At 39.3% G+C, this 254,514-nt stretch overlaps 12 protein-coding genes, 2 long non-coding RNA genes and 1 pseudogene across 16 annotated transcripts; 8 read left to right on the forward strand and 7 right to left on the reverse strand.

Annotated features, from left to right (window-relative positions):
* Positions 1–3,721: 3,721 nt before the first annotated feature.
* gigyf1 (GRB10 interacting GYF protein 1) lies at positions 3,722–29,974 on the reverse strand. Its single transcript, XM_023345967.1, has 25 exons — positions 29,805–29,974; positions 22,145–22,792; positions 21,998–22,061; positions 19,478–19,607; positions 19,255–19,350; positions 18,974–19,091; positions 16,443–16,551; positions 15,972–16,171; positions 14,826–15,055; positions 13,427–13,547; positions 13,139–13,333; positions 12,630–12,799; positions 10,909–11,074; positions 10,607–10,830; positions 9,502–9,602; positions 9,297–9,397; positions 9,143–9,216; positions 8,870–9,007; positions 7,864–8,061; positions 7,567–7,778; positions 7,284–7,441; positions 6,501–6,664; positions 6,049–6,093; positions 5,573–5,717; positions 3,722–4,058 (listed from the first exon to the last, which is right to left on the reverse strand). Exons 3-25 carry the CDS (start codon positions 22,030–22,032, stop codon positions 3,991–3,993), a joined length of 3,198 nt encoding a protein of 1,065 aa, XP_023201735.1. The 5' UTR covers positions 22,033–22,061; positions 22,145–22,792; positions 29,805–29,974; the 3' UTR covers positions 3,722–3,990.
* Positions 29,975–31,688: 1,714 nt separating this feature from the next.
* On the reverse strand, positions 31,689–39,394 carry LOC102223549 (annotated as a pseudogene).
* Positions 35,194–36,954, forward strand: LOC102223802 (endonuclease domain-containing 1 protein-like). Its single transcript, XM_005800460.3, has 2 exons — positions 35,194–35,545; positions 36,070–36,954. The coding sequence occupies exons 1-2, from the start codon at positions 35,213–35,215 to the stop codon at positions 36,691–36,693; spliced, it is 957 nt and encodes a 318-aa protein (XP_005800517.3). The 5' UTR covers positions 35,194–35,212; the 3' UTR covers positions 36,694–36,954.
* On the forward strand, positions 37,445–39,206 carry LOC102224059 (endonuclease domain-containing 1 protein-like). The gene is made up of 2 exons (XM_005800461.2): positions 37,445–37,950; positions 38,088–39,206. Exons 1-2 carry the CDS (start codon positions 37,657–37,659, stop codon positions 38,676–38,678), a joined length of 885 nt encoding a protein of 294 aa, XP_005800518.1. The 5' UTR covers positions 37,445–37,656; the 3' UTR covers positions 38,679–39,206.
* A 1,479-nt stretch (positions 39,395–40,873) lies between the features above and the next one.
* Positions 40,874–42,406, forward strand: LOC102224315 (endonuclease domain-containing 1 protein-like). The gene is made up of 2 exons (XM_005800462.3): positions 40,874–41,315; positions 41,583–42,406. Exons 1-2 carry the CDS (start codon positions 40,992–40,994, stop codon positions 42,162–42,164), a joined length of 906 nt encoding a protein of 301 aa, XP_005800519.3. The 5' UTR covers positions 40,874–40,991; the 3' UTR covers positions 42,165–42,406.
* A 74-nt stretch (positions 42,407–42,480) lies between these two features.
* On the reverse strand, positions 42,481–43,567 carry ufsp1 (UFM1 specific peptidase 1 (inactive)). Its single transcript, XM_005800463.2, has one exon. The coding sequence runs from the start codon at positions 43,468–43,470 to the stop codon at positions 42,745–42,747; it is 726 nt and encodes a 241-aa protein (XP_005800520.1). The 5' UTR covers positions 43,471–43,567; the 3' UTR covers positions 42,481–42,744.
* On the forward strand, positions 43,565–45,679 carry pop7 (POP7 homolog, ribonuclease P/MRP subunit). 2 transcript variants are annotated; one of them, XM_005800419.2, is made up of 2 exons: positions 43,565–43,650; positions 44,664–45,679. In XM_005800419.2, the coding sequence occupies exon 2, from the start codon at positions 44,701–44,703 to the stop codon at positions 45,154–45,156; it is 456 nt and encodes a 151-aa protein (XP_005800476.1). In that variant the 5' UTR covers positions 43,565–43,650; positions 44,664–44,700; the 3' UTR covers positions 45,157–45,679. The 2 variants fall into 2 exon arrangements, with proteins under 2 accessions (XP_005800476.1, XP_023202904.1); XM_023347136.1 differs by having other exon boundaries at positions 43,576–43,650; positions 44,697–45,679.
* Positions 45,680–45,762: 83 nt separating this feature from the next.
* Positions 45,763–56,610, reverse strand: epo (erythropoietin). 2 transcript variants are annotated; one of them, XM_023347135.1, is made up of 5 exons: positions 56,532–56,610; positions 49,837–49,967; positions 49,589–49,675; positions 49,148–49,312; positions 45,763–47,259 (listed from the first exon to the last, which is right to left on the reverse strand). In XM_023347135.1, exons 1-5 carry the CDS (start codon positions 56,608–56,610, stop codon positions 47,107–47,109), a joined length of 615 nt encoding a protein of 204 aa, XP_023202903.1. In that variant the 3' UTR covers positions 45,763–47,106. The 2 variants fall into 2 exon arrangements, with proteins under 2 accessions (XP_023202903.1, XP_014324781.1); XM_014469295.2 differs by lacking the exon at positions 56,532–56,610 and adding an exon at positions 56,122–56,465.
* A 5,804-nt stretch (positions 56,611–62,414) lies between these two features.
* LOC111611086 (zona pellucida sperm-binding protein 3-like) lies at positions 62,415–69,168 on the reverse strand. Its single transcript, XM_023346715.1, has 9 exons — positions 69,165–69,168; positions 68,506–68,551; positions 68,320–68,423; positions 68,018–68,195; positions 67,257–67,374; positions 67,097–67,188; positions 66,869–66,966; positions 66,648–66,769; positions 62,415–62,503 (listed from the first exon to the last, which is right to left on the reverse strand). The coding sequence occupies exons 1-8, from the start codon at positions 69,166–69,168 to the stop codon at positions 66,684–66,686; spliced, it is 726 nt and encodes a 241-aa protein (XP_023202483.1). The 3' UTR covers positions 62,415–62,503; positions 66,648–66,683.
* Positions 69,169–84,098: 14,930 nt separating this feature from the next.
* LOC106700388 (up-regulator of cell proliferation-like) lies at positions 84,099–88,861 on the forward strand (the record flags this gene model as incomplete). Its single annotated transcript, XM_014475795.2, has 1 exon — positions 84,099–88,861. A coding segment is annotated over one exon (4,680 nt), but the record flags the coding sequence as incomplete, so codon positions are not given.
* A 7,197-nt stretch (positions 88,862–96,058) lies between these two features.
* Positions 96,059–100,412, reverse strand: LOC111610856. The gene is made up of 3 exons (XR_002753796.1): positions 100,320–100,412; positions 99,305–100,118; positions 96,059–96,094 (listed from the first exon to the last, which is right to left on the reverse strand). It is a non-coding gene; the product is annotated as an uncharacterized LOC111610856 (long non-coding RNA).
* Positions 100,413–107,472: 7,060 nt separating this feature from the next.
* On the forward strand, positions 107,473–203,277 carry LOC106700238 (interferon-induced very large GTPase 1-like). Its single transcript, XM_023346717.1, has 15 exons — positions 107,473–107,560; positions 179,857–179,909; positions 180,012–180,123; positions 185,215–185,298; positions 185,870–185,922; positions 186,025–186,136; positions 190,500–190,561; positions 190,663–190,777; positions 191,125–191,177; positions 191,281–191,392; positions 192,047–192,099; positions 192,203–192,314; positions 196,878–196,939; positions 197,035–197,149; positions 198,521–203,277. Exons 4-15 carry the CDS (start codon positions 185,223–185,225, stop codon positions 203,194–203,196), a joined length of 5,601 nt encoding a protein of 1,866 aa, XP_023202485.1. The 5' UTR covers positions 107,473–107,560; positions 179,857–179,909; positions 180,012–180,123; positions 185,215–185,222; the 3' UTR covers positions 203,197–203,277.
* Positions 122,661–123,323, reverse strand: LOC111611140. Its single transcript, XR_002753903.1, has 3 exons — positions 123,271–123,323; positions 122,828–123,185; positions 122,661–122,748 (listed from the first exon to the last, which is right to left on the reverse strand). It is a non-coding gene; the product is annotated as an uncharacterized LOC111611140 (long non-coding RNA).
* A 17,371-nt stretch (positions 203,278–220,648) lies between the features above and the next one.
* On the forward strand, positions 220,649–229,639 carry LOC111611089. Its single transcript, XM_023346718.1, has 14 exons — positions 220,649–220,667; positions 222,428–222,536; positions 222,669–222,772; positions 222,849–223,121; positions 223,325–223,418; positions 223,502–223,569; positions 223,665–223,889; positions 223,986–224,051; positions 224,133–224,264; positions 224,354–224,416; positions 224,503–224,541; positions 224,685–224,804; positions 225,667–227,789; positions 229,621–229,639. The coding sequence occupies exons 2-14, from the start codon at positions 222,428–222,430 to the stop codon at positions 229,637–229,639; spliced, it is 3,435 nt and encodes a 1,144-aa protein (XP_023202486.1). The 5' UTR covers positions 220,649–220,667.
* Positions 229,640–229,758: 119 nt separating this feature from the next.
* Positions 229,759–234,322, forward strand: LOC111611090. The gene has a single exon (XM_023346719.1). The coding sequence runs from the start codon at positions 229,759–229,761 to the stop codon at positions 234,268–234,270; it is 4,512 nt and encodes a 1,503-aa protein (XP_023202487.1). The 3' UTR covers positions 234,271–234,322.
* The last annotated feature ends 20,192 nt before the right edge of the window (positions 234,323–254,514 follow it).

A 254,514-nucleotide genomic window follows, 5' to 3' on the forward strand; every position in this document is an offset into this window, starting at 1 on the left:
GGAGAACAACTCAACTGTCACCCTCTAAAGAAAGGAAACTGGCTTGGATGTTAGGAATATCTTAATTTTCACTCTAAAATAAACCAGACCTAGTGTCGTTTCGCCAAGATTGGACTCGCATGTAAAAACTTGGAGGATTTTGACACCAGGGAGCAGCATTTTTAACAACATGCAACTGTTCTGAGGTTTTACATACAATGAACTGGTCGATGAAACAAAATCATGTATAATTATTTCCTGTTCAGTACGTAAAACAACAGCATTTTCTCAGATGATAAATACAGGAACAAATCAGAGACTTGAAACGTGAATTCAAAGTCAAACTGGGATCAAAAGTTATGCCAAAGTGTTTGCTTTATCTTAGACATGCTTTTCATGGTGTAAAGAAAAATATTTCAGTTTGTCTTTATTGAAGTAAACTGAACAGCCATCCACTATTCAAATTCAGTCAAATTCAGAGATTTTGGGTGAACTGAGTTGTACAACTGAATATCATCCGCTTCATAACGATAAAAGACATCTTTAAAGGTTGACAGGATGTGGCCAAGAACAATAAAAACCAGAAGAGGAGCCAAAAGCAAACAATTTCTAAGTTTAACTCTACATGATATACGTCCAAAAAAGTTAAAGATTTTGGGTAAAACTTGTTGCTTCTGTTTGTAGACAATGAATTGAAAATGACAAATCCAATATTGGCTTCTTGATGAAGTGTCAGATGTCCAAGTGAGATATTTTAAAAGAACTTACCACGCAGCTCTCCTCCTGCAGGACTCCATCATTCTGAAGGCCGTCGTCAGGTTGGGAAAACCAAGTGGAAGCGTCCTTGGCGACGGCTCTTCAGAACGGCGTCCGGCTCTCGACTGTGCGAGTTGATCAAACTCTTGTGGCCACTCCAATCTCTGCTTTGACAAGCAGCCACCAGTAGGCATATCCAACGCCTCAGTCCGCGCTCGTTTCCCTTCCATCCCCCAATTATTTCAAGGTTAGTGGCATATAAAGGGAAACTCGCAGCGAGTCCACTTAAAACTATTGAAAACTATTGGTTTCTTTTCCATGAGGAACATTCAGTCCAACGTCTCATGAAATTTTTTCCTTCATCCATTTGCAATTTTTTTTTTTCTCTCGTTCTACTTTGAAAGGTAATACAAAAATATGCTTATATACAGGAGGTGGGAGAAGACGGGGCTTCTCGAAGTCTCTCGTTTTTAGTTTGGGAATATCTTTTTCGGCGACTTTTGTTTTTTTCCTTTTCTTGAATCAAAAGTCGTAGCAATCCTCCTGTTGTAAATTGTGCTCCCATCCCCAGAATTGTACCTCACAGCTTGAATGAACAAAAGTGCATAGGTGAGCCGGTGAGGGCAGGGTGCGAGTGCGTGGGAGGGTTGAGGTGAAGACGAGCGCGCAGATCAGGTGTCCTCCTCTTTTTTTATTCATTTATTTTTTTTGGCCTCTCAGTTCCCTCAAGGCTCTTTTAGCCCTGCAATCCAGAAAACAAAGTCCATCCTCGAGGTTTCTTTTTTTTTATATATGTGTATATATATATAAACAAGGCCGACTTAGAGGAGTTTGTCCATGCTGTTCAGATTCCTGCCACTCGTCCTCAAGCAAAAAAAGAAAAAAAAAAAAAAAGAAAAAACAAAACAAAAAGAAAAAAGACCCCAACACCACTCATTGTCCATATGGCAGAAGCGCACTTGCAAACCCCACCCGCCTCATGTGGGAACAAAAACTAAAACAAAAAACTTTTAAAAATTAAAACAAAACTGCACCCACAGTTATCCATGTGGCTTGTAAACAACCAAAGCTCCAGTATGGAATAGAAAATAAGTCCTTTCTTTTTAATTCTGAGTCACTACGACCAGGATTGTTAGAGGCAGTGTGTTCAACTGTATCCATCCAGAGTTTTTATTTTCCATTTCTTCTTCTTCTTCTTCCCCACTGTGTAAATGAAAACCTCTTAGAAGCTATTTTTTCTGTTTTGTTTCCATTTTTTGAAATCTTCTGAGGAAAAACAAAATCTGTTATCAGCACGGGTTTGTAATTTTTTTTGGAATACATTCAATGTTTTAAGAAAAAAAAAAAAAAAAAGTAATACACACTTCACATGGCAAGGAAACAAAAAAAAAATTAGGGAAACAAAATAAAAAAATTAACACACAACAAAAATAGCAGCCCCAAGTGCTCATTATCTTAGTCCAAATACTTTTTAAACTTTGTATATAATGTATATATTCCATATATATTTTTATTAAAAAAAACAACTCGTCATTATCAAATTGCAACAACGAGTAAGTAACACAATATGCTAACATTTCTCGCACCGTTTCTGTGCAGTCGCACATTAAAAGATGCTGTATTTTTTTTTCCAGAGTCAGAAACTCGACACCTTTCATTCACAAGATCGAGAGCTGACAAAAGGCAACGTGATCACACCCCAGGAAAAAAAAATGAACTGGACTAACCTTTCTGATGGATCACCACCCCCAAAAAAACCCCGAACACCCCCACCCACCCCCAAAAGACAACTAGAAATATTTACGATATAAACTTACAAACTTTACATACAATGTGCTGAGCACCGACACACATCACATCCGCTCTCGAAAAGAGTTAATGTCTCAATGGCCATGCACCCTATATCAAAGTTCTTAGGCACAAATGTGCATTCATACACGTAGAAAAAAAAAAGCACATACAAAATGAGTACCTGTAGTCTTAACTCACTTCTATGAACAGTAAATGAACACATCCTCTGAACCACACACACACACTCTCATTCATACTTAGAAAATCTCACTCAGATGCACTCGCGCCAACTCCCCCCTCATGATCCGCTGCGTCCGCCGGCCCTTTAAGGGCCGCAGAGAGGCAGAGGGAAATAAACCAGCGGTGAGCCATCATGTCATGAGAACAAAGCTAACATTTACAAAATGTATGCATCTTTTTTTCTTTTTTTTTTGAATCTATCTGAAGATGAAGAGCTGGTGAGAGAAAGGATGTTTGTGCAGTTTGCCCTCTCTCTCTGGTTCAGTCACACTCTCGGAACAAACAGATGAAATCCCCCGTTTGGAAAAAAAAAAAAAGAAGGGGGTGTACACACTCACACTCTGAACATGAGGAGAAATTACTGAACAAAATAAGACAAAAACAAAAATGGCCTCTTTTATGTTTCATACATCTCGGTAAGCAACAGGAAAAAAAAGAACATTGTGCAGACTGGATCACACTCGCTCGCACACATTCACAAAAATATTCACTGCTAGAAACTAACCCCATTTGTTGGATTTTTTTGTTGTTTTTTTTTGTCATTTCTTTTTTTAGGCAAGTGCAAATCTTCAAGTTTTTTATACTCCATTTTTTTTTCAATAGCTTTACTTTTCATATAAATGTAAAAAAAAATGCTCAACAAGAGAAATATCAACAGTGTTTGTCTTTTGAGAAAGGATTTGCTTTCTGATACGGTTCAAACTAAAAAAGGTCCCCCTGACTTTTCTAAACCTAACTTCGTCCCGTCGACTCCCCCCCCCCACCCCTTCCAGTTCAGATGCGCGCCGGCGATGTGTGCGAAAACGCATCGTCGGACGCGCATCGATTTCAAACACAAATGTACACATGAAATTAAACAACTAGTCAAATCCCATCTCAATAAAGTGCATTAGTTCAGAATAAGGTGCTTAAAACTTTTGAGTGCCAGAGGAAACCCCCTCCTCACCTCCCCCCGGCTCACCCCCCCCTCTCCCCTGCTCTAGTGATCAACTGGTGCAGCAGGGAGCCCTGTTTTTCTTTTTTTAAATAACAAGAGCGAGATAAAGGGATTAACCCTTCACCGTCTCTCATGCTTTGCTCCCTTACCTTCCAGAACCCGACCCAAACCGATTCCCCCCACCCTTCCCTACCCCGGTTCCCCAGCAGTGCACATTCGTCATCAGGTTTGTCTGATTAAAAGACAGAAAAGGCCTCAGGTAGCTATTGCTGCTGCGCTGCGTCACATCAGTAATCCTCCACCATCTCCATCTCATTCATGCTCAGACATTCGCCTGTGTTGTGGAATGAGTACCCTGCAGGAGGGACACACACAACGCAACGCTTAGATCACACAGTTTCTACAAAATGAACGCACACCTGACATTTATCGTTCTACATTGCTTAATTTTGACACTTTTTTGCATTGAATTTGGGCATGGACTGATTTTATTACGCATTGGATTCATTTTCTACTCATCATAACCAGGAAGTTAAAGTTCAGGCTTCCCTGCTCACTTTAACTGACAAAAATGTCACAATACAATGAGTAAATAATGACATTTGCACACATCACAATAAAAACAAAACTATGTATCCACAATTCTAAACAGATGTTAACTTAGTAGGTGTAAATTTCATTAAATAAAAACGTCAAGTTTCTGTATGTTCAATTCCTAATTATTTCAGTATTTATTTTGCTAATAGCTACATTTTGTAAAAACGTGAGACCTCTAAAAAGGCTTATAACTGCCTATTTTAGTAGCTTAACACCAAATATACACTAAAATGCATTAACACTGAAAATCATCTTGTTTTTACTGCGGAAGCTAACATCCACAGTCTTCCTCATCTCCATCTCACACCCACACCCACTTGTGTTTTCAGCCAATCAGAGCCAAGGAAAACACATGGTGCTCCTGGATTGGCTGTTTCGCAATAGTGTGTCAAGAAGCAATGGACCTACATGTTTCAAATTCTCATGTTGCTTAACATAAAAAGTCTGCAAATACTAAACCACAAATGGGCTAATAGGGATCCAGTATAGTCAGAAATAAAAAAAAATAAAATACTTTTTGATGAATTTTGACTGAATTGATTAGTTTTTAAAGGAGATGCAATAGTGATGTCACCCATGCACCAAAAAGAACATAAAATGAAATAAAAAAAACCTTCTGACTTCATGAGGCTAATATGCTTATATATTAACAAAGACAACATGTAGAACCGTTTCTTAGAGTAATCTTCTTTTTATCTGTTGGTTAATTCTCTATGTTTTAATCTTTAAAGGCAGTAAAAAATCAACTGGATTTCCTGTGGTAATCATAAAGAACCACAAACCTCTCTAGGCAGATGGAAATATTACACATATTAAGATGCAAAATCTAGTCCTGTTGCACAGAGAAGGCAGAAGTGAATATAAATAGAAAAAATTGCTGCCCTTTGTGCGACATTTTCAAGCCTCTGTTTACATGTGTTAGAAAAATATGCTTGGGTTTTGTAACAGGCTGCTGGTCTTTGTGTTAATGCTCCCGGTGTTGCAGGGAGAGAAAACACAAGTGTGTGTGGGTGTGTAAAATAAACAAATCCCACTTGTGTGCAGCCTTTTGAGCAAGAATCAACTTTGAAATTATTAAATTAGCATACTATCATGTAATTCTTCATTAAAGTGATAGAATTTTTTTTTCCAACTTTACATTTATGGAAACAAAATGTTTGAGTTTATCTCAAACTGTCACTGCAGCACAATCAAACAAATTTCTCATCCAGTTAAAATTCAGCCCATGCCCAATTCAGTCTGAATCAAATCAAAGTGGCTGGTGTCGCTTACCTAAGATGCTGGGATCAGAGTGCAGCATCATGGGTGGCTTCTTCTTCATCTTTCCTCCCTGGTTGTCATAGAGACCAGCTTTGCCCATGTGGTTGGCCTGAAACATGGACTGCAGAGTGCTTGGATTCATTCCTCGCATTGAGTCCTTAAAGTGAAACAAAAAACAGACGTTACCCACATGACCTCACCTCTTATCAGTTAGAACAACTCATTTGTATCAAATAATATATATATTTATATATATTTCTAAAAGAACATTTTTGTCTTTCTAATAACCTTCATTTACTGATGTTTCTTTAAAAACTAAAGTATCTGATGTGACCTTTGTGTTTTTGTTTGTTGATGAGCGATATCAGTTAAATATGCAGCAGCCTTGAGAAAACTCGGCAATAAAAGATTCCACCAAACCACTGAGTCATTAACATCTATTACTGTGAGCACGTAGAAATAAAGAAGGCAGGTTTAATTGTATTTACCTGCAGAGGGAAGTTCATGTTCAACCCACCCACTTCTTTTGATAGCTGGAAAACGAACAACCAGAAAGGACATAAAACATTTAATTACAAGCTTTGATAAATTCAATACAACAACATGATAAATTACTATATCCAAGAAAATAATTAGAATAGATTTTTTAACCTAGACATTATCCTTTCATATATCACACCTTCACACCTTTGTGAAAATCATCAATTATCAAAATTAATGCAGAAGATATACATCAACAACATATTTTTACATGCAAGACTGGATATTATTAAAATATGTGTTCCTCTGTCCAGCTACTAGAAATAAAATCTAATATTTCTACCTCAACAAGCTTATTGTGAAAAAAACAAAACAAAACCATGATATCTCCCTTTATTGTGCATCATATTTCTGAAATGCATCGTTTATAAAAGCAGTTCGGGGCCGAGGAGAGGCGTACCTGTTGCTGCTGTCTCTGTTGGTTGGCTTTCTGTTTGGCACGTCGCTCCAGAAACTGTTTGGCGAACTCTTTGGCTTCCACTGTGTCCCCAAGGTAGGACCGGATGAAATCCAGCACTGCATAGGGAGACTCCACCTCCTTCAGGTACGCCACGATGGTGGCGACTGAACAGACACACAAGGTTACCATGGTTACTAGAGGCAGCAGAACCAGTCTATTCTGCAGTCAAACTGTTTTTGTTTCAGACATTCATAGCCATCAACTCTGACTGTATAAAACAGAGTAGAGTGCCGGATTGTTACACCTCCAAGCTACAGATTGCAGATGTCTTGATTTCCTCCTATGGATCACATTCACTAATGGAATGATGTTATTGGAGTTTAGACAATAAAATGTTTATTTTCTGATTTATAAAAGGAATTGGATTATGTGTTTATTTCCATCTTTTAATGTATTTCCGATTGTCAGAATAATTGAGGAATTAATAGATTACTAAAATAGTCGTTAGTTGCAGCCCTATATGTAAAGTTATCACTTTTCTTCAGCTCAGTTTCTTTCAAACTTTTAAATGTTCACATCATTCATTTTTGGCAGATGACTCTACATCCACAAAATGTCAGAGCCGGGCTAAGAAAATAACCTGAAATGCAAGATTGCAGGGCTGCAATCAATAGCAGCAACAGTGTAGATAATAATGATGTCTTCAATGCGCTGAACTAAATTTAGGTTGAACTCTCCCCGCCTCTTGGCAAAGCTTAATGGGTAAAATGGTGGCGTTCCTACCATCCAGAGAGGAAGAGGAGTTGTTGGCAGAGGTGTTGAGAGCGTGCAGCATCTGTTCACACCAGGTGGTGAAGCCGTCCTGAGGCTTCATGCCCTGCAGCAGCTTCAGCAGCTTCTCCTCGTCCTCCGTTCTCTTACGACGCATCATGTACTGGTCGCTATGAGAGAAAACAAAAGGCGCATCATGTACTGATCGCAATGAGAGAAAACAAAAGGATCTGTGATGAAGAAGTGGATGAGTGGGTTTCATTTGGTGCCGAGTGGACTGTTTAGTGTGGCGTACGTCAGAGAGGGGCTGCTGCGGCTGTTCTTCAGGCCCAGGTTGTTGTTGGTGTTCCCCCGCAGGCCGGCCTGGTTCTTCACCGCCTCATCCCACATCCCCATGCTGCTGGAGGAGCTGCCGCTTCCTCCCTTTCCCTCCAGACCGCCCCACATGCCCACGCCGTCGGCCCACTGCCCACCCATGGAGGAACTCCCCATGGACAGCCCTGGATGCTGCGAGGCGAATATTAAACAAGATGTGTCGGTGTGTGTTCTGTTTCCAACAACGTCCCACATTCATGCCAAAAAAGGTACTCACTCTCTGCTGCTGCACTCGCTGCTGCTGCTGCTTTAAGATGCGCTCAGCCTCCTGCATCTCCAGCATGGTCAGAGACTTCCCTGCCTTAGAGAGGCCAGAAGAGGGCGCACTGCTCCACCCTGAGCCCCCCATTGCAGATCCCTGCTGCTGGGGCGACTGCTGCTGCAGCAGCTTCATGAGCAGTTCCTGCTGCTGACGCTACCAGCAGAAAACACACAAAACATTTTTTTTTTACTGTTTTTAAACAGCAGAACTGCTATTTTATTATATAATGTTTTTAAACTGAGAAATAGTTTAATTTAATCAGTGTTACTGCAAGACAAATTCAAGACTTTTAAATATGAACTAAATTTATAATCTACATAAATGATAAATAAGTTCTCTAAAATGAGAATTTATAAGCTCCAGTAAGTTGATCTGTGTGATTTTTAAAAAAAAATTTACAACTGAGGAATGCGTCAATGTTGAAGGAATTTTAAAAAGTAGCTTCCATGTAAAGCAAGGCTGTTCAAAGTAGGGACAGGAGGCCATTTGTAACCATTGGACTGATTTTATGTGACCCACTGACTACAAAAATTAAATAAATTAGAAAAAAAAGTTTTAAATTAAAATCAAATCTACTAAAAAAATGTTAGATGCAGCAGAAAGTGACCATCCTTTCTGTTATTCTGTTGTCGTGGCAACTAGTCATTGACTCTAAAGAACACCCTGTTGTAATTGCGGTCTTTAAACTTGGCTAAACACAACAAGTGTTTCCAAATGGAGACTGACCTAGATTCTGTTTTTACTGCTGAGAAATTACAAAATATTTTTTCAGTTTTCTTCAATCGAGCCCAAAATAATAAGCAAACTGGTTGCCTTTCATTTAACACAAAAAAAAAAAATTCTGATTACTTTGTTTTATTAAAATAGTTCTTGCTTAGTTAGTTGCTGAGCTGTAGCTATGTTACATGAGATCAGACTGTATTTCGCCACCTTTGTTATTTTTAAAGCTGTTCTTTCTCACCTGCTTGCGTCTGTAGAGCTCCTCCTCCTCCCTCCGTTTCTGCTCCTCCTGCTGCTGCCTCCTCTTCTCCTCCCTCCTCTTGCGCTGCTCCTCCTCCTCGCGCTTCGCCCTGAGTTCGGCGTCTCGCCTCTCCTGGAGCTGACGGGCAAACGTCAAAATAAAGAGAAACATTTTAACATGTCTGGACAAAAACTATGGCTGGGCGATACGACAACAGCCACTCTCTGTATGTCAACACCAACACAATCACAGCACAGTTTGAGTGGAACTGACCTTCTGAAGCTGTTCAAGAGTTGGACCCTGAGTATTAGGATTCATTGTTAAGTCCCAAAGACTGGCTTCACCGCCTGCGTGGGAATAAAAGCAGTTATGTATATTTTTATCCGATGTTTTGTTTGCATCGTAAAGCAAAGGGTCCCAACTGTACCTGACGACTGTGAAGCTGAGGTATGCATGTCCCACAAGGGCCCTGTATCTGGCACTGACATCGACCGGTTCATCGAAGGCATCATACCCTGCTCACTGCACCTGCAACACACAAACAGGTCCATATGGCTCAGTAATCGGCAGCATTAAACATGCAATTCAATCAATAAAACTTGATTTATTCCAAAGGGAAACTGAGAGGAAACCTGTTAATGAGCTGGAATAGCTGCTGCTGCTGGAGCTGCTGATAGAGAGCTGCCGTCGCCAGCTCCTGTTGCTTCTTTAGCCGCTCCTGGTCCAGGTTCCCCTGAAAGATCCAACATGGAAACTCAGCTGTCATGACGACGCATCTTCAGCTTCATCACACAAAAAATGAAACAAATGCCACCATAAAAGATCCTACAGTTTAGCATTAGGGTAAGGCTGGAAGTTTTTTTTTTCTTCACTTTCTTTTCTAAAAAAAGAAATTAATGAAAATATTTTCAAAAAGTGGCTTTTATTCAAATCTTCCCCTCTGGGAGTTGTATGGCAGAGTTTTAGGGCCCAACTATGAGAATTTTTGTTTAATTACCAGAATATAGTCATAATATTAGCAGAAAAAAGATGCAATTTGCAAAACATCTTTAAATTTTAAGAAAATTTCGATGAGAAAAAAAACATCTACAGTTATTTATCATCTGACATTTCCAGCTCAGTTTGTGCAGAGCTTTCTTCAAAACAGACTCATTTACACAATCAGTTCAAATTACTGTTACTGATAATACCGAATACAAATACTTAATCCTTTAACACATCAGTATTAAACTATTATCAGAAAAACGTATACCAAACTTCACATGATGAATAACATTCCTCTTTTTAATGTTTTGTACTTTTTTTGTGTTGGTTTTTTTTTTTTTGTCAAAGTGAGACTTAATTCTGGTATAATTACAACAATATTCTGATGAGTAAATAAGAAAATAAAGTAAGAAAATAAAACTTATTGCCTGTATTCTGTAGTAGAGCTGATCTGAATTCAAAGTCCAAATAAATAGAAGCTGTAAAACGCGCTTGTTAAACAAGATGGCCGGCCTGAGTGTGCTGAAATCACTCTGAACTTTGAAAACCTAAAGAGTGCATTGGTGGGGGAAAAGATATAGATTTTCCCAGAATTTAATCTTCAAAAATAAAAAAATCAGAGAATCAAAATAATTTTACTGCCCAGCATCAGGATGACTAGCTGCAGTTAAACACGAAGCTGGTGAGAAAAACGTCCTGCTCTGTTTCTAAGCTGAAGAGGAAAGAAACCCTGCAGTCTGAGGTGGAACCCACCGTCCCAGAGGACCCCCGGCTGGTCTGCGAGCGCTGCGTTGGCGGGAGCTGCCTCACCAGCAGCGGCGGCGGCGAGGGCCCGGGGGCAAAGGGCACGCGGCCCCACATCTTGATGACGTCCCCCAGGGGCTGGAAGCCCTCGTCGCAGCCCCGCTTCACCAGCAGCGTCATGGTGAAGTAGCCGGCCTGGAACCACTCGCACATCTCCACCGTGGTGAACGGCCCTGCAGAGCAGAGGAAACCCGCAGGTTAAGCTCCGGGTTGGTTAGTAATGTTCACAGGTCGCAGTGATGAAACCATACCCTGGATCTCTCCCTGCGGGTCTTTGTAGAACCACTTCATGGCGGCTTCGTGAGACAGCGGCAGAGCAGCCGCTGTGTTCCGGCTCTCCTGCTGCTGCAGAGAATGCGTGAAGCATTCCTCCTCCATGGACGTGTCCTGCAGCGACGCCACCATCTTCTCTGCCTCCTGCACAAAGGTCAGAACATGGCCAGTACTTAATATTCGCTTCCACCGGGCAACCCTCAAACCAATCTTCCAGACCTTTCTATTTCCAACAGCTCTGTGTAATTAGGTACAAAAATCACTCTTTATGAAAATGGCATATACTACTGCTGAAATGTTGCAGCTTTTTAACCTGCTTTTAATATTCTAGCTGAATAGAGGAAATCTTTTATAACAAACCACTTTTAGACTTTATGAGGCAGCAGTAATCTCAGGAGGATGATTGCTGCCCACCGAAGTATTGTCCAGAACAAACTAAAAGAAAATAATCTAAGATTGCTTCATGGTGGTTAAAATTTAAAAGCATAGTAAAGTCACCTCAAAATTCAAACAACTGTGGAGCTAAAATTAATTTTAAACAAAGTGTATCCATTAAGATATCTTGTTGTCTTGGCAGGGGCGCCGTATAGGGGGAAATGTTAGGACAATTCCAAAGACTCTTGACTGACAGAAATAGTCAGTCAAGACTATTTCTGACTGAAACAGTCCGAAATAATTTTATTTTTCTTATAAAAATAGAACAAAAATGGGGGCCCTGTCAATTAGAAAATTAATTGTAGTGTTTTTAAAATAGTTTTATCAGTAAAAGTTAAATGTTACCCAATCATTAACAAAACCATAACCAATAACTTTGTCAGTAATTCCACTAACTAAATTAAAACCTTGCGAATTTAAAACAGGTTAATCAACCACAATTCTGACATAAAATCTGAAGTTGATAAATATCAGGAGCAACATGCTGCACAGAGATGGATTAAATATGACAACATTACTGTGGGATGTAAAGGTGGATGGACATAAGGAGGGCGCGAGAAAGGAAGTAGGACTCAAGGAAGGAACAGAAAGGAAGTAAAGACAAAGCTTGAGTAGATAAAAATAAATAAATGGAAGGAAACAAACAATGACAAAGAGAACGGAAGGAAGAAAGGAAATAAGGAAGGATGGACAGAAAAGCAAAGGTGCAAGGAAGAAAGGAACATAAGACAAGGAAGAAGAAAAAAGAAAGAAGGATACAAAGCCAGGGTAGACAAAAATAAAGACATGAGAGGACACAAGGACAAAGGAAGAAAAGAAGGAAGAACAAAAAATTTAAGAAAAACAAAGCCAGGATAGAAAAGGACAGAAAAAAGGAATGATTAGAGGAACTACATGACAGATCAAGTCAGAAAGAAACAGTCTTGCTTCTTCTTATTTGCATTTTCTATACTTTTTACTTTAAATAGATGATCTACACATTTCTAGAAGCTTTGAGACGACTGGGCTCTTAAACCAAAACAGCTTCCAAACAGTCTGGGAATGGAGCCGGGTTGTTTTCATTTCACTCTTTTTAAACGCATTCCTGACGCTGCCGATGTGTGGGACTGTGTGTTCCTTCTGAAGCTGGAAGCAACAACAAGGACCCTCCTGTTTACACAAACAGCCCGGCTCTCAGTGCCCACAGTCAAACTGCACACACCTGTCAGGCTGGCTGCAACGTCAATGCTGGAAATACTCAAATTATTTATTTTAGTATCCAAACCTGTTGCAAGTGTTTCAGGCCTTCATCGTCCTCGGGGTCTCCTCCAGAAGGAGGGAGGAGCGGAGCAGCAGAGGAGGAGGGTGGGGGAGGTAGGTTGGAGGAGGTGGAGGCATTGCCGATGGCGACGCTGGGGCTGAGCTGGGACTTGGAGCCCCCCACCGAGGCCAGGTCTGACACAGAAAAACAACAAGCAGTTCAACAATGGCGGCTATTTTTAGCTTGTCTGATGAGCAGCAGAGCCGCCTGCCGGCTCCGGGGCCCATCCAGCAAAAACAATAAACAGTTAGATGACCGGGGATAAAAATATACCAAATCCTCGACGACAAAAATATGTTGGACCAGAGACACAAATCAGAACCTGTCCTTTGTTTGGAAACTTAATAAAAACATCTGGTTTCAGATTAAATTCAAGTAGAAGTTACTTCAGATTAAACAAACTAATAATAATAATAATAATAATAATAATAACAATAAAAAACATCTAGAAGTTTCTGTCTTTGGAAACCCACCATCAGCAGAGGCGCTGCCGGCCTTGACAGAGTGGCTGTTGTTCATCTGAGAGTTCTCCATCAACTGACCAGCACTTCCTGGTTGGAGCTCCAGTGATGGCGGGGCACAGTGGGCTGGGGGGGAGGAGGAGGAAGAGGAGGGTGGTGCTGGCTTCATCTTTTCTTCCCCTGCAGCAGGAAGGAGGTCTTTAATCTCTAAATGAGCAAAAAGAAAAGAGTTTGAATAAGGATTCCTGTTTTTTTTTTCTCTCTCTGGGTTATGAGGCATTCTGTTTTATTTTTGCTCACCCTTGTCTTTATCTCCGTCTCCATTGTTCCTCTCTGCATCAAGGAAGCCGTCGTCCTCATCCTCGTCCTCGATGCCCTTAAAGTCCAAATCTTCCTCCAGGATTGTCTCCTTACCACCCTTCTAATGGAATAAGAGAAAAAAATACTAAGTAGGTCACAAACTTTAACAACAAATCTCAGCCTCACAGATCTAAATATTGGAGACGGCCCAATCAGTGTCTTTAACAAAAACCGTTTTGCAAAATATTCCGACTTCAATACATTAAAATGACAGCATAACAGCGTTAAAGTACACTAAAATCACTGAACTCACTTCAGAGAACAAACAGCTTTTCAAATGTTACGGTTTTTCTGGACAGAACCAATAAACTCGTGTCTTGGTTCTGCTGCCTTTATGATTGGTTAAGGCTAGCATGTTTACTCTTCATGTTGATGCAACTTGTTCATATTTACGTATTTGCAATCTGTGAAAACAGAAAAAGTTGTTTGTTTCAAAAATTCAAAAGGTTAAATTTAACTCAGGGTGCGACGATAAATTGGTGCAGATTTTCTTAATTTTGGGAGATCAGTGATCAACTGATGCTTAAATGTGAAGCCGATCTCATCCGCCTCTGCAAAAGTTACTGTCCTCTTTTGCTTTGCTGTGAGAAGGTTTTTACTGACAGTTAACAATAGTCACTCCTCTGTTGCCAACTCAGAAACTTTAAGAAAAAAAAAAAAAAGATCCACATCAACCAAAATCGGAATTGGCAGGTCAGGATGCAATTGGTGCACCCATAATTTGAACGTCATAAAATTTTACGACTTGTGTTTCGGCTGCTCTCTGTCTGGGCACAGCACACGTCACGTGATACGGGAAGGAGGTTAGTGTTGTAAAAAGTAAAAAATGTCAAGGAGAAAACCCAGATTTATTGGATTAATAAAAAAATGTGCACAGAGTGTTGTAGCTTTGCAAGGAAAATAAAAACAGGCTGAGATTTTTTTAAAACTGGCTTCGGAAATTGCAGTCGCATGATTCACTAGGGGAACATTTGCACAGCAACAGCACAATCAATCAAAACCTCCTCCTACCAAAAGAATTAGAAATACTTGAGGAGAGGACCTGTATTATTACAGATCTGAAGTAGGTTTGTTTTAAATGAAGAGACACTTCTATCTGAAGATTTGTCCCTGTAGAAGACTCTCTGAATGAATCATGAAATGTCACAAGAAGCTTTTCATTCTCATTTCATAATTTCATCCCGAGTGGGTGGCATTAAAAGCAGCACTGCCGACCTTTACAAATTACCTTGTAAAGGCCAGCAAAGCATTGATTCAACATCACTGAAAAAAAACTTCCAGGTTTGAAAAACTTGAGTAGTTGAATCAAGAAAGTCTTTTTTCTCCCCCCTACACGTACCTTTAAGGGCATGAACGCTCCGGAGGAGTCGAACGTCCCCATCTCTCCGTCCTCCTCATCCGTGCACCACTCCGGCAGGCCGTCCCGGTCGTCCTCCAATCCCTCGCTTCCTGCGCGACGGCGGCCAGCGCCGTGACCCTCCGAGTCCCGGAAGTCGAAATCAAACTTTCTTCGCCGACCTTCACCTGGACCGCTGTGGTCCCGCCAGCCCGCTGAGCGAGGACCACCATCTGAGAAACCACAAAACTGTACGATTAGTCTGATGCGGTAATAAGAAACGGTAGTTTAGTTCAGAATTTAAATCTGAGACGAGTGTCTGAGATGCATTTAGCCTAGAAACGTCTACAGGTGCAGGAGTCAACTTGTCAGTACTAAAGAAGTGCCACTTCCTGAAAATGCTGTCATGGCAACGCTCTACATGATGCAAGTAAATGTCTATGACTGTCTGTGGCTGCACAAGCAATTTCCTGCTTAAAACTCCCAACTTTTCCAAAATTTCATTTTTTAAAATAACTGAACAGAATCTTGCATGTTGACAATCCTTGACTAAACCAGATCTGGAAAATACTTAAATATATACACATTTTTAAAATATATATTTTTCCATCCTGGTACCAAACTGTTTTGGTTGTTCATTTGTATCTGGAAAACACTGACTTTAATTTCAATACTTGAAAACTCCTAAATGTAACGGTTTTCAACTTGTCCTGTGAAAATCTCTTTACGACCTCTAGGTGTCAGTATAGACTCCTTAATGTGCAGGCCTGCCACGCAGCAAAACAAACAAAAAATATTCACTGTAGGCACATCAAGTTAACTTATAAATAAATAAATAAAAGCACTCACAGCGCGTATGTTTAATCAGCCTGCTCTTATCAGTTCTTATTAAAAAAAGAGTTTAAAATTTTTGTGCATTAGGTGATGATTCTAATAAATATATGCATTAAAATACATAAAAGAGTGCTTACACTTCTTAGGCTTTTGTATCAATTAACTGTACCAGAAATCAGTTACTATGGCAACACAATAATCTAAAGTTTTTTGGTCAATAAAGCTTCTTTCATTTGTGTCTGAAAGCAAAAACTGCAGTTTAATTTTTTTTCCCCTCCTAATAAAACGTTGAGGTTTCACTGAATGTCTCCCCACCGTCCCTGCGGGATCCAGACAGCCTCCAGTTGGTTCCCGGCTCGCCCTCGTCCTCTTCCTGCTCCTCACGGAGCGTGCGCCAGTTGTCGCTGTCAGCCCTTGTGTACTCCTTCCTCACGGGACCCACGGGACCGCTGCTTTCTTCGAAACTGGGCCGCCCCACCTCCCGCCGCAGCGGCTTCTCAAACCGTCGCTCGCCCCTGAGGAAAGGCGGGAAATGGGAGGAAAATTGCACCGGTTATGGAGCAAACAGGAGATAAAGGCCACAACATTATTCGCTTTTTATGCCGGAGGAGAACATTTGGATCAAAGCAGCAACCTGACTCTTTTGTACTCATGAGCGAAGGAAATATATAATTTCAGTAAAGGTAGATGGGAAATTATCCCTGTGAATGTGAGATAACCACATGAGCCAAGACATTCCAAGGACAAAAAAAAGCTTTATTTTAACTATTTCCAGTTTCCTCTTACCGGTCGTCCCAGCTCTGGCTGCGGTGAATCTCTCGGACGTTGCGACCAAATCCCACCTCGGTGTCCTCAATACTTCTTTGGTAGAATCCCCCTTCGCCGCGGCCTCGGCCTGCGTTTCATAACAAACAGCAGTACGGTTACCGGCCGGACGGAAACACAACAGCACACATGAAAAACAGTCGGGGTTGGAACAAAACGAAGTCGCTCTGGCTCAGATTAAAGCTCTGGATGCAAACAAGCTGTTTGGGTCAAAATGTGATAGCTTGATATTTTAAGAGCTCTGCATTTCGCTCTGGAAGCAAATGATGCCTTCCTCACAAGGTGGTAGAGACATAAAAGATGAAAATGTGGTTCATCTCTTTGTGACCACACTGAAATACCACAGAGGGTTTCTGCAGATTTCAACAACACAAATTTAACTTTAAGATCTTTTAAGACCATTAACAAGGAAATTTAAACCCTGCAGAGCAACAGAAATGTACAAAAGGTAACTGCACATTTTACATAGTAGTAGTGTCAGTGATAAATTTACATTAAATGGAAAAGCTAGCCAGCTAGAGAGATTTAAGACATTTGAGTAAAGTATTTAAAGGTAACTTACATTTTGTAAATCAACTTAAGACATTTTAATCTGACAAACTATACATCTATTTTTTTTAAATCTTAAATAGCTTGGCTTTCCTTTTGTGAATTTCCCAGGCTGACAGAGAAAAAAAAAACATACAGATGACTCATCTCTGTACTTAAAACTCATCTTAAGTACATGTGGGAGTTTATTTTCGATATTTTTCTGCCCAAAAATGAAGATGACATGGAATTTCTCCCTCCCTGTTCCTCAGAACCATTTAGTCTTTAAGAATGAACTTAGCTTTGTCTGTCGCTGCAAAGCCACAAATATTTCCTTATATAAACAGTGAGACTTTGTTATTTTAAATCCTTGGATCGGTTAAAGCAAACTCAATTCGGTTCGTCTGGTTAGCGTAAATAATTGGTGTTCTGAAAGCAGTTACCATACATTGTTGCTCTTTGTCTCCCCCTCAACAGATTTTAATCCTTTTGGTATGAAATAAACTCTCAAACGGAGCCAAACCAAACATTTGACATTAGTTCGGCTTTGAGAAGGTTGTTTGTGGTTTAACCAGCAGCTCGTCTCACACGCCGCTGGAGCAGAGGCCGAGTGTTTACGCTGCGTGGAGAAGGTGAGTTCCTGAAGCTCAGAGGTTTCACGCAGGTGTGGCGAGACTAAAGGACGTTTATTTACACAGGCAGAGAGGAAGCGTGCAGCTTCAAGATGGCGGATGAAAGAGGAAACAAACACTTGAGGAGCTGCCTTAAATAACTGGTTTACTTTTCTCAAATAATGGCTATTGTAGTTTCAGCCAGGCGTTTCACACTGTTGATGTTGGAAGCTTTGGCTGATTTATCCTGAGTGCTCTGAAGCTAAGATGCTTCGTTTTTATTCCTAATCTGGTACAGGGCTTCTGCATGTTTCAGTGCGGTTATATTAAAACTAATTTAAGACAATTATTTACACTTAAAACCCAACATGTACTATGAAATAATACCTTTAATAAGATAATTTAACAATTTTATAAATATGTCTAACTTACTGTGTCAACTGATGTGGATATTTCTTAACTCTTGCATGCGATTAGTATCATCTTTAGGCTGTATGCAGAAAGCTTTATAATAATAGAAATCAGGTTTCATATACACTGGATTTAGTTGTAGACAATGAAACAACACCACAGAAATAAAAAACACTTTCAGCAAAAACTGGATCATTGTGAGAAAAGAAGATTTAAGCGAACAAATGTACAAATATAAAAAGCATAAAAACCGCTTCATTTTTTCTGTTATCTTCCAACTACAAACAACATATTTTATTGAGATGTGACAGAACCTTTACAATCACAAGAGCCATATTTGCCTTCAGTCCTGCTGAATGAGACTTGTTTAAAGCCACATATGTTAAACCTTTTTTTTTTAGTATTTTTATATACTACTTCAGGAAATTTGTTATTTTTAAAGAAACTGCTTTTAGATTTTAAAATACAGAAAAACATAAGCTTTTTCATAAAAGAAGATGGATGCAGGTTTTATTCCAGCTGCATCAATTTCCTTATCAATTCTGACCAGCTTCCCACCATGAGTTTGGTGTCTTCACTGAGTTCCTTCATTTGTCCACTAATGTCCTCTAACAAGCCTCTAAGGCCTTTACCAAGCAGCTGCATTTACGCAGATTAAATTACACTCAGATCGAATCAGTTTACCTAATTATGTCACTTCTAAACATGGTTTGTTGAGCTGGAAAACATTTTCTACTCCTACTTTACAACCATTTCATGTTGGTCCATCATGAAAAATGCCAGTGGGAATAACCCCCACCCAAAGCCCAACCCTTTTAATGTCACAAAACCTGGAAAACATCTGAAATTCAGTAAGTTCAGACCTAATTTGGATAAAGTACGGAAAGCTGTGAGGCCTAAAACTTCTTAGCTTGAAGAGCCGGGCTTTAGGTTTGACCTCACCTCGCCCACCTCGAGCGGCCCCTCGTCCACGGACGACTCCGGCGGGTGCTGGCCCTCCAACTCCCTTTCCCATGAGCCTCAGCACTGCCGCGCTGTTCACGGACATGGAGAAGTTCCTCTGCAGACAGAGCGGAAGAAGAAAGGCGAAAGAATGTCAGAAATGTGAACTCTCTCTGTAGATTAGCGGCTCTAGTGGATAAAACAAGGTTTGGAACGTGCCAACATTAGATTATCAGTGAGCGAGAGAGAGTGTGTGTGTGTGTGTGTGTGAGGAGGCAGACCTGCTCCTCCTCGGTGAGAGGCACCAGTGCCAGAGGCTGCATGGGCTCATCTTGCAAAATAGCAGCAAACTCCTTATCCTGCATGTCCTCTGGGACCTGCAGAGACACAAAAATAAAAATAAAAATAGAAGCAGCCTTTCTATGCTGCAGAGCAGTTTGTAGGTGTCTGGGTCTCTTGCACAGTTTTTCAAAGAAACATAGACCTGATGTACAATGTTCTGACCTTGTTGTCTTTGATATAAAGTGCTAACATCTCCTCTCGGCCGTAGCGATACTCGGCCAGCTTGTACTTTGGCATGGCGGGGGAAGGAGGGGGAGACGTCACACTCCCCCCACTGGACAGTGCACGAAGCCTGGAGAAAGAAAAACACACACAGATCATTTTTCTAATAATAATGCGAGCCAAAGATATGAAACAAGTTGTATTCCTCTGTCGTTTATTTTAGTCTTTATTTTCCCATCCATCCATCCTGTGCTAATTTGTCAGATTCTAGCGACACACTGGGCTCTGCTCTGAAGATATAGCGGCTTTCCAAGCTGAGGATTTCATTTTAATAAGCCATTACAAGTGGGCCGCTTTCCAAGGGCTCAACAATGGCTCCATTCACAGCCGGCACAGAGGCTGGCATTGATTAGCAGGCTCATATCAGAACCAGATGCGGCTCAGAGGTGGAGAGGAATGGAAAAGGTAAAGAGAGCTTCAGGAGAGGCTGGATGGAGGCGACCAGCATCATGAGGGGAGAGGCAGCATTCCTACACATTATTATTGAGAAAATCCAGATTTATCTGCAGCTGTTCAGGTTTATTATGAGGAAAGAGGTAATGACACAAAGAGAGGAGGAAGAAAAGGAAGGACAAAGGGCAGCAGAAGAAAGGAGGAAGGACACAAAATGAAGGACTGACACAAAAAGGTGGAAGGAAGACAGATAGACAGAAGGAAATGAAAGAAAGGAAGAAAGATAGAAGGAAAGCAGAAAAGAAATGAAAGAAAGGAAGAAAATTCTAAAAAAGAAGAACAGTAAAGAAAGGATCAGACAGAAGGAAAGAAGAAAGGAAGTGAAAGCAAGAATAGAAATGAAAGGAAGAAGGAAGCAAGGAAAGAAGGGAGAAAATAAAAATGAAAAGAAGAAAGGAGGGAAAGAAGGCAGGAGATGAAAGAAGAAAGAAAAGAAAATGAAGAGAAGGAAGAAATGCACAAACAGGCAGAAGGAAGAGAAAAAAGAAAAGACAGAAGGTACTAATATCTTTCTATACTCTTCTTTTATTTGGAAGTAAACTAAATTCCAGGCTTTCCCAGGCTGCATGGGAATCCTGGAGCGGTTCCAAACACTTCCAGGTGACTTCAGGCTCTCCACTTGTGTTTACTCTAATGAAAGGGAAACGACTGGAATGCTTTCCACATATTTTAATCTCAACATCATCTTCTTTGTAATAGTTGCTCCAGTAAACCATAAATCCTCGCAGGCGGGTCGTTTTCACTTTGAGTTCAGCCGCAGTGACAGACATGTCGCCCGACCCGCTGCCAGGCAGCACAACCTCAAACGATGTGAATAGTTCTGGAAAGCCAACAGGCATAAGAAGCCTTGTAAACATTCGGGCTGGGCAGCTGTTAGCGGCGAGCGCCGCGCACTGATCCGGCTCCGTCGCTGGATTAAAACGAGGAGAGCTGATGCAGATGTGTGAGGAGGGGAATATCCTGCGAGGCTGGCGGGGAGTCAGGAACGCACACAGAAGTCCCAGAGCGATGGAGATGGAGGGATAACCCCCACCCAAACCCCAACCGACCCGCTCAGAACGGCTACACACACAGCCAGAGCAGCGACACAAAGACCTACCTCCATTTTAACTTAAATAAGATTTTAACTAAAAATCGACCGTTACTGTAAATAAACCTGTTCACTGCTGCAGAAAAAGGTTTCTACACATTTTAGTTCGTCTTTTAAACAGATTCTGTTGAACTACATTTCAAAGTCAATGTCTGATTTTCATTGATTCATTCTGAGTAAATTTTTATAATTTATTTTGTCAGTTTCAAGTTAATTCAGGGGCCAGTGTGGGTTTTTCACTCATTAAAGAGGGGTAAAAACAATTCTGTTCATGTAAATATGGAGTCAGGAAAATACAAGAAAGAAGGAGGACTAAGAGAGGGGAGGAAATGAAGAAATGATGAAAGGGTGAAAGGAGGAAACGAGGGAGGAAGGAAAGGAGGATGCAAGAAAGGACATAGGATGGGAAAGGAAGGACAAAGAGGGATGTAGGACAACAAATGATGGAAAGAAGAAAAGTGGAAAAAGGGATAAAAAGAGCAGGATGGATGGATGAAGCCAGGACAGACAAAAAAAAAGAAGAAAATGAAGGAAGGAAGCGTTTTACATTACTTTACATACCGTAAATAACTAAAGTGTTATTTTGTCTTTTGAATTGTTTTTTTTTTTTTTTCAATGTTTTGGCTTAGTGATTTTTATAACAAAATGTTATTTTTTTGGGTGGGGAGGAGGTTATATATAATTAAATGATTATGAGGGGCAGTTTGGTTCGCTTTCATGTGTAGGACTGGCATGAATATAAACCTAATGCTTCTGCCTCAACCTTTGCAGTCAAGATGTTTAAGCTGTTGTGCTTCGAAATGTTGATGAATTGAGTAAAAACATTAAAAAATAAAGTCTTGAAGTAAACTAAAAAAAAGGAGAAACCTACAGTAATGATGTGAGAACATGGACATGAACTGTGAACCAGTAGTTACCATTCTGGGCCGAAGTTTAGAGTCTCAGCAGTCATATTCCTCACGTCCACACAGAACTGAGTATCTGAGGAGGAAAATATTTACATTTTAAGACATATCTAGGACAAATAAAACCAGGAAAATGATGAGTTGTTTAGGTTTTCTTACCCTGTCCAAATAATCGGAGCAGGCTGGACTGGGCTGGACCAGGCTAGAGCTGGCTGGATTTAGTTAGGCTTAGGTGACTAGAAGGCTGAGTGGTGCTTAAGCTGTGGTCACAGAACAACTCCCCAAACACACAAAGACCAAGAGAATAGCTGCCAGTTTCAGGTGCTTGAGGAATACCAGGTTATCAGGTCCTAACTAAGGAAGGAAGGGCTTTTGATGATCGTTTGGAGAATGGAAGCTCCTGCTACTCACAGCTGAAAACAGTTGTAAAACATAAGAAAAAAAAACAAAAAGAACCTCGGAAATCGACAATGGAACAAAAATAAAACTCTCTTGAAGATATAATGTTTCCGTTCTTTCGTTTTACAGCAGTTGTATCTCACATTAAAGTTAAAAATATGAACCGGTTCATCAAAAAAAGAAAGGGAAACGCAAGGTGGAGGAAAAATAGAGAAAAAAAAAACCCGAACAGCCGAAAAACAACACAAGCGGCTGCTGGAACAGCTGCCAAAAGCAGGCACGACTCGCGCTCCTCGTCGGCCTTCTCTCCTCCTCTGCGCCTCCTCTCCTCTCGCTCCAGCTGAAATGTGGATTGACGGAGACCTTCGAGGTAGCTCCTTAATTTCCTGTCCTCCTCCCTTTGCACGCCTGGAAAGAAAAAAAGCAGAGATTCAGAGACGGGATCGGAGAAATTTAAAAAGAAAATCCCAGGATATAAAATGCACACTTGGACGTATTCACACCAGATGAGACGAAAACTGCTATTTTTAGTTTCTTCCGAGGCAAAAAGCCTCGACATGCTATCATTACCGGCGCGGCCGGGACGCTCGGAAGCACCGACATAGCGTGATCCACCAGCAACGGCGAGATGAGCAGAGAGGAAGACACCGTGGCATTTCTCCACAGAACAAATTAAAAACTGCATTTGTCAACCGCTCGGTCAAAGCACCGTGTTTTTTCATGTGCAAAGGGAGATTTTCCATCCAGAAATGCAAGCGGCCTATTTCAGTAGCGCCGTGAGCCAGCTGCTGCTTAAGCCAGGCAGCTGGACGGGGGATAATTCCTGAGAAATGTCATGGAAACAAAAACATCTAGGCAACTTATTTTCAATAAGTCATGCCACTGGGTCCGAGCATCACATCCTCATGTTTAAGCTATTCGGTTCGTCTACTTTCCTTCATCTTGAATCCCGTTTACGTTCAGGGTAACTTAGCAGAAAAATAAACAAAACACATGTTTGGACTTTCAGCTGGACTCCAGGTTGACATTTTGGTCCCTCATTTTTACTGGCTTGTAAGAATGCGTCTCGGTATTTTCCGTTGCCAGGTTCAATGCCAGCGCTGTGGTTTTTTGACGCTTTAGCGCCCAACTTTCCAGCATAGGTAGGACTTTATTAACACCTCTTTTTTTTTTGAAACACTAAAGCCCAGTGATTGTGGTCCAGATGACTGTATATTTACTGCTTCACACACACCAACACACTTCCTTATTTTATGGTGCCATTTTAAAAATTTTCTGTCCGAGCTACAATTCAATAACAGTGGTTCTGGATAACCTTTCGTTGCTTACAAACCTCAAAAAAAAATGTGTGCCATTTCCTGAAAGAGTGGTCAGCAACTCTAATTGTACAAAGAGACGATTGAAGTAGGGAAAACATTAAACTTATGAAAAACAACAACAAAAAACTTTTTTGGATTCACTTGAATTGGCGTGTCTGCTGTCTTTAATACCAGAAAATAATATCTGACGATCAAAGACGACCAAATTAAACAACCAAGTTCATAAAATATTTAACTCTTCAAAAGGTAGTTTGTGAAACTGCACTTTAATTTGTTTTTTAAGATATACATATTCGTGCATAGAAAGCAGCAACAGAAACTTAAAGACTGCAAATACTAGCAGTAATGTGAACACTTTGTTGGGAGCAGTGAAGGAAGGATCTGTGCTAACGCTCCTTTCTGGACCGAGGATGCAGTAGGGGCTCTCCAGTTCTGCAACAGCAAATATATAGTTGGGATTTTGCCTCTTCTGCATTTCATTCTTTCACAATTTTGGTTATTTCAAGTATGAATCATTCTTATGTTAAATATCAACAGGGTCAAGCTGTGATTAGGAAACTAATATGAAACTTACTTGTATGTCAGAGAGTTAAACACTTACGTCCTCTAACACAATTAGAATGCAAGGGCTAATTTTATAAGTGTTTAGTGATATGAAATAGAGGTTGGTTGAGACAAAATGGTGGTAAATGAGGAGAAAAATAGAGTCAGAAAATTATAGAGAAAAAAATTACTGATTGAGATTTTACTGATTTACAGTTTTGTTTTAAGGTCTGTTTTTTTGTGATTCAAACTTTTTTTAAAAGCTGTGACATCTCAACTCATTTGTGTAAAAAACATTTTTGATTCAATTAAACATAACCAACCTAAAACTATAAAAACAAAATTAAATAAATTGGGTCACAAGATGATGGTTTTGTACCAAACAGATAAGAGATTACAAGACTTCCCCCATTTATGCATCAAACGGAAAGTGACAACACTGAGGCTTTTCATCAGTTTTGATTCATTTCATGGTGGTTTTTTCAATGCAGATTTGACCTACTGTTCACCAGTTGAGCTCATTAAGAAAACAGAAGTGGCTTCTTCACCCCTGACTGGTGGATCACCATCTTTAAATCCACAATCTAGTGTTTTAAATACAAAATACCCACGTTGTGACATCGGTTTGGACGGTAGTGCGCAGCAAGCAACAACAACCCATATTTAAGTAACACTGAAAAAAAATGTACAACCCACATCTGTTATCTGGGTTAATAACAGAAGGCTGACCTTCTGCAACCCTGAGAAAATAGCACCATCATTCCATCAATAATCAATAAAGAATAAGTTTTAAAATTATCAGCGTTGCTCATATCTAAACAATAACATGGCATCAACTTACATAAAGCCAGAAACATTTAAAGTTTTTCCTTCTGAAGATATGTAAAATAAAGCAAAACCGAAGAATCAGGTAAAAAGCTGCTGTGACTAATGCTGGTAGTATTTTGTGCCTTTTCTCCCCCCCCCCTCATCTACTGCTGTTGGGTCTTGTGCAATGTGAGGCGCCTTGTTGGAATAGTTGGGTAACACTTATTTCAGGAAGTTCAGTAAAATATGATTGCAGACGTGGGTTAAGCAAACCTTTTAAGTCATAAAGAACTAATTTAGTGAACCTAAACACATCTGAGTCTGTGTTTGATGGAAAATGTTGATACGGACGACCACACATTACATTTCAGCAGATGTCTGAACTCAAAAAACATTAACTTGGAAAGTGGCTGAAAGGGGTGATTATGGGATGATTGTGCTTGTACCACATTCCCCCAGAAAAGTACAAGTAGAAGTTTCCAGAGAGCAAATAAAAGTTTTGCCTAAAGCAATAACTATAAACAAGGGCTGGATCAATAAGTGCCAGAGAAAATATATGTTCCTACTGTGACTAGTAATGTCACCAATCGGCAAGATGTACGGTTACATTAAAAACAGGCTGGAGCTTAAAGACGGTGAAAACCAACCTTTAAAATCAAACCACTGGGCAACAAAATGCTCTTTTTTTTTTCCTTTGGAAGCTAACCAACCAGGTATTTTAATACATCGATATAACTGTCAGTGATCAAAACAGATCAATGTTCCCTGGATCTGCGCTAACTGATCATTAGCAGGTCAAATACAGTTAACAAATATCAGATGTTCCAATTTGATCTGACATAAGTTAGGGAATCTTGCAAGTCAAACCTGCAGTGTAGTTTTTTTATTTTCTAGTGAATGTTTAGTACATCTCAAAGTTTAAAAAATGAGGATTTGCATTTGATATAAACCTCAAAACAAAGATGGAAAGAAGTCCAAACCTAAATCGGCAGATCAGACCACAAAGACAAAAAATAGACCATTAACTAGTATAATACTAATCTGTGCGTATTTATCACTGTGTGTACAATTATTAGGCAAGTCTTACTTTTGAGGGTTATTTTTATTAATCCCCAAATATAGTGCTCTCGGTTAATCCAACATATTAATAAACCTCAGGCATGAATGTTTTGGAAAGTAAAAGTGAGGTTCGTGTGTCTTAGGAGATTCTGCACAATTATTGAGCAACTATTAATGTGAAGAAATATTATGCAACTAAATGAATAACACACTTTGCCCATCTAAAAAAAACTCCCCACAAGTTTTCAATTGAGTTCAGGTCAGGTTTGGAAGAGGGACATGTTTTAAGTTTCTCATCTTTAATGCAAAAAGAGTATTTAGATGTATGTGATGGAGCGTCATCCAGGATAAAAATCATTATTTTATTGAAAAATCCAGACTTCTTCCTGTTCCACTGCTTGAAGAAAGCGTGTTCTACAATCTGGCAGCATGTTTGGAAGTTAATATCAACCTCAGAAGGTAAAACCACCAGCCCATACCAGGAGCCTGCCTCCACCTTGCTGGTGTCTGACTACAGGTGGCGCTCTGTGCCTGTTACTGATCCATACATCTGGTCCAACAAGTCGCTCAATTCTTCCATAAAACTTCTGAAAAATATCCATCTTCAGATATCACAGTTCTACTTTAGTCAAAACTGTACAGAGATCTTAAATACACATTTCTCACATTCAGAGAAATAAGGGGGTGGACTGAATGAGCTGACCTACTCCTCCAAAACAAACTGACATTGAGAGAGTTAAAAATGGAGCTAAAATGCTTTTAGACTCTTGTAATGACCTTAAATTAGGCAAACAGAACTATGATGCAACTTTAAAGTTTATCCTTTTAATATCAGAATATTTCAAATGTCTTGGGAGATTTTCCCAAAACACACATTTTTCCATTGATTTTGTGAAGAATTCCCTGGATGTTTTACTTCTCATTCCAAATAATTCCATTCCACTGATCACATTGTGCTGCATTTTAGCTTTGCTGACTTCAGTCGCGTCATTGACCTGATCCGAAATAATGCAAGGTTGGCAATGATTTTTTTATTTTTTTGCATTTCAACAGCCTGACCTGTATTAAGATAAGGATATCTTAGCTGGCTGAAAGAATCACATAACTTTATTCCCAAGTGTCTGATTAGAAAACCTCTTAGCTCTGGATCAGTTTGCTCCTTTCCAATTCAAACAATCTCTGCTTTCATTTGTCCCCATTATATTTTTAAAAAAGAATGTATGAAACTATTTACTGTTTTTTTGTTGTTGCTCTCCACTGCTAGTAGGTATTTTGGATGAATTTAGGACATAAATGATCATAAAAATGGTAAAACCTCACCTTTGACCATAGTATTTAAATCCCCAGTTGTACTAGTTGGCTCAATAAATATATGCAAGACTATTATCACTGCTGTTCAAATTTTAAATATCATTGAGCAACTTTAAGACATAACCAAATTCCATAACAGCAAAATAAAGATAAACTACAGAAAAAAGTAACTCTTGTCAACATTGGAACAAAACGTTCCGGACCCGAGGAAGTCAGATGCTAAACAAACAAACAAAGAAAAAAAAACATAAAAGCACAAAATCACCAGCACCTTTCATTAAATGCATGGAAATTTGAAACTGTGTCTAATAGTTGACTCAAAACTCAGAGATAAAGTGTGTGATTTATGCTGGTTCCAAGTTGAAGGTTGAAAAACTCATACCATGGGTGAGATTTGCTTGTTGTCACAGTGCTAACTACCAGGGTTTCCCCCAGAGTATTATAAACACGGCGGCTCGCGAGGCTCCACCTTTCCCCCCTGCAAGGTTAAGTATTGTTTATTTACTTTAAATAGGTTTTGGATGCACCAGCAACAGTGATAGCAAAGATGAGTCAAGAGCATTTCCATAGTCTCACCGCTTGCTCAGCTCACCCGTGATCAACGCAAACCTCTAAAAGCACAACCACAAAGCCGAGTTATAGTCACACTTTCAGAGGTTTGTGTGTCCATCTTTGTGAACAAAGAATGTGTGGCGAGTGCGTTTACGTTTTACGTATGATGGCTCAAAACGTGTTCTGGCACTCCTTTGCGTCTGCACTGCAACTTGACAAAGTTTGTGTAAATGAACGACACCATCAGTAAATCACAGACAGGTCTTTTTCATTCAGAGTATTCCTTGAAAATACTGCAGCAGCTTGAGTGAACAACCAATCAGAACCAGCAAAGCAAAACATCACTAAACAAAATGGGAGAATTCAGGAAAACACAAGAAAACTTACTATAGTAAACACTTGAATTTTGTTCATAATGTATATACACTATATACCACCAACTGTCACATTGTTTGATATGTGTGGCAGTTTCCACCAAGCGGTACAATATGGGTCGATGCAATTCAGAAGACTATTTTTTCAGTTTCCACTGTAAATCTGGCCCAAATAACTGAGCCGTACCACACCATTCCTTCAATAATAGACCCATAGGACAATGGTAGGGTTAGGCTGGAGATACTGGTGCCACACTACAGTCCATTGATTAGCATGACGCAACATTAGGTGGGTTTAATCCCACCTGCCCATTGACAATCCAACTGATGGTCTCTCTTGAATACACTGGATGATAAAATAACATATTGAACCGCACCGCTTGGAAACAAAGCATTGGAGATCTCCAACCTGAGGGAACATTCTTGTTGTGTTTTCAATTAGAAACTCAGCAAACTTACTTCTATGTACAAAAAAGGCACTGCCAATCAAAATCAGTTCAAAGAATTGATCACAAATTGAACAGTTTGCATTGATATGAAAAAAAAGTGTTAAATCCTGCATAACTTTGTTTTTGTGCCAATTAAATGAAGCAGATATCATTGCTATTTTAAGTGGTACCATTCATTTAAATGTTGAATAACTTACATTATCATACGAGGCCCAGGTAACACTATTTTCAAACATTGTCACTTCTTTTATTACCATATAAAACTAAGCAAAAGGGTATAAAACAATTATATTTGTGACTACAGTGAGGTTAGCGCGTATCTACAGCGATAAAGTTTTTAACAATAAAGCCAAAGCAAGGTCACTGAGCCAGAGGCGTTACTGGTAGAATATGATTTGAATGTCTGAACTATGCTCTGATAACTGACTGTATAAATCTTACTAGCAAATATTACTCAATTAAGACGGCTTAAAAACAAAACAGTGGCGTAAAACGCGTCCCAACGACGGCTAGCGCCGAAATAACTCATGTTGACATTAGCTACCGAGCTAAGTTAACGTTTACACTCAACCTATAAGAAGCTAATTACGGTGGATTCAAACAAAGCGACAGTAAAAGTAATGGTTTCAAGCAACAAACGTCCGAAAATATCCAATTTCGGCAGCACATCAGATTCAACTGGCCACCTAAACTCGCTAAGGTATGCGGTGGATCGCAAAGGCCTTGGCGTGTCGGTTCAAATGACACCAGATATGATGGCGGAGGGGGCGGACTGTTGGGAATCCGACTCCTCGGCCTGCTCCGCCGAGCTGCCCAACACCACCTTCCGCTGGCATATCGCTGTTCATTTTTGCAGTAATGCATTGCGAACCCCCAAAATAAGCAATGCTACAAGTTAAAAGCTGTAAAAGCGGCGTAGTGGAAATGCAGGCCTCATGGCAGAGGCACCGAGAGGAGGGGTTAGCTGCTGTTAGCTGCAAAGAGGAACGAACAAGCGGCTGCTTACCTTCAGACTGCTGCTCTGCACGGCGCTTCTATAGCCAATATATCGTATGCATTGGTCTTTTTAAACACTGTAAACGTATTCATTCGACAGAATAGTACTCTGAGGAAAAAAAAATCGTGCTCCGTGTTTTTATTTATTAATCTATTGTTGGGTTTTTTTGTTTTTTTTGCTTTCCCTCTCCTCCAACGGTCGCTCAGTGTGTGTGTCTGCTGGCTCCGAGTCGCTGCTGCTGCTGCTGCTTTTCTCTTGTTGTTTGTGTTTCAGAAAACATGGCCGCCTGTGTGACACCACGTGACTGCACATTGACAAGCGGGGAGCCAATGTCGGCGCAGCGCAAACACACCCCTGTTTACCAGCCTGGCCACTAACTGGTGTGGACGGCTCTAAACGGCTTTCTTTTTTTTAAATTTATTTTCTAACGGGATTTGATGAATTAGCATGTAAAGCTTACAGAGAGTCCAGTTTATGCGGGTTGCGTATGAAAACAAGGCGATGAACGTCTGGTTCGCGAGGTAGAAACGGGTTTCAACACGAGGGGAAAACAAAGATGTTCCCTTAAAGATAAGGCTAAATTATCATGTCAAAAATAATGACTTATAGGGATACTTGTAGGAATATTTAGGCAATTAGTACAATTATAAGTTAGAGTGACTGCATGTGTGTATAGTGAACACTAGAGGGCGCCATTAAACGTTTAAGAGCAACATAAATAGATCGTAAACCACTGACACACAGGTGCATCCCAAGAAATCCCAGAAATTTCTCGCACCCCTGTTTGCAATCACCCCTGTTGTTTGCAAAAAAAAAAATGAAAAAAATCAGGTTTTGTATGTTGTTTTTAATGCAGGGAGACCACATGCACATTTAGTCATTTCTTTGGATGTAAGCATGCCGTTTTCAGTAACTGCCCATTATGTTTTGTATTGTAAATTTGCCTTTTGCTCTACAGAATATTTGTTTTATTTTCAGTTATTTATATTTTCATTAATGTGCAAATCTACATGTTTCAACTTGAATAGCCCTGGTAAATTGTAGGAAGACTTTTCTGACATTGTTTTTGGATGGTTTCTGAAACACTGATGCCTTCTTCAGTACAGTTTTACTCTTCATCTAGGCTGTTTAAGTTGACTAGTTTAAATCTTGATTATATACAGTGAACGACCAGCTTCTTTAGCAATAACTCATTGTGGCTTACCTTGATTGTTGAGGATGTCATTGACTCCTAGACAACTGTCAAGTCATTACACCATTATGTGTATCATTAAAAATATTTTTTATTGGCTCTGTGAAATATTCTAATATTCTAATAAATTTAATGTTTTCTTTTAGCTCCAACTCTACCATCCCCACAGTCATTGTCTCTCCTCTGAAAATGTCCAAACCATCTCAAACAGCAGTGACTGTATAAAAGGTCTGAGTTTCACCTTTTCTACTGACATACAGAAATAAATAAATTTTTCAATGCTATTCTAAATGTCTGAGCATGTGCAGGGTTCATGCTAAGGGCGCTCTTAAACTACTAAGTGAACACAACAGAATTTTATCTTTTATTATTCTACTGGTTTTGTTGTCATTGAAGAAGATAAACGAAGATAAAAGTCCAAACATATTCACTGATGTGCATAATGACCTTGTTATACGTTCACATCCAGAAATGGTTTAAAATGGTACAGAACATGTTTGTCTATGATTCAGTATGAATCAGAGATACAGGGACAACCTTGAAACTGTTTACTGAAACAAACTCACAGAACTCTGACAAAGTTTTATTAGAGTAATTAATTTAAATAAAGTAGAACAGAATAACAGTTTGATACATGCATAACAACTTAAGAGGAGAAATTTATAAAGAAAAAAAATGCTAATATATATACGGTCAATTGTCATTCATTCCTTAAAACTTTGCCTGCTAACTGAAACAGCTCAGTCTTAAAGATGTTTCTAGCTAAAGCCATATATACCTTTCAGCCCTGTGTTGTTTGAATTGCTTAGAATATGATGCACATTTACCTGAACAATGCAAAGAGAAAAAGAGAAACAAAATGTCATTAAAGTTTCAACAGACCAGTTTGGGTCTAAAGTCATTCAGCCATTTTGGTCTTGATGTTGTTTATCCCATCTGCTGAAAATGTTTACATGAAAATTAAATAGTTTAATAATACGGGAATAGTTCTAACTGAAAGCTCAATTTTACTGATTTCTGCACAGTTTTACTTTTCATCTAGGCTGTAACTCTGATCAGAAACACTTTGATGTTCTTGCTTTGTAGTACATCTTTCACATGTTAAGATCACTGGTGGCAGATGGCTACTAATCTCCTTTTTCTGTGCAAACTACGATTCACTTCCAGATTGTCATCCATACAAACTGGATGACGATCTGAAATAGAGTTTGCCTCAATCGTCATGAGGTTTTGATATTCTTTTTAAATATTAAATTATCTTTATCCTTTTTGCCCAACTAACTTGGGCTTGACTACTGCTAAATAAGGTCACCAAGGGTTACCTACTTTCTAGCATAAACACACTTCTAAAATGTTTAACTACCCAGAATTTTATTTCCAGTTAAAAACACTTTTACGTCTTTATGCCGTATTTTAATTTACTTGTTGACTGGATCTCCCTTCCTCTGTGATTCATGAAGAATCACTTCCATCCATTCCTTATAGGTGGCTGTACTCAGAACATGTTGTTCCTCTCAGCCCTGGGGCACATTCAGCTGCATAAGAGATGTAAAAGTAACCATGATTCATCTCACACATGGAGGTAACTGACCCCGCCTGGACTGTGGTGGCGCAGGACCCCAGGAGGTCGTTCTGTCGGTCCAAAAAGTGATAGTCTTCGTCCCAAACCTCAAACTTTCTGCAACAGCTCCACTGTTCCCGAGGGGAACTCCTCGTTCCACTGTGGGCTGTCGTCGTCGGATATGACTGAGGTCTGGAACGTCTGGTTTCCCAGGAAAACTTTCATGAAGGAGTCAGTTTTTGTGAACACGTCTCCCCACAGGCCGCTGGCAGACTTGACCGTGTCGGTGAGGTGGGCCAGCCTTCGCTGCAGTGATGTGACTGGTGGTGCACACAGATCGTAGGAGCTGGGTGTGGAACCTTGAAAGCACTTGTTAGAGCAGATTTTCTTCACGCCGTTTTGTCTCTCGCTCGCCTCTTTTACTCCAGTTTTTTTTCGCCGGTTCGGTGACCAGCTGGTAGAGAGGGACCAGGCTGTGGTTGATGATACCTGGTTTCATTTTCAAGCCTTTCTTCCACTTTTCAAAGCCGGTGAAAGAGAAGAGAGGGTCAGTTTTATTATCTGTGCTGCCTCCGACCATTTTAGTGACTCTGTGGTTGAACTTCCTTTTAAAACTTCTCAGGTTTGGGTGCTTTTTGGCAGCCTTGTGGCAGCAAGTCACTTGGGCTTTTATTTCAGGGCTGTTGACAGCTACTGGTGCAGCCGCCTCAACATTCAGACAGTTTCTCACCTCCATTTGAAGCCAGAAACCTCATGTAGCTCATCTCACTCGTGTTGTTGTACTGTGATGTTAGGCTCAAAACAGACCGGAGAAACTTTGCATTGAGTGGAGGGTTTTTTTCTCACATTGAAACTGAAGTGGAAAGAAAACAGTTTATTAGATAAATCCTTAAATGTGCTATTATATATAATATGTCTGTTAAGTTAAGATATTGGCTAGAGTTACACTGTGAATAAATTTAAAATCTTTCTTTAATCATGTAAATTCAAGATTTATTGTGCAAAATCTTCTTAGAATTAAAAAACAGCTAAAGATAGAACGTTTAGTTTTGGATTATTTTTACCCTAAAGATTAAGTTTAACCTTGTTGCAGTACAACTTAAAGTTTAAACCTACATTAAAAGATATTTCAAACGATTTTCAAATCTACTGCTTGTTTTTCACAGCAGTTTACTCTAGTTTAAACTCACATTGGGTCCCTGACAAAACTCATCAGCCTAAACCAGTAAAAAAAAAAAAAAAGTTTCAGCTGGACACCGAGCAAGTCATGCAACGTTTGAATGAGTCATTTTAAAAGACTTTGGCCTGTTGTTGTTTGGAGTCTGTAAGGGTTTCAATGGAAAATATCAAACAGATGTAGACCCAAAACAACTAATTAGATGAAAAACAGATTTAAAATTCTAAAGAAAGGTATTATCAGGTAAGATCACCAGTTAAGTAAGTTACTCAACTGCTTTAATCTAGTTTAACTTTAGACATGTCTGTCTTTACTCTGAACTTTGTTATGAGGCAACTGAAAGTGTTTGTAGCTGCACATAAAGTCTCTCTGGTGAAAATCAAAGAGGAGTGAGAAATTATAATATTCTCCCAATATGGTATTATTTCTGTTTTTTGATGTTTCCCTCATGTGCCAACTATATACACACCATATGTTTTGCTTAAAGACTAAGTTTTTCAGTATCTGGTTGGACACATAAACCAACATCTTCAGCAGAGGAACTCTGTTATCAATTTCTCTGTAAGAAGAAACCAACTGGGGAAAACATCATGGAGCTCAAGCATCACAACACAGGAACTGTCTGGTTAGGTTTTGTTTTATGCGGAAGGTGTGATCAGCTCAGGCTTTTGCAGAACTTCTTATCACAGTAAACGATTCCTCACCCTGATAGCAAGAGGAAGTCTTTTGGTGTCTGACTGGACGTAAACAGAACCAACATCTTCAGCAGAGGAGACGTTTGATCACAGTTTTGTCTGTCAGAGGAAAGTCATGGGGAAGAACATTATGGAGCTCAGGCATCACAGCAGGGGAACCGTCTGGTTAGATTTTAAATAGTGCATGCTAAAGGTGTGATCGGCTCGTGTTTTTGCACGACTTCTTAGCAAAGCTTAGCAGATTCATTCATAGAGCATCTTAAACACCCACAAGACCAAAGTGTTGTCAACAGAACAGCCGTCACATGATGCACATAACAAAATCAGAAGGACCTAAAAATAAGTTAAAACAGCCCTGTCAAAAAATAATAATAATAATAATAAAATAAAACAGCTAGTAAGGTAAAAATACAATAATTACAAATGTTTCTTAACAGTTTCTGCTCAGAGGAGACTTCTGAAGGCAATTGGCTGAACTGAATTGTTAATCAATCACGAAAAAAACCACCAAAAAATACTTCTACATTGAATGTTAAGTTTAAAATATAAAGTTGTATAAAGGATGTCCATGAGTGCACAGTTTTATTGCCTTACAGTGAGCTCAGTGATGCTTGGCTGCACTGTTATTGTTGGACCAGATAAGTTCTAACCAGCCAATAAACCAGCTCTAAAGCTCCAGGGATTTGCATACCATGTCTGCGTCTAACTTCCATTACATTCCACTAGACTGAGAGCAGCAGTAAACGCAGGAAAAATCATTAAACTGAGCGGCGGTCATGGTGGAATTTATTAATGGAAGACATTCCAAGCCCCGTTTGCTCCAGTTTCTACTCCGGTGTGAGGATGCGTTTGTTTTGTGCCTACATCCTGTCCTGCTCTGTTTTGATGGTGAGCTCTGCCGTGTCCAACAGCTTCAGAGACTGCAGCCATTTTTTCTACATGCAAACGCCTCCAGCAGGGATCCGAGGGACGAGCCTGAAGAAGATCTGCCAGAAGTACGCCGACAAACTGCGCTACGCCACCCTGTACGACAGCAGTCGGCGTCTCCCACTGTATTCAGCTTACATTTTTAAGAAGTCTGATGGGAAGGGGAGGGCAGACACACCGTGGATGTACGAGCCTCAGGTAGAGTAAGCAGAACAATGTGGGATTCATTTGAAAAGTTTTGAAAAAACCTCTTAAGTCATAAAATAATGACTTCTCCCACCCTGACAGTGATCATGTTTTTGTTATTGGTGGAAATTGTTGTAAAGATTATTCAGAGTTTTTATTGCATAAGATCCAACGGATAAAGTAGTAGCTATGATGACACGCAATCTTGACCTACACAATTCCTGTACCCAAATGATTACCTATTTGACCAATGTCAGTAACTAATTGATCAAAATTAAATCTAATTCTTGAAAATAAGAAATAATAAATTATCTTAGATAAAACTGTCTAAATTAGTGCTTTATAAAGTTGGGGAAAGGACCCTGATTGTGACTGCAAATCAACAAGTATGATGTTTGTGTTACATAGTGTGTTTATGAAACAGTAGCATAGTATTTATTCACTCCAAAAATAATCAACTGGATTAAAATTGAGAAGAAAATAAATTTTTTAATTATGTTTCACTTGGGACTATGTTTTCTCTCTCTAACCTACAGCTGGTGTCTGAATCAGAGAGCAGCAACATGAAGGTGCTTCCTCTGACTGCAGACATTTCTCCTCTCATTGAGGAGAGCCAGATCGTTTTGGAGGACTACGTCGATGCTGTAGAATACAGACGAGGCACGCTGAACCCTGACCAGCACCAAGCAGATCCAGACGACAAATCCTCTACCTACACCCTCACCAACGTCGTTCCTCTGATCACTGATTTCCTGGGAACCTCCTGGAGTTCTTACCTAGACACCGTCCGCCGCCGCCTAAACAACTTCTGCCATGGTAAGTCTTACATCGTGACTGGAGTAACTTTTTCAGGAGGCACCATCAAGCGTGACAACAAGGACCGTCTTTCAATACCAAAACACGTATGGATGGGATACTGCTGCCCAAAGTTTGACCGTAACTCACCCTACGAGGTGAGGTTCATGTTCCCCAGTTATGGCGGCTACGCCCTGAATGAACAGACGGGCAACAATGTGGTGGAGGTGCCATTAAAGAAACTGGAGAGTTTCCTGAAGAGCCAAACAGACTTTGAAAAAGACATGGCTATTTTCTACAAGGGCTGTGTGTCAGAAAACACCATCAAAAAGAAGCGAAGAGACCTGCAGAGGCTGAATAACTGAGAATGTTTCAAATATACTTGAACCAGAACAGTGTTAAAATATAAGGCTAACGTACTTTGATTAATGTTATGGTTTTATCAATGTTAGAAAAAGAAGACTGTTTAAAAGTTAAATTCTTTCCCAACTTGGCCTTAGAGGCTGTATTTAGATTGTGTCTGCATTAAGTACTGTCTGTGGGATGTCTTGTGCTTTGTATGCAATGACTCTTAAAAAAAAACAAGAGGGAAAAGAATAAACAATAAAATCAATGTTAAAAGGATAGATTCTCCAACTTTTATTGTCACTCCCTGCAGTTTAACAAAACTGAAAGTAACAATTGTTTTTCCACTTTTCACATAGAATCCACCAGGTTCTGTGATGTGATTACAGAACCTGATCCCAATGCTTCAGATGCAACATTACTGTTAATTCCTGTATAGCTGATGTAACATACAACTGACATTAGGACACTTCTGTGCATTAAAGTGGAAGATTATATTCTACTTTTTTATTTTTTGGTGAGTTATGGTGGGCTAGGACTTTATCAATTAGACAATTATTTTCTACCCATGTTTTCTCCAAAAAATCCTATTATTTTATATATTACTGGATTGCGTATAACTACAGCCTATTGCTTGAAATATCAAGCTTGATTAAACTTGCGTCTTTAAAAGAAAGCTTGACTGCATCACTAGATAGACTTTAGGTCTTTCTATCGTCCTTTCCCACCAGTAGAAGATAAACGTGAACACTGGCTGTTGAATGTTTGACTTTAGTGGGTGGAACTGCAGCACTGCAAGTACAGCATTGCTTTGCATACTGTCTCCAGATTACACAGAAGACTTCACACCAGGTGTGAAACCTGCGTTAGCTTTTCCACTGAACACCACAGGACACACTGAGACACATTCAGCTATTGACTGAAACACTGAACATTCAGCAGCTTTTGGACTTGGATTAGAACCTTCGGATCACATTTGGACGATGGCGTTTTGGCTACAGATGGGTTTCCTGATGGCCAGCCTAACGTCTTCAGTGGTGAGAGGGCGAGTAGAAAATGAGCTGTCTCCAGAGTGCAGAGAATTCCTCTTCATGAGAACCCCACCGAAAGGCCTGGAGCTCCCCTCCGTCAAGTACATCTGTCAGTTTCACAACAAGAAGCCGCGCTACGTGACTCTGTACAGCACGGAGGATCACATTCCCATCTACTCCGCCTACACCTTTAAGCACTCGGATGGGGAGACGTGTGTGGATGTTCCCTGGATGTATGAGCCACAGGTAAGAAAACTAAAACACTGAATCAAGAAGCCACTATTTTGCTTTTTGAAAATGTTTAAAACATGCCACTTGACATGTATTCATTTTAAGCTTACTGTCTTCTTTGCTTATTCTTCTTTTTTTTTTTTTTTACACAGTTGTCCACTTCTTTTGACACAGACGAGATGCAGCCCTTTCCACGCGGTTACATGCACATGAACTTTGAAGACGCCCAAGCGATTCTGGACGACTACACCAACGCCATACACTACGAGCGAGGGACCCTGAACCCGGACGAGCATCAGAACGAACTCGACGACAAGGCCTCCACTTACACCCTCACCAACGTCGTCCCCTTGGTGCCCGACTTCAACGACAGGATCTGGAATAAACAGGAGCACATCGTCCGCAAACGGCTTAACAACTACTGCCGCGGGAAGGCCTACATAGTGACCGGGATCACCAAGTCAGGGAAGATGATCCGCAGGGAAAACATGAACCGTATCGCAGTCCCCAACTACCTGTGGTCGGCTTACTGCTGCGTGGACTATGACCACAACACTCCTTATACGGAGCGATACAAGTTCCCGTCTTTTGCTCACTACGCCCTCAATGAGGACGAGAACAACGAGATAGTAGAGACCTCCGTCCCAAAGCTCCAGGAGTTTCTCAAAAAGACGTTTGCGAACCAGAACTTTCAGATTTTTGAAGGAGACTGCAATCCCCAGTCCTCCATGAAAAGTGATTAAGAAAAATATTTTGAAATGATTGTAAATTTGAATAAATAAAGCTCCACTGTATCCAAATCTCTTAATATACTTTGACAGCTTACCAGACTAAAATATAAGCAAATAAACAGAATTTAATCATGAACTACATCAATATGTGTGTTTGTTCTACACACATATTAATTCTTGATATAATATGTGAAAGTGGTTGCAGAACTTTCATTTTCTAATTAAAGTTCCTCAAGAAAAAACAAGGAAGAAAATGACCGACAAGACAAGTTAGGAGTTATGTTCATGGAGTAGATCAAACCATTCTGAATCATAACTCAATAAGGTTCCTCAAATTCTCACTTAATAAAAACAGAGCATAAAAGTGAAGTATGAGATCTGTTCTACTTTTACACTTCTACAGCTCATTAATCAGCAAAATGACACCTACCAGAGAAGGATAATAAAAAGAAATATTTAAGCATGCATCATAAAAGAAGAGCAAACCTCTCTGACCTATAAAGAAAACTTTACTAAGCATTTGTCTTACCTGTTTGAGTGTCTACCTGTTTTCAAAGGTTATTTTCTTGTCATGTTCAGAACTTAGAATTTTTTAGCATGATTTTATCTAATTAACAATATACAGTAACTGCATCGGTACGTTACGTTGTAATAAACCGTTCAATCAGCCTGTCTGTCTTTCTTTTCAAACATGAAGTAAAACAAAACCACTGTCAGTTGTCCCTGCTGGATGTGGATTTGTGTGAATAGATGTCGGTAGCTTGTATTGGAAAAACACTTTTCCATTACAGCAGGTTTGTCGCTTTTGAAAACCAGTTTGATAAAAGCTAGTTCCGTAAACGTTTTCTACCTTTCAAGAGCAAAGGTCAACAGTTTGGTTGCGAAAGCTCAAGGAGTTCTGATTTATTGATCTCATCTCATTCATGCTGGTAATATTGAAATATTGGATCAGGAAATAATGTTTTCAACTGCAGACAACATTGGTCAAAGACGCTGCATAGAACTCGGAGCAATATATAACTCCACGATGAGGCATATGAACAATAAACCAACAAAAATTTAATAAATAAAATAGAAAAACAGCTAGAAGCTGAGAAACCTTTTGTTTTTTCAGTGCTAATTAAATCTCTCATGAATATTAAAGTTTTTCAACCATTATTTTAAAATTTAATTAAAATAAACCTGGTTGTAAACATGGCTTTTTCAGAATTTTGAAAAATGTCTATTTTATTTACAAAATTTATGGTTCTACATAAAGTTCCTGTTATGCCATTTAGATCATTAATCCATCATCAATACAGATGAATGAATCTTAAACACATCACAATGTTCATGTTGTAAGACTAGAAATATTGCATAATAAGGTCTTATCAAAAAGGTTACAACTATAGATATGAGATTAAACCTGTGAAATGTTGGAAATTCAATACACTTAACCTTAAAAAAAGACATCTACTCTAAACACAGGTATCCTTAGGTCAACATTATGACTTAGTTGTGTTGTTGCTGTTTTTATCCATTGATTTTTGTTGAACCTCTTGATAAAGTGTTATATGAAATTTGAGTGAAGGTCTTAAAAGGAGTTAATACAGATTGGAGAGTGAAAGTCATCAAGCTGCTGAACAGTAAAGTCAGAAGTATATGAAACCTATAATTTGTAAAAGCATTAGCAGAATTTCCAGCTCAGTCAAATGGCTGTTCAATTCCAGCATAAAATGGAAGAAGACGTTTGTCCATTTAGGTGAAGTCTTGCTAATCATGTGATGTAACAAGAAATACCTATTTTGAGCAATGGTTTTATATTCTCACAACTAGCTTTCCTTCTTTTAAACAGGTCTTCATCTATAAAAACTATTCAGAAAGGTTACATATTTTTGTGCACTGGTTGCATTTTTTCCAGTTTGTCAGTATTAATTTTCTCTGAGGATGTTGTTCCATCGCTCACGTGAAGATCGATTACACTTTAATTCCATTTAGGTTTCTAGTGAAATTCAACTCAAATGCAAATGCTGGACTGAACCCATTATTACACTTCTATGCATGCTACTATGTCATGTCAGCAATGTGGAAAAGAGGCATGATAAAACGCTCTCCGTGTCTGATAACATTCATTGCCTTTATACAGCTACACTTGTGGCAATTTGAATATATGGAAAGACTTCACAATGGGAGATCAGTTGAAAGCACAGATGAGCCAGGAAGGGAAATGTTGAGTTTGATAGAGCTGAAACCGAGGCTGTACCTTTTAGACGTAGATGACTTGCAGCCTTTTTCACCAGGAGGATCACAAAGATCTACAGGAGCAGAGAAAAACAAGCTGCAGAGATGAGAGCGACATCTGCAAACCGTGCCGTTTCCCTGACAGCTGTTGTGATGGTGCTAACCTCGGTGGTGCTGCAGGGAGTCCAAGCAGGAGTAGTAAGTGACTTCAGCCATGCAGAGCGCTGCAAGGACTCCCTGTATATGGGAACCCCACCGAGAGGTTATCTCAGCAACGCCTTTAAGAAGATCTGCCAGAGGTACGAGGATAAACCTCGCTACGCCACAGTGTATGACCCCCGCAGACACATCCCCATCTTCTCTGCGTACACGTTCAAGAAGTCAGACGGGGAGAAGAAGGTGGACTTCCCCTGGATGTTTGAGCCTCAGGTGAGTTTAATTCATTCTACAACAAACTGCTGTTTTAGTACTTAAATTTGAGATAGTTTTTAATTTAAATGTGATTGTAGATCCTTTAGCAGGGTATCGTTTGCATTTTGTAGACACTTAATGGTCATGAAGAACTATTACTTAGGCCAGCTTGAAATAAGCTGCCTTGCTGAGTACAGGATAAGTCTCAATGACAGAGTGTGACTAATACCACATCTACAAATCTATCTTTCTGAGTTTGTGGTTTAATTTTTCTTGTGTCAACAGTTGGCATCAGAGAAGAGTAGCAGCAACATGGAGCCTTTCCCCCAGTCTACAAGTATGCACATGAACTTCGAGGACACCCAAGCTGTCCTCGAAGATTACGCCGACGTTGTTCAGTACGAACGCGGACAACTAAACCCCGACGAGCACCAAGCAGACCCTCTGGACAAAGCCTCCACCTACAGCTTGACAAACGTGGTTCCTCAGATAAGGGAGTTCAACCTGGGCCCTTGGGCCGAACACCAGGACATCATCCGCAAACGACTCAATAACTACTGCAGAGGAAAGGCCTACGTTATCACCGGGGTCACCACCTCTGGACACACGATCCGCCGCAACAACATGGACCGGGTGGCCGTGCCGGAGTACATGTGGTCGGCTTACTGCTGCACGGAGTTTGACCAGAACGCACCGTACTTTGTGCGCTACAAGTTCCCTGTGTTTGGGGCATACGGGCTGAACGACCGCGTCAACAACCAGATGGTGGAGGTTCCCCTGAAGAACCTGGAGAAGTTCCTCAAAGGGAGGATGGACGTGGACAAGAACTTCCAGATATTCTATAACGACTGTGTTCCAGATAACTAAGGAAGTTGATGTAATAGTAGATTTTAAGTGTATTAATTTAAAAGTTCATTTTAAGAATAAGTCAGAGACAGATATACCTGGAATTTAACGGTTTGAGAAACTCTATCCCATATTAGAGATATTTTAATTTGATGTTTTGCCCCATTGTTTTACTTGGTAATATATATTCGGTTTATCCTAATTCTTTGATCAAATAAATGATAGAAATGTGTAAAAGTTGTCAAAGACAAGTCTTTATATTTGAGAACAGTATAAAAACAAAGAATTGTCATACTTTTAATTCAAAAATATTTATTTCAATTCTAATAAAGATCCAATGTCTACCCAAAATGTTGGATATTATTATTGGGCCTATGATTACAATGTGTAATGTAAATGAATTCACATGATACAGACAGTTTTGATTTTGAAGAAGGAAATTAACTTCTTAAATAATTGTCTGTAGATGGTGTGTGACAGGAACGTATTGGACTTATCAGATACTTTCACACTTCAACCACTAGATGGCACTCATGTTACAACATTCTGCCCACTGGAACAATATCAGTTTATTGGTACAAAGGCATTTGCACTTGAGGTCTCATATTCCCTTCGTAGCAGTCTGAGGCAAGCAGAGGTTATAAAACGAGGACTGATCTAGAGATGAGACTCGTTTCCAAGCCACCCACCCTCTCTTCTGCAGCTCTGTCTTCTCCAGTTGTCTCCCATAGTAGTGAGGATCAACAACAAGCAAATAGCTCCCTTTGTCCCCAGTACAAACTCCTAATATGCCTTTAGAGGAATTGTCCCTGTCTCCTCCCATCATGACAGGAGAACCGTGCTTCTCAAAGTGTTGATGAAGCTCCTCTGCTGCAACCTGCTCCAGCTCTGCCCCTCCACCTCTAACATGCACCACCTTACAGGGAACATCACAGAAGTAGTCCAGCACCAGGGAGGCTTCAAATGTCCCTATCCACTCCTTGGAGCCTGAGAAGGAGCCTGGCTTGTCCCCCATTGTCACCAAGGCTTGCTGGATCTGTGGTAGGCTTGGAGCGATTCTGTTCTGGTTTTGAACTGGGGACCTGTTCAGGTAAATCCACGAAGCCATGGTTTGAATGGTACGGTATCCACAGCCCCAGCCTCTGTCATCCTGTCCATCACAGCCATAATGGAAGTACAGATAGTCTCCTTTAACCAGGGAACATTTCGCAGGGTCCGTCAGTGGATCAGGGAGCTCAGTGTGTACATTCTTTAATAAAGTTTCTATCTTCTGACAAATCTCCTCCTTTTCACAGGCACCCCAATCTATATTTTCGTCAGAAGCCATTGATATTGTCTCTGAGTCAAATATAAAAAAAATGTAGTCGAAAGACAAGCAAATAAAAACACTCACCGGTCCAAACAGTTTTACTTCCGGGTTAGGATGGAACACTTCCTGTTGTGTACAGGAAAAAATATGATGGCGGCCACATAAAGCAACGTTTTAGCTTGATTCTGTTCTCTGAAGGTAATTATGCTCTTACTATTGACAATTTATCGGTACGAAACTCAAAAATACAACGCTTAGGTAGTGAGTCAATGTGGTTTAATTTAATTTGAGCCGTTAGTTCATCTCGATTGAGATATTTTGTATTTTCAGTTGGACGCTGGTTTCTTTTCTAACAGAAATTATACAATTAACGAGATAATATAAGACCTCCATTAACTGAACATGCAACTATCAGATAGGTGAAAAACAAGCAAAACGTAGCGCTTTTGCTGCTTCTCTTCTCCTATGTATACGGGTAAAGTGGGTACGCATTATTCTCATCCGGCCAAATTATTCTAGCTGTTTGAAATAATCTGTTCAACCTCCATAACTCACGAACAAATTAATTTTCCAGCAAGCCTTTAACTGTGTTTATGCTTCACATCAAGGATAACAGATTCTGTAGATTTGGGAACATTTGATTTTTATTTGCCAAAGTTACGTGGGGGGAACCAAATATTTCAGCTGCTTGAGATAATCTGTTCCCCCTCCATGAACAGATTCATCTCCCAGCTAGTCTTTAACTAGGTTTATTCCTCTCCTCGGTTCCCCTTACATAGTTTATATATGTAATAAAAAATTAGGAAAAAAAAGATTTATTTTTTAGCGTTTGACATCCTGATCTAGAGGAAAATTGGATCATTTAAATTTTTGTATTTTATATTCAGTATTCACTGTTTTGTTTGCTTGTTGGTGTTTCAGTTGCTTCAATTTTATACTTTATTTTAAAATAGTTGCCTCCAAATTTTATCAATAAGTATACTCTTACTGCAAAATCTTAAATACTAACCACAGTTTTGTGTCATTATAACAGATGTATGTGAAATTGTAGCAGATACTTTAGTTTGGCAACTGTTACTAGTTTCCTTCTTACTCAAGGTTTATTTTTGTATTTTAAATGACACCCACTTTTCAAATAAGTTTTTTTGAACTAATTTGTTTTGATAATTGGTTTATGTTTTAATTAGCTTGCCACATGTTCTTTCCATTAGCCTTCTTCTTCTGGATCTTCACTGTTCATTCAGAAACATGACTGAACCACGCAACCCCGGGATGTCCTCCGTCCCCCAGAGTAACCCCTCCCACACGGAGTCCAGCTCCCAAGCCGTAGAGATGGATCCAGTGGAGTACACCCTGAGGAAGCGTCTCCCCCGGAAACTTCCCAAGAGGCGGAACGACGTCTACGTTAACATGAAGACCGACTTCCGGGCTCAGCTGGCGCGCTGTCAGAAGCTGCTGGACGGTGGCGGTCACAGGGAGATCTGCGTCCACGGGTTGGGCCTCGCCATCAACAGAGCCATCAACATCGCCCTGCAGCTGCAGGCCAGCAGTCAGGGCGCTCTGCAGCTGGCGGCCAACACCTCCACAGTGGAGCTCATCGACGACCTGGAGCCGGAAGATCCCGACGAGGCGGGGGAGCCCATGACACGTACACGCAATAACTCAGCCATTCATATCAAAGTTTTCTATCCTGATCCCCAGTGACCTGAAGGTACTACCTGATGTATTTCTCTTGTTGGACATTTTTTTGTTTGGACTCATGGTTTTAAGTGCAGGAGGGCATGCATGTGTTTACAAGTGAATCATATTGAAATCCTCCTATTTTCTACTTGTTTAATGTATATTTGCCTGATGAGGAGCAGAGGAAACACATGTAAACATGTACAGCTACTGATATATTTCATTGTCCACTGGTTTGCATGTCTTTAAAAATTCATAGAAAAAAAAATTAATCTTTCAAATGTTAAAGTGAGTGCTGTTACTGTTAATGTCCACTAGATGTCAGTGTTCAGCTCCAGTGAGTCTTTCAGCAGCTAAACGTCAATGAATCTAATTGGCAAAATGATCATTGTTTACATTATAGAGTTCAGCGAAGGGTCAGCGAGACTTGAACTGAATTTATTTGTTGCTTCTCCTTTAAAACAGATTTCTGTTGTTTCCATGATCAAAACTGAACCACTTAAGATTCTGTATTTGGTTTAATAAAATAAAAGTTGCTTGAAACTTCTTCAAATTCTATTCCTACATCATTGGCAGAAAAGAAAAATACAGGATATATGTAAGATGTCCAATTCAAGGCAGAAGCATCATGAACTCGGTGTGTGCAATGTAAGGTGTTTGGATTTTAGCAGCAGGCCTCCACAGATAAATGAACAGACTTCCTGTTGTCGTATTTTCATCTGCCCTCTCTTTACCCAAGAACAATATTTTGCATTTAAATAGTGGATTTTGCAGCGATGGGACAAAACAATACAAAAAAACAGGAAAGGAAATAGACATGCATCCTCAAAAACAGCTTCCATTTGCACAGCAACATATAAAAATACAGGAAAATAAACAAGGAAGAATACTTAATTATTGTGAAACAGCTGAGCATCCCTTCAAGAGAGAAACCTACAATTCCCAGGGTTAGAAGATTGCATGTTTGAGGACATACGACAAGAGAAAGGGGAAAAAACAAGTGTTAGCGTCAGTTTCTGGAAAAATGTTTGCAAATACAGCTCTACAGGATGTTAATTGTAAAATTTTCCAGGCAGTCTGGCTATCAGCGTATGGAGCCAGGATGAGTGTTGGGGTTAGACAGAAACTGAAACACAGATAACGGTCCACAGTTCCCATGTAACCCACCCCAGTGACCTCTGGCTCTCACTCCACAACTATCAGCTTTGCATACCTCCAACAGGCCTGTGAGAGAAAACCCTGCAGTGTGACACAGATGTTCAGATACAAACTTTAAAAAAAAAGAGGAAGAGCAGCTTTATATGGCAAATCAAGAGTAAGTCTTTGCACGTGTGCAAAATTTCCAGTGTACAAAAAGTGAGCATGACAACGCGCTTGTTTAAACCTGTAAGAACCTGTTACACAAAGACAGTAGCCTAAAAATAGAAAATCTGTATAAATAGTTTCTACACAATAAAAATATTTACTGACCAATTCCAACAGACAAGACTAATATATATCTCTGAGGCATAGTTAAATAACAGTTGAAGGCATGTTGGTGAAGTCCCAATGTTGCTTCTTTGCAACCTAACAGTCCTATCAATATTTCCAGGGTGTTTCACTCTATTTTTCCAGTATGAACAGACAAACACACCAAAAAGTTCAGTCTCAACTCACACAACATTAACATCCACTAAAAAAGTGCAAGAGCGTGCCTGTAGAACAGCGATTGGAGCAGCGCTTTCCAAAGGCGTCTTCTTGGTAAAGGTTTGCTTCAACACGTCCACGAGACACATTTACATTCCATTGCGCAGTCGTCTCCAGTCCGTCCAAACCCTTGCTGGGTCTGTCCTTTCCCTCCAGATTCCTCCTTATAGTCGAGGACCCATCCCATGCTGCATCCAGCTGCCATTGCGCAGGTTAACACAGTCAAGTTTCTCCACTTGCCTTTGGAAACACAAAGTACTTTTGTCTTGGAGTGAGCCTGTCTCCTGATCAGCTGGCTTCTTGCTGACAAGCCTGTGCGTCCAAAAGAAGAAGGCGTACTTTGCCTCGCAGGAAATTGAGGTGAACTTGAAGCAGTTCTGTAGCTGTGGACACCCGCCATGTTCCCTCCGGTCCCACAGTACTAGCAGGTGGGGTATATTCCTGGAAACGAATACAAAGAAACATGATGCAACCCAAATACAGACAGCTCTTTCAGCTTACTCAGGCCAAAGAGTCATTTTCAAAGGCACTATTGTTTCTGCAGCAATCTAAAAACTGGCTGGCAGAGTTTTGTACGTCATCTTTTTAAAAGATGACCTGTTGTCTCATGATGTACTTCAAGTTATCCATTGCATTTGTTTTTACTTTTGACAAAACTTTCTTCATTACATCAATTAAAATAATAGGTCATGGTGGACCATGCTTATTGGGTTCTACATCTATTTAAATCTAATTAATCTAATTAATTAATGTATTGTATGTACAACTGAACCATGAGTTAAACTTTTTTCCAAAAACTATGTTGACAGTTATGGGGGGACAAAACCCTGTTGCACAGATACACTAAGGACAAACCATCACGTGCAAACACACACACACATCCGCAACCCAGAAAGACCAACTGACCTAACACACACTTTTTGGAACTGTGGAGAAAACTCATGCATGCACAGGAAGAAGATGCAAGCCTAAGGGCCAGGATTCAAACCCAAGACCTCCTTCATGAAAAGCAACAACACTAACAACTGCTCCACTGTGCAGCCTCATTTTTGTTCTCATGTATGAAATATAGAAACTTTATTTTTTTCTCTGGAAGAAACTGGCATTCCAAATATCTGCCAAGGATAAAAATGTTAAATGCAAATAAATTTTTCTCACAGTCCACTAATGTGTTAAGAACCTTAAGAATTTATATACTTAAACCTAAATAATTGCTATACCACTCAGTGCCATTTAATAGCAGACATGTACTCTGTTGACCTTCATTTGGAAAAATTACATCAAAGTACAAATGTCTGGACATGATGTACAGCATCAGATTTGGTGAAAACCAAAGAGTGCATGTTACTGGGGGTGGATGACTGACTCACTTTGCAGCTACATGACTTGCACACCTTGCAGGCAGTGAGTCAACAAACAACTTGATCATGTACCAAAGTATTTTAACATCAAATATGAGCCCATCTGTCAGACAGCCGAAGCTTGGACCAAACTGTGTCAACAGGACAATGATCTCAAACACTGCAGCAAATCTACAACAGAATGGCTATAAATGAAAAGAGTCAAGGTGTTGCAATGGTCCAGTCAAAGTTCAAATTCTCAAATCGACAGAAGTACTTTCCTGGGACCCATGCATTTCCTAACTCCTCAAATCTTCAGTGACAAAGATCCACTAGAGAAAAACCTTACTACTGAATCTTGGTCAGTTTTCTTTAATAAAAGTATTTCCTTTCTATCTCAACTCCCTTATATATGTTAAGGGGTTACTGCCCCCCCTTCAGGCAAAAAGTAAGCAAGAGCATTTGAGTTCTTAAACAGGGGCTTTAGCTGTTTTTTATTTTAAAAAAATGTTATTTTAAGAGCAGGGGAATTGAGGCTGTGATACTTCTTAATGTCTTTCCACTGATAATTATTAGGTCAGGCCAACAAGGGCCACAGCAGATTCATTCTGAATAGATAGTAAAGAAGATAAGTCACTATTTTTTTAATTTTAAGGATACCCCTTTAGATGTAAGATAAAAAGAACACTGCTAATTCCTAGAATGATGAATCTATTGATGTGTTTACCAGCTGGAAAAGTTTTTACTCCTTGGAAGTTCAAATCTGAGAAAACAAACATCTATGTATCCTTAGCTTTATCCGTTAAAGATGCAAACTCCTCAAAAGAAAGAGCCCAGTTGGGCTCTGAAGCCATTGCCTCTTTGCTGTAGCGTAGAGTACCACCTACACCACTCTGCAGCCCATATTTTTATTCTGTCAGTTTTTAAAAAAAGGTTTTAAGAAATGTAGGATACATTCTTGTTTAAGTTTCAATCGCATGATGACTCACTTGAAAGTTGAGGCTTCGTAGTACAGCGGTGATGCTGTGTAGGTTTCTGATGACGTTGTCTATGTGGCTATTAAGTTCTGAGTTCGTCATCGATGTCCGTAGTAAGCTGAGGGCCTGTTGTAAAAGCCACAATCCGGTCTGCACTTCCTGAGCTTGCTCCATTGCCTTCCCAAAAAACAAACAGAGCCAAGGAGTTAGAGTCGTCTTTTGGAGGCGATAAAGATCGTAGGATGTAGGAAGTAATCAGCTCTTCCGTAAGTAATTAACTGGAGTCACGGGTCTTCCCAACCAAAAGGAAAAAAAGACACTTAAGCAATAAAATGACCTCTAGGAAGAATTATGGTATAATTCTTCCATAATAAACACTACAGGCTACAAGGGGAAAAGTTCTGCAGTCTTTCATGACAGATTTTACTTAATCTAATCTCAATGGTTACTTACATTTTTCTTTTCCCAGTCATCAAAGTTGACCGTAGTTTGGGGAACAGAGACAGCCTCTGTCAGACCACATCCTTCTCTGCATGATTTCTAAGAAAAGAGAAAATAAAAATTTCTTTTAGAGCTGTCGTGGAAAAAAAATATCTTACTTAACTATATCTAAACTGAGTTTATACCATGAACGCAGTAGCTGTGCACCAATTCTCTTTCATTGAGTTTGCGTCTTACTGCATTTATACGTCTTTTCTCACCATAGTGACTTCTGCGTCTCGTGCTTCCTGAATGAAATGGTTCAGGACCCTGAGGTCACAGATTGGCCTTAGTGGGGACGGTAGGCCTGGACGGGTCCACTCCAACACTAATAGCAGCAAGGCGAACAGTCCTGCATACAAACAGGCAAACAGCCATGAAGCTTTCAAAACTAATGACCACATGCAAACATCAAAGATGATTTAGATTCCCTCTGAATGGCGTAAGACATATGTCCAACATAGCCAATGATGTGATTACAAAAAGACATATAAAACATTTTCTCTCTGCTCCATGTCTTAGGACTGGGGTGTACGTTGATGCTAGGTGGTCATATGCAGGCTTGTGTATAATTCACATTAACATTTCTGTGTATAATTTTTCAGTCTTGTAGGAAATAAGCTACAGCTGAGCTTAATTTTGCATTTAGATCTACATAAAGTTGAAACTAGATTTGTATATATCTATCTATATATAAAGACAGATAACCTCTTTCCTTTAAATTTAATGAATAAGGATAAGACACACTACAGTTCAATGGCCAAATGGCCGAAAGAGATTAACCACTCAATGAATGCCTCCTGCATCAGAAACCCTATGTAAGAAAGGGAACAGCAGAAAATCATTATGGAAGGACATCAGTGGAAAAGATGATGCCTGATCACACAAAGCTATAAGGTTTGGACCAATAGGCACTATAGGGCAGGACAGAGGTCTGAAACTGCATCCCTTGAGGGCCAGAGTCCTGTCTGTGTCTCTTGTCCTACACTCTTGAATTACAAAGTGAAACTGCCTCATTAGCATACAGTCAAGCTCTACAGACCTCAGCTAATGAGTTCATATTGGAGCCAGGTGTGCTGAAGCAAATTCATATAAAAGTTGCAGGATTCTAGTCCTGTAGGAATGCAGTTTGAGACCACTGGTATATACTGTAGGTACTAATTAAGGCAGCACAAGTACAGACACTTAAAAGTCCAATTCACATCAGAAAGGACCCAGGATGTAGGGTGTGGAAAGATGTCCAAGTGATAATCCAGCACATAAACTGAAACTGCAAAATTCAGACAAAATGTCCACAAAACTTTATACCTAAACAAGTTACAGTGAAGTTCCGAAGCAGAAGTTGGAGGCCTATCTAGCCTGAGAGACAAAGATCTATGACCTATAATTATGTAAGTGACAAACACGGTATGGGTAATTACCCATATCGTGTTTGTATGGGTAACATAACATCATTGCAACATAACATCATTGCAATTGACAAAGTCAAAAAGTCGACAAGAAGGCAGAAGATGTAGACGTGGTGATCACAAGAGATGACATCAAAAAGACGGACTCCAGGAAACTTTAAAAATGCCAAGAACTCAAAGGAAATAAAGTATTTGTGGAAAGTTTTAAAGTTTTCTGTCCATCAGAAGACAGTTCAAGGAACAGCTAAGGTACTGTCTGAAGCTGTCAAGCTCCAAAGACCTGAGCTTGAAAGTGAAACTGACCAAGTAGAAAGGGAAAGTGACAAATTGAAATATGTTATGTCACGTTATTAGTTACGGTAACTGATGACCATTAAAGAATCCCATAAAATCGGTTATCTCATGAAACGTAACTGGCACAGATGTTAGCTCATGAGGCTAGCATTTTTAGCCTCTGGTGCCCATACTTTACAAATTATGTAACTTGTAAACCAATAGCTGCAATCTATATGTACCAAATTAGGACAAAGTTGACCCATTAAGTTTTCCATGAGTCTTTGTTTATGACTTGTACCTTTTGCAAGAGATACTTGCAGATGTCACTCCTGTATAACTGATCATTTGTCCTACAAAGCTAAACGCTTGCATTGCCCTGCTTCAAGTCGTCCACCTCTCTAGACAATATTTCCTGTCCTTGTATAATCTAGTTCAAATAAATTATTTTATGAACATACACAGAAAATATTAACCCATTTATTTAAGCTGTTACCCTGCTTTGATTAGTTGCTAGCTTGACTCTCCAATGAGAATCCCCCAAAACAGAGATCACTGTGACTGCTGAGTGCTCAAAGTAAGAATTGACTAAACATATCTACTACACATATCACTTAAATTTATATAAAAGTAATATATATACTTTTACCAATACTGACAGAGCTGCTGAAGGAGCAGGCTTTCACAAACAGAAGCAAAAGGATTTTTGTAGGTGTCAGAATTTTCCCCAGAAATGCAAATACTGCATACCAGAAGGGAATTTCTAAGGCGGCAACCTGTAAAGTCAGCATGAAGGAATGACTCAGCATGATATGGCAATTCCTTAAAAAAAAAAAAACATGTGATGCCTTAGATTATGAACAGAAACATAAATACAAAGACACTGGAGGAAGAGCCTTGTTTAGGTCTCATTTCCCTCCAGACTCATTAGTCAGACTGACATGCTTCTTCAAACTAACTAAAGATAAAAGTAAATTGTAACATCCACTCATGTCTGACCACATTTTGATGAATTTATGATAAAGACTTAAGTCTGTCCAGTGGGCTCACAGCCTTGGTCCCCTGTGCCACATCCTGAATGAACTTAGTCACAGGAGCAAGGACATATGACGCAAAAAGCATAATAAAAAGAACAAACTATTTTTCCAAGCCATAACAAGTCAAAATAAGTTCCCAGGCTGTTGAGCATCTGACAGGAAAGAACTAAAATTTAAAGTTAGATATGTGTTATACATTGGGCTATGAAAAAATGCTTCCCTACTCATATTACTCCTGTTTTTGCTTTTTTATTTTGTTGCATCTAAGTGTTTCAGACAATCAAATCCTTTTTTACCAATCAGACCATCAAGTAAATCTTATTATCAGTCAATATAACCTGACTACGCAGTTTTCAAATTAGGTTTTCATTGCCCTAAACCAACCTGACTTTATGTGGAAAGGTAATCGTGTTCTTATTAAATTATGAATTAGCTATGATTCACCACATCCTGGTTACTGCCAGCAATGTAGAACGAAGAAATCACTAAGAAGAGAGCTTGTCTGACAATATGAATTAGTCTAAAAGAACAAATAAAGCAACAACCTAAAGAAATTCCTGAACAGATGAAAATCAAAGTCACTGACGCCTATCAGTCTGGAAAGGATAACAAAACCGTTTCTGAGGCAATCACATCACAGTGAGAGCCAATATCAGCGGTGAAGCTTTGCAGTAGTGGCTGGTTGACCAAAATTACTGCAAGAGTACTTCAGTGATTCACCAAAGTCGTTACTAAAAAGTTCACAACAACATTTAAAGCACCAAAATTCAACAACTAGAGGGTGATTTGGAAAAAGTAGCCTGAATCGAAGGGTTCCCAGGTGAAAACCACAATGGCCAAAAACATCCCAATACACTATATTGAACCCCAAGACTTTTGTAAAAATATTCTGTGGACGGTCGAGATAAAAGTGAATCTTTTTAGAAGCTGTGTGTCCTTTAACATCTATCACCAACTGGAAACAGTGAACGGCTCCAAGACTACAGCATAAAGCAGATTTTAGTGACCTATGTCTGTGTAAAATGCAGCTACATTATTTTAAACTTGCTAAAAGTTCCAAAGATTTGTCCATTGACAGTCTTCCATACCAGTCCTGTTTTTATTTTTACCCAACCGTGGTACCAAAAAATAGTTTCAAAGGTATTCTTTAAATTGTAATAAAAATCTTTACCTCTCTTGCTAACTAAATATCCAAGGATGAAGTTATTGCTATGATCTACATGCAAAGCATTGTCTTTGCAGGCTAATGACTGGCCTCTTTTCCACGTGTTCTGACTCTGCTAAGTTGCGTGACTCAGCTCGAGGGTTATCGGTGACCTTTCCACCAACACCACTGCCTACGTGCAAATGCATCAATGCATTCACACATACACTTTGTCGAGACTTTCTCACCACGGTGGTGGAATTTGCAGGACGGTGGCCAGACTACAAGCCAACAGCTTAGTGTGCCAATATCAGCTGCCTGAAAACAGTGTTCCTTTTTCAGATAAGCATAATAAGTCTTCCAGTAGTGGCACTTTGGATGGTGGAAAGCTTCCCTGAAGGTATGTTGCACATGTGTTGGAAAAGACTGATGTTGACACGTGCAACTACATTTCCGATATGTGCTATTTTAACTTATGTCTGTTAAGCATGATCCAGTTTAAAGGATGGGTGAGAAGCAGTTAAAAGAGGCAAAGGGCCAATAACTACATGTCTTTTGTGAAATAGAAGGGCTTTAACATGTTACGGTTCAGAATTTTAAATACGTAGCCAGCAGATGAGCGACATAATTTCCTGCTCTGCTGGAATCCCTTACGACAGTCGGCTTCTGATAACCTCTTGCCCCGACTGCTGACAGAAGTATGTGCTGAAACCTGCACAATCAGCTTTATCATTGAGTGGCCCTCTTTCTCCGTCTGCTGGGTCATGCTTGAGAAGCAAACTTTTAAGGTGACTTCCCTTGGGAATGAAACTGATTAACACAGTGGTCATCAATACTCAATGTCTCTCCAGGAGGCTGGGTCATCTGCGGGAACTTCGAGTTGCTGAAAATAAAGCATCTTCAGCCGAAGTCGGAATTAAAACTTGCACGTCGCAACAATTTCGTCCAAAGCTTCAACAATGCTTACATCAGTGTCTTCAAATAGATTTTTCTTAAGATGAATCATCTTGATGCAATTAGTGCTGGGAGGAGTAAAGCATGGAAGCATCACCAAAGTTTTCACAGCATCTTTGCAAGTCGTAGATGAAGAAGATCCTACCGGGTGGTTTTGGGGGGCCACTGTCTCCTCCTGTTCCCCAGCTCTTGTCTCGCATTCTCATTCCTTTTATTCAACATAATGAGGATTTTATCTATTATCTTTATAATCCTTTTGCATCTTCCTTCCATCGTCCTGCCTGTAACTTTGGTGTAAAGAGATATCTTTCTAATGTCTCATTGAGCTACAAACAAGAAGTTAATGAGCATTTATCAATGCATCAGTCAGATAACCAACCTCACTGCTTGGATCAAGAAGGTGAGGTTTCATTTCATCCCATCATCAAAGTACATAAAGACAAAGTCACTTTCATGCACTATATGCAAAGTTTCTTTCTGATAGCTGAAGCAATGTCAGTGGGGAGAATGATCTATTCCCTTAATTCTCCATTTTGCAAATGCAACAGTTCAGCTCTCAAAAAAATGCTAAAAATCCTATTTTAATCCCAAGACGATGCCATACCTCAGTGTAACTGATCAGGAACTTACTTTGTTTAGGAAGTTCTTTCCAAGAGCCCCAAAACCAACCTCTGCATTTTATCTATGCACTATTGAATGAGCAGCATGTTAAGATGTTGCAAATATGGTGGACAAAGATTAACACCACATTGTAAGTCATGTGATCCTGTTGTCAAATATTTAATTTCATTCTAGGATTACACTACAGAATGAGATCATTCAAAACGCACAGACACTGTCTGAGTCATCTATTGACTGCATTTATACTGCAATGGTCACATACCCAAAACGATGTAGTTTACTAATTAACAGTCGAATGTCTTATCAAGAAGATTAAACCAAATCACACAATGCATAAACATAATTCCTGTCAAATATCGAAACTTGTCTGCATATAGAAAAACTTAGATCAGTGTCACTGCACATCATTGATAATACTAGCAATCTTTCTTCAGAAACGAATGTATTATTGGATTATTAAATGGATTATTACAAATAGCAACATTGAGCACCAATAACTTTACCATCACAGAAAGCTCATTCTGCTCACTTTGCATTGTCATTTTCACACTTTACCAACATATCTCACAAGTTACAGGCTTTTTTCATGCAATGCAAGACTTTCCTCTAAGTTACCCAGAAGGCGCCATAACAGCAATCAGAGTTATGCGTCAATTAAAACAATACTGTGTCCCTCTAATTAGTCAACTTACAATGTTTTCTGATTTCTTCAGACAAAAACATTTAAAGTAAAAAAAGGCATAATACAAAAAAGTTTATTGCCGGGCCATTTGCTCCCATTAATCACCAAATTTATATATATCAAAAAATGAAATTAATTTGTCAGAAAAATAGGTTTTTCATTCAAATATATAAAGTTATTTATTCGGGAAAATATGAATGAAAAATTACACGAAAATCTAGAAACGATGTTGTGTTAGTAAAAGTAGTTACTATCTACATATTTCATTCATGCGCCACTGGCTAATAAAGGACGCTCAAATAACCTGAACTCGCAGAGCTGCGCTGCGCTGCAGACAAGGTCATGCCCACATGGCCAACTGCGCGGCTGGACGCTTTCGCTCTTACCTCTACAAGTTTTCCGCAACATTCGCGACAAGCAGCGGCATCTTTCAAACACATTGTGAGATCATTGGACGTGTGCACCGCAGGCAGCGTCTGAGGCACCGGTCAAATGTCCAAAAGGTCCAAGACGCGACCAGCAGCGTCATGCAGCTCCGTCCTGCTGCACAGAGCATTCACCTAGCAGACTTCATCACTGGGGAGCTTTGGGGAAACCTTTTTATTTACCTCCCCTGAGGAGACGAGACAGTGATAACGCGAGCACGCGCCTTTTTTTTTTTCGTACCACACACAGAGATTAAACATCAACCCATACTGCAGCCCCCTCAGTGCGTAAAGCATGAAAAAAGACCAACAACCAAAGCCAGTGTTGCTACAGAGGGGGGAAAAAATATTAAGACATGCCCATAACTCACTGGGAAATTCCATAGCGGTGTCCGCATAGCCCCTCACAGGCTCCGCGTGGTTTGACCAATAGGTCCGTCTATTGGCCATTAATTGGAAACGAAGCTCTTTTGTGGATCTCATGTGCACTTATCCGGTAGGTGTTTCTAAAAACTGATGCCGTTTGATTTTTTCTTCTTATTAATGACTTTGAAAATAAGATGTCATTGTTTCCATGATGACAAGATGAGCTACTCCTCCCTTGAGGAAAAACTGCTGTCTGTTATTGCTTTATAAATAGAGTGGGGGGACTGTTGATTAATATTAAGGTGATTAAAACCACAACAAGAAAGCAGCAGAAAAAACGTGCCATTCAAATCTATTATTGTTGGAAATGTTTCCAGAAACAGCAAATCACAATATTTAATATTTCAGAAATTGTATTTTTGTTAATAAACTACTTTCTCTGAATGTAAACACGTTAACATAAATTTAATTTAGCTTAATTTGACTTCCTTTATTTAATTAGGTTAAAACCCCATTGAGATCAAAATCTCATTTGCTGGCCAGAATATCTGCTTCACATATCAAAAGGATTCCACACATCAAAGACATTAAAGGACCATTTAAAACAATAAAAGTGAAAAAAAAGAATAAAATATGTAGATTTTCATTCAGAAGTTTGAGTTATTAGAGGACATTATTTAAAACTACTTCTCGTTTATTGGCTATAAAAAGTTACATTTGGTCTGAGGTTTGATGCTGATCTTTCAAATATTAAATATTACACAAATAAACCTTTAACCAAAGCCTACCTTTCTGATTCCATTGTAAAGATTGTTGTTTCCAAACATGTCCTGCTTATTAATGATCTTCATTGTCAGATTCAGGTTATCCAGTTTGCTGTTGTCCTCTACTCCTTTTCATTTGGACTCTCTGACATTTACCCGGGATTGTCATCTTCCTGAAAAGCCAGATGGTAATCGAGTTTAAAGTTAAGTACTTAAGTCATTAATTTTTTTTTTCTCAAAACAAGCTGGTGCTTCCAAGAATCCAAGATGTGAGTCACATGTTCAAGTTTATCCAGTCCTGCAGCAAAACAGTCGCCACACTAAATATTTCTCTGTGATGAGCAATGGGAATGACTTCTATTAATGTTTTTCTCAGGAAATAGATTTCTAATAGGACTGTTGACATGAAATCCACACCAGACTCAAGTAATTCACACATGAAAGGAAATACAAACTAAATTTGACATAAATACACAAATGTGTAAAATCAGTGGAATGACACAGGGAATAAAGAACCAAAATGGCTCAAAAAATCAAAAACATTTTGACAGAAAGTCAACCGACTCAGTGCAAATTGATATAAGCTGGTTTATTCCTAAATGATGGCTTGAAAGCAGAACTAGCAAGAAGTTTTTTTCAGTAGAAAAAAAACCACAAAAAAGAAATACAGATGTATTTCTAAACCTCTTAATGTTAAAGTTACCCACACTGGGACTATAAACCAAAAGAAGAAAAACGATAACTTCAGCGTTAAATGGCTGCGAACAGGTGCTAATAACATGATTTCTGACAAAGAAGTCAAAAATAATAATCAAATGAGTGATACAGAGGCTAGAACAACATGAGCATAGCTTTAGAAATCACCGGATTTTCCACAGATACAAAAACTGTACCTGTAACAGGCACAGTTTTTGTATAAAAACAATAATTAGTACAATCATTGCACAACACTCCAAATAGTACTTTGGTAAAATCTTAATTACCAAAGTACTATGGATTCATTTATTTAGTAACATTTGTTTACTGCAGCAAACAAAGTTTTATTAGGTGATAAGAAAACAAAGTTATCAAGAAACTACAGCAGAGCTGCTTCAATCACCAGGCAAACATCTGAGGCAACTTTTTCATCAAATCCTTAAAGTTTAAATTCCTGTGGATCAATAACTCATTATTTGTGATCTATAAACCAAAGCAGAAAGACACTAGCACTGTTTATTTATCACATTTTGCAGATATTTTTTCTATCCAGCACCCTTCATAGTTACTGGGGGGCGCTGTTTAATAAATTTTAAATGAAATTCATCTTTTTGCATTAGTAAAGCTCTCACTCCCTCTAGGCCAGTGGTTCCCTGGTCTTCAAAGATTTATGTCTGACTGAGATCATCATGGAAGGATGATTTTGTGTCCAATTTCTGAATTGATTTTGGTCATTAAGCTGCTGAAAACCTTGTCAGTAGATTTTATTTATAATGTTCTGATATTTAAAACAATCCATAAAGACACATAACCTAACAAGTTTAGCTTGGGAAGAGCTGAAATTGCTGATGCTTCAGTTAAATACTTAATCCTGCGGAGCATCACTATCACTCTCACAAAACCCTCTGTGCTCCTGAAATACAAGTGGCAACAAAAAGAAAAAAAGCAATGATTATTAATATAAGCCCAGTTTAATTATCACATTGACATTTCTTAAAAAATGACTAACTTTGTTACTGTAGATATACTGTATCTTGTATCTCTAGTTTCTATAAATCTTTACCAGGATTGACAGTAAGTGGGGAGGTGATGTCAAGAAGTTTGACAAATTAAACTGAGTCGACCAAAAGTATTTCATAAATTTAAAAATGTCAAATTACCTAATCTCCACTGCCAGACTCAGATAAGGTCTATAAATAAATAAGCCCATAATTTAATATAATTTATGAATGCATATTAGACTTTTACTTCATATTCTTATAGTTCTGGCACTTTCTTCATCAGTAGCTAAACAGGAAGTAGGCCAGAGAGAGTAGGGGAAGACATGCTGCAAGCAGCCGGGGGCCAGAAACCCAACACAGAACATCTTCATCAAGGAAAACAATCTCTGTACTGGTGAGTATTTTATACTGGGTGGTTCGTTCTGTTGAAGAAAATGATGACGCAGCGGAAAACCTGATAAATAAAGTAAAAAGCATTGTTCTTCCTTGTGTTCTCACTGTTTATACCAGCATTATCAAAACAGGCGGCATCGTCCTTTGAAACTGCTGGTGGTCGAACATCTTTCCAAAATTTCTAAAGAAAATCTTGTGACAGAGAAAAATTAAAGGAAAGACAAACCCAGGGGGTCAGAAAATGAGACCACCTCAGATTCAAAGTTTTTTTTCCTCTAATTACCAACCAAGAAGATTATAAATTTGTAAATTATGATCTTGTTTATGGTAAATTAAACTAAGTGGGTGGGCTAACTTCAAGGTGATACCAAACATTGATAACTTCAAATGTGTAAAATCCAACCGACTGATGAATCAGAAGCTCTTCCACGACTATTATTCATAAAGACTAGATAGAAAATATAAGACATGTAGTTTTGGATAATATTTTAATGCTGCTACAGTTTAATCTGAAAACTAAATTGTCTTCAGTCTAGTGAATTAGCAAAAATTAGCAAAACAATATGATCAACTCTCCAGTTTAATGGGGTAATTTGAAAACAGTTTAAGAAAATCTGTAACCAGATCACAAAACATTATTGTTTGTAATTAAAATTTCACTTTTAATGTTGAGATAAATGTGGATATTAAACAATGCACTTGGTCAGAGCTCCTGTTGAAGAAGTTTGTCCTGTAATCACTGGGTTGCCAGTTCAAGCTTTGTCCTTCTCCATTGTCGTGTCCTTGGGTAAGGCACTAAACTTGTCTTTTTTGGTGCTACCAAGTGTCAGACTGCTGCAGGGCAGCTATGGCTACAATGTAGCATTGAGGAAAAAAAATGCTTGCTGGGCGTGTGGACTCTGTTGAAGTTTTAAATTTTGCCCTATTGTTCACATTTACCCATAATCTACGTAATGTGCCAGTTCTATGAAGCTCACCTAAAACTTCTCTCTGTAGACAAACCATCCCTCAATACAGAGTCGAACAAGATGGCTGTTAATGTTAATTCAATATAAAGTGCGACCATTGCTAACTGAATGCCTTTTGGTCACTTCCTCCGCTTCCATTGCTACAACTACAGGCAGACTACAACTCAAACAGCACAGAAAATCAATGTCATCGATCACAACTTCTCCTGTTTGCTGATTGGCCTGGTAGAAAATCTACCAGCAGAATCAAAGTGAATGGGAGAAAGCCCAGCTAGATCACTGGAGGGAGATGAGAATCAAGCAGAATTGTGTCAGAAGGCAGTAGCCAGGCTGGTAAATGAATGTAATGTGAAGCGCTTCAGAGTCCTCTGGACTTGATGAAGCATGGTACAAATACATTTACTATTTACAACAAATATTTTCATCCACACAGAAACATAGAATGGCTGAAAACTCCATCTTTACTCCTGACCTTTGAGTGTCATGGAGTAAGTTACATGCACTTAAAATCTCCAATGGATGTAAGTGGTAAACACAACAAGAAGACAAAAAAGGCAAACAACAGAGTGTGAGTGGAGTCTTTATGTGCAACTTTTTGCAGCTGCAGCACAATCACAAACATGTAATCAGCCATTGGATGATGCCTTTTGGGTTATAGATCACATTAGAGGTTGGACAAACACATCAGCATTTTTACAAAATTGTTTTTTTGTTTGTTTTTTTTTGCTTTCTACATAAATAGATGATTTGAATTTCCCAAACACTTTTTAGTGAGGATGGTTGCTACTACCAGTTAAAAATTATAACTCCTATTATCCTTGTTGATCGTGCACTGTTTTCTTCCACACTTTTTCCTTCCTCTCAACTTTCCATAAACATACATAGATTCAGATCAAATGTTTAGCAATGATCTCTTGTGGTGTACAGTAATTGTGGAGGGAATCAATGAGTCTGGTTTTAACATAGCCAGAGCATAAAAGTTATGAGTAAAACTTTTTCCTGCTCTTAAAATTTTTATTTTTTTTAAGTGACGTAAATAGAAATAGACCAACCCTGGCACAATATTACACATATATATTGAGATACACCTCTGTTTCAAGGCTAATAAAAGCTACATTAACATGACATGTAATTAAGAAACATAAAATATCTTTGGGCTAACTGGCCTCTGCGGCTGTGAAATGATAACGACACTTGTGGAAATCATGTAATCTCATTTTCTATTTAAACCAAAGTGTCTATAATAGGAAGAAACAAAATAAATACATTTTTCTCAATGGTACAGTTTTACAAAATCCAAGAAAGTCTTACTTTTCTGCATAACAATTAGACTTGATTTTTTAAAATTCTAATATTTAACAAAAAAATATTGATTAAAACAAGCAAACTTGTTCTAATCATTAAAAAGCAACAAATACCAAATTAGGAGTGTCCATTACGTCAGCGCTGATGTAGAAAATAAAGTTACGGTTTAATTGTCTTCTGCACATCAAAGGGTAGCATTTATATCACATGACCTCACTTTGACCCCGACAGTCAGTGCGGAGCCAGAAAAATGGAAATGTATCGAAATTTCCTGGAAGTCTCCTGAGTGTGCCACAGGACAGGGGGTCTTCCGAAGAGCTTTGCAGCAATAGTAGCAGAAGTAAATGTTTGCATATAAACACACAACTGTGTTTATATGCACAGTTGTGCATATACACAGAAATACTTGGAAAACTTGAAAGCCACCAAGCTAACTTGTTCATATAGGAACGTATAGGTGATTGGATGCATGTGTCTGTACAGCACAGATATTGATGACGTCACTGAAGCACAGACACAAAAATTAATTAAACGCATATAAAAAAGTGTGTTTTTATTAAAAGTATCTCTGAAGCTGTCTGATCAGCCCAAGATAGCTTTGTCACTTGAGAGAAAATGAAGAGAGTGTTGACAGCTTTGTTGCACTGTTTGCTCAAAGGACTGTTTGCTTATCTCTGAGCCAACATGAGAGAGAGAGAGAGAGAGAGGGAGACAAGGTACGTGCTTTCAGCCATGCTTCACGACCAGAGCAGAGGTTCAGGGTGGGAGGTGAGGGATGCGGGGGCTGGGGGTGTCCAGTCTCACTGACTCCTGGTTGGGAATGAGGGAAGGTTGTTCAATCTGGGATCCTCTGAAAGCAATAAAGGAAGCAGGAATTTGAGATAGGTCCCCATGCCCTTTGGGAATTAAAGATCAGAAGTTGGGGGGGAAAAGATCCTATTCAAGGGGCAGATATATCACAAACTGGAGACAGTGAAAGTAAATACATTTGTGTTTTGGTCTCTCATCCAGGTTTTGGGCTTGCAGCCAGCTAGATCTCCTCCTCTGGCGCGACTCAAGACAGGAAGCCGATATGAAAGAATAGGGGGACCCACTAGGAGCCGATGCAGGAGCCGAGACAGAAGCTACTGAAGACGTTAGAAGTTATTGTTCCTGATTACGAGAGTCCCCACCGGCAACAATTATATCGTTAATTGTGACGTCACAGAGCAGGTAGGGGATCTCGACTACATACTCTTGTGGCCAGTAAACAATAAAACAATGTGGTTGGAAACCTTTTTGCAAAAGTATCCTATAATCTCCTTCTACAGTCAAGAAAAGAAAAAACAATGGCTTCGGGAAGATAGCGGATCATGGCTATAAAAACAAGGTGACATAAAACATCCAGTAAGAGAATAAGCTTTTAGAAATAGAACTTGCTGTCAGGCACTTCATGAAAGACTCTACCCACATTAATTTCCAGTGAAAAGTTAATATTCACTCACCACACCAATCCAAAATTATGATGAGTTAATATCAGGGTATTAATCATGTATTTCAATGCACATTCATGGTTTAAAAATATTTTGTAAGCATGTACAAATCTTGTTGCAACTATAGACCTGTGTTCTTTGTCAAAAGGGCCGATGGCGCAAAATGGCAGCTTCGCTTCTGTCTGTCAATAGAAATGACTGATTTCATTGTAAAGCATCTCTGAGAACCCTTAGAGCAGGAGTGTCAAACTCCAGTCCTCAAGGGCCTGCAGTTTTTAGATGTGCCAGAGGTACAAAACACTGGAATGAAATGGCTTAATGACCTCCTTCTTGTGTAGATCAGTTCCCCAGAGCCTTGCTAATGACCTAATTACTCTATTCAGGTGTGGTGCAGCAGAGACACATCTAAACGTTGCAGGACTGCGGCCCTTGAGGACTGGAGTTTGACACCTGTGCCCTAAAGGGTTAAGAAGCGTGAAAAAAGTCTGACATTTACTTTTCAAAAGCTCTTTAGTACCTTCAGCCCTCCTGAGTCAACACTTTCTAGAACCATCTTCCACTGCAATTACAGCTGAGGGACAAATTTATATCCTTTTTTTCCCCAAAATAGCTCAAGCTCAGGCAGTTTGCAAAGGGAGTGTCTGAGTAGCTCTTTTGACAGGTTTCGATTGGATTTAGACTTTGAATGTGTCTTTGCTTTTATTTAAATCGCTCCATTGCAGCTCTGAGTGGATGTTTAGTATAATTTTCCTGCTGAAAGGTGAACATTCAACCCAGCATTTTTTGATGGCAGCTTCTTGCAGGTTTTTCTTCCAAGATTCTCCTATATTTAACTCAACCCATTTCATCCACAAAATAATTAACCAACCGCCAACATGTGATGCAGTTATGTAACTAGAAGAGTCAATCTGCAGGTTTTTACTTTTCTAAGCTTGATGTATAATAATTTCTGCCAAAATACCGATGCTCTAGCCAGAAAGGATACGACATTATGGAGTGGAAAGGGACTATTTTAAAAAAACTTCCAGTTTTTGGCATTTTATTGTTGACATCCAAGAAGATAGCTGATCATTGCTAGTCAGACTACATACATAAGGCGATATATTGACCTTTGACCTTCTAAATAACTAAACCTTTCTGCATGTTGCATTTACATCAAGAATATATTTTAAATGAGTATATGAATATATTTACGCGTTTTCCATAACACATAAACCTATAATATCATACCTTTAGATTTTATCTTAATGTAAATTTGATTTGATCTGCAAATCACAAGTAACCGGACACCCCAGCCTTTCCTCCAGTTCTGACGTTCCCCTCATTGCCATGCAGCTATCTGTGGTATTCTCTCTGCCTGCTGCCTCCAACCTTACACCCGTTATCTCTTCAACCCCTTGTCACTTGTAGATTCCACTTCATAATCTTTGCACTGCTGCAAGCATGACTTGCGGGCCCTCGTCAGACTCCCTGCATGGTTTGGAAAATCCAACCAACTCTTCAGGTTTACTCCCTGTCTGGCGTCGCCAACAGTAAAGGAGGAAGACTTATCTTTATTGACGTGGATCAGGCCAATAAAACTAGAGTCATCAGAAAACTTCAAGAGTTTCACTGTTGGGTCTGCCAAGGTGCAAACATTTGAAATATTTGCTGTCATTTCAAATGTTAACATTTTGTTTTCTCTCAGTTTTTTTCTCTGATAGTTCTTGTTTTTTTATAAAGTTGTTCAGCAGAATGAAGTGTTCTAAAAGTAATTTGAGCTTTTTGTAACTTCAGATTTTGTTTGAGAGAAAAGAAAACTGTCCAAACAAACTTGAATAAGTTAAAAAGTAGTTGTTTCTCTTGTTTAATCATAGATAAACTGTGGTTAATCAGATTATGTGGTTCAATTCCCCCCTTGCCACACAAAACCTTGATCACTGCCAGGAGAAACTGCTAGTAATCAATCTGAAATCATGAAAGAGACTAAAATCTCAAAGACTATAACATCATACATAAATTCAAGAACCATACTGCTTTATTGCACCTCTGTAATTTGTAGAAAAAAAGGGCAGAAGCAAACATGGTAGAAGTGCTTACCTAAAGCATATTAAAGCATTTATTCAACATTTCCCATCTGGTCTCTGATGTTTCCTCTTATAGATCAGCAGAAGCGTTTAAACTGAACCAAGATGACAGAAAGCCCAAACATCACCACACAGCTGTACCAGTTTTTTCTAGTAAACTTTACAACATTTTCAGGATCCATTATAGTTTATTTCCCTTCTTTTTGATATATTTGAAGGTTTGTTTTCAGCTCTTCGTGCCTGAGTGACTAATGACCTTTTCTTTAGTTAACATAATTAGCTGCTCCGTCTATTGATGCTGTATTGCACCAAGTAATAGTTCATCACCACTAAATTCATTGTCACGTTGGTTGAAACGTCACAAATGTATGAATGAAGTTGGATTTGTACACAAAAACATAAAATGTGAAGATTATTGTAAAAAAAAAAAGTTTAACCAAACATTTTATGATTTATCTGCAAAAGTGTTTCAACAATAGTCTTTACATTATACATTTTTAATAAATGTACTATCTTAATGTGGAAAGAGGAAAAAATTAATCATGAATCCAGAAAAATATACCGTACTACCTCAAGTTTGAAATTGTTTTGCATGTTACTAAATGAAATGTGCATTTGATTATCTGCAATTTGTCAAGTGTTATAGATATTCCTGCTGTTTTGTGAAACATTTACAACTTTTCCACAACCATGAGAAAGACCAAAGAGTTTTTAAAATACACCAAAGAGAGGAAGAGGCCGATCCAGAAAATTAAGTGAGAAGATGACATAATCACTTTTCTAAATTAATGGCCAAGAGTGATTTATTTATTCATTTATTTATTTACTTTTTGCCCAAGTCATCTTTTGGTAAAAAATAACTTATGCCATCATTTTGGGAAGGTTATGATTTGGAAAGGAGATACTTGCTCCATACACATCTTCACTTAGAAAATCATGTGGAAGGTGAGGGATTAGTCCACAACTACACAGCCAGATCCTGTTAATGATTTGGAAGCAGAGAAGACCACAGTTACCATAGAAACGGTCCATTTTAAATTGGCCAATGAACATCTACATTCAGAGACGGCTTGAAGAAGTTAATTTGATTATGTAGTGGATATGTAATCGATATTATCTCCCACTATGTTAAAATGAAACGACCATATTAAACGGTTAATTTATTTTTAAGTGAACAAAATCAGAAAGAGTCAATTATTCAACCTCACTGAACCAACAATTTTATTTTACAAGATTATTCAAAATTCTTACTGAATGATTCAATAGTTGATATTTTTTAGTGTAAAGTTCAGTTTATCAGCGCATCTCTTAGTGAGAAATTATAGCTTCACAGGCTTTGAGAGGTGAAAAGAAATCCTACTGGTAGAGACTTTATATTTATATAAGTGATTCAGTCTTTTAGCTACAGACAAAATCCGTCCACTTGAAGACTTCAGAAGAAAGAATAAAGTCTTACCAAAACCAACCAAACTCTGGATCTGGAGTAGTTTTTTCAACTGACTGAAAGCTCTCCGGTCCAGTAGGCTTGATGCACAACATGAAGAGGTCCAGCTGTCCTGCGGGCCTCAAACGTCTCATCTGTCAAGAAATCAACAGAACCAGCTGGTTGAAATGGAACTGCTCTAATGCATTAATCATAAAGTTTTTGATGTATTATTTTATGAAGCGTTCAGTAACCTGTCTCTGGATGGCCGTGGTTCTTCACTCCAGCCAGTCCTGAGCAGTCAGTGTTGCAGCATTCACACAGAGCGCTGTCTCCCTCTATGGACCGCCATCTGAATAACAGAAAAAAAATTCTCCAAAAGCATCTTTCAACAAAATAAATATACACTGGTAGATTTTAGGCTGAACTGAGAAAGAATAAAGAAGTTAGACTAAACTAAATATTATAAACAGTTCAGTGACCTGAATTTGGGTTTGTGGAAGAAACAGGCTTTATTATGACGGCTTGGAGACTTTTGTTTCAAAGTGGCTCTAAGATGGCAGCTTATGAACATCTAGGGAAAAAAAAGATATGTTTACTATATATGTTCATATTATAATTACAACAGCAAATTTTATCTACCTGCTCTGGAGATGTTTGGTTGAAATTAAACATTTTGAAGCTGAAGCAAAGTCTGTTAGCTTGATCCCGAAGCAGGAATCTGGAGGAAGAATCTGGCAGTAAACTGTCCATCATGCATCTGTAGCAGAGCAGCTCACATTACAGAAACATACCAGCTTACAAGAATGATCAAGTCCTCCTCTAAAATTTCAAAATTGTTTGTTGGAAAATACTTTCTTTGTAGTACTGTGTAACGGAAAACAAGCAGCTACACAGTAACTTTATCCTACATATAGAGCAAAGGTGTTAAAATGTATTTGGTTTATAAAGTTCTAGCAAAAAGTACAAATATCCTCATTAGAGTGAATGTCAAAGTTTGGAGTTTTAATGATTTAATCTATTTCATGGAACATTAAACCCAAAAACAAGTTTAGACTTCAAAAGAATATCATAAAAAGATTTGGGTCCACATATGGGATTTAAATATCCATCCACATTAATATCTGGTTAAATTATTAAGCTAACTAATTGGTTAACTCTACGAAGCTAAGAACATAAAGATTAAGCCTGTATGTCCCTTGTTTTTGTTAGTTTTCATTATAAAATGAAAACCACAACAAACAGAATAAATTCAAATGCAATATGTTACATAAAAGACAATCATTTCACATTCAGAGAGTAGAAATAACCTTCATTGTCCCTCAGTGGGATATAGCTGGCAAGCTTAGATTTTTAAATTTAGCTACTATCTTGTAATGTTGCTTTGATTCATGCAAACTGACCCATGGTTGGAGATAAACTTGTATCTCGGCCGTGAGAGAAGGTCTGGCTTCAGTGTAGCAACACAGGAGTCAACATAAAGAGTGAGGGAAGGATGCAGCGGCACCTCTACACGGGCCTCCAAAAACCCTGCTTCCCCCTGCTGGTAAACTGAGGAACTGCGATGAGAGGTGCAGCTTTCTGTCAGAACAAAAACATTTTATTTCAGCCGCAGGTTCAGGTTGTGAAGATGCAACAATCATAGATATCAATGTCAGAGTGTATATACAACATATGGAGTCTAAATTCAATAAAATAATTGTACTTGTCATTATGGAAAGGGAGAAATGTAGAAGGTCAAAAGCCCCAATGGTAGAAGTCATTGGAACCCAGGTTGGTGCTATTGGTTCTCCATGGACTCTCTGCTTCCTGTTTTCAAAAAGATTATTCCCCCCCATCCCCATCAACAATAATAAAATCTACATAAACAACATAAAGCCATCCATCTCACCTTTTATAATGGCATTCTACAGGTATGACAATGGTTTGCCCTCGAACTATAAATAAATAAATAAACTCGCTCAAAGATCAGAATGTTTCCTCGTATGTTGCACAGATGGCCAGAGATGATGAATATTATGGAATTCTCAAGAACTGTAATTTAATAGTAAAACAATCAATGCTGTTTAGATCATTATTAGTCTACTAATAAATAAGATCTCAATCTGTATCCGACTGTTGGGGATTAAAACAAAGTTGATGCACTGGAATGAGTTAAAATAAAAATACAAATAAAAATAATAGTTTTAGTGTAGCTGGTTGGATTCGGACCAAGTATATTTTAATAATCATATGATTGCCTTTTTATCAGCAGCATACAAACAGAGCTCTTCTGTAAATTACTCAAGTTTGCCTTTTTCAGTTATAAATTACCTTGATGATAGTTAAAGAGTCAACCTCAAACAGAAAAACTAAAGCTAAAGTTGATGTTATTGAACTGATGCAGGTTTCCTCAAGCTTATAGTTCAATCTGCCAAGTACTTTTATGCAGAGTTACAAATTAGAATAATTTCAATGAGGAAGTTAAATATCAAGCTTTCATTCTCAAGTTAGGAAACCTGTTAAGAAGGAAGATCATACCATTGATTGTGTTGGGGATTTACCCCAGACCCATGGAGGAAAAGGACTGAACTGCAAACAGAACAAGGAACTGCTAAATAACTCAATTAAAACATTTTACTAATTAAAATAAAACAATGCTAACCTCGCTAAAGCTGCTATAAACAGTATCATGTGATTTTTCATGTTTGCTGGAGAGACCAGACATAGAATCAGAGGAAGGACCATTAATCAAGTCAGACAATTTTACATTTGTTTCTGCTCTTTCCTGGAGATTTTTCTGTTTTATCTCTCAGTTTTTCAGCTCCACCTTTTGGTTTAGAAGTTTACTTTTGCCGCTCCATCTTCACTACTAATTAATGTCTGTGGTTGGTAGGTAATTTCACAGGAATTACATGATGACATTCTTGTGTGTAATTACATGAGTGAGCAAACACCTTATTTGTAACACTCAAACGTGTCAAACCCAAAAAGGGTTTAACCAGCAGAACAAATAAAAAAATATTTAGCAGTCAAGCAACTAAAAATTCAATGCACAATTGTTCCATGATTAATTTATTCTGTTGTTTGGCATTATCTGTGTTCTTTGATTATTGAGCATTGTTTCCCAATTCCACTGCACATTTGAAATTTAAATTAGGTCAGTAATAAACCAAATAACATTCAAATACTCCTGTTCATCTGTGCAATTTAAGACAAAACAAGTCTAATTAATATTATTTCTTCATTTGACATTTTGTTGCAATAATGATTTTTTTTTGTTGCTTTCTTTAGTTAGATAAAATTTTTACAATTATGTTGAATCTATTCACGGTTTTTGTTCTATTTGTTTTTTTTTTGTTGTTTTTTTTTACCTTTGATTCCCTGAAAAACTGTCATCAGATTTCAACATGATTAAACAACTCTGTGCTATAAGTGAGAATAATGTTCTTAACTTAACAGCTTGGATCCAGTTGAATCCAAAAGTGAAAGAAGAATCAAGAATAAAACAGAAGTCGGCTGCTGATCAGATCTCAGACAGAACTGCTGCTCTACAGAATCACAACGCTACACAACTTCCTTCAAGGTTGGTGTTTAGATTATGTTAATAAAGCATCTCTTTATGAAGTCAATTTTGTACAATTTATTATTAAATGGTGGAAAAGTAGATTATACTGATTACATACAGTAATTAAATTATATGTTTTGTTTGTTTTTTTACAATCTGGAAGCAGAAAATATATCGGTTTTCTTACATTTACTACGTATAATACAAATATTTCTTATGACTTGCTTCAATAGTGAAATTTTGTTTTCTCTTTAATTTTAAGGTAAATTATTTTCAGTCTTGGAGGATTTTCTCTGTTAGGATTTTTGCTCTGTCTTTGTCAGATATTGATGTTTTTGTATAATTGACAGTCTTCACCATCATATATTTAACTGCTTCATCCTAAATTCTTTCATTTTATTAAATTATTATTTTAAAATTCACTATATAACTAAAATCATACAACATTACATTTCATGGATCATATTGGAAACTATTTGCTTCATCCAGTGATCAGAGGTTTAACTGCAGCTGGTTCTACAAACATGTAATTCAGTCTCAAATCTGTTTCAGCAATAGCTGCATCAATAAAATAACATAAATACTTGATCATTTCTTTCAAATCTACTTTAGCTTTAAGGGCTTTATAGGTTTGCTACAGGCAGTCATGCTTGAAAAACATTCATCTGGTCATCTATAAATATTAAGGAAGTTAGTATTAATATTGTTTTGTTTTTTTCACACAGGCTGATGCCATCATGTGGAGACAGTAGAGCAAAAATAATCTACACTAAACTTGCGTGTCCATCACACTCCTGATGGTAAAATGGAGGTCTTGACTCTGATCTCTATCTATATATATTTATACACCGCAGTGCTGCTGTTGAGCCTCTTCGACTCACATAAACCCCAGAATCAAACCTGTCAGAGTCCAAAAGGAAGCCCAAGAAGAAGAAAAAGTAAGCCTAGTGCAACACCTAAACACACTTGTGAATACAAAAGTCTGCAACGCATTTAGTTTCACTCAATACAAAAAGAAAAAACAACAATAAATAGACGTACATTAAAATGGAAGCAAATTAACTTTTTAAAATGAAGATTAGCTGAATGAAAGTCAAACTATAAATGCAGAGGAAACTGGAAGTAATAAATTAGATCAGATATTTTGCATTGATGGCTCACTATTGACAATGCTCTACTGATTATAAATATGTTAAAACACATCAGTTCAAAAATGATGAAGAATTCATGGACATGCAAAACTGGAAAGACAGAAATGTGGAGAGTCATATATATATATATATATATATACTGTAAGTGCATTCTTTTATCATTAAATAATTAATAAATTTTACCTTATTTGTTTATTTTTATGCAGTTCAGAATTTATTAATTACATTTATTTCTTTAATGTAATTAAATAATTATATATATAATTTAATTATATATATATATAATTAAATTATATATTTTGTTTGTTTTTTACAATCTGGAAGCAGAAAATATATCGGTTTTCTTACATTTACTACGTATAACATAAATATTTCTTATGACTTGCTTCAATAGAGAAATTTTGTTTTCTCTTTAATTTTAAGGTAAATTATTTTCAGTCTTGGAGGATTTTCTCTGTTAGGATTTTTCCTCTGTCTTTGTCAGATATTGATGTTTTTGTATAATTGACGGTCGTCACCATCATATATTTAACTGCTTCATCCTTACAGGAATTACACAGGAATTCTTGCATTTTATTAAATTATTATTTTAAATTTCACTATATAACTAAAATCATACAACATTACATTTCATGGATCATATTGGAAACTATTTGCTTTCATCCAGTGATCAGAGGATTAACTGCAGCTGGTTCTACAAACATGTAATTCAGTCTCAAATCTGTTTCAGCAATAGCTGCATCAATAAAATAACATAAATACTTGATCATTTCTTTCAAATCTACTTTAGCTTTAAGGGCTTTATAGGTTTGCTACAGGCAGTCATGCTTGAAAAACATTCATCTGGTCATCTATAAATACTAAGGAAGTTAGTATTAATATTGTTTTGTTTTTTTTCACACAGGCTGATGCCATCATGTGGAGACAGTAGAGCAAAAATAATCTACACTAAACTTGCGTGTCCATCACACTCCTGATGGTAAAATGGAGGTCTTGACTCTGATCTCTATCTATATATATTTATACACCGCAGTGCTGCTGTTGAGCCTCTTCGACTCACATAAACCCCAGAATCAAACCTGTCAGAGTCCAAAAGGAAGCCCAAGAAGAAGAAAAAGTAAGCCTGCTGCAACACCTGCACACACTTGTGAATACAAAAGACTGCAACGTATTTAGTTTCACTCAATACAAAAAGAAAAAAAAACAACAATAAATAGACGTACATTAAATTGGAAGCAATTTAACTTTTTAAAATGAAGATTAGCTGAATGAAAGTCAAACTATAAATGCAGAGGAAACTGGAAGTAATAAATTAGATCAGATATTTTGCGTTGATGGCTCACTATTGACAATGCTCTGCTGATTATAAATATGTTAAAACACATCAGTTCAAAAATGATGAAGAATTCATGGACATGCAAAACTGGAAAGACAGAAATGTGGAGAGTCATATATATATATACTTTAAGTGCATTCTTTTATCATTAAATTATTAATAAATTTTACCTTATTTGTTTATTTTTATGCAGTTCAGAATTTATTAATTACATTTATTTCTTTAATTCAAGATTTATTTATTTGAAAGAGGACAAAAGCAGAGCATTTCTAAAAAATATATTTCTAGCTAAATAGGTCAGACAAAAGTTCACCTTTGTCTGCTCACAGAATAACCTGTGGGGTTTTTGCAAAGCTGTTAATGTAAATTAACAACTTCTCAGGGTTGCTCATCAGATTTGGGGACAAAACTTTTGACATGTTGATTATTGTTTTTACAGTAATCTTTTTAGCAGAGTGCCAACATTCAAATGTCCATATCTTCTTAATTTATTTCATTTCCATGTGCTTGGCATCATTAGAAAGCTTAAAATCCACACTTTTAGAATCTAAATAACTCAAAAAAGGTCCAAGGATAAATTGCTGGTTTTGACATTTTAGCACAACCAGTGAAGAATGCTACACATGATTTTAAAATTAAACTGAAATATTTTCAATGCATTCCTGTTATTTGGTGCATTCATTGAAAACACATCCCTACATGTTTATAACTCAATTTAATTAATTTGTTCCTCTGCTCAGACCAGCGAGCAGCAAATCTTACACATTGTGTTTCTGATCCATTTCTGTGTCTTGGATTCCAGATCCTTCCCACAAGATCACAGGATCTAGTACTTTCCCCCTTTTACTATTTTATATCTTGCAGAATAAACACAGACATTTGACAATTATGGGTTTTTTTTGTGAGTTTCTAGACTTAAAGTCAAAACTGAACAACATATTTGGTTAATAGCACAGCCTCATTCTGCATATTAGGCAAAGATTACAGCCTGGATGTACAAAACTAGTGAAAGATTAACCTAAAATATTTGCTGCAATTTTATATATAATATACAGTATATAAGAAACTGACTCAGTACTTTTGGAGTCAGTGCTCCAAAGTACTAATTTGGGAGGCTTAATGTCAGTAAAAGGAGGATTTTTCAGATTGTCAAGTGATGTGGAGTTTTGATGATTATACTGAGCCCTTTGTGACAACTGAGGATGAAGAATCTGCATCTTCACATCCCAGACGAACCTCTTCTCTTTCCAGGGGATGAAGACGCAGACCTGCAGGAGGGTGTTGGACTCCCAGCATGTGAAAGGTCTGACCTTGAGGAGGGAGTGCCAAGAAAACCCAAGATCATCCCAATTCCCCATGCTGGAGATTTTAGTTTAACAGTAACAATAAATAAAGTTACCTTTAAAATTAATCACACAAGTGACATCTAGACATAACAGCAGACTTAAACTTCAATAAAATAAATCTGGCTGTGTGTGTTATTTTTGTCTCCTGCAAACTTTGATTTAATTCTACGTCTTTTTTTATCTAATCATAAGAAATCATAGTCAGACAGAAAGAGTCATGAAACAGGAAGAGCAGGTTTCCTGGAAAAAGAGGAAGTAAGTTCCCAGCTTGAAGATTTATAAAAAAAATTAGTTGAGATTATTCCTTATTTCAATGTAAGAAAGTGTTAAAGAATGAAATCTAAACATTTTGAGTAATTGGATAAGACCCAAAGTAAAATACTTATATTAATATTGGTTTAATTATAATAATACTTACACTTATACACTTGTGGAAATACTTACAAGTAAAACAAGTAACTGTAACTTTGGTATCAAATAATTACAATAATAGATTATTCTTGGTTTCTGTTCAGAAGAACATCTGTAATAACTCACATTAAGATTATAATAAGAGTAACTAATAAGTTATGGTTATCATAATATTATAAATTCATGCTAAATCAAAGAAACTAAAAAAGGATAGATGTGATTTTGACATTGAACTTGAGATGGTGTAAAACCTGTAACTGCGATTAAAGATCACTGATGTGTTGGAGATGGTAGGTAAAAGGTGAAAGGTTAAGGGAAAAAGGGGAACTAACAGGAGAGCAGAGATGATCAACACCTTACTTGGAAACAGATTGTTGAACAACGTAAACTTTTTTTTAAAAAAAGGTCATGCGGGCAATGAATGTAGGAGGACCATTGAGCAACCTTGAAACATTAGCACAGACATCAGGAAATGTTTCTAAGACAGTGATGGATATGAGATCTTCTGTCTAAGCAGACAGCCAATGAAACAAGACCAGCATCAGTGTTAGCCAATACAAACGCACCAAAAGAGTGGATAAATCCTATAAAAGGTGAGTGCAAAAGAGGAACCTTTGGTTGGATCCTCCAGGCAGCTTCAAGCCAAGATCGAGATGGACAAAGAGCTCTGCAGCTGAAGAAGAGCCGGGGCCACAGACCCGAAGACTGTCCTGTGCATGGGGACCAATCCGTCAGCCCTGCAACATGTGGCTTCAAATCACACTTCTCTCATCAGCTGGGTTCAGACCCCAAACATGAAGACAAAGAACAAAGACAAAGAAGAAGAACTGTGACCTTCCTTCCATGAAGTCAGCTTGTCTACATCTCAATGGACCAGAAAAATCGTGAGACAAGATGAAGGGAGATTCAGAGCTTCAAGACAAGAAGCTGAGGAACGCTACACACATGAGGAAGCCACCCTAAGACCCAAGACCTGCCGCTCTAAGTCAGTACTCTTCCTGCCAGAACCTAAGTCCTGTGTGACCTCACCAGCTATGTGGAGAAGAAGCTAATCAGACGAAACTGAGATCCCTGCCTTCGTCGATCAACATCCTCTTCCTCCTGCTGCAACACCTTCTTCATCATCAGGCCAGATCTGGGGTTCGAAACGCCAAACTCCATCCGTCTCTCTCAAAGGTTCCCTTTTTAGTTGTCAGTGTCAGCATTAGGGAAAGAGACTAGATGATTGATTTTACTTATTTGATTATTTCTGCTACTAAATTAAGCTGTACTGACCCTTGCAAAAATGTCTTATTAATAAAATATTTAGCATAAAGAAAATCTAAAAGATGTTGTGGACATTCAATTAATGAGTCACCTCAAGGTTCTTTGATGGTTGTAAAATAGTTATGATGTTTGATTCTGGAGAGGAAAAGGTGGACAATATTTTCTAGGTTGCTTTTAGTCCAAAACTATATGTAAAATAACATCCTTGGGACTCATCCAAGTCACTAAAACCAACCTGGTTCAGTAACAAGTGCAAGTTGTAATAAAGAGAAAGAGCGACCATTAACAGGTGCGCTCTGTGAAACTAGTTGGCTGCAGGCTGCTCAAGAAGAAGGGTGGGACATCTGGATGGAGGCCGTCAGAAACCAGGCTAATCTTTCTCAACACCAGCTTAAACAGAGTTAACTTCAGTTCTGGACAGGGTAAATCCCAGCAGATTTAGGAAACTCATTTCACCCATTAGACAGAGAGCTGGTAGCAGAGGAAGTAGAGAGTAAGTGAGTAGAGAGTGAAGGCGGGGGGGCGTGTTGCACAACGACAAGATTTATATTTATGAATAATTAAACATTGTTATTGTACGAGGTGTTCCCCCCTCCACTTCTGAGAGGCCAACACTCTCGCCCTCTGTAGTACTCAGCCTCCCTCCTCTAAAATTTTTCTGTGATATCCCACAACTGGCTACAGGATCATGAGTGTTGGTTTGCAGATGCAAATGAAGTCAAAACATTTGTCTCATTTTTCTTTCAGAGACAAAGTTAAACTATCACCACAAGTGTGTTGATAAAGAATCAGCTCCCACAATGAAGGTAGAGGAACACTATAATATCCAAAATATATTGAAAATAATGGAGCCATCTATCGACCCATGTGTGATACTTAAATTATACACGTTTTGTTCTTTATCTTAAGGGAACCAGCACTGGAGATAAATCTGAGACTCTTAATGGTGAGACAGGAGAGGAACCTTCATCAACATCTGCTGAGTCTGAGAGTAGAGAGGATGGTACAGATGATAAAGATCAGTAAAATTAAATTGAAAATGAAAGCAAGATGTTCTCTCTCAGTTTATTCAGATGATATTATTGCTGTTCATATTTCTGTTTTTACTGAACAGCCCCACTGAGTCAACAACTTGCAAATTTTGATCTCTTAGAGGAGCTAATATAGAAAAATTATGTAGAGTTAGCCCCCATTAGCTATTTTGATTGTTAAAGTATTCTACACGTTAAACCGCTATTATTAGTGTTTATTTAGCATGACAGTAACAAATGAGATTATGATATACCCCATAATCCTGTGGTGACAACTACAGTTTTAAAAAGACCCTGTTTGTCTCTTTCCTCCAGTAGAGACCCGAACAGTACTGTGGCTCAGCTGCTTTGGACGTTATACACACCATATTATTTAGTTTAATTCAGCTCATTTTTATAGCACCAATTCACCACAAATGTTGTGACAACAAACTTTACAGAAAATTTCATTTCAGTTCAATCACATGCATTTCAGTTGATTCTGTGTATCAAACAGTGCAATCAGCTAAAAATATTGTTAAACTTAAATTAAAAAGGTTTTTTTGTTTAGGAAACCCTCAGATTGCATAAAGTTAGTGACTAGTAGCATTTACTGCATCAGGATGAACATGTTGCGACAGCAGAACATACCAGGCAAGCAAATAGTGACAGTGGAGAGGAAAAAACAGGATGACGCTTCAGCAGAGCCTGACTGGGTACGAAGAGGTCATCTGCCACCAACTGTGCCACCAATGTAAAATGTACATCTGAAAGCAAATCTGTTTGTCAAGATGCAAGTGATACATTGAGACTAGATCTGTCAGACCTTCTCAGCACAACAAACGCAAGTGAAATACTCAATCCTCTTGATTTAATTACTGCTCTCTTCCTGTGTTCTGATGGGTTTGTTCATCAAGAATTGGCTCTAAAAATGTCCATGTGTCAGTTCTCTGTTCCTCTGCTGCTTCCTAACTGTGATGCACAGCAGTGCACCCTCATGCTGTGGGCCATGAGAGACATTGTCATGTTCCGTGATTTTCTGTGTGTTTATTTTGAGTTTCCTGTGTCTCTGAGTCTCCGTGTTGTCCTGTCTTCCCCTTGATTGCTCCCAGGTGTTTCTCGTTCCCTGATTGCCTCCTGTGTATTTAGTCTCACCTGTGTGTCTGTTCTTTGTCGGGTCCTCGTCTAATGTGCGCTCAGTCCTTCGTGTTGTCCTGTCGTCATACCAGTTGCTACCGACGTTGAGCCCTGGCTTCCGCTCATTCGTGCTGCCTGTGTTTTTGGACTGTTTTGGTTTTTAATTAAATCATCATTATTCATCTAACCTGGTTCCAAACTCACAAAGCTCAAATCTTCTTAGTAGGAAACCAACAGAACAAGAGCCTAACTCCAGATGTTCTGAAGAAAGTAGCAACCAGGCTGAACTTGACAAAAAACAATATAATTATAAAAACTGACAAAACAAATGATGCAGATTTTGTCAAATGTTTGAAGGAAATTGTGAGCAGTGTACTTACCAACCCACAGTTAAAGATGTCAGTAGAGCAGATGGCTGATGTTGCTCATAATCTGGGAATTTCACTTGAAGATTCTCCAGAGTGCTAAGCTGGTCTGCATTTTGTATAGAATATAAAATAAGTGCCAATTTATACTGAAGGTGTCATGATTTGCAGTGAAGAGGATGGTGAGGATGATGCTGAGGACCCAGGTTGGAATGACAGAATGATGTTTTAATGAAGAAAATACAAAACCCAAAGTCCAACAATCCAGGCAGCACAGAAATGAGCAGAAGGCTAAAACTCATCTAATGGTAGCAACTGGTAGAACTAAACTAAAAGACAGACAAGATGAGGACCCAACAAGTAACACAGGTGGGATTAAATACGCAGGGAGACAATCAGGAGAAACAAGGACAGCTGGAGGACAATCAAGGGTTGGACAGGACAACACAGAGACTCAATTAACTGAAAACGACACAAAAACCTAAATTAACACAGAGAAAAAACCAAAACCTTACAGAAGGACAAACTGAAGGCCTTTATGGCTAAATCTGCTCCATCATCTGAGACTGAAGTGTTTATTTCACACATCTGAAATGATACAATCTGTCAAAACACTTTTATACTTAATAACAATTCTCTGTATTTGTCTGAAGTTTCAGTAACAATCAGTTTGTCCACCTTTGTGATTTCAGTATTTTATAAACATGTGAGGTGCTTTTCTGTTCTGCTGTATTTCTATAGCTCAATATTTTTTATCATTAGTCATTGATATTCAGTATTTTGCCCTTTTCTGTGCTGCTGTATTACTGTAGTAAAGTTTGATTGATTCAGTTATAAATTACTTTGATGATAAAGTGATAAGGAAGAGAGGTAACCACAAACAGAAACCAAAAGCTAAAGTTGATGTTAGTGAACTGATGCAGGTTTCCTGAAGAGTAGAAACCGATCTGTGAAATACTTGAAAGCAGAGTCACAAATTAGTAGAATAATCTCAATGAGGAAGTTAATTATCAAGGTTTCATTCTGAAGTCAAGACATCTGATAAGAAGGAAGATCATACCATTGATTGTGTTGGGGATTTACCCCAGACCCATGGAGGAAAAGGACTGAACTGCAAACAGAACAAGGAACTGGTAAATATCTCTGAATGCACAGCTTTACCTCAGTGGTATGATGAGAATCTAGGAAGGAGGAAATTCAACAAAACTGGGCGTCAAACTGATATCATAGATAAACTCACTGTAGATCAGAATGTTTCCTCTTATGCAGTGAAGTAAGAAATGAGGAAACCCAAGAACATTTTGATCTTGATGGCTGAGTAAAAACTGCATCTCCAATAAATAATATTGGATCCAAAGTAAAGTTCAGCCTACTGTTTGTGAATCCAGTGTTCATACTGGCTCAAAAGTAAAACCAGCTGCTGGTCAATCCTCCAACGCCAAGTTGCACCACAGACTGATCAGGAACTGACTGATGCTCTAATCCAGGTCCAGGTAAAAATCCTTCAGGAGAACATCAGGCGTCTCATCAGGAACATGGCCAGATGTTGTCTGGAGGTCACACACACATGGAGGCCACACACACATGGAGGCCACACACACATGGAGGCCACACACACATGGAGGCCACACACACATGGAGGCCACACACACTACTGAGCCTCATTTAGACTGAGGAATATTGACTGAATCAATCTGTCATGTTGTTTTAAACTTTCATAGAGAGCATGAATCCAAATCCAGATTTCCAAAATGAAATAATGTTTATTTACATTGATCATTTTTGTGTTATTTTTTGTTTTCACTGTGATAATAATAAAGATTTTCAATTAGAACAATTAATTCATTGAGATCTATAATGTTATTTTAGTTTTCACTTTAATTTTGTGTGCAGTGTATAAAATTGTGTTTGCATAGTTCCAAACATTTTCTTTTATGTTCTCATCATTGTACAATTGAGGATTTGTGAATAAATGACAAACTCCAAACCTGACATGACTTAAAATCAATTGAACTCTGAGCTGAAGGTGTTACAGCAGCATTATAAAAGTCTTAGAGAGTGGTGTGTCTTATTTTATTGATCACATGGCCAAAGATAATGAGTATGATGGATCAACATCTAGTTTGTCTAAAACTATAAAGTACAAAATATTTTTTTTAAAAATACAAGCTGTTATGCACTTTTAAGGATGTACTATGAAGTTAGAAGTGACACAGACAAACCTCATGATGTAAATGTGAAAAAGAACTTAAGTCCATCTTGAAGAAAATGGATTCATGCTGGTGGAAACATTTCATGGCACTCAGTCCAGTGGACCATAAATCCTGCTGGACTCTATGGCTGCACATCAAGGAGGAAAACACATCTCTCAGCAAGACAAAAAGACCTTTGACCTTTTCATGATCTCAACAATAGGGTTTGTCAGCAAAGACAAATAGTCAAAAATGGGAGTGATAGTGTTGTTAAGTAAATAATGTCAATGTGAATATGTTGAGTTTTATTAAGTCATAGAATAAAAGTCAGAAGGTGAAAACTGATTGGAGTCAGAGATGGAGGAGTTAAAGGAGCATTACAAAGCCTTAGAGAGAGGAGTTGTTGTACAGACGGCCAGAGATGATGAATATTATTACAATGATAATAATAATTAGTCCATTAATAAAAGGATCTCAAAATGTGTCAGACTGTTGGGGATTAAAAACAACAAAATAATAGTTTTAATGCAGCTGGTTTGATTTCAATAATCATGTACAAACAAAGCTCTTCTGTAAATTAATTAAGTTTACCTGTTTTAACTATGAATTACTGTGATGATAAAGTCAGGTAGAGTCAATTAAAGAACAAAAACCAAAAGCTAATGCTGATGGTATTGAATTGATGCAGGTTTCTTGCTTTGCATAACAAACCTCAGGTGAAAGTATCGGTATGCCAAGTAGTGGAAACCAGAGTTAGAAATGAAAAGAATAATTTCAATGAGGAAGCCTGCATTCTTGAGTTTGGAAACCTGTTAAGAAGGAAGAACATACCATTTATTGTGTTGGGGATTTACCCCAGACCCATGGAGGAAAAGAAATGAACTGAATACAGAACAAGGAACTGGTAAATAACTCTGAATGCACAGCTTCACCCCAGTGGTATGATGATCATGTCCTTAACTGTAAACAGATTAGATCCAGTTGTGTCACTTAAATCCAAAAGTGAAAGTAGAATCAAGGATATAAAAGGAGTCGGCTGCTGTCCAGCTCTCAGACTGAACTGCTGCTCTACAGAATCGCTACACTACAGAACTTCTTTCAAGGCAAGTGTTTTGATTATGTTAATAAAGCATCTCTTTATAAAGGTTAATTCACTTATATAACTGAATATAATTTTTTATTGAAATATACATATCTATATAAATGTTAGGGCTTACCCTAATTGTAGTTAGGGATGCTACGAACAGGTTTTTTCACTTTCACCTGAGGTAGATTGACAGCGCTAAAATCTTCCTCCTGGATTTGATTGGTGGTTTCTGACTGTGCATTTCTACAGTTGGACCACTGGAGGGAGCCAGAGGGCTTTGATGATTTCAGAGATTATCTGTCGCTTGTTTGACAGTTTTAAAAATATGAAATAAATACATTTTTATAAAAGTTACTGCAGCTTTAAATGTTTCTGCAGAAATAATACACCAAAATGTCTTAAAGGGTTTCAGAATATTTTAGAGACGTCAGAAGCCAGAAAGACATTAACATGTTTTAAACCTTGCAGTGACCTCTATGACCTCTTAGCATTGAAGATGATCAGATTTTAAAGAAAGGTGGAGATGATCACACCTTAAATGTGAGGTTTGTTGGGTCTAGAAAGTCTTTTAGGCGTTAAGCGTTTCAATAAAGATTAATGGGTTTTCGACAGGCAGTCATAAAAAAAAAAAATAACATTCAACTGGCCATCAATAAATAGGGAAGTTATTTTTATTTTTTATTTTTCACACAGCCTGATCCATTCATGTGGAGACAGTAGGGCACAAAATCTGCAGTTGACCTGCGTATCCACACAACGCCTGATGGCAAAATGGGTGTCTTGACGCTGATCTATATCTGTATGGTATACATCACAGAACTGCTGATGGGCCTACTCAACTCACATGGATGCCAGGATGGAACCCGTCAGAATTCAAAAGAAAGCCCAACAGGAAGATCAGGTAGGCCTGCTGCAACACCTGCACACACTTGTGAATACAGTAGACAAACGTCAAAGAAGAGTACAACATATTTAAAACCAACTGTAAACAAACATACATTAAAATGGAAGCAAATGAACTTTGATTTACAAATGCTGAGGAAACTGGATTAGTATTAAATTAGTAATTTCTTAGTGTAAGATAATTTCTGCACTTTAGGCAAAAACTGGTGGAGGCTTACCCTAAAATATTTTGTGCTGTAAATGCAGCAAAAGATGCCTGATGAAAGTACTGACTTGGGAGGCTTAATGTCAGTAAAAAGGAGAATTTATCAGGTTTATATTTATGAATAATTAAACATTGTTATTGTACGAGGTGCTCTCCCCTCCACTTCTGAGATACTAACACTCTCCCTCTGCAGTAATCAGCCTTCCTCTCTTAAATCTTTGTGATATTCGACAACTGGTTATGAGACCATGAGTGTTGGTTTACACACAGAAATAAAAGCCAAAATATTTTGTCTTTTTCTTTCAGAGACAATCAGTCTTCTCCTTGTTTGAGATAAAAGGTTTAGAGAGATGGCCGGGGTCTTGGTAGATTTGCATTGTTCTGATACTCCTTCCATTTCAATATGATCGCTTGCACAGTGATCCTTGAGATGTTTAAACATTAAAAATCCACAATTCATCAGAAAGTAGCAAAAATATTCTCAAATTATCAGGTGTATATGTATAATTATATTTCTTTGTTAATAGATAAAATACTTATTAATAGGAAAATAACAATTTTTACCATGTCGACTGACCATATAAAACTAATTAAAAATGTATTCTATGATAACTAGGGCTGCACAGGGGCGTAGTTGGTAGCACAGTGCCTTGCAGCAAGAAGGTCCTGGGTTCGATTCCCAGCTGGGGTCTTTCTGCATGTTTGTTTGCATGTTCTCCCTGTGCATGTGTGGGTTCTCTCCGGGTTCTCCGGCTTCCTCCCACAGCCCAAAAACATGACTGTCAGGTTAATTGGTCTCAATTGGTCTCTCTCTCTAAATTCTCCCTAGGTGTGTGTGTGTGCATGGTTGTTTGTCCTGTCTTTGTGTTGCCCTGCGACAGACTGGCGACCTGTCCAGGGTGTACCCTGCCTCTCGCCTGGAACGTAGCTGGAGATAGGCACCAGCAACCCTCCCGACCCCATTAGGGACAAAGGTTGAACATAAAATGGATGGATCTATAATAACTAAATAAATATAGTTATTCTATGTCTAAGTGACCAAAATATATCCGCAAGGTCACTGTGAGCATTTGGGTTTTTGTGTGTCTTTATTGGTTAATTTAGTCCCTGTGTTTTCATGTTTTGCCCCTGATTGATCCCAGCTGTTCCTGTTTTTCCAGGAAAGTAATATGTGCTCTCTGTTTATTCAGGTAATATTATTGCTTTTCACATTCCTGTTTTTACTGGTACAACCCCACTGAGTCAACACTTTGTAGAATCACATTGTGGGATGTTTCTTCAACCTTTTCATAGCTGAAACCTAACAAATCCACATAAAAAAAAATTGTTTGCTATTTTGTGTTGATCCATTCCACAAAATCCCAGTGAAACACTTTGAAATTTGTGGTTGTTCTGTGACAAAATTTAAAAAACAAAAGATAAATGGATATTACTGCTTTTGGACGGACCTACTGTTGACATTAACATTTAAAAGATATAATTATTTTGGATTTAAATGACAGAAGAATGATAAATGACTTTATGTTGAACAGGGCCCGACTTGAAGACGCTTTTGGAGGATCTGGGATTGGATCAGTTCTACAAGGACAAGCTGTCACTCAGTAACATACTGGAGATCAATGAGAAGACCAACAATGATGAGCCTCCAAAGTGTAAATCTGATCTTCCATTGTATTTTCTTAAGAAACTAATGATGGTGAATGTAACAGCTAGAAAGATAAAATGCACATCAGCTTCTGAGTCTAACAGTGATGATACATTAAGGGATCAGTGTGATTTTAATAATCTATTTGCCTGTCATAACATGAATGACTCTCTAAATCCTCTTGATTTAATCACTGCTCTCTTCCTGTGTTCTGATGGTTTTGTTCATCAAGAACTGGCTCTAAAAATGTCCATGTGTCAGTTCTCTGTTCCTCTGCTGCTTCCTAACTGTGATACACAGCAGTGCACCCTCATGCTGTGGGCCATGAGAGACATTGTTAAGAAGTACAGACCTTCAAATCTTTCAGAATCAAAAGGCTTCATAGAAGAAAGAATAGTTCTTTCTAAACTTCCAATGATCTCATTTGTGAGACTGGGTGAGTGCTCTCTGTCCAAATCAGAGATCCTCAATAAACTTCTGAGTAACTCTGAGCAATACCATGATACCTTTGTTCACCATGACATGGAGTCTGGAGACAGTGCAAAAAGAATATCCAATGGACTGACTGAAATGACCTGGTACCTTCCCTGTGGAAACAAAAACATGGACATCTTCAGTGAACCAGTTGCTATAGCTAACCTTCGTGGAGACATTGCTTCATTTGAAACTCAATTCTCCTTTTTGTGTCAGACATCTGCTGCAGTTTTTGTTTTCTTTGACCAGCTGGACTCTGAGTGTGAACTGCTGATGAACAAAAACCATAAAGCTCAGATCTTCTTAGTGGGAAACCAACAGGACAAGAGCCTTACTCCAGATGTTCTGAAGAAACTAGCAACCAGGCTGAACTTGAGTAAAAACAACATAATTATAAAATCAAAACAGACAAATAATGCAGATTTTGTCCAATCTTTGAAGAAAACTGTGATTACTGTACTTGCCAACCCACAGTTGAAGATGTCAGTAGAGCAGATGGCTGAAGTTGCTCATAATCTGAGAATTTCAGTGGATGAAGATTCTGCAGAGTGCCAGGATGGAAAGAAAAATGCAGATGCCATCACTGCACAGATAAAAGATACTTTTCAATTCAAAGAAAATCAGTTTCCCTTGCAAGGTCAAATATGGAAGGAACTGACGTCCCTGGAAAAGGAAGAATGTCGTCTTCAGAAAGTTGGTTCTGAAAATATAGAAAACTATAAGAGCAACCTTAATAAGAAAAGAGAAGAGCAACGTAAAAAACAAAATTCCTATGCAATGTCAAGTGTAATGACATGCTTCATTAGTGCAATATCCAGCCCACATAGAGAAAGGTGTTATTTTCTGAAATGGATGAGAATGAACCTCGACAACCTGTCACGTATAAAGCTTTCTGGACTCAGGGAGCATTACAAGGAAAAATGCAAAGATTCTGAAAACAAACAGGAGATCAAAGAAATTAACCACCAACTTTCCAGCAGCTCACTGGGAGTTGAGCACTTCTTCCGTGAAATGGGTCAGATCTACGAAGCTTCTCTTTACCTTCCAGAAACAGATCCATCACGTCAACAGCTGCAACATCTGCCCAAACTCTGTGCTCAGTTGTTGCTGGATGGATTTCCTCTTGAGCTTGTAGATGGAGATGCTTCCAACATTCCTCTCAGATGGGTGAGTGATGTTCTCGCTCAGCTCAATGACTTGGTGTCTCCAAAGAACAAGATCCTGGTCGTCACAGTTCTTGGAGTTCAGAGCACAGGGAAGTCCACTCTCCTTAACACCATGTTTGGAGTTCAGTTTGCAGTCAGCAGTGGTCGATGCACTAGAGGTGCCTTCATGCTGCTCATCAAAGTCAATGAAGACTTCAAGAAAGTTCTCAACTGTGACTTCATGATGATCATCGACACTGAAGGCTTAAAGTCACCAGAGCTAGCACAGCTGGACAACAGCCATGAACATGACAATGAGCTGGCAACACTTGTTGTTGGTCTGAGTGACATCACCATTATCAATATTGCAATGGAGAATTCAACAGAGATGAAAGACATCCTGCAGATAGTGGTGCATGCTTTCCTCAGGATGAAGGAGGTCGGCAAAAAGCCTCAATGTCAGTTTGTTCACCAGAATGTTTCTGATGTTTCAGCTCATGAGAAGAACCTGAGAGACAGGAAGCTGCTGTTAGAACAGCTGAATGAGATGACCCAGGCTGCAGCTAAAATGGAGAAAAGAGAAGAGAACAACAGCTTCACTGATGTGATGGAGTATAATCCAGACACTGGGAACTGCTACATTCCTGGACTCTGGAATGGAAACCCACCAATGGCTCCAGTCAATGCAGGATACAGTGAGGCTGTCTATGAACTCAAGAAAAACATCATCCAACAGCTGGGAAAGTGTGGGTCAACTTCTAATAACATCTTGGGGTTCAGAGAGTGGATAACCAGCCTGTGGAACGCAGTAAAACATGAAAACTTCATCTTCAGCTTCAGAAACAGCCTGGTGGCTGATGCTTACATGAGGCTCTGCACAGAGTACAACCAATGGGAGTGGGAGTTCAAAAAGGAAATGTACAAATGGGTTACCACAGCAGAGACAAAAATTTCCAGTTTTGGTTCATTTACTGCAACATCTGAAATATCTGACATGAATGAATTCATCATTGTGTTGAAAAGTGAAGCAACGACAGAGCTGACCAAGTGGGAGACAAAGATCCTTGAAAACCTGAAGAAATACTTTGAGCAGTCAGAAGGTCATGTTTATCTGGTTGAAGGATACAGAGAGGATTTCTCCAACAGCATAAAGAGTCTTCGACGAGAAACTGAAAGATCAGTGTTCAACCAGATCACAGCAGCAGCTGATATTAAAGAGGGATTGAAAGAACTTGACAAAATCAGGGCCACTTATACAGAAAAAATTGAAAAAGCAGTTTGTGATTTAATTGATGAATATCGTGAGAAGAAACATCAAATGACTGACAAAGAGCTTGATGAAAGTTTTAATAAGATGTGGACTGAAACACTGAACAGCTTGTCTTTCTCTGAACAGCAAACTTCAAATATCTTCACCAAGGTGTCCCATCAGTTACAAACAAATCTTTCTCCTAAGGGAAGCCATGCATGTGAACTGCTGAGTAAAAAAAGTCTAAAAGACTGTGGACTGGAGCCTTTTACATATAAACCTAAAGGAGTGGGTGAAAACATCAAAACTGCTTTAATAGGACTTTTTACCTGGACGGATCTAATAAAGGCAAGACAAAAAATTGGTGACAGGATTATTTCAGATTGTGATGACTATATTAGTGATAAAGTCATGAGAAAAACTAATTATCATGATACTTACATCCAGGAGATTCTTCACATCACTGATGAAAAGCTTAACAAAGCTGATGTTAGCATAGACATGAAGTTTGAGGTGTCTCTGAAACAACACATCTGTGGATCTGCAGCCAGAAAGTTTCAGAAAATGCATGAAGAATTTATACAAGAAAATGATCCTTACACATGTCTGCAGAAAAACAAGGAAAGGTTTTGCACAGATTTCAAAGATGTCTTCCACAAACGAGATCAATGCCAGAAAAAAGCAGAAGAATTCACAAACCAAAGTCTGAAACCTGCTGTGGAAAACTTCATCTGTCGTTCTCTTGGTGTTGATATTGTTGATGAAATGATGACAAAAGAGGAATTCAGCACACAAATGTCCTTCCAGTATTCAATTTTACTGGATCTGATTTCAAAAAGTGACTTTGAAAGCTTTAAGGAGTACATTTGTTCATATGAATTTTATGTAAAATCATGGACATCTAAAAGAATTAAGGAGTATTTCTCCTCTGGGTTGATCATTTGTGAGTTAGAGGACAAACATCTTATGTTCTGCATCAACCACATAAATGCTGCCATTAAAAAGGCAAAAACAGAAAACACTGACAGCCTGAAGACATTTGTTGTCAAGATCTGCACAGAACTTGTTGACAAACTGGTAATTTCCCAGGATGCTCTTGATGCCTTCATGGTTCTGAACAATGTTGACCAGGAACAGTTTGCTCACTGGCTCAGCAAGTGTGTGGAGAAAATGACAGAAGCTCTTAGAGAAAAGTTTAAATCAACAATGTTTGAAACAAAACTCTCACTTCTCCATATGAAACCAGAGAATGAGCTTTTCACCAGAGTGATTGGTTGTGGCAAACAGTGTCCATTCTGCAAAATACCCTGTGATGCAGGTGGAGAAAACCACACTCAACACTTTGCTTCCATGCATCGACCAGATGGATTAGGTCGGTACAGGTATGAAGGCTCTAGGAAACTCACGACTAACATCTGCTCTTCTCTTGTCATCAGTAACAAACGTTTTTGTTGCAGTGACACAAAGGATCAATACCATCCTTACAAAGAATATAGGCAGATTTACCCAGACTGGAATATTCATCCAGATGGAAGCCTTGAGGCGTCAGATTATTGGAAATATGTGATGAAAACATACAACAAGGAATTTGCTGAAGCATATGATGCAGAGCCTGCTGACATTCCTGATGCTTGGAAGAAAATCACAAAAGAACAGGCAGAGAAAAGCCTCAAGAAATCATTCAACTTCAAGTGAAACCATAATTCATGTTTAGTTGTAAGAACACAATTAGTTCTTGCATGCAGAGTTTTTTTTATCCTTTTTTTGAAAGGCCCAATTTACACGTTGAGTGTTTTACGAAAGTACAAAATAAACAGCTTTGGCCTAATTGGGCCATTTTCTTCATTGATCATTTTTAATTTTAGCATTTTGTCATTCTATTATTTTATTAACTTTTGTTTGCAACATATGTTGTCTGAAAATATTTACACTCTTGTTGAAAGAATGTATGTTTTCCACTACATTATACGGATTATTGGAGTGTTTCAGTACAAATTTACTGTTCATTGTTAACGACTCAATGAAATCAATTCTCCATTGTCTTTACATCATTCAGTGGGTGATTGCTGCAAAGTCAATCACTGGATACATTTACTGAGTTTCCTTAGATAGAAAAAGTTTCACCAAATGAAATACCAATCTGAACGCAGCTGATTGGGTCAAATTAGAATATATTTAATTTTAAATCTGTTGATCTGATGTGGTTGAACTGATTATGTATTTCTGTATATTAAATGGATCTGGTTTGTATTACAAATTATCTTGAGATTACATTTGCTATGAATTAGTGCTGGAACAACAAACTTAATTGAATTAAGATTGATGTCAAATTATTATTATTATTTTTTTTGCTGTATGGTTGCAGGAATGTTATGAATTAAATGTTCTTAAATATTTAATTCGTTGATTGGCATATTCTGTGTCATGTCCAGATATAGTGTTTTGTTTGTATAAAAATGTAATTTATTTTTTCCCGTTTTATCATTTTGTTACATTCAAAATGATTTAGGGTTTATAAACATCTAGTTCTGGGTTTTATCTTGAGTTTATCTCTGATTTCATTCAGATGTATTTAGGTTTTCATCCTCAACATTGATCATCAAATGTAACAGAAAAATTCAATTAAACTCAATTCAAAGTTTTTACATGACTTGCTTTTTGTCAGATCTCTCTCTAGTACTGTGCTGACTTGATGTGTCGTTGTGCTAATTATGTTAAATGTTTTGATTTTTTTCCAACTAAATGTCATAGCAGCTGATGCTCTTTTCTTCTGTAAACAAATGGAAAGCTGCTCATTTTTGGTTAAAATAAATTATATTCTACAAATAAATAGGACATCTTGTTTATGACATGCTTAATAAAATATATTGTTGTGGATCTACAGAACTTTTTGTCAAAACGTTTTCAGAATTTACTAAGAAGAACTTCATGATAATAGGGTTAGTCTCCCCCCAACACCACACACTCATTTTGACTAGACTGCTGCAGAAAACTATGAATATCTTTAAAAATGTTAAGCCTTTGATCCCCTTGATTTGGTGCATAAACATTCATAAAACAGAAAAGGGTTTTTTTTATTTCCACTCTAATCACCAGGACCCTTCCTGGAACTAACTCAGAATGAGAAATAACATTAATGTCCAAAGCTGGTGAGAATAAAACTGCTACACCAGCAGATAATCTTGTGCCATGAGACAAAAAATATTTCCCTTTCCAACTCAGCCCCCACTCCACCTCATTGTCATGGTCTGTATGTGTCTCTTGTAAAAAAACAACATCAAGTTTCTTTTGCCTAATCGTCTCCAGAACAACCATCTTTTTAAGTGGATCCCTCCCACCATTGATATTTAAAGTTCCCACCCTGATATTACTCATACAAATAGAAAAGAGAGGCAGATCAGACAGAGACAGCAGAAAGAAAATCACCCAGTGCACTTTAATCATTATCTTATCTCTGAATCTTCAGTCGCTTTGAACCTTTCGCTTTTTTTGCTGACACCTGTCTCCTGACACTTGTCAGGTGTTTTTTTAACCGGAAACGTTTCTTTTCATCTAACATTTCAAACCCAACCACTTTCCGAACCACTAATACACTCTTGATACATTTTTCTGCATCAGGAAAATAGTCAAGGACCTTAACTTGTTTGCCAAATGTTTCATCCAAAAATTCATTAATTTCTTCCAGAGTGTACAAATCGCCACTAGATGTTTGTGAATCTGCGATTGAGACACTGTCTGAGTCGTTGTCGTACTCCATGTCTTCTACCTGTGCAGGTGGCGCAGCAGACTGGACCCCTGCAGCGCCACCTTCAGGCAACACCACAGCCTCTGCAGCGCCACCCTCAGGCAACGCTACAGCCTCTGCAGCGCCACCCTCAGGCAACGCTACAGCCTCTGCAGCGCCACCCTCAGGCAACGCTACAGCCTCTGCAACAACACAGCCAACCATTTGATCAGTTTCTACCTCCAGATTACTCCCCTCTGAGGAGTCCTTGGGAACACCGGTTCCAGTTTTTTCAGTATCCTCCTGTACAATATGTTTATTCCAACCACTGCTTCCCTCTCCTGCATCAAAGCTAGCGGGAGGAGGAAACACCCCGCCCTCAGCGGGCGGAGGAGCCCCGACCACCCGCGACCCCTCTGCACTGCCGCTCACTGCAACCTGAGCTTCCTGATGTTTATGCGGGCAAGAAGAACGCTTATGTCCAACATCCCCACACTCAAAGCATTTCATACTCCCAGAACTCGCATAAACCATATAAGATCCATCTTCATATTTCACTCTGAAAGAAACTTCTAGCGTCTGTGTAGCAGAGTTTAAGAACATAAAAACCTGCCTCCTGAAAGACTGAACGTGTTTCAGCTTATCATGTTTACATCCCAAACCAACAGTTTTAAAACCACTCGCCAGTTTCCCAAAGCGCTGGAGCTCCTTCTCCAACAAAACATTAGGAATGAACGGCGGCACGCCCGAGACAATAACCCGGGTGGAGGGCACCGCAAGCGGCGACACCTGCAGGTACTCCCCGCCTACTGTCACCCCGCTAACAATCAACTGGTTCACAAAGCGCTCTTCTCTTAAAAATATCACTACTCCCTTATTCATTCTGGAAGCATAAATTAAATTGCTGTGACCAACTAGATCGCCAACTGTCAACAGAACCGTTTCAACTGTGATTGTCGGATCAGGTTGGATCCGAATCCCATTTCTCAAAGAGAGGGGCGGCGGCTCTGGAGACGCCATCCCCACAAACAAACAGCGCTACAAGCGCTGAAAAACAAAAAACAGAACCAGAACCCAAGACTTAGAACCAAAGCAAGTAAAGAATATTAAAAAGCAACAAATACATGAAAGAAAGAGGTCAAAAAAGAAAACGATTGAGACACTTTCACTCTCCCAAACTCACCACCCACAGACTCACCACCACCACTCCCAGAGATATATATATATATATAAATATATATATATATATATATAGGAGATTTAGGAGCGCGAGGACAGGATAGGAGTAGGATGGAGCCGGCGAGAAAGAGGAGGATTTCCCCTATGTGGGAACATTTTGATTTGATAAGCCCTAACAAGGTAAGGTGAACTGAACATTTGCAGATGCATTAGGTTTGCTTATGAGGAACTGTATTTTTCACTGTTTCTTATTTTCTGTAAAGGTGAGGTGTTTATTGTGCTCCAAGGAGTTGGGGTACAATAATAACACCTCATCCATGTAGTGTCAAAAAAGAGAAATCGTTTGAAACCAAAAACTGTGGAGAAATTGTTGTTTCTTAATAAAAATGCATAAAATCATCCAAGTTACACAAGCATTAGCCTATTCACTACCCCTCCCTAGTTCCACAAGCACTTTCACTGTCCTCTGCCTGATTAAGCCCAGGCCATTTTTCTAGAGTCACAGAAAAACATTATTACACAACATGCCATATCACATGACACTACTATTTTGGGAATAATTACACACAGAGGATACATTCAAACAATATTTTATTATACACACATGTGTATACATAATTTATGTAGACAAATGATTTCGTCCTACACCTTTTGTGAAGTCATTCCCAAGAGCCATAATAGACAAAAATTCAATGCATCACACGTGTTAAGATACAGCTGGCTGTGATTATACACCTGGCCAGTAGGTGGTTTTGTGTGCACATGAAGCTTCAAGAAATGAACCCTTTCTCGAACCAGTTGGCTCAAGTGGTTCAATGCCTCATGAGGCTTCATCTCACCATCACTAGCTACCAGCTTCCACTGTGAATAGAAACACTACTTTAGTTAGACACTTGATTCTTCCCAATATAGCTCACAGCAAGATAACTTAAGTCCCCACAAACAGTCAGCAGACAGACTAGATCACTTCAGATCAAAGCCCAGGGAAAAAGGAACCTGACAGCTCTGGCATGAAGCTCTTTATGGAACGGCTGATCAGATCCAATACATTTCACCTGTGGCAGCCAGGTAGACCTGAAAACCAAAGAGAGAGAGAGGCCCCAGAGGTCAGTGACCGTAACAGGGAGACACCCTGAAGCTTCAAATAAATAGACCGGAAATTAACTTGAATGTAAACTATTTAGTCTGGCAGCAGAGGATGGAAAGAAATGACTCAGAGAAAGATATGGATCTTAACACTTAAATACAGTAACTTCTAAAGTGGTAGAAATATCATTACCTTTGATATATATTTCAATATTTATCCGTTTGGTTAATCTCAAGTCTTCAATATTTCTTTTTCTTGTATTTCTATAAAGTATTTTACAACAGTAAACCATCCATCTATCCATTTTCTAACACCCCTAGTGCAGGGGTCCCCAAAGTCGGTCCTCGAGGGCCGGCACCCTACATGTTTTAGTTCTCTCCCTGGTTTAGCGCACCTGGATCAAATGATGGCTCATTAGAGGCCTAAGAAGAGCATTGACATGCTGAAAAAGTTGTGGCCAATTTTGGGGACCCCTGCCCTTGTGGGATCAGGAGGTGCTGGTGTCTATCTCCAGCCAACGTTTCGGCCGAGAGGCAGGGTTCACCATGGACAGGTCACCAGTCTGTCGCAGGGCAACACAGGGACAGACAAGACAAACACACTCATACCTTAGGAGAATTTAGAGAGACCAATTAACCTGATATTTATGTTTTTGGACTGTGGGAGGAAGCTGGAGTACCCAGTGAGCACCCACCATGAACAGGGAGAACATGCAACCTCTGTGCAGAAAGGGGCCGGGAATCGAACCAGGGACCTTCTTGCAACAGTGCTACCAACTGCGACACTCTGCACTGCCTCGTAAACATTTTTTTTAATTTAAAACTATCGAACCACAAATGATTCACCAAAAATGTTAAGCTGAATATTTTGAAAATATTTTGTTCATTTAATTCATTAGATTTTAAAATGTAAAGTTTGGAGCATCATTTCTATTCGGTGTTTCTCTTATATGCTGGTCAGTTTTGTATTCAGTCATGGATCTTCAAACTTTACTGCAATCCCTCCCCCTAGTGGTAACTTAAGATACATCCAAATCCAGCTGCTGTTTTCCACTCAAGGGTTTCAACATTGGAAATGTTAACACAAAAGTTTCATGTTGAGACTAACAAGAGATTTCTATGGATAATTTTGTCAATACAAACACAGTCATGTCTAGAACGGCTTCTTTCATTTAGTTTTGTTTTCTTAATCCAGTTTCTACATTTAGTCTTGACCAACTATGTCAAAGCCTCAGGACCAGACAGTCTGCACACCGTTATGTTGCAGGTAAAAACTTTTTTTAAATAGTTGGAAGTATTATTTTTTGTATGGAACTTTTTATATTCGTCTTAATAGGTGCACTCTACATATAAATTGAAAATTTATTCATTTTACACATTTGCAACCCCTCCTCCGTTTACTTTTTACATACATACTGTTTGGGAAAATGTGACCCAGCAGTGAAGTTGAAGGGTAAAAAAGACAAAAAAATTTCCATTTCTATGTTTCCTTGCAGCTAGGCCTGTCACGATAGCAAATTTTGCTGAGCGATTAATTGTCTAAAAAAACTATTGCGATAAACGATAATATTGTCTGAAGACCTTTTTACACTGATTTAATGGAAATGACGTAATAATGCATGTGATTTCCTGCCAAAGATAGATACACTTTATTTTCAAAAGAATATTTAACACTGGAGCTGATAAACTAAATAAACAAAACAACCAAAAACAAAATGGATTCTCAGTTTCCATTAACAAAAAATGTACTTGAATAAAAACTAAACAACATAAAGCCAAAGTAGAAATAAATACTGCATTCAACCAAAAGAGGGCAGATTATGAAGTGTGTATATTATGTTGCCCTTCAGTAATAATTAGATTTAAATAGAGAAGACGGGCACATCGACTACCTGATGCAATAGTTCACACTACATGATTTTTTGCTCCTATTTCTCCCCTTACAACAATCTTAGACCTTTGGTCTTTCTAAGAGTGTGTGGTGTGTTACGGTAGATCGTCGATGCCGCTCCGATCTAAATCAGGGGTTTTCCCCCGACTGGGATCTTAACGCAGCCTGTTGAATGTGACAGGTAGCCAATCAGAAAGCGCGGATTCTCCTCCGTGTTTTCTGAGGGGAAATTACGTCGGGGAATCCCAAACAGCTGACACGACGCAACCCGAAGTCCAGCGGACATCGGAGATGATATGTGAAAACAACATTAATGTTTATTCAACATGCAAAGAATATAGAAATGACAAGGGGAGGAGTTGGAGCGAAATTGCTACCGCAGTTGATAAAACCGGTAACTTTTCAGCTGTTCTTCGTTAACGTGACGTAAATAGGTTCTAATGATTTTCATTCAGTCAGGACTTTACGCTGACACTAGCCACATGCATTGCAGGTAGATTGTAGTAAAGCATTGATTAATGCCTGGTTTTAAAATTAGTTCACTGGACTTGTAGCCATTATTTTGTGCCCATTGTTGGACACCACACGGCAGGAACGAACCCGATCGAACCGTTATACCTAGGATTTCTGTCGGCTAATGTGTGGCCTGTCAGGTTTTGAAAATGGGCCGACAATCAGTCGACAGCTGTGCGCTGGGCTTTACACTAAGGAAATGAGGAAGGGAGGGTCAGTGGAGAGCACCGGAGTTGAGCCTTTTTTCATTCAGTGTCATCAACAGAAAGAGAAAAAGGTCGGAAGAGACGATAATGCCGATAATTGAAATGACGTTGATAGTTTTAATTTATCGTACGATTAATCGATTTATCGTTTATCGCGACAGGCCTACTTGCAGCTATGAACCATATTTCACCACACACACACCCACACACACAGTTCAGTTGGGAATACTCAATTAAACTTCCGATTGACATCTTGTTAGGTAAACTGTATATATTATTATCAAATATTTGTTGTTTCATGCGCCTTTATAATGTTCTTGTCTTATATGCCTTTATTTGTTTTGTTTCATCTTACCATAAAGAAAGTTTCTGTGTTGTTGAATTGCTTTGATTCCTTTCTCAGAAGGCCTCTCTGAGGAAGAGCAGAGACAACCGTTTTCAACAGGGTTATCGCTCAGCAGAAACCTCTGCATCCTTCACCTGCTAGATAGTATTAAAGGAAGAATAATTTAATGTTAACTTTGGACAAAACGTTTGGCTCTTTCTTCCTTAAAACTCCCGGATCCTCTCAACGAGCGGGGCGTGCTGCTAAAGTGAAACAACAACAAAGCGCGTTGACGTCACAGATCACAGAGTTTAATTCCATACAAAGCAACGCATGAATCAATCAACAAAGCTGCAGAGGAACAGAGATATGCATTGTTTACCTTATACAAACAAAGACAGACAAGACAAAGACAGACAAAAAAACAAAACAAAGATGAACAAAAAGCAAAGACGCGTCATTGGAGAGAGCCGATGTAAAAAAACAAAATGTTGGCCGCTCTCTGAATTTTTTCTCCTGACATGAAATCTTATAGTAAGGAGGTGTTTTTCTATTTAATATATGCACTCACGTCGTTCCTCTGGTTGACCAACTGGAAACTCCCTTAAGCACTCAGAGAAACTTGGAACTCCCCCTAATTTACCGCAAAGATCAAAGGGCCATCTGGTCTCTGGCAAAACAAAAAAGCAAACCGCTGCCCTGACCCCCTGTGGCTCCCACGGTCATTCTGGGTACAGAACAATCCTGAGACTAGAAAATTTCGGAAGAAATATAGCCGGGGCCTGCCAAGGCGCGGCCGTGGGGTTCGGGCCCGGCGTCGTCACGCCACAAATCGGCGTCGACGCTAAAGAACGCCGCGACGTGATCAGTGGCACGCGGAGAACCGCAAGAACGTTAAGCGAGGCGGACGTGCACCATTCGGTACGATTTAAAATGTTGTCAAGGCTTTTATCTTGGAAGTTTTGTTAAACTTCATTTCAAAGGGCCAAACTAATCCCATGCGTAATAGTCCTTGGGTTAAAATAGTTATATAATGCTCAAAACACAAGTAGCTGATGTAAAAATATTCAAGGCTTTTATTTTGAAATTGTCAGTATGCTTCATTTTAAAGTTCCGAACTAATACCACGTGTAAGAGTGCTTCGGATGAAAAAGTCAAATAAAGCCAAAAAGAGCAATTACGTCATGTAAAAACTATTCAAGGCTTTTATTTTGAAATTTTCAGTATGCTTCATTTCAAAGGGCCAAACTAATACCACGTGTAACAGTGCTTTGGATGAAAAAGTCAAATAAAGCCAAAAAGAGCAATTACGTCATGTAAAAATATTCAAGGCTTTTATTTTGAAATTTTCAGTATGCTTCATTTTAAAGTTCTGAACTAATACCACGTGTAAGAGTGCTTTGGATGAAAAAGTCAAATAAAGCCAAAAAGAGCAATTACGTCATGTAAAAATATTCAAGGCTTTTATTTTGAAATATTTGTTAAGCTTCATTTCAAAGGGCCAAACTAATACCATGTGTAACAGTGCTTTGGATGAAAAGTCATATAGAACTACAGTGATGCGTATTTGTAGTACAAATCAGCAGCCAATAGCCTCTTGAGTTCCGTTGCTATGGTAAATAATGGTCTCAGCAGGGTGTGAGCTCTGAGCTCTCAAACACACAAGTGTGTTTGAGCAAACACGTTTTACTGAAAAAAAGCATTGGAAACAAATCCTTTTTTTTTCGGGAACCGTAATACATATTCGAAAAGCGTTTGGAGCGTATGACAGGCCTATGTGTCTTCTGCGATAGTCCCGAGATTCATATCTGTACCTCACTCAGAGCATTTACAGCGATGAGAGAAAGAAATGTTGTGCCCAGATCTGAACCGAGATCGGCTCTCACTCTAATTTGAGCAAAAATGAGAAACTTTGGGTCGCTTAGAGGCAAATTGTGGACAAACCGTAACTGGTACCGACGAGCCGTCTTCACTTTCGAAGAGATCACAGACGTATCTACAAAATGAAATTTGAATGGCATTTCTAGGTGAATTTGTGACGACACAGAAAATCCTCAAAAATAGGGTATTTCCAGGATTTTTCCCATTGACTTATAATGGGGTTTTTTTCGTAGTTTTTTGCGAATTATGTCGCCACGTTAAGCCCAAATCCCACCAAAAGTAATAGCTCCAATGGCGTGAATTTTCTGCACGTTTTGATACCTCATTTGTAGGTGTGCACCCAGCAGTATGAGCCGCATTAACGGTTACGGAAGAAAAATAAAGAAGAAGAAAGAAACACTTTCTCCGACAATAGTAATAGGTTCCTGCCATTGCTTTGCATGGCAGGCCCCAATAAGACTTCACAGATACCTGTGAAATCTAAAGTCTCTCTCTCCCAAACTCAATTTATTGCCCTGCAGGAAGATGCTAATTTTATGGCTCCGTGGTCTGGCCTCACAGCGGGGAGGCCCCATTGAGTGATCTGCATTTTGGCCCCTGTTTGTCTGGTTCAAAATAAGAGTGTTGAATATACCTTTTACACATGCCGTAAGATTAACTGTATTAAGCACTGAAAATAATCATTTTTCCTTAACAATAGCTATAAAACCGTCGCCGTGAAGATGTACAACTTGCTCTGTTTTACCCTGTCTCTGGAACCGAATAATCTAGTGCAAGATACCATGTGTTTTAGTTAGTGATTGTCATTAGCACTGCAACTAAGTAATGAAGTGTTTTGCCCCCACCCCTTAGAGTTGCAGTGTACTCTGTGATAGGGACTCTGAAAGTAATAAAAAGAGAGGAGCGGACAAATGTATTTTCAGAGCGGTTGGAGATTTGTAACTGGAAACACATCTCTATCTGTTCTCCTCGCGAGATCAAAAGAATCTAAGTCTCTTGTCTTTTCTGTTTGTTTAATTTGTCTTTAATAGATGTCAAACCTGACACATCTGCTCTTGTCTTATCAGTAACAAACGTTTTCACTGCAGGGCCACAAAGGGTGAGTGGCATCCTTACAAAGAATATAGGGAGATTTACCCAGACTGGATTATTGTTCCAGATGTGAGCCTTCAGGCTTCAGATTGGAAATATGTGATGGCCAAGTGCAACAAGGATTTTGCTGAAGCATATGATGCAGAGCCTGCTGACATTCCTGATTCTTGGAAGAGAATCACAAAAGAAGAGGCAGAGATAAGCCTCAAGAAGTCATTCAACATCAAGTGAAATTATAATTCATGTTTAGTTTTTTGAACATACAGTAACTGTTTTTTGCATGTAGAGTATTTTGATCCTTTTTTCTTCTTGCTTTAAACCCACCTCATTTACACATGTATTTTGTCTTGTAGTAAAGACAAAATAAATTGCCGAAGCCTCTTTTGCTATAGCTCCTTACTTCTGTGTTGCACTGAATCTGAAGAAGCCTCTGACTGAAGATGCTCTGCCTTCCCTAGACAGTCTCATGAAGAGGATGGTCAGGGTTGTCCATAATTTTCTTGTTCCTATGAAGAATCCTTCTGTGAGGATTTGGATTTTGTGTGTCTTTAAAGTTAATTGAGTCTTTGTTGTTGCGTTTTCCCCTTCGTTTCCAGCTGTCCCTCTTTTTCCCCGATTACCCTCTGTGTATTTAACCCTACTTGTGCCATCTGCCCCTTGTCGAATCCTTGTTGTGTGTATCCCATGAATCTACCTGTTTCTCTGTTCCATGCTTATCCATGCTTCCTGGATTTTGTATATTTTATCATTAAAATCATAATTTCACACTACAACTTGGGTCCACCGCGTCATTCCTCACTACTACAGTTCCTCAATTCATTACACCTTCTTTGCATAATCATCTCCAGAGGTTCCAACTTCATCTCCCGAACAGAACCAGCCATCTTTATCAGGCTTTTGAGCTTTTTAAGGTTGGCTCTTTTGCTGCTGTAGACCCTTGTTGCATCAATTCATTGTTATGCTAATTGTGATAAATGTCTTTGTATGTTTTTGCATTAATAAAGTTGTATTGTTCTCATCAAAAGTGTAACAACTCCGACTAAACACCAATTAAACCACAGCAAATTGATGAGAGGGAGACGTGTAGCAAGATTGAGCATTTACTGTCGACTTCCACGTATCATAAGCTGGGTGAAAACTGTAAACAGAACAAACAATACAAACTTAGTTATGTGTCCGAAGAAACTTACAGTACATACATAAACTCTGCAGTTATATGCAATCCACTATGAATGGTTAAACAAGAATATCCGCCGCCATAACTAAACATTAACATCTTCGTAAAATAATATTTGATACATCTTGCACAACATGTATGTTATCAGAAAATAACACTTACAGCATTGCTTCGCCTTAATTTCTCGCGGATGGCACAGGATTAAATGCTGAAGACACAACACATTCAGCCATGCTTGCTGCAGCTCACGGAGAAAACCGGAAATGACCAAACAGAAAGTCCGTGGCAGACAACACAGTAATTCTTCAAAATAAAGGCCTTCGCACTTATTGCGATTACAAATAACTTACAATGGCATTAACACAATATCCATAAACTATTAAAAAAAATGCTGTCAAAGCAGCACAAAAGTACACTGACTTTTATCAGCTGCTTTAGTAAAAAGCAGCTGATCTATGCTTTTTACTAAAATATAAAACAAATGCAGAGCTCCTCAAGCATCAGCTATAGTTGAAAAACCATTTTCTAAAATAAGTAATAAAATACAACTTCTTGTTCTCCACGCCTAAGAAAATACTTATTATAAGTCATCCTCAATCGTTTTTCTTTTTTGTTGAAACGTCTGCAGTTTTCACTTGAACAATTTCATTATGGTAAATATTACATGTTTTGGATTAACTTGGATTTGACCAAATTTCCAGATACTAACAGTCTTTGTCAGCCTGAAAACAATGTTATTCAATTTAACATTGTTTTTCTGCAGTACACTGAAGACCAGTAGTGTGGTAAAATATGCTGCACACTGGCAGCTCTACCTTGGTCAGTTTTTGGTCAACAACAAACCTGGACAATTTTTGAATCTGGTCGAGAAGTTGTATAAGACAGTGGAAGTGTTTGGTACTAAAATTTAAATCAGCAGTGAACCATAAATCCTGCTGGACTCTTTGCTTGCACATCAAGGTGGAAGCCACATCTCTCAGGAAGACAAAAAGACCTTTGACCTTTTCAAAATCTCAACAATAGAGCTTGTCAGCAAAGATAAATTGTCAAAATGCCAGTGATGTTTTTTAAATAAATAATGAACCTGGATCACTGTGGTCACTGTGAATATGTTGAGTCTCTTCAAGTCATAGAATAAAAGTCAAAAGGTCAAAACTAATTTAAGTCAAAGCTGGAGGAGTTAAAGGATTTTTACAAACCCTTAGGAGTTGTTGCACAGATGGCCAGAGATGATGAATATTATGGACTTATCAAGAACTGTAGTTTATCAGCAAAACAATCACAGTTGTTGAGATCATGTATATTTGGGCCATTTTGTTTTTATCCTTCCAACAAGTCACAGATGTATCATAGTTAACAATTTCCACATTTCAAAGCTGTAGTGGAAGTTTTGGTTCATTGCTAGTCTACAAATAAATGCGATATTAATCTGTATCAGATTATTGGGAACAAAGCTGATATATCGGAATGGTTTAAAAAACACCAAAACAATGGTTGTAAAGTAGCGAGTATAAATTGGACCAAGTATATTTTAATAATCTTATGACTGAGGCCTTTTTATCAGCAGCACAACTCTTCTGTAAATTCAGCAAGTTTGCCTGTTCCAGTTATAAATGACCTTGATGACAGAGTCAATTAGATTCAACCACAAACAAAAATCAAAAGCTAAAGTTGATGTTAGTGAACTGATGCAGGTTTCCTGAAGCGTAGAAACCGATCTGTGAAATACTTGAAAGCAGAGTCACAAATTAGTAGAATAATCTCAATGAGGAAGTTAATTATCAAGCTTTCATTCTGAAGTCAAGACATCTGTTAAGAAGGAAGATCATACCATTGATTGTGTTGGGGATTTACCCCAGACCCATGGAGGAAAAGGACTGAACTGCAAACAGAACAAGGAACTGGTAAATATCTCTGAATGCACAGCTTTACCTCAGTGGTATGATGAGAATCTAGGAAGGAGGAAATTCAACAAAACTGGGCGTCAAACTGATATCATAGATAAACTCACTGTAGATCAGAATGTTTCCTCTTATGCAGTGAAGTAAGAAATGAGGAAACACAAGAACATTTTGATCTTGATGGCTGAGTAAAAACTGCATCTCCAATAAATAATATTGGATCCAAAGTAAAGTTCAGCCTACTGTTTGTGAATCTAGTGTTCATACTGGCTCAAAAGTAAAACCAGCTGCTGGTCAATCCTCCAACGCCACGTCGCACCACAGACTGATCAGGAACTAACTGATGCTCTAATCCAGGTCCAAGTAAAAATCCCTCAGGAGAACATCAGGCATCTCATCAGGAACATGGCCAGATGTTGTCTGGAGGTCACACACACATGGAGGCCACACACACATGGAGGTCACACACACATGGAGGCCACACACACATGGAGGCCACACACACATGGAGGCCACACACACTACTGAGCCTCATTTAGACTGAGGAATATTGACTGAATCAATCTGTCATGTTGTTTTAAACTTTCATAGAGAGCATGAGTCCAAATCCAGATTTCCAAAATGAAATAATGTTTATTTACATTGATCATTTTTGTGTTATTTTTTGTTTTCACTGTGATAATAATAAAGATTTTCAATTAGAACAATTAATTCATTGAGATCTATAATGTTATTTTAGTGTTGACTTGAATTTTGTGTGCAGTGTATAAAATTGTGTTTGCATAGTTCCAAACATTTTCTTTTATGTTCTCATCATTGTACAATTGAGGATTTGTGAATAAATGACAAACTCCAAACCTGACATGACTTAAAATCAATTGAACTCTGAGCTGAAGGTGTTACAGCAGCATTATAAAAGTCTTAGAGAGTGGTGTGTCTTATTTTATTGATCACATGGCCAAAGATAATGAGTATGATGGATCAACGTCTAGTTTGTCTAAAACTATAAAGTACAAAATATTTTTTTAAAAAAACAAGCTGTTATGCACTTTTAAGGATGTACTATGAAGTTAGAAGTGACACAGACAAACCTCATGATGTAAATGTGAAAAAGAACTTAAGTCCATCTTGAAGAAAATGGATTCATGCTGGTGGAAACATTTCATGGCACTCAGTCCAGTGGACCATAAATCCTGCTGGACTCTATGGCTGCACATCAAGGAGGAAAACACATCTCTCAGGAAGACAAAAAGACCTTTGACCTTTTCATGATCTCAACAATAGGGTTTGTCAGCAAAGACAAATTGTCAAAATGGGAATGATAGTGTTGTTAAGTAAATAATGTCAGTGTGAATATGTTGAGTTTTATTAAGTCATAGAATAAAAGTCAAAAGGTGAAAACTGATTGGAGTCAGAGATGGAGGAGTTAAAGGAGCATTACAAAGCCTTAGAGAGAGGAGTTGTTGTACAGACGGCCAGAGATGATGAATATTATTACAATGATAATAATAATTAGTCCATTAATAAAAGGATCTCAAAATGTGTCAGACTGTTGGGGATTAAAAACAACAAAATAATAGTTTTAATGCAGCTGGTTTGATTTCAACAAATTATATTTTAATAATCATGTACAAACAAATCTCTTCTGTAAATTAATTAAGTTTACCTGTTTTAATTATGAATTACCTTGATGATAGAGTCAGGTAGAGTCAATTAAAGAACAAAAACCAAAAGCTAATGCTGATGGTATTGAATTGATGCAGGTTTCCTGCTTTGCATAACAAACCTCAGGTGAAAGTATCGGTATGCCAAGTAGTGGAAACCAGAGTTACAAATTAATAGAATAATTTCAATGAGGAAGCCTGCATTCTTGAGTTTGGAAACCTGTTAAGAAGGAAGAACATACCATTTATTGTGTTGGGGATTTACCCCAGGACAATGGAGGAAAAGAAATGAACTGAATACAGAACAAGGAACTGGTAAAAAAAAAATTCAAGAAAAACATTTTGCAGTAATTAAAATAAAGCAATGGTAACCTGGGTAAAGCTGCTGTAAGCAGTATTATGTGACATGTCTCATTCATAATAATTTTACACTTGACATATTGTTGCAATAATGATATATATATTTTTTTTTACATTTTATTGTTCTTTTCTTTTTTGTCTTGAGCTTTGATTTCTGAAAACTGTCAAATTCTGACATAAAACAACTCGATGCTGTAAGTCAGGGGTGGGCAATCCTGGTCCTCGAGGGCCGGTGTCCTGCAACCCTTATATGTCTCCCTGGTTCAACACACTTGAATACAATAGGCGAATCACCTCCTAAGTGCAGTTAAGTTTTCCAGAGTCCTGCTAATGACCTCATTATTTGACTCAGGTGTGTTGAAGTAGAGATACGTCTGAAAGTTGCAGGAGACCGGCCCTTGAGGTCTGGAGTTGCCCATCCCTGCTATAAGTGATGATCATGTCCTTAACTGTAAACAGATTAGATCCAGTTGTGTCACTTAAATCCAAAAGTGAAAGTAGAATCAAGGATATAAAAGGAGTCGGCTGCTGTCCAGCTCTCAGACTGAACTGCTGCTCTACAGAATCGCTACACTACAGAACTTCTTTCAAGGCAAGTGTTTTGATTATGTTAATAAAGCATCTCTTCATAAAGGTTAATTCACTTATATAACTGAATATACTTTTTTTGTTGATATATATATATATATATATATATATATAAAGTGGCAAAAGGTTGAAAAGTTCACGGGGGGCAAATACTTCCTCAAGGTTCTGTATGTGATCAGGCAAAATGGGAAAATTTACCTAATTTAAATAAAACATGCAAAATATTTGCAGGCACAATACAGCAGATAGTCAAAAGAACAACTGAAAAACCTGCAATCAGTTAAATAATATTTAACAGTAACATTCACTGTACCCCAAGTAATGCATGAGTCAAATCAATCTCAAAACACTGCCTATATTAAATTCTGTCAAAGTAAAATGCAGGTTGCATCAAAATAAACAATCAAAAAATTACTAAATCAGAACTTTCTGAGAGCATGGCTAGCTGACTAATGCTGGTTCTGATTGGTTGTTTCTGACCTAGCTGAGTAATTCTGCAGAATGCAAGAAGGAGGCAGAGGAGATTATTTTTTTTATTTCACAGATTATCTGTTTTATGTTAGGACATAAAGGTTTATGTAAAATCTTTTTTGTTTAAGTTACATTCTGCAGCTTCAAGCAGATGTTCGGTGTGAGAGTTCACTGCTGGGTGGAGTTTAAACGGTGTTACATCTGTGAAATATTACTACCAATTCTAACTCGTTGACTCAAATTATTTTTTGGGTTACTTGCTTAGCTTTCTGACCATTATGATCTTCCGGGTGAATATTTGTAGCTGTGAGCTGTTTTACCTTTTGCCTGGCTGCTCCGGATGTCCTTTTTGTCCTGCATCGAGCCTCGATGCTGCCATACACTTTGTCAAGTGTTTGTTTTTTAATGTCATATTAGATTTGTTGTGTTAATGCATTTTGACCTGCTTCACCCCCGAGGTATTTCTCCGTCACTAAACGCACGCGTCTCCATTCACTGAGTGTTGAAGTTCCTCATCACATTGTTTAGGATTTGGTGTCGCGCGCTTATGCAGTGTGAAGGAAAGAGGAGACGAACTGCACTGGCAGGCTGAGAAAGAAACGTATAAGTGATTGGTTTTAGTGATCAGCATACCTGTCAAGTCTCCCATTTTGGCCGAGAGACTACCGTTGAAGTTGGGAGTTTTTTCAGCAGTGTTACATTGTTTCTCCACCATTAGCACGAGTGCATCGCACAACAATCTTGAGCTTTAGTACAGACTGTGCAAGGGAAGGGTGTGAGCAGCGCACACACAAGCTAGATTGACAGCGCTACAATCTTCCTTCTGGATTTGATTGGTGGTTTCTGACTGTGCATTTCTACAGTTGGACCACTGGAGGGAGCCAGAGGACTTTGATGTTTTCAGAGATTATCTGTTGCTTGTTTGACAGTTTTAAAAAATATGAAATAAATAATTTTTTATTAAAGTTACTGCAGCTTTTAATGTTTCTGCAGAAATAATACACCAAAATATCTTAAAGGGTGTCAGAATATTTTAGAGACATCAGAAGCCAGAAAGACATTAACATGTTTTAAACCTTGCAGTGACCTCTATGACCTCTTAGCATTGAAGATGATCAGCTTTTAAAGAAAGGTGGAGATGATCACACCTTGAATGTGAGGTTTGTTGGGTCTAGAAAGTCTTTTAGGCGTTAAGTGTTTTAATAAAGATTAATGGGTTTTCTACAGGCAGTCATGCCTAAAAAAACAACATTCAACTGGCCATCAATAAATATTTCATAAATATTAGGGAAGTTATTAATGCTGAGTTGTTGTTTTTTTCCCCACACAGCCTGATCCATTCATGTGGAGACAGTAGGGCACAAAATCTGCAGTTAACCTTCGCATCTTCCCAACACCTGATGGTAAAATGGACATCTTGACTCTGATCTATATCTGTATGGTATACATCGCATTACTACTGATAGGTCAAGTCAAATCTCGTAAACCCCCGGAGCGAACCCGTCAGAATTCAAAAGAAAGTCCAACAGAAGGATCAGGTATGCCTGCTGCAAAACCTGCACACATTTGTGAATACAGTCAACAAAAGTCAAAGAAGAGTACAACATGTTTAAAACCAACTCTAAACAAACATACATTAAAATGGAAGCAAATGAACTTTGATTTACAAAAACTTTTTAAAATTAAGATTAGCTGAAAGAGTTGAATTATAAATGCTGAGGAAACTGGAAGTAATAAATTAGTAATTTCTTAGTGTAAGATAATTTCTGCACTTTAGGCAAAAACTGGTGGAGGCTTACCCTAAAATATTTTCTGCTGTAAATGCAGCAAAAGATGCCTGATGAAAGTACTGACTTGGGAGGCTTAATGTCAGTAAAATGAGAATTTTTCAATTATTTTGAAAAATTACATTGTAATTGAAAAATAATTGTGAAAAATTAAATTCACAATGTTTAATTATTAATAATTAAACATTGTTATTGTACGAGGTGCTCTCCCCTCCACTTCAGAGAGGCTAACACTCTCTCCCTCTGCAGTAATCAGCCTTCCTCTCTTAAATCTTTGTGATATCCGACAACTGGTTATGAGACCATGAGTGTTGGTTTACAGACACAAATAAAAGCCAAAACATTTTGTCTTATTTTTCTTTCAGAGATAAACAGTCAGCATGAGTGTGATAATAAAGAGTCCGATCCCACAACGAAGGTAGAGGAACACTGTAATGTCCAAAATATAGTAAAATAATCGAGTCATCAATCTATCTATATGTGACACTTAAGCTATATATGTTTTGCTATTTATCATAAGGGAACCAGCACTGGAGAAGAATCTGAGACTCTTAATGGAGAGACAAGAGAGGAACCTTCATCAACATCTGCTGAGTCTGATGACAAGCCAAAGGATGGAACAGATGGTGAAGGTCAGTAAAATTAATTTAAAATTAAATCAGAGTGCAAGAATGTTAGAAAAACAATGTCTGACATTCATTTGTTCATTTTCATAGAATTTTTATTCATCATTTCCTTTGTCAGATTCAAGTTATTTCTGTCACCATTGTGGTTTTTATTATATTAACAAAGGAGTTCCAACAATTTTGTCAGTGTGTATGTTTATGTTATTTCAGATGTAAACACAGTGATCAGAGAATATTTGGGGTTTTTAGAATCAACTATAGATTTCATATAAATTTTTGAATTTGAGTCCACATTAGAAAAAATTGAAAACAAGGTTTATAGTTTTACCCTAAAATATTTTGTGCTGTAAATGCAGCAAACGATGCCTGATGAAAGTACTGACTTGGGAGGCTTAATGTCAGTAAAAAGGAGAATTTATCAGGTTTATATTTATGAATAATTAAACATTGTTATTGTACGAGGTGCTCTCCCGTCCACTTCTGAGATACTAACACTCTCCCTCTGCAGTAATCAGCCTTCCTCTCTTAAATCTTTGTGATATTCGACAACTGGTTATGAGACCATGAGTGTTGGTTTACACACAGAAATAAAAGCCAAAACATTTTGTCTTATTCTTTCAGAGACAATCAGTCTTCTCCTTGTTTGAGATAAAAGGTTTAGAGAGATGGCCGGGGTCTTGGTAGATTTGCATTGTTCTGATACTCCTTCCATTTCAATATGATCGCTTGCACAGTGATCCTTGAGATGTTTAAACATTAAAAATCCACAATTCATCAGAAAGTAGCAAAAATATTCTCAAATTATCAGGTGTATATGTATAATTATATTCCTTTGTTAATAGATACTTATTAATGGGAAAATAACAATTTTTACCATGTCGACTGACCATATAAAACTAATTAAAAATGTATTCTATGATAACTAGGGCTGCACAGTGGTGTAGTTGGTAGCACAGTGCCTTGCAGCAAGAAGGTCCTGGGTTCGATTCCCAGCTGGGGTCTTTCTGCATGTTTGTTTGCATGTTCTCCCTGTGCATGTGTGGGTTCTCTCCGGGTTCTCCGGCTTCCTCCCACAGCCCAAAAACATGACTGTCAGGTTAATTGGTCTCTCTCTCTAAATTCTCCCTAGGTGTGTGTGTGCTTGGTTGTTTGTCCTGTCTTTGTGTTGCCCTGCGACAGACTGGCGACCTGTCCAGGGTGTACCCTGCCTCTCGCCTGGAACGTAGCTGGAGATAGGCACCAGCAACCCTCCCGACACCATTAGGGACAAAGGTTGAACATAAAATGGATGGATCTATGATAACTAAATAAATATAGTTATTCTATGTCTAAGTGACCAAAATATATCCGCAAGGTCACTGTGAGCATTTGGGTTTTTGTGTGTCTTTATTGGTTAATTTAGTCCCTGTGTTTTCATGTTTTGCCCCTGATTGATCCCAGCTGTTCCTGTTTTTCCAGGAAAGTAATATGTGCTCTCTGTTTATTCAGGTAATATTGTTGCTTTTCACATTCCTGTTTTTACTGGTACAACCCCACTGAGTCAACACTTTGTAGAATCACATTGTGGGATGTTTCTTCAACCTTTTCATAGCTGAAACCTAACAAATCCACATAAAAAAAAATTGTTTGCTATTTTGTGTTGATCCATTCCACAAAATCCCAGTGAAACACTTTGAAATTTGTGGTTGTTCTGTGACTAAATTAAAAAAACAAAAGATAAATGGATCTTACTGCTTTTGGACGGACCTACTGTTGACATTAACATTTAAAAGATATAATTATTTTGGATTTAAATGACAGAAGGATGATAAATGGCTTTATGTTGAACAGGGCCCGACTTGAAGACGCTTTTGGAGGATCTGGGATTGGATCAGTTCTACAAGGACAAGCTGTCACTCAGTAACATACTGGAGATCAATGAGAAGACCAACAATGATGAGCCTCCAAAGTGTAAATCTGATCTTCCATTGTATTTTCTTAAGAAACTAATGATGGTGAATGTAACAGCTAGAAAGATAAAATGCACATCAGCTTCTGAGTCTAACAGTGATGATACATTAAGGGATCAGTGCGATTTTAATTATCTATTTGCCTGTCATAACATGAATGATTCTCTAAATCCTCTTGATTTAATCACTGCTCTCTTCCTGTGTTCTGATGGGTTTGTTCATCAAGAATTAGCTCTAAAAATGTCCATGTGTCAGTTCTCTGTTCCTCTGCTGCTTCCTAACTGTGATACACAGCAGTGCACCCTCATGCTGTGGGCCATGAGAGACATTGTTAAGAAGTACAGACCTTCAAATCTTTCAGAATCAAAAGGCTTCATAGAAGACAGAATAGTTCTTTCTGAACTTCCAATGATCTCATTTGTGAGACTGGGTGAGTGCTCTCTGTCCAAATCAGAGATCCTCAATAAACTTCTGAGTAATTCTGAGCAATACCATGACACCTTTGTTCACCGTGACATGGAGTGTGGAGACATTCAGAGAAGAATATCCAATGGACTGACTGAAATGACCTGGTACCTTCCCTGTGGAAACAAAAACATGGACATCTTCAGTGAGCCAGTTGCTATAGCTAACCTTCGTGGAGACATTGCTTCATTTGAAACTCAATTCTCCTTTTTGTGTCAGACATCTGCTGCAGTTTTTGTTTTCTTTGACCAGCTGGACACTGAGTGTGAACTGCTGATGAACAAAAACCACAAAGCTCAAATCTTCTTAGTGGGAAACCAACAGAACAAGAGCCTTACTCCAGATGTTCTGAAGAAACTAGCAACCAGGCTGAACTTGAGTAAAAACATAATTATAAAATCAAAACAGACAAATAATGCAGATTTTGTCCAATCTTTGAAGAAAACTGTGATTACTGTACTTGCCAACCCACAGTTGAAGATGTCAGTAGAGCAGATGGCTGATGTTGCTCATGATCTGAGAATTTCAGTGGATGAAGATTCTCCAGAGTGCCAGGATGGAAAGAAAAATGCAGATGCCATTACTGCAGAGATAAAAGACACTTTTCAATTCAAAGAAAATCAGTTTCCCTTGCAAGGTCAAATATGGAAGGAACTGACGTCCCTGGAAAAGGAAGAATGTCGTCTTCAGAAAGTTGGTTCTGAAAATATAGAAAACTATAAGAGCAACCTTAAAAAGAAAAGAGAAGAGCAACGTAAAAAACAAAATTCCTATGCAATGTCAAGTGTAATGTCATGCTTCATTAGGGCAATATCCAGCCCACATAGAGAAAGGTGTTACTTTCTGAAATGGATAAGAATGAACCTCGACAACCTGTCACGTATAAAGCTATCTGGACTCAGGGACCTCTACAAGGAAAAATGCAAAGATTCTGAGAACAAAGCAGAGATAAAAAAAATTGACCAACAACTTTCCAGCAGCTCACTGGGAGTTGAGCACTTCTTCCGTGAAATGGGTCAGATCTATGAAGCTTCTCTTTACCTTCCAGAAACAGATCCATCACGTCAACAACTGCAACATCTGCCCAAACTCTGTGCTCAGTTGTTGCTGGATGGATTTCCTCTTGAGCTTGTAGATGGAGATGCTTCCAACATTCCTCTCAGATGGGTGAGTGATGTTCTCTCTCAGCTCAATGACTTGGTGTCTCCAAAGAACAAGATCCTGGTCGTCACAGTTCTTGGAGTTCAGAGCACAGGGAAGTCCACTCTCCTTAACACCATGTTTGGAGTTCAGTTTGCAGTCAGCAGTGGTCGATGCACTAGAGGTGCCTTCATGCTGCTCATCAAAGTCAATGAAGACTTCAAGAAAGTTCTCAACTGTGACTTCATGATGATCATCGACACTGAAGGCTTAAAGTCACCAGAGCTAGCACAGCTGGACAACAGCCATGAGCATGACAATGAGCTGGCAACACTTGTTGTTGGTCTGAGTGACATCACCATTATCAATATTGCAATGGAGAATTCAACAGAGATGAAAGACATCCTGCAGATAGTGGTGCATGCTTTCCTCAGGATGAAGGAGGTCGGCAAAAAGCCTCAATGTCAGTTTGTTCACCAGAACGTTTCTGATGTTTCAGCTCATGAGAAGAACCTGAGAGACAGGAAGCTGCTGTTAGATCAGCTGAATGAGATGACCCAGGCTGCAGCTAGAATGGAGAAAAGAGAAGAGAACAAGAGCTTCACTGATGTGATGGAGTATAATCCAGACACTGGGAACTGCTACGTTCCTGGACTCTGGAATGGAAACCCACCAATGGCTCCAGTCAATGCAGGATACAGTGAGACTGTCTATGAACTCAAGAAAAACATCATCCAACAGCTGGGAAAGTGTGAGTCAACTTCTAATAACATCTTGGAGTTCAGAGAGTGGATAACCAGCCTGTGGAACGCAGTAAAACATGAAAACTTCATCTTTAATGACAGAAACAGCCTGAAGCTGAATATGGTTGATCCTCATATGAGGCTCTGCACAGAGTACAACCAATGGGAGTGGGAGTTCAAAAAGGAAATGTACACCTGGGTTACCACAGCAGAGACAAGAATTTCAGGTTTTGGTACAGTGGTTGCAAAATCTAAAATATCTGACATGAATGAATTCATCATTGTGTTGAAAAGTGAAGCAATCACAGAGCTGACCAAGTGGGAGACAAAGATCCTTGAGAATCTGAAGAAATACTTTGAGCAGCCAGAAGGTCATGTTGATCTGGTTGAAGGATACAGAGAGGATTTCTCCAACAGCATAAAGAGTCTTCGACGACAAACTGAAAAATCAGTGTTCAACCAGATCACAGCAGCAGCTGATATTATGCAAGGAATGAATGAAGTAGATAAAATCAAGCAGAACCAAACGAAAGAAATTGAGAAAGCAGTTTGTGCTTTGATTGTTAAATGTCATAAGAAAAAAGTTAAAATGACTGACAGAGAACTTGATGAAAGTTTTGATAAGATGTGGACTGAAACACTGAACAGCTTGTCTGTCTCTGAACAACAGACTTTAAATATCTTCACCAGTGTGTCCCATCAGTTGCGAACAAATCTTTCACACAAAGGAAGCCGTGCATGTGAACTGCTGAGTAAAATAAGTCTCAAAGACTGTGGACTGGAGCCTTTTACATACAAACCTAAAAGAAGGAATGAAAACATTGGAATTTATCTTAAAGGACTTTGGACCTGGACGGATCTAATAAATACAAAACAAAATGCTGACAGCATCATCTCTGCTTGCAATGACTGTATTACTGATCAAATCAAAAGAAAAAACAATTATCATGACACTTACATCCAGGAGATTCTTCACATCATTGATGAGAAGCTGAACAAAGCTGATGTTGACACTGACATTGAGTTTGAAGTGCCTCTGAAACAACACATCTGTGGATCTGCAGCCAGAAAGTTTCAGAAAATGCATGAAGAATTTATCCAAGAAACTGATCCTTACACATGTCTGCAGAAAAACAAGGAAAAGTTCTGCACAGACTTCAAAGATGTGTTTCATGAAAGAGACCAATCCCAGAGGAAAGCTCAAGAATTCACCAACCAAAGTCTGAAACCTGCTGTTGAAAACTTCATCTATCGTTCTCTTGGTGTTGATATTGTTGATAGAATGATGAGAAAAGAGGAATTCAGCACACGAATGTCCTTCCAGTATTCAATTTTATTGGATCTGATTTCTACAAGTGACTTTGAAAGCTTTAAGGAGTACATTTGTTCATATGAATTTTACGTAAAATCATGGATATCTAAAAGAATTAAGGAGTATTTCTCCTCTGGGTCTACAGTTTGTGAGTTTGAAGAGAGACGTCTTAAGTCCTGCATCGGCCACATAAATGCTGCCATTAAAAAGGCAACAGCAGAAAAGTCTGACAATCTGATGACATTTGTTGTCAAGATCTGCACAGAACTTGTTGATAAATTGGTAATTTCCCAGGAGGCTCTTGATCCCTTCATGATTCTGAACAAGTCTGACCAGGAACAGTTTGCACATTTTCTAAAAGAGTGTGTGCAGGAAATGACAGAAGCTCTAAGAGTCAAATTTAAAATCACAAAGTTTGAAGCAAAACTCTCACAGTTCCACATAAAACCAGAGGATGAGCTTTTTAACAGAGTGATTGGTTGTGGCAAACAGTGTCCATTCTGCAAAGTTCCCTGTGATGCTGGTGGAGAAAACCACACTCAACACTTTGCTTCCATGCATCGACCACGGGGTTTAGGTCGGTACAGTTGTGATGACTCAAGAAAACTTATGACTGACATCTGCACTTCTCTTGTTATCAGTGACAATCGTTTTCGCTGCAGAGCCACAAAGAACGAATGGCATAATTACAAAGAATATAGGGAGATTTTCCCAGACTGGAATATTCATCCAGATGGAAGCCTTGAGGCATCAGATTATTGGAAATATGTGATGAAAACATACAACAAGGACTTTGCTGAAGCATATCATGCAGAGCCTGCTGACATTCCTGATGCTTGGAAGAAAATCACAAAAGAAGAGGCAGAGGAAAGCCTCAAGAAATCATTCAACAACAAGTGAAATTATAATTGAACATAATTATTATTATGTTCAAGTGAAACATGAGTAACAAGAAATCTACATGGTTGTTGCATGTAGAGTAATTTTGTCCTTTCTTGAACTCCCTCTAATTCACACATTGGTTTCTGCACTTTCACGATAGACAAGATCAACAGCTTCGGCCTAATTTACTATAGAGCTACTTATTATTTTTTAAATCATTGATCAGTTATAACATTTTGTCATTCTATTCTTTTATTAACTTTTGTTTGCAAATGATCTTGTCTGAAAATATTTATCTTGTTAAAAATTGTTATAAATGTGCTACTACATTAGATGAATAATAGAAGAGTATTGGTATAAATTAAATGTTTATTGTTATCAACTCAATGAAATCAACTCTCCACTGTCATTACATAATTCAGAAGGGTGGCTACAGCAAAGTCAATCACTGGATGCATTTTGCTGAGTTTCCTTAAATAGAAAAAATTTCACCAAATGAAATACCAATCTGAACACAGCTGTACTGATTCATAACTTGGGTCAAATTAGAATATATTTCACTTTAAATCTGTCGATATAATGTAATTAAATCAATTATATATTTCTGTATATATAATTGCTCTGTTTTGTATTCCAAACTAAACAACTAAAACAAAGAACTTAATTGAACTAAGAATGATGTCAATTTATTTTTGTTTTAGTTATTTTTGCTGTATGGGTACAGGGATGTTATGAAATCTACAACTACTACTCAGTGGTAGTTGTTATTGTGTCTTGTCTCTATGCTGTAACTGCGAAGTAATTTCCCTGCTGGGATGAATAAAGTACTTCAATTCTATTCTATTCTATAAATAAATGTTCTTATATACATTTCCTTTGTGTGATTGGTATAGTTAATGTCAAACACTTTATATGACATCAGTCATTTCCAGATATAATCTTTTGTTTACATAAAAATGTCATTTTGTTTGTTCCCTTTGTATCATCTTGTCACAATCATAAGGAGTTAGAGTTTATACATCTAGTTCTGGGTCTTATCTTGAGTTTATCTCTGATATTAATCTGTTTCCTGGCTCTTATTTCAGTATCCATGTTACACACAAAATTATTCCATTGTGTGTATTGTTTATATTGCTCTTCCTCTTCAGCTCCTTAGCTTTGTACATCTGTCTTTCATTGTTTTGATTTTGCTCATCTGGATTCTATTTAACCAATCTCAACTTTCACCAACATTTCCATTTCATTTGATCCAGTGGTCTCAAACTCCAGTCCTCAAGGGTTGGTGTCCTGCAACTTTTAGATATGTCCTTTGTTCTACACACTGGAAATAAATGACTAAATTTCCTCACTAGCATCCAGTCAAGCTCTGCAGAGCACTTCTAATGAGCTAATAGTGTAGCAGGTGTGCTGAAGTAATGAGATCCCTTGAGGACTGAAATTTGAGAAAACTGATTTAAGCTGTGTTTAAGCTCTCTTCCCACGATCAACAGTCACAGGCAACATGCAAAATATACATGAAGCAATCCAGACTTCTCAAAAAAATGCTATGTAGTTGCATTTTGTTCAAGCTGCAGTGTATTACCTGAATAACAAATATGTTTTCTCCATATTTGTGAAAGCTGTCACCATGTCGTGCCATTTTGTTATGAGACAGATAATCTGTGAAATCAATCAATCTCCTCCACCTCTAGCTACTACTGCTAGCTAAAGTAATGCATCGTTCCGGCCAAGACAACCAATCAGAACCAGTAGGAGGGTCTTAGTGCTGTTAATCAACCTCATTCACTCACTGCTAAATGTGCTAATGGTAGAGAAACAACTTATCGTTACAGGAAAAATGCTTATCTGCTGTCATTGGTAGCTATGCTAACTAGACTGAGCATTCACAGCAGGCTGCGTTAGCTGCAGCATAGCACAGAGGGGAGGAAGGCTGAGATCGTGATTGACAGCGCTAAAACTCTCTTGCCACTAATTGGTTGTTTCTAGATAGAACTAGGAGAAGGCAGAGGAAATAAAATTTTCACAGATTATTTCTCATGTCATACTGTCACAGCATAATGACAGTTTTAAAAAATATGTAAATAAATAAATTATAGAAGTTACATACTGCAGCTTTAACGTCACGTAGAGGACGGGTCAGGAGGGATGTGGGTTAGAACTGTTGTTGACTAATATGAATATCTTGATCATTTTTGCTTAATTCATTAAATGCTAGTGAAATAGAAACAAACAGTAGTCTGTAGCTAAGCTAATTATGCTAAATGGTTGATAATCTCAGCCTACTCTCCTCTCAGAGAAAAACTGGGTTACAAATTGACACTCATATCTAGGCCTGTCGCGATAAACAATAAATCAATTAATCGCACGATAAATTAAAACTATCGACCTCATTTTAATTATTGGCATTATCATCTCTTTCAGCCTTTTTGTCTTTCTGTTGATGACACTGAATGAAAAAAGGCTCAACTCCGGTGCTCTCCACTGACCCTCCCTTCCTCATTTCCTCAGTGTAAAGCCCAGCGCACACGACACGATCTTAGAGCTGTCGGCCGATTGTCGGCCCATTTTCAAAACCTGACAGATCACACATTAGCCGACAGAAATCCTAGGTATAACGGTTCGATCGGGTTCGGTCCTGCCGTGTGGTGTCCAACAATGGGCACAAAATAATGGCTACAAGTCCAGTTAACTAATTTTAAAACCAGGCATTAATCAATGCTTTACTACCATCATTACTCACAGGTTTCGGGCCTGATCGCTGGTTTTTAGTTGTAATAACTGAAGCTGTGCATTGACTCTAGATTGTTCCTCTTTAGGTCCAAAAATAATAACTTCAGTTTTGTGTGAACAAAATGGTATTGTGAACTTACGTGTTCCATAAATTTTCACCCAACATTTTAACTACTGTAGTATTATTTGAATCTTTCAGTATTATTGTGATTATCTGGATTAAAGAAAAAACATAATTGACTTGGGAGTGGATGGGAGCTTCTGGCTGCCACTGATTAACTGATTAACTGGTGAACTTTTTTTTACCTTTGATTTCCTGAAAAACTGTCATCAGATTTCAACATGATTAAACAAATCTGTCCTATAAGTGAGAATAATGTTCTTAACTTAACAGCTTGGACCCAGTTGTTTCAGTTGAATCCAAAAGTGAAAGAAGAATCAAGAATAAAACAGAAGTCGGCTGCTGATCAGATCTCAGACAGAACTGCTGGTCTACAGAATCACAACACTATACAACTTCCTTCATAGGTGTTTAGATTATGTTAATAAAGCATCATATTAGCGACTGTCAAACAAAGTCGCCGAGCAGCTGAATAGGGGAATCCTTGTTGACGCGCCAGCTGATCAAAAAACGCCAATCCAGGATGCAGTTAAGATGGTTTTATTTTGTCTATGTTGTCAATATCCAAGAACAGTGTCCTAAAGAGCATTAAAACCGGATCCGCAGGTTTAAACAGTGATCAAGGACAAAAAACCATACTAGCATAAGGCGGTCTGCAAAAAGTAAACCTCCCCCATCACCCACTCACTAAAGTCACTAGGTCCGCAACAGGTGATCTACAATCACTAATAACACCACGTGATCCCGCCCCTCACCTATCCACAACACATCTCTTTATGAAGTCAGTTTTGTACATTTTATCATATAATGGTGGAAACGTAGATTATACTGATTACATCCAGTTATTAAATTATATATTTAGTTTGTTTTTTACAATCTGGGAGCAGAAAATATATCGTTTTTCTTACATTTAGTATGCATAATACATATATTTCTTATGACTTGCTTTAATAATAACATTTTGCTTTCTCTTTAATATTAAGGTAAATAATGTTCAGTCTTGGAGGATTTTCTCTGTTAGGATTGTTGCTCTGTCTTTGTCAGATATTAAGGGTCCAGTATTGTTGGGAACCGGGGTTTTGGTCTTCTTTGTGGGTTTTTTGTTTTTTCCTGTTCGCCTGCTGCTTCACCCTTCATCCACCAGATGGAGGCAGAGACTGCCGTCTGGAAGGGCGTGCCCACTGTTCAGCTCACCTGTGTTTCATCATCTCATTATTCCTGGAGCTCTAAAGGAGCAGACTGCCAGACCTTCGTCGCCTGACTGTTTGCCAGTAATGGTACTCTGAGCCCCCCTGAGTTACCTCTCTGTGTTTCTCTCAAGAAGTGACTGAGTAATGGGCGTGCCGTGGTGGCGGAGGGGTTAGCGCGACCCACATTCAGAGGCAACGTAGCCTCGACGAGCCCACAAAAAGACCCCTTGCGGGGCGATAAAAAAAAAGAAGTGACTGAGTAATTTCTCTCAATGCCTTCCTCTCTCACGTGTTTCCTCGAGACGCCGTGGATCCTCCTTGTGAAGACCTTGTTCTGGCTTTCTGGATTCTCTCCCCTCGTGACGGATGTATAAGGGAAAATTTTAGGAAACAGACGTGAGCCTGGATGCATCAGATTATAGGAAATACGTGATGGCCACATACAACAAGGAATTTGCTGAAGAATGTGATTCAGGACCTGCTGACATTCCTGATTCTTGGAAGAAAATCACAAAAGAACAGGCAAAGAAAAGTCTCAAGGAGTCGTTCAACATCCAGTGAAATATAACTAATGCTTAGTTTTAAGAACACAACTATTTCAGTTATTTCCCCTTTTTTTGAAAGCCCATCTAATTAACATTTAGAGTTCATCTCTTTCACTGAAGACAAAATAAAACACTTAGAGCCTTTTTTCCCTATATCTCTTTTTTGCAATCAATAATAATTCATAGGTAATGTATTTTATTGTTCTGTTCTTTTATAAACTTTTGCTTACAAAGTATCTCATCTAAAAAATATATGGACACCCCTTTTGAGAAATGGTGTGAATGTGCAACTACATTGGATGGATATTTGAAGCGTTTCAGTTTAAACTTATCATTCAACATTAACGCTATTAACTTTCAAATCTTCTTACATAGTTGTTTAGCAGGGTGTTTGCTGCACAGTCTTTTGATGCACTCTGAGTTTCCTTAGATAATGTTTAACCAAATGAAATACTAAAGTTACATCAAGTTAGAATACATGTTTATGATTTCAAGTTTTTCTATGATGTGGGTTAATTTTGGATTCTGTAGTTCCTTGATAGGATATTTGTTGTCCTTCAGTGCTAATCAATAAACTGAATTGAATTTGGGAAATACTTTGTTTTGTTTCTTGATATTTGATTTCAATATTTTTTTATCCTAATCGTAGTTATTTTTTACTGTGTCTGTGTGGCAGTTTTATTAATACTCATCGGAGTTTCTATTTTCAGTGTTATTAGTTATACCCTTGTGTGCTGACATGCTCTTTCTCTTCAGCTCCTTAGCCTTGTTCTGCGGCTCTCAGTTGTTTTGATTATGCTCACCTGGTTTCCATGTCACCAATTATACCTCCACATTATTTAAGCTGTCTGGTTTCTATAGGTCATTGCTGGATTCTACTGTTCTTCCTGTTCTGGTTTCCCTTGTTGTTCTTCTTGGGCTATGGTTAACTCTCAGTAGCTCCATCCCATGCTTTCCTTCATCCTGTTGTATTTGGGTCTACTTCCTCATCTTTCATTCTCAAATATGACTAACACATCCAGCTCAACCCAAAGTTTTCACATAATCCTTTTTGTTATACCCTTCTGTAGTATTTGATGACTTTGTGTATTGTTCTAATTGTGCTAAAAATATGGTTTCCTCTTAAACAAAATTAGCTGAATTTTAGAACAATTCATTGTCTATCTTTTCATAAAATAAAAAGAAAACAAATGCAGACCTGTTCTAGGCATTAGCTTTAGTTACAATTAAATTTTTCAGTAAATAATACAATAGGTCTTTTTGTTTATGACATGTCTAATAAGATGAAGGTCAAGCTGTTTGGTAGCGAGAAAAATTTCCATAAGTTCAACCAGGACAAATCGCCTAAAAAACAGTTTTTACCCGATGGCAATCATGGCACTAAATTCAAAGGCATAAGAACTTCTGCTCTTGACACCACTTTGTTAAAAATGTAAATTCTGTTGCGACACCTCCAGGCGCTGCAACCATCTTCTGATGTCTATTTATTTCTTAACTGGGACACCTGGGCTTCAGCACCCCCCTGCGCAACTGGCTGCTAGACTTCCTCACCGACAGACCTCAGTCAGTCCGGATCGGACAACACACCTCCGATGTCATCACCCTCAGCACAGGCTCCCCTCAGGGCTGCGTCCTGAGCCCTCTGCTGTTCACTCTGATGACACACGACTGCGTCCCCAGGTTCGCCACCAATCACATCGTGAAGTTCGCGGACGACACAACGGTGGTGGGCCTCATCAGAGACGACAACGACCTGGACTACAGAGAGGAGGTGGAGCAGCTGGTGGACTGGTGCAGAGACAACAGCCTGATCCTGAACGTTGACAAGACGAAGGAGATGATCGTCGACTTCAGGAAGAACCAGCCCAGCCACGCTCCACTGCTCATCAACAGCTCGGCTGTGGAGGTGGTCAGCAGCACCAAATTTCTGGGGGTGCACATCACAAACGACCTCACCTGGACTGGGAACACCACGTCTCTGGTCAAGAGGGCACAGAAACGCTTGTATTCCCTGTGGAGGATGAGAAGAGCACACCTGCCCCCGCCCATCCTCAAGACGTTCTACAGAAGCACCATAGAGAGCATTCTGACCAGCTGCCTCTCTGTGTGGTGTGGAGGCTGCAGCACCTCCGACTGGAAGAACGTGAGGAGAGTGGTGCGGACAGCAGAGAGGATCATCGGGGCCCCCCTTCCCTCCATTCAGGACATTTCATCCCAGCGCTGTGTGTCCCAAGGCCGAAACGTCGTCAGTGACCCCTCACACCCCCACCATGGACTGTTTTCCCTGCTGCCCTCTGGAAAGAGGTTCCGCAGCATCCGGTGCAGGTCCACCAGGTTCCGAAACAGCTTTTTCCCACTTGCCATCAGACTGCTGAACTCTTAACTGGACTGCACTCAAAAACTGGTCTCCACTTCATACCTTGCACATGTACATAGCTAAATAACTTCTATTTTACTGTCAGTCCTGCACTTTATATTTTATATTCATATTTATATTCATGTTTTATACTGTATTTTATTTTATTCTGGAGTAACCTCACAACATTGGAACCTCAAAACATTGTCCTGAGCCGTATGCAACGAAATTTCGTTCTGTATACACCCTGTGCATGCAAAATGACAATAAAGTCAGTCTAAGTCTAAGTCTAAGTCCTTAGGTCACGAGAATCGCCTACCTAGGGTTTTTTTAACCCACCTCACACAGATGACAGGTGAGGCCTGTCCCGTATTCTGTCACAAACTCATAGTCAGCATGAGAGACTCGGACAGATGGCAGGAGCCCTTTCCCGCGCAGATCCCGAGCTGATAATCGATGAAAGTTTGAAAATTTGTTTTCCGGAGACATAGAGTTTCCTTGCACGCCATGTGTGTTGACCATTAGGTCATGAGAATCGCCTACCTAGGGGTTTTTAGCCCGCCTCACACAGATGACAGGTGAGGCCTGTCCCGTATTCTGTTTTTAAAGCCGGACACACACGCACAAACACCAAATGGCTTAGTGAGACCGGAGGTAACTACAACATTCTATTTAAATATACTATATTATTATATTTTTCTCGATTATCTAACACTTATTGTTTTTCATACTTTAATTGTACTATTTTTAAAACACATAGAGGTCTGAAGGTGTGGGAATAACAGTTGGCGTAACAGTTGTTTTTTTGGGGGGGGCGGGGACCGGATATTAATAGCAATTGATTAGGGTCATAAATCACTCATCAATCAAACTCCGATTAAATTTTGACAGTAGGGTACCTATTACGTCTCTCTGTTGAGCATTTTTTACCGTTAATGTATTGCCTTAATTGCTATGTTTAATAGTGCAGACAGTTTTGGGTTCTGACATGAGCCATATGGGCAACCACCCAGGACGCTATATTTTAAGGGATAGCAGGACACCTCTGAGGATTGTGGCACAGAGATGGAAGCAAAGCAGAATGAAAAAGAGTTTGAGTTGATAATGATACTGGTTAAATTTATTTCAGCTCTACTGTAAGTATTTGATATCTATGTGTTTTTATGGGAATGTGGATTTTTCAGATCAATTTGAGATGCAATTTTTATAGGTGCACTTAATTTTATTGTGTCATGTAGCGCGTGTGCTGGTCTTGGTCTTGACTTGGTCTGGGGTTAGGTGGTCTTGACTACAACACTGCTACGTGGCTAATTGGTTGCATGTCCTCCCCCACCCATCTTCTTTCCATCCCCTTTCTGTTGGATTTCTTTCAAAATAAATGTAGTGGCAAAAAAGTGAAGTTCATGCTATTTTAGGACAGGAGACAAGATGTTTCCATCCCTGAGATTATGATGCATAGAATCACATATCTAAGGATACACTGTCACAGAGAGTAAACACAATAAAAACATGCTTTATCTGTTTCATTGTTCATTCAAATGGCACATTTCTGATGTATTAAAATTAAATATGATAGGTACATTTAATGATATTGTATTAGCGATTAGGTAATGATGTCATGTTGGGTTCTAGTTTTCTTGCCCACATGCAGAACACCACAGGAGAAACAGATAATCAGTTAAAGATATTTTATTGAAGATTCGGGGAAGATGGATGGAGGGAAACAGTTCCTGGGGAGCAGCTCTCGGAGAAGACGGCACACTATGAAGACAGTAGAGAGGTGGTGAGTTCAAGGGCGTCGGAAAAAGAAGATAGGAAATAATAAACGGACTGATCTTACTTGTGGGACTGACGATCTTGGTCCGGGAGGGTATCACTGCTGGGTCGGGTTCAGATCTGACAGATGGGTTCTCTTTGGGTCCAGTTCCCAGGGAAGCCAACTCGGTTGAGCTGATCCGGAAGGAGCGATAGAGGCTGCTGTGGAGGGCGGACTGGTAAGTTCTGGCGGATTGGAGACAGAGAAGCGGTCCGATTGCCAAGCGGTGTTTCCAGGAGCTGTTCGGTCCTCCGAATGTGGGAAACGGGGAAGGAACTCGGGCAACCAGTGGGTAAGTTCCACGGCGTCACGAGGAGGTAGGTTCCAGAAAACCAGGGGAAAAATCCTCTCACGAAGGAACTCAGGGTCTCAAGAATGGCACCTGAAGACGAAGAACAACAACAGGAATTACTCAGGAGGTTTCTCAAGGAATCAACTAGGAGCTTACGCTGGAGGGCTCTGACTACCATTGCTGGCAAACACTCAGGCGTCGGAGAACTGGCAGTCAGCTTCTCTTGAGCTCCAGAATTGATGAGGGGAACAGGAGACCGGCACACCCCACCAGGAGGAGCAGCCTCTGGCACTTTCTTGTGGATGGATTTTGAAACAACAAAAGAAAAAAAACCACAAATAAAAACCCCAAAACCCAGGTTCCCAACAAATGCATTCAGCAAGTACTTGTACTTTTAAAAGCCGGTACAATTTATTTTTACTCAAGTAAAAAAGTTAATGTTGTACTTTTATTAGAGTACCTTTTTGTCTGTGTATTTGTACTTTTACTTAAGTACATTTTTTGAGTACTCTCTCCACCACTGCCAGTTTGTCTTAGGAACTTTGCAATCTCAAATTTAAAAAGCTCCCAAATTTATTTTCAGTATTAGCTTTGTCAAAAAAATAAGAGATTGTTTGGGAGATTTTTGTTGTACTGAGTCTAACTTAAGTGAAGAGTTGTTTAGGATCCAGTAGGCTTTCCTATTCTGTGAATGGTTACCAGACAGATTTATCTAAATATATATTGCTTTATGATCTGTGAGCAGAGTGGGAAGAATATCGACAATGATGTTATTGGCTTTTAAGGAGTCAGATACTAACCAGTAGTCAATAGAAGACTGTTGGACCATATGTGTCAAACTCAAGGCCCGCAGGTCACATCAGGCCTGGCTTGCAATTATATCCAACCAGCAAGATCATTATATTATTGTTACTAATGGCCCGGCGATATGAAATGCTGGTAACACAAAAACTACAGATCCCAAAATGAAGCCTAGGCGCAAATTCAAACTGGAAGACTCTTCCCCCCCACTCCCCCACCGGGACCTGCTAATTGAAGTGACCCGCCTACAGATGTCGGCCTGTCAACGCTGGACCAAGCCTCGTCACGTCCAATCACCGTCCAAGTCCCAGCTGATAAGGACCTTCACCCACGGTGTCCTTTGCTCTCCAGCCGAGCTCAACCTGTTCAGCCGCACGCCTCAGCTCTCAGTCAGCCATCTCACCAGATCCTTTTCTTCGTGATTGGTCGTCCTTCCACCTCTAGAACCATAGGCTGCCCCCTCCCCACTATAGAACAGATTTACACTTCCAGGCTCCACAAGAAAGTTTTGGACATTTTAAATGACTCTTCATACCCTGGCCATGGTCTCTTCCAGCTGCTGCCATCAGGCAAGAGATACAGAGCAAAAAAACCAGGACAAATCGCCTAAAAAACAGTTTTTACCCGATGGCAATCATGTGGACTGTGTTCCGTGCCTCCATTGTCGAGGCGGCCGGTCGGAGCTGTGGCCGCAAGGTTGTCGGTGCCTGTCGCGGCGGCAACCCTCGTACCCGTTGGTGGACACCTTCGGTGAGGGATGCCGTCAGGCTGAAGAAAGAGTCCTACCGGGCCTTTTTGGCCTGTGGGACTCCGGAAGCAGCTGATGGGTACCGGCAGGCGAAGCGGCATGCGGCTCAGGTGGTTGCTGAGGCAAAAACTCGGGCGTGGGAGGAGTTTGGAGAGGCCATGGAGAAAGACTTCCGTACGGCTTCGAAGCAATTCTGGTCCACCATCCGGCGTCTCAGGGGGGAAGCATTACGGCACCAACACTGTTTATAGTGGGGATGGTGTGTTGCTGACCTCGACTCGGGACGTTGTGGGCCGGTGGGCAGAGTACTTCGAAGACCTCCTCAATCCCACCAACATGCCTTCTATTGAAGAAGCTGAGCCTGGGGACTCTGGGTTGGGCTCTCCAATCTCTGGGGACGAGGTCGCCGAGGTGGTTAAAAAGCTCCTCGGTGGCAAGGCTCCGGGGGTGGATGAGATCCGCCCGGAGTTCCTTAAGGCTCTGGATGTTGTAGGGTTGTGTTGGCTGACGCGACTCTGCAATATCGCATTGACATCGGGGGCAGTTCCCCTGGATTGGCAGACCGGGGTGGTGGTCCCCCTGTTCAAAAAGGGGGACCGGAGGGTGTGCTCCAATTATAGAGGGGTCACACTCTTAAGCCTCCCTGGCAAGGTCTACTCAGGGGTCCTGGAGAGGAGGGTCCGTCGGATAGTCGAACCTTGGATCCAGGAAGAGCAGTGTGGTTTTCGTCCTGGTCGTGGAACACTGGACCAGCTCTACACCCTCGGCAGGGTCCTGGAGGGTGCATGGGAGTTCGCCCAACCAGTCTACATGTGTTTTGTGGACTTGGAGAAGGCGTTCGACCGTGTCCCTCGGGGAGCCCTGTGGGGGGTTCTCCGGGAGTATGGGGTACCGGGCCCTTTAATACGGGCTGTCAGGTCCCTGTATGACCGGTGTCAGAGTCTGGTCCGCATTGCCGGCAGTAAGTCGGGCTCGTTTCCGGTGAGAGTTGGACTCCGCCAGGGCTGCCCTTGGTCACCGATTCTGTTCATTACTTTCATGGACAGAATTTCTAGGCGCAGCCAAGGTGTTGAGGGGATCCGATTTGGTGGCCTTAGGATCTCATCTCTGCTTTTTGCAGATGATGTGGTCCTTTTGGCTTCATCAGATTGTGATCTGCAGCTCTCGCTGGAGCGATTCGCAGCCGAGTGTGAAGCGGCCAGGATGGGGATCAGTGCCTCCAAATCCGAGGCCATGGTCTTGAGCCGGAAAAGGGTAGAGTGCCTTCTCCGGGTCAAGGGGGGTGTCCTGCCCCAGGTGGAGGAGTTCAAGTATCTCAGGATCTTGTTCACGAATGAGGGAAGACGGGAGCGGGAGATCGACAGGCGGATTGGCGCAGCGTCTGCTGTCAAGCGGGCGCTGTACCGGTCCGTCGTGGTGAAGAGAGAGCTGAGCCAAAAAGCGAAGCTCTCGATTTACCGGTCGATCTACGTTCCCACCCTCATCTATGATCATGAGCTTTGGGTCATGACCGAAAGAACGAGATCGCGGATACAAGCGGCCGAAATGGGTTTTCTCCGTAGGGTGGCTGGGCTCTCCCTTAGAGATAGGGTGAGAAGCTCAGTCATCCGGGAGGGACTCAGAGTAGAGCCGCTGCTCCTTCACATCGAGAGGAGCCAGTTGAGGTGGCTCGGGCATCTGGTCAGGATGCCTCCTGGACGCCTCCCTGGTGAGGTGTTCCGGGCACGTCCCACCGGGAGGAGGCCCCGGGGAAGACCCAGGACACGCTGGAGGGACTATGTCTCTCGGCTGGCCTGGGAACGCCTCGGGATTCCCCCGGAAGAGCTAGAAGAAGTGGCTGGGGAGAGGGAAGTCTGGGCCTCCCTTCTGAAGTTGCTACCCCCGCGATCCGACCTCGGATAAGCGGAAGAAGATGGATGGATGGATGGATGGATAGAAAATTGTTCAGGAATTATACCTTATTTTGTTCTGTTGATTTTGTGTGTGACTTTTGGCAGGACTCAATCTTTTGGGGTGCTGACTGTAGAGAAGCAAAACTGAGGTTTGTAAAAATAACATTTCCTGCTCTATTACTGGATGCAAGTCTCTTTGAAGAATTTAAGGAGAGATAATGGAAGAGACTTCAGACTTCACAGCTATCCGTGAAGTCTTATCTCAGGATTTTACTGTGCCCGGGATGGCCGGGGGACCACAGGGGGTCAGGACGCCCTTTTGTGGTGTCAGAGAACAGATGGCTTTTTGATCTTGCCATAAATTAGGGGAAGTTCTCTGAGTGCTTAAGGGAGTTTCCAGTTGGTCAACTAGAGGAACGCCTTGAGTCGCTAATGTGTGGTCTGTCAGGTTTTAAAAATGGGCCGACAATCGGCAGTAAGATCGTGTGCGCTGGGCTTTACACTAAGGAAATGAGGAAGGGGGAGCCTATGGAGAGCACTGGAGTTGAGCCTTTTTTCATTCGGTGTCATCAACAGAAAGAGAAAAAGGCCGGAATAATTAAAATGACGTTGATAGTTTTAATTTATCGTACGATTAATTGATTTACCGTTTATCGCGACAGGCCTAGGTAGAACTAAACCAAACGACAGACAAGATGGCAGATAAGACGAGGACACAACAAGGAACACAGGTGGGATTAAATACGCAGGTGGGTAATCAGGAGAAACAAGGGACAGCAGGTGACAATCAAGAGTGGACAGGACAACACGGAGACTCAATTAACTGAAAATGACAAAAAACCTAAATTAACACAGAGAAAAAAACCAAGGTTCTGGGAGGAGGCAGGAGCGGAAGGCGGAAGAAGAAGCAAGTGAATGTAGCAAACAAACGAAGGCAGTAGGATTTAGAAGCCATGTAGCAACATGGCTTCTACATCAGGAGGAAATAGTGGAAATGAGATGAAATGGATGATATCAAGATCATCATGAATGAAAAGAGCACTTAGGAAGAGACTAGAAAGGGCAAAAAGTTGGTCGGAAGAAAGTGAGGCAAGAGCATACATTAGCAAAAGGACAAAAACAAACGAACAGGCGAGTTCATGAGAACAAGATGGCTTTACTATAGAAGTTGAATTCAAAGTCGTGGTGGAATGCAAGCAAGATAGGTGATATATTCACCCGATAAAGCTGACCAAAGCAATAGAGGAAGAAATAGGGAAAATTAAAATGGCTAGAATCATGAATAACAAAAGCTTGCTAATACATGCTGTCAGTGAATCACAATAACAGAAGATAATCCAAATGAAAACCCTGATAGGGGAACGAATTAAAACATATATTCCAGGATCTTTAGCAAGGCTGAGAGGAGTAATTTCAGGATTTCCACTTGAAATGACAATAGAGGACGTGAAAAAAGAAATCAAAGGTGGAAAATAACAGATGCCACCAGGATTAAAAGTAAAAGAGACTGGGAACTTAAAGACACTATGGCAGTGATTCTACAATTTGAAAATATTATGGCAGAAAATGTCCAGCTGGGACACATGAATTACAGAGTTAGAGATTACATCCCTAAACCCCTCAGATGTTTTACTTGCCAAAGAATGGGACACATTGCAAAGGAATGTAAAGGAAAAGTGCAAGATATGTAGGTCCACGTGAATATGAAAAATGTGATATAGATGCTGAAATCAAATGTTGTAACTGCGGAGAACACAGTGTAGCATATGGTGGATGTAAAGTACAAAGGGAAGCCAGAGAAGCTCAAAGAATTTTTATAATCCATCTAAAAATCTTGATAGTGAAATGTTTAAGGAAATGGCAGGGAAACTACATAGAAGAGAATTATGGTGTGGTGATTTTAATGCCAACAATAGTCTTTGGGGTAGCAGGAAGACAGATCACAATGGTAACATAATTGAAGAAATGATGGATGAAAGGTCATTAGTTTGTCTTAATAATGGAAAAGGTACAAGAGTAAATATACATAAAAGTAGTTTTATGTCTTGATATTACATTAATATCTGACTGTCTTGTTAGTTCATGTGAATGGGATATCAATTGGGAATCTACATTACATTTGACAGTAACTCTATACAAAACTCCAACTTTTGTGGAAAATTTCTTTACTGACTTGAATGAACTTCTATCTCTCATATGTATTGATTATGATTGTTTAATAATTGTTGGTGATTTCAACATTCATGTTGACAACCCCCAAGACAGAGGGGCAAAAAAGCTCGCTAATATTTTAGAGACTTTTGGTCTAACACAACATGTCAAACAAGCAACACACACTCAAGGACACACACTGGACCTGGTTATCAGTAAGGGTGTGAATATTTCCAATGTCTCTGTAACTGATGTCGCCCTGTCGGATCAGTTCCTGTTATCTTTGAAAGTTCTTTATCTTTTAACCCACTTGGACAAACAGCAACCATCACAAAACGTTCTCTCACTGAAAACACAGCAGAAAGTTTTAATCAAATCTACTCTTCTTCCTCACCCTTAAGCTGTAATGATGTAGATAAGTTGGTAAATGATTTTCAGTCTAAAGTCTCAGATATTATTGATTCCATTGCCCCAATTAAAATGAAGGTTTTGTCTGGTAAAAAGAAATCTCCATGGAGAAATACACAAACAGTTAGATCTGCAAGACAACTCTGCCGTAGGGCGGAACGAAAATGGCGTAAAACTCAACTCCACGTTCATTACGACATCTATACAGAAAGACTGCGTAACTATCATTTAACACTAAAACATGCAAGAGAGGCTTTCTTTGCAGATGTCATAAACAAAAACATTAATAATGCTCGAGCTTTATTTGCAACAATTGACAGAATCACAAACCCTCCTGTGATGTTGCCGCCTGAATTCCAATGTATTGCCGCCTGCAACCAGTTTTCTAGGTTCTTTTCAGAGAAAATTCAAAAAATCAGAGGATTAATCTGTACATCCACTATAAAGTCAGTACCAATGCTGTGCCCAAACAAAACAAATACAGGAAAAATGACCCAATTTCAACTACTTAATTATAAAACCCTACAGGAAATTATAAGTCAACTAAGCTCCAGTTCCTGCTGTCTGGATGTTTTACCCACACAGTTCTTTAAGAAAGTCCTGCCTGTTATTGCTTCTGATCTGATCCAAATAATAAACTCATCGCTCTCATCAGGCGTTTTCCCCCAGGCTTTGAAAACAGCAGTAATCAAACCACTTATAAAAAAGAACAATCTGGGCAAATCACTAATGCAGAATTACAGGCCGACCTTTGACCTCCCATTCATCAGCAAAGTTATTGAAAAAGTTCTGTGTAAACAATTAACTAGCTTCCTAACGATAACCAACCTCTTTGACTCCTTCCAGTCTGGTTTTCGTGCTCACCACAGCACAGAGACCGCCCTTGTGAAAGTGTTCAATGACATCCATATAAATACGGACTGTGGGAGCTTTCGACACTGTTGACCAGGGCCGGATTTAGGAGGATGGGGGCCCCTGGGCTAGAGTCAAAAAATATATATATATATATATATATTGTATGTGTTTGTTTTGTTTTAGAGGATGAGCAGAAAATGACCGAACAGTAAGTTTTGACAACTTACAACTTTAATAAGCCAGTTGTCACAAACTACAAACAACTCTGAACTCTTTTCTAGAAAGACTAAACCACATGTTGGGGTTGAAACTAGAATATGATGCTTGCATCACAAAATAAAATCACTGAATAGTTATTGTTGCCTGGACTTCAACACAAACTATAAAACAGATTGAGTGCAAGAAAGTGCAATTCTCAAATATACTTTTACAAAGCAAAGCGAGTAAAACAATATTTATACAAATATCCCCAGCATTTACAAGTCCATATAAGTACAAGTGGAATATATCAAAACTCAAACTTTTTCTTTGGTTTTAAAGTTCTTGGTAAATAGTGGAGGAAATAAATGTCAAAAAAGTGCTTCTCTGCCAGTCAGACAGAACATGGATATAAACAATATCTTCTGGAAAAAAGAGATCAGGCATACTGTAGTTTTCAGAGAATATCCTGACGAATTTTTTACAGCCCCCGGTTCTCAATAAAAGCAGAGGTGGGTGCAAATGAGCAATTTTCATCTTCTAGACCAAGGTTTTTACAGAGAACATCTTGAAAAATATGAAGAATAAATAAAATATGAAGAATAATAAATGAAGAAGATATGAGGGTTTCCTTGAACCTGCATTTCCATATTTCTCTATGTGAGACGTCAGAAAAGGATCAAACTCGCTGATTAACTCCAGTATTCCCAGATAATTCCCATTATCAGTTCTTCCAAATTTGTCACTGGCTCCTCTCAGAGCCAGTCCCCTCTCTGCTAAAAACTTGACAACAGACACTGTTAGAGATTTTTTGGTATTATCATTTTATTCTTACTCTAGTTCACATTAAGTCTATAGATCTTTGTGATTTTCTGTTTAAAGTGTTCTCTTCTTTAGCTGACCTGGAGGTCACTACTGTCTGTTCAACTTTATGAGAAATAGATAACACTAAGTTTCTCAGACCTTAAATCCTTTTACAAGAACACCTCCTAATTTAGTAACTACCTGTGAGCAGTCGTATTTTGTTTTCTTGACAGTACTGACCGAGATTTGAACCGGGCTCAGACCTTTGATCAGATATCACATCTGGAACTGGGTTGTTAGATGTTTGGGTTAGAAGCTTTACGACCTCTGTTGTTTTCCTGACTGCCCCCTTGCCTGTTCTTCTTTGACAATAAAAACAGGAGTTTTTGTGAGGGCAGATCAGAACGCTCTGTGGAACTGATCGGAGGAGAGGTTTGATAGAGTGTTCTCCTTTTGCAAAAGCTCTACATAAAATTCATATACGTTGTCTGTGGTTTTTTCTTTTATTTAGGTTCGAAAGGAAAATACCTATCATTATTTGGTGCCGAAACCCGGGATCTCTCACCTCCCCCGCTGTCAGGCAGAGGAAGACGCGTTGAATCCGTGCACGGCCAGAGTCAATTGGACCTGGAAAGGAAAACCCAGGAAGCAAATTCTTCGCTGGGCCAGCGACGTATCCGACTTTGTCTGCCAACGGCGGAGTGACGAGATCCGACTGGACAACCCGAAAACTACAGAAACGTAGGTGAATTTTAAGTCATATAGGTTTGAGTCCTTGTCAAATATTAATTTGACTAAAGAAATACAGGTTTGAGTCCTTGTCAAATATTAATTTGACTAAAGAAATACAGGTTTGAGTCCTTGTCAAATATTAACATTTCAATTTGACTAAAGAATAATGAAGGGTTAGAGTCCCAGTTGACAGAGAGTTTCAACTAAAGGCAAAAGGACAGGCTCTTAGAGCCTCCTTAATTAGAGGACGCCTCTTAAGGGAAAGTCCTCACGTAGATAGAAAGTTTGTTATTTGCTGTGCTGCTATTGGTGTTTTGTTTGCTGTTTTGTTGTTGTGTGTGCATGAAGGAGTGAATGGTGTTTCTCTCTCTGGGAGTAAAACTCTCTGCCTTCGGAATTAGAATCCAAAGTGAAGAACCGCTTGGAGCTCGGCTCCAAGTAGAAGCCTGTTCTTCAGGAGGCACTGAGCGCTGACTTACAGCACTTTCTCTGAGAGAGCACGCGATACTAGTATTTTTAAGCTACAACTGCAAGTGATTTAAACAATGGGAAACACAAATTCCTGTAATTGCTCACTCGTTGAGGGCCCCGAAGGGGATGAAAAGTACATGATGTCCAGATTTCCTGGCAGCATTGTACATATAAAAAAATGGAAAAAGAAATATAAAATAGATGGGAAGCTAAAAATTGATCAATGGCAAGCAATTGTGGGAATTTTGGAGAGTAGTGTAGCAAGAAAAAAGGGGGATAAAAAGGGTTAAAAAGGAGGATGAACTAAGGTGTGCTAAATTATGGTTAAAAGCAGCCATGGACCGGAAAGAACAAATTAAAAAGGTTAAAGACAAAAGGCTAGCAGATATTGACAGGCGGAATGCCTCGGTGGGACGGGGGAGCAGGTACGGCCGACTGCTCCTCCCCCAACCGCTGCGGCAGATTCGTCTGCCCTTGTCTCAGTGTCACCAAGCTCGGTGGATAGACAGCCGAGTGCACCTTTTAATACCAGTGAGGAAGCCACTATCTTATTTGTAAGACCAGAAGATAATGAGCCCATATTTAGTGCAGTTCAAACCCCTCCTCCAAATATGCAGCCCCCACCACCCTCAGCTCCTCCAACTCTCACTCCAGCACGCGCCCCAAGTACCAAACTGACCACAGACCCAGTGTCAGTTCTCACACCTACCAAAATTTACCCTCCTCTTCCAGTCTCTCCACCCCCATTATATAATGAAGAAAATGCAGGTTCAAGTGGTCTGGGACATTCATATGATCTGAGAAAGTACAGAACTCCTCGAGTTATGTACAGTTCTGAAGGGGCAGAACAATATCCAATGATCCAGGTCCCAAATCCTAATCCTAGAGATGCCCAGTTGCCACATATTTATGTTTTTAGACCCTGGACCTTGAAAGAGGCCGAGGGAAAAACAGCAGCAGAGGAGGTCGCTATGAGCAGCCACCCCGAAACTATACCCCTCAAAAACCACAACGTCCAGATGGATGTTGGATTTGTGGTCATCCTGGCCACTGGGCAAGACATTGCCCAGAAAATAAAATAAGTCACCGGAAGGGTGGCAGATGGGAGAAAAAACAAAAGTATAACTCCTCAGCATGACTAGACTTTTTCACAACCAAACAAAACTTAACACCAGATCAAATTGATGAAATAGTGGATGTATGTGCAGCTTGGGATTGAACCAGTAATCGAAGGTTTGTTAAAAGGAGGAATCATTAAAAAGTGTTCAGATTCTCCTTGTAACACACCTATTTTTCCTGTTCAAAAGGCAAACAAAAAAGACTGGCGCATGATTCAAGATTTACGATCAGTCAATGAAGCAGTACAAACGAGAGCACCAAATGTCCCAGATCCAGATACAAATGTCTGTGGTTCTTTCTTTTATTTAGGTTCGAAAGGAAAATACCTATCAGACACAACTCTTCTCAACACTTCAGTCCAATATGAACACTCAGATTCAAATTGTTTCTGCAGTTCTGTGTCTATCCTCCCGCTGGCTGCTGCAAGTGAAACATATGTCAGCATTGCTTTTCTATGATGTTCGCTGTTTTCATGCTCTCTCATGCGTTCAGTTGCGTGCTTCCAGTCACTGAAACCAGTTTCAAAGTTTGACTGAGTATTAGCATTGCTGAAAATGCGGCATGCAAAACAAAATGCAGCTCCGGTGGATGCAGAGTAGAGCAGCCACGGTCTTACGATGTACTCACCATTTAACATCTTGCGTTTAAAGTGAGATTTGGAGAAGTGACGCTTTTGATGCTTGTACACCCGTTCTGATGCTTGAAAGCCAACATTCATATTTTGGCAGCTCTCCGGTCCTCGCTCAGCCCAGTAAGCTCGCATGGACTCGTCAATTTCCCCCCAATGCGCCGGATCGGTACTGTACGGATCCACAGTTGTCTTTCCATCTGCGGAAGAAGATCCCGCTTCCATCGACTCTGACTCCACAGACACCAGTCCAGCCACCGACTCTGACTCCACAGACGCCAGTCCAGCCACCGACTCTGACTCCACAGACGCCAGTCCAGCCACCGACTCAGTCACGGTTAAAGGTTCTGGCGGGATCTTGATAGTGAAATGTTAGCAAATGTTAGCCGGTGTTAGCATAGCTAAGGGTTTGAGGAGCAGGGGATAATGATGTTTCTGCTCCATCTCCGCTAACAGGTTTAAAAAAGCCTGTCAGTTTAGGCATTTTGTTTGTCGCCTCTTTGGCGCGATGCTCTTTTTCTTTTTCTTCTTTTCTGCGCTCCGCTGTCATATTTTCTGTTGTCCCCCATTGTAAAATAATATTCCCTTGACGCTCCTCCTCCCCAATGCGTGAGATGCGTCAAAAGTGGACCAATAACAAGCAAGCATTCAAGATGGACGTTTGCCAGAACAAATTGGAACATTTTTCATCGGTGCTGTCAAAATCATCGTAGTCATTGATTAAATTCTGACACTATCCATTCACAAAAATATAAAACATCCTTCGGGGCCCCGGATTTAAGCCCCCGGATTTAAGCCCCTGCTAAAATCCGGCCCAGCTGTTGACCATGACATATTACTGAATCGACTGGAGAGTTGGGTTGGACTCTCCGGTCCAGTGCTCAACTGGTTTGAATCTTACATAAAGAACAGGGATTTCTTTGTTTCAATTGAAAACTTTTCATCAAAGAGGTCAAAGGTCACATGTGGGGTACCCCAAGGTTCAATCCTAGGACCCCTTTTATTCAATATTGATATGCTCCCACTAGCTCAGGTTATAACAGGAAATAATATCCATAACTATGCAGATGACACACAGCTAGGCCTGTCACGATAGCAAATTTTGCTGAGCGATTAATTGTCTCAAAAAATTATTGCGATAAACGATAATATTGTCTGAAGACCTTTTTACACTGATTTAATGGAAATGACGTAATAATGCATGCGATTTCCTGTCAAAGATAGATACACTTTATTTTCAAAAGAATATTTAACACTGGAGCTGATAAACTAAATAAACAAAACAACCAAAAACAAAATGGATTCTCAGTCTCCATTAACAAAAAATGTACTTGATAAAAACTAAACAACATAAAGCCAAAGTGGAAATAAATACTGCATTCAACCTAAAGACTGCAGATTATGAAGTCTGTATACTATGTTCCCTTCAGTAATAATTAGATTTAAATAGAGAAGATGGGCACATCGACTACCTGATGCAATAATTCACACTACATGATTTTTTGCTCCTATTTTTCTCCATACAACAATCTTAGACCTTTGGTCTTTCTAAGATTGTGTGGTGTGTTACGGTAGATCCTCGTTGCCGCTCCGATCTAAATCAGGGGTTTTCCCCGACTGGGAGAGTTAACGCAGCCTGTTGAATGTGACAGGTAGCCAATCAGAAAGCGAGGATTCTCCTCCGTGTTTTCTGAGGGGAAATTACGTCGGGGAATCCCAAACAGCTGACACGGCGCAACCCGAAGTCCAGCCAACGTGGAAACAACATTAATGTTTATTCAACATGCAAAGAATATAGAAATGACAAGGGGAGGAGTTGGAGCGAAATTGCTACCGCAGTTGATAAACCCGGTAACTTTTCAGCTGTTCTTCGTTAACGTGACGTAAATAGGTTCTAATGATTTTCATTCAGTCAGGACTTTACGCTGACACTAGCCACATGCATTGCAGGTAGATTGTAGTAAAGCGTTGATTAATGCCTGGTTTTAAAATTAGTTCACTGGACTTGTAGCCATTATTCTGTGCCCATTGTTGGACACCACAGGGCAGGAACGAACCCGATCGAACCGTTATACCTAGGATTTCTGTCGGCTGTGTGGTCTGTCAGGTTTTGAAAATGGGCCGACAATCGGCCGCCAGCTCTAAGATCGTGTAGTGCGCGCTGGGCTTTACACTAAGGAAATGAGGAAGGGAGGGTCAGTGGAGAGCACCGGAGTTGAGCCTTTTTTCATTCGGTGTCATCAACAGAAAGAGAAAAAGGTCGGGAGACGATAATGCCGATAATTGAAATGACGTCGATAGTTTTAATTTATCGTACGATTAATCGATTTATCGTTTATCGCGACAGGCCTACACACAGCTCTACACTATGATGTCACCAGGTGAACTTTGACCCCATCCAATCACTGAACAGATGCTTAGAACAGATAAATGTGTGGATGTGCCAAAACTTTCTGCAGCTGAACAGAAACAAAACTGAAGTTATTATTTTTGGACCTAAAGAGGAACGATCTAGAGTCAATGCACAGTTTCAGTTATTGCAACTGAAAACCAGCGATCAGCCCGAAACCTGGGAGTAGTGATGGACTCTGACCTGAACCTCCAGAGCCACATAAAGGCAGTTACAAAGTCGGCCTTCTATCACCTGAAGAACATTTCCAGGATTAAAGGACTAATGTCTCAGCCAGATCTAGAGAAACCCATCCATGCATTCATCTTCAGTCGTATTGATTATTGCAACAGCGTCTTCACAGGTCTGTCCAACAAATCAATCAAACAGCTGCAGCTGATCCAGAATGCTGCTGCTCGTGTTCTCACTAAAACCAGGAAGATAGAGCACATAACACCAGTTTTAAAGTCCCTCCACTGGCTCCCTGTAGCTCAAAGAATAGACTTTAAAATACTGTTGTTAGTTTATAAATCACTGAATGGCTTAGCACCACAATACATTAAAGATCTGCTGTTGTTGCATCAACCTTCCAGACCTCTCAGGTCTTCCGGTTCTGGTTCTGCTCTGCATCCCCAGAACCAGAACCAAACGAGGAGAAGCAGCTTTCAGCATCTATGCACCACAAATTTGGAACAAACTTCCAGAAAACTGTAAAACAGCTGAAACACTGACTTCTTTTAAATCTCAACTAAAAACCCACCTGTTTAGAATTGTATTTGAAATGTAATCAATTACAAATTTATTGATGGAACTTGACTTAATGCTTTGTTTTGATTATTGATTCTATGTTGCATTGTGTTTCTGTGTTTGTAATGATGTAAAGCACTTTGAAATGCTTTGCTGCTGAAATGTGCTATACAAATAAAATTTGATTGATTGATTGATTGACAGTAGAGCAAAAATAATCTACACTAAACTTGCGTGTCCATCACACTCCTGATGGTAAAATGGAGGTCTTGACTCTGATCTCTATCTATATATATTTATACACCGCAGTGCTGCTGTTGAGCCTCTTCGACTCACATAAACCCCAGAATCGAACCCGTCAGAGTCCAAAAGGAAGCCCAAGAAGAAGAAAAAGTAAGCCTGCTGCAACTCCTGCACACACTTGTGAATACAAAAGTCATCGAAGACTACAACGTATTTACTTTCACTCCATAAAAAAAGAAAAAAAAACAACAATAAATAGACGTACATGAAAATGGAAGCAAATTAACTTTTTTAAATGAAGATTAGCTGAATGAAAGTCAAACTATAAATGCAGAGGAAACTGGAAGTAATAAATTAGATCAGATATTTTGCGTTGATGGCTCACTATTGACAATGCTCTACTGATTATAAATACAGTATGTTAAAACACATCAGTTCAAAAATGATGAAGAATTCATGGACATGCAAAACTGGAAAGACAGAAATGTGGAGAGTCATATATATACTGTATATACTGTAAATGCATTCTTTTATCATTAAATAATTAATAAATTTTACCTTATTTGTTTATTTTTATGCAGTTCAGAATTTATTAATTACATTTATTTCTTTAATTCAAGATTTATTTATTTGAAAGAGGACAAAAGCAGAGCATTTCTAAAGAATATATTTCTAGCTAAATAGGTCAGACAAAAGTTCACCTTTGTCTGCTCACAGAATAACCTGTGGGGCTTTTGCAAAGCTGTTAATGTAAATTAACAACTTCTCAGGGTTGCTCATCAGATTTGGGGACAAAACTTTTGACATGTTGATTATTGTTTTTACAGTAATTTTTTTAGCAGAGTGCCAACATTCAAATGTCCATATCTTCTTAATTTACTTCATTTCCATGTGCTTGGCATCATTAGAAAGCTTAAAATCCACACTTTTAGAATCTAAATAACTCAAAAAAGGTCGAAGGATAAATTGCTGGTTTTGACATTTTAGCACAACCAGTGAAGAATGCTACACATGATTTTAAAATTAAACTGAAATATTTTCAGTGCATTCCTGTTATTTGGTGCATTCATTGAAAACACATCCCTACATGTTTATAACTCAGTTTAATTAATTTGTTCCTCTGCTCAGACCAGCGAGCAGCAAATCTTACACATTGTGTTTCTGATCCATTTCTGTGTCTTGGATTCCAGATCCTTCCCACAAGATCACAGGATCTAGTACTTTCCCCCTTTTACTATTTTATCTTCCAGAATAAACACAGACATTTGACAATTATGGTTTTTTTTTGTGAGTTTCTAGACTCAAAGTCAAAACTGAACAACATATTTGGTTAATAGCACAGCCTCATTCTGCATATTAGGCAAAGATTACAGCCTGGATGTACAAAACTAGTGAAGGATTAACCTAAAATGTTTGCTGCAGTTTTATATATAATATATATAAGAAACTGACTCAGTACTTTTGGAGTCAGTACTCCAAAGTACTGATTTGGGAGGCTTAATGTCAGTAAAAGGAGGATTTTTCAGATTGTCAAGTGATGTGGAGTTTTGATGATTATACTGAACCCTTTGTGACAACTGAGGATGAAGAATCTGCATCTTCACATCCCAGACGAACCTCTTCTCTTTCCAGGGGATGAAGACGCAGACCTGCAGGAGGGTGTTGGATTCCCAGCATGTGAAAGGTCTGACCTTGAGGAGGGAGTGCCAAGAAAACCCAAGATCATCCCAATTCCCCATGCTGGAGATTTTAGTTTAACAGTAACAATAAATAAAGTTACCTTTAAAATTAATCACACAAGTGACATCTAGACATAACAGCAGACTTAAACTTCAATAAAATAAATCTGGCTGTGTGTGTTATTTTTGTCTCCTGCAAACTTTGCTTTAATTCTACTTCTTTTTTTATCTAATCATAAGAAATCATAGTCAGACAGAGAGAGACATGAAACAGGAAGAGCAGGTTCCCTGAAAAAAGAGGAAGTAAGTTTCCAGCCTGAAAATTTATAAAAAATAGTTGAGATTATTCCTTATTTCAATGTAAGAAAGTGTTAAAGAATGAAATCTAAACATTTTGAGTAATTGGATAAGACCCAAAGTAAAATACTTATATTAATATTGGTTTACTTCTAATAATACTTACATTTACACTTGTGGAAATACTTACAAGTAAAACAAGTAACTGTAACTTTGGTATCAAATAATTACAATAATAGATTATTCTTGGTTTCTGTTCAGAAGAACATCTGTAATAACTCACATTAAGATTATAATAAGAGTAACTAATAAGTTATGGTTATCATAATATTATAAATTCATGCTAAATCAAAGAAACTAAAAAAGGATAGATGTGATTTTGACATTGAACTCGAGATGGTGTAAAACGTGTAACTGCGATTAAAGATCACTGTTGTGTTGGGGGTAGATGGTAGGTGAAAGGTTAAGGGAAAAGGGGAACAAACAGGAGAGCAGAGATGATCAACACCTTACTTGGAAACAGATTGTTGAACAACATAAACTTTTTTTAAAAAAAAGGTTGTGCGGGCAATGAATGTAGGAGGACCGTTGAGCAACCCTGAAACATTAGAACAGACATCAGGACATAATGTTTCTAAGACAGTGATGGATATGAGATCTTCTGTCTAAGCAGACAGCCAATGAAACAAGACCAGCATCAGTGATAGCCAATACAAACGCACCAAAAGAGTGGATAAATCCTATAAAAGGTGAGTGCAAAAGAGGAACCTTTGGTTGGATCCTCCAGGCAGCTTCGAGCCAAGAACGAGATGGATAAAGAACTCTGCAGCTGGAGAAGAGCCGGGGCCACAGAGGCAAAGACTGTCCTGCGCATGAGGACCAATCCGTCAGCCCTGCAACATGTGGCTTCAAATCACACTTCTCTCATCAGCTGGGTTCAGACCCCAAACATAAAGACAAAGAACAAAGGCAAAGGAGAACTGTGACCTTCCTTCCATGAGGTCAGCTTGTCTACATCTCACCGGACCAGAAGAATCATGAGACAAGATGAAGGGAGATTCAGAGAGTCAAGACAAGAAGCTGAGGAACGCTACACACATGAGGAAGCCACCCTAAGACCCAAGACCTGCCGCTCTAAGTCAGTACTCTTCCTGCCAGAACCTAAGTCCTGTGTGACCTCACCAGCCATGTGGAGAAGAAGCTAATCAGACAAACTGAGATCCCTGCCTTCGTCGATCAACATCCTCTTCCTCCTGCTGCAACACCTTCTTCATCATCAGGCCAGGTCTGGGGTTCGAAATGCCAAACTCCATCCATCTCTCTCAAAGGTTCCCTTTTTAGTTGTCAGTGTCAGCATTAGGGAAAGAGACTAGATGATTGATTTTACTTATTTGATTATTTCTGCTACTAAATTAAGCTGTACTGACCCTTGCAAAAATGTCTTATTAATGAAATATTTAGCATAAAGAAAATCTAAAAGATGTTGTGGACATTCAATTAATGAGTCACCTTAAAGTTCTTTGATGGTTGTAAAATAGCTATGATGTTTGATTCTGGAGAGGAAAAGGTGGACAATATTTTCTAGGTTGCTTTTACCCCAAAACATTGTCCTTGGGACTCGCCCGAGTCACTAAAACCAACCTGGTTCAGTAACAAGTGCAAGTTGTAATAAAGAGAAAGAGCGACCGCTAACAGGTGCGCTCTGTGAAACTAGTTGGCTGCAGGCTGCTCAAGAAGAAGGGTGGGACATCTGGATGGAGGCCGTCAGAAACCAGGCTAATCTTTCTCAACACCAGCTTAAACAGAGTTAACTTCAGTTCTGGACAGGGTAAATCCCAGCAGATTTAGGAAACTCATTTCACCCATTAGACGGAGAGCTGGTAGCAGAGGAAGTAGAGAGTAAGTGAGTAGAGAGTGAAGGCGGGGGGCGTGTTGCACAACGACAAGATTTATATTTATGAATAAATAAACATTATTGTACGAGGTGTTCCCCTCTCCACTTCTGAGAGGCCAACACTCTCTCCCTCTGTAGTACTCAGCCTCCCTCCTCTAAAATGTTTCTGTGATATCCCACAACTGGCTACAGGATCATGAGTGTTGGTTTGCAGATGCAAATGAAGTCAAAACATTTGTCTCATTTTTCTTTCAGAGACAAAGTTAAACTATCACCACAAGTGTGTTGATAAAGAATCAGCTCCCACAATGAAGGTAGAGGAACACTATAATATCCAAAATATATTGAAAATAATGGAGCCATCTATCGACCCATGTGTGATACTTAAATTATACATGTTTTGTTATTTGTCTGAAGGGAACCAGCACTGGAGATGAATCTGAGACTCTTAATGGTGAGACAGGAGAGGAACCTTCATCAACATCTGCTGAGTCTGAGAGTAGAGAGGATGGTACAGATGATAAAGATCAGTAAAATTAAATTGAAAATGAAAGCAAGATGTTCTCTCTCAGTTTATTCAGATGATATTATTGCTGTTCATATTTCTGTTTTTACTGAACAGCCCCACTGAGTCAACAACTTGCAAATTTTGATCTCTTAGAGGAGCTAATATAGAAAAATTATGTAGAGTTAGCCCCCATTAGCTATTTTGATTGTTAAAGTATTCTACACGTTAAACCGCTATTATTAGTGTTTATTTAGCATGACAGTAACAAATGAGATTATGATATACCCCATAATCCTGTGGTGACAACTACAGTTTTAAAAAGACCCTGTTTGTCTCTTTCCTCCAGTAGAGACCCGAACAGTACTGTGGCTCAGCTGCTTTGGACGTTATACACACCATATTATTTAGTTTAATTCAGCTCATTTTTATAGCACCAATTCACCACAAATGTTGTGACAACAAACTTTACAGAAAATTTCATTTCAGTTCAATCACATGCATTTCAGTTGATTCTGTGTATCAAACAGTGCAATCAGCTAAAAATATTGTTAAACTTAAATTAAAAAGGTTTTTTTGTTTAGGAAACCCTCAGATTGCATAAAGTTAGTGACTAGTAGCATTTACTGCATCAGGATGAACATGTTGCGACAGCAGAACATACCAGGCAAGCAAATAGTGACAGTGGAGAGGAAAAAACAGGATGACGCTTCAGCAGAGCCTGACTGGGTACGAAGAGGTCATCTGCCACCAACTGTGCCACCAATGTAAAATGTACATCTGAAAGCAAATCTGTTTGTCAAGATGCAAGTGATACATTGAGACTAGATCTGTCAGACCTTCTCAGCACAACAAACGCAAGTGAAATACTCAATCCTCTTGATTTAATTACTGCTCTCTTTCTGTGTTCTGATGGATTTGTTCATCAAGAATTGGCTCTAAAAATGTCCATGTGTCAGTTCTCTGTTCCTCTGCTGCTTCCTAACTGTGATACACAGCAGTGCACCCTCATGCTGTGGGCCATGAGAGACATTGTCATGTTCCGTGTTTTTCTGTGTGTTTCTTTTGAGTTTCCTGTGTCTCTGAGTCTCCGTGTTGCTGTCTTCCCCTTGATTGCTCCCAGGTGTTTCTCATTCCCTGATTGCCTCCTGTGTATTTAGTCTCACCTGTGTGTCTGTTCTTTGTCGGGTCCTCGTCTAATGTGCGCTCAGTCCTTCGTGTTGTCCTGTCGTCATACCAGTTGCTACCGACGTTGAGCCCTGGCTTCCGCTCATTCGTGCTGCCTGTGTTTTTGGACTGTTTTGGTTTTTGTTAATTAAATCATCATTATTCGTCTAACCTGGTTCCAAACTCACAAAGCTCAAATCTTCTTAGTAGGAACCCAATAGAACAAGAGCCTAACTCCAGATGTTCTGAAGAAAGTAGCAACCAGGCTGAACTTGACAAAAAACAATACAATTATAAAAACTAAAAAAACAAATGATACAGATTTTGTCAAATGGAAATTGTGAGCAGTGTACTTGCCAACCCACAGTTAAAGATGTCAGTAGAGCAGATTGCTGATGTTGCGCATAATCTGGGAATTTCACTTGAAGATTCTCCAGAGTGCTAAGCTGGTCTGCATTTTGTATAGAATATAAAATAAGTGCCCATTTATACTGAAGGTGTCATGGTTTGCAGTGAAGAGGATGGTGAGGATGATGCTGAGGACCCAGGTTGGAATGACAGAATGATGTTTTATGAAGAAAATACAAAACCCAAAGTCCAACAATCCAGGCAGCACAGAAATGAGCAGAAGGCTAAAACTCATCTAATGGTAGCAACTGGTAGAACTAAACTAAAAGACAGACAAGATGAGGACCCAACAAGTAACACAGGTGGGATTAAATACGCAGGGAGACAATCAGGAGAAACAAGGGACAGTTGGGGACAATCAAGGGTTGGACAGGACAACACAGAGACTCAATTAACTGAAAACGACACAAAAACCTAAATTATCCATCCATCCATCCATCCATCTTCTTCCGCTTATCCGAGGTCGGGTCGCGGGGGTAGCAGCTTCAGAAGGGAGGCCCAGACTTCCCTCTCCCCAGCCACTTCTTCTAGCTCCTCCGGGGGAATCCCGAGGCGTTCCCAGACCAGCCGAGAGACATAGTCCCTCCAGCGTGTCCTGGGTCTTCCCCGGGGCCTCCTCCCGGTGGGACGTGCCCGGAACACCTCACCAGGGAGGCGTCCAGGAGGCATCCTGACCAGATGCCCGAGCCACCTCAACTGGCTCCTCTCGATGTGAAGGAGCAGCGGCTCTACTCTGAGTCCCTCCCGGATGACTGAGCTTCTCACCCTATCTCTAAGGGAGAGCCCAGCCACCCTACGGAGAAAACCCATTTCGGCCGCTTGTATCCGCGATCTCGTTCTTTCGGTCATGACCCAAAGCTCATGACCATAGATGAGGGTGGGAACGTAGATCGACCGGTAAATCGAGAGCTTCGCTTTTTGGCTCAGCTCTCTCTTCACCACGACGGACCGGTACAGCGCCCGCTTGACAGCAGACGCTGCGCCAATCCGCCTGTCGACCTCCCGCTCCCTTCTTCCCCCATTCGTGAACAAGATCCCGAGATACTTAAACTCCTCCACTTGGGGCAGGACACCCCCCCTGACCCGGAGAAGGCACTCTACCCTTTTCCGGCTCAAGACCATGGCCTCGGATTTGGAGGCACTGATCCCCATCCCGGCCGCTTCACACTCGGCTGCGAACCGCTCCAGCGAGAGCTGCAGATCACGATCTGATGTCCTGGAGAGGAGGACCGAAATTAACACAGAGAAAAACCAAAACCTTACAGAAGGACAAACTGAAGGCCTTTACGGCTAAATCTGCTCTATCATCTGAGACTGAAGTGTTTATTTCACACATCTAAACTGATACAATCAGTCAAAACACTTTTATACTTTCTAACAATTCTCTGTATTTGGAGTTTCAGTAACAGTTTGTCCACCTTTGTGATTTCAGTATTTTATAAACATGTGAGGTGCTTTTCTGTTCTGCTGTATTTCTATAGCTCATTATTTTTTATCATTAGTCATTGATATTCAGTATTTTGCCCTTTTCTGTGCTGCTGTATTACTGTAGTAAAGTTTGCCTGTTCCAGTTATAAATTACTTTGATAATAAAGTGATAAGGAAGAGAGGTAACCACAAACAGAAACCAAAAGCTAAAGTTGATGTTAGTGAACTGATGCAGGTTTCCTGAAGCGTAGAAACCGATCTGTGAAATACTTGAAAGCAGAGTCACAAATTAGTAGAATAATCTCAATGAGGAAGTTAATTATCAAGGTTTCATTCTGAAGTCAAGACATCTGATAAGAAGGAAGATCATACCATTGATTGTGTTGGGGATTTACCCCAGACCCATGGAGGAAAAGGAATGAACTGCAAACAGAACAAGGAACTGGTAAATATCTCTGAATGCACAGCTTTACCTCAGTGGTATGATGAGAATCTAGGAAGGAGGAAATTCAACAAAACTGGGCGTCAAACTGATATCATAGATAAACTCACTGTAGATCAGAATGTTTCCTCTTATGCAGTGAAGTAAGAAATGAGGAAACACAAGAACATTTTGATCTTGATGGCTGTGTAAAAACTGCATCTCCAATAAATAATATTGGATCCAAAGTAAAGTTCAGCCTACTGTTTGTGAATCCAGTGTTCATACTGGCTCAAAAGTAAAACCAGCTGCTGGTCAATCCTCCAACGCCACGTCGCACCACAGACTGATCAGGAACTAACTGATGCTCTAATCCAGGTCCAGGTAAAGATCCTTCAGGAGAACATCAGGCGTCTCATCAGGAACATGGCCAGATGTTGTCTGGAGGTCATACACACACATGGAGGCCACACACACATGGAGGCCACACACACTACTGAGCCTCATTTAGACTGAGGAATATTGACTGAATCAATCTGTCATGTTGTTTTAAACTTTCATAGAGAGCATGAATCCAAATCCAGATTTCCAGATGAAATAATGTTGATTTACATTGATCATTTTTGTTATTTTCTTCTCATTCAGTTTCACTGTGATAATAATAAGGAATTCCAATTAGAATATTTAATTAATTGAGTTCTAGGATGTTATTTTAATGTTCACTTTAATTTTGTGAGCGGTGTATAAAACTGTGTTTGCACAGGTCCAAACATTTTCTTTGTACATTCTCATCATTTTAGAATTGAGGATTTGTGAATAAATGACAAACTCCAAACTTTTCATGCCTTAAATCAATTGAAGTCTGAGCTGAAGGTGTTACAGCAGCATTATAAAAACCTTAGAGAGTGGTGTGTCTTAGGTTATTGATCAGATGGCCAAAGACAAAAAGAATTTAAGTCCATCTTGAAGAAAATGGATCCATGCTGGCACCAACATTTCATGGCACTCAGTCCAGTGGACCATAAATCCTGCTGGACTCTTTGGCTGCACATCAAGGAGGAAAACACATCTCTCAGGAAGAAAGAAAGACCTTTGACCTTTTCAACATCTCAACAGCAGAGCTTGATAAATTGTCAAAATGCCAGCTATAATGTTTTTAAGTAAATAATGTGAATATGTTGAATTTCATTAAGTCAGAATAAAAGTCAAAAGGTGAAAACTGATTGAAGTCTGAGGAGTTAAAGGAGAATTACAAAGCTTTAGAGAGAGGAGTTGTTGCACAGACGACCAGAGATGATAAATATTATAAACTTATCAAGAACTAATTCATCAGAAAAACAATCACAGCTGTTTAGATCATTTCAATGATCTAATAAAAAAAGATCTCAATCTTTATTGGACTGTTGGGGATTGAAATAAAGCTGATTCACTAGAATAAGTTAAAATAAAAACACCAAAATAATAGTTTTAATGTAGCTGGTTTGAAATAGACCAAATACATTTTAATAATCATGCACAAACAAATCTCTTCTGTAAATTAATGAAGTTTAACTGTTTCAGTTATAAATTACCTTAATGACAGAGTCAATTAGAGGTAACCACAAACAAAAACCAAAAGCTAAAGTTGATGTTATTGAACTGATGCAGGTTTCCTGCTTTGTTGTACAAACTTAAAACTTAAAAGACCGGTCTGCCAAGTAACTGAATGTAGTTACAAATTAGTAGAATAATTTCAATGAGGAAGTTAACTATCAAGCTTCCATTCTCAAGTTAGGAAACCTGTTAAGAAGGAAGAACTTATCATTGGTTGTGTTAGGGATTTACCCCAGACCCATGGAGGAAAAGGACTGAAATGAACACAGAACAAGGAACTGATAAATAACTAAAAAAACAAAACATTTTGCAGTAATTAAAATAAAACAATGCTAACCTTGCTAAAGCTGCTATAAACAGTATCATGTGATTTTTCATGTCTACTGGAGAAACCAGATCCAGAATTAGAGGAAGGACCAGTAAACAAGTCAGACATTTTTACATTTGTTTCTGCTGTTTTCTGGTTTTTCTGTTTTATCTCAGCTTTTCAGCGCCACATTTTACTTTTGCTGCTCCATCTTCAATAGTAATCAACGTCGGTGATTGATAGGTAATTACACAGGAATGACATGATGACATTCTTGTGTAATTACATAATTGAACAAATATCTTATTTGTAACATTCAAACGTGTCAAACCAAAAAGAGCTTAACCAGCAGAAGAAAAATAGATTAACAGTCAAGCAACTAAATATTCAATGCACAATTGTTCCATGACTAATTTAATCTGTTGTTTGTCATTACCTGTGTTCTTTGATTATTGAACATTATTTCCTAATTTCACTGCACATTTTGGTATAAATGAATTTAAATTAAAATCATCAAACCAACATGATAAAACAACTCGGCGCTATAAGTGACAATCATGTTCTTAACTTGGATCCAGTTGTTTCAGTTGAATCCAAAAGTGAAAGAAGAATCAAGAATAAAACAGAAGTCGGCTGCTGATCAGATCTCAGACAGAACTGCTGCTCTACAGAATCACAACGCTACAGAACTTCTTTCAAGGTTGGTGTTTAGAAATTTTTTATGTTAATAAAGCATCTCTTTATAAAGGTGATTCACTTATGATTGTCGGATTTGTACATTTTATCATTAAATACAGTGTATCACAAAAGTGAGTACACCCTTCACTTTTCTGCAGATATTTAAGTATATCATTTCATGGGACAACACTGACAAAATGACACTGTGTGTGTTTTGGGTCATTATCATGCTGGAACGCTGCCCTGCGACCCAGTTTCCAGAGGCAGGGGATCATACTCTGCTTCAGTATTTCATGGTATATTTTGGAGTTCATGAAACGTAAGTTCCCAACACCTGCTGCACTCATGCAGCCCCAGATCATGGCATTCCCACCACCGTGCTTGACTGCAGGCATCACATACTTATCTTTGTACTTCTCACCTGATTGCTGCCACACATGCTTGAGATCATCTGAACCAAAGAAACTAATCTTGGTCTAATCAGACCATACGACCTGTCAGGCTCAGGCACTGATGGACACAGGGACAGGAAATTACCAACCAGGTATTTATTGGGAGGTCAACAAACTCTTAGTCAGACAGGCCTGGGTCAGAACCAGGGAATCAAATCAGGATCAGGCGGCCCCTGATCTTCGGGCCGAGCAAACAGGGGATCCGAGCCCGCGGGTCCAGAGTCCAGGTCGAAACGGGTATCCGGTCAGAGAGGCCGGGGGGGTCGAAGCCAGGAGGTCCTTATCCAACGGAGAGGGTCAGGGATCAGGGACAGGAGAGGGATCGCTGAGGGAGAGACAGACAGGTTAGATTCTGGGCAGTCAGCTCAAGTCTCTGTAGCAGGTCTGAAGGTGTTACCGCTGAGGGTTTCACAACAATCTGACGCCGTGCAGGGGGAGTTCCGTCCTTATATGGCGGCAGCTGGAGATCAGGAGGATGATGATCAGGTGCGAGTGGTCACTGCACAACAGCAGCTGTGACAGGACCTGGTTGTAGTAATCCATGTCCTTTGTTGACATGTCTTGAAAAAACTGTTTGCGGTTTGTATGCAGACTTCAGAAGAGGGTGACAGCCATGCAGACTAATTTGATGTGTGCGGCGTTTAGTCTGAGCACTGACAGGCTGACCTCCCACCTCTTCAATCTCTGCAGCAATGCTGACAGAACCCCTACACCTATATTTCAAAGACAGCATGTCAATGTTACACTGAGCACATGCACTGAGCTTCTTTGGATGACCAACACAAGGTCTGTTCTGAGTGGATCCCACTCTTTTAGAAAGTTGAATGATGTTGGCCAATGTGCTGCAGCTCAGTTCCAGGGTGTTAGAAATACTCTTGTAGCCTTGGCCATCTTCATTTAGAGCAACAATTCATCTTTAAAGATCCTCAGAGAGTTCTTTGCCATGAGGTATCATGTTGGAACTTTCAGTGATGTCAGGGACCAAACAGTACAGAATGCAGAACAGAGGAGTTGAATTCAAAAAGTGGGTTTTTACCCCAAAGTATGAGCAATGATTAACATAAGAATTAGACAGGCATGTCAGTAAAAGAGGTCAACGCAAAATAATAAACTCAGACATAGCTGACATAAGACAGACTGAAATGACACATAAGGGGATTTAAATACAGGTTTAGCTAAACCATATGGACACAATAGGGAAAAACAAAATGGCTGCCACCTGACAGCTAACTGAAAACAATGAAATAAATCCCAAAACACCCCACAGCATGAAGCATGTGGTTCAGTCCAATGAGGCCATCAGCAGTACTTCAGGAACCTCAGCCCTTTGCCCTCCAGGGAGGGGGAGCCAAACACCAAGCACCCAGGTAACTCAAACAAAGAAAATAGTATTAATACAACGTAACTGAATTTTGACCTTGCAGTGTTAATATGTGTGCACTCCATATAAACACTGTAAGGTGTTAGAAAATAATATAAGAATACTTAAACTACAAAGCAAACTAAAGTGAAAACCATCTTACGATGAGGTGTGGATCTTACCCTGTGTGGCTCGCCATCACAAGTGATGAGAATGAGAGAGTGTGAGATCTTTACTACAAAATTTAACACACCTGCTCCCTGTGCACACCTCAGACCTAGTAACACGAACTCGTCACATGATATTCTGGAGGGAAAATGACAAGCAGTGCTCAATTTGGACCTTCAGGGGTGTAGTCTCTTCGGGGTGTACTCACTTTTGTTGCTGGTAGTTTAGACATTAATGGCTGTATATAGAGTTATTTTGCAGGAAGAATAAATTTACACTGTTATATAAGCTGCACACAAACTACTTTTCATTGTGTTAAAGTGTCATTTTGTCATTGTTGTCCCATGAAAAGATATACTTAAATATCTGCAGAAATGTGAGGGGTGTACTCATATTTGTGTTACACAAATTACACAATAACACATCTAGATTCTAGATGGACAAACAGACAGATAGATACAGGTGCTCGTCAAAAAATTTTAATATTATGAAACTTTCAATCAGTAATTCCATTCAATCCTATCGATATATTTCAAATGTTCTTTCTCTTTTAATGTTGATGATTATAACTCACAACTAATGAAAACCACAAATTCAGTATCTCAGAAAATTAGAATATTACTTAAGACCAAATAAAAAAAAAAAAGATTTTTAGAAATGTTAGACCACTGAAAAGTATGAACATGAAAAGTATGAGCATGTATAGCACTCAGTACTTAGTTGGGGCTCCTTTTGCCCAGATTACTGCAGCAATGTGTTGTGGCGTGGCCAGTATTAAGGCCAATATTAAGATCAATATTAAGGCCAATATTAAGGAAGTTAGTATTAATATTGTTTTGTTTTTTTCACAGAGCCTGATGCCATCATGTGGAGAAAGTAGAGCACAAAAACTACAGTAATCTTACGTATCGACCCTCTCCTGATGGTAAAATGGACATCTTGACTGTGATCTGTATCTTTATACATACATACATCACAATTCTGCTGATGAGCCTAGTCAACTCACATAAACCCCAGGAGCGAACCCGTCAGAATCCAGAAGAAAGCCCAACAGGAAGAAAAAGTAAGCCTGCTGCAACACCTGTACACATTTATGAATACAAATTTCTGTCAACAAAAGTCTATTGTTGACAGAAATTGACAAAAGTTCTTCTGTTGACAAAAGACAAAGACTACAACATATTCAGTTTCACTCAATACAAACAAGAAAAACCAACTATACACAGACTTACATTAAAATGGAAGCAAATGAACTATGATTTACAGAAACTTCTTAAAATTAAGATTAGCTGAACGAAAGTCAAATGCAGAGGAAACTGGAAATAATAATCTAGATAAAATATTTTGATTTGACGGCATACTGTTGACAATGCCCTGCTGATTGTAAATATGTTAAAACAACTATTGCAAAGTTGTTCATGTAAATTAACAACTTTTGTTAACATCTCCAGGTTGCTCAGCAGATTTGGGGACAAAACTGATGAAACATTTAGTGCTGTTTTCTCAGTAATCTGTTTTACTGAGTGCCAACATTCAATGTCTTCTTATTTTATTTCCATGTGTTTGGTAATCATTAGAAAGCTTAAAATCCACACTTTTAGAATCTAAATAAGTAAAAATGCATCCAGGGATGCATTCCTGGTTTTGACATTTTAGTACAACTAGTGAAGAATGCTACACATGATTTTAAAATAAAACAGAAATATTTTCTATGCATTCCAGTTGTTTTGTGTATTAGCTGGTAACAGATCCATACATGTTTATAACTAAGTTTACAACATTTGTTTATTTACTCAGGCCAGCGAGCAGCAAATTTGGTTAATAGCACATCCTCATTCTGCATATTAGGCAACAATTACAGTCTGTATGTACAAAACTAGTGCAGACCTATCCTGAAATATTTGCTGCTGTAAATGCAGCAAGTGATGCTTGACCAAAGTACTGATATAGGAGGCTTTATGTCAGTAAAAGGATAATTGTTCAGATATATATTTATGAATAATTAAACATTGTTATTGTACTGCACCTCTCCACTTCTAGCTTCCTATCTCTGAGAGGCTAAAACTCTCTCCATCTGTAGTAATCAGCCTTCCCCTTTTAAATCTTAATGTGATATCCCACAACTGGCTATGGGATCATGAGTGTTGGGTTTACAGATGCAAATAAAAATCAGAACATTTGTCTCATTTTTCTTTCAGAGAGAAACTTAAACCATCAGCTCGAGTGTGACGATAAAGAGTCCGCTCCCACAACGAAGGTAGAGGAACACTGTAATGTCCAAAAAATAATGAAAATAATGGAGCCATCTATCCATCTATATGTGACATTTAAATTATACCTTTTTTACTACTTATTGTAAGGGAACCAGCACTGGAGATAAATCTAAGACTCTTAAAGGTGAGACTGGAGAGGAACCTTCATCAAAATTTGCTGAGTCTGATGTTAACAAGCCAAATGCTGGTACAGATGATAAAGGTCAGTAAAATAAAACTATCTGTTTATTCAGATAATATTGTTGTTTTTCACATTTCTGTTTTTACTGCCACAGCACCACTATGACACAATTGTAGAATCACATTGTGGGATGTGTTTCTTTAAGCTTTCTATAACTGACCTATGACAATTGCACATAACCAAAGATCCATTGAACTTTATGGTGGTGACATTATGAAAAAGTTTAAGAGTCATTCTCAAGATCCTGCTGAGAAGGATAAGATTTCTTGAATATAGTTTATCTCCCAATCTGACAAATCTAGATCTCTCAGATGAGCTAACACAGAAAATTTATGTAGAGTTTGACCCAATTAGCTATTTTGATTGTTAAAGCATTCTGCAGATTAAACAGCTCCATAACTGCTGCTTAACCTGCTATTGTCATGAATTGGGTTTGTTGGTGGTGAGGATGAGACACCACCAACAACATGTTGGACCTAGGTTGAAGTGAAAAAAAGGATGGTTTAATGATGATAACGAAGAGTACAAACATCCAGGCAGCACAGGTGAGAGATAAGGCAAGGAGCTCAGACTCTGGTAGCAATTAAAACTAATATATGACCGGACAAAGACAGGAACACGACTATGATCCAGGAACACGGGAAAGTTTAAACAGTCAATCAGGGAGACAAGAGACGGCTGAGGATCAAGGTGAAGACATTACAACATAGAGAGTCAATTAACAGAAAAACACATACAAAAATCCATATCCTCACAGCTATTCATGTTCACAGGTATTATTAGTCTTTATTTAATAAGACAGTAACAAATTAGATTATGTAAAAACATACTTCATAATCAACAACCATCTCTCCTATTCTCTTTTTAACACCTACACTTTTAAAAAGACCCTGTTTGTCTCTTACATCCAGTAGAGACCTGCACAATACTGTGTCTCAGAGGCTTTGGATGTTATACACACAATATAATTCAGTTTAATTTATTCAGTTTATATATGTAACACCAGTTCACAACAAATTACTTTTTCTCTACAGAAAAAAACTTTACAGAAAAATTCAATCACACATGCATTCGAATTGATCCTAGAGATCAAACAGTGAAATTAGTTAAACTCATTGGTAAAATTAATTTGAAAAGTTTTCTATTTTAGGAATCCCCTCAGATTGCATTAAATTATTGACTAGCAGCATTCATTGCTCCAGGACGAGCACATAGCAACAGCATATAGAGTACTGTATATCACTATATATGAGCAAGCACATAGAGACAATGGAGAGAAAAAAACTCCCCTTTTAACAGAATGAAACCTCCAGCAGAACTTGGCAGAGTATAAGTTCATCTGGCACCAACTGGGAATTTGAGAAGACAGAGCAGATAGACAAGAAAATGAAGGGACGGATGGACAAACGGACGGATGGATGGATGGATGGTTGCTCAAATGTTCTAGTTTTGACAAATATATGCAATAAACTCCGGTTATTTTCTGTAGTAGGGAACAATGGATCATTTCATGTTTAAAATTCAGCTGTTTGAACAGATTAGTTAATTTAGTCACCTCAGGGGTTTATAAAATAAAAATAAAATCACAGTTCTCAGATTTTTATTTAGAAATATTTTTAAAAACCGATTAAACCATTTTTGTTTAAATTTACAATCATGTGCTATTTTGTGTTGCTCAATTCCAAAAGATCCCAATGAAACACTTGGCAATTTGTGGTTGTTCTGTGACAACATTTAAAAATCAAAAGATTAATGGGTATATCTACTTTTGCATGGATTTACTGTTGACACTAACATTTAAAAGACATAATTATTTTGGATGTAAATGACAAAAAAATGATGAGTAGCTTTATGTTGAACAGGACCCGACTTGAAGACGCTTTTGGAGGATCTGGGATTGGATCAGTTCTACAAGGAGAAACTGTCACTCAGCAACATACTGGAGATCAATGAGAAGATCATCAATGATGAGCCTCCAAATCGTAAATTAGACCTTCCATGGTATTTTCTTAAGAAACTAATGACGGTGAATGTGACTTCAAGGAAGGTAAAATGTACCTCTGAAAGCAAATCTGTTTGTCATGACGCATGTGATATGTTGAGACTAGATCTTTCAGACCTTCTCAGCACAACAAACGCAAGTGAAATACTCAATCCTCTTGATTTAATCACTGCTCTCTTTCTGTGTTCTGATGGTTTTGTTCAGCAAGCGTTAGCTCTAAAAATGTCCATGTGTCAGTTCTCTGTTCCTCTGCTGCTTCCTAACTGTGATACACAGCAGTGCACCCTCATGCTGTGGGCCATGAGAGACATTGTTAAGAAGTACAGACCTTCAGATCTTTCAGAATCAAAAGGCTTCATAGAAGAAAGAATAGTTCTTTCTGAACTTCCAATGATCTCATTTGTGAGACTGGGTGAGTGCTCTCTGTCCAAATCAGAGATCCTCAATAAACTTCTGAGTAATTCTGAGCAATACCATGACACCTTTGTTCACCACAACATGGAGTCTGGAGACATTCAGAGAAGAATATCCAATGGACTGACTGAAATGACCTGGTACCTTCCCTGTGGAAACAAAAACATGGACATCTTCAGTGAACCAGTTGCTATAGCTAACCTTCGTGGAGACATTGCTTCATTTGAAACTCAATTCTCCTTTTTGTGTCAAACATCTGCTGCAGTTTTTGTTTTCTTTGACCAGCTGGACTCTGAGTGTGAACTGCTGATGAACAAAAGCCATAAAGCTCAAATCTTCTTAGTGGGAAACCAACAGAACAAGAGCCTTACTCCAGATGTTCTAAAGAAAATAACCAGTCTGGGTTTGACAAAAAACAGTATAATCATGAAAACTAGAAAAACAAATGATGCAGACTTTGTCAAATCTTTGAAGAAAACTGTGAGCAGTGTACTTACCAAACCACAGTTGAAGATGTCAGTAGAGCAGATGGCTGAAGTTGCTCGTGAATTAGGAATTCCAGTTGATGAAGATTCTCCAGAGTGCCAGGATGGAAAGAAAAATGCAGATGCCATCACTGCAGAGATAAAAGATACTTTTCAATTCAAAGGAAATCAGTTTCCTTTGCAAGGTCAAATATGGAAGGAACTGACTTTCTTGGAAAAGGAAGAATGTCGTCTCCGAAAAGTTGGTTCTGAAGACATAGAAAACTATAAGAGCAACCTTAAAAAGAAAAAAGAAGAGCAACGTAAAAAACAAAATTCCTATGCAATGTCAAGTGTAATGACATGCTTCATTAGTGCAATATCCAGCCCACATAGAGAAAGGTGTTACTTTCTAAAATGGATGAGAATGAACCTTGACAACTTGTCTCGAACAAAACTTTCTGGCCTTAGGGAGCTTTATAAGGAAAAATGCAAAGATTCTGAAAACAAACAAGAGATCAAAGAAATTGACCAACAACTTTCCAGCAGCTCACTGGGAGTTGAGCACTTCTTCCGTGAAATGGGTCAGATCTATGAAGCTTCTCTTTACCTTCCAGAAACAGATCCATCACGTCAACAGCTGCAACATCTGCCCAAACTCTGTGCTCAGTTGTTGCTGGATGGATTTCCTCTTGAGCTTGTAGATGGAGATGCTTCCAACATTCCTCTCAGATGGGTGAGTGATGTTCTCGCTCAGCTCAATGACTTGGTGTCTCCAAAGAACAAGATCCTGGTCGTCACAGTTCTTGGAGTTCAGAGCACAGGGAAGTCCACTCTCCTTAACACCATGTTTGGAGTCCAGTTTGCAGTCAGCAGTGGTCGATGCACTAGAGGTGCCTTCATGCTGCTCATCAAAGTCAATGAAGACTTCAAGAAAGTTCTCAACTGTGACTTCATGATGATCATCGACACTGAAGGCTTAAAGTCACCAGAGCTAGCACAGCTGGACAACAGCTATGAACATGACAATGAGCTGGCAACACTTGTTGTTGGTCTGAGTGACATCACCATTATCAATGTTGCAATGGAGAATTCAACAGAGATGAAAGACATCCTGCAGATAGTGGTGCATGCTTTCCTCAGGATGAAGGAAGTTGGCAAAAAGCCTCAATGTCAGTTTGTTCACCAGAACGTTTCTGATGTTTCAGCTCATGAGAAGAACCTGAGAGACAGGAAGCTGCTGTTAGAACAGCTGAATGAGATGACCCAGGCAGCAGCTAGAATGGAGAAGAAAGAAAAATATAAGAACTTCACTGATGTGATGGAGTATAATCCAGACACTGGGAACTGCTACATTCCTGGACTCTGGAATGGAAACCCACCAATGGCTCCAGTCAATGCAGGATACAGTGAGGCTGTCTATGAACTCAAGAAAAACATCATCCAACAGCTGGGAAAGTGTGGGTCAACTTCTAATAACATCTTGGAGTTCAGAGAGTGGATAACCAGCCTGTGGAACGCAGTAAAACATGAAAACTTCATCTTCAGCTTCAGAAACAGCCTGGTGGCTGATGCTTACATGAGGCTCTGCACAGAATACAACAAATGGGAGTGGGAGTTCAAAAAGGAAATGTACAAATGGGTTACCACAGCAGAGACAAGAATTTCCAATTTTGGTTCATTTACTGAAACATCTGAAATATCTGACATGAATAAATTCATCACTGAGTTGAAAAGTGAAGCAATCACAGAGCTGACCAAGTGGGAGACAAAGATCCTTGACAGTCTGAAGAAATACTTTGAGCAACCAGAAGGTCATGTTTATCTGATTGAAGGATACAGAGAGGATTTCTCCAACAGCATAAAGAGTCTTCGACGAGAAACTGAAAGATCAGTGTTCAACCAGATCACAGCAGCAGCTGACATTAAGAAGGGATTGAAAGAATTCAACAAAATCAGGGCCACTTATACAGAAAAAAATAAAAAAGAAGTTTTTGCTTTAATTGATGAATGTCGTAAGAGAAAAGTTGAAATGACTGACGGAGAGCTTGATGAAAGTTTTGATAAGATGTGGACTGAAACACTGAACAGCTTGTCTTTCTCTGAACAGCAGACTTCAAATATCTTCACCAGTGTGTCCCATCAGTTGAAAACAAATCTTTCACACAAAGGAAGCCATGCATGTGAACTGCTGAGTAACAAAAACCTCAAAGACTGTGGACTGGAGCCTTTTACATACAAACCTAAAGGAGTGAAGGAAAACGTCACAACTGCTTTTATAGGATTTTTTACCTTTACGGATCTAATAAAGACAAGACAAAAAATTGCTGATAGGATTATTTCAGATTGTGATGACTATATTAGTGATAAAGTCAAGAGAAAAACTAATTATCATAATACTTACATCCAGGAGATTCTTCACATCATTGATGAAAAGCAGAACAAAGCTGATGTTGACATAGACATAAAGTTTGAAGTGTCTCTGAAGCAACACATCTGTGGATCTGCAGCCAGAACGTTTCAGAAAATGCATGAAGATTTCATCCAAGAAAATGATCCTTCTAAATGTTTGCAGAAAAACAAGGAAAGGTTTTGCACAGATTTCAAAGATGTCTTCCACAAACAAAACCAATTGCAGAGGAAAGCAGAAGAATTCACAAGCCAAATTCTGAAACCTGCTGTTGAAAACTTCATCTATCGTTCTCTTGGCCTTGATATTGTTGATAAAATGCTGACAAAAGAGGAGTTCAGCTCACGAATGTCCTTCCAGTATTCAATTTTATTGGATCTGATTTCAAAATGTGACTTTGAAAGCTTTAAGAGCTTTATTCGCTCATATGAAGAATATGTTCAATGGTGGATATCTGAGAGAATTAGGGAGAGTTTCTCCTCTCAGTCTACAATACATGAGTTGGAGGACAAACATCTTAAGTTCTGCATCGACCACATAAATGCTGCTATTAAAAATGCAAACACAGAAAAGACTGACAGTCTGAGAACATTTGTTGTCAAGATCTGCACAGAACTTCGTGACAAATTGGTAATTTCCCAGGATGCTCTTGATGCCTTCATGGTTCTGAACAATGCTGACCAGGAACAGTTTGGTCACTGGCTCAAAGAGTGTGTGCAGGAAATGACAGAAGCTCTTAGAATCAAGTTTAAAAACACACAGTTTGAAACAAAACTCTCACAGCTCCACATAAAACCAGAGAATGAGCTTTTCAACAGAGTGATTGGTTGTGGCAAACAGTGTCCATTTTGCAAAGTTCCCTGTGATGCAGGTGGAGAAAACCACACTCAACACTTTGCTTGTCTGCATCGACCACGAGGTTTAGGTCAGTTCAGTTGGGAGTACTCAAATAAACTCCCGACTGACATCTGTTCTTCTCTTGTTATCAATGACGGATATTTTCGCTGCAGTGACACAAGGAATGAATGGCATTCTTACAAAAAATATAGGGAGATTTACCCAGACTGGAATATTCCCCCAGATGTGAGCCTTCAGGTTTCAGATTATTGGAAATATGTGATGTCCACATACAATAAGGAATTTGCTAAAGCATATGATGCAGAGCCTGCTGACATTCCTGATGCTTGGAAGAGAATCACAAAGGAACAGGCAAAGGAAAGCCTCAAAAGGTCATTCAACTTCAAGTGAATTTATAATACATGTTTAGTTTGAACATAACTGTTTTTTTCATGTAGAGTGTTTTGATCCTTTTTTCTTCTTGCTTTAAACCCACCTCTTTTACACATGTATTTAGTCCTGTAGTAAAGGCAAAATAAATTGCCCTAACCCTAACCCTAAACTATAGCTTCTTATTTTTTAAAATTGTTCATTTATAATAGCATTTCACCATTATTGTTCTATTTTTCATAATGTTTAGTTTGCAAATTATTTTTTCTGAACATTTTTACACTTGTTTGAAAAATTGTCTGAATTTGCTGTAGTGTGTTAGATGAATAGATGATGAGTTTTAGGATAAACGTAATCGTTCGACATTTATGATTCGATGCTATGATGTTCACTGTCATGATCATTCAGCACAGAGATGCTGCATAGTTGTTTACCATAGAAACTAGAAAACATTTTACCAAATAATACTGAACTGAACGTAGCTGCAGTTATTTATAAACTTTTTTAAATTAGAATGTATTTCTGTGACTTAAAATCAGGCTTCATGATGTCGTTGAACTGATTATATTTTTCTATCCGTAAATAGGATCTGTTCGGTATTTTAAATGCCTTTAGATTACATTTGCTGTGAATTAGCGCTATATGCAGTACACTAAACTGAGTTCAGCTTGATGTCAGGATCTTTTTATTTTAGTTGTTTTTTGCTAGATGGGTTTATCAATGTTATGAAAAAAAATTCTGATCAATATTTAATGTCAAACACTGAGATCAGTTATTACCAGATACGGTATTTTGTTTGCATCAAAATGTATTTGTACAATTACTTTTGATACAATCATAAGGACTTTGGCTTTACCTATGTCTTGTTCTGGGTCTTATGTTTTCTGCTGTTCCTTTATGCTTTCGGCTGCAATGCTTCATTAGTCCCAAATGAAAATTAAATGTTGTTGTAGCTCATTAATTTAGATTTTTCAAAGAGTTATTGAAAATTGTGATGCCTGTTGGAAGAAAATATCTCCTGTAGCAGTCTGTGCTGCACTGAATCTGAAGAAGCCTCTGACTGAAGATGTTCTGCCTTCCCTAGACAGTCTCATGAAGAGGATGGTCAGGGTTGTCCATAATTTTCTTGATCCTATGAAGAATCCTTCTGTGAGGATTTGTATTTTGTGTGTCTTTTCAGTTAATTGAGTCTCTTTTTTTCCCCTTCATTGTTTCCAGCTGTCCCTCTTTTTCCCCGATTACCCTCTGTGTATTTAATCCTACTTGTGCCATCTGCCCCTTGTCGAATCCTTGTCATGTGTATCCCATGTATCTATCTACCTGTTTCTCTGTTCCCTGCTTATCCATGCTTCCTGGATTTCGTGTACTTTATCATTAAAATCATAACTTCACACTAAACCTGGGTCCACCGCGTCATTCCTCAGCACTACAATTCCTCAATTCATTACACCTTTTTTGCATAATCATCTCCGGAGGTTCCATTGTCATCTCCAGAACAGAACCAGCCGTCTTTATCAGGCATTTCAGCTTTTTAAGGTCTCTGGCTCTGATGCTGCTGCAGACCTTTGTTGCATCAATTAATTGTTTTGCTAATTGTAATAAATGTCTTCTTATGTTTTTGTATTAATAAAGTACACTGACTTTTATAGCAGCTGATCTATGCTTTTTACTAAAATGGACAAAAAACAAATGCAGAGCTTCTAAATCATCAGCTTTAGTTGAAAAACCATTTTCTAAAATAAGTAATAAAATAGAACTTCTTGTTCTCCACGCCTAAGAAAATACATATTATGTAAGTGTCAGGTTTGACACCTATTAAAGACAAGTTGAACAACACAGAAAAGACAAGAGAGTTAGATTCTTTTGTACTCGCGAGGAGAACGGACAGAGATGTGTTTACAGTTACAAATCTCCAACCGCTCTGAAACACATTTGTCCGCTCCTCTCTTTTTATTACTTTCAGAGTCCCTATCACAGAGAACACTGCAACTCTAAGGGGTGGGGTCAAAGCATTTTAGTTGCAGTGCTAATGACAATCACTAACTAAACACGTTATCTTGCATTAAAACACAGAGTAAAAACAGAACAGGTCGTATATCTTCAAGGCGACGATTCGTCAGCTATCTAACAGTTCAAAGGAAGAAGAAGTTCCTGCTGAGCAATGAACCCCATGAGCACGGTTATCACTGCTTCTCTTCAGGGAGGCCCTCTTGTGAAAAAGGAGATACAGTAGATCAAAAACATACAGAAACAGTCTTGATGTTGAAGGAAAAGAAAACAATCAAGGAACATCATATAGGTAACACTATTGTTATAAAGGAAACAACAAATATATGATAATATACATATTTCACCTAACAGTAAGTCACCTTCAATCTTTTTTCTTTTTTGTTGAAACATCTGCAGTTTTCACTTGAACAATTTCATTATGGTAAATGTTACATGTTTTGGATTAACTTGGATTTTACCAAATTTCCAGATACTAACAGTTTTTGTCAACCTGAAAACAATGTTATTCAATTTTACATTGTTTTTCTGCAGTACACTGAAGACCAGTAGTGTGGTAAAATATGCTGCACACTGGCAGCTCTACCTTGGTCAGTTTTTGGTCAACAACAAACCTGGACAATTTTTGAATCTGGTGGAGAAGTTGTATAAGACAGTGGAAGTGTTTGGTACTAAAATTTAAATCAGCAGTGAACCATAAATCCTGCTGGACTCTTTGGTTGCACATCAAGGTGGAAGCCACATCTCTCAGGAAGACAAAAAGACATTTGACCTTTTGAAAATCTCAACAATTGAGCTTGTCAGCAAAGATAAATTGTCAAAATGCCAGTGATAATGTTTTTTAAATAAATAATGAACCTGGATCACTGTGGTACCTGTGAATATGTTGAGTCTCTTCAAGTCATAGAATAAAAGTCAAAAGGTCAAAACTAATTTAAGTCAAAGCTGGAGGAGTTAAAGGATTTTTACAAACCCTTAAAGGGAGGAGTTGTTGCACAGATGGCCAGAGATGATGAATATTATGGACTTATCAAGAACTGTAGTTTATCAGCAAAACAATCACAGTTGTTGAGATCATGTATATTTGGGCCATTTTGTTTTTATCCTTCCAACAAGTCACAGATGTATCACATTTAACAGATGCCACATTTCAAAGCTATAGTGGAAGTTTTGATTTATTGCTAGTCTACAAATAAATAAGATTTTAATCTGTATCAGATTATTGGGAACTTAAACAAAGCTGATATATTGGTTAAAAAACACCAAAACAATGGTTTTAATGTAGTTAATATAAATTGGACCAAGTATATTTTAATAATCATGTGACTGCTGCCTTTTTATCAGCATTATACAAACAAAGCTCTTCTGTAAATTAATCAATTTAATTTATAACTGTTACAGTTATAAATTACTTTGATAATAAAGTGATAAGGAAGAGAGGTAACCACAAACAAAAATCAAAAGCTAAAGTTGATGTTAGTGAACTGATGCAGGTTTCCTGAAGAGTAGAAACTGATCTGTGAAATACTTGAAAGCAGAGTCACAAATTAGTAGAATAATCTCAATGAGGAAGTTAATTATCAAGCTTTCATTCTGAAGTCAAGACATCTGATAAGAAGGAAGATCATACCATTGATTGTGTTGGGGATTTACCCCAGACCCATGGAGGAAAAGGACTGAACTGCAAACAGAACAAGGAACTGGTAAATATCTCTGAATGCACAGCTTTACCTCAGTGGTATGATGAGAATCTAGGAAGGAGGAAATTCAACAAAACTGGGCGTCAAACTGATATCATAGATAAACTCACTGTAGATCAGAATGTTTCCTCTTATGCAGTGAAGTAAGAAATGAGGAAACACAAGAACATTTTGATCTTGATGGCTGAGTAAAAACTGCATCTTCAAAAAATAACATTGGATCCAAAGTAAAGTTCAGCCTACTGTTTGTGAATCCAGTGTTCATACTGGCTCAAAAGTAAAACCAGCTGCTGGTCAATCCTCCAACGCCAAGTTGCACCACAGACTGATCAGGAACTAACTGATGCTCTAATCCAGGTCCAGGTAAAGATCCATCAGGAGAACATCAGGCGTCTCATCAGGAACATGGCCAGATGTTGTCTGGAGGTCATACACACACATGGAGGCCACACACACATGGAGGCCACACACACTACTGAGCCTCATTTAGACTGAGGAATATTGACTGAATCAATCTGTCATGTTGTTTTAAACTTTCATAGTGAGCATGAATCCAAATCCAGATTTCCAAAATGAAATAATGTTGATTTACAATGATCATTTCTGTGTTATTTTCTTCTCATTCAATTTCACTGTGATAATAATAAAGATTTTCAATTAGAATATTTAATTAATTGAGTTCTAGGATGTTATTTTAGTTTTCACTTTAATTTTGTGAGCGGTGTATAAAACTGTTTGCACAGGTCCAAACATTTTCTTTGTACATTCTCATCATTTTAGAATTGAGGATTTGTGAATAAATGACAAACTCCAAACCTGACATGACAAGTCTGAGCTGAAGGTATGCTGCCCTCACAATGTGTTGCTCTTACAAAGCTAGACAGCTAGCTAACACTTGAGTTGTTGAAAATAATCCAGTCCTTGATAGTTTTCTTGTTTTATTTTGCAACTCTTTGCTGGTTTGTTTTTCTTTTCTTTTCCTTTATTTTAGTTTTTGTAAAACTGTAACAAAACACAAAAGTATACATCAGCTACAGATACAGAAAACAATTAGGCAAACATGTGACTCCCAATTCTCTCCAATTAGCTAACGATGTAGCTTTAAATATTGGTTGGGAAACATAAAACTTTTCTACAAAATATTACACAATGCTGGAATAACGATTAATAAAATGAACTTACAGACAAATAGTGTCCAAGGAACAAACGTGTCTGAAGGACAGACGAAGACACCAACCGTACAGCTGGACGAGTTCTGCTTGACTGACCAAATTAAATATGTAAACAATGTCCACTAGGTGTCAGTAAGGGTCCATAGTTTAACTTAAAATTTACCAACCAAACAAAACATAATGGTGGAGTCAGCACAGAAGGTGTTACAGCAGCATTATAAAAACCTTAGAGAGTGGGGTGTCTTATTTTATTGATCAGATGGCCAAAGATAATGAGTATGATGGATCAAACTCTAGTTTGTCTAAAACTACAAAGTAAAAAATATATTTTAAAAAAATACAAGCTGTTATGCACTTTTAAGGATGTACTATGAAGTTAGAAGTGACACAGGAAAACCTCATGATGTAAATGTGAAAAAGAACTTAAGTCCATCTTGAAGAAAATGGATCCATGCTGGCAGCAACATTTCATGGCACTCAGTCCAGTGGACCATAAATCCTGCTGGACTGTTTGGCTGCACATCAAGGAGGAAAACACATCTCTCAGTAAGACAGAAAGACCTTTGACCTTTTTATGATCTCAACTATAGGGTTTGTCAGCAAAGACAAATAGTCAAAATGGGAGTGATAGTGTTAAGTAAATAATGTCAGTGTGAATATGTTGAGTTTTATTAAGTCAGAGAATAAAAGTCAAAAGGTGAAAACTGACTGGAGTCAGGAACAGAAGAGTTAAAGGAGGATTACAAAGCCTTAGAGAGAGGATTTCTTGCACAGACGGCCAGAGATGATGAATATTATTGCAATAACTAGAAAATTTCTGAAGAAATTTAACCGGGGCCTGCCAAACCGTGCCCGTCGGTTTGGGCCCGGCGTTGTCATGCTAGAAATTAGCATCAATGCTAAAGAACGCTGCAATGTAATCAATAGCATGTGGAGAATCACAAGAACTTTAAGTAAGGTGGACGTGCACCATTCAGTATGATTTAAAATTTTTGTCAAGGCTTTTATTTTGAAATTTTTGTAAAACTTCATTTCAAAGTGTCAAACTAAATCCATGTGTAACATTGCTTTGGCTGAAAAAGTCAAATAAAGCCAAAAAGAGCAATTACATGATGTAAAAATATTCAAGGCTTTTATTTTGAAATTTTTAGTTAAGCTTCATTTCAAAGGTCCAAACTAATCCCATGTATAACAGTCATTGGGTTAAATCAGTTATATAGTGCTCAACAGAGCAATTACCTGATGTAAAAATTCTCAAGGCTTTTATTTTGAAATTTTCAGTATGCTTCATTTCAAAGGGCCAAACTAATACCATGTGTAACAGTGCTTTGGATGAAAAAGTCATATAAAGCCAAAAAGAGCAATTACATCACAAGGCTTTTATTTTGAAATTTTCAGTATGCTTAATTTTAAAGTTCCAAACTAATCCCATGTGTAACAGTTACTGAGTTAAATCAGTTATATACAGCCCATAGCAGCAAGTAGTTCTAAAGGCCAGTTCAGTCCTGCTCTGTTTCAACTGAGTGTTCCACTATAGTTAGAACTACAGTGATGCGTATTTGTAGTCCTAACCACCAGCCAATAGCCTCTTGAGTTCCGTTGCTATGGTAAATAATTTTCTCACCAAAGTGTGAACTGTTAGTGAGAGAGGCTGGGGCAGAGAATACTCTGTTTCAGCCAGCCAGTTTAACTGAAAAAAAGCATTGGGAACAAATCCTTTCCGTTCGGGAACCGTAATACATATTCGAAAACCGTTTGAAGCGTATGAGAGGGCTATGTGTCTTCTGCAATATTCCCGAGATTCATGTCTCTACCTCCCTCACAGCAATAACAGTGATGAGAGAAAGAAATGTTGTGCCCAGATCTGAAATTGTAGTCAAATACATGGGAGAGAGCCTGAGACAGCCTCAGAAAATCCTGTCGCATGACTTTGCTCTGAAGCACCGTGACAGAAAACCGTACGGTCTAGATAAATTTCGAAAACATTTTACCGGAGCAGACATGCGTATCAATGTCAGGACCGATTTTGATACCAATCGTGCGATATTTGTGGGCGTGATGGCGATTTCAAAATTATTTTGGGGTGAAAAATTGTCTTCATTTCTCACTCTAGCAGAGGGGCACTCAGGAAGAGACGCACTCTAATTTTAGAAAAAATGAGAAACTTTGGGTCGCTTAGAGACAAACTGTGGACAAACCGTAATTGGTATCGATGAGCCGTCTTCACTTTCGAAGAGATCACGGACGTATCTACAAAATGAAATTTGAATGGCATTTCTACGTGAATTCGTGACGACACAGAAAATCCTCAAAAATAGGGTATTTGTAGGATTTTTCCCATTGACTTATAATGGGTTTTTTTTCGTAGTTTTTTGCGAATTATGTCGCCATGTTAACCTCGAATCCCACCAAAAGTAATAGCTCCAATGGCGTGAATTTTCTGCACGTTTTGATACCTCATTTGTAGGTGTGCACGCAGCAGTATGAGCCGCATTAACGGTTACGGAAGAAAAATAAAGAATTGGGAGAATAGTAATAGGTTCCTGCCATTGCTTTGCATGGCAGGCCCCAATAATAATAATTACTTATGAAAGAATCTCAAAATGTGTCAGACTGTTGGGGATTAAAAACAACAAAATAGTTTTAATGAAGCTGGTTTGAATTGGACAAAGTATACTTTAATAATCATGTACAAACAAATCTCTTCTGTAAATTAATTAAGTTTACCTGTTTTAATTATGAATTACCTTGATGATAGGGTCAGGTAGAGTCAATTAAAAAACAAAAACCAAAAGCTAATGCTGATGGTATTGAATTGATGCAGGTTTCCTGCTTTGCATAACAAACCTCAGGTGAAAGTATCGGTATGCCAAGTAGTGGAAACCAGAGTTAGAAATGAAAAGAATAATTTCAATGAGGAAGCCTGCATTCTTGAGTTTGGAAACCTGTTAAGAAGGAAGAACATACCATTGATTGTGTTGGGGATTTACCCAAGACCCATGGAGGAAAAGGACTGAACTGAACACAGAACAAGGAACTGGTAAAAAAAACTCTGAATGCACAGCTTCACCCCAGTGGTATGATGATCATGTCCTTAACTGTAAACAGATTAGATAAAGTTGTTTCACTTAAATCCAAAAGTGAAAGTAGAATCAAGGATATAAAAGGAGTTGGCTGCTATTCAGCTCTCAGACAGAACTGCTGCTCTACAGAGTCGCTACACTACAGAACTTCTTTCAAGGTAAGTGTTTTGATTATGTTAATAAAGCATCTCTTTATAAAGGTTGATTCACCTATATAACTGAATATTATTTTTTATTGAAATATATATATATGTTAGGAATGCTACGATCAGATTTTTGCTGCCGATTACAATCACCCATGAGGGCTGGTCACTGATCAATGCTGATCACCTGGATTGGATGTTAATTTTTCGCTTTAGGTATAAATGTTACTTTTGACTGGTGGATTCTATTTATCATCATCAGTTATTTAGGACAACATTCAGAGATGCTCACTGAACTTCTGGAGAGAATTGGCTGCACTGAAAGTACAGGCAATAATATTGCACTCCTCACTTCGCAGTTTTTATTTGTTAAAATAAGTTTAAAATGTCTAATAAATTTCGTTCCACCTCACGATTGTGCCCCACTTGTTGTTGATTCTTCACAAAATAACAAAAATTTTAGATCTTTATGTTTGAAGCCTGAAGTGACAAAAGGTTGAAAAGTTCAAGGGGCGAAATACTTTCACAAGGCTCTGTATGTGATCAGGAAAAATGGGAAAAATTTACCTAATTTAACAAAACATGCAAAATACTTGAAGCACAATACATCAGATACTCAGTCAAAAGAACAACTGAAAAACCTGCAATCAGTTAAATAATATTTGACAGTAATGTTCACAGTACCCCAAGTAATGCATGAGTCAAATCAATCTCAAAACACTGCCTAGATCAAATACTGTCAAAGTAAATGCAGGTTGCATCAAAATAAACAATATAAAATTACTAAATCTGAACTTCCAGAGAGCATGGCTAGCTGACTAATGCTGGTTCTGATTGGTTGTTTCTGACCTAGCTGAGTATTTCTACAAAATGCCAGAAGGAGGCAGAGGAAATTTTTTATTTTTATTTCAGAGATTATCTGTTTAATGTTAGGACATAACAAAAGATTATGTAAAATCATTTTTGTTTAAGTTACATGGTGCAGCTGCAAGCAGATGTTCAGTGTGAGAGTTCACTGCTGGGTGGAGGTTAAACGGTGCCATGTCTGTGAAATATTACTACCAACTTGAACGACTACATATTTTTTAAGGTCGACTACATCATGATAATAGTCAAGTCGATGTCGACTAGTCGCGGTGACGTCATAGTGACGTAAGCGCAAAAACCCTTCACAACTACTTGGAGGCTTTATTAGCTATTTTCACGGCAAATATTGACCCCCCCCCCCACACACACACTCTCCCCTTCTCCTGCTTTTACTAAGTCTATTATGGAGATTCTTCGTGAGCAGCTGGGAAAAGTTTGTTGCACAAAGTCGGGTCTGACTTTTTTTTTTCTTAACACCGGCTGATGCTGATGATCTCTGGATAGTTACTATAGGAGTCAAATGATCACACTGACTACATGGTGCTTTTGGAACATCACAAGCCAAACTTGTTATGAACGGATCCCGTTTGGTTACAGCTGAATTCAACGAAACCACCTGCTTCTCCTCCGCCCGATGCGCGGCAGGAAGCTCTGCTGACTCAGCAGATTGAACGATTTAAGATATTTTCTAGTCAACGTCAACATGATAAAAGTTGAGTCGATGTCGAGTTGACTAGTCGTTGTGACGTCATAGCAACGCAAGACGCAAAGCTTTGGAGAAACGTACAGGCTTTATTACCCGTTTTTACGGAAAAATACGGCATTTACACAGAACAGCAACAAGTGAAACAACAAAACATCGGGATAGTTTATGATAAATAATAAGTTGCTGGGAAACCAACATTCAAAAGGAAACGCACATCTTTTAGATGGCATGTAAAAACAATAAAAAGAGGTGGCACGGGGGCGGGGGGGGGTAAATAAAGTTCACTCGCTGTCAATATTCTCTTCGCTAAGAGTTGTTGGGGTTTTTTCTTGGTTGACATGTAGGAAAACAAGGGCATCAACATGAGCCGGATGAAGGCTTGCCCGCTTTCTCGTAATGGTATTCCCAGCGAGAGAGAAAATCCTCTGCTGAGGTTTGCCAGACGGGGAAATCTGCCCTGGTTGCTGGCCCACCACTGCAGCGGGTTCGCCATGGTGGGGATCTGCGGTAGCGAAAAAAAATCAAGGATTTCTTCGGCAGCAGTGGTCCTGTGTGCTGCTGATCCCCTGTAACTCTGGTAATGTGGCCCAAAAAGTTGCAAAAAATCTTCTTCACGTCTGACTTTTTTCCCGGTCACCGGCTCGCTCTGATCGGGCACGTCCTCCACCTCCTCCCCTTCCTCTCCTACAGCTATAAATAAAATAAATAACGCTAAGTTCATAAATTTTCACTTCATTTGGACATTATAGACTAAAGTTATCGTAAACTGTTCAACCTAAATGCTGAACCGTTTTCAATACATTAAAATCCATTGGACCCACCTGTTGCTCCAGACGACTCTCCCAAGTCGCGCAGCAGGCTGCTCAGGTGACTCTGTGCGGCCTCTCTCTGGCTCTGCGAGATGTAGTGTAGATGTTTAAAGCGAGGATCTAACATGCAGGCAATGAGAGGGATAGACTCCGTCAGATTGTCGGAATGCAGCTGAAAGCGTGTTTCCAGCTGTTTGCGGACGGTGTTTTTAAATGAGCGCAAAACTCCCAGATCAGATGCTTCAACTCGCAGAGTGGTGCTGATCATGTTGAAAATTACCGGATAGATGAAGGAGAGCCCAACATGTAACTCTCCGCACATCACTTCAGTAGCCTTTGCCAGTGGTTGAAGTACCGGGATCAGCTGTTCTATTACCTCCCACTGTGATGCTCTCATTGCAAGTGACTTCTGGACATTTGGCTTGGTGACGTTTTCTTCACCAAGTACAGACTGCACCGCAATCCTCTGCTCGAACAGCCGCTGGAGCATGACGACAGTGGAATTCCAACGAACTGGACAGTCAGTCTGGAGTTTGTTGAATTTAATTCCGAGTTGTTCCTGCCGTTTCTTCAGAGCGCAGGCTGCTACTGATGAATGACGAAAGTGGCTGACAACTCTCCGTGCAGCATCTACAGCTTTCACAACATCAGGTAAAATTAATCCAGCTTTTATTGCCAGCTGGAGAGTGTGCGCAGTGCAACCCAGATCGTTAGGAAAAATTTCGCAGAGCTCCATGGCTAGATTCATGTTGCTTGCATTATCATAGACAGTGCAAAACACATTTATTCCCCATTCATGGATTATGCTAGACAGACGATCGGCGATGTTGGCAGCGGTATGTCTTTCGGGCATAGGAGATGTGCACAGCACCCGGGCTTTCAGCTCCCATGACTCAGTGATGTAATGAGCTGGTGTTGTAATATACGGCTCCATAGTGGAAGATGTCCACAGATCTGTTGTCAGTGACACACTCTGATCTTTCATTTCTTTAGTGATTCTTTCACGGAGGTTGTCATACTGGTGTTTAATAGCGCTCCACAGAGTGTTGTAAGACGGAACGTCATAGCTAGGTTCGAAAAACTGTAGCAAATCTCTAAATCCTTCTCCGTGGACAGCAGCTAGTGGTCTCATGTCTTTGACAATGAAATTCACAAGCAAATTTGTGATTTGCTGCCGCCGGTGTCCTGTCACAGCTGGGCGTTTCATGAATGAAGTTACTGACAACTGACTGGATCGAGCCGGTTGTTCGGGAGCTAGCATTAGCGGATGCCTTTTCAAATGACTGTGCATCGCGGTCGTACTTTTGTTGTACTTCAGCACAGCTTTGCAGATTTTGCATGTTACGGTAGTTAAACCAGAAGAGTCATCTTTAGTGAAATATTTCCACACTGTTGACGAATTTCTACCTGTTTGACAAGATGCGGGCTTGTCCTCGATCTGTTTTGAAGACCCCATTTTGTAGCCAGTGTTCTGTCAGATCTGCTGTCAGAGTGTCATACACTTCTGACAGCTGATCTGATGACACTTCTAAGCACGAAGTGTCATTCTTAGCACGAACTCACGGCTATATATATGTCAGACAAGTATACACTGTCATTACCAATATTAAAAAAGAGGTAATTTAATGCTAGCTTTGGACAAAAAGTTTTGGCTCTTTCCTCTTTTCTCTCCCGAGTCCTTGGCGAGTGACGTTCTCCGTGGGCGACGTGCAGCGACTGCGTGCTGCTAAAACGAAACAACAACAAAACGTGTTGACGTCACAGATCACAGAGTTTAATCTCATACAAAGCAATCGACAACAAAGCTGCAGAGGTACAGAGATATGCATTTTCTCATAATAATAAACACACACAAGGGGAAGACAAACAAACACGAAACAAAGACAAAAAGGCAAAAATAGCGGCCGCTCTCTCTCTTTCTCTTAGCGCTGACCTGGAATTTTTATACTGAGTAGGTGTTTCTTGAATTTAATATATGCAGTCAAGGCGTTCCGTTCTTTGACCAATTAGAAACTCCCTCAGGGACTCAGAAAAACTTGGAAACTCCCCTCATTATGGCAAAGGTGTCTGGTTTTTGTCTAAGTAAAAGGGCGGACCACTTCGTGTTCATCTCTGTCTGGTACGGGGAGAGGCGCCAAAGAGTCTCTTCCCCCTATCGGAATGTAAATTTTATTGCTGTGTCTGTCAGCGGGGGAGGAAAAGGGCCCTGCTTGTTCAGCTCCTTACCGCATCTCAGACGAGACCTGTTCCAAATAAGAATATTGAATATAACTGTTACACATGTCGTAGATTAACTGTATTAAGCACTAAAATTAATCATTTTTCCTTAACACCAACTACAGGCTTTTATTTAATCAGCAGCTGTCATTACCACAGATCTTTATTTAATCAGCAACATAACATCATAATGTATTAGTTAGATCGTCGTGACAAAGACACTCGCGAGCCGGCTAAGTGACATCCTTAGCGGGAAGAGGGCGAGTTTTAGACGGCTCGTGTTTTGTAGTGGACTGCAGCTGCAACTCCATCTCCTTTTAAAAACACTGTAAAACCACAAATATGCATCCATCTACATATCATTTAAACTAATGTATTAACTTATTTTTCTTGTGTCTTGTGACGTATACTGTGCTGTCAGATCAGCACAGGCTGTCACCACCGGCAATCACATGACTGCGACTAGTCGACATGAAATGTAAAAACTCGCGAGACGTCCTAGAGTCGACTAGTCGACTAGTCGACTAATTGGTTCAACCCCTACTACCAACCCTAACTCGTTGACTTAAATTATTTTTCAGGTTACTTGCTTAGCTTTCTAACCATCATGCTCTTCCAGGTGAATGTTGGTAGTTGTGTGCTGTTTCACCTGCTGCCTGGCTGCTCCGGATGTCTTTTTTTCTTCTTTTTTTTCTGCATCGAGCCTCGATGCTGCCATACATTTCGTCAAGTGTTTGTTTTTTAAATGTCATATTAGATTTGTGTGTTAATGCATTTTGACCTGCTTCACCCACGAGGTATTTCTCTGTCACAACAAGCACGCTTCTCCATTTACTCTGAGTGTTGAAGTTCCTCATCACATTGCTTAGGATTTAGTGCCGCGCGCTTCTGCAGTGTGAAGGAAAGAGGAGATAAGCTGCACTGGCAGGCTGCGAAGTAACATAAGGGATTGGTTTTAGGGATCAGCATACCTGTCAAGTCTCCCATTTTGGCCGAGAGACTACCGTTGAAGTTGGGAATGTTTTCTGCAATGCTACATCGTTTCTCCACCATTAGCACGACTGCATCACACAATAATCTTGAGCTTTAGTACATACTGTGCAAGGGAAGGGTGTGAGCAGCGCACACACAAGCTAGATTGACAGCGCTAAAATCTTCCTCCTGGACTTGATTGGTGGTTTCTGACTGTGCATTTCTGCAGTAGGACCACTGGAGGGAGCCAGAGGACTTTGATGTTTTCAGAGATTATCTGTCGCTTGTTTGACAGTTTCAACAAATATGTAATAAATACATTTTTATAAAAGTTACTGCAGCTTTAAATGTCCCTGCAGAAATAATACACCAAGATGTCTTAAAGGGTTTCAGAATATTTTAGAGACGTCAGAAGCCAGAAAGACATTAACATGTTTTAAACCTTGCAGTGACCTCTATGACCTCTTAGCACTGAAGATGATCAGCTTTTAAAGAAAGGTGGAGATGATCACACCTTAAATGGGAGGTTTGTTGGGTCTTTATAAAACTTTAAGGGTTTGCTACAGGCAGTCATGCTTGAAAAATATTAATCTTTTTCAAGATTAATATTGAAAAAGATTAATCTTTTTCAATAGAGATTATTAGGACCTTTAATATTTAGGTTCTTTAGTATTTATTAAAGGCCCTAACAAATATTATAGCCGTTATTAATGTCAGCTTGATGCCATCATGTGGAGACAGTGGAGCACAAAATCTACAGTAAACTTGTGTATCCACCAAATGCCTGATGGTTAAATAAACATCTTGACTGATCTATATCTGTATGACATACATCACAGAACTGCTGATGGGCCAAGTCACCTCATGTAGATGTCCGAAGCGAACCCGTCAGAATCCAAAAGGAAGCCCAACAGGAAGATCAGGTATGCCTGCTGCAACACCTGCACACATTTGTGAATACAGTAAACAAAAGTCAAAGAAGAGTACAACATATTTAAAACCAACTCTAAACAAACATACATTAAAATGGAAGCAAATGAACTTTGATTTACAGAAGCTTTTTAAAATTAAGATTAGCTGAAAGAGTCGAATTATAAATGCTGAGGAACCTGGAAGTAATAAATTAGAAAAGGTAAGGTAATTTCTGCATTTTAGACAAAAATTACAGTCTGAATGTACAAAACTGGTGGAGGCTTACCCTAAAATATTTTCTGCTGTAAATGCAGCAAAAGATGCCTGATCAAAGTACTGACTTAGGAGGCTTAATGTCAGTAAAAAGGAGAATTTCTCACATTTATATTTATGAATAATTAAACATTGTTATTGTACGAGGTGCTCTCCCCTCCACTTCAGAGAGGCTAACTGTAGCTCCAAAGTGACAACTCTGGCACGGCTTTCTTAAGACGGGCTCTTTATTAAATGCCGTGAAAACTCGTGGCCGCCTGCCACTTCGGAGGTCTTTAACCGAATGATTCGTCGTTGTTCACTCTTGACAATGACAGGACATGAGGCTGCTACACATAGCTCTGGCACAAGCTTCTGCTTCTTCTATGCTTATTTAAGTCTCGCAGCCTCACACATGTACACAAATCTCGCGATAACTTTCGACAAAAAATAATTTGACACGAAACAAAATACAATCATTTAACACAAATCTTAAAACGTGAACCAAACAACTTAAAATACATTATTCTATCTTTTAGAAATAAACATAAATTTTTTCAAGAAATAAACTATTTTATTGACACTTACATTCCCACCAAAATCACTACATGGTTCTCAATGTGATTTTCCAATGAGTGTCAACAGTAGAGTCTTTTTTACTCTGTATTAGTCTCAAGTAATGTCACTACCTTGTGAATAGGTCTTTCTAAATATACTGCTCAAAAAAATAAAGGGAACACTTTAAGTGTTAAACCCCTGTTTAAGTGTTCCCTTTATTTTTTTGAGCAGTGTATATCAACCTTGTCAGTGGTTTTCCTTTGTCAAATGTTGTTTCACTTGTCTTTAGTTTCACCTTTCGAACCTTGCCGTCTGGGCTTTCTAGAGTCTCTACAACTAGAGCTAGTTTCCATTTACATCTTGGAGCATTATCATCTTGTAGGATCACAATGTCATTAATATGCAGGTTCCGTGAAACTTTCTGCCATTTCTGTCGCTGTTGGAGATTTAGCAGATATTCTCGTTTCCATCTTTGCCAAAACTCGTTTGCTAAAAATTGTACTCTTCTCCATCTTTTGTTCAAGTACAAATCCTCTCTGCAAAACTGTCCGGGAGGGGGAAGAATAACTGAAGACTTCATCGTTAATATGTGATTGGGAGTTAATGGCTCTGGACCCAAGGGGTCATTAAGATACTCTACAATTAAGGGTCTGCTGTTAATGATGGCCATTGTCTCGTAAAGAAGTGTTCTTAGACTAGTTGTATCAAGTCTGTTTGAGAATTTATCTAACATTGCTGTTAGTACGCTTCGTACTGTCCGAATTTGGCGTTCCCAGATGCCTCCCATGTGGCTAGCTGATGGAACGTTCATCACAAACTCGCAACCAATAGCTCTTTGTGGTTCTTGGTCCATATCCTTCATTAGCTCCAAAAACTCTCTTCTGGCTCCCACAAAATTTGTCCCTTGGTCACATCTTAATTGTTGAACAGGACCTCTTATGGCGATCAGAACCCGAAGAGCGCTCATGAAAGCATCAGTTGATAAGTCATCAAGTGTTTCAATATGCACAGCTCGTGAACATAAGCAGGTGAACAATAATCCATATCTTTTGATTTCCTTTCTTCCTTCCTTTACCATGAATGGGCCAAAACAGTCGACACCGCAATATGTAAAAGGAGGTGCTGTTTTTGTTCTTACTTCTGGTAACTCTGCCATCTGTTGGACATTTGTGGCCTTTCTATATCTCCTACATTTAACACAGTGGTAAATGTGTGAAGAGACCATACTTCCACATCCTAGAATCCATATGCCATTTGCACGCAATTCATTTATGGTCATGCCTCTTCCTTGGTGATGTACACGTTCATGATAGTGTTTGACAATGAGGGCTCATACATGGGACTCCTTGGGAAGAATTGCGGGATGTTTGACATGATGATGCAAGGCTGATTGAGACAATCTTCCTCCCATCCTGAGAACATCGGATTTGTCCAAGAAAGCATTTAGCTGCTTTAGTCTGTTATGCTTGTGCAGAGAATTTTCCTTCTGTGATCTGATTTTCTGTATTTCCTCAGTAAAAGCTTCTCTTTGCACTAGCTTGATAATGAACACTTCTGTGTCTCTTCTTTCTTCAAGATCTGTTGTTTTGTTTGTTCTTTCTTGAACACCTTTAAACTCTTTTATGTATCGTTTGAGTCTGGCAATAGCCTTTACAGCTCTCGACCAATCAGAGAACTTCTTTAGATGCTCCAGAACAGGGTTCACTTTTTTTGACTGCACGGTGTGTGCATGACCTGCACGAAGTTCAGGATCTGTCTCTTCGACTTCTCCCACCATTTCCCTTTTGATTGGAAGATCATTCATGAACTTGACAATCTTTATAGTATTTCTCATCCCTTTTGAGTCGACGTTCCAATGAAGACAATCTGTGTTCAGCACCTTGCTTGTTATTTGGGAGATTCGGATTGTCTGTTTTGAATGGTAACGGAAGTTCGTAATGACCATCTTTCTTCTGTTTTATGCCTTTGGTCACCTTTGACATGAACAAAATGTCTTCCTGTGAAACTGGATTGTCATCTGTTGCATGTTCAGAGAAATCAGATTCCAAAGCCTTAATCACATCAGTTGGACTGACTTCCTTTATTTGAGTTCTGCATACAAAATGCACTTGTTGCTTGAGTTCAACTGCTGGTTGTGAAACAGGAAATACTTCACGAACAATGATTCTGTGACTTGCACCGATGATATCATTGTGATTTTGAACTTGAGATGAGCAACCAACTATGCTCCAGCCGAGATCAGTTAACTGTGCGTAAGGATGGTTCTCTTTGCCTGCAAGAACTTCACGTGGTAGGAGGGCTTGTTGACAGTTATAACCGATAAGTAGAGAAACTTTGCATTCAAGCAGTGGAGGTAACTTATCTGCCAGCTTTTCCAGATGAGGCCACTTTAAGGCGGTTTCAGACGTTGGGATATGTGATCTGTTGACAGGGATAAACTCTCTTGTATAGACTGGTGGCAATGTAATTCTCTTTTCGTCCTTATATCCTCTAACTTGAAGGTTTACCAGCTCGTCACATGGTATAACTGTTGACTTGGTAGACATAGTTGACAAGCGCAGATTAACTTTACTTTTATTTGTGTCAAGATCTTGGGCCACTTCATCCAAGATGAAGGATGTATCACTCTGTGAATCAAGGAGTGCATAAACTAAAACCTCTCTGTCTGGGTCGTTCTTTGATGAAACCCATACAGGTAGTATAGAGGATGTCAATGTGCTTGAAGTTGCTTGAGTTACTCTGTTAGAGATTGCAACCAATGGTTTGTCTCCTTCTTTAGCGTCAGCTTCGTCCTTGTCTTGAGACTTTTCACTCACTGCAGGTATTACCTTTTTACGCTCAATGAACGTGTCATCGTGCAGACATGTTGGATGTCTCTTTTGACATTTTTCACATGTGCTCCTTTTGTCACACTTCTTGGAATGATGTCCTCTCTTTAAACATCCAAAACACAGCCTTTCCGCTTGTGCAAACTTGATACGGTCTTGGAGTGGGGTTTCTATGAATTTGAAACATTTATCAAGTGGGTGACCATTTCTTTTGCAGAAAAGACAGGTTACAGTATTTGTGTGATTTGAGTTTGTTAGTGTTTTTGCTTGGATGACTTGGTTGCGTAATTGTTTGGGTTTACTTATTTCCAAACCTTTAAGAGCTTGCATTGATGCTATGGGATCACATGCTAAGTCTGCTTCAGTGGATACAAAATCAGCAAACACATGAAAAGATGGATATTCTCCATCACTAGCTTTTCTTATTTTCATGGCTGTCCGGTTCCATCTTGTGGTCAACCAATCTGGAAGTTTTAGCAAGAGTTTCTGGATTTCCATACAATCATTGAGAACCTCCAATGACCTTATGTGCAACATTGCAGCTTCACAATTCTTCAGGAAGTCAGCAAATTCTCTCAACTCACTTCCATCCTTAGGGTTTATTTTAGGCCAACTGTGAAGCTTGTCTCTGAAGCATTTTCCTATGGTGAATAGATCTCCAAAACGTTTTTCCAGCACTTTCCAAGCTGAGTCATATGCTTCATCTGTCCCCACTAGAAGAAAACCTTCAACTGCTCTCTTCGCGGGTCCACCAAGATACTTTCTGAGATAATAGAGTCTCTCATTCTTTGGAATGTTTTTCCTTTCTATCAGGGTTTCAAATGACAACTGCCAATCTTTGAACTTTAAAGGATCACCAGTGAACAATGTAGGTTCAGGAGTTGGAAGACGATTAGCACTTATTGCTTCTGCTAGTATTCCAACTAGCTCGTAATTTGACTGTTGTTGAGCTGCAACAGAGGGAACCTGTGTGGCTTGAGGGGTGAATGGTGGACTTGAAGCTTTAAGTGTTTGGCTTATGGTGACCTTAGGTTGTTCACCAGTACTTTGTTGAGTTTGGTTTATTACTGTAGGAATATGTGGCACAGATCCAACAATTGTAGCATTATGGAACTGGGTAGCATTTAGAGCTGGAGAAGAACTGTGTGCTGTGACAGGGATTGCTTGGATTTCACTTTCTGCTTTAATGCTCTGTGATGAACTCTGACTTGCAGAAATACTTTCAGCTTCATCATAAACCTTTGATCGTGCTTTTGCAGCATTAAATTTTTTAACTTCTTCCAAGCGTTTAATCTTTCTTCGCTGCTCTTCCATTGCTTGCTGCCTTTCCAAATTCTCACGTTCCAGTTTTTGTAACTCAATTGTTTCCTTTTCTTGCTCTTCCATAACTGCCAATATTTCTTGTGATGCAGCTGCCTCAGCATCTGCTTCCAGTCTCTTGGTTGTTTGTGAGTTTCCTGAGTTACTTTTAGACCTTCTGGATTTTGACCTTGGTGTCGTACTTTCAGATCCTAAGCATGACCCAAAATCTGGCCATGGCTCTTCGTCGCCTTCTGCAAAGTCTCCTTGCAGTTGTTTCTCAGCTCTTCTGACAATGAATGCAGAAAGTGATGTACATGCATCTACTTTGCGCCTTGCGTCTTCATCAGGAATTTGTATTTGTCGTATTTCTTCATAAATGGTTTGCATATCTCTGCAGGTGATGTTTACATTGTTAATCAGCTCCTTTAATTCACTGTCTGAAGCTTCTTTTCTTAGTATTACTTTGCTCAGTCTTGCTTCATATCTCCATTTTTCAAAACCAACTGCATATCTGTGTTGAAGCGTTTTAAGTTTTTCCTCTTGAAGCTCTTTACCTTTTTCGGTTAATGTTCTAACTCTTTCACTTCTTCGAACAGTCTGTGGTTCTGAGATTTGCTCAGTATCATTTTCCTCCACTTCAGTACATGATACAGCATAGAGCTCTTTATGATCTTTGTCAGTCATCTTATAAGTCGGGTTTAATGTCACTCCATGCTCTATTTAAATTGCAAAACACTCCTTACAAATTCTAACTTATGTGACTTGAATATTATTTTATATTACTGTATCTGTAATGAGCTTCACTCTTAATACAGATGTATTTAAACTTAAATAACTTTGTTAACTTCACAATTAATTTGACCTCAAGATAAATACACAACACTCTTTTCTTAACAACAACACATCACTTCGAAGTTCAGTAGAAAATAAGTAACCTTTTGACAAATGTTATAGAAACTTATTGTGGCTTTAAACTTCACTTAAACCACTCTTATTTTACTCTTAACACTGTCCTTTCTTAATTTCCACCTTACTTAAGTTGTACAAGGTTGTTGCTGCTGTGCTTGACTTCTTGTGAACGGTGAGCTTGTCAAATGGCGCCCTCTTGTGTTACACCACGGTACCGTCACTCACTGCAGCTGCCGTCTTCTTAACGAGCTTCTTACCGGCGCTGGCTGGGCGAGTTTTCACTGTAGCTCCAAAGTGACAACTCTGGCACTGCTTTCTTAAGACGGGCTCTTTATTAAATGCCGTGAAAACTCGTGGCCGCCTGCCACTTCGGAGGTCTTTAACCGAATGATTCGTCGTTGTTCACTCTTGACAACGACAGGACATGAGGCTGCTACACATAGCTCTGGCACAAGCTTCTGCTTCTTCTATGCTTATTTAAGTCTCGCAGCCTCACACATGTACACAAATCTCGCGATAACTTTCGACAAAAAATAATTTGACACGAAATAAAATACAATCATTTAATCACAAATCTTAAAACGTGAACCAAACAACTTAAAATACATTATTCTATCTTTTAGAAATAAACATACATTTTTTCAAGAAATAAACTATTTTATTGACACTTACACTAACACTCTCTCCCTCTGCAGTAATCTGCCTTCCTCTCTTAAATCTTTGTGATATCTGACAACTGGTTCTGGGACCATGAGTGTTGGTTTGCAGACACAAATAAAAGCCAAAACATTTTGTCTTATTTTTTTTCAGAGACAAACAATCAGCATGAGTGTGATAATAAAGAGTCCGCTCCCACAACGAAGGTAGAGGAACACAGTAATGTCCAAAATATAATAAAATAATCGAGCCATCAACCTATCTATATGTGACACTTAAGCTATATATGTTTTGCTATTTATCATAAGGGAACCAGCACTGGAGGTGAATCTGAGACTCTTAATGTAGAGACAAGAGAGGAACCTTCATCAACATCTGCTGAGTCTGATGACAAGCCAAAGGATGGTACAGATGGTGAAGGTCAGTAAAATACATTTAAAATGAAATCAGAGTGCAAGAATGTTTGAAAAGCAATGTCTGACATTCATTTGTTCATTTTCATAGAATTTTTATTCATAATTTCCTTTGTCAGATTCAAGTTATTTCTGTCACCATTGTGTTTTTTTGTTTGTTTGTATGTTTTTTTATTGATTTTTTATATTAACAAATGTGCACCAACATTTTTGTCCGTGTGTATCCTTATGTGATTTCAGATGTAAACACAGTGATCAGGGAATATTTGAGGATTTTTAGGATCATCTATGGATTTCATATACATTTTTGAATTAGAGTCCACATTATAAAAATTTGAAATCAAGGTTTATAGTTTTTTGAAATGAAGAAAGCCTGAATAAACTCAGAGTGCTCAACGGAAATAATTATTTAAAAAATAAACTCATGAAACAGGCCTGGACAAAATGATGGTTCTCTTAGCTTATGTTACTCAACGTTTTGAGGCAATAACTGCAATCAAACGATTCCTATAAAGGCCAATTATACCTCTGCACCTCTCAGCAGGTACAGAGCCTTGTGAAAGTATTTGCCCCCCTTGAACTTTTCAACCTTTTACCGCTTTTCAGGCTTCAAACATAAAGATCTAAATGTTTTATTATTTTGTGAAGAATCAACAAGTGGGACACAATAATCAGGTGGAATGAAACTTATTAGATATTTTAAACTTTAGTCCTGCACAGTGGTGCAGTTGGTAGCCTTACTGTTAGCCTTACTGTTGCCTTACAGCAAGAAGGTCCTGGGTTTGATTCCCGGACCGGAGTTTTTCTGCACGAAGTTAGCATGTTCTTCGTGTGCATTGTGGGTTCTCTCTGGGTACTCTGGCTTCCTCCCACAGTCAAAAACATGACTGTCAGGTTAATTGGTCTCTCCAAATTCTCCTTAAGTATGAGTTTGTGTGCAAGGTTGTTTGTCCTGTCTGTCTCTCTGATTTGCCCTGTGACAGACTGGCAACCTGCCCAGCATGAACCCCGCCTCTCACCTGAAACGTTTGATGGAGTTAGGCACCAGCACCTCCCGACCCCACTAGGCACAAGGGTGTTAGAAAACGGATGGATCGATTTTAAACTTTAACAAATGAAAAAACTTCAAAGTGGGGCATGCAATATTATTCAGCCCCCTTGCATTAATACTTTGTAGCGCCACCTTTTGCTGCGATTACAGCTACAAGTTGCTTGGGGTCTCTATCAGTTTTGCACATCGAGAAACTGAAATTCTTGCCCCTACTTCCTTGTAAAACAGCTCAAGCTCAGTGAGGTTGGATGGAGAGAGCTTGTGAACAGCAGTTTTCAGCTCTTTCCACAGATTCTTGATTGGCCATTTAAACACCTGGATGTGTCAATTTGTGAAACCATGATGCTGTCAAAACCATTTTTGACTGTGGGAATGGTGTGTTCAGGGTGATGAGCTGTGTTGCTTTTACACCAAACATATCGTTTTGCATTGTGGCCAAAAAGTTTGATCTTGGTTTCATCTGACCAGAACATCTTCTTCCACATGTTTGGTGCGTCTCCCAGGTAGCTTGTGGCAAACTAAACAAGACTTTTTATGGATATCTTTGAGAAATGGCGTTCTTCTTGCCACTCTTCCAATAAAGGCCAGATTTGTGTGGTGCACATCTGACTGTTGTCCTATGGACAGACTCTGCCACCTCAGCAACAGATCATCCAGAGTGATCATGGGCCTCTTGGCTGCATCTCTGATCAGTTTTCTCCTTGTTGGAGATGAAAGTTTAGATGGACGAACGGGTCTTGGTAGATTTGCAGTGGTCTGATACTCCTTCCATGTCAATATGATCGCTTGCACAGTGATCCTTGAGATGTTTAAAGCTTGGGAAATCATTTTGTATTAATATCCTACTTCAAACTTCTCCACAACAGTATCTTGGACCTGCCTGGTTTGCTCCTTGGTCTGAATGATGCTCTCTGAGCTTTAAATACAAACCTGAGACCATCACAGAGCAGGTGCATTTATACTTATATTTATATTTGCTGCACTGAAAGTAAAGGGTTTGAATAATATTGCACGCCCCACTTTGCAGTTTTTTATTTGTTAAAAAAAGTTTAAAATATCCAATGAATTTCGTTCCACCTCACGATTGTGTCCCACTTGTTGTTGATTCTTCACAAAATAATAAAAGTTTTAGATCTTTATGTTTGAAGCCTGAAGTGGCTAAAGACAGAAAAGTTCAAGGGAGGCGAATACTTTCGCAAGGCACTGTATGTGACCTGGCAAAATGGGAAAATTTAAATAATGTAAACAAAACATACAAAATACTTGCAGGCACAATACATCAGATACTCAGTCAGAAGAACAACTGAATAACCTGCAATCAGTTAAATAATATTTGACAGTAATGTTCACAGTACCCTAAGTTATGTGTAACACTTATGGGCTAAGCAGCTAACTGCGGCTACAAAAGCAGCATCAGAAGAGTGGCCTTTAAGGAGCCTGAGGTGTGAAAAAAACAGGAGGCAGTGCTTTTAGTTTTGGTGAATATATATTAAGTGATTTGAATAAAAAACAGAATTACAGCAACATGATGAGACACGTGAGAATTGACTCCGAATAAATTGATTTCCAAATCATAAAGTCCATAGTCCATTCTTAGCTCGCCATCTTTTGATCCAGATGAGGATCTGATCCGACAGGGGGGGAAAAAACCCGACCTAAAAGGTCAGAAAACCCATTAAGTGTTTTATCAAAAACAATTATGTACAAATGTAATAGAAAGGAAATAATTATTAAATTTAAACATCTAGTTTATGCATACTAAATGCAAATGCAATAATTAGATTCCTAATAATTAAACAAACATTTCAATCAGGTTAAATTAACCATAATTTAAATAAAACAAAACAAAAAGTATCATATTTCAAACTAATCAATTTAAAGTTAAAGTGCACTTCCAAAATACCAATCAAGAAAAATAAAATAAATTAATTGTCAAATACTCAAGCAGAGTGAGGGAAGAAAAATAAATAAATAAATATGCTGCGTAATATCAACTTAAGTGTAGCTACATTCTGTTCTGATCAATTTTATCTTAAACTTCAGTGCCTCAGCATCAATGTAAATGTGTCAGAACAGGCACAAAATTCAGCAACAAGTTACTTTCTAGAAGAGAGTGGGGCGTACTGAGCCACAATCACCACTGACCGAATCCCGGAGACGGTCCAGGTAAACAGTGCCAATGATTCTAATAAAACAACACTCCAATGAGCAATCGAGCAGAAGTACCACATGAAAAAGTAATACTGTTATCAAATAAACTCACCCAGCAATCAAATCAATAGATTTAAAGATTTTTGGAGGAATTCCTGAGGAAGACGCCAACAGCAAATCACAGTGGAAACAAGTTAAATAAGTTGCTAAATAAGTTAGCAGAGTTTGGGGAAACACATGAAGTGGGCCCGCAAAAATAAAAGTACTTTACTAATTGCGGGTTCCATATGCATGAGTCAAATAAATCTCAAAACACTGCCTATATTAAATACTGTCAAAGTAAATGCAGGTTGCATCAAAATAAACAATATAAAATTACTAAATCAAAACTTCCAGAGAGCATGGCTAGCTGACTAATGCTGGTTCTGATTGGTTGTTTCTGACCTAGCTGAGTATTTCTACAAAATGCCAGAAGGAGGCAGAGGACATAATTTTTTTTAATTTTTATTTCAGAGATTATCTGTTTAATGTTAGGACATAACAAAAGATTATGTAAAATCTTTTTTATTTAAGTTACATGCTGCAGCTGCAAGCAGATGTTCAGTGTGAGAGTTCACTGCTGGGTGGAGGTTAAACGGTGCCATGTCTGTGAAATATTACTACCAACCCTAACTCGTTGACTTAAATTATTTTTCAGGTTACTTGCTTAGCTTTCTAACCATCATGCTCTTCCAGGTGAATGTTGGTAGTTGTGTGCTGTTTTACCTTTTGTCTGGCCGCTCCGGATGTCTTTTTTTCTTCTTTTTTTTCTGCATTGAGCCTCGTTGCTGCCATACATTACGTCAAGTGTTTGTTTTTTAAATGTCATATTAGATTTGTTGTGTTAATGCATTTTGACCTGCTTCACCCACGAGGCATTTCTCTGTCACAACATGCACGCTTCCCCATTTACTCTGAGTGTTGAAGTTCCTCATCACATTGCTTAGGATTTAGTGCCGCGCGCTTCTGCAGTGTGAAGGAAAGAGGAGATAAGCTGCACTGGCAGGTTGCGAAGTAACATAAGTGATTGGTTTTAGGGATCAGCATACCTGTCAAGTCTCCCATTTTGGCCGAGAGACTACCGTTGAAGTTGGGAATGTTTTCTGCAATGTTACATCGTTTCTCCACCATTAGCACGACTGCATCACACGATAATCTTGAGCTTTAGTACATACTGTGCAAGGGAAGAGTGTGAGCAGCGCACACACAAGCTAGATTGACAGCGCTAAAATCTTCCTCCTGGACTTGATTGGTGGTTTCTGACTGTGCATTTCTGCAGTAGGACCACTGGAGGGAGCCAGAGGACTTTGATGTTTTCAGAGATTATCTGTCGCTTGTTTGACAGTTTCAACAAATATGTAATAAATACATTTTTATAAAAGTTACTGCAGCTTTAAATGTCCCTGCAGAAATAATACACCAAGATGTCTTAAAGGGTTTCAGAATATTGTAGAGACGTCAGAAGCCAGAAAGACATTAACATGTTTTAAACCTTGTAGTGACCTCTATGACCTCTTAGCACTGAAGATGATCAGCTTTTAAAGAAAGGTGGAGATGATCACACCTTAAATGGGAGGTTTGTTGGGTCTTTATAAAACTTTAAGGGTTTGCTACAGGCAGTCATGCTTGAAAAATATTAATCTTTTTCAGTAGAGATTATTAGGACCTTTAATATTTAGGTTCTTTAGTATTTATTAAAGGCCCTAACAAATATTATAGCCGTTATTAATGTCAGCTTGATGCCATCATGTGGAGACAGTGGAGCACAAAATCTACAGTAAACTTGTGTATCCACCAAATGCCTGATGGTTAAATAAACAACTTGACTGATCTATATCTGTATGACATACATCACAGAACTGCTGATGGGCCAAGTCAAATCTCGTAAACCCCCAGTTCGGACCCGTCAGAATCCAAAAGGAAGCCCAACAGGAAGAACAGGTAGGCCTGCTGCAACACCTGCACACATTTGTGAATACAGTAAACAAAAGTCAAAGAAGAGTACAACATATTTAAAACCAACTCTAAACAAACATACATTAAAATGGAAGCAAATGAACTTTGATTTACAAAAGCTTTTTAAAATTAAGAGTAGCTGAAAGAGTCGAATTATAAATACTGAGGAACCTGGAAGTAATAAATTAGAAAAGGTAAGGTAATTTCTGCATTTTAGACAAAAATTACAGTCTGAATGTACAAAACTGGTGGAGGCTTACCCTAAAATATTTTCTGCTGTAAATGCAGCAAAAGATGCCTGATGAAAGTACTGACTTGGGATCCTTAATGTCAGTAAAAGGAGAATTTTTCAGGTTTATATTTATGAATAATTAAACATTGTTATTGTACGAGGTGCTCTCCCCTCCACTTCAGAGAGGCTAACACTCTCTCCCTCTGCAGTAATCAGCCTTCCTCTCTTAAATCTTTGTGATATCTGACAACTGGTTCTGGGACCATGAGTGTTAGTTTGCAGACACAAATAAAAGCCAAAACATTTTGTCTTATTTTTTTTCAGAGACAACCAATCAGCCTGTGTGTGATAATAAAGAGTCCGCTCCCACAACGAAGGTAGAGGAACACTGTAATGTCCAAAATATAATAAAATAATCGAGCCATCAATCTATCTATATGTGACACTTAAGCTGTATATGTTTTGCTATTTATCATAAGGGAACCAGCACTGGAGATGAATCTGAGACTCTTAATGGAGAGACAAGAGAGGAACCTTCATCAACATCTGCTGAGTCTGATGACAAGCCAAAGGATGGTACAGATGGTGAAGGTCAGTAAAATAAATTTAAAATGAAATCAGAGTGCAAGAATGTTTGAAAAACAATGTCTGACATTCATTTGTTCATTTTCATAGAATTTTTATTCATAATTTCCTTTGTCAGATTCAAGTTATTTCTGTCACCATTGTGGTTTTTATTATATTAACAAAGGAGGTCCAACAATTTTGTCCGTGTGTATGTTTATGTTATTTCAGATGTAAACACAGTGATCAGAGAATATTTGGGGATTTTTAGGATCAACTATAGATTTCATTTAAATTTTGAATTTGAGTCCACATTAGAAAAATTTGAAATCAAGGTTTATAATTTTTTGAAATGAAGAAAGCCTGAATAAACTCAGAGTGCTCAACAGAATTATTTATTTAAAAAATAAACTCATGAAACAGGCCTGGACAAAATGATGGTTTTCTTAGCTTATGTTGCTCAACATTTTGAGGCAATAACTGCAATCAAGCGATTCCTATAAAGGCCAATTATACCTCTGCAACTCTCAGCAGGTACAGAGCCTTGTGAAAGTATTTGGCCCCATTGAACTTTTTTACTTTTGCCGTTTTTCAGGCTTCAAACATAAAGATTTAAAATTTTTATTATTTTGTGAAGAATCAACAAGTGGGACACAATCGTGAGGTGGAATGAAACTTATTAGATATTTTAAACTTTAGGGCTGCACAGTGATGCAGTTGGTAGCACTGTTGTCTTGCAGCAAGAAGATCCTGGGTTCGATTGTTTCTGCATGGAGTTTGCATGTTCTCCCTGTGCATGGTGGGTTCTCTCCGGGTACTCCGTCTTCCTCCCATAGTCCAAAAACATGACTGTCAGGTTAATTGGTCTCTCTAAATTCTCCCTAGGTGTGAGTGTGTGTGTGTGCTTGGTTGTTTGTCCTGTCTGTCTCTGTGTTGCCCTGCGACAGACTGGCGACCTGTCCAGGGTGACTCCGCCTCTCACCTGGAATGTTTGATGGAGATAGACACCATCACCCCTCCTAACTCCATCAGGGACAAGGGTGTATGAAAACAGATGGATGGATTTTAAACTTTAACAAATAAAAAAAAATGCAAAGTGGGGAATGCAATATTATTCAGCCCCCTTGTATTATTACTTTGTAGCGCCACCTTTTGCTGAGATTACAGCTACAAGTTGCTTGGGATCTCTATCAGTTTTGCACATTGAGAAACTGAAATTCTTGCCCATTCTTCCTTGCAAAACAGCTCGAGCTCATTGAGGTTGGATGGAGAGAGCTTGTTAATAGCAGGTTTTAACTCTTTCCACAGATTCTCAATTGGATTCAGGTCTGCACTTTGACTTGGCCATTCTAACACCTGGATGTGTTAATTTGTGAAACCATGATGCTGTCACCACCATGGTTGACAGTGGTGATGGTGTGTTCAGGGTGATGAGCTGTGTTGCTTTTATGCCAAATATCGTTTTGTATTGTGGTCAAAAAGTTTGATTCTGGGTTCATCTGACCAGAACTACTCCTTCCACATGTTTGGTGTGTCTCTCAGGTAGCTTGTGGCAAACTAAACAAGACTTTTTATGGATATCTTTGAGAAATGGCGTTCTTCTTGCCACTCTTCCAATAAAGGCCATCTCTTAACGTTTTGACTGCTTTCACCTCACCTTCTATTTTATATATTGCCTCACTTATTTTTAAAGGATTCAAAGCACATGGGTTCTGGAATCTAAGAATAACTTTAATTTCATTTATTTTATTTTCCTGTCTTTTATTTTTATTTCTTTATTTTATTTTCCTCTCTTTGTCCTTCATCATATTCAAATCCTTTCCTTTTCCTATTTATTCAGTTCACTGTTTGCCAGACTCCTGTTTTTGCACTTTTACAATAATCATTATTCATACTACAATTATCTGAGTCATCTAATTCTTTGCATTCATCCACTGCACTTCCTTGTTTAAAGGAACCTACAATTAACTCCAAATTACACCTCCATCACTTTAACTTTAACCAACAAACGCTTCCCTGCTATCAATCCACTGACTGATTACAAGAATGTGGACACCTGCGATGCTAATTAGTGGAATACACCTTGATTTAACATGTCAAGTAATGTTGCTACACACTCTTGTACAGTAGGTGGCAGTATGCACATTAAAGTTGCTTGTTATTTTTGTGAAGATTTAACATGTCCCTTTGGTCACATTATTTTCAGGACTGCCATTATTTTTGTCCAGGCCTGTCTTATGGGTTTATTTTTTTAAAATAATTCTGTTGAAGCATGTTTGAAAAGCAATGTCTGACACATTTTCCAACAATAAGCTGAATTTTTAAAAATTCTATTAAAAAGTTTACAATTTAATGAAAAATTACCAAAGAATTTCCAGATGATCAGCTTAGATGTTGAATAGTTTTAATGATTTATCATGTTCATAAATTATACACTTTTTAAATACAAAATGTAGACCTCAAATTTATACCATAATGATCAACATTTAAACATTAAAAATCCACAATTATCAGAAAGTAGCAAAAATATTCTCAAATGGTCAGGTCTATATGTATAATTATATTCCTTTAAACAAATGTCAATAGATAAAATGCTTAATAATAGGAAAATAACTATTTTTAACATGTCGACTGACAATATTAAACTAATTAAAAATGTATTCTTTGATAACTAAATAAATGTAGTTATTCTATGTCTAAGTTACCAAAATATATCCATAAGGTCACTGAGGATTTGGGTTTTTGAGTGTCTTTATTGGTTAATTTAGTCCTTGTGTTTTCCTGTTTTCCCTGATTTATCCCTCATGTATATCAACCCACCTGTTTCCCTTGTTCCCCAGCTGGATCCTTGTTGTGTGTCATTGTCATTCTCTTTCTCTCGCCTCATTTTTGGCAAGACTTCATTCCCCTTCTTGAGTCTCTGTCCATTGTATCATCACTCACCTGTGATTCCTGGTGGCCAAATAAAGCCTCATGAAGCAGTGAAGCTTCCCAGCCCGTTGCTTTGCCCAAAGGTTCATGACTCAGTGGTTCATTCATTTCTCATTAGTGACGTTTGCTGCTGAAACTGTAGCAAACTTGTCAGTCAGATAGACATGCATTAAAAACAAATTATAAATGCAATATTGTCAAAGTTTTTGTCAAACTCATGTTTAATAACAGGAGAGTCAATTAAGTCCTATTTAATCTTTTTTAGTTATTAAAATGATTTGTAGCCAATCCTGGTATATGTTGACTGTCAGTGGCTGGTTTCTTTTGTCGACTGATTTGACAATAAAGACATTTGTTTTAGTGTATTCAGAGTGCAGTGTTTGGTGGGGCAGACAGTATTCTTTGAGATTTGATTTGCCTCCTGAAAAACTAAAATTCTTAAAAAATTCTCTTTTTCTTGGATTTTTATTGACTCTCTGATCTGATCCCTTATATTTTTACTCATCAGGCCAGAATTTTACTTTTCCAACATTTTTATGTCTGTTTCTTCTGTGCAAGACTGATATATATTTGCAGAACAAAGAAATAGTGGAAATTTCAAGAAGGTGAGAATTCTGGAGGTGAAGGGTTTAATTATTCTTATTCAAGAATCTTATTGTGATCAACTCGAATCTTCCCAGATGTCAGATTTTTTACTTCTTGCTGGCTCCATTTCAATCAAGTTTATTTGTGTAGCACATTTCAGCAACAATTCAATTACCAAGTGTGTTACATTATATATATATATATATATATATATATATATATATATATATATATATATATATATATATACATATACACCATAGTCAACAATTGAGGAAACCAATAACAAACATTACATTTTGAACAGTGCCATCATCAAAATTGTTAATACACATGAACTATTAAAAGTTCCTTTTATTTCGGCCACTGCTGAAGACAAATATTCCTCTGATGCGATCAAATACAATAACCCATGAAGCAGCATGGCTCATCACGCTTTTATTTTGAAAACGAATACGCAAAAATGAAGCAGTCACGTGACCCGTGCAATGAGAGGCATCGTTTGTTGCCAGTCACGTGGTTTTCAACAAGTCGACACAAGCAGCGAAGCGGCGCTTCATCGGACACGCCCCCTTTTTACTCACTACTTCCTGGGTTTTGTCCACTGGAGAACGTCATTAAACTCATTTTGTACCAACCCTGGGTCTGACCGCATCCATCCCCACCACCAACAAACTTCCATTTCATGTCAGTCACAAACAAATAAACTCTAGTTTTTTGTTTTTTCCCATTTCAAATATTTTAATATAAGTGGTAAAATCTTTTTGAGATATTTGGCAACCAGCTATGTGTTCATGAAAGCTGTTCTGTAGGTGACAGTCAGGACTTTACAAATGCAAATAAAAATCAAAACATTTTCTATTTTTTCTTTCAGAGACAAGCAGCATAAATACTCAACACAACTGTGATGATAAAGTTTCTGCTCTACCGATGGAGGTAGGACATTGCAAACATCCAAAATTTAATTAAAATAAATTAACCATCAATTGATTCCTGTGTGATGCTTAAATTATTTAAGTTTTCTTATTTATCTTAAGGGACGCAGCACTGAAGATAAATCTGAGGCTCCTAATGGTGAGAGAGGAGAGGAACCTGCATCAACATCTGCTGAGTCTGATGTTAACAATCCAAATGCTGGAACAGATGATAAAGGTCAGTAAAACAAAATTGAAAATGAAAGTAAGATGTGCTCTCTGTTTATTCAGAGAATATTGTTGCATATTGTTGCAGCAAAAGATGCCGGATGAAAGTACTGACTTGGGAGACTTAATGTCATTAAAAGGAGAATTTCTCACATTTATGTTTATGAATAATTAAACATTGTTATTGTACGAGGTGCTCTGCCCTCCACTTCAGAGAGGCTAACACTCTCTCCCTCTGCAGTAATCAGCCTTCCTCTCTTAAATCTTTGTGATATCTGACAACTGGTTATGAGACCATGAGTGTTGGTTTACAGACACAAATAAAAGCCAAAACATTTTGTCTTATTTTTCTTTCAGAGACAAACAATCAGCATGACTGTGATAATAAAGAGTCCGCTCCCACAACGAAGGTAGAGGAACACTGTACTATCCAAAATATAATGAAAATAATCGAGCCATCAATCTATCTATATGTGACACTTAAGCTGTATATGTTTTGCTATTTATCATAAGGGAACCAGCACTGGAGATGAATCTGAGACTCTTAATGGAGAGACAAGAGAGGAACCTTCATCAACATCTGCTGAGTCTGATGACAAGCCAAAGGATGGTACAGATGATAAAGGTCAGTAAAATAAAATTGAAAATGAAAGTAAGATGTGCTCTCTGTTTATTCAGAGATTGTTGTTGCTTTTCACATTTCTGTTTTTCTGTCACAACCCACTGAGTCAACACTTTATAGAACCACATTGTGGGATGTGTTTCTTCAAGCTTTTCATAGCTGAAATTTGACAATTGCAGATAACCAAAGATCCACTGATGTTTATGGTGGTGACATTACAAGATATGTAAAAGTTCAAAGGTTCTTTTCAAGATCTTGTTGATAAATGCTGAGGAAACTGAAAGTAATAAATTAGTAATTTTTTAGTGTAAGATAATTTCTGCATTTTAGGCAAAAATTACAGTTTGGATGTACAAAACTGGTGGAGGCTTACCCTAAAATATTTTCTGCTGTAAATGCAGCAAAAGATGCCTGATGAAAGTACTGACTTGGGAGCCTTAATGTCAGTAAAAGGAGAATTTCTCACATTTATATTTATGAATAATTAAACATTGTTATTGTACGAGGTGCTCAGAGAGGCTAACACTCTCTCCCTCTGCAGTAATCTGCCTTCCTCTCTTAAATCTTTGTGATATCTGACAACTGGTTATGAGACCATGAGTGTTGGTTTGCAGACACAAATAAAAGCCAAAACATTTTGTCTTATTTTTCTTTCAGAGACAAACAATCAGCCTGTGTGTGATAATAAAGAGTCCGCTCCCACAACGAAGGTAGAGGAACACTGTAATGTCCAAAATATAATGAAAATAATCGAGCCATCAATCTATCTATATGTGACACTTAAGCTATATATGTTTTGCTATTTATCATAAGGGAACCAGCACTGGAGATGAATCTGAGACTCTTAATGGAGAGACAAGAGAGGAACCTTCATCAACATCTGCTGAGTCTGATGACAAGCCAAAGGATGGTACAGATGGTGAAGGTCAGTAAAATACATTTAAAATGAAATCAGAGTGCAAGAATGTTTGAAAAACAATGTCTGACATTCATTTGTTCATTTTCATAGAATTTTTATTCATCATTTCCTTTGCCAGATTCAAGTTATTTCTGTCACCATTGTGGTTTTTATTATATTAACAAAGGAGGTCCAACAATTTTGTCCGTGTGTATGTTTATGTTATTTCAGATGTAAACACAGTGATCAGAGAATATTTAGGGATTTTTAGGATCAACTATAGATTTCATTTAAATTTTGAATTTGAGTCCACATTAGAAAAATTTGAAATCAAGGTTTATAGTTTTTTGAAATGAAGAAAGCCTGAATAAACTCAGAGTGCTCAACAGAATTATTTATTTAAAAGATAAACTCATGAAACAGGCCTGGACAAAATGATGGTTCTCTTAGCTTATGTTACTCAACGTTTTGAGGCAATCACTGCAATCAAACGATTCCTATAAAGGCCAATTATACCTCTGCAACTCTCAGCAGGTACAGAGCCTTGTGAAAGTATTTGGCCCCCTTGAACTTTTTTAATTTTGCCGTTTTTCAGGCTTCACACATAAAGATCTAAAATTTTTATTATTTTGTGAAGAATCAACAAGTGGGACACAATCGTGTTTTTGAAAGAAACTTATTAGATATTTTAAACTTTAGGGCTGCACAGTGGTGCAGTTGGTTGTACTGTTGTCTTGCAGCAAGAAGATCCTGGGTTCGATTCCCAGCCCGGGGTCTTTCTGCACAGAGTTTGCATGTTCTCCCTGTGCATGGTGGGTTCTCTCCAGGTACTCCGGGTTCCTCCCTGATAGGTATTTTCCTTTCAAACCTACATAAAAGAAAGAACCACAGACAACGTATATGAATTTCATACCAAGCTTTTGCAAAAGGAGAAGGCTCTGCCAATTTTTCCTCCGAACAATTCGCAGAGCGTTCTGGTCTGCTCTCACATGAGCTCCTGTTTTTATTATCAAAGAAGAACAGGCAAGGGGGCAGTCAGGAAAAACAACAGAGGTCGTAAAGCTTCTAACCCAAACATCTAACAACCCAGTTCCAGATGTGATATCTGATCAAAGGTCTGAGCCCGGTTCAAATCTCGGTCAGTACTGTCAATAAAACAAAATACGACTGCTCACAGGTAGTTACTAAATTAGGAGGTGTTCTTGCAAAAGGATTTAAGGTCTGAGAAACTCAGTGTTAACTATTTCTCGTAAAGTTGAACAGACAGTAGTGACCTCCATAAGAGAATACTTTAAACAGAAAATCACAATGATCTATAGGCTGAATGTGAACTAAAGTAAGAATAAAATAATACCAAAAAATCTCTATCACTCCCATAGTCCAAAAACATGACTGTCAGGTTAATTGGTCTCTCTAAATTCTCCCTAGGTGTGAGTGTGTGTGTGTGCTTGGTTGTTTGTCCTGTCTGTCTCTGTGTTGCCCTGCGACAGACTGGCGACCTGTCCAGGGTGACTCCGCCTCTCACCTGGAATGTTTGATGGAGATAGACACCATCACCCCTCCTAACTCCATCAGGGACAAGGGTGTATGAAAACAGATGGATGGATTTTAAACTTTAACAAATAAAAAAAAATGCAAAGTGGGGAATGCAATATTATTCAGCCCCCTTGTATTATTACTTTGTAGCGCCACCTTTTGCTGAGATTACAGCTACAAGTTGCTTGGGATCTCTATCAGTTTTGCACATTGAGAAACTGAAATTCTTGCCCATTCTTCCTTGCAAAACAGCTCGAGCTCATTGAGGTTGGATGGAGAGAGCTTGTTAATAGCAGGTTTTAACTCTTTCCACAGATTCTCAATTGGATTCAGGTCTGCACTTTGACTTGGCCATTCTAACACCTGGATGTGTTAATTTGTGAAACCATGATGCTGTCACCACCATGGTTGACAGTGGTGATGGTGTGTTCAGGGTGATGAGCTGTGTTGCTTTTACGCCAAATATCGTTTTGTATTGTGGTCAAAAAGTTTGATTCTGGGTTCATCTGACCAGAACTACTCCTTCCACATGTTTGGTGTGTCTCTCAGGTAGCTTGTGGCAAACTAAACAAGACTTTTTATGGATATCTTTGAGAAATGGCTTTCTTCTTGCCACTCTTCTGTTGTTTGGGGCAGAGAAATGATTTCAGCATTAACATTTAAATTACTTGCCTTTTTTTATTTTTCCAAAGAGTTTTTGCGGCGCTAGTTGCTCGTATTTTTTGTGACAGTAGGCAGAAAGGAAAGAGGGCGAGGAGAGGGGGGAAGGGACCGTGAGTCGAGTCCGCGTCGAGGACTAAGACCTCCAAACGTGGGGCGTGCTAACCCCCTGCGCCACCACAGCACGGCCCATTAAATTACTTACCTTTTTAATTGCATCTACATAGGTAACTTTTTCCTTTGCACGTATATTTTGTACCTGCACTGCTCTTTTATGAACTTCACATCCTTTAAATGCAGCACTATGTTCAACACCACAATTACACTAACTTAGTTCCTTCAGAACATTTTTCATACTCATGCTCCCCTCCACACTTAGCACACCTAGTCTTAGCTCTGCAAGCAGCAGCAATATGTCCAAACCTTTGACATTTGTAGCATCTGGATGTTGGAGGAATGTATTCCCTTACTGTATAACTGACATACCCAATCATCACTTTTTCAGGTAATCTATCCTCTTCTAGGATTAACATAACTGACTTACCAGGATTTTTAACTCCATCTCTTGTAAAAAACAAGCGTTTCACTTTAACCACCCGAGCTCCTTTTACATTATCTTTACATTACTTTTAATCTCTTCCTCCGTCAGATCAGTTGATACTCCATATATTACTGCCATTACTTTTCCTTTGTCCTGCCATATTTGTGGCTTGATTGTTTTTCCCAATAATGTCTTGCATCTCATTAGTCCCTGCACCTGATCTCGGTCTCTGCATAATACCAATAGATTACCATCTCTTAACGTTTTGACTGCTTTCACCTCACCTTCTATTTTATATATTGCCTCACTTATTTTTAAAGGATTCAAAGCACATGGGTTCTGGAATCTAAGAATAACTTTAATTTCATTTATTTTATTTTCCTGTCTTTTATTTTTATTTCTTTATTTTATTTTCCTCTCTTTGTCCTTCATCATATTCAAATCCTTTCCTTTTCCTATTTATTCAGTTCACTGTTTGCCAGACTCCTGTTTTTGCACTTTTACAATAATCATTATTCATACTACAATTATCTGAGTCATCTAATTCTTTGCATTCATCCACTGCACTTCCTTGTTTAAAGGAACCTACAATTAACTCCAAATTACACCTCCATCACTTTAACCAACAAACGCTTCCCTGCTATCAATCCACTGACTGATTACAAGAATGTGGACACCTGCGATGCTAATTAGTGGAATACACCTTGATTTAACATGTCAAGTAATGTTGCTACACACTCTTGTACAGTAGGTGGCAGTATGCACATTAAAGTTGCTTGTTATTTTTGTGAAGATTTAACATGTACCTTTGGTCACATTATTTTCAGGACTGCCATTATTTTTGTCCAGGCCTGTCTTATGAGTTGTTGTTTTTTTTTTTTCTTAAATAATTCTGTTGAAGCATGTTTGAAAAGCAATGTCTGACACTTTTTCCAACAATAAGCTGAATTTTTAAAAATTCTATTAAAAAGTTTACAATTTAATGAAAAATTACCAAAGAATTTCCAGATGATCAGCTTAGATGTTGAATAGTTTCAAGAAGGTGAGAATTTTGGAGGGTGAAGGTTTTAATTATTTTTATTCAAGAATCTTGTGAGAGATCATCTCCAAGTCTTCCCAGATGTCAGATTTTTTCTTCTTGCTGGCTCCATTTCAATCAAGTTTATTTGTGTAGCACATTTCAGCAACAATGCAGACAATGTGCTTCACATAAAAAATAAATAAATAAAACACACAAATATAAAGTCACAAAATATACCATGATCAACAATTGTGAAAACCGGCAACAAACATTACATTTTGATGAGTACCATCATTAAAAATCGTTAATACACATGAACTATAAAAGTTCCTTTTATTTCGGCCACTGCTGAAGACAAATATTCCTCTGATGCGATCAAGTACAATAATCCATGAAGCAGCACAGCTCATCACGCTTTTATTTTGAAAACCAACACGCAAATGAAGCAGTCACGTGACCCATGCAATGCGAGGCGTCGTTTGTTGCCAGTCACGTGGTTTTCAGCAAGCATTGAAGCGGGTCTTCAGATAGCCCATCACTACTTCCTGGTTTTTGTCCACTGGAGAACGTCATTAAACTCACTTTGTACCAACCCTGGGTCTGACCGCGTCCATCCTCACCACCAACAAACTTCCATTTCATGACAGTCACAAACAAATGAGCAACAGATTTATTTATTTATTTCCATTTCAAATATTTTAATATAAGTGGTAAAAATCTTTTTGAGATATTTGGCAACCATCTATGTGTTCATGAAAGCTGTTCTGTAGGTGACAGTCAGGACTTTACAAATGCAAATAAAAATCAAAACATTTTCTATTTTTTCTTTCAGAGACAAGCTGCATAAATACTCAACATAACTCTTATAATAACGTTTCTGCTCTTTCAATGGAGGTAGGACATTGCAAACATCCAAAATATAATAAAAATAATGTAACCATCAATTGATCCCTTGCTTAAATTATTTAAATTTTGTTATTTATCTTAAGGAACCCAGCACTGAAGATAAATCTGAGGCTCCTAATGGTGAGAGAGGAGAGGAACCTGCATCAACATCTGCTGAGTCTGATGTTAACAATCCAAATGCTGCTACAGATGATAAAGGTCAGTAAAATAAAACCGAAAATGAAAGTAATATGTGCTCTCTGTTTATTCAGATAATATTGTTGCTTTTCACATTCCTGTTTTACTGTCACAACCCACTGAGTCAAGAGTTTGTAGAACCACATTGTGGGATGTGTTTCTTTAAGCTTTTTATAACTGACATATGACAATTGCACATATCCAAAGATCCACTGAAGTTTGGTGACATTACAAGATATGAAAATGTTTAAAGGTCCTTCTCAATATCTTGTTGAGAAAGACAAGATCTCTTGAATATAGTTTATCTCCCAACCTTATAAATCTAGATCTCTCAGAGGAGCTAATATGTATTATTAGCGTTTATTTAGTAAGACAGTAACAAATTAGATGATGTAATAATATACTCCAAAATCAACACCTATCTCTCCTATTCTTGTTTTAACAACCAAAGTTTTGAAAGGACCCTGTTTGTCTCTTGCCTCCAGTAGAGACCCTCACAGTACTGTGGCTCAGATGCTTTGGATGTTATGAACACAATATAATTCAGTTTAGTTTATTCATCTTACTTATGTAGCACCAATTCTCCATAAATGACACATGCATTCAAATTGATCCTATGTATCAAACAGTGCAATTAACTATTAATAGGATGAAACCTCCAGCAGAGCATGACTAAGTATCAGAGGTCATCTGTCACTAACTGGGAATTTGAGAGGACAGAGCAGTTAGACAAAAAATGGATGGATGGATAGATGGATAGAAGCTAAAATATTCTAGTTTTGGCAAATATATCCAATAAACTCTGGTTGTTTTCTGTATCAGGTAGTATTGGATCCCTTCATACTTTCTAAGTATGCTCTAAATTTGTAAAAGCAATGAATACTCCACAGTTTCTAAGTAATAATAAAAACTAGAAAATTTCTGAAGAAATTAACCGGGGCCTGCCAAAGTTTGCCCGTCAGCTTGGACCCAGTATTCTGATGCTAAAAAATAGCATCATGGCTAAGCTTAGCTAAAAATTTACAAAGCAGCATGTGGAGAGTCACAAGCATGTTGACTAATATGGACTTGAAACATTCAGTAAGTTAAAATTAATGCATAAGCTAAAATTAGCCAAAATGTTAGCGTGAATGCTGTGAGTAGCATGTGGGGTATCACTAGCATGTTGTCTTACATTCACTTCCTTCATTCAGTATACTAAACATAGGTAATGTACAAGAAGTAGATACAATGCTTATTTTAGGGAAAAGGCTAATGCACTGACCTGAGAGAAAAGGATAATGCAGGCTAAGGTTAGTGCACCGCCTGTGGCAATGCACTAATCTGAAAGGAGGTATAAAGATCTTGCATTTAAATGACAAAAGGATGATGAGTGGCTTTATCTTTGAACAGGGCCCGACTTGAAGACGCTTTTGGAGGATCTGGGATTGGATCAGTTCTACAAGGAGAAGCTGTCACTCAGCAAGATACTGGAGATCAATGAGAAGACCAACAATGATGAGCCTCCAAAGTGTAAATCTGATCTTCCATTGTATTTTCTTAAGAAACTAATGACGGTGAATGTAACAGCTAGAAAGATAAAATGTACATCAGCTTCTGAGTCCAACAGTAATGATACATTAAGGGATCAGTGTGATTTTAATGATCTATTTGCCTGTCATGACATGAATGATTCTCTAAATCCTCTTGATTTAATCACTGCTCTCTTTCTGTGTTCTGATGGTTTTGTTCATCAAGAATTAGCTCTAAAAATGTCCATGTGTCAGTTCTCTGTTCCTCTGCTGCTTCCTAACTGTGATACACAGCAGTGCACCCTCATGCTGTGGGCCATGAGAGACATTGTTAAGAAGTACAGACCTTCAGATCTTTCAGAATCAAAAGGCTTCATAGAAGACAGAATAGTTCTTTCTGAACTTCCAATGATCTCATTTGTGAGACTGGGTGAGTGCTCTCTGTCCAAATCAGAGATCCTCAATAAACTTTTGAGTAACTCTGAGCAATACCATGACACCTTTGTTCACCGTGACATGGAGTCTGGAGACATTCCAAAAAGAATATCCAATGGACTGACTGAAATGACCTGGTACCTTCCCTGTGGAAACAAAAACATGGACATCTTCAGTGAACCAGTTGCTATAGCTAACCTTCGTGGAGACATTGCTTCATTTGAAACTCAATTCTCCTTTTTGTGTCAGACATCTGCTGCAGTTTTTGTTTTCTTTGACCAGCTGGACTCTGAGTGTGAACTGCTGATGAACAAAAACCACAAAGCTCAAATCTTCTTAGTGGGAAACCAACAGAACAAGAGCCTTACTCCAGATGGTCTAAAGAAACTAGCAACCAGGCTGAACTTGACAAAAAACAATATAACTATAAAAACTAACAAAACAAATGATGCAGATTTTGTCCAATCTTTGAAGAAAACTGTGAGCAGTGTACTTACCAACCCACAGTTGAAGATGTCAATAGAGCAGATGGCTGTAGTTGCTCGTGAATTAGGAATTCCAGTTGATGAAGATTCTCCAGAGTGCCAGGATGGAAAGAAAAATGCAGATGCCATCACTGCAGAGATAAAAGATACTTTTCAATTCAAAGAAAATCAGTTTCCTTTGCAAGGTCAAATATGGAAGGAACTGACTTTCTTGGAAAAGGAAGAATGTCGTCTCCGAAAAGTTGGTTCTGAAAATATAGAAAACTATAAGAGCAATCTTAAAAAGAAAAGAGAAGAGCAACGTAAAAAACAGAACTCCTATGCAATGTCAAGTGTAATGACATGCTTCATTAGTGCAATATCCAGCCCACATAGAGAAAGGTGTTACTTTCTGAAATGGATAAGAATTAACCTTGACAACTTGTCTAGAACAGAACTTTCTGGCCTTAGGGAGCTTTACAAGGAAAAATGCAAAGATTCTGAAAACAAACAAGAGATCAAAGAAATTGACCAACAACTTTCCAGCAGCTCACTGGGAGTTGAGCACTTCTTCCGTGAAATGGGTCAGATCTACGAAGCTTCTCTTTACCTTCCAGAAACAGATCCATCACGTCAACAACTGCAACATCTGCCCAAACTCTGTGCTCAGTTGTTGCTGGATGGATTTCCTCTTGAGCTTGTAGATGGAGATGCTTCCAACATTCCTCTCAGATGGGTGAGTGATGTTCTCTCTCAGCTCAATGACTTGGTGTCTCCAAAGAACAAGATCCTGGTCGTCACAGTTCTTGGAGTTCAGAGCACAGGGAAGTCCACTCTCCTTAACACCATGTTTGGAGTTCAGTTTGCAGTCAGCAGTGGTCGATGTACTAGAGGTGCCTTCATGCTGCTCATCAAAGTCAATGAAGACTTCAAGAAAGTTCTCAACTGTGACTTCATGATGATCATCGACACTGAAGGCTTAAAGTCACCAGAGCTAGCACAGCTGGACAACAGCCATGAACATGACAATGAGCTGGCAACACTTGTTGTTGGTCTGAGTGACATCACCATTATCAATATTGCAATGGAGAATTCAACAGAGATGAAAGACATCCTGCAGATAGTGGTGCATGCTTTCCTCAGGATGAAGGAGGTCGGCAAAAAGCCTCAATGTCAGTTTGTTCACCAGAACGTTTCTGATGTTTCAGCTCATGACAAGAACCTGAGAGACAGGAAGCTGCTGTTAGAACAGCTGAATGAGATGACCCAGGCTGCAGCTAAAATGGAGAAGAAAGAGGAAAACAAGAACTTCACTGATGTGATGGAGTATAATCCAGACACTGGGAACTGCTACATTCCTGGACTCTGGAATGGAAACCCACCAATGGCTCCAGTCAATGCAGGATACAGTGAGACTGTCTATGAACTCAAGAAAAACATCATCCAACAGCTGGGAAAGTGTGAGTCAACTTCTAATAACATCTTGGAGTTCAGAGAGTGGATAACCAGCCTGTGGAACGCAGTAAAACATGAAAACTTCATCTTCAGCTTCAGAAACAGCCTGGTGGCTGATGCTTACATGAGGCTCTGCACAGAGTACAACCAATGGGAGTGGGAGTTCAAAAAGGAAATGTACAAATGGGTTACCACAGCAGAAACAAGAATTTCCAATGTTGGTTCATTTGCTGCAACATCTGAAATATCTGACATGAATGAATTCATGACCGAGTTGAAAAGTGAAGCAATCACAGAGCTGACCAAGTTGGAGACAAAAATTCTTGAAAACCTGAAAAAATACTTTGATCAGCCAGAAGGTCATGTTTATCTGATTGAAGGATACAGAGAGGATTTCTCCAACAGCATAAAGAGTCTTCGACGAGAAACTGAAAGATCAGTGTTCAACCAGATCACAGCAGCAGCTGATATTAAGAAGGGATTGAAAGAACTCGACAAAATCAGGGCCACTTATACAGAAAAAATTGAGAAAGCGGTTTGTGATTTAATTGATGAATGTCGTAAGAGAAAAGTTGAAATGACTGACAGAGATCTTGATGAAAGTTTTGATAAGATGTGGACTGAAACACTGAACACCTTGTCTTTCTCTAAACAGCAGACTACAAATATCTTCACCAGTGTGTCCCATCAGTTGCTAACAAATCTTTCACACAAAGGAAGCCATGCATGTGAACTGCTGAGTAACAAAAACCTCAAAGACTGTGGACAGGAGCCTTTTACATACAAACCTGAAGGAATGAAGGAAACAGTCAAAACTTTTTTTAAAGAACTTCTTTCCTGGACAGGTCTAATAAAGACAAGACAAAAAGTTGCTGACAGGATTATTTCCGATTGTGATGACCATATTAGTGATAAAATCAAGAGAAAAACTAATTATCATGATACTTACATTCAGGAGATTCTTCACATCATTGATAAGAGGTTGAAGAAAGCTGATGTTGACATTGAGTTTGAGGTGTCTCTGAAACAGCACATCTGTGGATCTGCAGCCAGAAAGTTTCAGAAAATGCATGAAGAATTTATACAAGAAAATGATCCTTATAAATGTCTGCAGAAAAACAAGGAAAGGTTTTGCACAGATTTCAAAGATGTCTTCCACAAACGAGATCAATGCCAGAAAAAAGCTGAAGAATTCACAAACCAAAGTCTGAAACCTGCTGTGGAAAACTTCATCTATCGTTCTCTTGGTGTTGATATTGTTGATAAAATGATGACAAAAGAGGAGTTCAGCACACGAATGTCCTTCCAGTATTCAATTTTATTGGATCTGATTTCAGAAAGTGAAAGTAACTTTGAAGACTTTCTGAGCTACATTCTCTCATATGAAGGTCATGTAAAATCCTGGATATCTGGTAGAATAGAGAAGACATTCTCTTCTGGGTCTACTCTATGTGAGTTAGAGGACAAACATCTTAAGTTCTGCATCGACCACATAAATGATGCCATTAAAACGGCAACAGCAGAAAAGTTTGACAGCCTGAAGACATTTGTTGTCAAGATCTGCACAGAACTTGAGGATAAACTGGTAATTTCCCAGGATGCTCTTGATGCCTTCATGGTTCTGAACAAGTCTGACCAGGAACAGTTTGCTCACTGGCTCAACAAGTGTGTGGAGGAAATGACAGAAGCTCTTAGAGAAAAGTTTAAATCAACAATGTTTGAAACAAAACTCTCACGACTCCATATAAAACCAAAGAATGAGCTTTTTAACAGAGTGGTTGGTTGTGGCAAACAGTGTCCATTCTGCAAAATACCCTGTGATGCAGGTGGAGAAGACCACACTCACCACTTTGCTAATTTGCATCGACCTAATGGATTAGGTCTGTACACATATGTAGCCTCTGGGAAACTCACTACTGACATCTGCTCTTCTCTTGTTGTCAGTGACAAACGTTTTCGCTGCAGTGACACAAAGAATCAATGGCATAATTACAAACAATATAGGGAGATTTTCCCAGACTGGAATATTCCTCCAGATGGAAGCCATGAGACGTCAGATTATTGGAAATATGTGATGAAAACATATAACAAGGAATTTGCTGAAGATTATGATGCAGAGCCTGCTGACATTCCTGATGCTTGGAAGAGAATCACAAAAGAACAGGCAGTGGAAAGCCTCAAGAAATCATTCAACATCAAGTGAAACCATAATTCAAGTTTAGTTGTAAGAACACAATTGGTTCTTGCATGTAGATTTTTTTGTCCTTTTTTTGAAAGGCCCAATTTACACGTTGGACTCACCCCTTTCACAAAAGCCAAAATAAACAGCTTAGGCCTAATTTACTGTAGCTCTTTATTTTCTTCATTGATCATTTATAATTTTAGCATTTTGTCATTTTATTATTTTATTAAGTTCTGTTTGAAACATATTTTGTCTGAAGATATTTACACTCTTGTTGAAAGAATGTATGTTTGCTACTACATTAGATGGATAAATGGAGAGTTTCAGTACAAATTTATTGTTCATTGTTAACGACTCAATGAAATCAATTCTCCATTGTCATTACATCATTCAGTGGGTGATTGCTGCAAAGTCAATCACTGGATACATTTACTGAGTTTCCTTAGATAGAAAAAGTTTTACCAAATGAAATACCAATCTGAACGCAGATGATTGGGTCAAATTAGAATATATTTAATTTTAAATCTGTTGATCTGATGTGGTTGAAGTGATTATGTATTTCTGTATATTGTATTAAATTTATCTGTTTTGTATTCCAAATTATCTTGAGATTACATTTGCTATGAATTAGTGCTAGAATAATAAACTTAATTGAATTAAGATTGATGTCAAATTATTTTTGTTTTTGTTATTTTTGCTGTATGGGTGCAGGAATGTTATGAAATAAATGTTCTTATATATATTTAATTTGTTTGATTGGCATATTCTGTGTCATTTCCAGATAAAGTGTTTTGTTTGCATAAAAATGTCATTTATTTTTTCCCTTTTTATCATTTTGTCACATTCATAAGGGTTTAGGGTTTATAAACATCTAGTTCTGGGTTTTATCTTGAGTTTATCTCAGATTTCATTCAAATGTATTTAGGTTTTCATCCTCAGCATTTTTCATCAAATGTAACAGAAAAATTCAGTTCAACTAAATTCAAAGTTTTTACATGACTTGCTTTTTGTCAGATTTCTCTCTAGTACTGTGCTGACTTGATGTGTCGTTGTGCTAATTATGTTAAATGTTTGTTTTTTATTTCTAACTAAATGTCTCAGCAGCTGATGCTCTTTTCTTCTGTAAACAAATGGAAAGCTGATCATTTTTAGTTAAAATTAATTATATCCAATAAATAATAAAATATGACATCTTGTTTGTGACATGTTTAATAAAATATGTTGTTGTGGATCTCCAAAGTTTTTTTTTATTTGTGAAGAAAAATGTTCAGAATTTACTTGAAATAACAATTTCATGATAATTGTTTTTTCTTATTTAAAATTCATCAGTCTGATATTATCTTGTTACTTTATGTAATTTCATAGAGTGCCTCAGTTAAAACAATGTATCTGCTATACACTGAAAACCAATAAAGTGGAAAAATAAGCTGCACACTAGCTGTCCTATCTGTGGCTGTATGGGACAACAACTCTGACCTTTAACCTCTCTTGGACAAGGAATGAGCCCATGAATCCTAAAGAGGAGACGTCCTGAAGCTTCAAATAAACAGACAAAACTTTGAATGAAAACTACTTATCCTAAAACAAATTAAAATAATTTTTTTTTAAATTCCGAAGTAATATAACTAAAATGAAATCCTTCAACGCCAGAATATGTAAATTATCTTCAATGTATTTCAGTCATAACAAAACACAACATAAACATTTGCAATATCTGACTGAAAAGCTCAGGCAAGAAAACAACCAGTTCATCCCAAGTTTAACAAACACCCAGTTTGTTTGGGTTTGGTTCAAGGAAAACTAAAATGAAACAATGCAAACAATGTGTGTGACTGAAAAATGACTTTAATTAAGGAAAAATCCCCAAAGAAACTTTGAAGTCTGAGGATGGAAAGAAATGACAGAGGAAGAGCTTAGAGGATCTTAGTTATGTCTTGCATTAACTTCTAAAATGAAAATAATATCACCTTAAATATACTCTTCTATATATTTCAACCATTTGGTTAATCTCAAGTCTTTCTGCATTTTGTATAGAATATAAAATAACTGCCAATTTAAGTGTCACGATTTGAAGTGAAGAGGATGGTGAGGATGATGCTGAGGACCCAGGTTGGAATGAAAGAAGGATGTTTTAATGAAGAAAATACAAAACCCAAAGTCCAACAATCCAGGCAGCACAGAAATGAGCAGAAGGCTAAAACTCATCTAATGGTAGCAACTGGTAGAACTAAACTAAAAGACAGACAAGATGAGGACCCAACAAGTAACACAGGTGGGATTAAATACGCAGGGAGACAATCAGGAGAAACAAGGGACAGCTGGGGGACAATCAAGGGTTGGACAGGACAACACAGAGACTCAATTTTTTTTTTTTACCCCTCCAGGGGTCTTTTTGTGGGCTCTAGTGTCCCTTATATGATAGTAGGCTGACAGGAAACAGGGAAGGAGAGGGGGGAACACATGCGGCAAATGTCATCGGGTCCGGGAGTCAAACCTGCGACGGCTGCGTCGAGGACTCAAGGCCTCCAAATACGGGTCGCGCTAACCACTACGCCACCACGGCACGCCCAACACAGAGACTCAATTAACTGAAAACGACACAAAAACCAAAATTAACAGAGAAAAAAACCAAAACCTTACAGAAGGACAAACTGAAGGCCCTTATGGCTAAATCTGCTCCATCATCTGAGACTGAAGTGTTTATTTCACACATCTAAACTGATACAATCAGTCAAAACACTTTTATACTTTCTAACAATTCTCTGTATTTGGAGTTTCAGTAACAATCAGTTTTTCTACCTTTGTGATTTCAGTATTTTATAAACATGTGAGGTGCTTTTCTGTGTTTACTATATTACTATAGTTCCTTATTTTATTTTTTATCATTGATCATTTATATTCAGTATTTTGTCATTCTTTTGTCATTCGGTGTTGCAGAAAAGTGTAGTAAACATTTTTTTTAAATATATTTTTAAAAAATATTTAGAGTTCCAAATATTTGAACTCCAATTATTTGGGACTCCAAATAATTCTCAAAAGAATACAAGAAAATCAGTCCACAAATCCCACAAAAGTGAGGAACTGAATATTTGGAAAATATTTAATTTTTTTTATTTGTTAGAGTTTAAAACAAAGCTGATGCATTGGAATGAGTTAAAATAAAAACACCAACATAATAGTTTTAATCTAGTTGGTTAAAATCAGTCCAAATATATTTTAATAATCATGTACAAACAAAGTTCTTCTGTGAATTAATCAAGTTTGATTGATTCAGTTATAAATTACTTTGATGATAAAGTGATAAGGAAGAGAGGTAACCACAAACAGAAACCAAAAGCTAAAGTTGATGTTAGTGAACTGATGCAGGTTTCCTGAAGAGTAGAAACCGATCTGTGAAGTACTTGAAAGCAGAGTCACAGATTAGTAGAATAATCTCAATGAGGAAGTAAATTATCAAGGTTTCATTCTGAAGTCAAGACATCTGATAAGAAGGAAGATCAACACATTGATTGTGTTGGGGATTTACCCCAGACCCCTGGAGGAAAAGGACTGAACTGCAAACAGAACAAGGAACTGGTAAATAACTCTGAATGCACAGCTTTACCTCAGTGGTATGATGAGAATCTAGGAAGGAGGAAATTCAACAAAACTGGGCGTCAAACTGATATCATAGATAAACTCACTGTAGATCAGAATGTTTCCTCTTATGCAGTGAAGTAAGAAATGAGGAAACACAAGAACATTTTGATCTTGATGGCTGAGTAAAAACTGCATCTCCAATAAATAATATTGGATCCAAAGTAAAGTTCAGCCTACTGTTTGTGAATCCAGTGTTCATACTGGCTCAAAAGTAAAACCAGCTGCTGGTCAATCCTCCAACACCAAGTCGCACCACAGACTGATCAGGAACTAACTGATGCTCTAATCCAGGTCCAGGTAAAGATCCATCAGGAGAACATCAGGCGTCTCATCAGGAACATGGCCAGATGTTGTCTGGAGGTCACACACACATGGAGGCCACACACACTACTGAGCCTCATTTAGACTGAGGAATATTGACTGAATCAATCTGTCATGTTGTTTTAAACTTTCATAGAGAGCATGAATCCAAATTCAGATTTCCAAAATGAAATAATGTTGATTTACAATGATCATTTTTGTTATTTTCTTGTAGCTAGTTTGAATCAGACCAAATATATTTCAATAATCATCTACAAACAAACCTCTTCTGTAAATTAATCAAGTTTGACTGTTTCAATCATAAATTAAAGCTGCAAGCAGCCTCGGGCGGCCCTCGCAGCAAGCGCCGCTCCGGCCTATTGGCCACCGCGGGGGTTCCGGCCACCGCAGAAGGTCTCGCACGATTTCCAGAGCCGCAGCCAACTCCCGACCGCAGAAGCTCCGCCGCAGTTTTCAGCACCGCCGCCCGCTAGCCGCCGCAGTAGCTGTCGCGCATTTTCCCCGCCCATCCACCGGGCGACACGCGTGAATGCGTTCGGCGACGCTCCCCGACGACTGTCAAAAAATCTGGTGCAGATCGGTCGATGCGTCGAGGAGATACGGCCGATGTATTACCTTAGGGGGCGCAGTGGAGTCAAATTACATCTCAAACCCGTCGGGCTCTTTAGAGGTGAACAAAGATCATACATATCCAGTTTGGTGCCAATCGGATGATCCATGCGTGAATTAGAGCCAAACGTATGCATATGGCGAGGGACTGATATTCGCCATTTGGCCACGCCCACACGGTTCAGCCAGCAGCGAGCATTGACAGAGTTTATCATCCGAATCATCTTGATTAGGTCAAGAGAGCCATAAACGGAGCTTTCCAAGGAAAAAAACGGCACTTCCTGTTCCGAGGGGGCGGGGCTTAGATGACGTCATAACATGATGACGTAGGATCGTCCGGCATCCCACCAGGAACACTCAGGCAAATTTTGGTGCAGCTCAGTCAAAAAATGTGGAATCCAGAGGCAAACGTATACGAACGGCGTTGCCGCCATTGAAAACTCTTGGCACTTTAAAGCAAGCGAGACCAACTTCCTATCTGTCATCCAACACAGAATCACCTTGATTAGGTCAAGAGAGCCATAAACAGAGCTTTCCAAGGAAAAAAACGGCACTTCCGGTTCTGAGGGGGCGGGGCTTAGATGACGTCATAATATGATGACATAGGGTCGTCAGGGTCCCGCCAGGGTCACTCGTGCAAAGTTTGGTGCAGAAGCTATCGACCGTTCACAGTAGAATTACACATTTTTAATTTTTTCCTACATTACAAAATTGAACTCTGTCTTTCCGTAGGGCAATGCTGCCCTCTGGTGTCGAATTACTGAAATAATGAAACTATTTCAGTAATTTCAGTAATTCGACACCAGAGGGCAGCATTGCCCTACGGAATGATGAAGGATCCCCTTTGTAATTACATATTACACAGTCGATCACAGGGGAACTTTGAGCCCTGCTAACCCCCCTTCAGCAAGCTCATACAGTCACCAATTTGATAACTTTAAATCAGACATGCCTTATGATCAGACTGACCGAGTTTGAAGCCGATCAATCGAAAACCCTAGGAGGAGTTCGATCAAATGCAAAGGCTGTAAACGTCAAAATCGAGGTCAAATGAACTTCAATCTAAAATGGCCGACTTCCTGTTGGGTTTAGAGCATGGCTCTAAGAGACTTTTTTGTACGTCCCGACAAGATACACATGTGTACCAAGTTTCGTAATTCTAGGTTTAAGCATGGCTTGGGGCTGTTCATTTAAAATACTCTAGGGGTCGCTATAGAAAAATTAGGCCACGCCCACCAAATTTCGCTATGGATTCCTGTTGGCGGGTGGATAAGGATCCATCCTAGTGAGTTTGGAGCAGCTCACCCCGAAACTGTGGAATTCAGAGCCAAACGAAATTCGATGGCGTTCGCAACGCCGCCACGCCCACCTGCTTCATCGCAGCCGGTCGGGGTTGGAATCCACAACACACCAACATGTCTTCTGTCTCTGGACACAGTTTCATGTTGATTAGGTCAAAGGGCTAAGATAGCGACCGTTCACAGTAAAACATTACACTTCCTGCTCTCAGGGGGCGTGGCCTACGTAAAAAAAAAATTTCACTGCAGGGTATTATAGGACACCCGATGCCGATCAATCACTGAAAGTTTGGTCCCTCTATGTGTTTTTGTATAGGAAATATAAGAGGTTTTTGTTTCCTGGCGTGTAGGTGAACTTTGACCCCTGCTAACCCCCCTTCAACATGCTCCAAAACTCACCAATTTGATAACTTTAAATCAGACATGCCTTATGATCAGACTGACCGAGTTTGAAGCCGATCAATCGAAATCCCTAGGAGGAGTTCGATCAAATACGAAGGCTGTAAACGGCCAAAATAGGGTCCGAAATGGACCTTCAATCCAACATGGCCGACTTTCTGTGATAGTTGCACTATGACATTACTTGTAAATTCTGAGCGTCTTAGTGAGCTCTACAACTGTACCGAATTTCAAGTCTCTACGATGAAGTAAGTGAATAGCAATGGGTCTTTTGAAAATTGCTAGTTGCTGCCGTTGAGCAATTTTTTTTGCGATTTTTGCGGCAACCTTAAAATTCAAAATTTTTAAACCGCCTAGTCGCTTCCGCCAAGTTTGGTGAGTTTTTGAATATGATAAAGCCCCCAAAAAGGCGCACGAAGAGGGGGTAAGAATAATAATAATAATTAAAGCTGCAAGCAGCCTCGGGCGGCCCTCGCAGCAAGCGCCGCTCCGGCCTATTGGCCACCGCGGGGGTTCCGGCCACCGCAGAAGCTCTCGCTCGGTTTCCAGAGCCGCAGCCCGCTCCCCACCGCGGAAGCTCCGCCGCAGTTTCCAGCACCGCCGCACGCCAGCCGCCGCAGGAGCTGTCGCGCGTTTTCCCCGCCCGTCCACCGGGCGACACGCGTGAATGCGTTCGGCGGCGCTCCCCGACGACTGTCGAAAAATCTGGCGCAGATCGGTCGATGCGTCGAGGAGATACGGCCCATGTATTAACTTAGGGGGCGCAGTGGAGTCAAATTACATTTCAACCTAGTTGGGCTCTTTAGAGGTGAACAAAGGTCATACATATCCAGTTTGGCGCCAATCGGATGATCCATGCGTGAATAAGAGCCAAACGTATGCATATGGCGAGGGACTGATATTCGCCATTTGGCCACGCCCACGCGGTTCAGCCAGCAGCGAGCATTGACAGAGTTTATCATCCGAATCATCTTGATTAGGTCAAGAGAGCCATAAACAGAGCTTTGAAAGTAAAAAAACGGCACTTCCTGTTCTGAGGGGGCGGGGCTTAGATGACGTCATAATACGATGACGTACGATCGTCCGGCATCCCACCAGGAACACTCATGTCAAATTTGGTGCAGCTCGGTCAAAATATGTGGAATGTAGAGGCAAACGTATACGAACGGCGTTGCCGCCATTGAAAACTCTTGGCGCTTTAAAGCAAGCGAGATCAACTTCCTATCTGTCATCCAACACAGAATCACCTTGATTAGGTCAAGAGAGCCATAAACAGAGCTTTCCAAGGAAAAAAACGGCACTTCCGGTTCCGAGGGGGCGGGGCTTAGATGACGTCATAATGTGATGACGTAGGATTGACGGGCAAGCCTCCAGGATCACTCAGGCCAAGTTTGATGCAGCTCGGTCGAAACATGTGGAATCTAGAAGCAAACGTATGGCATCGGCGTTACAGGTCACTTCGCCACGCCGCCACGCCCAGCTGCTATCTCAAAGCCGGTCGGGGTTGGAATCCTCAACACACCAACATGTCTTCTGTGTCTGGACACAGTTTCATGTTGATTAGGTCAAAGGGCTAAGAGAGCGACCGTTCACAGTAAAACATGACACTTCCTGTTCTCAGGGGGCGTGGCCTAAGTGATGTCATCATTTGACCATATGGTATTGTAAGCCACCTGATGTCGATCAATCACTGAAAGTTTGGTCCCTCTATGTGCTTTTGTATAGGAAATATAAGAGTTTCGTGTTTCATGGCGAGTAGGTGAACTTTGACCCCTGCTAACCCCCCTTCAACATGCTCCAAAACTCACCAATTTGATAACTTTAAATCAAACATGCCTTATGATCAGACTGACCAAGTTTGAAGTCGATCAATCGAAATCCCTAGGAGGAGTTCGATCAAATACGAAGGCTGTAAACGTCAAAATCGAGGTAAAAAATGGACGTTCAATACAAAATGGCCGACTTCCTGTGATAGTTGGCTTATAACATTAAATGTAAGTTCTGAGTCTTTTGGTGAGCTCTACATGTGTACCAAATTTCATGTCTCTACGATGAAGTACGTTCATACCATTGTGTCAACAGAAAATTGCTAGTTGCTGCCGTTCAGCAATTTTTTTTGCGATTTTTGCGACAACCTTAAAATTCAAAATTTTTAAATTTTCTAGTCGCCACCGCCAAGTTTGGTGAGTTTTTGAATATGATAAAGCCCCCAAAAAGGCGCCTCTTTGGGGGGGCAGAATCGTAATAATAATAATAATAAGAAACAGTACAGAAACAATAGGCCTTCGCAGCGCTTTGCTGCTCGGGCCTAATTAAAGCTGCGAGCAGCCTCGGGCGGCCCTCGCAGCAAGCGCCGCTCCGGCCTATTGGCCACCGCGGGGGTTCCGGCCACCGCAGAAGCTCTCGCGCGTTTTCCAGAGCCGCAGCCCGCTCCCCACCGCGGAAGCTCCGCCGCAGTTTCCAGCATCGCCGCCCGCTAGCCGCCGCAGAAGCTGTCGCGCGTTTTCCCCGCCCGTCCACCGGGCGACAGGCGTGAATGCGTTCGGCGGCGCTCCCCGACGACTGTCAAAAAATCTGGCGCAGATCGGTCGATGCGTCGAGGAAATACAACCCATGTATTAACTTAGGGGGCGCAGTGGAGCCAAATTACATTTCAAACCCGTTGGGCTCTTTAGAGGTGAACAAAGGTCATACATATCCAGTTTGGCGTCAATCGGATGATCCATGCCTGAATAAGAGCCAAACGTATGCATATGGCGAGGGACTGATATTCGCCGTTTGGCCACGCCCACACGGTTCAGCCAGCAGCGAGCATTGACAGAGTTTATCATCCGAATCATCTTGATTAGGTCAAGAGAGCCATAAACAGAGCTTTCCAAGGAAAAAAATTGCACTTCCTGTTGTGAGGGGGCGGGGCTTAGATGACGTCATAATATGATGACGTAGGATCGACGGGCATACCACCAGGATTACTCAGGCAAAGTTTGATGCAGCTCGGTCAAAATATGTGGAATGTAGAGGCAAACGTATACGAACGGCGTGGCCGCCATTGAAAACTCTTGGCACTTTAAAGCAAGCGAGACCAACTTCCTATCTGTCATAAAACACAGAATCACCTTGATTAGGTCAAGAGAGCCATAAACAGAGCTATCCAAGGAAAAAAAACGGCACTTCCTGTTCCGAGGGGGCGGGGCTTAGATGACGTCATAATATGATGACGTAGGATCGACGGCAATCCCACCAGGATCACTCAGGCCAAGTTTGATGCAGCTCGGTCAAAATATGTGGAATGTAGAGGCAAACGTACACGAACGGCGTTGCCGCCATTGAAAACTCTTGGCACTTTAAAGCAAGCGAGACCAACTTCCTATCTGTCATCCAACACAGAATCACCTTGATTAGGTCAAGAGAGCCATAGATGAAAGTTTCCAAGGAAAAAAATAGCACTTCCTGTTGTGAGGGGGCGGGGCTTAGATGACGTCTTAATATGATCACGTAAGATCGACGAGCATCCCACCAGCATCACTCAGGCCAAGTTTGGTGCAGAAGCTATGTTCACAGTAAAATATGAGACTTCCTGTTGTCAGGGGGCGTGGCCTAAGGACTCCAGTTCAACCAGTAAACTGATTGGTGTCCCACTATTCCAGTTAGAAATCCCATATCAATTCTACCAATTGCAATTGATTCATAAAATAAAGACCTTAAATATCCAATTGTTGCAAAACCAAAAGAGATTAATTAAAACTTTAAATGTAGCTTCAACCTGGAAAGACTCACAGAAAGAAAGTAGGTTTTAGAAAGTTTATTTGACAAGCAATAATCTTTGGCGCTCAGATCCCGGCAGTAGACACTGCGCTGGTAACTGCCAGAGAAAATGATCTTTTTTCTATATGAAAACCTTTTTGAATAACGTCACTGGTTACATAAATTAAACCAATGTGTAAATTCTAACTATAACTGTCTTCATCTCACCTGCTCAGCCAATCACCTGATCATGTGTCTCCATCCCAGCCTAACGGCGCCGGGTTCATCTCCTCCACCCTTCATAAAGTCCGGCTTGATGTGTGCAACTGCTCCTCATCTGAGCTTCCATCAGCTCCACCCCGACTACACCTTCCACCTTCGCTTTGCTTGTTTAATCTTGTTTGTATCTGAACAATATGTTTCTTTATGTGCTTGCTTTATTACAAAAAAACCCAAGTTGATTCTTACTGTTAAAACATAAACGACTTGGCTGTATGTCAGGTTTGTAAAAAAATTTGTATTGATTCCAGTCATTGTTCAAAATGTATAGGAAACATTGTATTTACACATATAAAATATTGCAAGTTATTAGCTTTGCTTGCATTTAAAATTTTTAAAACAAGGTTATCCTATTGTTAAATAACGCTGTTACAATATATTTACAACTACTTTATTGGTTCTACTCTCTCCAACAAATTACAGCCACAATGTAACTTTGTGTGGAAACGGCACCATTTCTATGAAAACTAAATAATTCAAATCAACTGAGCTACAAGAAAAGGAACATTCAAAAATGTAAATAATATTGAACGAACACATTATTAAAAAGGATGACTGCACAAGTCAAAAGGCAACTATTATTTAGCAGAAATGATTTAAAATGGCATGTCACAAAAAAAAAACTAACAATGTGTGACAACTGAAATGTGTGAAAGACAGTGCAAAGCAACTAATATTCTCCTTGCATTCAGTATTGACAGTCAGTGCAGTGTCCAGGTCGGCCATCACAGTAGTAACCAGGGTACTCTCCTCGTCTTCCATTGCCGGTGAAGCCCGCAGTCTTTATATTATTGGTGGCAGGAAGAACACGTTACAACTGCAAAAGGAATCCGGTTTTCTGCCTTGAATGTTTTTGAAAATTTGCCCCAGTTGATCTCACCTGTTAATGAAAAATCGATTTCATGTAGTTGAAATCTAATTTCACATGTTTTAGGTGAAAAAAGTCAAAGGTCCTTACCATCCAGCCAAGCAAAGTGAGTCTTCTTCCTGAAAACTGGGTCAGACACAACGGCTTCAAAGCACTTGCAGGTCAATGCCAAGGTGACGCAAGCCGAGTCTCCCTGTGCCGGTATCACCTCCTGGAGAACAGCTTCAAGAACATTCAGAGGCATCTGAAAAAAACAAAAAAACAAACAAAATAAAAAATCACATTGGACATTATGATCAGTAAAACAATAGTTAATAATAGCCATTTCACCAAATACTTTGTTACTCTTACTTGTGTAGTTTATTGCAGTTACTTACTGTAGCGAAGGTTCTACGTTCTAAACTTGAGGCTGGTGGTATATTTACACTCGCCACTGTGTGTCGATCAGGACAAACTGAGGAGGGGATTTCCTGTTTGTGAAGCTCTCTTTATTTGGTTGTTACAGCAGTAGTATAGGCTTGGAGTTGGAGATGTGTGGATGTGGAGGTGAGGTGATGTGGTCTAAATCATAACAGAAATAAAGCACACGTTAATTCACCTTAAACATTATCACGTACAAGTTGCTGCAGTGACATCTGCTGGCCACAAACTGACTACACGTATATTTAATGCTACAACCGATAGCTAACAGGCTAACCCGGCATTAAACCGGCGACTCTTATGAATATAACATCAACATGTAATACAGACGGAACTACTAAATGAACTGCCTTGATACATTTAACAGCAATTACCTGCAGCAAGTCAAGAACGCACATCGACCTCAACCGAAACCGTAAGCAGCAGCTGCGTGTCTCCACTCCCAGAGCTATAATGTTTCTGCAGCTGCTGAATGTGCAATAACGAACTCGCCACCGGGTGGCGCACCTCCCTCTCTCAGTCCAAAGTAATAAACACCCGAACCTTTGTAACACTTACTAAAACTATATTGAAGTAGTGCTACTCGTCATTAGAGTATCACATCTGGGTACTACACTCAACTATAATGGCAGCTGTTAGTTTATAAAATATATTAGACTTTCCAGAAATTTAACATTGGTGTAGAAAACATATTTAAAAAAGATTAACCTTTAAAAATAAAACAGAAATACTAGAAAACTGGTAAATATGTAAAAAATATTTTATATTTTTCAAGTGTAGTTATACATACCGTTATGTTGAACCATAGCAGTTTGTGCTAAATGGTTCTGTAGCTTGTATTAGGAAAGGGAACAGCAATATTTATGTTCATGTTGCAAATATATACGTGGATCTGTATAATGAAAATAAAAAACAGTTTGAGCATAAAATACATTTCTTAATTATACATGTTATCTACTTTTCCATTTTTATCTAATGGTGCCCTGCGGGATAATAACTAGCTATGCTACATGCTAAAATTAGCCTTGCCCTTTATTAATTAAGAATTTCTCTAGTTTACAGCAGTTAATTGTATTTTCAACCTAATCTAGAAAAGCGTATTGATTTACTATGTGAAAAAATGTAATAAGGTAAAAATACCTTTTGTTGACTTTGTGAGTTTTGCATTGTTGATCGTGCCGAACATCAATGGAAGAACCTGTCAAACGTCTTTCTTTCTTCTTCCGTTCCTTTTAACCCCGCGTCTTAAGGTGATTATGAAAATAGCGCCCCCTTCATTTCCGCAATGCAATAGTCCCATTTCCAAATAAGGTATGGGACTGGCGGAAAGGTCGTTTCCCGCTCCTTTCTGTTTCCTCCAGCGAGGTCCTTCTCAACGAAGTAGGTAATTTATGGTATTCTTTTAATAATAAGCTAACGTTTTTATTGTCTTTCATCTTTATACTAGTCATTATATATATATTTTGTGCTTTCTAGAACATGGCGAATGTATCCCCATTAAAACTGCCCAGGCTAAGCCACTCGGACGACAAGGGCATACAAAATGCAGCACAGCTCGCATGTGTAAGTATATGTGTTCGTAAGTAATTTTAAAAAGTATTGTGTTTGGAAATTTGTTTATGAAGTTGTTTAGTGTTAAATAGTTCAAATAACGGTCATTCTTTTTGGATATAAAAACATACCTTTGAAGTTTTAGGCTGGAGAATAGCGTAACTCTCGCCTGAATTCGTTACACGTGATCTACGAATATAAAATGGATGCTGCAGGTACGGCCGCCATTATAGGAAAGGACAGTGCATAGCTGAGATAAATGTAAGATCGGGAACAAAGCTTGCGTTAGACCGGTGCGCAAATCACATAAGATGGAGAGGAGGAACACGTCTGGAAAGGTTGGTAAAATAAACCGTAGCTTCCCGGCCAATACTGGAGAATTTACTGATAATTATTAACAAACTATAAATCGTCGTGGTGTAGGGTAAGGAAGCAAAGAGCGGACTGGATTCGTGTGGTTAATATAAATGTGTTATATGTACGACTGTTTTCATTTGAAGTGAATTAGTTAAATTCTTTATTGATATTGCATAAAGATATAATTACAATATTTCTGTTCAAGGCATTCATAAGTGCACAATTGCTGTTGAGCTATTACCTTCACATTAATATTATCTTTACACAATAAAAGTAATGTAAATATTTATATTTGTTAGAGTTGTGATAAAAAGTTAAGCTAAAGAGAAGACATATCAACTGATAAAGCAATATTAAAGTCATTCAATTTCTTTTAGATAACTAAAAAATATTTCTAAATTGTTTGAACTTTCTATTTTTAGAATGTTATTTAATTAATATTTGGTTCATGGAATATATAGTTTTTCACAATGTTGTGGTATTATAGTTTTTATGTTGTTGTTTAATTTAAATGGATTACAATGTTGCTTGACAGCACAGTCTTACTTTATCCACTTGCTTTCGATTTGTGTGGTAGAATTTTAGCTGGTCCAATTTTTCTAGATTTCCCTGCACTTTATTATAATTGCAGTCTACCTATGGTTTTAGCAGTGGCAATGGATGAAGTGTTTTAAATCTTAGAGTTTTTAATTAAGGGATAAAAATAAATTATCTTTCAATATCTTATTAAATGCAGTTTACTTATTCTTGAAACATTTTTGTAGATGATATTTGTGTGACATGTTACATGACATTTGTGACATGCTTACTTTTTCACACATGACAAACTTAGCATGTGTTTTTCATGTGTGCCAAACACATTACAATAGAAATCCATCACTCTATTCCATTTAGAGTCATGAATTACTCTCCACATTAGTTGTTCAATAGGTTCTATTATAGTGTTGTTCAGTCAATTGTTAGTTATCATTTTAAAATATGTTTAACAGTAAATTTTTTTTCTTACAGTACCATTGCACAGATGTGAATGCTTCTCGAGAAGAAGTAAGACAGAGCGTGCATGGGGCTTTCCAGTTAACCCTGGATACATTAGAAAGAAGAGGCAGGCTGCTGAGGGCAGCAGAGAATAAACTGAAGTTTGTTCAGAAGGAACTGGAGACCTCCAAAGAAAAATTGGCCATTGCTCAATGCAAAATTGAGCAATTACAATGCTGTGCAGCCTTTTATGGCGATGGTAGGTATATTTAGTGTTAAATAGTTCAAATGCTTATCATGTGGATTATTGGTTTGATTACTGTTTTATATTTTAATCTTAATTAACATATGATATAATGGTAAATCAGGAGTTATTTCTAGTGTATACAGAAAGTATTTTTTGGTTCTTGGATGGTTCATTGTTTTTGTTTTTACAAATGCATTTTCAATAAAAGGAAGAGATTTATTTTGGATTAAAAAAATGTAAAAATCTTATATATGAAACTAAAGATTGAGCTGCACAAAATAATGACATTCATTCACTCATTTACACGTGAAATAATTATTATATAAATATTTGCCCCTCTCTAGTTAGCATCTAGTAGCTATCCCTTCATATTTCATCCTGGCAGAGTTTTTCTTTCTATATGTTCTGTGAGGCAGCTCATCTAGGCTTTATAGCTTTCTGTAGATTCTTCCTGCTATGCTCTTCTCTTGGGGGGATTTTTCTTCCACAACTTGAGAGCCAATATTTTTAATTTCAAAGCAGGATTACAGGTCTTTTTTTTTCTCAAAATGTGTAATTTTCTACTGAAACCTTTGGTCTTGTGCTCTTGCAGAACTCTGCTCATCAACGAAACATTCTCTTTTTGTTTTTTGTACAAAGATGTAAGTGTTGTAGTGGGTGCGTTTGTTTTCTTCTAGTGGGTGTACCTGTGTGGCTACTGTCCATTGCCATAATTCAAGAGCACACATTTTCATGTTTGCTTGATATCATCTCATCACTATTTAGTAACACAGTTAATCAGAAGATTGTTATTTACTATATTCAGTTGGAATTTCTATATGTGTTCTGATATTGTTTTTTTTTGTGCTAACATCTTTCAGAAAAAACTGATGCAGCCGTCCAAACGGAGGAGGAGGTGGATGGTGAGGAAATGAACTGGACGGCTGAAAATTAAGTTTTTTTTGTCTTAAGTTCACAAGTTTTTTTCACATTTGTTACATTTATCACTTTTTGTATATTAAAGAAAATAGTTCTACTTTTGTGAATGGATTCATTTTATATTTTTTTAACATGATAAAACAATATAGCACCTTTAGGGTAAAAGGTAGTTTAAAGGCTGTGGTTGGAAATAATTGGGGTGCAGATAGACAGTCTTATTAAGCATATACAGGGCTCTCATGAGATCAATAATAGATTATGGCAGTATAATATATGGAGCAGCAGCTAAAACATCATTACAAAAAATAGACAGATTACAGTGTAGGGCTTTACGTATATGTACAGGAGCAGTAAAAACAACACCTATTAATGCTCTTTTAATTGAAACTGGGGAAACTCCACTGGAAATGAGGAGAATTAAATTAGCTTTAGCATATTGGATGAAAATTAAAAGTAATAAAGATGATAATGTGAATTCAATTATTTTACAGAATTGTTGGGAATATTTGAAGTTCCAAAGTAATGGATTTGGATGGATGGTTAGGAAATGGATTAAAATGTATGGATTAGAGGACAAGGAAATAGCTCATTTTAATCCAATTAGCGTTATTCCTCCATGGTTAATACCAGAGGTTAATGTAGATTTGAAAATTAATACAATGAAAAATGATTGGAATTTAAATGAAATAGGGATCAAGACTGATATTTATTTAAGAAATACATATAACAATTATCTTAAAATTTATACAGATGGATCTAAGAATCTAAAAGGATATGTGGGAATAGGAATATATATATCAGAGTTTAAAAAATGTATTTCTAAAAGAATATCAGATCATTTGTCGGTTTTTACAGCAGAAATGGTGGCAGTTATATTAAGCTTGCAATGGGTTGAGGAGGTCCGACCAGACAGGGTGGTGGTGTGCACAGATTCCAAAGCAGTAGTAGAAAGTATTAAGGGAGAAGGAAACGATAGAAAAGATTTTATATTAGAAATTCATCATATTTTATTTAGATTATATAGGGGTGGCATTGATGTTTGGTTTTGTTGGGTGCCAGCACATGAAGGAGTAAAAGGCAATGAAAAGGCAGATAAATTAGCTAAAAGGGCTTTAGAGGGGGAAATAACAATTTCAATTCCTTTTGGAAAAGGGGAAGGGAAATCACTTATTAAAAGTAAAGAAATGGAGAAATGGCAAGAAATGTGGAATGAAGATAAGAAAGGAAGAAGATTATATGAAGTACAAAAGTCAGTTCGAACTCGAAGCATTAATGAAAGAAACAGAAGAGAAGAAATAATAATTAGTAGATTAAGAGTAGGTCATACCTACTTAAATGACATGCTTTATACAATAGGGAGGAAAAATAATGATAAATGTGAGAGATGTGGAGAGAAAGAAAATGTAGAACACATATTGATGAACTGTAAGTCATATGAACTTGAAAGGGAAGAATTAAAGAGAATAGTTAGAAATATGGGGCATGAATGGAATCTTAAAGGTATATTAGGAAATGAAGGAAACATAACAGATATTCACAAATTAAGGAAAGCATTGTTTATTTATCTTAAGAATACAAAATTAAAAAATAGAATTTAATAGATGTGAAGTAATGCTGCTACACACTCATGTACAGTAGGTGGCGGTATGCACCTTAAAGTTGCTTGTGATCCGCCATAATAGAAAAGAAGAAGAAGAAGAAGAAGAATCTGATTGGTTGGTTGACCTCTCTAGCCTTCTGCACGCTGATTTTTGAATTAGTCTTTTACAGACCCCGATTTAGTGAAGTTCTCAGTGAGAGTTTCATAAAATCCTCGCCAGTTTCAAACAGGAGTCTTTGTGATTGCTTTGAAGCTTTTTCCGTCGAGGTAAGATTTTGCATATTTTAATAAAGATGTGATGAATGTCAGTTTGTTAAAATACAGCGCTGTACATAATATAAACTATTGCATGCACTTCAGTAATATCCGCTACTGATGTTAATAAATATAAGCGTAGAACCGTTGCTAATCGTCGGTTACGTGGGGCTTGAGCAAAGTTGTTGACTTGTCAAGATCTGTGTCGGCAGCGCGCTGCAGCCAAAGAGGCGCGTTAAAATTTCAAGTTTCTAATTTTAATCAAGAGTTAAGTATTTTTTATATATATAAATAGCTTTTTTCCCTCATTCTGAATCGTTTCTGTACTCTCTGTGGGGCCTGTAGTGCTTCATAGAGATTCAGGCTGTCTCTCCGTCCTCCTGCTGTTAGCACGTAGCTCGTGCTCGTGCTCGTGCTCGTAGCTCATGCTCGTACCTCGTGTTGTAGCTATCGTGCAGTGTTCAGGCTGTTAACTGCTATGTTTTACGGCTGTTTGATTTTTACAAAATGTCTAAATTAAAAGAAGACGGAGAGTATATAGTTGTGTTTAATGTTATTTTCCTCAATTAGAAAAAGGCACACCTAAAAGACAACAGCTGCTTATTCACTTATAATCACAGATTTCATTGGTGCTTATACAGTGAACCCGCTAGTGATGTGTCGGTCGCGAACGATCCGGCTCTAAGAGCCGGCTCTTTGAAGTGAACGATTGGAACCGGCTCCACAATGGGAGCCGTTTTAGGATCCTATTTGGGAGCCGGGTTTTTTTCTACAGTATATCGCTGTCTCTCCGCCTCCCTGTCGTTGTGCTTGTGCTCTGCAAGTGCCAGAGCCGATCGTTTTCCCCGTCTTTGTGTTTTTTTTTGTCCTGCCATGCCTCGCTGTGTCTGCTTAGCGGTTTTTTTTGAGCAGTTTTTTTTTAACAGTTCATTGTGTACTGTGTCCTGATTTGCTAAACAATCTCCGCGCTTCTTCTCTACCTGCGCGCCAATAACGTTACAGTATTTAAATATACGTAATACAGCTTGGCAAATTATTATGAATGTTTTTGCCCAGAAGAAAAAAAAGAGCGACAACTATTGATAAGTATGTTCTTCTATCGAAAAAACACACCTGCACCACAGACTTCAGAAGAAAAAGACACTAGAGAGCGGATTCAACTCGCAGCGTCACAGTCAGAGGCACAGTGAAATACATGAGTCACAATTTGTATTACTGTACTTTGTATTGATGATTAAAATTATTATTTTACTGTAGTTATTTTTAAGAAAGCGTTATATTTGTTGTAAAATGGGCCTGAAAACAGGTTTTGTTTGTTGGTTTCAATGTAGGGTCTTTAATTATTCTACATAATAATTTAAAAAAAATAAAGGTAACTACTCCACGGATTTCGCATATCATGGGTTCTTTTCACAATGCAACAACTGTGAAAAACGATGGTTCACTGTATATTATATATATATATATATATATATATATATAACACATTTTATTTGTAAAGTGCCTTTTAGCAACAAGGCATTTGAAAGTGTTTTGCATCATTAAAACACAAAATTGCAATGTAATAGTACACACAGTCAACACATTACATTTTGCACATCAGATTACTGATTAATATTTTATGATTAAGCCTGGTCGCAGGTTTTAGTTATAATTACTGAAGCTGTGCATTGAGTCTTGATTGTATGTATGTATATATATAACTGTTTAATATTTATATTGTTGTAATTATCAATATTCATAGTACTGAATTATTTCATGTCAAAATGTAGATGCCTCGAGGAAAGTCCCATCGTCGATCGGAAGCTGCAAAAAGGAGAGTAGAGGCAGTCCGGCTCGAACGAGTTGGGATACCCAAGGCCTCCAGCGACTTTGAACCACGTCAGTGTTAAATTTAATAACATTTCTTTAAATTTTATGTCATATTTCTATGTCAAATGAAATATCCAGAGTGCATAGTGCATATTTCTTTAAATAATTTGTATTTCTTTTTGGATTTTTGTTATTTTTTAGAGCGTGGCACAGGCGTGCGGCACGCTGTGCGAAAATGGCCAGTTAGTGAAGTGACTAATCACTGTCACAAGCTGGTCGTTCCAGAGGGATTGCCCAATAAGAAAGTAAGTAAAATGAGCAATGATTTCAAATAGAATATGTAGGCATAAATCTTATCTTGCTGTGTTTTTTCTATTTTAGTTTGTTCTTCTGATTGGTGCGTCCCACTTGCGCTCTTTGGTGGACGGCATTGTTGAGATGGCAAGCGGCTGCTTGCAGTTTGGATTTATTTCGACTCCTGGTGCTCACGCAGCCGACCTGCGTCTCGAGGTGTTGAATGCCGTCGTACCTCGAGAGCCTGACGCTGTCTGCGTCATGGCTCCATCAAACAACCTTACGGCCAGTCGTCACCCAGAAGAAGCCGGACAGGAATTTGAGCGGTACCTATTGGCTGTCTGTTCTCGTTGGCCTAAGGTAATAACAATGGTTGATTTAAAGTGGTTCTTCATGCTGGTTCACAGAGTGCTGCCCTGCATGTTTTAGGTATTTGCCTTCAGAGACACATCTAAAGCATGCAGAGCAATGGTCACTGAGGACTGGGATGGAGAAACACATAAATATCAATTTCTTAATAGGTTCATGGGCAATATAAATGTCTAAATATGTTATTTTTGTAGGTTTTTTGTACCGGCTTCGTCCCCCGCCTGACTGAGTCCAGAGAGAAGCAGGAGTGGTTCCAGCAGGAATTCCACCGCAGGTCGGCAAAGCTAGGTACGTATTAAAATATTTCTCATTATGTTCTTTTTTTGGTGAATGTTTGAAAATTTCTTTTCATTTTATCATGATGTTTTTAGGGATTCGGTACTATCCAATCGCTGACAACTTTCCTCTGGGCCGTCGCCATCTGTGGTGTCCTGATGGCGTGAGTAAATGTTAATTTTAAACACAGTGAGGAAAAATTTTGAATTTATATGAAATATTAATTTTATCTCTAATGATTACTGTTAATATGTGCAGATCCACTTGAGCGATGACCACGGGATGCATATCCTCAAAGAACTGATTTGGATGTTTTCCTATCAGTTCCTGGAGTTGTCAGCACCAAAGCCACTGGTGCAAAGTCCGGCAACTCCTCCTTACAAACCGAGGTTTGCGCCCCGTGTGGTAGTTAAGGGACAGGAACGTTCTCGTCCTTCTTCTCCTCTCCCTACCGAATGGACGCTCGTGAGATCCGGCAGGAAGGTATGAGTTTTTTATTTTTGCTTGCAGTGGAAGAAAGATGTTTGTTTAACTATTGCTAGTCATCCCAAAAATCTTATATGTCATCTACCTTTGCAGAGGAACCTCTCGGGAGAATCCGACTGTTTGTCTGATTCACCCAAGAAAAGAGTGGTTCATCACCAGGTGCGTGAAGCTTGCAGCTCTGTATAAGATGTAATTTTCAATGTCACTGGTATCTTAATAATTAATATGTTGGTCTTATAGCGGGACGACACTCCTGTGGCTTTATCGGAGTGTGCCATCCCGTCCAATCCTGTCCGTTTCTCACCCGCTATCTTGGTGGCCATGGAAACAGTCTCTCCATCGGCCGTTCCAGATGTTCGCACAGGCACCGAGGTAATTAACAGAATGCTGCAACTATTAACAGTGTCATTATTTGCTTTTATATATAACATGAATCTGCAATGTTGTTTGCGATATTACAGACAAAGCCTGTGGAACATCAAAAAAAACCAGCTGTCTCAAAGTCTAGGCGCACGAGACAGAAAGTTTGTAAAAGCATAACCTAATTAATTATTTTTAGTTCAGATGATTTTATGTTATTTAACTGTTCTTTTCTTCGTTTCTCCTTTAGGTTTCTCCTGTATCTTGTGTAACTCCTGCTACTAACACTGTAAGTGTTTTGCACATTAAAGTTAAAAGTGTAATGAATGTTGAACAGTGTCAAGTGTTTTATTGAAAACATTTGACATTGTATCTTTGTTGATCTTGTGCAAAATCAGCTTATTGTTATGTTTTTGTGTCATTTATTTGTAGGTTGTGCTTAAGCTGCCCAGGTTGCTGGTGTCTGATGCTCGTCCTGCTTGTCCTCCTGTGGCGTCTGACTCTCCTGCTTCGGGACCTGCCTGTCGCTTGGAGGTTCCTTCTGGCCAGGGGGTAATGTCTCCTTCAGTGTGTATTAATAAAAAATGTTGTCTGAGTGTTGTTCCTTTCATTCTACAATTTTCATAACAGAAATCAGATTTTCTCTTCCAAATTATTGTCATTGGCTTATGTAATAAATCTGTTGTGCATAAAAAGGAATCAATTTGCAGTCAGGAGAGATTGAAACGTTAAATGTAGATATTTTTCAAGGTCTCCCTTCTGAAGCTGCTATGCCCAACCCCAGATAAGCGGAAGAGGATGGATGGATGTCTTTTTCAGGACATATTGGACTAAAAGTAACAATTGAGGCTCAAGCAATTAATTAGATTGCTCACAATGAATCAATTTCTGAAGTAATTAACTAATTTAGTAATCATGAACTGGACTATTTTGGGTCAAAAAAGGCCATTTGCTATAAAGTCAAAAGATTTAAAAGAGTAATTTAGGAGAAATTGTATTGAAAACATTTTTTCCATTTAAAATTAAACAATAATTTCTCTGTAAGCTTTGTAATATACTTTATAATAACGTTTTGGGAAGAGAATGGGACTGTGTGATTTATTACAGCAGAGTTAGACTGAGGGCAATTTCACGTTTCCTGTAACATTTGTAGGTAACCATTAGACTGCGCTAAAACCCATCCATATTATTGTGGAATTTCACTACAATAGTCTTAAATAATTTCTTATTTGGTTTACATATATATTGTATAAAACAGACTGGAATGAAACATTAGCACAATGTGGATATTTTCTTTTTTTAATTTGATTGAAATAATTGTTAGTTGCAATTATGCTAATGATAGTATATTTAAGGAAAAGTCATTACCAAATGAGGATGTACAAATGTCATGGTTTTCATATTTTCACTCTAGACGACTGAGGACGTGGCCGACTTCCAGCGCACGCAAACATCACCCAAAGGTCAGGCTGTTAACCCCGTTCCTTGCAGGTGTTCAACGGGGCTGCCACCGTCTCTTGTTGCAGGGACATTTTTTGGTACTAATCACTCTAGCTCTGATACCATAATGTCATGTAGTGTTGTAGCAGCAATAAAACACCACATTTCTCCCGTCTGTACCTGGAAGACGTCAGATGTAGATGAAGTCGGTGTAGAAGGTCGGAAGTTGGCGGAATATGTTGCTCGAGAGAGACCAAACAGAGGTCCAAAGCCGGAGTTGTGCAAGCTGGTTGAAGATCTGACTATTTTTGGTCGAAAGTGGAAAGTAGTAACTGGAAACATTGTGTTTGGGACATTTGGTTTTGAGCAGGAAGAGGAACTGTATGAAATATTAAATAAGTACTTGTTGAGAGATGGAATGTGTATCTTTAGTCTTCATGGTGCAACTAGCTTGATAATCCAGCATGGACTCTACTTTGTCGTCGTGGACTTTGGAACACGGAATTCACAGGGGTTGGCATCTCAGTTCGGTACGTCGGTAGTCGTGTTTAACACGTGTTTAAATGATTTAATGATTCACCTTCTTAACCTCAGGGAATCATTAAATGCGACCGAGTACGGAATCTTTGCTATTTCTGTACAAGAGATGTACAGTAATGTGGAGACATGTGCAGCAGTTACTGCTGACAGACAGGCTACAGATGCATGCCATAGTGCAAGTAGCCATGTCGCATCACTCAGTGGATCGTTTCATCAGGGTGATGTTAAGTTTAAATATGCCGGGGTTCAGTGTACAGCCATAAGTGCTGTTGCTTTAACAAAGCACACACTGGACAGCGTTTTTTCATGGAATGCTGACATATTGGATGATGTAGTTGTTTTGGGTGATCAGCTATATACATTTTTGCGTGACAACAATTTAATCAGTGGTGGAAGTCAGCTTCTCTCTGTTCCAGACTTGCCTAAAAAGATGCATGTTGATGGGCAAAGTTTTGAGTATGCTTATGGGGACTATGTTGCTGGAGCTATTGATACACTGGATCCAGATCTTCTTGAATCAGGTGTGCACACTAGTCTTTGGGATGGACTCAGTAAGATGTGTGCAAAATATGAAACCAACTTTATTACAATAAGTGGCAGTACTTGTGCCCTTATTAGTTCTAATGGACGTTATGCTGTTGTGGACTCTCATGCACGTAACACCGACGGCATGGTACATGCAACTGGAAAGAGTGTTGTCCTTTACTTCAACACTCTTGATGATGTTTTTGTGTACATTGAAAGGTTTTCTGGTCAACTGAATGTCACTCCCAAATTATTTGAGATCAGTGGAGTTGATATTGTTCAGACAGGCTCAAGTAAAATTGCATCTGAACATGTAGCTGCTGTTCCAGGGAGCAGCAGTGGTGTTTTTGATCACACCTTTACAGGTGTTGACATGCAGGACGATTCTTGTGGAGAACATTCATCCCAACTTGACATGTCAGACATGGATGATGATGTAGTTGTTACTGGTGTCCAAAGTAAGGTATTGTATTTTAACCCTGTCTCTGAAGAGATTGCGCGGTCACTGTGTGGAAAGTTGAATGTGGAGTATCAACGGGCAAATTCTGTATCTTGTGTGGTCGGGGAACTGGGTGTGCCTTGTCTGACGGAAAAAATTGTTGGAGATGGAAACTGCTTTTTCAGAGCACTTAGTCAAGCCATCAGTGGTACCCAGAAAAATCATCGCAAAATTAGGCTTGCTGTTGTTAAACAGTTACAAAGGAATTCTCACACATATGATAGTATTTTAAGAAGTGAGTATTCCTCCATATCACAATATATTGCTGTTTCAAGAATGCAATATGTTGGCAGTTGGGCAACTGAAGTAGAAATTAAGGCTTCAGCTGATTATTTTGGTGTTAACATTTTCACATTTTGTGACGATAAATGGCTTGAATACAGTTCTTTGAGTAGTTTGTCCAATCATGCTCTTTATTTGCAAAATATTAGCGGTAATCATTATGAGACGGTTACTTGTGTGAAACAGCCTCGGTCACAAACATGTTATGGTTATTGCATGAATAGCGATCTTTCTGGGGAATATAAAACTCGGCAAGTTACAGCAGAACAAAATATTGCGTGTATAAAGACGGTGAAAACTGAGACTTCCATTGAAGTCGAGTGCGTCGGTATTTTACAAGATAACCAAAATACTTTGCTATTTACTCCCATGTCTGAACTTAATGCTAAAACTCTGTGTAAGAATTTAAAAATAGACTTTGAAGGACATAATTTTCAAAAAGTAATATTGCGTGGGCCTTTGGGAAATGTGTGTAAGACTAAAAATATTATAAATGATGGTAACAGTTTTTTCAGAGCTGTAGCCTATGCACTTAGTGGTTCTGAGAAAAATCACCGTAAAATTAGACTCGCTGTTACTTCACACATGACCAATAATACAGAAGAATGCGAAAAACTTTTGGAAAAAGATTTTGCTTCTGTGACAGAATATGTTAACCAGTCACAGATGAAGTACGTGGGTCACTGTGCTACAGAAATTGAGTTTAAATCTGCCGCCAATATGTTAGGACTGGATATATATGTATTTAATGGCACACAGTGGACCAAATATAATTCAAATAGTAGTCATTTGACCAATGAAGCAATATATGTGCAGAATTGTGATGAGCATTTTGACGTCGTTATTTGTGCAAAGCAAGGTGATAAAGACTCTTGCTTTGAACTTTGTGAAGAAAATGTTTCGTTAAAGAAACAAAACATGCGTACAAGATCTCCACAAATCCAGAAAAATGCAAAGCAAACTGTTTTAAGCAGTGAAGCAAATGACAGTTTTTCTAAGTATTTAAGACAAAAAAAGAATCAGAGAAAAACCATTAAATATAGAACTGAAATGGAATATAGGCAAAAATTTAAATCTAATAAAAGAAATGCGTATGAGAGAAATTTGCCATACAAGGAACAAAAAAAAAATTGGATTACAAATAAATATCGTGAAGATGAGACTTACCAGAAAAAGCTTAGGCAAATTAGCATTGCTAAATACCACAAACACGAATCTCATCGCAAAAAACTTAATCAAATGTACATTGATAAATATAAAGAAAACAAATCTTATCGCGAAAAACTTAAGCAAATTAGCATTACAAAATATAAAGACAAATCTTATCGCGAAAAACTTAAGCAAATTAGCTTTGTGAAATATCATGAAGACATATCTCACAGAGAAAAAGTTAAACACTTAAGTAGAAAGCAATACCTTAATCCACAACATAAGATCCACAAAATATCAAATGTAGAGCTAAAAAGACGGGAGATTAAAATAAAGTCAAAGGAGTTTGATTTTGTTGTTGCGCAATTTCTGGACAAAGTAAAAGAGGGGCCCAATTTTGTGTGTTGTGTGTGCTTTCGGTTATTATTCAAACATCAGGTGTTAAATTGTCGCAAAGATTCCTACAGGAAAACAAAAGAAATGTCTTTAATCGCAGATAAATGTATAAGTGATGATTATGTGCATATTTGTAACAATGCGTGCATTTCACCATGCAATCTCAAAGCCTGTCGAAATAAGTTGTATATCTGTTACTGTTGTCATTACAAAATTAGCAAAGGTGAAATGCCCCCAGAAAGTTCATGCAATAATTTGACTGTTGATGACATCCCCCCTCAGTTGGCATGCTTGAATACGTTGGAGCAACATTTAATAGCTTTGCATATACCGTTTATGAAAATGTTGGCTTTGCCCAAAGGTGGACAAAATGGAGTGCATGGTCCCGTTACTTGCATCCCTGCAAATGTTGCTGAAACCTGCAGTATGCTACCGCGTAGTAATATGGAAGGGTCTTTGTTACCTGTTAAGTTAAAACGTAAATTGACATACAAAGGTCATTATGATTATCAGTATGTTGACTCAATGCATGTCCAGGAAGCTCTTTGGTACTTGAAACATTGTAACTTTCATTATAAAAATGTAGAGTTCAATGAATCTTGGATCAATGAGTTTTCTCAGGAAGGTAATAATTCTGCTTTAAACAATAATGATGTTAATGAAGAAAATGGGGACATGTCCATAGATGAAAATGATGATGACCTTTTACATGACAGGCAGCAACACTGCATGTTCCAGGACACTTGTCTTATGCCGGTAGATATAGGACAAGAAGCGTTGGATCTTTATGTTGACAATGTGTTGAATTTAGCGCCGGGGGAAAATAATAATCCTATAAAACTGCTTTCTGATTGTACCAACGAAGCAAAATGTTTCCCTGTATTGTTCCCATCGGGTTTTAACACATACCATGAAAAGCGGCAGTATCGTTTGACTTTGAGTCGTTATTTTAATAACAGACTTCTTCATGCTGATGGTAGATTTGCACGTAATGTGGAATATATTTTCTTTGCACAGTACATGTCAGAACTGGAGCAGGTTGTCTCTAAAGTTTCAATAGCTTTACGTAAAGGTACAAGTCGTACACCTCAAAATATGAGTGAGGTTTTAAGGGATGAACAGTCCATAAGTAAGTTGTTGGAGTTTGATGATGGCTATCGTTTCTTGAAACCTATTCGAGGCACACCAGCTTTCTGGCAGACGGCTCAACGCGACTTGCTAGCTTGTGTTAGAATGTTGGGGAAACCCACATGGTTTGCTTCTTTTTCGTCTGCAGATATGAGATGGACTAATCTGCTTTATAGCATCTTAAAGCAGGAAGGGCGAACGCAGACTTTGGAGCAGTTGCAATGGGCAGAGAAGTGTGAATTGTTGCGTCGAAACCCTGTTACTGCTGCTAGAATGTTTGATTTTAGATGGCATGTTTTTGTAAGAGAAGTCCTCATGTCTCCTGCTCATCCGATTGGAAAAATTGAAGACTACTATTATCGTGTAGAATTTCAGCAGCGTGGCTCTCCTCATTGCCATTGCCTTTTTTGGATTTCTGGTGCTCCAATTTTGGACAAGAACACAGATGAAGAGGTTATTACATTTATTGATAAGTATGTGACATGTGAAATTCCACCCGAAGAAGATTCGTTGTCTGAAGTAGTTACATCTGTACAACAGCATTCAAAACGACATTCAAAAACTTGTAAAAAGAAAAAAACTGTGTGTCGTTTTAATTTCCCTAGGCCTGTGTCGTGTCGCACATTTATATGTCGTGGTGAAAAATATCAAGATCCGGTCAAGACTTGTAAATGCAATTTGGATAAAACTGATGGTAGTGCAGATTGTGAATGTCTTGGTAAGAATAAGACGCGTCCAGAACAAATGGACAGCGATGTAGCAAGCAATATTTTAACAAAGATAAAGAATGCCATTTCAGTTGAGAACTGTCCATATAATACTGTGGAAGAATTGTTTGAAGGCTTGTGCATGAATCAAGATGTATTTGAAACGGCATATAAACGATTTAGTAGGAATACACATGTGGTGTTGAAAAGGCAAATTAATGAAATCTGGATTAATCAATATAGTAGACCGCTGTTAAAAGCTTGGGATGCAAATATTGATATCCAGTATTGTGTTGATGCATATGCATGTTGTGTTTATATTGTATCTTATATGTCAAAAAGTGAACGTGAAATTGGTCTTCTTCTAGGAAATGCACAAAGAGAAGCAGCGAAAGAAGGTAATGTTAGTGCTAAAGAGGCTTTAAAGAGACTTGGTAGTGTCTATTTGCATAATCGTGATGTTTCTGCTCAGGAAGCAGTGTATAGACTCACCAACATGCATTTAAAGGAGTGTTCTCGGAAAGTTGTTTTTATTCCAACAGGTGATAATATTGTGAAAATGAGTTTACCCATTTCTGTTTTGAAACAAAAAGCTACATTACAGGATCTTACCCCAGAAGACATGTGGATGACTGGTATAGTTGACCGCTATAAGAACAGGCCGAATGATGATGTGTTTCCTGATATGTGCCTGGCTAAGTTTGCTTCAGAGTATCGCGTTTTGTCCAAAAATGAGAAGTGTAGAAATCCAGTAAAATTGAATAAGGATTTTGGATTTGTTGTGAAAAGAACTCGGACAAAACCAGCAGTTGTTCGTTATGCGCGTTTCTCTGAAACAAAAGAGCCAGAAAGGTTTTATCAGAGCATAATGCAGCTATTTCTGCCTTATCGCTTTGATAGTGAACTGAAACCTGCACATTGTGAAACCTTTGGTGACTTTTATCAAACTGGTGTGATTAGTTTTGTTGATGGAACAAGGCATTCAGTAAAGTCTGTTGTAGATTTAAATAGGAGTGAATTTGAGGTGGAATCTGATCATTTTGAGGCTGTGGACAATGTTACCGGTGATGTAATGCTGGAAGATGCATGGGCTGAATTGTGTCCTGAGGTTGAATTGGAACGATTGGAGTGTGTGGAATTACAAAAAGAAAGACAAATAGAAAACAGTGACCCGGAACAAATCCCTGATTTAAGTTTGCAGTTTAAAGAATTTTCAGTATTTGAGAAAAGAAAAATTACTAGAACTGAAGGCCTTGCATTAATTAGATCTTTGAATGAAAAACAGTTCTCTGTTTTTTATCAAATCAGGCAGTGGTGTCTAGCCAAAGTTAATGGAAAAAATCCTGAGCCACTGCATATTTTTATTACAGGTGGTGCTGGCACAGGAAAAAGTCATTTAATCAAGGCAATTGAATATGAATCCAAACGGTTATTATCCACTGTGTGTCAGTCTCCTGACAACACATGCGCGTTACTGACAGCTCCCACCGGCATTGCCGCATACAATTTAGAAGCAACAACAATCCACACCACATTTTCTATTGGAAAGGATGTACGCCTACCGTATACTCCTTTGAGTGAAGAGAAATTAAATTCGTTGCGTGCCAAATATTGTGATCTCCAGCTTCTTATTATAGATGAAATATCGATGGTTGATCACAATCTCTTATCGTATGTTCATGGTCGATTGCGTCAGATAAAACAAACCGTAAAATCATATGGGAATATTAGTATAATTGTAGTCGGTGATATGTACCAGCTTCCACCTGTGAAAGGTAAACCACTTTATTCTGATGGTGTTGCCACAAATATATGGTTAGATTTATTTAAAATTGTAGAGTTAACTGAAATAGTTAGACAAAAAGATGCTGTGTTTTCTCAACTGCTAAACAGGATGAGAACTCGCTCCAAAGGCACACCGATATTGGCTGATGATTTACAGATTTTAAAACGTTGTGAAACAGGTGAGGTTAGCTCAGCCTTGCACATATTTGCGACCAATAAACAAGTAAATGAGCACAATATTCATCGATTATATGAGACTTGTCCTGAATTTGTTAGCATTGGGGCACAGGACTATGTCAATGATAAGAAAACAGGAAAATTGAGGTTGTTGGAAGGAAATCATGCGAAAGCTTCAAATACTTGCTTATCGGAAGTGTTGTTATTGGGTAAAGGAGCGCGTGTTATGTTGTGTAAAAATGTTGACGTTAGCGACGGTTTGGTTAATGGTGTTTGTGGTACTGTTACAGAAATATTAATACCAGAAAAGGACAAGTTTCCTAAAGTGGTCTATGTTAAATTTGATGATGATCGTGTAGGCATGCAGAAGAGGAAGAGCTGCCACTATGCATCATCAGATTTGGCTGGATCCACAGCTATTGGACCTGAGGAGGAGAGAGCCACCGTTAAAGGTGGCATGCGGCGACAATTTCCACTCAGGTTGGCATGGGCATGTACAGTACACAAAGTTCAAGGACTAACTGTTGACGAAGCTGTTGTTTCTTTTAGTAAAATATTTGCACCGGGACAAGCTTATGTGGCTATAAGTCGTGTACGAAATATTTTAGGATTGACAATTCAAGATTTTAATGAAAAAAAGATATATTGTAAGGATGACATTTTGCTTGCACTAGAGAATATGACACATCTTTTAAGTGGACCAATTCAGTTGGATAGATTTAACACATCTATTTTTACTGTATTCCTAATGAATGTGCAAAGTTTGAATCGGCATGTAAAAGATTTGGCCTGTTATACAGAACATTGGAAACCAAAATGCATAGCCATAACAGAAACATGGGTGTCTTCAACCCACACGGATACAGTAAAGATAGATGGTTACAGCTTCACTAACCGTCCACGATGTTTGTCATATACTAGTAGGCATCCGGAACTGATTGCGTTGCAAGACCAACAACATGGTGGTGTTGGCATCTATTGTGCAGACAATGTAGAATTTGAAATCCTACAGCAACCAGATCTGAATTTGGAATGTTTAGTGTATCGGTTTTGTAGTTTTAACATGGTGCTTGGGGTAATTTACCGACCGCCACTATACCCTCTGTCACTATTTAAAAATAATTTAGGTCAGTTACTTGATTGGCTTGAGAAACAAAGTGACACAATTGCACTGATTGGAGATTTTAATGACGATATTTTGAAGTCATCAAGTATCACAAAATTTGTTTGTGATAAAGGATACCTCCAAATGGTTGTAGAAGCAACCACTGAAAAAGATACTTTGATAGATCATGTTTATGTTAAATCAAAGACATATAAAGTGGAGGCAGTAGTTGTGCCTACATATTTTAGTGATCATGAGGGTATAATGTGTGGTTTTACCTTGTAATCATTTTAGTAATCATGAGGGTGTAATGTGTGGTTTTAAGCTGTTGCAATCATGTGACATTATGAACATAAAAAAAAAGGTTTTGCTTTCTTCATCAAAATTAATTGAAATCTTTAAGACAAGAAATTTTTTAAAAATAAAATCTGAATAAAATCACTTTATAGTGTAAACATTAGTATTCCAATTTAATCAAAAGTATCTTAGCAGCTGTTATTGCAGCTTTATATGAAAAGTTAACAAAACCTTTTTAGTTGTTTAAAGTTCATTGATATTTAGTCATGTATTTAGGGGTTTCGTTTCTTGCATTAAGACAGCTTTTATGAAAGTTTGATAGTTAAACTGGTGGATACACACCCAAAAGTAATAATGTAAAAGTAACACTTTAGCAATTGCAATATTTATTTGTATTCATATTATCTAGTTTCCCTTTGGGATCAATAAAGTATTTTTGAATTTGAATAATGATTAAAATGTATGTTGTTAAATCTTTGAAGCTGTTCTTAATGCAGGTTTTGCTTTACCTTGTAACATAGCACAAAAAAAAGCAAAGGCAGTCGTTTTGGAACTCCACATGTTGGACAAGGTTCAAGTCCTTGGACCGCCCTTTTGATTGTGCTGGCAATTCAAGGTAAAAGTTTAGAAGCATTAAACCTCCGGTAGTGGTAACATTTTAAAGTTACTATGATTATGAACTGAATCTATGCATAGCAGTATTATGATTCTTGTGTGATGTATGAGCTCAGAAAAAGGCTTTTTACAGCTCTGAGCATTAAGGGCTGGGCTATGGGTTTTGCTTTTTGCTGTCTTTGTGCTCCTCTCCTTTGCAGGTGTTGCTGATCCTTTGATTTGGAGCGCAGAGTATTTGAACCTGGCTATCTCCACCTTCTGGGTCGCCTTCGGCGTCCACTCTGCCGCTAGATGCTTGTGGGGTTTTGTTGCCAGGCCTCACCTCCTCTCCTTTTGCACATTTGAGTTTGTCTTTGTTTTTGCACTTCAACTGTTCCATATGCACTCATACAACACATCCAAGCATTAGCATTACATCACTGATACTGACATCCACAATCCATTGTTGTTTTTGTTAATAAATATTCCTTTTTATGCAATTTTACCACTGCATTGTCTCCTGTTTTCTTATGACTTTGAGCCAGTCGTAACAGACTGAAAGTGCTGTGAAATTGCATTTACATTTCTCACTGAAATTTGGTAGTTTTAAAATGAATTAATTGAAAAAACATTTGAGTAAAGATTTTTATGTAAAATCATACAAAGTTGCAATGTAGTGTCCAATTCTGGATTTATTCTGTCATCTTTAACCTGCTATTAACATTATTATTATTAGTAGTAGTAGTAGTAGTGTAATCACTTATGAAATAGGTTAAGTGTAAATTATCATAAATTAAACAGTTTGTATGACGTGGGTTTTCTTGTTGTAGAAGCCTGAAACATGCAGAAAAGCAGCAGTCATGATTGCATGAAACAGTTGATCTATTTCATTTGTAATGAAATAGATGAAATAATGAAACTATTTCAGTAATTTGACACCAGAGAGCAGGATTGCCCTACAAATGACGGAGATGGACTGTTTAATGTCTAATTACACAGAAGATCTCTCATTTGTTCTGAGGGGGCGGGGCTTAGATCACGTCATAATATGATGATATAGCATTGTCAGGCATCCCACCAGGAACACTCAGGCCAAGTTTGGTGCAGCTTCGTCAAAACCTGTGGAATCTAGAAGCAAACGTATGGCATCGGCGTTACAGGTCACTTCGCCACGCCGCCACACACAGCTGCTTCATCGCAGCCGGTGAGGGCTTGAATCCACAACACGCCAACATGTCTTCTGTCTCTGGACACAGTTTCATGTTGATGAGGTCAAAGGGCTAAGATAGCGACCGTTCACAGTAAAACATGACACTTCCTGTTCTCAGGGGGCGTGGCCTACGTGATGTCATCATTTAACCATTGGATATTATTGGACACAAGATAATGATCAATAACTGAAAGTTTGGTGTCTCTGTCAGTTTTTGTGTTAGAATTACAAATTATTTAATTTTTTCCTCTTTAATTCAACATTGAACTGTCATTCCGTAGGGCAATGCTGCCCTCTGGTGTCGAATTACTGAAATAATGAAACTATTTCAGTGGGCAGCAGAGGGCAGCATTGGCCTACAAACAACGAACATGGACTGTTTATTATGTAATTACACAGAAGATCTCTCTAATTCATTCTGAGGGGGCGGGGCTTAGACGACGTCATAATATGATGACGTAGCATTGTCAGGCATCACACCAGGATGAGTCAGGCCAAGTTTGGTGCAGCTCGGTCGAAACATGTGGAATCTAGAAGCAAACGTATGGCATCGGCGTTACAGGTCACTTCGCCACGCCGCCACAGCCAGCTGCTTCATCGCAGCCGGTCAGGGCTTGAATCCACAACACACCAACATGTCTTCTGTCTCTGGACACAGTTTAATATTGATTATGTCAAAGGGCTAAGATAGCGACCGTTCACAGTAAAACATGACACTTCCTGTTCTCAGGGGGCGTGGCCTAAGCGATGTCATCATTTGACCACAGGGTATTTTTGGACACCTAATGATGATCAATAATTTAAAGTTTGGTATCTCTGTGAGTTTCTGTGCAGGATATATAAGAGTTTCGTGTTTCATGGCGAGTAGGTGAACTTTGACCCCTGGTAACCCCCCTTCAGCAAGCTCATACAGTCACCAATTTGATAACTTTAAATCAGACATGCCTTATGATCAGACTGACCGAGTTTGAAGCCGATCAATCGAAATCCCTAGGAGGAGTTCGATCAAATGCAAAGGCTGTAAACGTCAAAATCGAGGTCAAATGAACTTCAATCTAAAATGGCCGACTTCCTGTTGGGTTTAGAGCATGGCTCTAAGAGACTTTTTTGTACGTCCCGACAAGATACACATGTGTACCAAGTTTCGTAATTCTAAGTTAAAGCATGGCTTTGGGCTGTTCATTTAAAATACTCTAGGGGTCGCTATAGAGAAATTAGGCCACGCCCACCAAATATCGCTATGGATTCCTGTTCGGGGATGGATAAGGATCCATCCTAGTGAGTTTGGAGCAGCTCACCCCGAAACTGTGGAATTCAGAGCCAAACGAAATTCGACGGCGTTCGCAACGCCGCCACGCCCACCTGCTTCATCGCAGCCGGTCGGGGTTGGAATCCACAACACACCAACATGTCTTCTGCCTCTGGACACAGTTTCATGTTGATTAGGTCAAAGGGCTAAGATAGCGACCGTTCACAGTAAAACATTACACTTCCTGCTCTCAGGGGGCGTGGCCTACGTAAAAAAAAAATTTCACTGCAGGGTATTATAGGACACCCGATGCCGATCAATCACTGAAAGTTTGGTCCCTCTATGTGTTTTTGTATAGGAAATATAAGAGGTTTTTGTTTCATGGCGTGTAGGTGAACTTTGACCCCTGCTAACCCCCCTTCAACATGCTCCAAAACTCACCAATTTGATAACTTTAAATCAGACATGCCTTATGATCAGACTGACCGAGTTTGAAGCCGATCAATCGAAATCCCTAGGAGGAGTTCGATCAAATACGAAGGCTGTAAACGTCAAAATCGAGGCAAAAAATGGACCTTCAATACAAAATGGCCGACTTCCTGCGATACTTGCACTATGACATTACTTGTAAATTCTGAGCGTCTTAGTGAGCTCTACAACTGTACCGAATTTCAAGTCTCTACGATGAAGTAAGTGAATAGCAATGGGTCTTTTGAAAATTGCTAGTTGCCGCCGTTGAGCAATTTTTTTTGCGATTTTTGCGGCGACCTTAAAATTCAAAATTTTTCAACCGCCTAGACGCTTCCGCTAAGTTTGGTGAGTTTTTGAATATGATAAAGCCCCCAAAAAGGCGCTCAAAGAGGGGGGCAGAATAATAAAAATAAGAAGAAACAGTACAGATACAATAGGCCTTCGCAGCGCTTTGCTGCTCGGGCCTAATTAAAGCTGCAAGCAGCCTCGGGCGGCCCTCGCAGCAAGCGCCGCTCCGGCCTATTGGCCACCGCGGGGGTTCCAGCCACCGCAGAAGGTCTCGCACGATTTCCAGAGCCGCAGCCAACTCCCGACCGCAGAAGCTCCGCCGCAGTTTTCAGCACCGCCGCCCGCTAGCCACCGCAGAAGCTGTCGCGCATTTTCCCCGCCCGTCCACCAGGCGACACGCGTGAATGCGTTCGGCAGCGCTCCCCGACGACTGTCAAAAAATGTGGCGCAGATCGGTCGATGCGTCGAGGAGATACAACCCATGTATTAACTTAGGGGGCGCAGTGGAGCCAAATTACATTTCAAACCCGTTGGGCTCTTTAGAGGTGAACAAAGGTCATACAGATCCAGTTTGGCGCCAATCGGATGATCTATGCCTGAATAAGAGCCAAACGTATGCATATGGCGAGGGACTGATATTCGCCATTTGGCCACGCCCACACGGTTCAGCCAGCAGCGAGCATTGACAGAGTTTATCATCTGAATCATCGTGATTAGGTCAAGAGAGCCATAAACAGAGCTTTCCAAGGAAAAAAATGGCACTTCCTGTTGTGAGGGGGCGGGGCTTAGATGACGTCATAATGTGATGACGTAGGATCGACGGGCATACCACCAGGATTACTCAGGCAAAGTTTGATGCAGCTCGGTCAAAATATGTGGAATGTAGAGGCAAACGTATACGAACGGCGTTGCCGCCATTGAAAACACTTGGGACTTTAAAGCAAGCGAGACCAACTTCCTATCTGTCATCCAACACAGAATCAACTTGATTAGGTCAAGAGAGCCATAAACAGAGCTTTCCAAGGAAAAAAACGGCACTTCCGGTTCCGAGGGGGCGGGGCTTAGATGACGTCATAATGTGATGACGTAGGATTGACGGGCAAGCCTCCAGGATCACTCAGGCCAAGTTTGATGCAGCTCGGTCAAAATATGTGGAATGTAGAGGCAAACGTATACGAACGGCGTTGCCGCCATTGAAAACTCTTGGCACTTTAAAGCAAGCGAGATCAACTTCCTATCTGTCATCCAACACAGAATCAACTTGATTAGGTCAAGAGAGCCATAAACAGAGCTTTCCAAGGAAAAAAACGGCACTTCCGGTTCCCAGGGGGCGGGGCTTAGATGACGTCATAATGTGATGACTTAGGATTGACGGGCAAGCCTCCAGGATCACTCAGGCCAAGTTTGATGCAGCTCGGTCGAAACATGTGGAATCTAGAAGCAAACGTATGGCATCGGCGTTACAGGTCACTTCGCCACGCCGCCACGCCCAGCTGCTATCTCAAAGCCGGTCGGGGTTGGAATCCTCAACACACCAACATGTCTTCTGTGTCTGGACACAGTTTCATGTTGATTAGGTCAAAGGGCTAAGAGAGCGACCGTTCACAGTAAAACATGACACTTCCTGTTCTCAGGGGGCGTGGCCTAAGTGATGTCATCATTTGACCATATGGTATTGTAAGCCACCTGATGTCGATCAATCACTGAAAGTTTGGTCCCTCTATGTGCTTTTGTATAGGAAATATAAGAGTTTCGTGTTTCATGGCGAGTAGGTGAACTTTGACCCCTGCTAACCCCCCTTCAACATGCTCCAAAACTCACCAATTTGATAACTTTAAATCAAACATGCCTTATGATCAGACTGACCGAGTTTGAAGTCGATCAATCGAAATCCCTAGGAGGAGTTCGATCAAATACGAAGGCTGTAAACGTCAAAATCGAGGTAAAAAATGGACGTTCAATACAAAATGGCCGACTTCCTGTGATAGTTGGCTTATAACATTAAATGTAAGTTCTGAGTCTTTTGGTGAGCTCTACATGTGTACCAAATTTCATGTCTCTACGATGAAGTACGTTCATACCATTGTGTCAACAGAAAATTGCTAGTTGCTGCCGTTCAGCAATTTTTTTTGCGATTTTTGCGACAACATTAAAATTCAAAATTTTTAAATTTTCTAGTCGCCACCGCCAAGTTTGGTGAGTTTTTGAATATGATAAAGCCCCCAAAAAGGCTCCTCTTTAGGGGGGCAGAATCGTAATAATAATAAGAAACAGTACAGATACAATAGGCCTTCGCAGCGCTTTGCTGCTCGGGCCTAATAAACAGTACAGATACAATAGGCCTTCGCAGCGCTTTGCTGCTCGGGCCTAATTACCTTAATGACAGAGTCAATTAGAGTCAATCACAAATAAAAACCAAAAGCTAAAGTTGATGTTATTGAACTGATGCAGACTTCCTGCTTTGTTGTACAAACTTAAAACTTAAAAGTCCGATCTGCCAACTAATTGAATGCAGAGTTACAAATTAGTAGAATAATTTCAATGAGGAAGTTAACTGTCAAGTTTTTATTCTTGTGGTGGGATGGTGTTCCATCCTCCCAACTATGTGCACCAGGTGTATCAAGTAGCGTGCAGTTGATTGGTGGGCGGGGCAAATAGCTTTATAGCTGAGCAGGCTGCTGCAAGGTGTGTGTCTTTGTTTCCCCTACTACATGACGGCTGCCCAAGTGGCTGGTGTGCTTGATCCGCTCATCTGAATTGTAAGTGCCATTTTGTACCATCTGGCTGGGATTGTGGTTGGGTTTTGGTGCTATACCTGCCGTGCGTTTCTGCAGCGTTGCTCGGCTGGTGTTAGCGGCTGCAGCTGGAGGTTGTTGCGGCGTGCGGCTTCCATCTAGCCCTCGCTTGCTGATCCGCTCTCTCCCTGGGTCGGCTGTGCTATTACTCCTTTCCTTTGGCATTACATGTTTTGTTTGTTCATTTATTTTTTTGGAATAATTAGGCCCGAGCAGCAAAGCGCTGCGAAGGCCTATTGTATCTGTACTGTTTATTAGGCCCGAGCAGCAAAGCGCTGCGAAGGCCTATTGTATCTGTACTGTTTATTAGGCCCGAGCAGCAAAGCGCTGCGAAGGCCTATTGTATCTGTACTGTTTATTATTAGGCCCGAGCAGCAAAGCGCTGCGAAGGCCTATTGTATCTGTACTGTTTATTAGGCCCGAGCAGCAAAGCGCTGCGAAGGCCTATTGTATCTGTACTGTTTATTATTAGGCCCGAGCAGCAAAGCGCTGCGAAGGCCTATTGTATCTGTACTGTTTATTAGGCCCGAGCAGCAAAGCGCTGCGAAGGCCTATTGTATCTGTACTGTTTATTATTAGGCCCGAGCAGCAAAGCGCTGCGAAGGCCTATTGTATCTGTACTGTTTATTAGGCCCGAGCAGCAAAGCGCTGCGAAGGCCTATTGTATCTGTACTGTTTATTATTATTCTTATTATTCTTACCCCCCAAAGAGGTGCCTTTTTGGGGGCTTTATCATATTCAAAAATGCACCAAACTTGGCGGTCGCGACTAGGCAGTTTAAAAATTTTGAATTTTAAGGTCGATGCAAAAATCGCAAAAAAATTGGCTCAACGGCGCCAACTAGCAATTTTCAAAGGAAATTTTGCTATTCATTTACTTTATCGTAGAGACATGAAATTTGGTACACATGTAGAGCTCACCAAGATGCTCAGAATTAGGTATAGATTTAGAAGTGCAAATATCACAGGAAGTCAGCCATTTTGTCTTGAACGTCCATTTTTTTCCTCGAGTTTGACGTTTACAGCCTTCGTATTTGATCGAACTCCTCCTAGGGATTTCGATTGATCGGCTTCAAACTTGGTCAGTCTGATCATAAGGCATGTTTGATTTAAAGTTATCAAATTGGTGAGTTTTGGAGTATGTTGAAGGGGGGTTAGCAGGGGTCAAAGTTCACCTACTCGCCATGAAACACGAAACTCTTATATTTCCTATACAAAAACACAGAGAGGGACCAAACTTTCAGAGATTGGTCGTCATCGGGTGTCCTAAAATACCCTGTGGTGAAATTATTTTTTTAAGTAGGCCACGCCCCCTGAGAACAGGAAGTGTCATGTTTTACTGTGAACGGTCGCTATCTTAGCCCTTTGACCTAATCAACATGAAACTGTGTCCAGAGACAGAAGACATGTTGGTGTGTTGTGGATTCCAACCCCGACCGGCTGCGATGAAGCAGGTGGGCGTGGCGGCGTTGCGAACGCCGTCGAATTTCGTTTGGCTCTAAATTCCACAATTTCGGGCCCAGCTGCTCCAAACTCACTAGGATGGATCCTTATCCACCCACCGACAGGAATTCATAACAAAATTTGGTGGGCGTGGCCTAATTTCTCTATAGCGACCCCTAGAGTATTTTAAATGAACAGCCCCAGGCCATGCTTTATCCTAGAATTACGAAACTTGGTACATATGTGTATCTTTTTAGGATGTACAAAAATGTCTCTTGGAGCCATGCTCTAAACCCAACAGGAAGTCGGCCATTTTGTATTGAAGGTCCATTTTGGACCTCGAGTTTGACGTTTACAGCCTTCGTATTTGATCGAACTCCTCCTAGGGATTTCGATTGATCGGCTTCAAACTCGGTCAGTCTGATCATAAGGCATGTCTGATTTAAAGTTATCAAATTGGTGAGTTTTGGAGCATGTTGAAGGGGGGTTAGCAGGGGTCAAAGTTCACCTACTCGCCATGAAACACGAAACTCTTATATTTCCTATATAAAAACACATAGAGGGACCAAACGTTCAGTGATTGATTGTCATAAGATGTCCTAAAATACCCTGTGGTGAAATGATGACATCACTTAAGCCACGCCCCCTGAGAACAGGAAGTGTCATGTTTTACTGTGAACGGTCGCTATCTTAGCCCTTTGACCTAATCAACATGAAACTGTGTCCAGAGACAGAAGACATGTTGGTGTGTTGGGGATTCCAACCCCGACCGGCTGCGATGAAGCAGGTGGGCGTGGCGGCGTTGCGAACGCCATCGAATTTCGTTTGGCTCTGAATTCCACAGTTTCGGGGTGAGCTGCTCCAAACTCACTAGGATGGATCCTTATCAACCTGCCAACAGGAATCCATAGCGAAATTTGGTGGGCGTGGCCTAATTTCTCTATACGGTCCCCTAGAATATTTTTAAAAATCAGCCCCAAGCGATGCTTTAACTTAGAATTACGAAACTTGGTACACATGTGTATCTTGTCAGGACGTACAAAAAAGTCTCTTAGAGCCATGCTCTAAACCCAACAGAAAGTCGGCCATTTTAGATTGAAGTTCATTTGACCTCGATTTTGACGTTTACAGCCTTCGTATTTGATCGAACTCCTCCTAGGGATTTCGATTGATCGACTTCAAACTTGGTCAGTCTGATCACAAGGCATGTTTGATTTAAAGTTATCAAATTGGTGAGTTTTGGAGCATGTTGAAGGGGGGTTAGCAGGGGTCAAAGATCCCCTGTGATTGACATATTACACAGTCAATTACAAAGGGGATATTTAGTCATTCCGTAGGGCAATGCTGCCCTCTGGTGTCGAATTACTGAAATAATGAAACTATTTCAGTAATTTCAGTAATTCGACACCAGAGGGCAGCATTGCCCTACGGAATGACAGTTCAATGTTGAATTGAAAAGGAAAAAATTAAATAATTTGTAATTCTAACACAAAAACTGACAGAGACACCAAAGTTTGAGTTATTGATCATTATCTTGTGTCCAATAATATCCAATGGTCAAATGATGACATCACCTAGGCCACGCCCTCTGACAACAGGAAGTCTTGTATTTTACTGTGAACGGTCGATAGCTTCTGCACCAAACTTTGCACGAGTGACCCTGGTGGGTTCCTTGACGACCCTATGTCATCATATTATGACGTCATATAAGCCCCGCCCCCTCAGAACAGGAAGTGCCGTTTTTTTACTTGGAAAGCTCCGTTTATGGCTCTCTTGACCTAATCAAGATGATTCGGATGATAAACTCTGTCAATGCTCGCTGCTGGCTGAACCCTGTGGGCGTGGCCAAACGGCGAATATCAGTCCCTCGCCATATGCATACGTTTGGTTCTTATTCAGGCATAGATCATCCGATTGGCGCCAAACTGGATATGTATGACCTTTGTTCACCTCTAAAGAGCCCAACGGGTTTGAAATGTAATTTGGCGCCACTGCGCCCCCTAAGGTAATACATGGGTTGTATCTCCTCGACGCATCGACCGATCTGCGCCAGATTTTTCGACAGTCGTCGGGCAGCGCCGCCGAACGCATTCACGCGTGTCGCCCGGTGGACGGGCGGGGAAAATGCGCGACAGCTTCTGCGGCGGCTGGCGGGCGGCGGTGCTGGAAACTGCGCCGGAGCTTCTGCGGTGGGGAGCGGGCTGCGGCTCTGGAAACCGAGCGAGAGCTTCTGCGGTGGCCGGAACCCCCGCGGTGGCCAATAGGCCGGAGCGGCGCTTGCTGCGAGGGCCGCCCGAGGCTGCTTGCAGCTTTAATTATTATTATTATTCTTACCCCCTCTTCGTGCGCCTTTTTGGGGGCTTTATCATATTCAAAAACTCACCAAACTTGGCGGAAGCGACTAGGCGGTTTAAAAATTTTGAATTTTAAGGTTGCCGCAAAAATCGCAAAAAAAATTGCTCAACGGCAGCAACTAGCAATTTTCAAAAGACCCATTGCTATTCACTTACTTCATCGTAGAGACTTGAAATTCGGTACAGTTGTAGAGCTCACTAAGACGCTCAGAATTTACAAGTAATGTCATAGTGCAACTATCACAGAAAGTCGGCCATGTTGGATTGAAGGTCCATTTCGGACCCTATTTTGGCCGTTTACAGCCTTCGTATTTGATCGAACTCCTCCTAGGGATTTCGATTGATCGGCTTCAAACTCGGTCAGTCTGATCATAAGGCATGTCTGATTTAAAGTTATCAAATTGGTGAGTTTTGGAGCATGTTGAAGGGGGGTTAGCAGGGGTCAAAGTTCACCTACACGCCAGGAAACAAAAACCTCTTATATTTCCTATACAAAAACACATAGAGGGACCAAACTTTCAGTGATTGATCGGCATCGGGTGTCCTATAATACCCTGCAGTGAAATTTTTTTTTTACGTAGGCCACGCCCCCTGAGAGCAGGAAGTGTAATGTTTTACTGTGAACGGTCGCTATCTTAGCCCTTTGACCTAATCAACATGAAACTGTGTCCAGAGACAGAAGACATGTTGGTGTGTTGTGGATTCCAACCCCGACCGGCTGCGATGAAGCAGGTGGGCGTGGCGGCGTTGCGAACGCCATCGAATTTCGTTTGGCTCTGAATTCCACAGTTTCGGGGTGAGCTGCTCCAAACTCACTAGGATGGATCCTTATCCACCCGCCAACAGGAATCCATAGCGAAATTTGGTGGGCGTGGCCTAATTTTTCTATAGCGACCCCTAGAGTATTTTAAATGAACAGCCCCAAGCCATGCTTAAACCTAGAATTACGAAACTTGGTACACATGTGTATCTTGTCGGGACGTACAAAAAAGTCTCTTAGAGCCATGCTCTAAACCCAACAGGAAGTCGGCCATTTTAGATTGAAGTTCATTTGACCTCGATTTTGACGTTTACAGCCTTTGCATTTGATCGAACTCCTCCTAGGGTTTTCGATTGATCGGCTTCAAACTCGGTCAGTCTGATCATAAGGCATGTCTGATTTAAAGTTATCAAATTGGTGACTGTATGAGCTTGCTGAAGGGGGGTTAGCAGGGCTCAAAGTTCCCCTGTGATCGACTGTGTAATATGTAATTACAAAGGGGATCCTTCATCATTCCGTAGGGCAATGCTGCCCTCTGGTGTCGAATTACTGAAATTACTGAAATAGTTTCATTATTTCAGTAATTCGACACCAGAGGGCAGCATTGCCCTACGGAAAGACAGAGTTCAATTTTGTAATGTAGGAAAAAATTAAAAATGTGTAATTCTACTGTGAACGGTCGATAGCTTCTGCACCAAACTTTGCACGAGTGACCCTGGCGGGACCCTGACGACCCTATGTCATCATATTATGACGTCATCTAAGCCCCGCCCCCTCAGAACCGGAAGTGCCGTTTTTTTCCTTGGAAAGCTCTGTTTATGGCTCTCTTGACCTAATCAAGGTGATTCTGTGTTGGATGACAGATAGGAAGTTGGTCTCGCTTGCTTTAAAGTGCCAAGAGTTTTCAATGGCGGCAACGCCGTTCGTATACGTTTGCCTCTGGATTCCACATTTTTTGACTGAGCTGCACCAAAATTTGCCTGAGTGTTCCTGGTGGGATGCCGGACGATCCTACGTCATCATATTATGACGTCATCTAAGCCCCGCCCCCTCGGAACAGGAAGTGCCGTTTTTTTCCTTGGAAAGCTCCGTTTATGGCTCTCTTGACCTAATCAAGATGATTCGGATGATAAACTCTGTCAATGCTCGCTGCTGGCTGAACCGTGTGGGCGTGGCCAAATGGCGAATATCAGTCCCTCGCCATATGCATACGTTTGGCTCTAATTCACGCATGGATCATCCGATTGGCACCAAACTGGATATGTATGATCTTTGTTCACCTCTAAAGAGCCCGACGGGTTTGAGATGTAATTTGACTCCACTGCGCCCCCTAAGGTAATACATCGGCCGTATCTCCTCGACGCATCGACCGATCTGCACCAGATTTTTTGACAGTCGTCGGGGAGCGTCGCCGAACGCATTCACGCGTGTCGCCCGGTGGATAGGCAGGGAAAATGCGCGACAGCTACTGCGGCGGCTAGCGGGCGGCGGTGCTGAAAACTGCGGCGGAGCTTCTGCGGTCGGGAGTTGGCTGTGGCTCTGGAAATCGTGCGAGACCTTCTGCGGTGGCCGGAACCCCCGCGGTGGCCAATAGGCCGGAGCGGCGCTTGCTGCGAGGGCCGCCCGAGGCTGCTTGCAGCTTTAATTAGGCCCGAGCAGCAAAGCGCTGCGAAGGCCTATTGTTTTCATACTGTTTATTATTCTTATTATTCTTCCACCCAAATGAATTGCCTTTTTGGGGGCTTTATCATATTCAAAAACTCACCAAACTTGGCGGTCGCATAAAACGAGTTTTAAATTTAAGTACTGTAAGGTCGTCGCAAAAATCGCAAAAAAAATTGCTCAACGGCAGCAACTAGCAATTTTCAAAAGACCCATTGCTATTCACTTACTTCATCGTAGAGACTTGAAATTCGGTACAGTTGTAGGGCTCACTAAGACGCTCAGAATTTACAAGTAATGTCATAGTGCAACTATCACAGAAAGTCGGCCATGTTGGATTGAAGGTCCATTTCGGACCCTATTTTGGCCGTTTACAGCCTTCGTATTTGATCGAACTCCTCCTAGGGATTTCGATTGATCGGCTTCAAACTCGGTCAGTCTGATCATAAGGCATGTCTGATTTAAAGTTATCAAATTGGTGAGTTTTGGAGCATGTTGAAGGGGGGTTAGCAGGGGTCAAAGTTCACCTACACGCCAGGAAACAAAAACCTCTTATATTTCCTATACAAAAACACATAGAGGGACCAAACTTTCAGTGATTGATCGTCATCGGGTGTCCTATAATACCCTGCAGTGAAATTTTTTTTTTACGTAGGCCACGCCCCCTGAGAGCAGGAAGTGTAATGTTTTACTGTGAACGGTCGCTATCTTAGCCCTTTGACCTAATCAACATGAAACTGTGTCCAGAGACAGAAGACATGTTGGTGTGTTGTGGATTCCAACCCCGACCGGCTGCGATGAAGCAGGTGGGCGTGGCGGCGTTGCGAACGCCATCGAATTTCGTTTGGCTCTGAATTCCACAGTTTCGGGGTGAGCTGCTCCAAACTCACTAGGATGGATCCTTATACACCCGCCAACAGGAATCCATAGCGAAATTTGGTGGGCGTGGCCTAATTTCTCTACATCTCCCCCTAGAATATTTAGAAAAATCAGCCCCAAGCCATGCTTAATCCTAGAATTACGAAACTTGGTACACATGTGTATCTTGTCAGGACGTACAAAAAAGTCTCTTGGAGCCATGCTCTAAACCCAACAGGAAGTCGGCCATTTTGGATTGAAGGTCCATTTTGGACCTCGAGTTTGACATTTACAGCCTTTGCATTTGATCGAACTCCTCCTAGGGATTTCGATTGATCGGCTTCAAACTCGGTCAGTCTGATCATAAGGCATGTCTGATTTAAAGTTATCAAATTGGTGACTGTATGAGCTTGCTGAAGGGGGGTTACCAGGGGTCAAAGTTCAGCTACTCGCCATGAAACACGAAACTCTTATATTTCCTATACAAAAACACAGAGAGGGACCAAACTTTCATTGATTGATCGTCATCGGGTGTCCTAAAATACCCTGTGGTGAAATTATTTTTTTAAGTAGGCCACGCCCCCTGAGAACAGGAAGTGTCATGTTTTACTGTGAACGGTCGCTATCTTAGCCCTTTGACCTAATCAACATGAAACTGTGTCCAGAGACAGAAGACATGTTGGTGTGTTGTGGATTAAAGCCTTGACCAGCTGCGATGAAGCAGCTGGGTGTGGCGGCGTGGCGAAGTGACCTGTAACGCCGATGCCATACGTTTGCTTCTAGATTCCACATGTTTCGACCGAGCTGCACCAAACTTGGCCTGACTCATCCTGGTGTGATACCTGACAATGCTATGTCATCATATTATGACGTCATCTAAGCCCCGCCCCCTCAGAATGAATTAGAGAGATCTTCTGTGTAATTACATAATAAACAGTCCATGTTCGTTGTTTGTAGGGCAATGCTGCCCTCTGCTGCCCACTGAAATAGTTTCATTATTTCAGTAATTCGACACCAGAGGGCAGCATTGCCCTACGGAATGACAGTTCACTGTTGTAATGGAGGAAAAAATTAAATAATTTGTAATTCTAACACAAAAACTCACAGAGACACCAAACGTTCAGTGATTGATCATAATCGAGTGTCCAATAATATCCAATGGTCAAATGATGACATCACTTAGGCCACGCCCCCTGAGAACAGGAAGTGTCATGTTTTACTGTGAACGGTCGCTATCTTAGCCCTTTGACATAATCAATATTAAACTGTGTCCAGAGACAGAAGACATGTTGGTGTGTTGAGGATTCAAGCCCTGACTGGCTGCGATGAAGGAGCTGGTTGTGGCGGCGTGGCGAAGTGACCTGTAAGGCCGATGCCATACGTTTGCTTCTAGATTCCACATATTTCGACCGAGCTGCACCAAACTTGGCCTGACTCATCCTGGTGTGATGCCTGACAATGCTATGTCATCATATTATGACGTCATCTAAGCCCCGCCCCCTCAGAATGAATTAGAGAGATCTTCTGTGTAATTACATAATAAACAGTCCATGTTCGTTGTTTGTAGGGCAATGCTGCCCTCTGCTGCCCACTGAAATAGTTTCATTATTTCAGTAATTCGACACCAGAGGGCAGCATTGCCCTACGGAATGAAAGTTCAATGTTGTAATGGAGGAAAAAATTAAATAATTAGTAATTCTAACACAAAAACTCACAGAGACACCAAACGTTCAGTGATTGATCATAATCGAGTGTCCAATAATATCCAATGGTCAAATGATGACATCACTTAGGCCCCGCCCCCTCGGAACAGGAAGTGCTATTTTTTTACTTGGAAAGCTCTGTTTATGGCTCTCTTGACCTAATCAAGATGATTCGGATGATAAACTCTGTCAATGCTCGCTGCTGGCTGAACCGTGTGGGCGTGGCCAAATGGCGAATATCAGTCCCTCGCCATATACATACGTTTGGCTCTTATTCAGGCATAGATCATCCGATTGGCGCCAAACTGGATATGTATGACCTTTGTTCACCTCTAAAGAGCCCGACGGGTTTGAAATGTAATTTGGCTCCACTGCGCCCCCTAAGTTAATACATGGGCTGTATCTCCTCGACGCATCGACCGATCTGCGCCAGATTTTTTGACAGTCGTCGGGGAGCGCTGCCGAACGCATTCACGCGTGTCGCCTGGTGGATGGGTGTGGAAAATGCGCGACAGCTTCTGCGGTGGCTGGCGGGCGGCGGTGCTGGAAACTGCGGCGGAGCTTCTGCGGTGGGGAGTTGGCTGCGGCTCTGGAAATCGTGCGAGAGCTTCTGCGGTGGCTGGAACCCCCGCGGTGGCCAATAGGCCGGAGCGGCGCTTGCTGCGAGGGCCGCCCGAGGCTGCTTGCAGCTTTAATTATTATTATTATTATTACGATTCTTCCCACCTCTTCGTGTGCCTTTTTGGGGGCTTTATCATATTCAAAAACTCACCAAACTTGGCGGTCGCGACTAGAAAATTTAAAAATTTTGAATTTTAAGGTTGTCGCAAAAATCGCAAAAAAAATTGCTGAACGGCGGCAACTAGCAATTTTCTGTTGACACAATGGTATGAACGTACTTCATCGTAGAGACATGAAATTTGGTACACTTGTAGAGCTCACCAAAAGACTCAGAACTTACATTTAATGTTATAAGCCAACTATCACAGAAAGTCGGCCATTTTGTATTGAACGTCCATTTTTTTCCTCGATTTTGCTGTTTACAGCCTTCGTATTTGATCGAACTCCTCCTAGGGATTTCGATTGATCGGCTTCAAACTCGGTCAGTCTGATCATAAGGCATGTTTGATTTAAAGTTATCAAATTGGTGAGTTTTGGAGCATGTTGAAGGGGGGTTAGCAGGGGTCAAAGTTCACCTACTCGCCATGAAACACGAAACTCTTATATTTCCTATAAAAAAACACATAGAGGGACCAAACTTTCAGTGATTGATCGTCATCGGGTGTCCTAAAATACCCTGTGGTGAAATGATGACATCACTTAGGCCACGCCCCCTGAGAACAGGAAGTGTCATGTTTTACTGTGAACGGTCGCTATCTTAGCCCTTTGACCTAATCAACATGAAACTGTGTCCAGACACAGAAGACATGTTGGTGTGTTGAGGATTCCAACCCTGACCGGCTTTGAGATAGCAGCTGGGCGTGGCGGCGTGGCGAAGTGACCTGTAACGCCGATGCCATACGTTTGCTTCTAGATTCCACATGTTTCGACCGAGCTGCACCAAACTTGGCTTGAGTGATGCTGGTGTGATACCTGAAAATTCTATGTCATCAGATTATGACGTCATCTAAGCCCCGCCCCCTCAGAACAGGAAGTGCTATTTTTTTCCTTGGAAACTTTCATCTATGGCTCTCTTGACCTAATCAAGGTGATTCTGTGTTGGATGACAGATAGGAAGTTGGTCTCGCTTGCTTTAAAGTGCCAAGAGTTTTCAATGGCGGCAACGCCGTTCGTATACGTTTGCCTCTACATTCCACATATTTTGACCGAGCTGCATCAAACTTGGCCTGAGTGATCCTGGAGGCTTGCCCGTCAATCCTACGTCATCACATTATGACGTCATCTAAGCCCCGCCCCCTCGGAACCGGAAGTGCCGTTTTTTTCCTTGGAAAGCTCTGTTTATGGCTCTCTTGACCTAATCAAGTTGATTCTGTGTTGGATGACAGATAGGAAGTTGATCTCACTTGCTTTAAAGTGCCAAGAGTGTTCAATGGCGGCAACGCCGTTCGTATACGTTTGCCTCTACATTCCACATATTTTGACCGAGCTGCATCAAACTTGGCCTGAGTGATCCTGGAGGCTTGCCCGTCAATCCTACGTCATCACATTATGACGTCATCTAAGCCCCGCCCCCTCGGAACCGGAAGTGCCGTTTTTTTCCTTGGAAAGCTCTGTTTATGGCTCTTTTGACCTAATCAAGATGATTCGGATGATAAACTCTGTCAATGCTTGCTGCTGGCTGAACCGTGTAGGCGTGGCCAAATGGCGAATATCAGTCCCTCGCCATATGCATACGTTTGGCTCTTATTCACGCATAGATCATCCGATTGGCGCCAAACTGGATATGTATGACCTTTGTTCACCTCTAAAGAGCCCAACGAGGTTGAAATGTAATTTGGCTCCACTGCGCCCCCTAAGTTAATACATCGGCCGTATCTCCTCGACGCATCGACCGATCTGCACCAGATTTTTCGACAGTCGTCGGGGAGCGCCGCCGAACGCATTCATGCCTGTCGCCCGGTGGACGGGCGTGGAAAATGCGCGACAGCTTCTGCGGCGGCTGGCGGGCGGCGGTGCTGGAAACTGCGGCGGAGCTTCCGCGGTGGGGAGCGGGCTGCGGCTCTGGAAACCGCGCGAGAGCTTCTGCGGTGGCTGGAACCCCCGCGGTGGCCAATAGGCCGGAGCGGCGCTTGCTGCGAGGGCCGCCCGAGGCTGCTTGCAGCTTTAATTATTATTATTACGATTCTTCCCACCTCTTCGTGTGCCTTTTTGGGGGCTTTATCATATTCAAAAACTCACCAAACTTGGCGGTGGCGACTAGAAAATTTAAAAATTTTGAATTTTAAGGTTGTCGCAAAAATCGCAAAAAAAATTGCTGAACGGCGGCAACTAGCAATTTTCTGTTGACACAATGGTATGAACGTACTTCATCGTAGAGACATGAAATTTGGTACACTTGTAGAGCTCACCAAAAGACTCAGAACTTACATTGAATGTTATAAGCCAACTATCACAGAAAGTCGGCCATTTTGTATTGAACGTCCATTTTTTACCTCGAGTTTGACGTTTACAGCCTTCGTATTTGATCGAACTCCTCCTAGGGATTTCGATTGATCGACTTCAAACTCGGTCAGTCTGATCATAAGGCATGTTTGATTTAAAGTTATCAAATTGGTGAGTTTTGGAGCATGCTGAAGGGGGGTTAGCAGGGGTCAAAGTTCACCTACTCGCCATGAAACACGAAACTCTTATATTTCCTATATAAAAACACATAGAGGGACCAAACTTTCACTGATTGATCGTCATCGGGTGTCCTAAAATACCCTGTGGTGAAATGATGACATCACTTAGGCCACGCCCCTGAGAACAGGAAGTGTCATGTTTTACTGTGAACGGTCGCTATCTTAGCCCTTTGACCTCATCAACATGAAACTGTGTCCAGAGACAGAAGACATGTTGGTGTGTTGAGGATTCCAACCCCGACCGGCTTTGACATAGCAGGTGGGCGTGGCGGCGTGGCGAAGTGACCTGTAACGCCGTTGCCATACGTTTGGCTCTGAATTCCACAATTTCGGGCCCAGCTGCTCCAAACTCACTAGGATGGATCCTTATCCACCCACCGACAGGAATTCATAACAAAATTTGGTGGGCGTGGCCTAATTTCTCTATAGCGACCCCTAGAGTATTTTAAATGAACAGCCCCAAGCCATGCTTTATCCTAGAATTACGAAACTTGGTACACATGTGTATCTTGTCGGGACGTACAAAAAAGTCTCTTAGAGCCATGCTCTAAACCCAACAGGAAGTCGGCCATTTTAGATTGAATTTCATTTGACCTCGATTTTGACGTTTACAGCATTCGTATTTGATCGAACTCCTCCTAGGGATTTCGATTGATCGGCTTCAAACTCGGTCAGTCTGATCATAAGGCATGTCTGATTTAAAGTTATCAAATTGGTGACTGTCTGAGCTTGCTGAAGGGGGGTTACCAGGGGTCAAAGTTCACCTACTCGCCATGAAACACGAAACTCTTATATATCCTGCACAGAAACTCACAGAGACACCAAATTTTCAGTTATTGATCAACAATAGGTGTCCTAAAATACCCTATGGTCAAATGATGACATCTCTTAGGCCACGCCCCCTGAGAACAGGAAGTGTCATGTTTTACTGTGAACGGTCGCTATCTTAGCCCTTTGACCTAATCAACATGAAACTGTGTCCAGAGACAGAAGACATGTTGGTGTGTTGAGGTTTCCAACCCTGACCGGCTTTGAGATAGCAGCTGGGCGTGGCGGCGTGGCGAAGTGACCTGTAACGCCGATGCCATACTTTTGCTTCTAGATTCCACATGTTTCGACCGAGCTGCACCAAACTTGGCTTGAGTGATGCTGGTGTGATGTCTGAAAATTCTATGTCATCAGATTATGACGTCATCTAAGCCCCGCCCCCTCAGAACAGGAAGTGCTATTTTTTTCCTTGGAAACTTTCATCTATGGCTCTCTTGACCTAATCAAGGTGATTCTGTGTTGGATGACAGATAGGAAGTTGGTCTCGCTTGCTTTAAAAGTGCCAATAGTTTTCAATGGCGGCAACGCCGTTCGTATACGATTGCCTCTACATTCCACATATTTTGACCGAGCTGCACCAAACTTGGCCTGACTCATCCTGGTGTGATGCCTGACGACCCTATGTCATCATATTATGACGTCATCTAAGCCCCGCCCCCTCAGAACAGAAGTGCCGTTTTTTTTCTTGGAAAGCTCTGTTTGGCTCTCTTGACCTA

This window comes from Xiphophorus maculatus, chromosome 14 (assembly GCF_002775205.1).
Source record: "Xiphophorus maculatus strain JP 163 A chromosome 14, X_maculatus-5.0-male, whole genome shotgun sequence".
Classification (NCBI taxonomy): Eukaryota; Metazoa; Chordata; class Actinopteri; order Cyprinodontiformes; family Poeciliidae; genus Xiphophorus; species Xiphophorus maculatus.

Excerpts from the sequence above, each read along its gene's own strand:
- gigyf1 (XM_023345967.1), bottom strand. The coding sequence starts at position 22,032 with ATGACTGCTGAGACTCTAAACTTCGGCCCAGAATG. Across the intron at positions 16,172-16,442 it reads AGCCAGAGCTGGGACGACCG|GGGCGAGCGACGGTTTGAGA; the intron begins GTAAGAGGAAAC and ends GCCTTTCCTCAG. Across the intron at positions 15,056-15,971 it reads GTCTGGATCCCGCAGGGACG|ATGGTGGTCCTCGCTCAGCG; the intron begins GTGGGGAGACAT and ends GTGGTTTCTCAG.
- LOC102223802 (XM_005800460.3), top strand. The coding sequence starts at position 35,213 with ATGGAAGACATTCCAAGCCCCGTTTGCTCCAGTTTCTACTCCGGTGTG. Across the intron at positions 35,546-36,069 it reads CGTGGATGTACGAGCCTCAG|CTGGTGTCTGAATCAGAGAG; the intron begins GTAGAGTAAGCA and ends TCTAACCTACAG.
- LOC102224059 (XM_005800461.2), top strand. The coding sequence starts at position 37,657 with ATGGCGTTTTGGCTACAGATGGGTTTCCTGATGGCCAGCCTAACGTCT. Across the intron at positions 37,951-38,087 it reads CCTGGATGTATGAGCCACAG|TTGTCCACTTCTTTTGACAC; the intron begins GTAAGAAAACTA and ends TTTTTTACACAG.
- LOC102224315 (XM_005800462.3), top strand. The coding sequence starts at position 40,992 with ATGAGAGCGACATCTGCAAACCGTGCCGTTTCCCTGACAGCTGTTGTG. Across the intron at positions 41,316-41,582 it reads CCTGGATGTTTGAGCCTCAG|TTGGCATCAGAGAAGAGTAG; the intron begins GTGAGTTTAATT and ends TTGTGTCAACAG.
- ufsp1 (XM_005800463.2), bottom strand. The coding sequence starts at position 43,470 with ATGGCTTCTGACGAAAATATAGATTGGGGTGCCTGTGAAAAGGAGGAG.
- pop7 (XM_005800419.2), top strand. The coding sequence starts at position 44,701 with ATGACTGAACCACGCAACCCCGGGATGTCCTCCGTCCCCCAGAGTAAC.
- epo (XM_023347135.1), bottom strand. The coding sequence starts at position 56,610 with ATGGCCAATAGACGGACCTATTGGTCAAACCACGCGGAGCCTGTGAGG. Across the intron at positions 49,676-49,836 it reads GAGACGCAGAAGTCACTATG|AAATCATGCAGAGAAGGATG; the intron begins GTGAGAAAAGAC and ends CTCTTTTCTTAG. Across the intron at positions 49,313-49,588 it reads ATGACTGGGAAAAGAAAAAT|GCAATGGAGCAAGCTCAGGA; the intron begins GTAAGTAACCAT and ends TTTTTTGGGAAG.
- LOC111611086 (XM_023346715.1), bottom strand. Across the intron at positions 67,375-68,017 it reads AAGTTTATCTCCAACCATGG|ATGCATGATGGACAGTTTAC; the intron begins GTCAGTTTGCAT and ends GCTCTGCTACAG. Across the intron at positions 66,967-67,096 it reads TTCCACAAACCCAAATTCAG|ATGGCGGTCCATAGAGGGAG; the intron begins GTCACTGAACTG and ends TCTGTTATTCAG.
- LOC106700238 (XM_023346717.1), top strand. The coding sequence starts at position 185,223 with ATGGGCCAAGTCAAATCTCGTAAACCCCCAGTTCGGACCCGTCAGAAT. Across the intron at positions 185,299-185,869 it reads AAGCCCAACAGGAAGAACAG|AGACAACCAATCAGCCTGTG; the intron begins GTAGGCCTGCTG and ends ATTTTTTTTCAG. Across the intron at positions 186,137-190,499 it reads GGATGGTACAGATGGTGAAG|AGACAAGCAGCATAAATACT; the intron begins GTCAGTAAAATA and ends TTTTTCTTTCAG.
- LOC111611089 (XM_023346718.1), top strand. The coding sequence starts at position 222,428 with ATGCCTCGAGGAAAGTCCCATCGTCGATCGGAAGCTGCAAAAAGGAGA. Across the intron at positions 224,265-224,353 it reads ATGTTCGCACAGGCACCGAG|ACAAAGCCTGTGGAACATCA; the intron begins GTAATTAACAGA and ends GCGATATTACAG. Across the intron at positions 224,805-225,666 it reads AGGTTCCTTCTGGCCAGGGG|ACGACTGAGGACGTGGCCGA; the intron begins GTAATGTCTCCT and ends TTTTCACTCTAG.
- LOC111611090 (XM_023346719.1), top strand. The coding sequence starts at position 229,759 with ATGTCCATAGATGAAAATGATGATGACCTTTTACATGACAGGCAGCAA.